Source organism: Oryctolagus cuniculus, chromosome X, assembly GCF_051225735.1.
Source record: "Oryctolagus cuniculus isolate XC-2025 breed Fujian yellow rabbit chromosome X, ASM5122573v1, whole genome shotgun sequence".
NCBI classification, from domain to species: domain Eukaryota; kingdom Metazoa; phylum Chordata; class Mammalia; order Lagomorpha; family Leporidae; genus Oryctolagus; species Oryctolagus cuniculus.
In genome coordinates, this window is record NC_142888.1 from 86,856,152 (window position 1) to 87,064,834 (window position 208,683).

General features: G+C 38.7%; 1 protein-coding gene across 5 annotated transcripts; it reads right to left on the minus strand.

Annotated features, from left to right (window-relative positions):
• Nucleotides 1–18,431: 18,431 nt before the first annotated feature.
• NRK (Nik related kinase) lies at nt 18,432–160,841 on the minus strand. Of its 5 annotated transcripts, XM_070066760.2 has the most exons (29): nt 160,098–160,841; nt 152,994–153,059; nt 94,867–94,923; nt 93,494–93,565; nt 85,048–85,173; nt 81,389–81,499; nt 79,826–79,916; nt 76,906–77,036; nt 74,641–74,695; nt 67,873–67,951; nt 66,674–66,849; nt 65,146–65,209; nt 63,556–64,726; nt 59,867–59,974; nt 56,957–57,024; nt 54,751–54,845; nt 52,227–52,324; nt 50,508–50,872; nt 49,231–49,351; nt 43,252–43,438; nt 41,828–41,983; nt 38,976–39,119; nt 35,990–36,148; nt 32,028–32,132; nt 30,292–30,434; nt 29,846–29,995; nt 26,744–26,903; nt 23,100–23,239; nt 18,432–21,536 (listed from the first exon to the last, which is right to left on the minus strand). In XM_070066760.2, the coding sequence occupies exons 1-29, from the start codon at nt 160,152–160,154 to the stop codon at nt 21,441–21,443; spliced, it is 4,551 nt and encodes a 1,516-aa protein (XP_069922861.2). In that variant the 5' UTR covers nt 160,155–160,841; the 3' UTR covers nt 18,432–21,440. The 5 variants fall into 5 exon arrangements, with proteins under 5 accessions (XP_069922861.2, XP_089180318.1, XP_069922860.2 ...); XM_089324192.1 differs by lacking the exon at nt 30,292–30,434 and having other exon boundaries at nt 26,744–26,879; nt 32,032–32,132; nt 50,508–50,746; XM_070066759.2 differs by lacking the exon at nt 30,292–30,434 and having other exon boundaries at nt 32,032–32,132; nt 50,508–50,746.
• Nucleotides 160,842–208,683: the final 47,842 nt, after the last annotated feature.

Genomic DNA, 208,683 nt, shown 5'->3' on the forward strand with positions numbered 1-208,683 from the left:
AACATTCTGATATATTTCTTTTTCTATGCAAAAGCTCTATACAGTAAACCATTTTTCTCTCTGAGACCAATGAATAAAATTAGCTAGAAGATTAACGAATGGTATAAAAATCAAAGTACTGATTAACTCCAAGCAGGGGGAGATATTAACTGGGAAGAAGCAAAAGAGAAAATACCAGAAGCTTTGGAAATGTTATATATCTTTATTTTATTTGAAAATTTTTTTATTTTTAAAAATCATTAATATGATTATTATTAATATTATTGTTAATTTTTTTTAATTTTTTGACAGGCAGAGTGGACAGTGAGAGAGAGAGACAGAGAGAAAGGTCTTCCTTTGCCATTGGTTCACCCTCCAATGGCCGCCGCGGCCGGCGTGCTGCGGCCAGCGCACCGCCCTGATCCGATGGCAGGAGCCAGGAGCCAGGTGCTTTTCCTGGTCTCCCATGGGGTGCAGGGCCCAAGCACCTGGGCCATCCTCCACTGCACTCCCTGGCCACAGCAGAGAGCTGGCCTGTAAGAGGGGCAACCGGGACAGAATCCGGTGCCCCAACCGGGACTAGAACCCGGTGTGCAGGCGCCACTAGGCGGAGGATTAGCCTAGTGAGCCGCGGCGCCGGCCTAATATTATTGTTAATTATTAATATGAACTGTACCTATGTGTTTCACAGGTACCGTTCTAAGAAGATAACCATACGTCCTTCCTTCCCTGTCTCCCTTCTTCAACCCTCATCCTTCCTTCCTTTCTTTTTAAAAAATTTTTGCAAAGCCATAATTTTAATCCACTCTACAATCACAGGCTTAATTCACCACTAACCATAATTTTCAACAAGTAAAAAGTAGAAAGACCACAGTTCAATAAGAGTATAAACAAGGGCGAAAAACAGCAATCATATCACAAGATGTCTGTTTCATTCCTATACATTCTTCTGTAGTCTATATTAACTGCCATACATCAGAGAAAACATATGACATTTGTCTTTTGGGGACTGGTTTATTTCAATGAGCATAACAGTTTCCAGTTAATGATTGCAGATATAGATGTATGTGTGTATATATGTATATAACTGATTTTTACACTTTATACTGACAATTTGTGTGTTACATCTCAATAAAAATAAATCTCTGGCCTCAGAATCAGCCCTTAAGGCATGCGGATCCGGCTGAAAAGCCCATGAGACTATTTCAGGCATGGAAAGCCAAGACACTCTGGGGTGGGGGGAAACTAAATGAAAGATCTCCGCGAGTGACATCCCAGTGGAAAGAACGGGTCATCAAAGAAGGAGGTACCTTTCTCTGAAGGGAGGAGAGAACTTCCACTTTGACCATGGCCTTGTCTAAATATGATCAGAGTCGGTGAACTCAAGGGGCTTCCATAGCCTTGGCAGCTCATGACAAGAGCCTAGGGTGATTACTGATGCCATAAACAAGAGTGTCAATTTGTTAAGTCAACAACAGGAGTCACTGTGCACTTAGTCCTCATGTAGGATCTTTGTCCTTAGTGTGCTGTACATTGAGATTTAATGCTATAACTAGTACTCAGACAGTATTTTTCACTTTATGTTTCTGTGTGGGAGCAAACTGTTGAAATCTTTACTTAATGTATGCTAAACTGATCTTCTGTATATAAAGAGAATTGAAAATGAATCTTGATGTGAATGGAAGGGGAGAGGGAGTGGGGAAGGGGAGGGTTGCGGTTGGGAGGGACGTTATGGGGGGGAAGCCATTGTAATCCATAAGCTGTACTTTGGAAATTTATATTCATTAAATAAAAGTTAAAAAATGCAAAAAAAAATAAACCTCAAAAAAATTAAAGATAAATTTCAGTTCCAGATGAGAAACACAGCATCCGTTATTTGTTGGACTTTTTTAATTGAAAAATAATATATGTACATTACCATTCTAAGAGCATGAAGGGATAGAAAATGAAAAATAGACGTTTTACATATTTAGACACCATTTTTCTCTCCTCAGAGGCAATATCCGTTAATGTAAACTTATTATATAATACAGTAGATTATATCATTATAGATACTATAAGTAATATGTAATTTTTGTACCTTGAATTACTCTTTTAATGTATCAGAAGAATTTTTCCATATCAAAACCTATAGATGTGGCCTAATTTGGTTAATGGTATTATATTTTCTATATGAATTTATCATATTTTAAGCCAATTATCTACTACCCAGTTTCACGTTTTTTTTTATAATAAATATCCTTGTGCATATCCTTATCCACATGGACAAGTGTACCAATAGCATACATTTCTTGCAATAAAATTGTTGGATCAAAAAGAGTGTGTGTGCTAGAAGCTGTTATCAAAATACCTTCCAATAAAATTACAATCGCACCTGCCAGTGCATTACAAGTGTTATAGCAAGCTCTTCAACCTTTGCCAATCTGATGTATTTTGATTTGATTTGATATAGTTTGCCAAGAATTATATCATTTTTCTTATTGCTATTTCTTTCATTATGAGAGGACTGAAGATATTTTCTCTCTCTCTAAAAAAAAAAAAAGATTTATTTATTTGAAAGGCAGAGTTACAGAGAGGCAGAGAGAGAGAGAGAGAGAGGTTTTCCATTCACTGGTTCACTCCCCAGATGACTGTAATAGCTGGAGCTGTGCTGATCTGAAGCCAGGAGACAAGAGCTTCTTTGGGGTCTCCCACGTGGATGCAGGGGCCCAAGGACTTGAACCACCTTCTACTGCTTTCCCAGGATATAGCAGAGAGCCAGATTGGAAGTGGAACAGTGGGGACTTGAACCAGTGATAATATGGGATGCCGGTACTGCAGGCAGCGGCTTTACCCCCTATGGCACAGCACCAGCCCTAAGATATTTTCATACATTTGTAAGTTATTTGTTTTTTTTAAAGAGTTTTATTTATTTATTTGACAGGTAGAGTTACAGACAGTGAGAGAGAGAGAGAGAGAGAGAGAGACAGAGAGAAAGGTCTTCCCTTCATTGGTTCACTCCCCAAATGGCCACAATGGCCGGAGCTACGCTGATCCTAAGCCAGGAGCCAGGTGCTTCCTCTTGGTCTCCCATGCGGATGTAGGGGCCCAAGCACTTGGGCCATCCTGCACTGCCATCCCGGGCCACAGCAGAGAGCTGGACTGGAAAAGGAGCAACCAGAACTAGAACCCGGTGCCCATATGGGATGCCGGCGCCGCAGGCAGAGGATTAACCTAGTGAGCCACGATGCCCGCCCCCTGTAGGTTATTTGTATTTATTTTGATGATCAGCTTGTTCAAGTCCTTAGCTCATTTGTTATTTGGTTTGTCTTAGATTGGGTTCTATTGGTTGCAAAGCCAGATACAAGGAAATGGATTCAGATAGTTTATTTGGGAGACAATCTGAGAAAACAAGAGTTGGTGGAGTGAGAGAGAGAGGAAGACAGTGCAATAAAATGATACTTTATATAGGTTACTGCTCCAGGCAATGGGGACTGAATTCTACCAGGACTTTCCAAGAAATGTACATAATGCCTCCAAGCAGTGTGCACTGGAAGTATCCAAGGGTAAAGGCATTTCATTATTAGTTTCTGTTCCCCACTGGTTGAGCATTACAGGGAGTGTTAAGTCCTCCATAAATTCAGGCTGTGCACATACCCTGTGGTTTGGGAAGAGGCCTTGGGGCAGAGGCAGAATGATAAGTGAGTCTGCACTTGTGCTGTCAAATGTGTCTTCCCTGCCAGGTCAGAAACTTCAATCCTGCGTCGGAAGATATCAGGGCAGCCTAGGGAAACCAGCCCGAGGGCCCTACCATCATCATTATCTCAGCCTGGGAAGCCTCCGTCTCCACAGGTCACAGGCACCACACTCTCCTTGCTTTTCCAGACATATGGGGGTGTCTAGGCGGTAGCAGGAAGAAGGGCTCGACCATAACAACCATTCAGCCTGAAAATCTCTGTGCCCCTGTGGTCCTGGGACTCCTCTTCCCCATGCAGAGACACTAGGAGAGGAGGACGCACAACAGGTACCCAGTCTAAGAAGTTGTCTCCATTTTCCACAGTCAGGGAAGAGAATATTGCAACAATCTTCGCACCAGGGAAGCCCCTTATCCTCAAGGCCTAAGCCTGCCCTCCCTCACCCGGAGACACCAGGCCTGCAAATCGTTTTCTGCTCTACCAGCAGGTACAAGTAGGGGCTGCAGCAGATAAATGAAATAGGCCAAAATAGCACCGCAAAGCCTCTGGAAATTAAACTGTCACTGTAATCACAGGACTTGGGTGCTAACCCTAGACGGAGTGACTGCCTGTTCCGACAAACTGTGCAGAAGAGTAGTCTCCTAGCACATACAACAGAATCTCTAGGAAACAACACAAAGTGTGCAGTATGAAAAGCGGCCTAGAATCCCGGCAGCAACACTGAAGAGGGTCGATTCTCAAGGGCTGGGTCCAACATGGCTGGATAGAGAAGCCCTACTCTCGTCTCTGCCACAAAGAAGAACCACACCGACTGGGAGGACTGCATTTCCTAAAGACCGACCGAGGGAACACTCAGTCGTTGTAAGGGAACTCTAAACAGCACAGGGACTCAGAAGGCCATCGAAGGGCGAAGGGTGAGGAATAAACTGCAGCACAGCTCCACAGCTCCTACCCCGGCTCCCCAGCCTGGGGGCACTCTGTCTTACCCAGGAAAGCTGAGCAGAAAGCTCCACGACCTCCACTGTCCCCACAGACCAGCAGCCCTGACACTAAGAGAATTCTACCATCCTCACTGGTTTTAAATCCACACCAGAGAATATGTGCCAAGAATCAGAAATAACAATTAGGATTTCTTTAACTAAATTTTCAGAGACTAGGCTCACAACAAAAAGATTTAGGATGAACTTCTTACTGAAATGTGAGTTGTACTTTCCGGTAAATAGTTCATTAGAGAATAGAAGTGGTAGGCGTAGGTAGGAGATGCATTAAGTGAAGGGGTGTCGGGGCTGGTGAATGGGCTCACTTGGTTAATCCTCCGCCTGCGGTGCTGGCATCCCATATGGGCGCCGGTTCTAGTCCCGGTTGGGGTGCCGGTTCTAGTCCTGGTTGCTCCTCTTCCAGTCCAGCTCTCTGCTGTAGCCCGGGAGGGCAGCAGAGGATGGCCCAAGTGCTTGGGCTCCTGCACCCCATGGGAGACCGGGAGGAAGCACCTGGCTCCTGGCTTTGGATAGGCGTAGTGCAGGCCGAAGCAGCCATTTGGGGAGTGAACCAACGGAAGGAAGACCTTTCTCTCTGTCTCTCTCTCTCACTGTCTAACTCTGTCTGTAAAAAAAAATCCACACTAGAAAGTTGACAAGGGTCCAAGCAGCTGCTTTGCTTCAAAAAATGAACTCCGGTTGCCTCCTACCCAAAGTCCCAGATCCTAGCTGTTGCGGTACAGCCACTGATTAGCATCATTATTTGTCAAAGGGCAACGGGCAGCCCCTTTGCCACTGGAAGCCTGCAGAGCCAGAGCCAGGGAGCTTCACAGGGCAGAGAAAAGCGTGCTCTGCATCCTGCAGCTGTGGAATAGCAGGACACAGCCCTTGGCGCCATTCTTGCCCACTCTGAGCAATCTAGTTCCTGTCTGCTTCTTGGGGGTCAATGCCAGCAGCAGCCAACGCACAGTCCAGAAGAACAGCCTTGAGGAAATCCCCATCTGCATCTCTTAGCAAAGAGTGCTAGGTGACTAGGACACAAACCCTAGGGACACTCTTGCATTCCTGTGGGAACTGGGGCATTACCTTCTGCATCCTACAGCTCTGGGAGTGTGGCTGCTGGTGCTATGATTCCTGGAGTAACCCGCACTCGCCGGTGGGTCCTGGAGGACCCTAGCTGTATTCCTGTGCTTCAGGCTGGTGGCTGCTAGTGCAGAATCCCCAGCATAAGCAGCACTCGGCTTGTGAGACCAAGGTTAGAAGTCCACGGGATCCTGCAGCTTTGGGACTGGGACTGTTAGAAAGAGCTATATTCCAGTCACCTGAGTTCACACCAGGGGGCCTGGGTAAGGACCCCACTGCATTCTGTATCTCTCTATTTTACAAGACCCAGGGACACTTGTGCTCACCCATGAGGCATAAGAAAGTCCTATTTACAACCCACTGATCAAGGTCACACCAGCTAGTATACAGTCCCAAGTATCTCCTGATGTATGAATAGATAGCTATATATGAATAAAGAGCTATTTTTAAAAAAAAAATGGGGTGAACTTGAAAACATAAGTAGAAGTTACACTTCTGAACAATAGTAATAAAATAGATGAGAAAAACAATGAACCAAATCTAATTACCTATGGAAAAGCAACAAAGAGATAACATTTGTGTGATTTCTAGAAAAAGGAGGGGGAGAGGGAGGGGAATTAAAGATGGAATTTAGAGCTAAAAGGAAAATAGAACCTAAAGATTTGGAAATTTCTCAGCCTGGCCATGTAATAAAAAACACGTTTAGGAGAAAAAAACCAAGGGTGTTGATAAGGAGATTGATATGGGTAGAAAGAAACCAACTGCTACTCATCAGTACAGTGGGAGAATGACTACAAAGACATTTCAGAGATGTTAAGCACTGCCATGATCATCAGAGGCCCAGAGCGGCAGGGCTTTGAGAGCCAAACCGTTTCAAGGGAGGAGACTGTAGGACCTCAGAGGTTGCTGCCCAGGGCTGTCTGGAGTCTTCACTCCTCACGTTAGGACACAGCAGAAATCCTGGAAAATTCACAAATATGTGGAAATTAAACAGCATGTGTCTCAACAATCAATGGGCCAAAGAAGAAAACTATAAGGAAATCAAAACCTTAAGTCAAATGAAAATGGAAGCAAAACATACTAAAATATATAGGATTCAGCTAAGGCAGTTCAAAGAAGGAAGTTTATACCAATAAAATCATATATGAAAAAAAGCCTAGCTGCCTGTAGTGCCGGCATCCCATATGGGCACTGATTCGAGTCCTGGCTGTTCCACTTCTGATCCAGTTCTCTGCTATGGCCTGGAAAAGCAGTGGAAGATAGCCCAAGTCCTTGGGCCCCTGCCCTGGCATGGGAGACCTGGAAGAAGCTCCTGGCTTCGGATCAGCACATCTCTGGCCTTGCAGCCATTTGGGGAGTGAACCAGCGGATGGAAGGCCTCTCTCTCTCTGCCTCTCTGTAACTCTGCCTTTCAAATAAATAAATAAATCTTTTTTAAAAAAAAGAAAAAAATTAAAATAAACAACCCGTTGCTTCTCAAGGAAATAGGAAAAGAAGAACAAGCTAATCACAAAGTCGGTAGGTGGTAGGAAATAATAAGTGTAATAGAAAAAAATGAAAAAGAGACTAGAAAAACAGTAAAAAATATAAATGAAACTAATGTTTTTTATGAAAATATTTGACAAATCCTTAGCTAGACTAAGATAAAAAAGAGAGAAAAATTAAATAAATTCAATCAGAAATGAAAGAGACATGATAAATGAGACTAAGAAATACAAAAGATCACAAGAGACTACTAGGAACAATTATATGACAACAAGTTGGATAATCAAGAAAAAAAATGGATAAATTTATTTACGCATACAACCTATCAATCATGAAATAAAAATCTGAACTGTCAAATAATGAGTACAAATAATGATAAAAATTCTCAATAGATTAGATATAGAAAGGATGTACATACTTCTGGGTATGTATACAAGTGTTTTAAAATTAGTATGTCAAGGAGATATTTGCACTCTTATCTTCATTGCAGGATCATTGACAATGCCTAAGTTATGGAATCAACCTAACTGTCCACCAGTGGTTAAAGAAAATGTGTGTGTGTGTGTGTGTGTGTTATAGAATCCTCTTCGACTTTTAAAGAAAAGAAAATTGTCGCTGGTAACAACATGATTCAATCCGGAAGTCATCATGGTAAGTGAAATAAGCCAGAAATGGAAGCATAGAGCAAGAATTCACTTGTATTTAGAATGTAAAACAATTGAATACATAAAGCAGAAAGTACAATGGTAGTCATCAGAGGCTGAGGGGTGGGAGGAAAGAAGAGATGTTGGTCAAAGGTTCAAAGTAGCAGTTAAGCAGGAGGAATACCACTTTGGAGACCTATTGTACAGTTTGATGGTTCTAATTAATGATAATATATTATGTATTTTAAAGTTGCTAAGAATCTAAATTTATAATGTTCTCACAACAAAAAATAATAGATATTTGAAGTGACTGATATGCTTATTTATTCAAGTTAACAATTCTGCCTTGTATATATAAAATATACTTCATAAACATATATAATTATAATATGCCAATTTACAATACAGTGCAAAAACTTAAAGAAAAAGACTTAATGAATATTTACAACACAGTATGATAAACCAAGAGATAAACCAAGAGACCAATGGCATGGAATTGAGAGTACAGAAAAAAATCCATACATTTATGGTGAATTTCTTTTCAACATGGGTAAAAAGAAAATTTGAGGAAACAGAAAAAAAGAATTTTCAATAAATGTTTCTGGTACAATTTGATATCCATGTTGGAAAAAAATGAAATTTCAGTATTATACCATACACAAAAATTAAAATGGATTAAAGACTGGGACCAGTGCTGTGACGCAGCAGGTTAACCCCCTGACCTGAAGCGCTGGCATCCCATTTGGGTGCCGGTTTGAGACCTAGCTGCTCCGCTTCCTATCCAGCTCTCTGCTATGGCCTGGGAAAGCAGTAGAGGATGGCCCAAGTGCTTGGGCCCCTGCACCCACGTGGGAGACCAAGAAAAAGCTCCTGGTTCCCGGCTTCAGATCGGCTGCAGCTCCAGCTTTTTTGGCCAATCAGGGAGTGAACCATCGGATGGAGGCCCTCTCTCTCTCTCTCTGCCTCTCCTCTCTCTGTGTAACTCTCACTTTCAAATAAATAAATAAATCTTTAAAAAAAAATAAGATGGATCAAATACCTAGATATAGAGATAAAACAATAAAATCCTTAGAAAAACATAAGATAAAGTTTTATGACACTGGATTTGGCATTGATTTTTTGGATATGCCAGCAAAAGCACAGCAATTAAAGACAAAATAAAATAGATAATTGGATTTTATCAAAATTAAAACTTTTGTGGTACAAAGAATACTATTAATAAAATGAAAAAATGGCAGAAGATATTTGCAAATCACATAGCTGTTACATGGCTTGGGTTCAAAATATATATAAAGACCGGTTACAACTTTATCCACAAGAAATAATAAATAATCCATTTTAAAATGGCAAAGGTTATGAATTTATATGTCCCCCACAAAAAATATATCTATATATGAGATCGTATCTTATATATATAAGCACACACAACTAATCATTAATCATTATGAAAATACAAATCAAAAGTACAATGAGATATCCACTAGGAAGACATAATGAAAATGGACAATAACAAGAATTTTCTACAATGTGGAGAAATTGAAACTCATACATTATTTGTGGGAATGTCAAACGTTGCAATTGCTTTGGAAAACAATTTGGTAAATGCTAAAATGTTCAGCACATAGTTATAATGCCAGCAATTACATTTCTAGATATATACCCTAAAGCAATTAAAATATATATGAGGGTACCTTAAATAGTTCTTGGGAAAACAAAACTAAAAGATAAGTTAATTTTGGTGCAAACTAACAAAAAAATCCATGCCATGTATAATTTTTTTCATAATTTGTATTTTCCATAGTCTTAAAGACTCCTGTATATATGGATTCCAAATTTTTATTGCATTAATGTAAACTCATCTTTTACTCAATTTCCCAAGAGCTTTTAAAGTGCCCATATATACATACAAAGATCTGTATACAGATGTACATAACAGTACTATTCATAATAGCCAAAAGTAGAAGCCACCCAAATGTTCATTTGTTGTATAAATAGACAAAATGTGAGTCTGGCGTTGTAGTGCAGTGGGTAAAGCAAGCACCTGAAATGCATGGGTGACAGTTCGAGTCCTGGCTCCTCCACTTCTGATGCAGCTCCCTGCTAATGTGCCTGGAAAAGCAGTGGAAGATGGCCTGAATCCTCGGGGCCCCACCACACACATGGGAGACATGAATGAAGCTACTGGATCCTGGCTTTGGCCTGGCTCAGCTCCAGCCATTGCAACCATTTGGGGAGTGAACCTGAAGATGGAAGATTCTCTCTCTCTCTCTCTCTCTCTCTCTCTCTCTCTCTCAACGCTGAATTTAAAATGTGATCCATGCACACCATAGAATGTTAATCAGCAATAAAAAAGAAATGGAATACTAATACACAGTACAACATGGATAAACTTCAAAAAAGTAATTAACTAAGTGAAAACAGCCAATAACGAAAGATTATACATTGTGTAACTCCACTTAAATGCACTGTCTAGAATAAGCAAATTTATAGTAACAGATAGCGTAATAGTAGCCTAAGATTCTAGATGGGTGGGAAGATGATGCTGAGTGACCACTAATGAGTACAAGGTTTCTTTGTGGGTGATAAAAAAAAAAGTTTTAAAATTTGTTTATGGTGGGCTGGCACTGTGGTGCAGCGGGTTAAAGCTCTGGCTTGCAGCGGTTTGAGTTGCTGCTGCTCCACTTTTGATCCAGCTCTCTGCTATGGCCTGGGAAAGCAGTAGAAGATGGATCAAGTCCTTGGGCCCCTGCACCCACGTGGGAGACCCAGAAGAGGCCCTTGGCTCCTAGCTTCGGATCAGCTCAGCTCTGGCTGTTGCAGTCATTTGGGGAGTGAACCAGCGGATGGAAGACCTCTCTCTCTCTGACTCTACCTCTCTCTGTAACTCTGTCTTTCCAAGAAATAAAATAAATCTTTAAAAAAATTGTTTATTATGATGATTGCATAATTTGAAGTAGAATAAAAGGCATCAAATTATATATCTTAAAAGGTATGAACTTTATGATATGCACATTATACATTAATAAAACTATTTAAAATATTCTAATATATCTTATGAGCTATAGGCTATATATGCTCAGAAGAGTGGTACAAGCAAGAGACAATTATTTGATTGCTATCCGCATATAAATGGCATTAAAATACATGAAAATAGATGTTATCACCTAAAGGAGAAATTGTAAGTGGAAAAGGGATAAATGATAGTAGAACTGATCCCTGAGGCACACAAAAATTTAGATACCAGAGAGATGAAGGGGAACCAAGAGAGGAGACAGAAAGGAATGAGACTGGCTAGCAGAGCTCTGTATTTTTTCTATAGACACAATCAACTGCAATAGTGGTGCAAGATATAAATCAGGGGAAGCTGGTGCTCCAGGGGCCAAGAGAAGGAATTATTTCACGGTTGGAGCAATCGTTTTTGCCACACTTTGCTGATAAATAAAAGCAGAGTAGGAAGCCGTGGCCTTGTGTTTAACAACATGGAGGTCGCTGATGAAGTTGACAAGAGCTCTTTAGCTTTTTCCATGCAATGGTGCGGATGATAATTTGATTCGAATTAGGAAGTTATTAGGTGAGAAGGAGTATGGGGGGAAGATTCTGGAAGATTAAGGACAGAGGGAACGCTTGGGGACAGTGAGTGAACTAGGGAAATGCTCTGTAAGTTCATGGATGGGCACTGACAGTCCATTTATGGCCGTCAGTCATGAATTTAAAATGAGATCAATTAGCACCACTGTGCTAATTGATATTCTGTATATTCTGTATATTCTGTGTATATTCTGTAACTACACTGGCTGTGTTGGTGTGGGTGTGGAAGAGATGAAGAGTGTGACACAAGGAGATTTGTGGTTTGCCAGGTTAAAGAGAGGCAAGAGAGTGAAGGCCATATGCAAGGAGTTCAATGTGTTGACAGGTGATGTAATCTTACCTGAGTAGGTTGGAGAGAGAAGACTTCTGTAGGCGAAGGGGACGCACAGGGGAAAAGTGTTAGGGCAATACATGATGGATGCATTTGGGGTCAGAATGTTTATTTGTTTTTATTGTTAATTTTTAAAAAAGATGTATTTATCTGAAAGTCAGAGTTACACAGAGAGAGAAGGAGAGGCAGAGAGAGAGAGAGAGAGTGAGCGAGCGAGCTAGCGAGCTGGTTCATTCCCCAATGGGGCGCAACAGCCAGAGCTTTGCCGATCCGAAGCCAGGAGCCAGGAGCTTCTTCTGGGTCTTCCACGGGTGCAGGGGCCCAAGGACTTGGACCATCTTCTACTGCTTTCCCAGGCCACAGCAGAGGGCTGGATCAGAAGTGGAGCAGCCAGGACTCGAACTGGTGCCCATATGGTATGCCAGCACTGCAGGCATCGGCTTTTACCCACTATGCCACAGCGCCAGCCCCAATCTGAGTAGATATTAACATTATTAACAATTATATCAGGAATACTGTTGGAGGGAATGGCAGATAGCCAGTGCCAAAATTAAGGAATGCAAAGTTCTGTGTCCCCTCCAAAATCCATGTTGAATATTAATCCTCAATGCAACAATATTAAGAGGTGAGGCCCTTACAAGTTGACTAGGACATGAGGCCTCCACCCTTATGGATGGAATTAGTGCTTAATAAAAGGGCTTGAGGGAGAGAATTCACCACCTCTATCCTTTCTGCCATGTGAGGACACAGCGTTTGTCCCTTCTGGATGACACAGCAACTGGGTGCCATCTTAGAAGCAGAGAGTAGGGGGAGACATGGTACAGCAGGTCAAGCTGCTGCCTGTGACACTGGCATCCCATATCAGAGTGCCAGTTTGAGTCCTGGCTGCCCCGCTTCCAATCCAGCTCCCTGCTAATGTACCTGGGAAAGCCACGTGGGAGACACATATGGGATTCTTGATTCCCAGCTTTGGCCTGGCCTAACACTGGTTGTTGCCGCCACTTGGGGCATGAACCAGTGAATGGAAATCCATCTCTCTCTGTCTCTCCCTCCCTCTCTCTCTAACTCTGCCTTTCAAACAAATAAAAAGAAATCTTAAAAGAAACAGAAGAAGAGAATAGCCCTCATAAGACAATGAATCTGCTGGCACCTGGATTTTGCACTTTCCAGCCTCTAGAAGTGTGAGAAATAAATTTCTGTTTCTTACAAATTATCCAGTCTCGGGTATTTTGTTGTACTAGCACAAGTGGACTAAGACAAGGCAGAATGGTACAGGGATCTATACAGGAATACAACAAGGGGGGGGTAGATAAATAGTCAGATAGCAATAGATTCAAAGATGGGGGCTATTGGGGAGAAAGGGTGGACAATGATCTAGAAGAAACAGTTGTTTAGAAACTGCAATAGGATGCAGAGGAAGGGATAGGAGTACAAGAGAAGAGATTGTAGGGCGGGTGATGAGATGCAATTAGGAGTTTCTGGCCTTGGTTTATAGCAATACTACTTTCCCACGTAAAAGAATTAACTTCTTTCCTTACATGCAGTTGTAATTTTTTTTTCAGACGTAGGTGGTAGGATACTTTTGATCTTAATTTGTTCCCACTGAATTTTTCCTCTCCCAGTTCATGATAGGTTCTCTCTCTCTCTCTCTCTCTCTCTCTCTCTCTTTTTCTAATGTGAGTCGAGAGGATATACTCATGCAGTCGGACTTAAAGGAAGAATCTCTGAAAACCTTCCTGGGTTTTTTTTCAAAGCCTAAGCTCTTTGTGGCCAGCATTGTGGCACAGCGGGTTTAGCTGCCACCTGCAATGCCAGCATCCCATATGGGCACAGATTCAAGTCCCAGTTGCTCCACTTCCAATTCTGCTCCCTGCTAATGTGCCTAGGAAAGCAGCAGAAGATGGTCCAAGTGTTTGGGCCCCTGCCCCTGCCACTCAAATGGGAGACCCAGGGAGAGACAGATGGATAGAAAGACAGCCCCAGCCACTTCTCAGTTCAATCCTCAGTTGCCTACAGTATTTGAAGCCAGGCTGAGGTCAGAGCCAGGACCTGAGAACTAAATTCTGATCTCCTAGGGGGGTGGCAGGAACCCAACTATTGAATCATCATCACGGTCTTCTACAGTCAACTCCAGGTGGAGTTCCAGGCTCCAAGCTTTGGCACAGTGGAACCTTGGCTGCTGCAGACACTTAGAAAGGCAACCAGCAGATGGAAGATCTATCTGTCTCTGTCTCTCGGTGTCTCTCTCTGTAACTATGATTTTCAAGTAAATAAAGATTGAATCCTTTTTTTTTGACAGGCAGAGTTAGACAGTGAGAGAGAGAGAGACAGAGAGAAAGGTCTTTTCTTCCATTGTTTCACCCCCCAAATGGCTGCTACTGTGCTGATCTGAAGCCAGGAGCCAGGTGCTTCTCCTGGTCTCCCATGAGGGTGCAGGGCCCAAGCACTTGGGCCATCCTCCATTGCCTTCCCGGGCCACAGCAGAGAGCTGGACTGGAAGAGGAGCAACCGGGACAGAATCCAGCAACCCAACCGGGACTAGAACCTGGGGTGCTGGCACAGCAGACGGAGGATTAGCCTATTGAGCCGCGGCGCCTGTCAAAATTGAATCCTTTGACATAATCATATCAGGACACCTCCACAATGGAAGAGGAAACGCCCTTTAATATTGGGTGGGGTGGAGACGGAAGTTCAAAATCTTGGAGTAGAGAGGGAGACCCACCAGGACTGGAAAACTACAGAAGGAAGTATGGTTTATTTTCCTTTTCTTTGTAAAGATTTATTTATTTCAAAAGCAGAGTTACAGAGAGAGAGAGGGCAAGACAGAGATCTTGCATCTGGTTCACTCCCCAAATGGCTGCAACAGCCATGTTGTGCTGATCCGAAGCCAGGAGCCAGGAGCTTCTTCTGGAGCTCTCAAGTGGGTGCAGGGGCCCAAACACTTGGGGCATCTTCCACTGCTTTCCCAGGCCATAGCAGAGAGCTGGATCTGAAGTGTTGCAGCCGGGACATAAGCCTGTACCCCATGAGATGCCAGCACAACAGGCAGTGGCTTAACCCTCCAAGCCACTGTGGTGCTGGCCTGGAATTATGGCTTTTTTTAAAGATTTATTTATTTGAAAGTCAGGATTACACAGAGAGAGGAGAGGTAGAGAGAGAGGTCGGTCTTCCATCTGATGGTTCACTCCCAATTGGCCGAAATGGCCAGAGCTGTGCCGATCCGAAGCCAGGAGCCAGGAGCTTCTTCCAGGTCTCCCATGTGGGTGCAGGGGCCCAAGGACTGGGCCATCCTCTACTGCTTTCCCTGGCCATAGCAGAGAGCTGGGTGGGAAGTGGAGCAGCCAGGTCTTGAACCGGCGCCCATATGGGATGCTGGCGCTTCAGGCCAGGGCATTAACCCGCTGCACCACAGCACTGGCCCCAATGGAATTATGGTTTCCAAAGCAGCAGGAAACCATGCCCACCTGGTGCTAACAAAGGAAATGAGAACCTGGTGAATATGACATTAGCTCACTGGGCTCCCTGACTTGACAAAGAGTGCCATGGCCACACATGCCCTAGAAGATTTGGAGCCACTACAAGACCTAAGTGAGCAATGTGGATAAGTGAGTAATCTAGACCACTGGGGCATCCCTGAATTTTCTGAGCTGAAAGAGATGCCTGGGATATTCGTAAAACCTTAATGGATGACTGTAGAAAACCCAAGTGATGATTACTATTAAATTTCCCCCTTGGACTGGGGAGATGGGAATTGGAGTCCAAATAGCCATTTCTATTTGCATGCACAATCAAGTTTGTAGAGAAAACTCTTAAATACATTTTGAAATGTCAAATGAAGCCTGTATTTTTCCAGCTTATGATATCATTTTTAATATTACTTGTGGAGAGAAGCTTTTCATTTGTGAGTGGTTCATTTTGCTATGAATTTCATTATATTAATTTCTGATTGTCTCAACTTGTAAGACTCAACCTTGGGGTCTTGCATGCATGGTTTTTAGACTTTTGGATAGATGGTCCCATTGACATACAGGTCAGTGGCTACTCCCCTATCTGAAGTCAGAGGGACTGACTCTTTCATATGCTAAAAAATTTCCTTTAGGGAGTGCTGGGGATCAGTTTATAGGAACATAGTTAAAATTTTTGAGGGAAAATTATATTGACAAGCTGAAATCCCTAAACATGCCTCAGGATGCTACAATACAAGGAGTTAGTCTTGTGAAAAAGGATCACATTCAAATCCAATGTTTGTAAAAAGTAATGAGCTGAATGGCTTATTTTTGTGCTGTTTTCATTTTACTAAACACTATTACTATTCACAATCTTTTTCTAATTACTAAATGCTCATAGTGGCTCCTTATGTGTTGATTTTAAAGGTAAATAAAAATTTTAAAGATGTGAGTTTTATATTGATCTATCCTTTGCTTCATTTAAGGTTTGTGAGATAAAACCTTTTGAAATTACACAAAATACATCACTACTCTTTTGTCACCAGAACACAGATGATTTCATGAAACAACAAATGGACTGGTGAATTTTAAGTGGTTAAAAATAAAATAGCAATAAGGGAAATGCAGACCAAAAAATATAGGCCCACTTCTCCCCTTCAGTTTGTTTTTATTGAAGATTTTCCGTATGTTAGGCACAAAATGAGGCACTCTGACATACAGGATGGTGTAAATACAAAAAAGAGACCATCTCAAATCTGATTTTGTATTCATTCACAAAATATTTTGTGGATTAACTTCTGAAAATATAGAATACATTTTACTTCCTCTGGAACTACTAATTTTCAATCAGTTGATATGATTATGAGCATAAAACATGATATGTGGGGCTGTACATTTGGCCTAGTAGTTAGGACACCTGAATCACACATCAGAGAGACTGAATCTGAATCTGCTCAGGCTTGATTTGTTTTCCTCTAGTGTCAGCTGTAGAAGACAGTGGTGATGACTCAATTGTTGGGTTCCTGCCACCCACCTAGGGGACCAGAATTTAGTTCTCAGGTCCTGGCTCTGACCTCAGCCTGGCTCCAAATACTGTAGGCAACTGAGAAGTGAACTGAGAAATGGCTGGGGCTTTATTTTTCTCCATCTCTCTCTCTTTCAAAGAATAAGACACACACACACACACACACACATTTTAGAACACCCATGACATGTGATAATGTTTTTGGAAGGATGACTGTAACTCATTAGCTGCCTCCATTCAATGTCTGAAATTAGAGTTCCCACACTCAATGGTTTTATTATCCTTAGGAACCTGATTATCCTTAAATGAGCAGTGGCACTACACATTTTTTAAAATTTATTTGACAGGTAGAGTTTACAGACAGTGAAAGAGAGAGAGAAAGACAGAGAGAAAGGTCTTCCTTCCGTTGGTTTACTCTCCAAATGGCCGCAATGGCCGGAGCTATGCTGATCTAAAGCCAGGAGCGAGGAGTTTCTTCCTGGTCTCCCACATGGGTTCAGGGGCCCAAGGACTTGGGCCAACCTCCACTGCTATCCCAGGTCACAGCAGAGAGCTGGACTGGAAGAGGAGCAACTAGGATTAGAACCTGGTGCTCATATGGGATGCCAGCGCTGCAGGTGAAGGATTAACCTAGTGTGCCACGGCGCTGGCCCTGGCACTACACATTTTTAAAAGGGAGCTACCAGATTAGAAATAAGCATTGGGAAAAATGTTATCAATACATTTGCAGCATTGTAATCTGTAAACGACCTTCTCCCTTTGTCTGTGATAAAGTCAGCAGTAGCTAATGACTAATGACTTTGTGACCTACCCTGTCCCCACATTTTGGTAAAGGGTCCCTTCTTTCTCAGACTTGGGACCTCACCCTGTCCACACTAATTCTGATTTGTGAGCTTCTTTTATTCCTTTGCTCATAATATTATCCTTTAAAGTGATTACATTCAGTGGGCCCTCTAATACAAAGATGAACAAATCAATTTAATTGTAATGAGGTATTTTTAATTGAGCCTCTAAAAGTCTGGCCAAGTTTAATATGTACAGGTAGCTCAGCTCCCAAATGCCTGGTTATGTCTGACAAATTGAAACCACGATCAGCAGGACTTAATGGGAAAGCCTAGTGAATACGGCTCTGGAATGTAGCTAGATGACAAGGGTGTGCATGGGATCGCGATTCTAATGCTTAACTGCCAACATCTGCTGAGGGAAGTGCTGCTCTCCTGATCCAAGAGGACTTAGTTTCCTCAACAGGCGATCACGATTACCCCATCTTCTGTTTAATACCATTACCCTACACCAAATCCTTTCTTGAAGGTTAAGAAGTGTAAGTATTTACTCCTCTCAGCAGATAGCATTCCTCCTCTTTCCTTTTCACTAGGCTTGAAGATACATGGGTGGGATAGAAGGAAAGGCATCATCAAAACGTGTTTGGTTTTACATGTATCAAGTGAGTCTGTACCTTGGTGTAAACTCTCATACATGTAGAGGAAATTTAATCAGTTTCCAATTTCACCATTACCCAGAAAGATCTTTATCAGATGAATATATCCCGCCTTGGCTGGAATTCCTAATTTAACAACAGCAGGAAGAAGTTCTAGCATTTTCTATTCAGTGCATTACTATATAATTTAAAGAAATGAGTACTTGAATGAGTCCTAATTCTAAGACATTAGACAAGTATATTTCAATAATGACATCAACAAACGATTTTAAAAATTTTTATTGTTATAGATTGAATAATTCATTGCAGAGTTTCTGATGAAACAATTAGCAGTCTCAAAGATTGTTTCATTTTTTAAGAGTACAGATTGAATACAAACTGATTTAAACAGGCACATTTCTTGAAACAAATTGAGAAGTACTAAAAAGATCCCATTGAATATCTGTGGCATTATTCCTAGTTTTATGAATACTGTCTTTTCTAAATGAATCTTGGCAGAAAACACTCAGAGATTCATTCATCTAGAAACTTGCAACAGTGAACATATTAAAATGTCTACATTTAAATGTTTGTGCACATGCTTGCATGTATGTGTGTGGGGGGGTGCATGTGTGATTCTCAGTTGTCTGTCTTACCCTCTTAATGGTTTCCCTTTCTTTCTGTTCGCTCTGAGGAGCTTACCTTCTCAACTGACTTGATCACTCAGAAATTTTATCATTAGCTTTTTAATGCATCATTTTATAGTTTTCAAACATATCCAAGAATGCCTATTTTGGACACGGGTTTTGGTGGGGGAAAAAAATACCTGAATTACACTAACATAAAACCCTACTCTAGTCCCAGTACTGCTCACGACCTGCCAGAACTTTTCGTGCTTCAAATCCCAGGGCTCAGAAAACTGGCTTGTCAGGAATCCTCCTCCACACTTCTGAGAAGGGCTAGGGCTTCCAAGCATCCCTGCGACAAGGTGAAGAGTAGATATAATTTCTTCTATTACAAAGCGCACTGCTATGACATTTCATTGTCTCTTTGGTTCCTTGTTTTAGTTGGCAAAGGTTTGAGATGGATTTACATCCAAGTTGGAAATACCCATTTCCTAGGAACCACTTTAAGCAAGTGCAGCCCTTTCTATTTGGCTCCCCAACACTATAATCTTCTGTCCTGACATGTCCTCAGTTTCCTCTCTTCATTTAACATCTCATCCCTTAGAGCTCAGTTGCACATTTCCCATCTCTCTTGTGTGGTTACTTTTGGACATCTCCGTAGACTGAGTTCACTGTTGCCTATGATGGCTGGAATAACTGCCACAGGGCACAATGGGAGTTGATTGCCTAAAATAGTTTGTCTTACTGCCTTAAAAATATGACTTGAAGATAAAACTTATTTTGAAGCTTAACTTTGAGTAAATATTATGAAGAAAAAAATGAATTCTTAAAAGACTTGATTCTACACACTACTTAAAATGAGAAAATGTTCTGAAAGTCAAACATAGCAAGCTCCATTTGCTCAGCGATGGGTTACTTGCACAAAGTTCCCCATGGCCTTTTGGTGTACAAATTTATAATAATGAAGACTACTTCTAAGGAAATAATTGACATAAAGTTTGTTTTCTTTTTAAAACTACTGTATTTAAAAAGTTACTTGAGTTGTAAACACGCAAGGATAAGCCAGTTTTAGGATCACATTATTGTGTCACAGTAACAGAAATGTGAATCACATTTATTTCTTCAATTCATGGATTCAGGTTCTCCTAAATTCTCAATATTGAGCTACTAAACTCTTGATAGAAGTTGTTAGGAAAATCCAAATCTTCATTTCTGGCACTAAGGTGCCAAGAAACAATGTGTGATCAAGAAATCACACACAGTCAGCTGCTTTTGTATTTTGGTTAACCAGGTAGTTTGAAAATTATTATCCCAATAGCACTGTCTTCAGATTTTAGAAGCAGAACTAGAGGAATTGTTAATGAGGTATACTTGGTGGTAGTTCTGTTTGCTTGTCTACTGCCCCAGAACTAACCATGGTATTGAGGATGGATATGCAGAAGTTATGCTTTTTACCAGGTAGCAGTTCTCATAGGTGATCAAATTTCACCTATCTATGGCGTCTTCTTCAAATTTGGGTGACGGACTAGCATGATTGCAACTACTCTAATTGTGCAGACTGAGACACATGATGCGGTTTTTTTCAAAATCTTTATCTATAACATCATGTCTCTACATAGGGACTAATCACTGAAATCGTTTGAAATTCTGATTTACTGAGATAGACATACGAAAACACAAGTATTAGCAATCAGTGTTTTCTTGTTATGTTTCATGGCTTTACTTTCGTTTACTAACTGCAGGGAAGTGTCTATATAGTTTAATTTGTGATTGAGTGAATATTTGATTCTATCTATCTGCTGGTCACACTGTTGATCAGATAATAATTTTTGACAAATCAAGCAATCTTGGGGATAGAATTTGACGCCTATATTTTAAAAATATTAAAAAAAAACTCATTCTACAGTACATGCATATAGGAGTTCAGTCCTGTATTCAGGCTTGCAAGTGTATTATTTGGTGGTTTGTAAAAACAGCTATTGCACATCTTTGGGGGTTCTGAGGAAAATCAAGCCTCTGAGGCTTCCTTCCTTTCTTCTTCTCAGGAGAAAACCACCTTAACATGGGGTGAAAAGAACACAATTGTGGGCCTCACTGTAAGATAATGGGTAGGCCTTTTCCCCTTTATCCCTGTTGCTTTTTCTGGGAATGCAGGTTGTTTAACCTTAGTCTCAGTTATACCATAGTCCTTATGATTTTACTATTATCATTTAGTCTTTGTTTCTTTATATGATTTTGGAAAAAAAAATCACAAATAATTTGTGCATATAAAATTTTTTTCTGGAAAATATTATCCAGGGCCAATTTTTTGAAAGCTTCTTGTAATCTAATTCATAACAGGTTTCCTTATTCCATGTTGTAAAATCTGCATATGGATACTGTCCAAAGTGTCCTAAAAGTAATGATTGAATTCACAGTAACAAAAGTTACAAAGTTTGTGCAAAAGATATTGTACACCACTGGAGTACATAGAGCTTGCTATAGTTAATTTTATATATAAAGCTGCATTTTTTGTTAAAAACTATTCTGTGCTACATTAAAAGTAAGTTTTTGATTAATTTTTCTCTAACAATAAAACTGAATGCTTATTTAATCTCATAAATCTGAAGATGCAAGTAGCATATATATGCTGTTTGTGAATGGTGTAATAAATCACTGGAACCTTTTAAACATCATAATTGCTTTGAAGTTCTTCAAGTTTTCCAAGGGTCATAAAGTAAACCCGGCTGTGGCGATTCCGCAGGGTAGAGGTAAAGAACAGCTTTAAAAAGAAAGAAAGAAAGAAAGAAATACACCATGAGTAAATTTTCAATATATTCTTACCAGATATTTGCTAACTCAAACTGGAAAGTACTATATATCTAATTTATCTGTATCTGCTAATTAAAATATTAGAGCATTTTTTGGAATAGGTTTTCCTCAAATTAAAGAATAAGATATTAAATCAATTTGGAGTCTAAATTATATCTTTAAAAGTAAGCTTTGCCCATATTCTATATAACTGCAATTTATATGGTTCAAATGAGATTAGCTTTTTTTTCTAGGTGGCTTTCACTGCTAAAGTTCTGGTTAGCAGGATGCCTTCACCATAAAGAAATATTAAATATTTGAAGAGACAAATGTATTAGTCAATAAATATGTACAATTTTTGTATATCTTTTACAATTTTTAAATGAAAATAAAATTTAAAAAACTCTACTTGGGAATCAATCTGAAAAAAAACCTATTTTTACTAAAGCCAGCTTTTCTTTTAATATAAAGAAACAAATTATTTAGATGTTGTTTACCACTGCTGTGGAGGTTTGCACAGACAATGAAATTTTTTACTTGGTGTTTTTTTTCTTTTTCATTGAAGTGGACTGACATCCACAGATTGATATAATGAATTAAAAACAATGACATAGGGGCCGGCACCGTGGCCCACTTGGTTAATCCTCCGCCTGCAGTGCCGGCATCCCATATAGGCACTGGGTTCTAGTCCCAGTTGCTCCTCTTCCAGTCCAGCTCTCTGCTGTGACCTGGGAGGGCAGTGGTGGATGGCCCAAGTGCTTGGAACCCTGCACCCGCATGGGAGACCAGGAGGAAGCATCTGGCTCCTGGCTTCAGATTGGCGCAATGCCAGCCGTAGTGGCCATTTGGGGAGTGAATCAATGGAAGGAAGACCTTTCTCTCTGTCTCTCTCACTGTCTATAATTCTACCTGTCAAATAAATTAAAAAAAAAAACAATGACATAGAGAGTGACATTTTGTATACATATGCAATTGCTTTTCTATCTTAATCATTTGAGTTAGTTGACAAAACTGATGAAATTGCCAAACCTCAATTTTAATTTTCTTTCCTGCAAAATGGTCATAATCCCCAATTGTGATGACAAAATATAAAGTACCTAGCATAAGGCCTATTATGTAACAAGGTGCTCAGTAAACATAAATACCCCTTCCTTCTGTTATTGGATTATGCTGAAATCTATAAAAGACAGACTTGCTCAAGCATTTTGTTTCAGGTGATTATTTTCACACGAAAAGGAACATGGATCAAAGATGATGATGATAAAGGATTTTGTATCAAATAAAAAAATCAGCTGAGCACTGCTTAAGACACAACTAGAGTTGTTACTTTATTTTTGAAACTTTTTAAGAAAATCAAATATCCTCAGTTACCAAATCAATGTTTCTACTGCAAAACATAAAATTGGTTTTGTCAAGGTATGCCCATTTGAAAAATACAGTGCGTATATTTATGGCCAGCCAGTAATGTCCTAAACTTCCTTTGTTAATTTTCAATGGTCTATTTTTCGCTCTGACTGGAGGCTATAAGCCATACCTTGTCACCCCGGGTACACAGAAATCTCAGCTTCTTAATCGACCTACGCTTCAGCTCACTTTCCAGAACCTTTGCTTGCAAAGAGCGCGCTTCAATGGCCTTTTGACCCCATCCTGTGGTTCGCTGTGTACACTCGAAAGCTACAACACAAATGAAGAGAGAAACACAAAATCTAGTCAGCAATGATAAAAAATTATAACCACAGCCAAGGTTGATTACTAGGAAGCTCATTAATTACAGTTTGGGTTAACACCCCCCCCAGCCTTTTATAGTCAGTCATCACTTTTTTTGTTTTTGGCGGTGGGGTGGGGGGTTTTTTGTTACCTAGGATGGATGTTCAAATTAGTTCAAAGGCACCATTGTGACCAACACTAAAAATGCCAAGTGTTAATTATTCCTAGTTGACAGAAATTCTCATCTACCCACAACCATTCTTTACTTTACAGCCTAGGTGAGGCTCAGTGCTCCTAACAAAGGTTCCTTTGAAGGGTGTGCATTTGTGCTCAAGTGACATACATGGAAATCTGACTGTTAAAAATTAAGTGTCAAAAAATGACTTGGTCAAATAATGACTTTAGCAGCTCTAATGCAATTCAATAAATTACCATGTTGTAAGCAGAGCTAAAGCTAATTTGATACTATTAAGAGTTTGCCCTACTCAGGAAAATTTCATTAACATTTTAACTTTTTTTGAACCTGTTTTATAACACTCTGTGACAATATAGATTATAGCAAAAATTGCCTTAAAGCAGAAAACCTAATTATGTAAATAGCCATATAGTCAACTTGTGCTGTAAGGTATTTTCTGGCACATGGAGCAAAATTATCATTAAACGTTTAACTTACAAGTTGCTATTTTTTATTTATTTTCTGGGGAAGAAAATGTCCATCAACAAATAAAGTCATGACATTTAAAATAATATCAAAATTTTGACTCATGCTAAAATAATTTAGAAGACGGTTCAATAAGGCACCTTAACTCCAATATTTATATGATTAAAATCAGAAATCATTGGCTAATTTGACTCCTCATTTTCTTCTATTAGACAGGGAATAGACTCTGCATTGATATAATTACAATGGAAAATCTTAAAAGATTTCTTTATCTTTCTCAAAAGTTCTAAGATGCCTGCGTTTAAACCAAAATTCACCTGACCTCTATGCATATACATTAAATATATCTAAAGACAAGGCTGAAATAGTAAACTTCTATAAAAGTAACTTTTCCTAGGCTGAGCGTTAGATATCTTGAATCTCTCAACCAAAACTTACTAGGCATTTTTTATCTCCTGCTTCCTCTTATATTATAATTCAAAATACTACTGTGTATGAAACTTACATCAAAATTGTAATTAAATTACAATCATACTTTGACTCACAAAAAATGGCAGTCCTGGAAAAATGTTGTAAGTCCAATTTCAAACTAGAATTACAATCACCCCAGTTATAGGGGAAATAAGCACAATCTGTGGCCTGAGTGATGGGAACAAGTAATAGATTTAGTTCATCTGGATATGAATTTATTTCACTTGTGTGACTATTTTATTAAAAATGGTATTTCTATCACCCACACAGAGCAAAACTTTCTAAACTTAATGCAAAGGATATATGGTGAGTCCAAGTACCCAGTTCATATGACATCATGTAATTTCTTAGTCATAAAATACATAAATCTGCAATTCATATAGCTATTGAGCTAGCTTGCTGTCTTAAATGGGACTCAATGATTTGGAAGTGGGAACAGTTGGTAATATTTGCTGCAATTATTAAGCCTCTACATATTTGGGAAATGCAGAGCAATGAACTTTTTATTGAACACATTTCTTATTGCTCAGAGAAATATAAAATTTAGATTATGGATGTCTGGATACGGGTTGGCTTTTAAATAACAGTGTAGTTGGTTTTATTTAAATTTGTTACTTAGAGAAAGAGAGAGAGAGAGCGAGAGAGAGAGCGAGCACTTCCACCTGCTGGTCACATCACAAATGCCTGCAATGGCCAGGGCTGGGATAAACAGAAGCCAGGAGCCAGCAACTCAATCCAGGACTCCCAAGCAGGGACCTAAGTACTTGAACTATCCACCTGATATGCATTAGCAGCAAGCCTGAATCAGGAGTGGATCTGAGACTGTAACTCAGGAAGTCCAACATGGAATGTGAGCATCCTCATGGGTGTTTTAACTAAGTTAAATGCCCATACCAGCAGTTGGTTTTAGATAGAAAAATAGAGTAATTTATTTCCTTGATATCAGTGTTATACTGCATTCTTTAATATATTTTGAAAATATTTTTAATGCATAAGTTAAAATATCATGTTCTTCTAGTGCTATAATTTATCCTACAACAACTTGCAGTAGCTTTTGTTTTAGGTCACGAGTTGTCCTTCCTAAGGATAAGAGTTGTAGCTGGATGACTTTTCAAGATCTCTGACTCTTATAATTGTTTGGTGGCATAAATATAGGGGTTTGATTAGTTTTGCATTTGAACTGATTTTCCTTACATGTATTTCTGATTAACCTATCAATCACAAAAGTACCACTGTAAAGGTTAGGACCTAATGCATTCTTTTTACTTTCTTTTGCCCCAGATATGCCAATGATACTCCTGTCATTTAAAATGGGCTTAAGATTTTCAGAAGCTCTTACCTGTGGAAGAATTTGAAAGGTATTCAGGACAGTTCTTAACACTGACTAGGTACGGAAAAAATGAAAGGGTGCTGCAGATGTAAAATGTCATGGAAAAAAAATGTCCCTTAAAATGCAGTTCTTTCAAACTCATCCTTCAAGCCCCTTGAGAGGTTCTCATTTAGCCATTTTACACAGATTTCAGAGACTTCTGGATTCTCTCATGACAGACTACTCCCCTCCCTCTCTTGCTCACACCCTCACACATACCACTGCCTTTCTCCTTTATTTCTTGCACTCGATTGCTCCTCCTTTCAGGAATAGTCACCCTCTACTTAATTATTCTACTCTTTCTGATAGCTTTAATTTTCATGTTTATGGATTCCTGTCTAGAATCACCCTTGTCACTAAGCCTCAAAACCTACACACGCATCGCAAATTATTCAGTTTTCCCAGCTCAGCAGTCTTGAATTGGTGAGGAAGGAAAAAAAAAAGTCCTGATCTGCTGAAGATGAAAAGGCAGTCAGGCACATCTCTCTTTTTGCCAAATGATGTGGTTCTTCACAAGAGTCTCACTCACTGAGTCCAACACTACTGACTATTCAAAGAAGACACAGTTTACTCGTCTTTGATTTGGCAGTCTCCTAGGATAAAGGTAGACTGTCAAAAGCAATGTCATGGGAAGAAGCACTTTCCATATCTGTGTAAAGTCTACTAGCAAAAGGAGTTAAAACAAAATGACCGGTTATTGTTGCAATGTGCCCCATGTAAACTGTATTATCATTTCAAATGGACAACTCAGATAATCAAAGTCAGTCTTTTGGAGGTAGTCCTGTGATTTTATTAATTATATGGCAAACACTATATCCGCATACTAAGAGAATACATATGCAGGAGCCCAAATTATCCCTATGTGCCTTGAGAAAACGTCATTGATTCCGGAAATCTTTCCTTCAGACACATCTTTTGCCCTTGAAAAGTGCCTGTGGGAATGTGAAAGAGCAAGACTTTTTACACATACCTACAGAGGATGGGATGTCTTTCCACACTTCCAGGATCTTCTTGAAGAGCTGCTCGTTGGCTTCCACGGACAGGGCTTCAGCGTTGAAGGTGAGCATCACGCCAATCCCCAAGCAGTCAGGTAAAATGATGATATTCTGTGGTATAATGATTTCCAGGGGCTGGAATTACGTTTCAGAAAGATTTATAGGTCCAACATTTTATCACTACTATTTTAATAGAAACAGCCTGGCTCCGCAATAAAGAGCAAAAGAGTTTCAAAGTGCAGGGAAGACAAGAAACCTCTAGTTCCAAATTAAACAGAGTGCTATCCAACACTTGGAAAGAGCTGCTCGCCTTATGCCATAAATTCACTTCTTAATATCCCCCTGTATATTGAGGAGAAAGCCTTGTTTGTGAAAAGTAGACATACATTTCCAAGACAGATAAATCTCTTGGAATTTCTCCTAATATTATGTATAATTATTGAAGAAACATTCCTTGTTACTAAGTTCAGTTTCAGATTCATGTAGGCACATTAGGAAATACTTTAGTATTGGATGTGTGACCAAAGGAGCAAATACACAATCTTTGGTCACTGGCCAATTCCTTCAGATAGAAAATTAATAGAAATCATAGAAATAGAAAATTAATCTAAAAACAAGTTTAGCTTAAAATGCTTACAAAAGGCAGCTTTCCAAAATTCTTCACAGACTGAAATATAAGTCATGCGCCTTTTACAAAAAAAATGATTTCTTATTCAATTTTTATAATCTTAAAATACATCTAAACACATATTCAGAGACCTGTTAGTTGACATCACAGGAAATACTAAGAAACACCTAGGCATCTCTGAATTTTGTGGTTCACAAAACAATGTGACCAGATTTTCTCAAACTACAGATATTGTCACATTAACAGTATTTCCTTGTAAAGCAAACAATTGTGTTCTCGTCTAGCATTTTCCCAAATTAACAAGTTACAGGAAAAACAGGTCAGAAACTATACTTGCCGAACCCAGCGCACTCAGGCCAAGTGCTTGAGGCCATGTCTCAGCAACAACAATCCTTAAAACTAAAATGGGGATCCAGAGGCGAAAAGCAATTTTAATGCGTTCCCTGGGCACTTGCATGAGCAGCTGAATCAGAAAGGAGATGAAGGAAGAGAGGAAAAGAACTTGCGAGAAAGAAAGCTGTCTCAATAAAATCTGTTTACAATAAAACTGGACTGCTGGAAATCCAGAGAGCCTCAGAGGTAATTCTCTTTCTTCTCAGGCAATTCCTGAAGTAACTAGATATTCTTTCGCACACATGGCTCCCTTGCATCATGACAGCTTTTGTAATCTAGCACTCTTGGAAAAGGTATTATTTTTAGAACATTCTGTTTCAGAAGACACCCTCAACTCCCCTACATTAGAGTCCTTTTTCTTTTAATGGGTCAAGACACTAGGGCATTTAGCTAAAAATAATTTTGAAGATATGTACAGTATTCTTATTAGGTCAGAAAATGATTTCCCAAATCTCATCCCTGATTCTAGCTTTCACAGTGACTATCAGATTGCTTCAAAAGGAAGTACTTTTTTTGCTTATTAGTCAGGTGAAACACAGGGTTCAAGCTTCTTGAATGGCCTTTCAAACAAGTGTAAACTTGGACCCATGCTGCCATGTTCAACATTGCACTAGGTTCTAAATAAGAGCAGGATATATGAAATAACAAAAGAAAAATAACAAGCAGGAAGCTATGAAAGATACTCTGATTGAGGAGTGCTACAATATTTACATCAAAATTAACCTCATATCCAAGTGGTTTTGGCTGGGATTTAAATATTTTTTACATTATACACAGGGTGGTAAATATGTATATTATACACAGGATGAGATAGACATACACACATATATGTGTATGTATGTATGTATGTGTATATATATATATATTGCCTATATATATGCCTCTATATATTGCCTATATATAGGCTATATATATATAGAGAGAGAGAGGCATATATATATAGAGAGAGGCATATATATAGGCAATATATATATAGGCAATAACTAGGTGATTATTAATATGACCAAAATGCTTTGTTAGAGGTATATAAGGTTATTTTTAATGCTACTCAAAATATCACCTGACTATAGTGAATAAAATGCACTTAAGGTTTTCTTCTGGATTTTCTGTATAGTGCTGAATTGCTAAAATTTTAGTCTTCTATACACTATGAATAAACAAATGGATGAAGCAGAGAATTGTGTGGTCAGGTCTTTCAAATTAATTTCCAGTCGGATAGACATCATTGCAACCATCAAATCTGAGACAGAACGTAATTATATTTAGCTGGTGTGTGTGTCTGCATGTTTGTGTGTGTAAGGAGTACTGTCATGTTTGAGCTAATTATATAAGTTATATGTATACTATTTTACAATTATCCATATTTTAAATGTTGTGCCATATTATCCCTATTTACAATAATTTAAGATTAAAAGTTGAGGCACATGTGCTTTCAAAATTCTGAAACCTTTGAGCTGAAATTCCAACTATAATTGATAGGAGAGCATTTATGACCATTTACTTTATAACACAAAGTTATACCACAAAGAAGGGAGGTTATATGTAATATGTATTATGTAGATAATGCTGCAATATTGGTGTATTTTTTTAAAAAAATCTGTTAATGTCTTAGAGGTGGAGAAGGTCTAACTAAATTAAGGACTTGCAAACTGAAATGCCTCCTAGGGCCAGTCATTGTAAATACATAAAGATGAATAGAGAATGCAGAACATATATCCCATCTAATAGGGAGCAGGGATGAATCATTTCAGTTGATGATGTCCAGACAATAACGTGTGCTTGATATCACATCTTCTGGTTTATGAATAGAAGTCTAGGTTGTAAATGTAAATGAAAAATAAAAGACATTGGGCCAGGAAAACAAAATCCATCTGCAGGATAGACTCAGCTGTCTGGATCAAGAAACCACTTTCTGGCAGTCTATACTTACCTTTAGGTCTCAGTTCCAGTACAGATATTGTTAATCATATTTCCAAACCCTTCAGGGTTTTGACAGTTGGAAAAACTCAAATAGTGGTATACCATAATTTCAAAGGATCTGAAGATATTATCTTACATTATTTGGCAGGGTCACATCAGACATAACCTCAGATTCTGCATCGATGATGTGATAGCCATTTGCTGAGCTGAAGAAAACCTTTAGTCTTTTTTCAGAGCCAACAGCCAAGTCAACTGTCACTGGCTTGTGACCAAGTGTTGGAAATACCTGCAAATATAAAACCAAATGTGGCCAAAAGGCCAAAAATGACATTCTGACTAAGGCAAAATTTCCCCTACTTTTTTTTGCCAGGTTCGCAGTTTTGTAATACCCAGCTGAATCTTTTAAATGGCAATATTGTATTTAGAGATCTATGTATTACAACTTTTCTTGCATCTGTTACTACAAAAAATACATAACTACATTTATGTTCTAAATATTGAGTGTTCTTTTCAAAGGTCCAGTTCCTAATGATCCTAAGAGCCTTGTCTGGTCCTGCACTCTGTGGTTTTTAAATTTCTTGCCTTGAGCTTCAGCAAATGAAGGAGCTCATCTGGTCTCTTAAACCGGTTCGCTGGATCAGCTGCCTGTATTTTTGCCAGTATTCGTATATAGGCTTCATAGGACATGTAGTCTCCTTCGGAGTCTGCTGATTGATCAATGCATACTTGGTAGGGAATGAAAAAGGCCAGACATGTTAACCTACCATAGACTGGGTATACTCTAGGCTCCTATGGTTTCTAGTCCAAGGAAACAAAGGTCAAACAGGCTTAACTGCCAAGATCGGGTTAGGGTACAGGACTGAGCATCACAGGATTCACAATATTGTAGTCAGGAGGTGGAATTCAAGAAGTAGAGTGAGGACCTAGGCCAGAAACTGTGTGTATCAGGCTAGACAAACTGTTGGTACTTAGCTCTTTGCTTTCCAGCTCCATACCAGGTAGCTCTGACCAATCAGCAGACACCCAAGAACAAACCCATATCCAAATAATGACAGCTGACCCAAGGCCCAGTTTAAGGAGATCAGATCAGGGATGTAATCTGTGACATGTAGACCCATACAGTCTGTGCTATTTATAAAAGAAATTCATTATTTTGCAAATGGATGTTGAGGGATAGTCCCAAGAATTAGCCCTTCTTTATTGTATAAACATGATGTTTTGACCTAAAAAATATACTATGTAAACAAATCCTGACCTAAGACACAAAAGCATTTCATAAACAATATGTAGGATGTGTATCTGTCAGTGCTTTGCAAAAACCTATTCTTGGACCTACTAGTCCAGTATCACCTGGAACATGTGCTAAAAATACAGATTCCCAGGCCCCACTCCAGATCCACTAATTCAACCTGGGGTGAGGTCTGAGATCTAACTTTTAACAAATACTCCAGCTGATCCTGTTATACATCCCAGGTTAGGAGCTATTGAACTCAATAAAATGCTGCCAGTTTATTAATCATCCCTCATTACTATGGAATAAACACAAACCATTCTATTTATGTGTAGTTATGGGGCATTATAAGTTACTCTAGATGTAAAAATTTTCCTATTTATGGGATATGAGTAAAAACAATCAACAATAGCTTAACTGTTTGGGACACTCAATAGTTACCTTCCATGGTTGATCCACAGATGTTCAGTTAAAGCATAATACATGTGGGAAAAGTATGGGAAGCTTAGTCACCATACTTCACAATAATAATTCGAGAGAAAAACTTGTTTAAAGTCCCAACTTGGAGGGAATGCAGACCCATCCCTTTCCTCCCCACCCCCCCACCAGGTATGGTAGCCATGGCAACTGGGGGTAAAGATTTCCTCTTCCCTCTTTCCTCTTCCAATGAGGTTCACCCTCTATCATTGACACGCCTCTCCTTACATTCCGTTTTATTTCCACCCACCCACTAGGAGAGAACAGGGATGTTCTCAGCTTAAAGTCATTGGGGTGACACCAGAACCTGTATTTGGGGCTCTAGAAGAGAAGATCTTCATGTTGACTACAGGAATTGGGAGTGGGAAGCTGGTGGGAAATTCCTGTAAACAGAGGAAGGAGTCAGGGATTTCCCTGATATTCTCCCTTGCTGTGGTGCCTGCAAATTGTCTAAAAAAGGGTTACATGATAATTATTGACACAGCATATTCAAATTTCATTAACTATCAAAGAATGATATGTAATTCTGCACCTGTGATCCATAATACTGTTACGTTTACAATTTCTTCTCAAAAGAAAAACTGTATGATCCAAAGGGGAAAGTGATCACTCACTTTAATAGCAGTGCTTTCATCAAAGGACTTTGGTGCCCACGCATAAAGGTGAATTGATGATTTCAAAGCAATTGCAATATAGGTTGTTTCTTCATGTTGGACTACAATGATAAAATACAAAGAAGTAACAATGCCACAAACACTCAAGTATTTGTATTTGTCATTGAAAATGCTGTAACCATGATGTAAGAATATAGAACACACATATTTTACTTGGTTACAATTTGATGTCCCAAAAAAGCGATAGAATTACTTTTATGGACTGTATGCATGTGCCTTCAAGAGCACTTCAAATCATACACTGAAAATTGAAAAAAACTGATTATAGAAATGAGAGAAGACATAAACATTTGGAAAAACGTCCCATGTTCATGGATAGGCAGACAATATTGGTAATAAAGCAATATTATCTAAAGCTATCTCTATAGATTCAATGTAATACCTAATAAAATCTCAAAGGCTTCTTATTGTGGAAATGGACAAGCTAAACCTAAATTTCACATGAAATTGTGAGAAGCTCTAAATAAATGAATCTTTGAAAAGAAAAATCAAAGTTTGAGAATTAATGCTTCCTGATTTCAAATCTGACTATAAGTTATATTAATAAAAACATCATGGTACTTGATATAAGGATAGACATACAGATCAATGGAGCAGAATTGTGAGTCAAGAAATAAATTCACACATCTATGATCTATTGTGCCAAGATCATCCAATAGCGAAAGAACAATGTCTTCAAGAAATGTGTTGGGACAATTGGGTATCCACAGACAACAGTCTAAACTTGGACTCCTACCTCACAGCACATTATGAAAACTAATTCAAAATGGATTTAAAAATACCTAAATGCAAGATTTAAAACTGTAAAACTCTTAGAAGTAAACATAGGGATAAATCTTTGATGATCTTGAATATGGCAACACGTTTCTATATTTGATAACAAAGGTAAAAGGAACAAAAAAATAGATAAATTATACCTCATCAATATTAAACTTTTATATAACAAAGGATACTATCAGGAAAGTGAAAATACAACCTATGCAATGGGATAAAATATTTGCAAATCATATATTTGATAAAGGTTTAGTATGTAGAATATTTAAACAATGCTTACAACTCAACAACAAAAGGATAGACCAGCCAATTAAAAATAGGCAAAGGTTTTCAAGAGTTATTTCTCTAAGGACAATGTACAAGTGGCCAGTAAACACATAAAAAGGCACTCAACAATATTAATCATAAGGAAAATGCAAATTAAAACTACAATGAGATACCACTTTACATCTACCAGGATGGCTAGAAAGAAAAGACATCTACAAGTGTTCAAAAGATTGTTGAGAAAATGGAACCTTCACACATTACTAATGGCAATGTGAAATGGTACAGCCACTTTGTACAACAGTCCAGGGGAACCACTAGAGGAAAAACAAATCATATATACACTCACATAGACAGATGTACAAAAATGTCCAGAGCAGAGCCGAAAAGTGGAGAGAGTACAAATGTCCATCAACCAATGTATGAATGGAGGAAAGGTAGTATGGTCAAACAACATGATGATATTCAGTAGAAAAAGGAAGAAAATGATATGAATGATACAACATGGATGAACCCTAAAACATTATGCCAAGTCAAAGAAGTCTGACATAAAAGGCTATGTAACCTAGGTTTTCATGTATATTAACTATTCAGGAAAAGCAATCCTATACAGAAAGAAGTAAATACTTGTAAGAGGAAGCAAACAGGAGAGGAATGGAATGGGGAGTGAGTACTAATGGACATGAGTTCCTTTGGGGGGTCATGATGAAAATTAGGTCATGCTGATGGTGACATAGCTATACAAACTTTCTAAAAAACATGAAATCATGCACTTTAAAAGGGCATATTTTATGATATATAAATTATTTTAATAAGACTGTTTTTAATGATAAAAGAGTACAAAAAGTACATGCTTATTCTTAGCTAGTCTTTCTGGCTCTTAAAGAATATGTTGTTTTTTGGGGCCGGCGCTCTGGCGTAGTGGGGTAAAGCCGCCGCCTCCAGTACTAGCATCCCATATGGGTGCCAGTTTGAGTCCCACCTGCTCCACTTCTGATCTAGCTCTCTGCTATGGCCTGGGAAAGCAGTGGAAGATGGCCCAAGTCCTTGGGCCCCTGCACCTGTGTAGGAGACCCGGAAAAAGCTCCTGGTTCTTGGCTTCAGATCAGTGCAGCTCCAGCCGCTGTGGCCAATTGGGGAGTGAACCAGCAGATGGAAGACCTCTCTCTCTCTCTCTCTCTCTCTGCCTCTCCTTCTCTCTGTGTGTAACTTTGACTCTCAAATAAATAAATAAATCTTAAAAAAGAATACGTTGTTTTATCTGATAAATTATACACTTCACTAAAACAATTCTTTCTAGGGTGGGATACTGCTCTTTTTCCCTTTTTCCTTTCTAGGTGGTGTTAGTCTCTCTCTCTCTTTCTGCCCCTCCCCCTCTACCTCCCCCTTTGTCTCCCTCACATTCCCTTCCTACATCTTGATGTCTCTCAATCGGAGTGTAACTTGCTCTTATTCATTCATTTTCTTTTGTATTGTTCCAAAGTAGGTCAAAGGAGCATGATTAATAAGCTCCAACAAGCAAAGGGATTCTCTTTTAAGCAAATACTTCATATAAATTTAATATAGGGCAGAAATTAGTGCCAATCCATTGTTTTATGGGACTTTGAAGGCTACAAAAATAGCAAGCAAATATGATCCATTGCTATCCTTCTGTGAAGGTAGTGCTGTTTCATCTGTCAATGGGACGAATGCTTTTTGGCTATTCTGAGAGGTAGGGCAGACTGGAATGAAATCAGCCAGGAAAGCCAGACTTAACTAGTCCTTTCCCTCACCAAGAGGACAGATGTGCAAGATGACAACCTTTGTAACTATGTCTTCTTGAATGAAAAATTCCCAAGTTAGTAGGAGGCAGTTCTGCTATATAACTCATAGATTAACATCTAGGGATAGCTTTCATCTGTGAAGCTACCAAATGTACATAATCTGATTGGAAGGAAGTAGCAATATATAAAACTAAAAGAAAGTAGGGCATTTATTTAGTGCTATGTTATCTGAGTATGCTCGTCCTCCTTTCGTGGTGTTTACGTACATATACATACATGTGAAATTCCATCCTGGTCAGTCAGTATAGAAACGTCCTGCTGCACTTAATAGAATGTGATTCCAGTTATCTCCCCTTCCCACTCCATGCCTGTAGTGGCACTTAGTGAAAAGGGAAAGACTATAAGCAGGCCAAGAGCAGAGGCGATTTGCTTTGGAAATCGAACACAATGGGAAGACATCACTACATAGTCATTGAGAGCTGAGAGCAGGACTATGAGATCCTGGAGTAGTGACTTCATTCCACACTAATGGTTGTGAAGAGACAGACAATATGAAAGCACTCTAACCAGACAGAAAGTAGTTAGAAATTATCCTCATGAATACCTATAGTGGGCACCAAAGTTAGAAGATCGTAGAAGAATTTTCTTTTTGGTTCATCATACAGCTTCTTTGTCAGTATTGAGAAGTATTCTATTTTTTTTTTTTTTTTTTGCTATACCAAAGAAAGAGAATACCATGTGAGTCTCTGCAGGCTGTTGAAGATATATCAAGAATATTTATATTTGAAGCTATAAAGATGTGGGAAATAAATATTGTTTTTTTTTTTGGAATGCTTAGGGTGACTGGGAAGGGAAGAAAGGTGAGGAATTACTCAAACTTAACTTCATTAGCTTTATCAGCCAGTCAATATTTTCTCAGGAACTGTCAAGAGTGTAGCATGGAAGACCTGGAAGATGTCTCAATGAAATTCTTTGATTTCTGTATTTGAAGTTGCAAATCCTTTCCTCTCTCCATTTTGTCTTTCGCAATCATGTACTTCACCAAATGACAGGAAGCAAAACGTATATAACTATGGTAAACACGAAATGGGACTTACGGACACTGAAGTGTTCACAGCCTGTCAACTTATCAATGGCTTTGCAGGCTTCCTCCGTCTTCAGCATTTCCTCCTGTCTTCTTTTACTTTCTGGATCATTATTCAAAATCTTGTTTCTCAACCAGGTCAAATGATACACTCGAAGTCTGTTCTTACGACCTGATAAACAGATACAATATTTCAATTCAATATTTTTTTTTCATTTCTTAGAAGAACAAAAAGGTAAAGTGAGGAGCTGGCATTGTGGCATAGTGGGTGAAGTCATCACTTGTGATGTTACCATATCAGAGTGCAGGTTTGTGGCCCAGGTGCTCTGTTTCTGATCCCCCTTACTGCTAATATGCATGGAAAGGCAGTAGGGATGATCAAAGTGGTTGGGCCCCTGCCACCCACGTGGGAGATCCAGGCTTTGGCCTGGACCAGACCTGGCTACCACAGCCATTTGGGGAATGAACCAGAGAATGGAAGATGTGTCATTCTCTTTCTCATTCTCTCTTCTCTCTCTCTTCCCCTGTGTCTCCCTCTCTAGTGCTGTGCCTTTCAAATAAATAAATAATTTTTTGCAAAATAAAGGTATTTTGTCTTTTTAAGGAAATGTTTTCATTAAACCAAAAACGATTTTTAAAAAAGTATATCACATCAAATTCTCCTCTTCAGAGTTTGGAAAAGTGATAGACAATTCTTTCTTTTTTTAAAGATTTATTTATTTATTTGAAAGACAGGATTAAAGAGACAGGTAGAAACAGAGAGAGAGAGAGGTCTTCTATCTGCTGGTTCACTCCCGAAATGGCTGCAATGGCTGGAGCTGTGCCGATCCAAAGCCAGGAGCCAGGAGCTTCCTCCAGATCTCCCATGTGGGTGCAGGGGCCCAAGGACTTGGGCCATCTTCTACTGCTTTCCCAGGCCATAGCAGAGAGCTGAATTGGAAGTGGAGCAACCGGGACTAGAACCTGCACCCACATGGGATGCTGGCACTTCAGGCCAGGGCTTTAACCCGCTGCGCCACAGCACTGGCCCCAGACAATTCTTTCTTAGGATCTCACTTCAAAGACATAGTTAAGGTTGTCTACCAGCTCCCTGTGTGCCTATCTGAAATGTATCTAAGACACTTCTTTGGAACAGGTTGAGAATGCACAGGAATCGGAAATATCATCTATTCATTTGTCCCTTGGCTTTTTCCTAAGTCCTAAGCCCTCTGGGGATCACAGCTGTAGAAGCTGTCGCTGGTAATACGTCTGAGCATTCACTGTTTGGGTATTTAGGGCCACTGGGATAGGTCTCTTTGTATTCTGTCATTCCAGCAAGCCTACAAAATGACTAAATAGTTTCATTATATTTCCTCGGTCTAATTTATCTTTAATGCTAATTTTCTAATTGTAAATCCTAGCAAAACCTTACAATTCATTCGGAAAACAACGGCCATTAAAATCACAAATTTATCTTCCTACATTAGCCATTCCCTGTTAGCCATTTATAGAATTTATTATTATAAGATTTCTAAGCCCAATAATAGTGTTTTTCTTTATTTATGTAAATAATCTTTAATGTAGTTTTACATAATATTTTTAAAGCAATATTAGGCTTCATGTGACTATGTTTACATCCTTTTTATTCCTAAGTGGTAAAACAAATTTTCACTTTAAACTATTGAGTATTTTACTGTGCTGCTGTCCTTAAAACTATTTGGTGCAAATATTATCCACTTTTTTCAAAGCAAGATTTTTTTATCTATTTGAAAGGCATAGTTACAGAGACAGGAGAGAAGCAGAGACACTCAGGCCTGGGCCAGGCCGAAGACAGGAGCCCGGAACTTCATCTGGGTCTCCCACGTGGATGGCAGGTGCTCAAGCACATATGCCATGTTTCACTGCTTTCCCAGGTGCATTAGCAAGGAGCTAGACCGGAAGTGAAGCAGCCAGGACTCGAACCACTGCTCATATGGGATGCCAGCATCGCAAGGACCACTAGGCCACAGCACTGGCCCCCATTTATTCACATCTGAGAGAAGTTCAAGTATTGAAGAAGGGCACGCTTGGGTTAGAGAAAGCTGCATAAAAGGAAATGTGTTACCCTGATGTGTAGGCTGTAACCCACACAGATGTTTTCACAAACTAAATATTGCTCCTGTGTACCTCAAACAACTATAAATGAATCACCATGAAACACTATTTTTAAAAAAGTAAGTCTGAGCATACCTATGTAGGGTTTTCCCCTCTAACCAAAATTTACAGTACAGTAAGTCATATTTAGGCATATATATAATCATTAATATACAACATGGCAATTTGCACAGCACACTGATTATGCTATCATATATAAACATATAACTTGATGTAAATTACTGTGATTCACATCATTGTATTCCATTTTTACTTTCTCCCTCCCTTTTTTGCATATTGTCAGTTTAAAGCTAGTGCCTTCCAGAGAGCAAATCCTGCTGAACAATCACAATCATTGTTTACAGCCATTTATGTGCTCTCTCCTATTCAGTGATTCTGGCTCCGGATAAGCAAAACTAAGGATTCCAGCTTCCTATGGGGAAAGTGCAGCGCTCTTTAGTGCATCCATTCCTGTGACTAAACCTATGTGTATGCTCTTAGGATAATTCTGTGCCAGGGTCAAGTCTCTTCTTAGTCTTGCTCCTAACACATCACAAGAAAAGTTTATGTTGGATATTGGTGTGGTTGTGTGTGTGCACAGGAGGAGAATCAGCGCTGTAAGTGGTAGGACGCTACTCAGAAGAGAACCAACGAATATGCAAACAGTGTGCTTCGTCTTACCGCTAATCTAGATCAAGAGCACCACAGAAAAAGGAAGTTAGCTTACATAGTAAAAGAAAATCAGAGTAGGAATATCTGTTGTCCCAATTAAGTGCTAAATTTAAAGTGTTCTCTTATGAACACTTTCACCTGAGAAAGTCTTTAACCCAGTTTGCAGCCTAATTAATCTGCATAATTACTCAGCTAATTTTAGTTCTTAAACAAACCAGAGATGGTAATCAGCAAATTGAGTGGCTCCACGACTTGAATCTGGCGGAAAGGTCTTCGCTTTATAAGTTTTGTAATGTCTGCCTTTCCACTTCTGTCCATCAGATACAAATTAGACCTGGTTCCCAGCAGCAAATTGACTCCTGTTCATATATAAAAGAGAAAAATGCGATATTAGCTCAGATTATGTTTGTAATGGCATTTATATTACTACTTTGCTATGCCAGTAAGCTGAGCTATGTAAAGGTGACTTTTATCATTTTAAGCTAATGTTAGCCTCACACTGTGTAACTACATACTGTCTATCAACAGAACAAATTTCATTGAAAAACATGAAAATAGAGCCGGCGCCATGGCTCAATAGGCTAATCCTCCACCTTGCGGCGCCGGCACACCGGGTTCTAGTCCCGGTTGGGGCGCCGGATTCTGTCCCGGTTGCCCCTCTTCCAGGCCAGCTCTCTGCTATGGCCAGGGAGTGCAGTGGAGGATGGCCCAGGTGCTTGGGCCCTGCACCCCATGGGAGACCAGGAAAAGCACCTGGCTCCTGGCTCCTGCCAGGATCAGCGCGGTGCGCCGGCTGCAGCGGCGGCCATTGGAGGGTGAACCAGCGGCAAAGGAAGACCTTTCTCTCTGTCTCTCTCTCTCACTGTCCACTCTGCCTGTCAAAAAAAAAAAAAAAAAAAAAAAAAAAAAAAAAAAAAAAAAAAAAAGAAAAACATGAAAATATAGATGATAACCCACTTTCTGGCAGTATTCCACTGACTGGTGTTTGGTAGACTATATCATAAACAGAATTTTAAATCTATCTTAACACTCATTAGTAGTACCCCAAACTTGATCAAAATCAATCAACCATTTTCTTTAAAAAAATTTTTTAAGGTGAATAAATTTCATGTATTTCATATATTCAGATTTAGAAGCACAGCGATGCTTCCTACCCTACCCTCCCTCTTGCCCACACTCCCACTCTTTCTCCTCCTATCTTACTCTTTTAATTTTTACAATGATCTACTTTCAGTTTAATTTATACTCATAAGGTTAACCTTAATACTAATAATTCAACAAATAGTAAGAAGAAAAAAACACTATTCAAATGACCCTTTTCCAAATTATCATTAAATAGCCTTAGTCTAGTATATAAAAAGGGTCAGTTTCTCATTCCTAACCATAAAGGTTTTCACGCTTTTAAAATAATTAAAAATTGAGGGATTCTATGTTCATACATATATGAAAAATTTACATTGCTACATGCCTCTGAAATTATTTCCTACCTTCACAAATCTAAATTCCTACACTCCTTTTATCTGTGGGTTGGCTCTATTTATTCAAATATAAACACTGTTTAAAGATCCAACAAGAGGATTAAACGCGAAGATAGAACTAAAGTTACAATATACTTCAGATTATTGTGGGAGTTTGTCCCTGTAAATGAGACACAGGCGACAATCAGCCAGATAGGAGAATCTGTGCACTCTGTGGGGATGAGGAGAAGAGATAAATGTGTGTGCCGTCATTTTCCCACTCTGTCCTTTAGCAGTTCTCTAATTTCCAGCCCATGCCGATCTAGAAACTTCACCTTCCTCTCACGGGAGAATCAAGAACAAAGGGGAAATCACAGCCGATTTTTGCTATAATCTTTTGATTTTTAAAATACAACATCGCAAGTTATAAAAGTGCAATAGTAGTTGTTACTGACATTTCTAGGTAGTTGCCAGACAAATGTTAAAGCCACCTTTTGTCTGAGATGTTAAATTAGCACAACTTTTAAAGATGGTACTCTTTCCCTAAGTTGTTCGATCCATATTACAATTTTTTTTTTTTGACAGGCAGAGTGGACAGTGAGAGAGGGAGACAGAGAGAAAGGTCTTCCTTTTGCCATTGGTTCACCCTCCAATGGCCGGCGCGGCTGGTGCGCTGCGGCCGGCACACCACGCTGATCCGAAGCCAGGAGCCAGGTACTTCTCCTGGTCTCCCATGGGGTGCAGGGCCCAAAGACTTGGGCCATCCTCCACTGCATTCCCTGGCCACAGCAGAGAGCTGGCCTGGAAGAGGGGCAACCGGGACAGAATCCGGCGCCCCGACCGGGATTAGAACTTGGTGTGCAGGCGCCGCTAGGCGGAGGATTAGCCTGTTGAGCCGCAGCGCCGGCCCAATCCATATTACAATAATGTTTGCTAGCCTGTTCTATTTCCAATTTAAAACTCTCTCTCCTATTCATTCATACATGAAGCAAAATCTATGGAAGTGCAAAAGTTGGAGGTTGGCATTTACTTTGGATTTCTCCCCTTCTTATATTCATTTATTCTATTGCATTTATGATTCAGACTGGCTTGAGGTGAAATATTGTCTCAGCACTACCGATGTGGTTATACTTCTTCTGTAACAAAGGATTGAGAGAGTCTATTAATGTTGAGACATTATAGAAAGAACTTTTTCTACAAATCCTTGACACTGTTTAAAAATCAAGGTCTTGCAGAAATCTTTCTTTTAATACCTTATCAGGTATCATATATTGAACTCAACCCAAAAAAGAAATAACAAGTTCAAATTTTCAAATAATTACAACCTAGTCCAATTTTATATTTGAGTCAAATTAATTCATGTTAAAGCAAAAGAATAGAATAAAAAAAATGGGACCCAACAATTCAAACTTGAAGCTGCACAGAGTGAAAAAGTTAGCAAAACCAATTCTAAGCAAATTAACCACTATAAATACATTTTTTATTTGATTGCTAATGGTTTGGTAATAGCAAACACATTTTTATGTCTATGATGTGTCCCATGTTTGGTACTTAGGTTAAAATACATTCTTGGAAAAAAAAAAACCTCAGTTTTAAGACACCAAACTTACCCCACAAAGAACCACAGCAGATCTCAGAAGTGAATTCCTTTTCATACACGTGGATTAGTGGTTTTTTACTTGCAGACGAGACATAGAGTGGGTTAACATTGACATCAGAGGGTCGCTTAGGTAATTCTTCAGGTACTTCCACAAAACCAGCATATACTGTGAAGAAGTGAGAGGGAGATATTGAGAGAAATGACTAAATACTATATAGGCGCTTTACTGCTTCTAAACATGAAAAACAGCCTAGAAGAGCTCCCTTTCCTTTGTTGTGTTCTATGCTTCACTAGAGGTATCGTTCCAGTAATTTAAGCCATCAGATAATACAAAGCATATAGTCAACACGACACATTTAACACAAATGCATAAAATACATTTGGGGCAGCATCCCATATCAGAATGCCTACATTTGAGACCTGGCTCTGCTCCTGATTCCAACCTCTATTAATGTGCACCCTGAGAGGCAGCAGATGATGGCTCAAGTATTTGGGTCCCTGCCACACATATGGAGGAACTGGAATGAATTCCAGGCTCCTGGCTTCACTTCAGCCTGGCTCATACCTGAGTGTTGCAAACATTTGGATATTCAAGCAGCAGATGGCTCTGGCTCACTCGCTCTCTCTCTCTCTCCCCGCCTCTGTGTGTGTGTGTGTGTGTGTGTGTGCGTGCTTCAGTCTCTCTTAAATTAACGACAAACCAAATAAATATTGTTTATTCCCTTGCCTATTTCCTGCTGAATATATTCTTTTCACTTTTGATTTGTTGAAGTTTTTATTTAGTAAGCATTAAGCCTTTGACTATAATGTAAATTAAAAGGTTATCTCAAAAATTAAAAAAAAAGAAAAAATACATTGCCAAATGAGAACATTTTTTGATACTATGATTAGAGTTGAAAAAAAAAAACGGTGAGGAATTCAATTTTTCACATGTAGCTTCAATTTAGGTACAACAAAAGTTCAGTGGGACAAACATTTTTTAAAAATTACTATTTTATTTATTTGAGAGAGAGAAGGAGAGAAAGAGAGAAACTATCAGAGATATCAGAGAATATCCACTGGCTCACTCCCCAAATGCAAACAGCCAGAGCTGAGAGCCAGAAACTCAATCTAGGTCTCCCATGTGGGTGAAATGGACACAACTACTTGAGTCACCATCTGGTGCCTCCCAGGCTGCGCGTTAACAGAAAGCTAGAATCAGGAACAGAGCTGGGACTCGAACTCAGGCACTCCAATATGTGATGCAAGTGTCCCAGTGACTTAATCATTAGGCTAAACATCCACTCCAGAAGGAGATTTTTCAAAAGCATATATCAAGCTGAATTTATGTGAACTGAATACGAGAATGAATTTATTCCTTCTACAGCATGAACCAGTGGCTAATTAGTATTTATATGTCGACAGATAGCATTTAGCAAATATTAACACACTTACAAATGGCACTGGCAAAGTCAGTATCAACAGAGCCCTCAGAACCTCTGGAAGCAGATGAGTGGCTGGCAGAAAATCCCGATAGTGTTGATGATTCTGATATGTCTTTATTGTCATCTCCATCATCAAGCTCTGAGGGTGCAGCACCTGAGGCCATGGCATAGGAGGCCTCATCTCCAGCACCTAATTCCTAAAAGGAAATCCCAAACCGATTTTATTAGGAGGCTAACAGAGGATAAATAACCACAGGATTTGAAAAGAGAACACATTATTGTAACGTTCCTATTCTTATAAAGTTGGTGTTTACTAAAAACAAAACAAAAAACCAACTATGTTATCAGAGGAGAAAAGAACTAACCTACTACTAAGCCAACTGATGTTAGGAAAAATGCAAAGAGCTTTAATTCCTCAAGTGTACAATTTGGGACCTAACATTTGTGACATATTTACCATGTACCAGATACCATACTAGGTATCTTGTTTACACATCTTCCTGAATCCTTGCCACAACCGAAAAAGTAAGTATAATTATCTCCAATTTCCTTATATGAAACCAAAGTATAGAGCAGTTAACTAATATATTCAAGGTCACGGAGCTAGTAGGTAAGAGAACTACAGTTTGGATGCAAAATTTATTTCTGAAGCATATATGCAGCTGCACTATGCCAAATGGCCACATGGAAAAGTAAAAAGCCCAGTGTGAGAGGATCCGTCCCACTGCTTCAAGGTACATTTATGGAACTGGGAGCATAAAAAACCTGCAGGGATCATTTTCAAATAACAAAGCCTATGATGGCAAATCAACCAACACAAATTCAACACTCTGAACAGGCTTCACTAAGAATCTAGCCTGCTTCCATTAACTTATACAGAAGATGCTGAAGGATAAAAAAACAATGAAATCCGGTCATTTGCAACAAGATGAAGAATCTGGAAAACATCCTGCTGAGTGAAATAAGCCAGTCCCAAAGGGACAAATATCATAAGTTCTCCCTGACCAATGACAAATAACTGAGCACCAAAAAGGAAACCTGTTGAAGTGAAATGGACACTATGAGAAACAGTGATTGATCAGCCCTTGTCCTGACAGTCGAGGAACAACTTAATACTTTATCCCTTTTAGTATTTTTTTTTTGTTCTACTTAATACTATTGGTTGAACTCTTTAATTAACACACAATTATTCTTAGGTATTTAAATTTAACTGAAAAGTGATCCCTGTTAAATATAAGAGTGGGAATAAGAGACGGAGGAGATGTACAATTTGGGACATGCTCAATCGGACTTGCCCCACGCAATAGAGTTAGAAACATGCCAGGGGATTACAATTCAATCCCATCAAGGTGGCATGTACCATTGCCATCTCACTAGTCAAAGTGATCAGTTTCAGTTCACAATTGATCATAATGATAGGATTAAGAGTCAAAGGGATCACATAAACAAGACTAGTGTCTGCTAATAATAACTGATAGAATTAAAAAGGAGAGAACAATCCAACATGGAAAGCGGGATACACAGCAGACTCATAGAATGGCAGATGTCCTAAACAGTACTTTGGCCTCAGAATCGGCTCTTCAGGCATTCACATCTGGCTAAAAAGTCCATGAGAGTATTTCAGTCATGGAAAGCCAAGACACTGTGGCAAAACAAACAAACACCTAAATGAAAGATCTCTGTGAGTGAGATCCCAGTGGAAAGAACAGGCCATCAAAGAAGGAGGTACCTTTCTCTGAAGGGAGGAGAGAACTTCCACTTTGATTATGACCTTGTCTAAATAAGTTCGGAGTTGGCGAACTCAAAAGGCTTCCATAGCCTTGGCAACTAATGACAAGAGCCTCGGGTGATTACTGACACCATAAACAAGAGTGTCAATTGTTAAGTCAACAACAGGAGTCACTGTACACTTACACCCCATGTAGGATCTCTGTCCTTCATGTGTTGTACAATGTGAATTAATGCTATAACTAGTACTCAAACAGTACTTTACGCTTTGTGCTTCTGTGTGGGTGCAAACGGTTGAAATCTTTACTTAGTATATACTAAATTGATCTTCTGTATATAAAGATGATCAAAAATGAATCTTGATGAAGAATGGGATGGGAGAGGGAGTGGGAGATGGGATGGTTGCGGGTGGGAGGGAGCTTATGGGGGGAAAAAGCCACTATAATCCAAAAACTGTACTTTGGAAATTTATATTTATTAAATAAAAGTTTAAAAAAAAAGATGCTGAAGGATAAAGCCACAACGTGTGACCATATATTTGGCATGCCATATCATGTGAGAAAATATACCAGTGGTTTTTGGTAAATCTACCTATTGATGGGATCATCTGTGTATTGAAACAGCAATTTTTAGCACTGAAAGAATTGTGCCACCCTCTCAGATACTGTTTTGTGTGACTTTTCCAACCACAAAAGCATGGTATGGCATCATGTTCTCTTGAAATTCAAATAAAAGGAAAATCCATTCACTCTGCAAATTTTCTAAACTTTCGTTAATATAACTTGAGATATCTAGGGGTTCTATGAAACCTATTCTGGTACATTCTACTGCAATTCTATTGTTCCTTTAATTAAGATAGATACATAGATGACAGATATATATGAGGTGTCTTCAAAAATCTCATGGTAAATACATTTTATGAAAAACTTACACATGGATTTCAGCATTTTTGTGTGAAAATAACTTTGATTTCATGAACTTAATTTTTTCCCATGAACTATTTTAATTACCCTTATAGATAGATAGATAGATGAATAGATACAGGAACAGAAAGATAGATGCTCCCCCATTGATGCTTCTTTCCCACTGGAAACCATTTAAGAGTGTTTATTCTCATTTGAAAAATTTTATTTCTTTACTTTTCTTCATAATGAATGTGTGTCTATCAGTGGTCAGTCCCTAGGCTGGATTCTGACTTTGGGTAAGCTGTTAGAAAAATAATCACACTTGGTAGAAAAATAATCAAAGTATAATAATAATCTTTTAGACATAGTTTTTCCTCTTAAAGTGTTCAAAATCAAGAATAACAGAAAAGCAAGTAAACAAATAACTAAATTACAATGTCATAAGTACTAAAATGGGAACTGTGGGCAAAATGCTTACAAGCACAGACAAAATGGTATAATATTATGCCTTGGGAAGCCAATGATGATATTTGAGTTGCATCATATTTGAGTTGATCATATTGAGTTGGATCACCAAGCAGAGAAGAGGTGAGGAGGTTCCCTTCCAGACAGAGGGAACAGCTTGCACAAGGAACATTACCTCATGAGGGACCATAGAACTATCAAAGCCAGTTTGTGTGACAGGACAGTAGACTGAGACTATATTGGCATGATCTTTCTTCTCTCTCAAACCCCACCTGTATTTTCAGCTATTCAGCTACTTCCCATTTGTCAAGAATTAGTTCAAATATCTTCTGGTTTATGCTCCAGCAAATATTCTCTGTGGCACTTCCTACTGAAGCATCTCTGGAGCTACTCGAATATTTTAAACCTATTTATAAAGGCAGTTAACATTTTGTGAATGAAAACATCTTCGTCTAACACAGCATATTACTTCAATTAAAACCGTCTGTGTTAATAATTCCTCAGAAAGTTAAACACAGACGTACTGTATGATACAGCAATTCCCCTCCTGGGGATGATATATCCAAAAGGACTGAAAAGAAGGGGCTCAACTGGATACTTGTACATCAATGCTCACAGCAGCAATATGTACACTAGACAAAAGTGGAAACCACCCAAATGTTCATTGAAAAATGAGTGGATAAACAAAATATGGTATAAGAATTCAATGAAATACTGTTCAGCATTAAAAAGGAATGAAATTCTGATACAAACTACCACAATGATGAACCTTGAAAATATGATGCTAACTGAAATTAGCTTGACACAGAAGAACAAAAATTGCATGATTCCATCTCCTTAATGTAAGAGATCCCCTAGGTTATCACAACCAAAATGTAGAATTTTATGAAAAACTTATGTATGGATTTCAAAATATTTTGCACAAAAATAAATTTATTTTTGTTTTTTCAAGATATATTTATTTATTTGAAAGGCAGAGTTACAGAGAGAGAGAGAGAGAGAGAGAGAGAGATTGTCCAACTGCTGATTCACTCCTCAAATAGCCCCCAAAAGCAAGGCTGGGCCAGGCCAAAGCCAGGAACTTGGACCATCCAGGTCTCTCATGTGGGTCCAAAATAATTGGACCACCTTCCACTACTTTCCTAGGTGCTTTGGCATGGAGCTGGACTGGAAGTGGATCAGCTAGGACTTGAACAGGCACTCATAAGGGATGTGGTATCGCAATCGGCAGCTTAAGCCACTGTGCAACAATGCCAGTTCTCAAATAAATTTATTTTATTCGTATTTTCCGTGAACTACTCTAAGTGTCCTTACAGATAGATAGGTTATACACACATACACACACACAGAAAATGAGAGATGGAGAGACAGAAAGATACAGATATATAGATACTTTCCCACTGATGTTGCTTTGCCACTAGAAAGCATTTAAACGAGTTCCTTCTCCTCCTTTGTTAGCTAGAGATATAGAGAAGAGGTAACCAAGAGCTGGAAAAACTCGAACTTAACTGTTCATTTATTTAACTGTTAGGGATGACACAAGTTCTGGAAATCGATAGCAGTGATGGTTGTACAACTGTGACTGAACTAAAATGCCACTGATTAGTACACTTAAAAATGACAGATTATCTCACCTGAATTAAAATGGCTATAATCAAAAAGACAAAAAATAATAAACGCTGGCAAGGATGAGAAAGGGAAACTCTTATACACTGCTGGTTAGAATGTAAATTAGCACAGCCACTATGGAAAGCTACATGGAGTTTCAAAACCAAATTAATAAATAAAACTAAGTCTAGCATGGGATCTAACAATCCCTGTGCCAGGTATATATCCAAAGTAAATGAAATCAGGATATCAAAGAGAAGCCTGAACTCTAATGTTTATTGCAGCACTAGTAACAACAGTCAAGGTATGGAATCAAATGAGGTGTCCATCAATGGAACAATGGGAAAAGCAAACGTGGTATCAACAACACTGGAATACTAGTGAGCCATAGAAAAGAATGAAGTCCTGTCATTTGCAACAGGGATGAGCCTTGAAGACATTACTGTAAGTGAGATAAACAAAGCAGAGAGAGAGCAATACCACGTTTTCACCATGTGGAAGCTAAAAAAGCTGATTTCCTAGAATAAAGAGTAGAATAGTGGTCACTAGAGGCTATGAAGGAGGAGGAGAAACAGAAGGAGGTTAGGGAGACAATGGGTAGAACAGAGTTAGACAGGAATAAGAAGCTCTAGTGATCAAAAACACAATAAGATGACTATAGTTTGCAACTACTTATCATATAATTTATAAATTATCAGAAGAGAATTTTTAGGGCCCCAACACAAAGACATTATAAGCTTTTAAACAGATAGAAATACTGATTACCCTGATTTGATTTTACACATTGTATAGATGTACTGAATTATTATATTTTACCACAAAAATATGCACAATTTTCATATACTAATTAATTAAAAAAACTTGTTATATTCTGAGACATTACCCCGTCATAAGATTTAAGTGACAAAGGCAAACAAATAAGAAGATTTTGTTCATCAAAGTCAAGAGGAACCATCCAAATAAGAACTATTACAAATCTACCCATGCATCTATAGTTAAAAATGTTTAAGGGTTGGGCATAGGATATTAAAATCCATTTGGAATATCGGGAAATCCTATGCATCCCATGGAGAAACACATCCACAATGAAAGGACTTGTCTTTTTCAAATGATGCATAATCTCTTGATGATGTTCAGATTCCTGGAATGCGAATCTCATCAGTCTTAGATCATAATGTCTCTGAGCAATTTTGTTCTCCACTGAGTTCAAAGGCTCCACTCTTCATTAATTCAACTGCCTCCCTTCCCTCCAGTCCTTTCTGGTCTCCAATGCCTGCACTGACCTCACAGAATGCGCTTGCTCCGTGTCTTCTACTGGATCTATAGATTCCACGGCCACTGCCAGCACCTTCTTTTCCATCATAACCATCTTGCTCGCTGCTTCCATTTCTGCCATAGCTTGCCCTGATAATAAGCTCCGATTAATTAAAGAAAGCCACCCAATAAAATGCATATGAAAGTTAACAAATGAAACAATTAGTATGTATCTTACACATGTCTACCATGCCCAGTTTGGTTTTACTCTACAGGAACACTATTGGTACAATATAGACAAGAAAAATGGCCCAATGTCCTGTCAGTGTTAAATGTGAAATTACCAATATTGTCACCATCAATTTCCTGACTGCATTGGGATGGCACAGGGAAGAAATACTGGATTCTTTGGGAGGTAAATGCGTTAGATTAGTACTGAGAACATGCATTTTCTCTTAAACAACAGACTCTTAGTGCATTAGCAACTTCACAGCCACATGAATGATCAATCCCATATTTTTGGCTCAAGCACAACATTTAAATTATTCTTCTTGCAATATATATATATAGTTTATGTTAATTTTAACATCTGCTGAAGTTTTCTAACATGTGTATCAAATGCTTTGCTACAGATCCCACTGGTCTACTACTCCTATTAGGAAGTTCAGTAATGAAGACTTCATATATTATAGAGCTAAATAGTCATTTCATTATTTGCTAAAAACACCAAGCTTAATGAAATGTCTCAATTATCTATTTGCATAAGAGAAACACTAGACAACCATATCTGTGGTGATTCTAAAAGCAAATTTCTTTGACAATGGACTTCTTTGTCGAGTTTTTTTTAGTTAGAAAAAAATCAAAAGAGCTCTTGCAAATTTCTCCATAAATCAACCAGATAAAATTCATTTTATATATGTTACTTATATTGATAACTGTTTGAGAAATGCTTCCTCTGCTCACATATAGCAGGACTTTACCTTAAGATTATTAAGTAGTACACTTTGTCACGTTATTTCTCACTCTAGTTGTGAATTTGCAGTTTAATGATTCAGTGGCATTCAATTAAATGCCGAGACAATTACAGTTATAATGAAACTGTTAAATACTAATAAAATAGCACACAAACTGAAAATTTAAGTGTTCTGCATTAGAAAAATTTAAAATTATTGAAAATAGAATAATGTACACATAAACAAGTATAATTCATTCACTTTCTTCATAATAAATTTTAAAAATGAGTTAAATATTCAAATAATTCTGAAGTAATAAAACATAGATTCTAACTAAAAACAGAAAAACCAACCTTGGCCAAATAGGAGCATCATTGCGATTATTCGCTACATCACCAAACTCATCAGTGTTGTCCTGACCACCATGGCCCTTGCGGACAAAATTAGCCTGATCAAACTGGTTATCCAATCCATCACGGCCATTGGCATGGTCATAAGTATCTTCATAAGCATCATTAGAATCACCATCATCACCTTCTGTACCAGCACCAGCATCATAGAGTTCAACATAATCACCATCCTCTTCAGGTGGCTGAACGACAGGTGCAGGAATTAACCAATCATTCCGGAAGATTTCAGAGAGTGCATTATAGCCCACCCATTCATTTGTCAAGTATACGGGGGGTGATATTTTTCCTACTTTAAATCCATCTGGAACCTGTGTGCACAAGAAACATTAATGTAATCTCTAGTAAGCCTTTCGTTTTTCTTCTACATTGGAAAGATCCCAAGCTCACAACACTTTAAAATATATTTTCAATAGAAAAAAAAAAGGTTCACTCACTAGATAGAGTCAATATTTTAGTGATGATGAGTGCCAAAACCCAAACATCATACTGTGATTGTTAGTGGCTTTTCTAGATCACACAGGGAAAAATTTACTCACTTTATTTCTTTATAACCATACTTGTAGTAGGAGGAGTAAACACTTGCTTTTGATGCTAGAGAATAGAACAGGTGATTTGATGCTCTATGGATATAGTCACTTTTGCTTTTGTATTATCCCTTACATTTGGGATCGACACATTATTCTTGAAATTGATATGTTAATTTCTCAGCTCTGGTTTTACATGTCATAGATTGTCTTAAAGTACCTTAAAACACTTTTAAACAACAAATTAATATAAACCTACTTTTTAAGTGCGGTATGTGTGATATAGCAAGTTTTGGGCAACCTGGAATATATGTATGCAGGGTAGGATAGGGAAAATTACAAAAATAAAATTGGAATGGTCAGACACTGACAAAAAAGTTGGAAGACACTTTAAGGTTATACAATCTGAGGACATTTTAGTTTTCAGTAATGTTTTATTTTTATGTATTGCCTTTTCACCTAAGAAATGCTATTAAACAAAAGTATCTAAATGCTACTGTTCTCTTAAGATTACCTTCAACAAATAGCTCTTTAGCATTTCTCTCTCAAGCATGTTTTTTTTTTTATTTGACGGGTAAAGACAGTGAGAGAGAGAGAGAGAGAAAGAGAGAGAGAGAGAGAGAGAGAGAGAGAGTCTTCCTTCCGTTGGTTCACTCCCCAAATGGCCACCACGGCCGGTGCTACGCCAATCCGAAGCCAGGAGCCAGGTGCTTTCTCCTGGTCTCCCATGCGGGTGCAGGGGCCGAGCACTTGGGCCATCCTCCACTGCACTCCCGTGCCACAGCAGAGAGCTGGACTGGAAGAAGAGCAACCAGGACTAGAATTGGCACCCATATGGGATGCTGGCGCTGCAGGCGGAGGATTGACCAAGTGAGCCACGGTGCCGGCCCCTCTCAAGTATGTTCTAACTAGCACAGAATGGTGGAAAATAAAATTATCAATTAAGGGCTTTCTTATTTCAAATTTAATTTCTAGACTTCATATACTGCAAGCTAGCACAACAATGGGAATCTACAAGAGACTAACAAAAGAGAAAGTGAATCTCTTTAACCTTTCCTCACTCAACTGAACATGTATAAATGAAAACAAATCGAAAATTAAAAAAAAAAAAAACAAAGATGTTAAGACGCAAACCTACATGGACATCAATCAGCAACTTTTGATCAATAGTAGAATAAGGCGGCGAGGACTGGGATCTCCTCCCAGTCACAGGACTCTCTTCCTCAGAAGAAGATTCTGTGGAATATCAGAAACACATTCATAACAGCAGCGATTGCAGACATTGCCTTTACTTCTTTAGTAGGTACAACAGTTTAATTCATTGTTTTCCTTGCAGTCTCTGTAATTTCCTTTAGGAAGTATCACCTGGTAAATTTCCATGGAGCCAGGATTCCAATTTCTGTTTTGTTCCCTCTGGAGACAAAGATAGCTTTTCTGCTTGCACAATTAAGTGTACACTTGCTAAATACTTCTATTTGTGCAAGAAGATAAACATTATGCTGGCTGCCAGGTAGATCCATTTTTAAAAAAAACGAATGTACAAAGGATAGGACTATCTGGGAGTATCACTGGCTTCACGTACTAATTAGAAGAGAAAGCCCAATAGACGATATTAGAAGATGATAGGTTAACAAAACTCTTAACAGGGGAGTTGACTCTGCAATCCGCACCACCAATTTCTGCCAATGATATATCCTCAAGTAATTTCAACACAGTTGAACAGTGAATTACTAAAAATAGACAAAACATAATTGCCCTTTTTTATTAAAATAAAGCTGGGGATCTTTCTATACCACTGTTATACAATAGAATTTTCCGCAGTGATGAACACATTCTATATCTGCACTGTCCCTACAGTCGTCACTAATCACTCATGACTATTAAACATTTGGAATATAGTCAATGTGCCTGAGAAATTGATTTTTAACTGCATTTTATTTTCTTCCCTTGTTCTCATTTTAATAGCCACACGTTGCTACTGGTGATCATACTGGACAGCTCAGCTCCACAGTCCAGGTACTTTCATTTCCAATGCACATTCATCTGATCTGCAATTCTAGCTTTTGATACTGAGTTGTGGTAAGGTAAATTGCAACTGTGGTGAGAATACAGCAAGAATATTTAACAGATTCAAAAATCAGTAGGTCTAGATTAGTGTGCTTGGAAAAAGCTATTGAAGGAACACTGAGTTCCCTTTTGATTGTTTCTATGTGCTTGGACTGTAATGATAAATACTACTACTCCTCATTTATTTTCAGCCTTGGTTTATATAACCAGAGAGCAGACACAACAACTCCAAAAATGAGGTATTTGTAAAACATTGCTGTCATCTGAGAGCATTACACTGAACATATCTTACACTTTGAGTCCCAATCTCCTGGTGCTGTTATACTTTTGTCACTTATTATTTTTCTGCAGAAAACCATTTACTTTCAAGGCTTTTGGTGTGCTAGCATATCAAATAAGAAGTCTGGGTTAGTACTCTGAGATTTTGAGGCAAATCTGTAGCAAGGTGCTCTGATTTGCTCCATAATGAAGCATGTAATGTCATGAGAACCTCAAATGGTCTACATAGCACCCATAATCAAATCATTGACTTTTAGAGCTGAAAAGTTCACTATTTTTTGCACAGATATTATTCCCTTCTCCCTCTAGTTAACATTCATGACTGCCTTGGGACCTTATATGAAATTTCCTTCAAGTTCTAGTAAGTTATCCCACTGTTAGAAAAATTAGCCCTCACTGAACTAGAAAGATAAGTTTCTGGAAAAACAAACATTCTTCAGGTTATTCTTCACTCACTCTTATTTGTCACAATATAGTATTTCTGCTCAGGAGTCACTTTACTACTACTACTACTACTACTGCTACTTAGGAAGAATAAGACTTTTAAGATCTTTCAATATTCAATTTTTTGAAAAGTTCATATGTATTCTTTTTATATAACTGGCATCGTAGTAAAATCTGTATTCTACATTATTATAGATGGCTCAGGAACTCAATCAGGCATTATTCCTTTACATAACTCACCAAATTTGTTTAAAACAGCTTAATTCCAGGTTTTGTGATCTAAGGCACAGTTTTGGTTTTGTTTATTCTAATGTTTTACAAATCTGTAACTCATTTAAATCTCTCAAATACACATTTAAAAAAAATAGTTGTTTGCAATTCGTATCACAATTTGTAAAGTTAGTCTATGTGATTTGATTGATTTATTTTTTTATGTGTTCTGAGTGAAGTCATCAGTTTGTAACTACTGGATATATCATATTTTGAGATCACGAAATAATATATAAAACACAATTACTCCATCCAATATTCTAAAGGTTGCTTATAAATGTGACTATTGGAGAGGCCTTGTTCAAGCTGTTTTCCCATTTTTTCTCACCTAGTTCAGAAATCAAATAAAGTTGACTGCCTTGCCTCTCTAGACACATTCCTAACTACCACCCAAAGAAAAGCAGAATCCAGAAAAATCGTTTTCCATTTGTCAAAGGTCAACCCCAAGCACACAACTGCCAAATCCAGGGACCTTCTGCTTCTAATCCTGTGTGGCTTCCCTAACACTGCTGATTTTTTTCCTTCTTTCTTGACTTCTGAAATACAAGCTGATAAACATTAGCTTTGTATTTTGACTGTGGAAACTTTATGCTCTGAATCACCTGATGCTGCTGGGCAATTTTCAGGATTTTGTGAACTTCTTTCTCTGTTCTCAATGGGCTTCTCAGCTTCTTCCAGAAGAGACAGCTGAAGAACACTAATGAAAAGACAGAAAAGCATGTGCGATGCCCTCACATTCACAAGGGGAGTGTACAACGCAACATAAAGACCAACAAACAGTTTTGCTTAAAATATAGCTAGATATCAATCTGAAAGGAAGTTAAGCTTAAATGATATTTTCCAGTTTCCATTTTCCCCAACTTACTATTTTATCTAGAACATAGAAACAACAGCCAATATATAGGAATAAGAAACCTGTTTCCATGTAATATATGTTTTCTTCACATACTGTATTTCTTAAAAAATCCTATAAAATTTCTCTAAGCTAATATTCAGATAATATTATTACCTGTATAGTACAGCAATAACCAGAATATTACAGTGCATGCGAGTATTTTAACATGATCAAATGTGCCATTGTTAAGCCACATTCTACTATGATTAACCTGATTTTAGATGCATGGGGTTAATATTTTATGTCCTCTTCCAGAGGTACATAGATAGATGAATGGACATGAAGGGTACAATAGTTTTACTATTCAAATTTAAAGACTATCTAGAAAATTGATCTGGATCATGCTACTACATTTTATAGCTGCTGTGGAATTTTTATATGGGAAGGAATTTGGCTATTGACTTAGACCTGGAGCAGACAAAAGTATTTTCTATGGCCCAACATTTCAGGAAAGACTCGAGCTTCATTTAAATTAATTTTTTTAAGTTTATTCATATTTAAAACCAACCTATTTGCTATTGGTGAACTCTGAATCCCTTCTATAAAGTAATTAATCATTCCTAGTTTAACACTAGGATTAATTTTTATATAGTAGATTTTATTAAAGTTATCTTCCAAGATATCAAAGACAACTACTTAAAACTATTTTCTTCCCTTTGAGGTCAGAAGGACCATGACAACTCATTCATTGAGTGCTGAGAAAAAGAAAGTTCACAGTCTTCTTTTCCACTTTTTTCAAGGCTTCTGTAAACCAGTAAAATCTGAAGACATAAATATATGGAGTTGTAAAAAATTACTGAGGTAGGAATATACATACTGCATAATATCAACTGGATGCCACTGGACCACATGGTCTAATATCTTGAATATAGTGAGTACTCAAAAATATTTATTGATGGCTGGCTGAATGGATTAATCTGAGTCCTCTATACTGTGAGCTGGAGTTGGAGAGGATATGATTTTTGAATGATATCTATTTTAAAAGTTGGACTTCAAAAAACACGTTGCACACTTCATCTAAAATATGGAATATGACTTTTGAAGATAACTGAAGATGATCAATACAGTAATGATCAAAAACTCCAGTGGCTGGTATTGATATTACATGTTATATTTTATTGCTATAATATTGAGCCTGAAAGTTGATTTTGACCATAGGTAATTTTCAGGCTTGCTCATCTGCTACATTAACTTCCGAGTTCAGGGATAATATGTATTTGTGCTTTATTATGCAGCACATACAAGAAAAGCCACTTGAAAGTGCATGTCTTTTTATCTACTATAATTAATGATGTAACTCTGTCAAAGAAGTCATTGTCATTATTTCTCTTAAAAAGACAGACTTATTTGCTTCTTTTAAAAAGGCAGATTTATTTATTTACTGGATAGGCAGAACACAGAGATTTTCCATCTGCTGGTTCATTCCCCAAATGGCCACAATGGCCAGTCCCAAGCCAGGTGCCTGTAACTCCATCTGGGTCTCCCATGTGGGTGCAGGGGCCCAAGCACTTGAGCCATCATCCACTGCCTTCCCAGGTGCATTAGCAGGGAGCTGGCTTGGAAGCAGAGCAGCCAGGACTTGAGCTCGTGCTCATATGGGATGCCGGTGTTCCAGGCAGTGGCTTAACTTGCTGCACTACAATGCTGGCCCTCATTTCTTTCTTTTCTTATTTTAATTGTGACTCTCACCAGCTAATTCTCAAACTACATGACATAGTGAGTGGATTATGTCCAAATGTGAAACATTTGGTTAATGGATCTTTGCAGTTAAGGTTTTAAATGTGGGTCAATGATGCAAATGCTGATATTCTAGTTCTGACATTATAGAGAACTAATATCAAGGAAACAAAGTTGAGTTTTCCATGTGATAATTAATCATGAGTAATTTGAATATAGAAATCAGAGATACACACCTTGAAGAGAACTTGACACGGTGTGCACGATCCTGGTTGCAAGGCACAGACACAGAAGCCTCTTGGACCTTAAAGACACAATGTAATATTTTAGTGGAATTTGCAATCATGAATACTTCTGAGTTATTAACTTATGGGAAAATACTTTTCTTCATATATATTTTCCTAATAAGCCAATTTATAAAATATGTCTTTCATAAATATGTGTGTACCTCAAAAATTCCTGGAAATGTGATAAGCTTATTCTAGTGCAAAAGGTTTTTTAAATCCATGCAGTTTTTTCATAATACACACTTTCTGTGAACTTTTTCAAAGACTCACTCTACATCCTATGTTCATAATTATTTTCTGTACAATGCCAGATCTGCCTATCCATAATTTCTGATATATTTTTTAAATTTTTGTATAGGAGTGGATTCTGGAGAGAATATAATCAAAGCTACTTATTTTATTGTTGAAGAATCTGTCACCTAGAGTGGGACAATGACTTTTCTAAGAATTTTATACCAAGTCCAAGGAGCATTTAAAATCAGAATGCAGGTCTTGAAACTCCTAATTTAGTGTTCTCTCCATGTTATGACATCGCTTTTTATATCAAGTCCTAATGTCTCACTTGCAATTTAAAAATTTAAGTTCGAAGTTCTCCCTATTTTAAACTAACCCTAGATTTTCCATATTATAGATATCATTGAATCTCTCAGGAGTCAAAGCTGTCCATCTTTAAGTATGGTTTTTTTTTCATGTTACAGTTCATCTATACTGTCTTAATCAATATTCTAAATGACTCCACGTAAATTAATTTGGATGTTACTATTATACACTCATATAATACACCAAAACTTTCAAGAAAAAGGAACTATAATGAACCAGCTTCCATCATGGGGCAAAGTTACTTTCTGCCAACACTGGTAGACAGAGCCATGAAGTATTGTCTTGCCAAATTGATATCACAAAGTTTGTACTTATAACTGACTTTAGCTGCTTAAAAAAAGAATCATTCTGACATGCAAGAAAGCAGTCACATTAGATTCTTTAAGAGGGAAATTTCAATGTGTTACACTCTTAAAAAATATCTGTATTTTCATGCTGATAAGATCACTTTGAAGTTTCTAAAAAACTACCTAGCCTCGGCACACTATTTTTTTTTCAATGAGATAACTGATCCAGACTGTCTTTATGTCCTATCAGATAGGTAGGTGAGAAATTTAAAATGTTAGTATTTTATATTTTACAAATGAGTGTTTCCAAACATAACCAGGTGTTTCCCAGTATTCAGGATAAGCATCTATATGACTTTTTCTGCTTTTAGTTCAGATAACTGGCCTCATACTGACCCAATCTAGGTCTCTTGGTTTATGAAGCTGATCTCAGGAAAGTTTCTGATACTTGTAAACCATTCCCTGCTTATGGTAATAATTATTACCTGAGAGAATTAGCAAAGTCAATTACTAAGGCAGAGAGAAAGACATAATTCTTCTTCTCATTAAATAATATAACCCAGCTTATGTCCCTTCTGCTAATGGTTAATATGGATAAAGCAATACACTTTATTATGCCCTTTGGAGGACTGTTAGCATCCAGGGGACTACATTTTAAAGGGAGAATTGTCTATAAAAGTCTTAATAGCAGGCCCCTGTGAAGCATCCAGTGTTGAGCAAGTGATTCTTGACCCACCATCAATAAGGCAAGAATTTGACTTCTTCACATACTTATCTTATCTCCCTTGGTGACCAAGAGAATTTTTAGCTAGTTGGCTATTAGAAATGTGACCGTGGTGTTGCTACCTTGTCTGCACAAAAACTTAACCTATCTTTCTGACCTCACCAATGTATGTGATAAATAAGCCAACTTGGACACTACAATTGACTTAACTATTCCTGTAAATAAGAAAATCAACTACAGATGAAATGACCCACACCTATATCACAAACTGAATCCCAGAACAGAGACATACAAGGGAAAAAGATACGTGAAATTGTGTCACAAACTAAACTACTTGCATTTCTCCTGGACAGTACTTAAGAAATTATTGACAAACTCTGGTTATTCATACTATGGATGTCTGTTAGACATTTTATTTTTAATGAGTAAAGTAAGCCTGTCAACTCAAGGAAAGAAACTGGTGCTATTTGTTAGCAATAATAAAATTAAAGTTTTTTAGGTAAAAGTAGAATTTTAAAGCCCCTATCTGCTACCAAGCACTTGACAGCTTATAAACACTAAACATTTCTAAAGAAATTGATGGTGATATTAACAATGCTGTTTTTGATACTGAATAATGAAATGTGTAATCACTTGAGAATACCTATGTGCACAGAGAATCATATTTTCCAGTTTACCAATGCATGAACTTAAAAATCATAGGACATTGTAATGAATTTTAATATTACCAGCATTACCACATTTCATTAATGTGATTTTAGATTCTTTGTCTCCAGTTTTATTTATTATCAAAGAATATCCACAATTATCTGAAAAATCTATACAAATTCCCCTTTATTAACACCTATATGTAAGAAACCAGCTTTGACTCATATACCACCAACAAAATAACATATGACAACAGATCAAATGTAGAATAGGACAAGAATCTGGCTATTTCCATTCAGCAAGATAGATTAAACTGATCTGCAAAAAATGTAAAACACTGTCATTCTAAACTTTTTGGAAAATATAGTTGGTCTTCATTAAAAACATACAGTTTTACTACTTTTTAAATTCATCAAAGTTTTAAATTTTTATCTTGATTCTGATAAGCTAAATATTGGATGACATAAGCCATATAATAAATAAAAGCTTTCTGGAGTCCTCAATGTTGAAGAGTATAAGAAAATCCTGAGACCCAAAAGCTTAAGAAACAGGGTTCTAGATACTTATTAATGTCAAAGAAAGCCATATTGAGAAATTTACCTCATTTCCTTTAGGATCTGCATCATCTGGCTGTAATGGTTCTATTTGAACTTCAGCCTGAATTGAATGAAATACTTCATCATTGTCTGATGATTCATCTTCTTTGTCCTTTGAAACAAACAAAAAAAGAAAATAGACATTTTAATTGCTAAAAATCAAATTATAGGAAGAACTCCAACACCCTAAAATATAACTTAAAAGAATAATTTCCAAATATTAAAAATTGTTTAAACCACTAGTTTCTAATAGTTAGTTCTGGAACACTGTCAGAATCTGAGGAATTCTACAAACTGTTCACTGAAAACTTCATATAGACACACATATTTGTATATCCCTTAAGGGATACAGCTGACATGCCAATGCTCATTTACAGAATCCAAATTAAGAATCTCTGATCTATAGATTGGACACTTGGCCTACTGGTTAAGACACAAATTATGAGGTTGGCACTGTGGCACAGGTTAAGTCACTGTCTATGATGCCAGCATCACATATGGGCACTGTTTCTAGTCCTGGTTGTTCCACTTCCAATCCTGCTCCCCAGGAATGTGCCTGGTAAAGCAGCAGGAGATGCCCCAAGTATCTGAGCCCCTGTCACCCACATGGGAGACCTAGAAGAATTTCCTGGCTCCTGGCTTCAGCCTGGTCCAGTCCTGGCTGTTGTGGCCATTTGGGGAATGAACCAGTGGATGGACGATCTCTCTTTCTCTCTCCCTCTGTAACTCTGCATTTCAAATAAATAAATAAATATTTAATAAAATGACATAGATTATGATGTTCATGTCCCACATCCAAATGCCTGGGTTCAATTTCTGGCTCTGGCTCCTGATTCTAGCTTCCTGCTAACATGCACCCTGGGAAGCAGCAAGCGATTACTCAAGTAATTGAGTTCTTGCTACCCACATGGGAGATCTAGATTGAATTTCCAGCTCTCAACTTCTGCCCAGCCACCTCCTGGCCATTGTGGGGCTCTGGGGAGTAATTCAACAGTTCAACAATTTGTTTGCTCTCTCTCCACTCTTATCTTTTCTGTCTCTCAAATAAATAAAATTAAAAAAAAGAATCTCTAGTCTAAAGCTTGATTAACTCATAAAATAACTCCCACATTTAGTAAGTTATTATATCTCCAAACTTAGGTCCTCTTGAGCAGTGGAAGATCAATAATAGAGTGGTACGATATTTCTTCCTAACTAAGCTTCAGGAGTTCAGGAAACTGTTGCCCCCTTTAAGCCAATCAATATTCTTCAACTCAAAGAGGATAATACAAATGCGTGTATCTTTTTCTGCTGGTGAGTTGAAGCACTCATATATGTCTCTATACTCTAATAAAATTTCAGATATTTCAAAAGACCTATGACCTTGATTACAGAATCACTAATTTGCTTTCCTTTATGTTTTCTTTAAGGATCACACTTAAAGATCCTAAATACCTATACAAAAGCCTAGGATCATTTGCAATTAGTATTTTTAAATTTATTTTTAATTATATATTTTGTTTATTTGAAAGAAAGAGGGACACACAGAGAGAAACAGAGAGAGTTCCCATCAGCTTGCTCACTCCCCAGTCAGGAGTACACCAGGCTGAAGTGAGGAGTTAGGAACTAAATCTGGGTCTCCCATGTGGGTGGCAGAGACCCAACAACTTGAGCCATCACCTGTTTCTCCCTAGGGTGTACATTATCAGTAAGCTGTGATGCAAAGCAATTGTAGCCAGGATTAGAAATCAGGCACTCTGATACAGGATGTTGCACCAAACACATGTGCTCCATTCACTATTATTTGTTGATATATATTATTTTAGAATGACTACTCACATATATGTTTAAAACAATGAATGGCAATGAGTAAGTTTCATGCTGTTAGTATTATGAGTATTTTGGGAAAAATAAAAGCCTTTTTCACAAACAAAAAACCTATTAGATCTAATTGGTTACCAGGGCTCACTGAGAATAGTTATTAGCATTTTAAATGTCCTAAATTCTGCCAACTATCACCATTCCAAACTTATACTTCCCCTCTCCATATGTTTTCTTTCTCTTTGTATCACCCTCTTTTGGGAGGAAACTAGACATCCATCCCCTTTTGGGCTTTTCTCCCCTTCTCTTTTTACCTCTTCTTATATTAAAACATGTCAGGGAATTAGTATTTGTTCAATTGGCTCACTGTGCACAAAACCAAATAATTCTTTATCTTGATATTCAGACAAGGTTCATTTGCAACTACTTCATCAATAATTGCTAAGTGAATGGACATGAATAAGTGTTTAATTTAGGATCATCCTAAGGATTCTTTTTACATAAATGGATGCTGGACAGCATTAGAAAATAACAGCTCTCCTAATCTTGTCCAACCGTATTAATTTGCTGATCAAACCCACAAACTCTTCATTATCAGATTAGTGTTGCCAGATTAAATTTGACAACTCCAATCAATTATACCCACTAATACGGGAGGATTTTGACAGAGTAAAGTGTTATTGACTGTTCCTAAATAAGATAGAGGTTAACATATTTTACTTCACCTTTCAAAAGTATGCAGAGACCATATTATACCTAGTTTCATGTTCTGTGCAAGTGTGTCATTGCCTATGTAAAATTAGGTCAATTTGCTAAGACAAGTCCAGAACATGGTAATTATATACAAAAAATTTTGTAAACATTTTTCCTTCTCTTTTTAACCTTGACTTAAATCTGATTTTCAAAAATGAGTTCAATTCACTCAAATAGTATAATTCAGTAGTCTATGAAAAGAAGGAGCAAATAAACTAGTTTAGAGGTTAGAGGAAGTTTTTGTGCTTCTTTTTAATGAGTTTTTGAAAATTTAAATTATAAAAGCAACTTTTAAAGATTCAAAATAATCCCATGTCTGCATGATGTCCTTTTATTAGAAATAATAGGGACCGGCGCTGTGGCACAGCGGGTTAAGGCCCTGGCCTGAGGCGCTGGCATCCCATATGGGTGCTGGTTTGAGACCTGGCTGCTCTGCTCCACTTCTGATCCAGCTCTCTGCTATGACCTGGGAAAAAAGTAGAAGATGGCCCAAGTCCTTGGGCCCCTGCACCCATATGGGAGACCCAGAGAAAGGTACTGGCTCCTGGCTTCGGATCAATGCAGCTCCAGCTGTTGCAGCCATCTGGGGAGTGAACCATCGGACGGAAGACCTCTCTCTCTCTCTCTCTCTCTCTGTGCCGCTCCTTCTCTCTCTGTGTAACTCTTTCAAATAAATAAATAAATCTTAAAAAAAGAAATAATAGGTAGAAAAATAATAATAAAGCTACTACACTAACTATAGAGATAATATTGACTACTTGCATCATGTAAAAAAAATTTTTCTTAGTCACAAGTTTCTGGAATTTTTTTTTTACTAAATCTCTGGCCACAAGAAATATTTCTTTCATTTGGGTTTTTTTTTCTTTCTTTCTTGTTTTATGTATTTATTTATACAAACAGAACAGATTTCATGTATTTCATATATACAATTCTAAGAACATAAGAATACTTCCCATCCTCCACTAAATAAGGAACTCAACAAGTAGAAAGCAGAAAGACCACTGTTCTGCAGGAGTATGGGCAAGGGCTGTGAACGATAATCACATCTCAAGATGTCAATTTCACTCATACACAGAGGCAACATGGACATGAACTAGCACATTTTCTCTGCAGTTTGGACTCAATATCGATTATTCTTACATTTTCAACTTGTCTCAGTTCTTCCTCATGCTGATTGAAGATCTCTTCCCATCGGCGCTGACGCCTTCGCCTGCGGGTTTCCCCATCTGAGAGTTCCAGCTCCTCAGCTTTCCTTGATGACTTCGCCCTGAACCTCTTTGGTGACAGTCGTTTGGCTAGGGCCTGTCTTAGACTGGAAACTTTAGATTTTTTCTTCCGTGCCTGTTCTGGTTGAGAGTAAAATATGTTTGCCGACAGGTTTTCCATCAGGGTTTGCAGTGGACCAAGTGGCTTGGAGTTGTATGAGTGTGGTGCTCGAAGCAAGTCTCTGGATAACCCCTCTATCAGTGCCTGGATGGAGCCAACTGCCTGCGGGGGCTCTAGTGCCCAGGCCTGTGCCTGAGGTACCCCCTCTGTTTGCTTCTGCACTGGAATGAGCACCTGAGTGTCCAGATGCAGGGGCAGCAGCACATGGTGGTTTTGTGAAAGCAGGGGCAGAAACACCTGGGCATGCACGCGTATTGTCTCAGGTTCCTCTGCGTCAGGCTCTGCCTGTGTGGGCTCCACAGCCTGTTCTTGTACCTCTGCCTCTTCTGGTGCCTCATTCTGCTCCAGCTGCTCTTCAGGTACCTGGTTCTGTATCTGCTGTTGTTCAGGGGCCTGGCCCTGCCGTTGCTGTGGTTCAGGCACCTGTTCTTGCCCCTGAAATTCCTCTGGCACCTGGTCCAGATCTTGTGGCTGTTCTGATATTTGGGCCTGGCCTTGAATCTGCTGCTCTCTTTTGGGTACTCTGGCCTGTATTAATAGAGGCCTGGGTACCTTACCCTGAGCCTGTAGTGGCATGAGCACCCGAGCTGCCCGCCGTAGTCGGGGAGGCGCCCTGATATGCATCTGTAGAGGCCTAGGTGCCTTCACCTTACCCTGAGCCTGTAGTGGCATGAACACCTGAGCTGCCCCTTGTAGTCGTTGAGGTGCCTGCGCTTGCCTCTGTAGAGGCCTAGGTGCGTTCTCCTGAGCCTGTAGTGGCATGTGCATCTTGGCTGCCCCCTGGAGTTGCTGAAGTGCCTGGACCTGTGAGTCTTCTTGATCAGGTAACCATCTCGGCTGAGAGGGTTCTCCATGCAGGACTCTAAGTGGCCTGCATCGGCTGCTGGTTGGCAATCTCAGAAGCTCATGAGTGCAGGAGGGTCCCCTGAAACAAACAAGTGATGATCATACAATTAGAATGTCCAGTGCAATGGAGCCATTCTGGGAAATTCTCTTTTTTTAAATGGATAGTCTCTGTAACAATGATATTTTCAATAATTTTGTATTCATCCCTGTAGTGCTTGAAATATCCCTTTTTATTTTTAATAAAAAACTTTTTATTATTAATGTGTTCTCTTATTAATGGAGTCTGATAATCTACCTGGATCATTCTGTTGCCAGGCATTAAGTAGTAGTAATAAAAATTTGTTCTCAACTTTTCCATTCAATATTTCTTGAAAAAAGATCTGTTATTTGGTATATCCAAAAGTATTAAATATTTCTGAGTCAAAGGCAACAGTATGGAATCAACTGCCCCAAGTGAATTGCTATTATCCAGTTATATACACCATTTATCTAACATACCTGAATCTTTTTATAGTGTAATGTTCCTTAATAGCTTCTTCTCTTTCAAAGATCAGAGGTATCCCTACATATGAAAAAAAAAAAAAACACAAAAACTATAGTACACATAAAGTCAGCAGAGATGCATGCAATCAATCTTAGTGACTTTGGCCCTTATTAATGTTCAAGATGTAGATTTAATTCCCTAGGGGGAAAAATACCTCTCCAAACACATAATTGATTATTGCTGTGGACAAAAGTCTAGCTGCTAGGCCCACTTTTGCATTGCCTGCAGATTAAATTTTCTGGGCAAAGAAAGAAACTTTACCAAACTGCTTGTAATTCTAAATTAGAATAGATAATAAGACAAGAGAAACTCTGAACAGCTAATGTGCCTGACTTACAGCTAAGGGATCTAAATATGAGGACTGCATGGCTTGGGACTGATCTTTAGTCTTTTTAATGAGAAGGTAAAAATCTCAGTTCTGGGTTTCACACTTAACACATTTAAAACATCCAGCTTCTTTCCTTTCACCTTTGCCATTATTATTGACATATAAAAGCTTTAAAAACAGAAAGTTTTCTTTCAAATTTCTTATAGTAGAATGTCTAGGGCAACTATATTGACATCGTCAGTGTAAGCGCCATGTAGATGAGAGTTTTCCTGCAGATACCATTCTGGAAAACTCGTGCCTCTGGGAGTTAGCAAATTAGTAGATGTGTGGTTTTCCTTCACCCATTTGAGAACTGGCTGGGTTCTGTGATGTACATCTGGTAACTTCATCCCCAGATGTAATAAAATCATCCTACTATTCCTCACCTCTAAACAGGACACATCCAGTTACCCAGATGGCAGCTGATGGAAGGATGTTTGTGATCTTGTTCAGCTCCCTCTCCTTCACTCCATTTTTACCCTCAACCTTGCTGTGATCCCCCAAACTAAATGTGGAATATGCCACAGAGCCTACATAGTTAACACTTGCCTGGATTTGATGAAAATCCATCCCATTATATTGGATATAAATAGAAACTTGCATTCATTTGTTTATATTAGTCCCTTTAATTAAATCTTATAGTTGAAGTTAGTATAGTACATAAAATGAGCTTTATATCATGCAGAAACATTACTTTAACATTAACAGTCCATAAGTGGTTAATTACAAACCCACTTATCTTAGTGGAGTCAGTTAAAAAATAAGCCGAAAAACAACCATAAAATATAGGGTTTTTTTCCGTTTATTTATATTGTTTAATTAGTAGCTAGCTTAAAATCACCAAATCACAAAATTCTATTTGAGGCTTTCCAGGACTTTGTAGATATAAGCACTTGCCATACAAAACTGGCAACAGTGAATAACCTTGTATCTACACATACTGAGGCAAGAAGGAATTAAATGAGCAAAAACACATGGCATATTATCAGAAAAACTAAATACAGAAGGCCTCAGTATTTTTACCTTCCACATAATTCATAAACAAATACTCTTTTTCTGAATACAGTGAGTAAATCATCTATCATTCTAGTAAAATACGACTTGACAGAGTCTACCTTTTTTCTGTCTTTTTTTGATGATTGCTGTAAGATGCTTCGTCAATGACTCAACAACATGTCGCTCATTTTTGATATTGTGAACAAATGGGTGATGAAGCATGTTTGCAGAAGTAGGACGGAATAGGAAGTTTTTTATCATGCATTTTCCCATGAAATTGTGGAACTTGCGGGACCTAAAAGAAAGGAGTTGAAGGAATGAAGACATTCGCTGGCCTGCGACCTCTTCCCGTCCCCAACCACATGGCACTGTGAAGGTCTTATTTCTGGGGAGAGTTGCCTCTATTTCTAATTGTCATTTCAATGAGCAAATATCCTACGGCTTGACAATACACATTACAGAGCAAAAAGAAACCACAGTCAATATAATTTTCTACCCAAATAATAGTAGAAACTTCAATGAGTTCAGCTGTACAGCTCTATGTACCTGGTAAAAATGCAAGTGATGATATATATGGCAATGAAATGCTTGATGTGAGATATAATACACACACACACATACACACAGCCAATGAGGCAAGATTTGTCAGTCCATAATGCTCATAACTGTCAAGCCTGAATGTTTCCCTTGATTATACACAGTGTTAGCTTCAGACGCCTGGCTGTACCAGGACTAAGTAATCTTTTAAAATCGTCCCACGAATACAGTTGTGAGCAAAAAGGCTGAAATGTGTGCAATGGGTTAAACTGAATCACAAGGGAAAATGTCAGTAATCAAATCATGGTTACCAGTTTAAAGTACTAGATCAGAAATCTTCAGAGAGAAGGATCCCCACATTTACTTGACCCATAGCACCATGGGAAAACAAGTTCTCTGCCCTATCTCTGTGCATGTCTATGTGAATGGACCACCCAACAGAACTATATATTACAACCACTAACTGACTATCGAGGCACAGTAAGACACTGCACAAATGATGGGCAATTCACAATGTTACTGGGGAAAAAACTGAATCTGCCTTTTAGTGGCAGGACAGTAATATTGTCCTAATTGACTATGAATGATCTTACTTACTTGTAGCTAGCTAACTAGTTCTTAATGAAAATTGGTCAGTTAGATTTCCCTGTTAAAATGCTGGATTTTAGGAAACACTGTCCAATAAAGATGGTGAAGCAAAACTGATAAAATGAATTAAAACCTCTTTGCTACACAAAATGTCAAGTCAGTGTATTTAGGAGATCAAGACATTCATCTTTACCATCCACTGGATTTGACTGTAGGTGCAGATTCCCGCAAAATGACAAAAAGAGCTTCCAAGGGCTGAAGGTTACACAGAGCTGTGAAGGGAAATAGAGAATTTTAGAAAGAATGAGAAGGGTATCTGCAGAGCACTCTCCATGATCCAGAGGGGATTCTCAGTGTTCTTTTACATATCCTATTTTACACACATTAGGGGAGGATAGGTACAAAATAATGTACTTAAAGGAAAGGCTCATTTTATACACAAACATTGTCTTATATGATTCTAAAGTTTCATCAACACTGTGTGTAACAAATCAATAATAAATTAGACTACATTGTTTTTGAAATTGTGGTTGATGATTTTATCTGGAAAAGTTAACAAAAACTGGAGACAAACACTGATTGGTGTTTCTGTACAAGTATAGACAAGAATATGTAATTATAGAATTCAGTCAATCAAATTAGTAGCTAAACACAATAATACATAAAGAAGCTTGGTTGAGTAGTCTAGAAAGCTGAGAAGAATATATTTTGGGAGCTGAGAGTCCTAGAAAAAGAGGCAGTTTGAGTATAACAAACTGTGAAGAACATGCCTTCTAGAATAATATCATTTGGATACAAATACTGGCTTTGCCTTTGTGATCTTTAGCAACTTACTTAACCTTTATGTGTCCCAGTTTCTACTTCTGAAAAACAGGAAATACAGCAAGAACACCTTCCAAAACTTGCTGTGAGAATCAGTAAACTACAAGTCAAAGTGTCTGACATGTAGTAGGTGCTTAAAATATTTACTGTTCAAATCTGTGACAAATTACTGGGCATTCACTATGTTTTTCATAAACACAAGCATTCAAAGAAGTTATTCTAATATTGCTATTTGAACTGTCTCACTGGTTTGAGAACTCTAGGTTTTTCTCTAAGTTTTTTTCCTTAATTTTTATAATTAATATAAAAGGAACAAATTTCATATATTTCATATATACAAGTTTTAAGAGCATACTGATACTTCCCATCCTATTTTCCCTCCCTCCCTCACTCTCACCTTCCCTCCAACTCCTTTCTTATTTTTCTTTTAATTGTTACAATGACATACTTTCAATTTACTTTATAATCATAAGCTTAAGCATTCACTAAATAAAGAATTCAACAAGTATTAAGTAGAGAAACCACTATTCCTCAGGAGTATAGACAGGGATATAAACAATGATCAAATCTCAAAATGTCAATTTTGCTCATATGCATTAGTTTTTTTTGTACTCTGCATATTAGTTACTAAAATATGTATCTTAACATCCATACCTATATGTTTAATGCATAAAAGCCAAGGCATGGAATCAATGTAGGTGTCCACTGTGGATGACTTGATAAAGAAAAAGTGCTTTATATATATAGTGAAACAGTATTCACCCATAAAAAAGAATGAGATCCTGAGGCTGGTGCTGTGGCACAGCATGTTATGCCACTACCTGCAATGCCAGCATCCCATATCAGAACATCAGGTTGAGTACTGCCTGCTCTGCTTTCGATGTACTTGGGAAAGCAGTGGAAAATGGTCCTGGGCTAGTAGGTAAAGCCACAGCCTGCAAGCACTGGCATTCCATATGGGTGCCAGTTCAAATCTTGGCTGCTCCAAATCCAATACAGCTCCCTGCAAATGTGCCTGGTAAGCAGAAGATGGCCCAAGTGCTTTGGCCCCTGAACCCATATGGGAGACCCAGAAGAAATCCTGGCTTCTGGCTTTAGCCTGGCGCAAGCCCTGGACATTGTGGCCATTTGGGGAGTGAACTAGCAGATGGAAGACTTCTCTCTCTCTCCCTTTGCCTCTCTCTGTAACTCTGACTTTCAAATAAAGTAAATGAATCTTTACAAAAAAAGAAAGAAAGAAAATGGTCCAAGTACTTGGGCCACTGTACCCATGTGGGAGACCTGGATGGAGTTTCAGGCTCCTGACTTCATAGTGGTACAACCCTGGCCATTGTGACCATTTGGGGGAATGAACTGCATATGGAAGATCACTCTCTCTTCTCTCTATGGTCTCTCCCTTTCTCTGTCATTCAGCCTTTCAAATAGAAAAATCTCAAAAAAGAAGAAGATAGTTACATGCATTGTACTGGAGGGCTACATCACAGAAAGACAAATGCCACATATCTCACTTATTCTAGGGTACATCAATATGTTTGTGGACAAATGGAATTACAAGATAGGTTTATTTTGGTGCAAAACCCTTTGAAACCCAGGAATACATGGGGTCTTCAATAAGTTCATGAAAATGCATATTATGAAAAAATGATGTATACATTTCAAAGATTTTTTGCACCAAAGTAAACTCATTTTTAATTCCATTTTTCCATGAACTTTTGTAATACTCTGGTAAGTATAATCTAAAGTTGATCTTAAAGAAGTAGGGAACAGAACAGTGGTTACCAGAGCCTTGGAAGGGTATGAGGGAGAGAGGGTGGCTAATGGACACAGGAGTGCAGTTGGCTCTTCTATAGCACAGTAGGATAACCATGGTTGAGAGCAATTAATGGAATATTTCAAAAGAACAAGCAAGAATTTGAATGCTCCAAATACAAAGAAATTATACACATCTGAGGTGATAAATAGGCTAGTTACCCTGTTCTGAATGATTATTACATATTGATTACATATATTGAAATGCCATACTGTACCCCACAAACATGTACAATTACTATGTGTCAATAACAGTATATTAAAATAATTAACAATTATGTGCCTCATGTCACTTATTTCCTGTTATGTTTTGATGAAAGAAAATTGGCAGTGCCAAAAATCTCCAATCGAGATCCACAGCATGAACTTTGTTAAACACTACAAGTGTGACTTTTATGGGAACACAGTTTGATATTAATGACTCTTCATAGAGACATCCTTTCCCCACAATACATCATCAGGAGACCTACAATTCCAAACTGCCCTACAAACAAAAAGATAAAAGAATCTCCAGGATGATTTTATTGGGGTGATAAAAAGGCAACTGTTCAAAGGTCAAGCTTTGTTCTCAATTACACACAATATGAATTAATACAAGGTGAGGGCTTATAACTGAGGGCAGAATTAGCTATAAGCTCAAACAATAAGGATCACATTGGATTTTTTTTATTCCTTTACTATGCCTAGTAATTTACCAATTTGTGTCCTTTAAACATATTGTGAGATTGTACAATATGAAACAGTGTATATAAAGAGAATCGAAAATGAATCTTGATGTGAATGGAAGGGGAGAGGGAGTGGGAAAGGGGAGGGTTGTGGGTGGGAGGGACGGTATGGGGGGGAAAGCCATTGTAACCCATGAGTCGTACTTTGGAAATTTATATTCATTAAATAAAAGATAAAATAAAAAAAATAAAAAAAAACACTTGTCATTCACTTTATTGACAACTTTAGAGGTCAATTAGGTAAGTTTCATTAAGGAATAAGAACATTCCATAAAGGAATGGAACACAGGGTGGATACAAGATCTATGTCAACAGCAGCTGTGGATGGTTTCATAACTAGTCCAATTTTAGGAATGTTGGTAAGTGTCCTCTCCAGCCCATATCTCATAACACTGTCTAAATGTTAACTATTACAGGCCCAATATATCAAAATAGAAAACCTCCTTTAAAATACATATCCCTTAAGAGGCTGGGCACATATTAAGCTAGGCTTAGGCAGAACCTGATGAACTAATGTGGTTTATTCCCAATACATGTTGAGATCTGAAGGAATCTTCTGAATACTGAAGAAATAGGCCTCTTGATGGGACAAAGGTGAATTTGAATCATAAAGCACCAAGATAAAGATTGGCATGGTGTGTGAGAGAGGGATGCTGCAAGGAATGGAAGCGGAACTATTAAGTGAGGATCACTGACAATATTAAAAATAATTTATCCAATATCAGGGAGTATGTCAAAATGGGGAAAGATAGAGTACAGACTAAGTTGGCTTGTGCAGACTGCAAGGAAGGGGAAGTCAGAGAAAATTGTTGACCTTATCCTGCTTCTCTTCCAAGCAAAGTTTCACTTAGGTATTAAGAATAGAGAAGTTAGGGACAGCACTATGGCATAGTAAGCTAAGTCTCTGCCTGTGGTGTCAGAATCCCATACAAGCGCTTGTTCTAATCCTGGCTGCTCCTCTTCCATTCCAGCTCTCTGCTATGGCCTGTGAAAGCAGTAGAAGATGGCCCAAGCACTTGGGCCCCTGTACCCACGTGGGAGACCCGGAAGGAGCTCCTGGCTCCTGGCTTTGGATAAGCTTAGCTCTGGCCATTGTGGCCATTTGGGGAGTGAACCAGCAGATGGAAGACCTTTCTCTGTCTCTCCCTCTCACTGTCTGTAACTCTACCTCTCAAATAAATAAACCTTAAAAAAAAAAAAAACAGAGATGTTAGGAACCTCATTTATTCAACAGTAACCAGCCTATGAGATTCTGTTGTTTTATTGACTACTAGTATTCTGGTCTTGGTTTAAAGATCTTTTGGTTTGAATTCCACATTGAAATTGTGAAAGAAAGGGGCTGGTGCTGTGGTATAGCAAGCGAAGCCACTGCCTGCAGTGCTGGCATCCCACATGGGCACCCGTTCTAGTCCCAGCTGCTCCACTTTCGATCCAGCTCTCTGCCGTGGCCTGGGAAAGCAGTGGAAGGTGGCCCAAGTCCTTGGGCCCCTGCACCCACGTGGGAGACCTGGAAGAAGATCCTGGATCCTGGCTTCAGATCAGTGCAGCTCCAGCCATTGAGGCCATCTGGGGAGTGAAACAGCAAATGGAAGATCTCTCTCTCTGCCTCTGCCTCTCTATAACTCTGCTTTTCAAATAAATAAATAAATCTTAAAAATAAAAAATTCCATGAGAGATTTACCAAAGAAAGATCAAAGGAAGAGAATTTTACTATCTGAATTTCGGAGGTCACTATCGGATAACTGCCACTTTGGGAAACCATCCCCTCTGAGATGAGAATTATCATAACTTGGAGAATTTCTGCAGTTTATTTCATGCCACTCATTTCCATGTAAAGTTCATACTCCAGGAAATAATGGAAGGTGCTGAAAGAGAAATGTTTTAGTAGGGTAGCTATCTACATTTCTCAAGCCCAAACTTGTGCCATTCCAATTAGTTCTCCAGACAGGGGAGCCCTATTTTCTCTCCTTGTGAGTTCAGAACATCCTGGTGCTCACTTGTCTTTTCCAAGCAGCTTGCTTTTTACAAACCCTGTGCAAGACTCCCCTGCACTACTCTGCGAGTTTGTTCATCATCCTATTTTTTCTTGTAATACACACAGTAAAGCAACAAAAAAAGGTGAACCAAGAAGCACAAACCTAAAAAAGCACAGAAAGGTGATTTTTTTTTTGGTGAGGCACACTCAAAAACAATGGGAAAAAAGATAGTACTTGATTCAGTAATGCATCCTAACTAAATTTGTACATCAATACTAATATGAGCTACCATATTGTGAATTCAAGGAGAAAAGGAGTGTGGGAAGAAAGAGAAAGGGGGGGAGAGAGAGAGAAAGAGGAAGAAAGAGTAAAATTCAGAAAGAAGGAAGAGGAGGAGGTGGGGAGAAGCTTCTGCATAGTCTAACATAATTTAAATGTTTCCCAAACACATATAGTCAGGAGACTATATTCTGTATCATTTCCACTTTATATATGTGGCATATGTAAAGCTTTACATTTGAATCTTTTTAATCATTCAATTTATATTCACTCAACTTGGGTACCTGTAGTTTAGGAGCACTAGAAAAGAGCCAGCACCAATCAGATCTCCACAACCACCTTAGCTTTATCAAACTTTGCTTTGATACCCACAGAACATGAGAAATTCTCAACAATTAAGTCACCACTATTTGTACTCCTTAAAATTCCTCCCTTTAGCTTTGAAATCCAGTGCTAAGATAGTTCAAGCTTATAAAGCTTGGTGGGTGAACATTGTGAAGGTGGAGCATACAGGAACAAGGGAACATATGCAATCTGTTTGGGAGGGAACAAAGCAATCTCGCTCCCACCCCCCAAAACACATACTCCAAGTTATTTCTTTCACTTATGCAATACTACTGTGAATGTATTATCATAGATACATTGGATTTAGATGTTGAGGACAATAAATATGCCATGCTGTGGAGTCCGACATTAGGCAGTTATCAGTTATGCCCAAGTTCATATTCCATTCTCACTTCCCTATCAGTGTCTTGAGAGAATAGGATGCTGACAGGCCATTTAAATCATAATGAGTGGGAGACACCAGAGGAAATTGTGAAGGGCACTGGGGTGACTGAAAGGAGCAAAGATATCAAAGGGGAACTGGATTGACTCCTGAGGAAACCCAACTTAGCTCCCAACATTGCTGTGTCCGGCTCTACTTCAGTGAACTACTGGAGTATTTTCTCAACGATCACAGCCTGAAGCAGCAGCAATGTGTGACTGTAAATGTTCTGGAACATATATATTCCACTAGTCAATTGAGACTATAATGTCTTTGGACTTCAGTTGCTCAGGACTGTCAGGACCAAACACTACTGAGACTAAATTGAAACAACAGTCAGCCTAAAATAAGAGAGTATAAAAAGAAAAGCATAGGCTGTTTTATATACCCCAATCTGTCCACACTAACAAATTCATTTGGTCATCACTGAAAAGGCCATCACTCATAGCTTGACACATAGTGGGACGCCTGTGTGACCAGAAGAAACTGACTGGTACAAGTAGTGATCTCAAATTCTTCCAGAAAAACATATTTGTATAGCGTACATCCTTAAACTTTAGAAAATATTACGTATTTTTACTCACGAGGAGCCCCTTCAGCCATTTCAATTGCAGTGATTCCCACAGACCACACATCACTCTGCAAAGGAAAGGAGGACAAAAAAAAAAGTCACTCAAAAATTGGAAACCGGTGGTATTTAGAACCTCAAAACAATCTTTGGCTGGGGATGAGGGTGCCAATGTCAGTGGCAATTTTTGGATATTCTTTTTAAAAAGATTTTTTATTTATTTTATTTTGAAAATCAGAGTTGCAGAGTCAGAGTTGCAGTGACAGAGGCAGAGAGAGGGAGAGCGATCTTTCAACCACTGATTCACTCCCCAAATGGCCGCCATGAACCAGGCTGAAGCTAGGAGCCTAGATTCCATCTGAGCTTCCCACATGGTTGCAGGGTGCCAAGCACTGGAGCCATCCTCTGCTGCTTTCCCAGGTACATTAGCAGGGAATTGGATTGGAAATGGAGTGGTTGGGACACGAACCAGCACCCATATGGGATGTGTCACAAACTGCAGACCAACTCACTGCACCACAATACTGGCCCCTTCTGAGTGTCCTATAATGAAGTTATAGGGAGACATCTGAGCTTTTAACCAGCCAATATTTCTTACTCTACAGCAGGTTGAGGTGGAGTCCAGTTCAGACAAAGTTCATCTTGAATACACTGAGAGTGTTGCTTAAGTGAAATGCCAAAATTGCCGTAAGAAAGTCCAACTACATAGACACACAAGCTATGTGATCTTGGGCAAAAGATTTAACTTGGTGTATTTTAATGTCATTCTATAAAATGGTGATAATAATAGTATCCACCTCAATGGACTCCTCTGTGTATATACATGTATATGTGTATCATATATGCACATATTTACATGTAAATACATAACATCAGAGGATAGCGCTGTGATGTAGTGAGTAAAGCTGCCACCTGCAGTGTCAGCATCCCTTAAAGGCGCCGGTTCGAAACCTGGCTCCACTTCCGATCCAGCTCTCTGCTATGGCCTGGGAAAGCAGTGGAAGAAGTCCTTGGGACTCTGGACCTGCATGGGAGACCCAAAGAAGCTCCCAGCTCCTGGCTTCAGAATGGTGCAGTTTCAGCTGTTGTGGCCAATTGGAGAGTGAACCAGCAGATGGAAGACTCCCCCCACCCCGCCTCTCCTTCTCTGTGTAACTCTGACTTTCAAATAAATAAATAAATCTTTAAAAAATACATAACATCAATTAAGTATACTCTGTGGAAGGGGCACAGGACTAGAGACACACTGTATGACTGAATGACTTCTAAACAAATTGATTGCATTTTAGAAAGTAGGGTTATAGCTCTGTTAGCTTCAGTTGTTGTGAAATTTTCTTTCAGCCTCACAGGACAAAAAAATTTAAAAAATGGAATACAAGTGAAAGCCCATGGAAGACTGCTATATGCTTTATATGGTTGTAAAGTATTGTTTTTACAATAAGCCACTTGAAGAACTCACACTTGCATAGTCTCCATAGTTTCTGATATATCTGATATAGCACTGAACATATAACAGGCACCCAGTGAATGATTATTTTGCAGATCAAGCAGAGGGCATTTAAGGAAGAGATGAGACTTAAATTAATCAACTTCAAGTATTAAGTCTTAAGTTCCACACTGGGAGACCACAATGAATTGTTTGGATGACTTATGATGTGGAGACTGAGTGAGGTTTTTCCAGTCTATAGTAAATGGAGAGTTTTCTTCCCACATCAGCTTTTTGAAATGTGTACATAGATGTATATTGTCCAAATTGCTGTTTCAGTGGAAATTTTAATAAATAGCACGAATTGTTACTTAATTTGTCTATCCCACTGGTTTTCTGTGGTTTGGAGGTGAACCATGCCAAGGATTGTCTACATTTCCCCAAGTAATCAAATTATTATTATTTTTCTCTTTGGAGCTAAGTTACTGCAGGGATTAATAATTGGCTTTACATTTGTTCATTTTTAAATTTACAAAGCCCTCTGACCCTGAAAGCTAAATTTCAATATAAAGCCACGTAACATAATAGTTTAACCATGGAGTTACCAGGAACAAGAACTAGATATTCTACCTCAAATCCCAGTAACTCCCAATGGTCTACTTTGTCTACATTCTTAGAATGTATTATTTTTATGCACACAATCTAACCACATATAAGAATACAGGATAGTATTTCATATTTGAGTTTAATGTGGAAGGTGGATCCATGCATTTTATTATTTTTATTACTCAAAATCAATGATAATCAAAATCCCTTCCAAAATGTTGTCCCCACTCTATGAATTCTCACACTCACTCGGTAATCATAGGAGCGTCTCGGGTCCTCGTCACAGTTAATCACCTCAGGTGCCATCCAGTATGGTGTCCCAATGAAGCTATTTCTCCTTCCATTAGTTCTGCTTACCTGGGCACTCACTCCAAAATCCACTGCAAAATTCAGCATATGTCAAAATAATTCATCAGCAACAGAAAGCTCAATAAGTTATTGCTTTAACTTGGAAAGCCAATACAAAAGCCACAATGGATAACAGATTTTCATTCCAGCCCAGCAAACTTTACACTGAAGTCTACTCCAGGAATACTGGGAAATAAGCTTTTGCTGCTATTTATGTTGGAATGAGACTCTGCAGTGCTATTATAAATCTACAGTAGGTTTGGCTGAATGTTTACCATGAATATTAAAAATAAAGTTCTATTGGTACGCCCTGAACCTCTCAAGCGATAACATATGTAGTGTCTGGGCCTGCCACCAAGCAGGAAGAAGAACAGCATTATAAGCGACATCTAAGAAATCTAAAACCTATCAGCAGTTGATTAGGAAGCTCACTCATGACATAAGAAAGTCCTACTGCATTGACTAAGAAAAATATGTTTCCTGCTAGAATTTAGTTTAACTTCTTGCACAGATCCTCTGAATGAGATGTAAATGTTTACTGCAGAATCTATACCTTAACTTAGACTATAAAAGTTCAGTCTTCATCTGTGGGATACATTATAACAAAATATTTAATATGGTATCCTCAGAAACAGTAGGGAAAAAAGAGGCTAAAGTAGACTAGGATTATTGATTCCAGAAGCATAAGACAAGGATGAAAAATGAAGGAGATTTTCTAATTTAGAATGGTTTCCAGGAATCTAGAGGATGGCAAACCAAATTGACTGAAAAGCAGCTTGAAGAATTTAGGAGAAGAAAAGGAAAAAGAAAAAGTAATAGTTAAAGGCATCTTCAATAAAAGATATAATACAAACAACTGAAAAATTGTCTATAATATTGTAAAGAACACCACAGTGTGTTGCAGGCTCATAATATAGATTTTTTTTATTAGAAATAGTTTACATCAGAGCTCAGCATTCTCACTATCCCTGAGGGCCAAATTTAAGTGCCAAGAAATATCTATAAATGCTCTCATCTGATATATGGCATATATCCAGGGAAGAAAATGAAAGAAAAGAATGGAAGACAGAGTAGCAAATAAACAAAAAGGAAAAAAAAAATTTAAGAAAACAGAATGCTCAAAGTGAGATAAAAGATAGAGATGAAGCCTCAAAAGTGGTAGAATTTAACCTTTTCTTTTATTACTTTAGGGACTGGAATATGAAGATAGGTCATCAACTTAAAATGCAATGTAATCATTATCCTGTCTCTTTCCTTTCTGTCACTTTTTTTTTTTTGGCACTTTGCAGTTTGCCTCTACAGCCGTCTCCTTATAATATGTTGCTTAAGATATGAGGATCTCTCAAAAAGTCTGTGGAAAACTGATTAAAAGATAGGTTTGTTTTGCTGTAAAAACTTGGAAATCCATGCATAGTTTTTTCATAATAACTATTTTCCATGTATTTATGAAGGCCTCTTATATGCACACATTTCATTTTTTGCACCAAAATAAGCTAACCTTTTAATTTTCTTTTCGACTAAATTTTGAAGTACTCTTGTATGCATAAGAAATCTAAAACTAATTTTGTAAGGATTATAGATAAAACTGCTTGATTAAATTTGATTCCAGCACTAAAAGTTCTCTCTTCTAGAGTAAAGTACATTAGTTTTACAACATGGGCTTTGTGTACATTTCTCTTTGGTGTGTTGCAAATGGCCAGGAAGGTCAACTTGACCCAAGTATATGGCAATGTCACTCTGTTAACAGAGTTTAGTCCTATGGAAGATCATCTATCCTGCACATTTAAAATGTGGAATCTACATGTCCCTCGTGTATTTTAATACAGTCTCTTAAAATTGTGCTTCTACCTTTGTATCATTTAGACACTAAAGGGTAATATACTTTCTTGAAACTTTGACTTATTTCCAAAGCAACTATTACCTCATGCCTCTTTTACAAATGTTTCATGAAAAATGTTGTCAACGAATGAACAAAATCTCTATTCTCATTCTATATGCTTAGCTAGAAGATAGGAACTATCTCAGTCAGATTAAAAAGACATGTTAGGAAGAGCTGATATAGTTAAAAATAATATAGATGATTTATGTCCTATATCGATGAGGTTATCTGTCATTGCATAGTACTGACATTATTTATATGGCATTATTTAAAAACTAACCATTGATGTGTGTATTTTAATGTTAAATTATGTGATACATTCAACCATGTGTGCCTGTAAAACAATATGCGGCTATTTTGAAATAAGTTAGGCCACTGTGAATACTGGATTAGAAAGCTGGGGACTTTCTGGTCTTTTGGTTTTTAATTCTGAATTTGATTTAGACAATTGAGGCATCATTTCCAATCAACACCATTTGTTCAAATGTTTGATGGAAAATTCCATAGGAATGATTTGTACCTAAGTAATTTAAAAGTTCTTTGAGATTTTGGGGGAAATAAGGCTCTGCAACTTGAAAAATTTTTCTTTGCTCTTTACTCCTGTCCATGATAAAGAAACTTCTGCATGAAAAATACTCAGTTTAATTACTGAGATAAATTTAAGAGCTATCTGTAATAGGGGATAAAACAATGCTCATAAAGTAAACCACCCATTAAAAGTTAAAAGTTATTTTATCTCTACGCTTTCAAAGAATCAATTCAGTGCATTCTCTTTTTTTTGTCCTCCCTCTCCGCCCAAACAACTTTTTAAATTTTGGCTGGTTTTGTAAACCGGGAAGCCCTAGCTCAACTACGTGGAGGATTTTCGCAGGGACGTGATAGCACAATTATCTCATGTAGATGTTTTGTACCTCACCTCAAACATCGTGGGAAAACACTTACCGAGTTTTACTTCAGCTGTATGAGTCAGGAGTACATTCTGACCCTTGATGTCCCGGTGGATTACTCGGTGTGCATGAAGGTGAGCTAGACCCTGTATATACAAAACAAAAAAGCCACATCAGTATAGGTGTTTTTCTTTTTTCTGGTACTCTTCTTAGTATTTTTGGAAAAGCCTTTGGTAAAAGAAATGGTCCAGATTTTCTTTTTCAGACAAAATACTTTCTTTAGGCTGGAATTACTACAACCATTTCCCAGAAATACTACTTTTGGCTATAAGGAAAGGAAAATAAATCAGGACACCCATGAAAGAAAAGGAACACCAAAAAGTAATGTTTGTATACATTGGGCCACTTTACCTTCCTTTCTTGCTTCCATATTTCCAACTAACCATAAGAGTAAAATCCTGGACATCTTAAATATCATAGCTCAGCCACCGTTTTGCTCTATTCCTCATCCAACCATTTGTTTAGTCCAAAATATTTTCTAGTCAGCCTTGTAGGCTGAGAATTTGGAGGAATATGGAAACTCATTTTAAAGCTTTTGCAATTTGTGTTGGCTTCCCTTGCTGGCTTCAGCCTATTCACCACTAAAACTAACCCGTGACCTGGCTACACCATGACATGGTATGCAGTATTAGGCTGCAATGAGATTGCTCCAGACACTAACTGGGGATTAATCATAGAAGTAGCAATTTACAAGGCTAACATTTAGTGAGTTCTTGTTCTTTCCCAGATACTGTGCTATATGGTTTATGTGAAGTAAATTATTAAATCCTCAAAGCAAATCTTTGAGGAAGGTATAAATACCATCCTGTATCAGATGAGGAAAGTGAGACTTGGAGAAATTAAGTAACTGATTCAAAGTTACACTGCTAATAACACAGTGAACCAGAATTTAAATTCAGTCCAAAGCATGGACTCTTAACCAATTGTACCATGACTATAAGTGAATACAACTACATGGGAAGAAGGGCATCTGTCCCAGTACGAGTGCTGCTGCTCAGTTCTTTTAGTATCTTTCTTGCATGATCCTAAGCACTTAAAGCATAAAGAAAATTCTCAGTTTTATAAATCAAGAAGGCAGTCGCTCTCTCCTGATTGGGTGTTAGAAATAAGGAAAAATAGAGCAGTGTTCACAGAACATATTGGTATGCAAGGATACATAAGGTTTGGGCCTTTCTGGGGAATATTTACTTCTCCTGATTCACCTTAAGTCATGATGATAGTACCAAGCTTTTTAAAACAGAACTTTAAATATAATAACATAACCAATAATCCAAGTGGTCATTTCCACGATCCATTTAACACAGTGGTCCAAATCTGACAGTCATTAAAGACCATGATTTGGGGTGACCTGGACACTCATCTTGCCATCTACCTTAAAATTTAAAGACATCCCCTGACCATCTACTTCCTCCAAAGCTTTTTGGCCATTTTAGGTTTCTTCACACAGATAGTACATTTGGAGCTCATGAATCATCAGATATGAGCAGGTCTAAAGTACATTGTATATATTATTTCCTGGCTCTCAAGACCAGGGGAGAATGACTCTATGAAGACTCACCTGAAGGATTTCTCGGCAGATATAAGCAATCCAGTCTTCTTTTAAACTCTGATTTCTGGTCATCCTCACTACGTCAGTGACTGAGCCTGCTGCACATAACTCCATCACCATCTGCAGGGAATTCAACAAAGTATCAAGAGTTAGAGAGTCATTCTCTGAAAATATATGAAGAGTTTTAGTCCAAGTGGCTCATATTTATAAGTATTCTTCGGAGACTAAGGCATTGCAAAGACTGGCTCAGTTGTCTGGTAGAAGACTCCAGAGCCTAGAGGAATTAGAAAAAGTTGGATAAAACTCAAAGATTTGTACAGGAAGGGAAGCTAGCTACCATACCAGGGATATTAAACCAGGAGGTGGGATTTGAGCTAAGCCCTAAGATAGGTAGTATTTGGACATACTTGGAAGGAAGAACATTCGGTTTATGAAAAACCCAGTGAACACATGCCCTTATAAAGAAGTTTGGCCAGGGGACAAAGCTGAACGATGACTGGCATGGAAAGGAAAGGACAGTTGAGGGAGCAGTCTGGAGGTAGAGAAACGGGATACAGAGAGTCTCAGAATCATTTGCATTTCAATCTTAAGACTAAGGGTTGATTTTTGTTGCTCTGTTTCTATTTTCACATCCTAGATTATTTTTCCCAAGATACTGTCAAACAACAATTCCAAGGAGGAATCTGTCAATTGCATTTCTGTAGAATAATTTCTTCCAAATGTGATTACTGCTAAGGAAAGCTTATTTGAAACCCAACATCTTTGACAGCATTTCATTCAGATTTTATTGTATTACAAACATGATTTCTCAGAAAATTTACTTTTTCCACCAATGAATTGAGTGCCAAACTAGTAAATTTCTCTCCAGATAATATTAGCTAACTAGAGGACAGAACAATGTGAAAGAGAATATAACCATTATAATCAACAGAGCAAGCTTTTCTTTAAGTGCAGGTTTATGCATTACTGTCAATGTCAAAACTGCTTTATCAAAAGGGCAAAACATAGCATTATAAAACTGTAGACAAGTTAGTTGTTCCCATGAATCAGTGGAAGCAAAAGGATAAATTCAAAATAATGATATTCAAAAAAGTCTACCTTAATTTCTTTTTAGAATATTAAGTTCTACTTTTCAGAACACTACTCCTCTACTTTACTGTGGTTCACCACTGAGGTCATTACACATCTTACATTCAAGGACATTCTCATGAAAAAGAAGGTATGAGACAGCAAACAAAACCAACAATACAGAAATAAATCACAGCAGTTGGATTTTCCTGTGTAGAACTAAGAGTTTACTACAGTAAATGAGCACAACATGTACACTGTTGTAATGGAAGAAAGGGAGCTCATTTTGAACAATGAAAAATCTTAATTAAAACAACTCAACTTGAATGGACCTTGGAAGATCCTGACAATATTACGAGACTCTAAAGAGCCCACGTATAAAAGGAATGTGAGGCATTCGCAATCATTTTCCTAGTTGTATAAGCACAGGTCCTACAACATACACTTTATAAATAGTAGTTATTGAGCTATTCAATCACTTCCTATTTGATTCTCTGGGAGAGGGAGCGGGAGAGGGGAGGGTTGCGGGTGGGAGGGAAGTTATGGGGCGGGGGGGGGGGAAGCCATTGTCATCCATAAGCTGTACTTTGGAAATTTATATTCATTAAATAAAAGTTAAAAAAATGAGAAAAAAAAAAAGAATCTGTGGATCATCCTGTGGAAAAAAAAAACCACTTATTTCCATAAATGATGTCTGTGCTAAATGCCTCAATGCTTTCAGCTTTTACTTCCTCAAGGAAGAGCTTCTCATTTTCCAACTTAATGTCAGTTCCTTTGTTATTCACCCACGTACAAACATGTTATTTATCTCTGACAAATCACACATTCATTTCTGATTATTTGCTTGATGTTGGTGTTTGCAAATAGACAGTAAACTCCAATGGGCTAAGGGCAGGTCTAGTTAGCTTACCTTTGCAGCCCTAGAATCTATCTAGTAGAGTACCTAGCAAATAGATGGTTTTCCAATGAATATATTTTGAATAACAATGTACTGAATGTTAGTTATATATATCCAATAAGGAGGCTGCAATACTTCTCATAGTTTGTGATATTATCAAGAGGAAAACACTTGTTATGTAAAAATATATGAAAAAAAGCATTAATGTTATGCAGCAATATTTAATAGAACCTCAACTGGAATTGTCAGAGAATAGAGGATTCATGTTTGCTAGACATTTAAGGGAATATGGGGTTAAGTTGAAGACCTCTAAATTTGGTGACTCTCAATGTGTGGTACTCAGATCAGCAACATCAGTATTATCTGTGAACTTATTAGATAATGGAAATTCTTGGTCGGCGCCGTGGCTCACTAGGCTAATCCTCCGCCTGCGATACTGGCACGCCGGGTTCTAGTCCTGGTTGGGGCGCCGGATTCTGTCCCGGTTGCTCCTATTCCAGTCCAGCTCTCTGCTGTGGCCAGGGAGTGCAGTGGAAGATGGCCCAAGTGCTTGGGCCCTGCACCTGCATGGGAGACCAGGAGGAAGCGCCTGGCTCCTGGAGGCCATTTTGGGGGTGAACCAATGGAAGGAAACCTTTCTCTCTGTCTCTCTCTCTCTCACTGTCTAACTCTGCCTGTCAAAGGAAGGAAGGAAGGAAGGAAGGAAGGAAGGAAGGAAGGAAGGAAGAAAAGAAATGGAAATTCTTGGACTCACATGTCAGACCTACTATATCTGAGACTTCTGTGAGTGGTCTCAGCAATGTATGTTTTATCAGGCTCTCCAGATTCTGATGCATGCTGAAGTTTGAGAACCACTGTTTCAATTCACCCTCTTGTTGAATACCTTTCTGCTAAAGTCCATTATATAAAATGTAACAGAACCTTTCAGCAACAATTAAAGATCCTTGAAGTTTTCAGTATTATTTTAAAATACTATCATTGACTTGGATTGGAAATGAAAATATAGAAAGTACAGAGGTTACGCATACACTGACCCAGTATATGTTCAAATAGTCTGTTTTTAATAAAGTTCTTAACCAAAGCTCATTTTCTTGCAATTTAGCTATTTATCTTACAGTTGAGAGAAGCAAAAATTCTGGTAACTCTGGTTTATGTAGCATAGTGTCCAGCTAGCCTCTACAATTTATATTTCACTGATCATAGATTTGTGATCCTCCAGGCATAACAAATCATGACTAAAATGTCAAATACCCATTTAGAAAGCATCTTGTAGGAGTTATGTTTATACTTCAGTACATATACTTTCCAACCACTTAAAATGCATCCATATGCTCATGTCAAGTATGAATAGAACTGATATTTATCCAATTATTATTTGATACTCCATCAGGTAGTCTCCACACCATTGAAGATAGTGATTACACAAACTTAAAAGCAGTAAAGCTGTATTTGAAAAGATTTAGTTACATATAATCAATGTTCATATGAGTCCTCCCTCATACCACCAGGCACGCAAATTACTTTCCATATTTTATCACTCTTATCTCCAGGAATCAGAGTGCACTTTGCCATACTACCTTGGGTGGTTGAATACTTAAGTCTTCCTGTAAGTAAACCAAAGTGACATCTCGACTCACACAAAGGTACATCCTTGGCTAAGACTTACTCTTACGGAATAAGATCAGAGTAATTGAAAACATACCCAAAGTTGGTGTCTCTGGCCAGGGGGACTCAGCTTGAAAAACGCACCATAGAAGGACACAATGTTTTTGTGAAAAGAGTACTTTCTCAGAAGGTTGAGTTCAGTACGAAGATCCTCTTCCTCATCCTAGGAAAGAAGAACAGAGAGCAAAGCTCTTAAGCGATGCAATTTAATGACTATGGATAAACTATAGTATATCAACAAAGGAGAATTCTGTAGCAACCCGTTGTATCGTATAGCAATTCACAGTAAAAAAAAAAAATCAACTAGAAGTGTCAATGAATTCAGATCCAAGGTTAACTGGGAATTTGGGAGGGGGAAAAAGGTACACTGAGGATCTTTTAATTCAGTGGTTCTAGAATTGTGGTCCCTTGACCAGCAGCATTGGCCAACATATACACTTTTTACTGAATGAAGTTGTTAAATTTTTGACAGGCAGAGTGGACAGTGAGAGAGAGAGACAGAGAGGAAGGTCTTCCTTTTGCCGTTGGTTCACCCTCCAATGGCCACTGCAGCCGGCGCACCGTGCTGATCTGATGGCAGGAGCCAGGTACTTATCCTGGTCTCCCATGGGGTGCAGGGCCCAAGTACTTGGGCCATCCTCCACTGCACTCCCTGGCCACAGCAGAGAGCTGGCCTGGAAGAGGGGCAACCAGGACAGAATCCGGCGCCCCGACCGGGACTAGAACCCGGTGTGCCGGTGCTGCAAGGTGGAGGATTAGCCTAGTGAGCCACGGCACCGGCTGTGCCATCATTATTGCAATTAATTTTGGACACTGTTATTATTCCAAAATGAAATCCCATACTCATATATACAATTCTATCATAAACACACCCTAGTTCTAGGCAACCACTAATTTATCAACTTATCTATTTTGAATATTTTATATAAATGAAATCACATAGTATATGATTCACCTGCATTCTAACAGGTAGCAGTATTTGGCTATTATGAATAATATTTCTATGAGCATTCATGTCAAGTTTTCCTGTTGACACGTTTTTATTTATCTTGAGGATATAAGCAGGAGTGCAACTGTTAGAATTTGTAACTCCATGTTCAACATTTTGACAAAATGGTAAAATGTTTTCTACAGTGACTACATGATCTTCCATTCCCAGCAGCAATGTATAAGAATTCCAATGTCTCCATTCCCTCAGCAATACTTCTTTTGTGTTTTATTATTTTAACTGTTCTAGTGAGTATTAAGTAGTATATTACTGTGGTTTTGATTAGTGAATCTGTTAACTAATGTTGAACATCTTTTCACGTGTTATTGCTCATTATATGTTCTTTGAAAAATGTATAATAAAAAATCTCTTGTCCCATTTGAAACAGTTGTCTTTTATTATCGAGCTATAATAGTTCTTCATATATTCTAGACAATTTGCAAATATTTTGTCCCAGATTGTGAGTTGTCTTTCACTTTCTTGGTAGCGTCCTTTGAGGCACAAAAATGTTTAATTTTGATGAAATTCAATTTGTAAATTTCTTCTATTTTTTTGCTTATACTTTTGGTTTCATATCTAAGGATTCATTGCCAAATCAAAGATCATGAAGATCTACTCTTATGTCTTTTTAACTAATTGTTTTAATTTGAAAGGCAGAGAGATAGTGTGCCCCCATCTACTCCTTTCCTCCTCAAATGCCTGCTACAGCTAGGCCTGGACCAGGCAAAAGCCAAGAGTGAAGAACTCAATCCAGGTGTCCCCCATGGGTCATAGGCTATCACCTATTGCTTCCCAGGTCCATTAGCAGGGAGCTGGAATTGGAAGCAAATACAGGATTCAAACTTAGGCACTTTGATATGGGACACAGGCATCTCAAGTGGCATCTTAACTACTGTGCCGAATCTACATCCTGATCCTTATGTTTTTTTCTAAGTTTTCTTTTATCCTTCTTAGCTAGTATATTTAGGACTTTGATTTTTTTGTATTAATTTTTTGTATAAAGAAAGGGTCTAAATTTATTCTTTTGCATGTGGATAACCAGTACCACAAGTCTTGATTAGTTTGTGATTTATTATATTTTAGAGGCATTGGATTGTTCTGCACTGGAATTTTTAAAGACAATGTTTAAGATAATTTATTTCGTATCAGCACAGTGATACATGTGTTTAATGTGTGTGTGTGTTCGGTGAAAAAAATAAATGGTCTAGCCTCACTGAACATTTTCCCCCAACAATGTTAACAGTTTAGTCTACATTTGTCAATGCTAATTCATCAGCTAGAGAAATGACAGAGATAAATGGTTGAAGGTATGATCAACATATATATATGACATTTAATTTTTTAGCAATCTCACATTCTGCTCATCATTTTGCAATTTGCATGATTTAATCAGTATGTAAAATACATATTTCTATATGACTAAATAACTGCATATGTTTTTATGGCTGAATAAGATTTTATAGAACAGAGATATGGGTCTGGCACTCCAAGAACAGGTCAGGCCTAAATGTATTATTTTTGAGAATTATCTATATAGTGATATTGAAGCTATGTGATTGGATGAGGTTACTGAGGTAGAATACATAACTTCAAGAGATAGCTCTAGCAGAAGAGAGTGTGACATTAGTCAGAAAAGAGCCCCTACCCTGGGCATTAGAGAACTTAGATTTTAAGCATTGATAGCTCAGATTAGGAAATTCACTAATTTCCCCAAATTTCAACTCATGTTAAAAAATGATGGAGAAGGATGGCAGCCATTACCTATGTCTGTGGAACATTAATGGGACTAAATGGGATAATATAGAGAGAGTGTGTTCTTTGAAATACCTGGAAGAAGAAGGCTACAAACTCAAAGTTTTATGACAGAGTATCTTTTTGACTTTACTTCTTGTTCGAGTTAGGGTGCTATCAGAATTAAAAACCTCTCTCTAGTTTTTACTCTAATCTACAAATATCTGCCCCCTTTATCCCCAGTACATTTGTTATAGTGGAATGAAATGAGAGGCAATTATCTCTAGGTTTCAGCTCTATCTGTACCATGACAATAAAATAGTTTTTAAAATAAGAAGTTATTTATTTATTTGAGAGGCAGAAAGAGGCAAACAGAAAGACATCTCCCCTCATCTGGTTCATTCCCCAAATGCCTGTAATGGTCAGGGCTGCACTGGGGCCAAAGCTGAGGAATGAGAATTTAATCCTAGTATCACAAGTGGGTGATGGGAACCCAATTACTTGACCTACCACTGCTGCCTCCTAGGATCTGTTATTGGCAGGAAGCTGGAATTGGGAGCCAGAGCTGGGTACTGAACTCAGATAACTCCAATGTGGAATGCGGGCATCCTAACTACCATCTTAACAATTAGACCAAACACCTGCCCTAACCAAGTGATTTTGATAATCTTTCAGTAACTTATTCCTCAGCCAACTTAAAGAAAAGCTCTTTTCTTCTTAACTATTTGAAAATAATCATTTTTTGATATACAGGTGCAATGAATTTGAGACAATATCATAAAACATAAGCTTACAAAACGGTAACTTAATTTGTTGGAACTTTTCAATGAATGTATCATTGATTAATGCATTTAAGTGTGGCAGTCCTAACTTAAAATAACATACATGGAACACAGAGGGGTTAAGCTAGATGCAACTTGGGACAACTATATCTCATAGTGGAGTGCCAGCTCAAGTCCTAGCTACTTTTTTTTTTTTTTTTGACAGGCAGAGTGGACAGTGAGAGAGAGAGACAGAGAGGAAGGTCTTCCTTTTTGCCGTTGGCACACCCTCCAATGGCTGCCGCGGCCGACGCGCTGCGGCCAGCGCACCGCGCTGATCCAAAGGCAGGAGCCAGGTGCTTCTCCTGGTCTCCCATGGGGTGCAGGGCCCAAGCACTTGGGCCATTCTCCACTGCACTCCCTGGCTACAGCAGAGAGCTGGCCTGGAAGAGGGGCAACTGGGACAGAATCCGGCGCCCTGACCGGGACTAGAACCCGGTGTGCCGGCGCTGCAAGGCGGAGGATTAGCCTAGTGAGCTACGGCGCCGGCCCTAGCTACTCTGTTTCTGATCCAGCTCCCTGCTAAAGTGCCTGGGAAGTAGATGATGACTCAAGTACCTGCATCCTGGCCACCCAAGTCAGAGACCTGGATGGAGTTCCTGGCTCCTGGCTTCAGCCTGGCCCAACCCTGACTATTCTAGCCATATGTGGAGTGAACCAGTGGATTGATGGAAGCTCTCTCTCTCTCTCCCTCTGGCAATGTCACTCTGCTTTTCAAATAAGTAATTAAAAAAAACCTCTCATACAGGAAATAAAATTGACATATATGAATGACATCAGCAATGATGAATATAAGACGGTACCTAATGGAGTCAAAGGTGATGTGAGATGACTCAGGAAGAGATTCTGTGCTCAAAAAATGGATTTACCACTGTGCTTTGAATTACTATTAACTCTAAATTTTATTTGATTGTAAATAAAAAGAAGCTCTCTTATTTCATCTATTAAAGTCCAATTTATATATGCATTTTAGGAATACTTTATTATTCAAAGTGAATATACTTGTAGAATTTGAATTGAAAATACAAACATTCCCTGTTCATAAATCCAGTGAAAAAGGATACCTTTGACAACTTTTGGGCTTTGAATTAGGACAGGGCCGATGCTGTGACATATTGGGTAAAGCCACCACCTGAAGTGCCAGCATCCCATAGGGACTGCTCCACTTCTGATCCAGCTCTCTGCTATGGCCTGGGGAAGCACTGAAAGATGGCCTAAGTCCTTGGGCCCCTGTACCCGCGTGGCAGACCCAGAAGAAGCTCCTGGCTATGCATTGGCGTAGCTCTGGCTGTTCCGGCTATCTAGGGAGTGAACCAGCAGATGGAAGACTTTCTCTCTGTCTCTGTCTTTGTCTCTGTCTGTCTGTCTCTCTGTGTGTGTGTGTGTGTGTGTAACTCTTTCAAATAAATAAATAAATCTTAAAAAAAAAAAAGAAAGAAAAGGGCCCATTCACATGAAAAGCAATTAAGGAGTTAAATCCAATTATTTTCAGTTCTCAGCATTTTTCCTCAATGACCCTGCTTTAATGATCTGAAGAAATAAGTCTCTTTGCTGAAATGAGTATCTACTCAGTTATCGCCTTGCTTCTTAGCTTATTCTCTAAGACTTGGCAGGAAAAATGGGCAATTACTTTTTATGTTTAGCTATTTTGTGGCTGGGCTTTCAAAATACTTATGAAATAAATATAAAGTGATACATGAGGTTCTGTAGTGTCTCCAAGTTGATTTTATTTTTGCTTGTAAATTAACTTTTCTACCCCCCAAATATCCAGATTTATAACATGTATTGTAGAAAAAAAAGTTTGAAAGTTCAGAGTGATGGTTGGCAGCTGGAAAACATTCTTTGGCATTTTCTTAGGATTTTCCAGGGGATTTACCCATAAACAGTCAAGTACTAGAAAGTAAACCTAAATACCTATTTCTTATAGGTTTGGAGCTTGATTTGTCCAGTTGGAAACTTCGATGGCAGTTTCTATTTATTGTTTAATAAAGGCATGAACAAACAAAACAATTAACTTGTAGCATGAGAATCACATGAAAGTTCAGGTTCCAGACTTATCTCAGCTTCCCAAGGAAACTCAGTCAATAAATTCCCTTCAAGTTCCTGTTACCTTTTTCTAGAAAGGTAAAAGTTGATCTTGTGGATTTTAATCATGCCATGGAAGACCCTTCAACTTTCTACTTCCCTTGTGAGGTAGCCTTCCTTTGAAATAACAATATCTGGCACTTTACAGAAATAAACGACAGGGACTAGCTGGATGCTCACAGTTTCTGTTAAGAACCAACGTTCTTCCGAGAGGAATATGAACTCATAAACAGAATCATAACTAGGAATGAGCTGATGGCGTAATATCAAGAATACAAATTACAAGTTAAAGAGAAGAAGGGGCAAAGTTGCATCCTTCAACCTGCTGGGTAGTTTTATTTGAGGAGCTTCCTTTTCTTTCCAGGTTACAAAATCCATGTCTCCAAGAAAGAATAAGAAAATGTCCAGGCTCTAGTTAGCTATGTGCTTGTATTTGTAGTATTACTTTGCCTATGAAGAACCTGATGCCTAGAGAGCTAAGAGGATCACTTTCCCAAGAACGTTTTGGCTATTTAATGGTAGACTTGGGATTTGAACTTATGTTTGTGGACTTCTAAATCATTGCTACTTCTATAAATCCCTGACATTTAAGAGTTGTGCAGCAAGTCATATACTTTTTATACAAAACATTCAAGATGATTTGGAGATGCTAACTAGCTGACTAGCTAGCAGTTATTTTTCTTATTGAAATATATAATCACAGAATTCAAAGTCCCCAGCTATAAAAATCTTCTAGGAGTTGGTTTCCTATATAAATGAAACTCCCCCAAAACAAACAGATAATCAAATACGTATGAAAAGCACAAGTGTGTTTGCCACTCTGAATTAACAGGAAGTTGAGCCTGTGAAAAACACACAAGAACATTATATCCATTAGGCCAAGAGAGTAATTTAAAACTTCTACACGTCTCCCAGTAATATGATGCTATAGCATTTCCTGGCTCAGAGCCAGCTGATCCCAGACTGGACTGAATATTCTGTTTTTTGTCAAGAAGAGGCAGCTCAAGGATGCCAAAACTTCCTTTGTAATTTCACCCAATTCTAGAACCAAAATTCTTTTCACTGTGGAATAGCTCCAAAGAGGGCTTACAGAAAATCTTTCAACGAATTTTATTAACACAAATATTTGGTGAAACCAGAAGTGAACAAGTAATTCTCTTTTTCATACCTTACCTTTTGTGGCTTCTTTAAAAAAAAAAACAGATTTAATTGTGTTTGACGAGGGGTGGAGGAGAGAATGAGAGAGAATATGAATCTTCCATCTGCTGGTACATTCCCCAAATGACCACAATGAGTAGAACTGAGCCAAGCCCAAAATGGGAGCCTGGAACTCAATCTAGGTATCCCATCTGGGTAACAGGCACTCTAGTCTAGCACTTGGGTCATGTTCCACGGCCTTCCCAGGCACATTAGCAGGGAGCTGGATTGGAAGCACAGTAGCAGACGTGAACTGATGCTCTGATATGAGATGCCAGCATCAAAAGACAATGGCTTAAGAAGCTGTGCCACAATGCTGGCCCCTTTTGTGTCTTCTTGATCCATCAAAGCATGATGTTGCCTGTTATAGCTGTTTCTTTTGGATATACTTTGTCTCACAAGATACCTTATAAACAAAACAGGAGCCTTGTACTCAATAGATGGATCATGAAGCTCCTGGACAATATTTTTTCTAGAATAACTAAAACTATTTTGAATGTGATTGTGTTAAGGGAAAATTATTCTTAATGAGAGGGAAAAGGGAATCTCATATAGTTGACTGCAGGGGGGGAATGTAGGAAAACATATCAATGAATTATATTGATAAGAGCAGGAATTCTGCTTTTAGGACCACACAATGCTCTAACAGATCACATCACCAACATGTTCTGAGAAGGAGAATAATCTTTACCTGAGCATATTCTAGAGTCAGTAAATAATTGGGATCAGAAAGACTACTTTTACAGGACTCAAAGCACCACAAATAGAAAGCACCTTCATACTTCTTCAGGTGTTCAGGCATAGTTTCCAGGTGTCTGAAGACTTTTAGGCTGAGTAGTTTGTTTTCTGCCTGCTATTGCTCATACAATTTTTAGAAAGGGGCAGTCCTCATTTGGCTTACATACAATGTTTGTTAGAATCATAATGAGTGGGGCCAGTGCTGTGGCGCAGCAGGATAACGCCCTGGCCTGAAGCACCGGCATCCCATATGGGGTGCCGGTTTGAGACCTGGCTGCTCCACTTCTGATCCAGCTCTCTGCTATGGCCTGGGAAAGCACTGGAAGATGGCCCAAGTTCTTTGGCCCCTGCACCTGTGTGAAACACCCGGAGGAAGCTCCTGGCTCCTGGCTTTGGATCGGTGCAGCTCTGGCCGTTGCAGCCAATTGGGGAGTGAACCATCGGATGGAAGACCTCTCTCTCTCTCTCTCTCTGTGTAACTCTGACTTTCAAATAAATAAAATAAATCTTTAAAAAAAAGAATCATAACGAGCAAAATGTCATTCCATCCAGAACACCATGTATAAAGATGTGAGAAAGAATTCACCAAGGCCAACTTAAGGCAAAATTTGCTCTTGAGCCCTCCCCATCGCTCCTCTTTTGTGCTACCCAGCTACAGCATTCTATGGCCTGGAGACAGACTCAATCTCTGGCCTGCAAGCAGCACCTTCCTGTTTATGGGACCATTTCTTCCGAGTCACGCTGTGACATGTGCTTATATTCAACTACGGTGTCTGAATCTACGTGAACATGTTATCACTTTCAAGCAAGAACATTTTAGTGGCAGCCTTCTAGAGTCAATGATACCATGCAAATGGAAAAACTGAAAGTTGAAAATTATAGGGAAGATTACGGGAGAGCTAATGAGAACTTTTTGTACTCACGCTGTATCTCCACCCAACAGACTTTTGATATTTATTCACTCTCACTCGTTTTCCTATTTCAGGTAGAGGGGTCTGCAAAACCAAGGAGAAAATGTTATTAGACTCTGAAAATGATTTATGCTTAAGAATTTTGTGCTCCTTTGGCACTAAATGGAAGAGTAAGATAAGGTTATTTGTTCTCTCAATGTTCACTAAAAATTTTAATTGAAAAAAATCAATTTCTTATTATGTATGGAAACTTAGCATCAAATCCATGGTAACAGAATTACCTGACATATTAATGGGAAGTTGACAATTTGATGTTAGTAAAGTGCTATTTACCCCTTTCAAAACCAGGTAGTATCACTAGCCATTTATGCATTGAACATGATTTTTAAATATTTCAAAAGTCAGAGTATCTGAAATGTAGATTGCATGTGATTCAAGACCTCTCAAGTTAAAACAAGCAAATAAGTTTCTTAGAGGTCTTCACTCAAAAGTACACAGTTCATTATTTGGAAGCCATGGTTTATAAGGCAAAATAAATCCACAAAACCTCAAAATCCTTTGAAACTCACATTAGTTTGCAATATTTGACATTTACTAGGAAAACAAAGGCATACAACTCTTTAAATAGTTTCAGCAATTCATTTCCTGTGGAAAGTGGGAAAGACAGTGTATTGCATTGACAACAGTTCAGTGAATCTGTATAGCAGTTTTTCAAATATAAACTTTCCTTTAGGGTATAATGAAGTGAAAAAACATTGACCTTTGCTATGTTCATGCTAATATTATCTTGAGAAAGTAAGGTATTCATGCTAAAGAAAGAGGACAGAAATCAGTGCTTAGCAAATTCTGTGACAATATGTAATGAATCTTGACACAACTTTATGAATGTTAGCAGGAATAGTGCCAATTAAACTGTCTCTCTTGCACATCTGTCAGAAAATTCATGAAAAGTGTACATCTCTGACAAGTTCTTTTCTTCTACCTGTCATTGAGAATCTAACGGCCTCAATTTTCAGAAGGAATCCTTAGAGAGACGAGTATGAAGAAACACAGCAGGATTAACACAATATTAGAGAAAAATCCAGTCTTTGCTATCCCAAACGACACTTAATCAACTAGAAATAGACAGGAGTACAGATGTGTCCCCCATAGTTCTAAAACACTAAAATACGTGGAACTTTTGGTATGAGTGAAGTATTTTATGTGGAAATATAGCAAATCACTAAGTATAATAAACTAATAGACAAGTAACAGTCGATGAAAAATGGAAATTTATATAATTATTTAAAATAATGATTTAAGCAACAAATACAATATCTTGAGCTGTTTAAATTCAATAATGCAGTCCATTAAGGGAAAAGAATACAGCCAGGATATAACACTACCTTACGAGCGTTCATCACTTTAACAGCTGTAAACACACCAGTCTTTTCATGAAGTCCCTGAAACACAGGATGGTGATAAACGTCAGACTCGTGCTAGATAATCCCACTAGCAAGAAGCAGGGTAAAAACTACTAAATTACGTCAAACACATAGCATATTAGAAAACACAAATGATACACAGATGAAACAAAAAGGTTTTATATAGAAAGCAGAAATATGAAATTAATATTTTAAAAAAGAAACCTTAACTATTTCACTCAAAAAATCAAGAAAGTTGATGGAGTAATTCTGAATTTTATGTTTGTATGAATTAGTGGACCTAATTGGCCATTTAAAGTTATTGCTTACTTAGTGTTTTTAGGTTTGTATGGCAGCAAAGTACCCAGGCAAACAGTGACATTTTACAAATAAAGATAGCAAAAGTGATGTCCTACTACACATTTTTTTTCTAAATTTAACATCATGCAGACATATCTTTCCATTAGAGTTTTCTACACAGCAATAAGTTTTGCCATAATGATCACAGGGAAGAGTGAATCATGATCAATTCAACAGCCCCTAAACTGTTTAATACGTCCCTGAATCCTGTGAAACAAAGACTTTATGAAAGGAATACATTCTCAAAGATTCTTTTCCATTGAAAGCATGATGCAAATATAAGTTACATATTTATAATTTTAAAGTATGAACACATAGGTTTGTAATCAGTACTCTTACTTTGTGGCTGTTACCTTTTAAATATATTTCAAGCCATGTTCATAGCAAAAATTCCTTTTGATATTACTTTGAGTAACTAAATTTAAAAATGCCTTATCTCTAGCAGAAGATTTTGATTATAGTACTGTACTGAATTGAACAATGCCTCTACCCAACGCAGATTCAACTGGGACCTCTGAATGTGACCTTATTTGGAAACAGGATTTTTGCAGATATAATCATATTAAGGTAAGGTCATAGCAAGTTAGGGTGGTCCATGACTGGTGTCTTTATAAGAAATGAGGGAGAGGGACTGGACATACACACACAGAGAAGACAGCCATGTAGAAGACAAGAAGAAATTAAGAGTGGTGCAGCTATAAGCCAAGGAATGCCAAGGACTGCTGGCTACACCAGATGCTAGGAAGACACAAGGAAGGATCTCCCCACCCCACCCCCAACTCCTGCCCTGGAACCTTCAAAGGAAAAATGGCCTGGCACACACCTCAATTTTAGAATTCTAGACTCCAAAATTATGAGAAGAAATTTCTTTTTTTTTAAGATTATTTATTTATTTGACAGGTAGAGTTACAGACAATGAGAGACAGAGAGAAAGGTCTTCCTTCCGTTGGTTCATGCCCCAAATGGCTGCAATGGCTGGAGCTATGCTGATCAGAAGCCAGGAGCCAGGTGCTTCCTCCCAGCCTTGCACTTGGGCCATCCTCCACTGCCTTCCCAAGCCACAGCAGAGAGCTGGACTGGAAGAGGAGCAACTGGGACTAGAACCGGCACCTATATGGGATGCTGGCACCGCAGGCAGAGGATTAACCTAGTGAGCCACGGCGCCGGCCCCAGAAACAAATTTCTTTTATTTTAAGCTATCTGGTTTGTAGCACTTTGTCATTGTAGTCCTAAGAAACTAGTACACAAGGATAGCAGACTGGAAACTAAGCAAGGGACTGGGCCTGATTAGAGATAGTGTTCTAAAATTAGTGATCAAGTTGCAATGAGATGTCTAGAATCTGAAGAGCAGTTTAAGGTGGAACATTCCAACTACCAAAGACTAGAATTTTTAAAGGAAAGGAAGAAGTTACAGGTTATTGATTGGAAAAAAAAATCCACCATCAAGACCTATTTGTTTAACCTAAAATCTTGAGGGGAAATGCCAAAGGCAAATCAGAGTTACAAAAGAGATGGACATGAAGCAGAGTTTGTTATTAATCCACAAAGCAACAGCATCAGGATTCTCTTCTCTTCTCTTCTCTTCTCTTCTCTTCTCTTCTCTTCTCTTCTCTTCTCTTCTCTTCTCTTCTCTTCTCTTCAAAAACAACCAATTCCTTTTAAGACTTATGTACTTGAAAGGCAGAGTAGCAGAGAGAGAGAGGGAGGGAGGGAGGGAGTAACACAGAGATCGCCCACCCACTGGTCCACTCCCCAAAAATAGTCAGAATTGGCTAGGGTCACAACAGGCTGAAGCTAGAAGCCAGGGGGGCCATCCAGGTCTCCCATATGGGTATAGAGGCCCAAGGACTTGAGCCATCTTCCATTGCTTTCCCAAATGCATTAGCAGGGAGCTGGATTGGAAGCAGAGCAGCTGGAATTTGAACTACCACTGTGGTATGGGATGCTGGTGTCATTGGCTGCTCTACAACAACGTCCCCTCCTTTGCAACATGTTTAGCTTGATTTTTGATCTTAAATTTTTCAAAGGAGCATGAGATTCCGTTATGTTCTGTCACTTGTCTTAATTTGGGCAACCTTTGTTGACAGAGCGAGGTAACATTTTTCTGGAGAGTTAAAAATAGTTTTAAACTGAGTCTATAAAAATGACTCAATATGTTGTAGACCCTCCAAATTTATTTGTCACTCTGTGGGAGATTATATATTCACGTTTTTATTCAATCCTATGTCTTAGAAGGTATTTTCCCAATTACTCATGCAAAAATTTTCTAGTTAAATTTTTTTCCACATCTGTATGCACAAATACAGAATTTTGGAAAATGGGTGTCACATACCACTTAAATAGTTACAATGTTTCCTTCCTTGATTTCAAGAAGTTATTGACAGGACAAATTACTAATCTGTACAATACAAAGTATTTGGTATGTTAGCAAAGATGTCGGCTGTACATTATTTGATTTGATTAAAAATGAAATAAAAAATTTAAACATCTGAAATCTACTTCCATCATACTTACATCACACATTAATGAGATATCTGAATGTCACTAAAAGGTGCCTTCCTTGGCCATAGAACACAAAAAAATCTTAGTTCTACCCTCAATATCTGTGATTGGTTCTCACTTGAAAATTGTACAAATTATTTTGTCAGATAATATATTCTAAGGTGGGGTTTGAAAACATGCTCACTGTGCATACATGTGGAAAAACCTGGGTCTTGGAACCATGGAGTGATTAATGATTAATATGCCACACCATTATATAAGCTTTCGCAGAAATCTGGTATATAGATGAAAAAAATGGAAAATTTCTGCTAAGATACAATGTCAGAGTTCTCTCCCTGCACCTTCACTTTTTTAAACTTTTGTTTTCAAATACTTTTATTCCTAGAAAGCAGTTTCTAAGGCAGTTCAGATAGCTCCTATATGAATATATCTTTTTTAAAACTTTTATTTAATAAATATAAATTTCCAAAGTACAGCTTTTGGATTACAGTGGCTTCCCCCCCATAACTTTACTTAATATATGAATATATCTTTCACGCAGCTCAGCTTCTAATGTTAACACCAAATTAACATGGCTACAGTCCACTGGTCAAAACTGGAAAAAAAAAGTATCAGTATAGTACTCTTAAGTAAATTATATACTTCATTCTGATTTCCCTAGTTTTTTTTCACTCATGTCCACTTTTCTAGAACCCAAACCTAGATTCCATGTTCCACTTAAGCTGTCCTGTCTCCTTAGATTCCTCTAATCTGTGATGGATCATCTCTTATTTTTCATGACTGTGACACTTTCAACAGTACTAGCCAACTTATTTTGTGGAATATCCTTAAATTTGGTTTAGGCTGATATTTTATCATGATCATTCTGAGGTTATGGGATTCAGGACATAATACATCAGAGGTGAAGTGCCCTTTTCATCACACTATATAAAAGGTACATGATATCATCCTGAATGATCAATGATAACCTTGATCAACTGGTTAAAGTGATGTCCGTAAGAAAGTGACTATTTTTCTCTTTCCGAAGCTATTCATTATAGGTGATTGACATAGATTTGGAAGACTGATGACACTATTCTTGAACATCTATCTAGACAATCTAGACATCATCTTGAGGTAAGCTAATTGTTCAGTGGTGCCATCTTGTGGTTAATTGATTATATGGAAATTGTGATTTTTAAGATTTATTTATTTGAAAGTCAGAGTTACACAGAGAGAGGAGAGGCAGAGAGAGAGACAGGTCTTCCATCTGCTGGTTCACTTCCTAATTAGCTGCAATGGCCAGAGCTGCGCCAATCCAAAGCCAGGAGCCAGGAGCTTCCTCCGGGTCTTCCAATGCGAATGCAGGGGCCCAAGGATTTGGGCCATCCTCCACTGCTTTCCTAAGCTATAGCAGAGAGCTGGATCAGAAGTAGAGCAGCCTGGACTTGAACCGCCATCCATATGGGATGCCTGCACTGCAGGTGGCAGCTTTACCCGCTAAGCCACAGTGCCGGCCCCAGAAATTGTAATCTTAGCTGAAAGCCATGTTATCATAAACAGATTGTCTCCCTAAACTGAAATACAGACTTAAAGCCAGTATTTAGGATGTGCCTTTTATAGTGACATTGTGTGTTTTATGACAAATTACATTAAAACACTGGTTGTAACCACACATAGAGAATGCTAAGAAAGTAATACGGTTTTAGATTCTAGATAGCATCAAATAATCTCATTAAAGGATAGAATCAAAAGGGAGAGAATGATCCTGCAGGGGAAGCAGGACACACAGCAGACTCACAGAATGGCAAACACCCAAAACAACACTCCTGCCTCAGAATCAACCCTTGGGACATTCGGATCTGACTAAAAGGTCCATGAGAGTCTCACAGGCATGGAAAGCTATGACACGGTGGCAAAAAACAATCTAAATGAAAGATCCTGGTGAACAAGACCCCAGCAGAAGGATCAGGCCATCAAGGAGAGAGGCGCCTTTCTCTGAAGGGAGGAAGGAACCTCCACTGTGATACAGCCTTGACTAAACAAATTCAGAGTTGGTGAACTCAAGGGACTTCCACAGCCTAGACAGCTCATAGCAAGAGTCTTGGGTGATTGCTGACGTCATAAATAAGAGTGCCAATTGTTAAATCAACAACGAGAGTCACTGGGTTCATGCTCCCCACGTAGGATCTCTGTCCTTAATGTGTTTAACTATGAAACTCAAAAACAACACTACTAGTCGAACAATACCCTATACCTGGTTCGGTTGTGTGAGTGCAGCCTATTGAAATCCCTGCTTAGTATATACTAAGTTGATCTTCAGTATATGAAGGTAATTGAAAATGAAACGTGATGAAGGGCAGGATGGGAGAGGGAGTGGGAGAGGGGAAAGCCACGGGAGGGAGGGAGGTTGGGGGGGGAAGCCACAACAATACAAAAGCTGCATTTTATATTCTACTTAAAACTATTGGTTGAACTCTGTAATTAATATACAATTACTCTTAGGTGCTTAATTAATGCTATAACTAGTACTCAAATAGTATTTTACACTTTGTGTTTCTGTGTGGGAGCAAAATGTGGAAATCTTTACTTAATAGATGCTAAATTGATCTTCTGTATATAAAGATAATTGAAAATTAATCTTGATGTGAAGGGAAGGGGAGAGGAAGTGGGAGAGGGGAGCGTTGTGGATGGGGGGGAAGTTACGGAGGGGAGGAAGCTATTGTAATTCATAAGCTGTACTTTGGAAATTTATGCTCATTAAATAAAAAAAATATCATTAATTGCCATGGTCCTTAGTGAGTATTACACAGGAAAATTACAAGGGACACTTTAAATTATAAATGTGGACTTTTTTCTTTTTTTCCTACTGGCAATATCTATAATATTATACAGCAGCCACTAGATGCACTGATGCAGCAATGCTCCCTTAAATAGACTTTGCAGGGCTGGTGTTATGGCATAGTGGGTTAAGCCACTGCCTGTGATGACAGCAGCCCATATGGGCACAGGTTTGCATCCTAGCTGCTCCACTTCCAATCCAGCTCCCTGCTAATGGCCTGGAAAAGGCAGTGGAAGAGGGCACAAGTGCTTGGGCCCCTGCCATTCACGTGAGAGACCAAGATGGAACTCCAGATGACCTGGCCCAGCTCTGGCATTTGCAGCCATCTGGGAGTGAACCAGATGACAGAAGCTTTCTCTCTCTCTCTCTGTAAATCTGTATTTCAAATACAAAAATCTTAAAAAAATGGAGTTTGAATGTTTAGAATGCCTTTTTTTAACTGACAAAATGGTATATATTTATGATGTATAACAAGATGGTTTGATATACATATACACACTCTGCTTCTACGAGTCCATAGTTTTTAGATTCCACACGTAAATGAGATCAAGCAGTATTTGTAGGTCTGTGTATGGTTTATTTCACTTAACCTAATGCCCTCCATGTTCATTCAGATTGTCACAAATGACACAATATCCTTCTTCTAAAATAATTAACAAGCATCACAGAGTAAGGAGAAGAAAATTCTTCTAGTTCTCACTCTTCTTCAGTGGAAAAATAATTGCTGCTTAAATTGCTTGTTTAAGTTTAGGGATTCTCTCATAGTTGAGGAACAGAGCTGTGATATAACAATGCTTTGTAGTCATTTCCAGCTCTTGGATCAAGTTTATTGACATTTGGAATCAAGATTCTACCATATTTATGGGGCTGGTGTTGTGGTACTGTGGGTTAAGTTGCAGCCTATAAAACCTTTTTCCCATATCAGAACACAGTTGGTCTCAGCTGCACCATTTCTGATCCAACTGCCGGCTGAAGCACCTGGCCTGGGAAATTACTGGGAAAGCAGTAGAAGATGGCCCAAGTACTTGGGCTTCTGAATCCAGAAGTGTGAAGTTCCTGGCTCCTGGCTTCAGCCTAGCCCAGTGCTAGATGTTGCAACCATTTGGGGAGTGGACCAACGGATCGAAGATCTCTTTCCCTCTGTCTCTCTCCCTCTCTCTGTCATTCTGTCTTTCAAATAAGTAAAATATATCCTTAAGAATAGAAAAAAAGAATCTATCATCTTTGGGGCTGGCCTTGTTACACAGCAGGTTAAGCTGCCACCTGTGATGCCAGTAGCTTATACCTAGTGCCAGTTAAAGTCCTGGCTGCTCCACTTCTGATCCAGCTTCCTGCTAATGCACCTGGGAAAGTAGCAGAAGATGGCCTTGAGTACGTGAGCTCGTGCACCCATGTGGATGGAGTTTCTGGCTTTGGCCTGGTCCAGCCTCAGACGTTGTTTGGGGAGTGAACCAGGGAGGTGAAAGACCTCTCTCTCTCTTTCTTTCTCTCTCTCCCTCTCTCTCTCTCTCCCCCTCCCTCCCTCCTTCCCTCTTTTTCCACACCCCATCACTCTGCCTTTTAAATACATAAAAATTTTTTTAAAAAGAATCCACCATCTTCACCACAAGCAACATATGCAAGTTTAATTATTAAGAGATAAATTTTATATGTTGTGATTTGAAGACCAGCAGGTCAAGTAATTTTAAAGTTTCTCACATATCTCACAATCCACCACAAGGTATAAAAAATCATTCATTAAGTCAGGTCCTTCATTCTATTAAGGTAATGAAATTCCTTGATTATTCAAATATTAGTTGAAAGACACATTAATTAGCAGTCATTATTAACGTTTTCACAAGACTTGGATGATCACATGTGGGACTGCAGCAATGGCAGGGAAGGGGAAGCACCTTGAAAGGAGGAGGTGCAATAAGGACAGCGCTGGAATCTGAGGAGTTGCAGGAGAGACTGCTTCTCATCCATAAAGAAGGCAGTAGGGCACTGCAGTGGGGAGGAGGAAACCAGCTAGCAAGCATGGGTCCTCCCACAGTAGCGTTAGAAAGGGAGATGGAGGATGATGGACAGGGGGAAAGAGAAACTATTGCAAGTCACAGTTTTAAGGCTCATCGACGAGTTTTAAGATGTATACACCTGAAACAATCAGAGAATGGAACAAAATGTAGAGAGAAGTTAGGAACATAAATTCTTGAATCCCAAATACCACCTGTTCTGAGGGTTCAAGAAAATGAATATATGTTATCATGTGAAATAATTAAATAAGGTCCTAAGAAACTTCTCTGACAGAAAGAGTGTTCTCACAATTAACTCTAATTTCTAGGGTTGTAGTCCAAAATATAGCAATGAGGATGAATGTGTATTCTTTCCGCAGGACCATTTGACATCACTTAGGCGAGAGCACAAATCGTTCAATGTACTGATTTCAATTTGCAACCATTGTGTTTTTAATTAATTAATTAATTAAGATAATCAAATATGCAGTAATGCAGTATTATTTTGTCTGTTTCCCCTACAAAAAACAGAGTTTATTACTGTGTTGTTCTTCACTGCTGCAAGAATACTCTCATTATGAATGTGTCCTTTGAACAGAAAATTTTGCATGTTCATGAATTGCAATATTGATCACATGTAAAACATTGTTAAAAAGTATCTTTCTGCTTTAAACAAAAAGTAATGCAGAAAAAATTTGATATACATGACAAAAAACTAAAGGACTGTGATTACTGATGCCATAAACAAGAGTGTCAATTGTTAAGTCAACAGCAGGAGTCACTGTGCACTTACTCCCCATGTAGAATCTCTGTCCTTAATGTGTTGTACAATGTGAATTAATGCTATAACTAGTACTCAAACAGTACTTTACACTTTGTGTTTCTGTGTGGGTGCAAACTGTTGAAATCTTTACTTAGTATATACTAAATTGATCTTCTGTATATAAAGATAATTGAAAATGAATCTTGATGTGAATAGAATGGGAGAGGGAATGGGAGATGGGATGGTTGCGGGTGGGAGGGAAGTTATAGGGGGGAAAATGCCACTGTGATTCATAAGCTGTACTTTGGAAATTTGTATTTGTTAAATAAAAGTTAAAAAAAATAAAGGACTGTCATAAAAGAGCTTCTCATTTACAAAAGGACTTGCACTAGTATTCCTTCAACACCAAATTCCCTGAATTTGTTTTTGGAAAGTCACATTTCAGATTACTACCAATCTTAGAAAATACCTCAAAAGTAATAAAGCAAGGTTACCTTTCACACTGGGGAGTGAGAATCAAATATAGATTACCCGATGATTCCAGAGAAACATTATGGATTGTCAGTGCCCTGGCCATCTGAAACCTTAGCCTTGTGACTTCTAATTAACCAGCAGTCCACCACTGTCCAAAGCCCATACTTCCTTCTGGCACACAACACCTCAAGATTTCCATATTTGTTTTGTATGCCTGCCCTCTGCCTTTAAGCTTTGTTTCAGAGACAAATGTTTCTTTCAGATGGATTCTGTTAGCAAGTTTAGGAGATAGACCTGGATGGGTGAAATGAATGATTTCTCTAGGGAGAAGGATAATGGTAGAGCAAGGAAAAATGATGGCTTTACTCTTCTGAAATCAGAACCACATCTACAATGTTGAACAAGGTACACAGGCAAGTCTATTAAACATAGCAAATGATGATAGCAAAAATGATGATAGCAAAGCCTAGTTATGAAGCATATAACTATACTAACGATTTAGGCTCTCCACCAATAAAATCAGGTGAAATAGAAATGCTCCTGAAACTGAGAATATATTTCTTCCCTCTTGGCATCTCCAGTGCCTAGCATATTAGCTGGTACATAACATGCTTTTAATGGGGGCTGGTGCTATGGTGTACTAGGTTAAACCTCCACCTGCTGCACCAGCATCCCATATGGGTGCGGGTTCATGTCCCAGCTGCTCCACTTCTGATCCAGCTCTCTGCTATGGCCTGGGAAAGCAGTGGAAGATGACCCATGTGTGGAAGACCTGTAAGAAGCTCCTGGCTCCTGGCTTTGGATCAGCCCAGCTCCAGTCGCTGGAGTGAACCAGTGGATGGAATCTATCTCTCTCTTTCTCTCTCTCTCTCTTTCTTTCTCTCTCTCAGTATCTCTCTCCAACTCTGGCTCTCAAATAAATAAATAAATCCCCCCCCTTTTTTTAAAAAAAAAAAAGATGCTTTCAATGAATACTGGTTGAATGAACGATGAATGAAGTAACTGGAAGGCTTCATGGCAGAGGTAGAATGTCAGCTGGGCCACGAAGATGGCAAAACACTTGAACACATTCAGGACTGAAGAGTGAGTCCCATGGATGGAAAATCATGAACAAAGACTATGAGGTAATTCTGAATAGGAAGGTTTAGCCACTGAAAAAAGAAAAAGCCTGAGGAAATGGGGGAGTGACCATAGAGAGAAGAGAGAAAAAAAGGAGAGGATGCATAGTGCACCTGTTTTGGTCATGCCAGAAATTCCACTTTCATTTTTTTTCAAAATGCAATCTTGTTGAAAAGAAGACAGAAGTCATCATTGAGAAATGAACCATTTGTAGTTCAGTGCTGTATGACTTGCTTTTGTTAGTTAATAGTCTGATGCAAAGCTCAGGGTTGTTAAAGAACTGAAAAACCAGCACTGAATTGCAGTAATGATCAATTTCTTGGGGATTACACATTTTAAACCATAACAAATGATTTAAAATAGCAGTTGTGACAGCTGTGTTGGGAAAATCCATCATTCTGTGGCAGTTAATTACCACATTTTTTCCCGGAAAGAATACAGGACAGTCCTTGATGGCCTTGTAATTTTCATTAGGCTAAATTTTTTTAAACCACGCAGTTGAAGAAATTGTTGTGAAAAGACTGCCGACCCTTCAGCAGTTCCTACATAGTCCTTCCAGTTATTTGCTTTGCCTTCTGTTGGCAAATCTAAACCACATAATCCCCAGGGCATTCTTTCTTTCTTTTCAATTGGTTTTGTGGTGGCGGAAGGCCACGAGGCACTCTCTTACACTCATGTTCATTCTGTAACCTTGTTTTTCATTCACACAGTTTTGTCCTTCTAGTCATTTGTTTGGGTGCCAGCTTCTTCCCAGCAAGCAAACCAAGTGATCCTTTAAGGCCACCATGAGAGCAGCCATAAACAGCATCTGGGAGTACTTGGTGCTCAGCTGCAAAAGCATGAGATAACAGGGCTAACAGGATAGTCGTCGTCAGCATTGTGTCTATGCAGAAAACCAAAGCCATGGGTTTTTTCAAAGGTTAGCATGTCCACAGTCTTGCCTCTACACGGGGCCTTTCCAGAACCAATAGTTAACATAGGAAGTAATGGTGACTGAGTTCATATTTGGAAGTCTTTTCTTTTTGCTTCCCTTTCTTAGTCTTCATCACCACTGACAAGTTCAACAAGCTCAAAGGGACATAAGAATTCAGGGGAGTCAGTGCTTGGTGGTTTGGCTGAGATTGGAAAGGATATGGAGCACAGATCTGTAGTAGTGTTTGGGAGACAGAATTGGGGACATCTAAGGCAACATGCTGATTACCCTCCACCTCAAACCAAATCCATCAGGAAGATGTATTTATTCTAATGACTGCCAAAGGAGGCCCTGTAACATGCTTTGAGAGGTCCTCAAATGATCTCACAGGGTTCAACATTAAATTTATTTTAAGATGCTTTAAGGAACTCATAGCTGTACAAATGTCTAAGAGTTATCATCTGGTAACTGGCAAGATTATTAAGATCCACGCCATTTTTAACTTCTAGAAAGCCTAGTATATTGGTAGGTCACAGACTCTTATCACAATATTAGACAGAGGGGGGCAGTCATTTACCTTCCAAAGGACACTAAAGAGTCTCTGATTCAACATTTTCATGAACACCCCCTCATCAAATATGTTTTGGTGCAGTCAGTCAGTATATCAAAGTTGGAATTCTTCTTGAATGTGATTTTTCTCCTTAAGGAGAAAACTCAGAATAGGCAAGATCCCATTTCTGCCTTTATCAGATGGAACCTGGGATTGAATAAATGTTATTTTAACTCTGACAGTTTAAGACTGAAGGCTTCTATAATCAAGCTGCTACAACTTTCAGGGCCAACATTGTCCTAAAGGGTAAGGGGAACAGCAACTCCTCTTCCTTCAGGAATAATAACTAAGAGGTTATCATTAGACTTAAAAATATAACTTATGGCACAGTTGTCACTTGAAAGCCACTATGAAGAAGTATCATGTATTCACAAGTATCATGGGGTGAATTTGCATTCGAGTTGCTTCAGCAACACGAATTAAACATTATTAGTTGATATTTATATTTCTGAGGACTCATAAATTCCCTTTACCTAATTAATTAATTTGATTATCTCCCTTGACAACAGTGGTACTTCTCTAAGGGCTAATTTCTTCTCTGTATATCTGTAGTGCCTAGCGCAGTGCTCTGCACATGACAGGCACACAACAAATTTGTGTGTGTTGAACTGAATAAAGTCAGCTATAAATAGGGGAACAAATGCATGAAGAAGTATGTACATACATGGGAAGGGGGGTGGACTATAAAGACAATTGTTGGGCAAAACAATGTGAGAGAAGAGTTAAAGGCAGCCCCAAGCCCAACGTGACCCACGACACAGTCGAGCTTCCTACAAGTCTGTGAAGTGCTACACTGCCCCAGAGTACCCTGGGACCTCAAAGATCACTATTGGTCCATAAGTGGATTTTGTTTCCTTCACTCTGTAATCATCTTTGCGGTTCCACTGTGAGGCCACTCAAAGTTCTTCACAGCTCTCTTCAGGCAGAGAGCCTCAGGAGAGATGATATAAGCTAGTCAGAGTCAAGGGCAAGAGGCACAAAAGTAATACAAGTGTCATGGTTCTTGCCAAATTGGCACATGTTTTCTTAGTCAGTTGATACTACCAAATTTTCCTACATGCTTCCCCTAACCCATGGCCACTACTCTAACACCTTCTTCATTAAATACCTGCAGGTCAGACCCTTTATGGTTATGAAATACGGGCACCTGAGACAGTAGTGAGGGCTCCACGTTCTGCAGCTCTTTTTCTTTTTCCTTAGCAAACTCGCAGCTACCCAAACCTTGGCTGGATGTAGTCAAAGTATTCCTACGAAACAAATTTTGTAGCTAAAAAGCTACAGAACCACTGGCAAAATTCAGCAGAATAATGTTTTTCCTCTTCCAGAAATCTGGGACAGTCATGGTCATGCTTATTATAACTGTGAAAGGAGTCGGAAGAGGGCCTTCGCGGTTTCAGTGGCTTTGTAGCTTAGAAACAGCCCTGTAATTTGAAGCAGTTATGTGTGCTTATACAGCAGCTTCAACTGAGTTTTATTACCCTTGTTATTACTCCTGCTAGGAAATGTAGGTCAAAATATGTAGTAACATCATTTGCAAATGGAGCTGCTCTCTATTGCGCTATAGCACTCAAACAGCAAATTGCACAAAATGGACAATAAAGTTCAATGTTCTTGGCTGCAGGATACCTACAACATTTGCTGGAAATAAATGACTACCTACTGGTAGTCAACTAAAGAAATACCTCAATATACTGCTATGTGGCAAGTCAGGTCTACAAGGAACAAAAGCACAAAACCATTGCAAACTGGTAACATCATAAAACCTTCAGTGCTGGTCATTAATTCAAATTTCAACTCACAGGCTGTAACTGCACATGCTGAGGTAACAGTATAGAAACTCCACGAGACGAGGGCCCACAGTCTCTCAAACCCTTTGACAACACTTCTAAGCAGCTGTACTTATCAAAGCACAGTGAAATCATGATGAAATGAGAGATGATTATTTAGTTCTCCATGTTTGAAGCTGCCCTACAATGACATTTTTTTTTGTTTGAAGGACAATACAAAATAACAGGGAATTCGGCTTCCAGAAGCCACTTCTGTACCCAGAATTTTTTTCTCTCTCAGTTCTTATTTTCTCCTGCTGTCACTGATGGCATACTTTTTTTTCTTAAAGATATGCCTGAGCTTAACCATGAGGCAATGGGTGAGGGCATGGGCAAGGGCAAAGAAACAAACCCTTTATAAGCAAACAGGTTTCAGCACACAACAGATAATGCTTCACAGCAATGTCACAATGTTTTAAACACAGATTGCTTTCTTTATGCATTGCATGAATCAGTTAACACTCATGCAAAATGCATTCCATCTGCTCAGACAGATGTAAGCTGCAGTGTTTCCAATTCTATCAAACAGCACAACTAGTTGAAAGAAAGTCACTGAGACAGATGAGTGATGGGTGAAGAGAGCGGTTTAACCAAAACAGTAGGTTTGTCTTAAAATCTATCCAATAAAAATGGGATTCTGAACTCTCCCAGGTCTGTGCACAGAGGTATAAATAGCCCTTAGTAGGAAACTAAGACGGAAAGGATATTGAAAAAAAGTCTTGCTAAAGTGAATTGTCACTAAAACCCACAGCAGTGATTAGTTGTTCTCAAAGGCACTTTAGATGCAACTATTATTGATGGGGACAGGTGCTAAGATTAAAGGAGATACCAAGGAACAGGGAAAATGGAGAAGGAGGGAGTAGCAGGAAAAATGAGGGAAGCAAGAAACAGAAAAAGATTGAGAAAGGAGATGATGAGGAGAAAATGTTGGCTCCCTATTGCAGTTGGGCCAGGAAACACCAACAGTGGCCCTCAGGGTCTACTCAATTCCCTGAAGTGTAGATGTAAAGGAGGTAAAGAATTTTTCTATCAACATCAATATGGCAATTAACCACTAACACTCGGGGCCTGCCAGCCTCAAAAGTTTGAGAGTCCTCATTCTAGCTTCCAAAGCTACTACTCCATATAGCCTTAAATTGACCTTTTATGCTCCAAGCCCCAGATGTTCCCTCTCTTAACACTCCACGTTGCTGCACATCATGCTCTGATTGTTTCAAAGTCAAAGTTCTAGCTGATCTTCTCTTACTGATGGACAGCAAAAGTCTTGTCTAGGGAACTCTCTTCTCACCAAGGTACTATTTGTACATTTTATCTGGCTCTTTCTGTTTTTTTTTTTTATTTTTTTTTATTTTTTGAATCTTTTTAACTCAGAAAAATTGCCAAGATGGTAAGAATTTCAGCACATTTTGGTTATAATAGTGCTGGATTTCCCTGTGACAAGCTGTTTACCTTCAGCCTACAGGAATGAAATATGAAGAGTGTGAAATCAACTGAAAGGCTCAAAGTTAAACCCCTCAGTATATCCCTCACAGTTGTGTGGCAGATGAGGGTGGGTGAGGGGAAGGAATGACAGAATATAGCCACACAGAGAAAGGCAAACTAAAAACCGCAGTGTGATAAAAGGGGCATGATGTTGGTGCCACAGGAAAACAAAATCCACGTACAGAAAGATCTTAGTTAAGGCTACCCAAGACAGAAGAGTCACTGAAGCAAAAAATGCCAACTATAGCAAGGCAGTATGGAAGACTAAGAATCCTCTGGATAAAAAGTCTGTTTATTTAAAATATCTGTTTCAGTAAAACATGTGTGTGTGTGTGTGTGTGTGTGCTGTATGTGCACATGTGGGGCACATGTGCATAGGGTGGGGGGAAGCAGTATGAGTATGCAGCAATGACGATTCCCTGATTTGGAAGAAAAGGGAGGAACGAGGTATAAAGGATCATGGGAGCATGTAAATTCCAACTTTGCCTTCTTTGCAGTTTTGATTTTTGTCTGTCCTCCTCCAAATAGTTTTGGCATTTTTCTTGGTGTATCCTCCACCACAAATCCCCTAATTTTTGTTGATCCCTGATGCTTAAGGGCATAGAGTTAGTAGCAGAGCCAAGTTTCTCTTCCCATCCTGGTATTCTTTTCACTCTTCACTCTTTCATTCCACCTCCATATTTAATAAGTATTTAGGGGTCTGTGTTGTGGTGCAATGGGTTAAGCCACCACCTGCAATGCTGGCATCCCATATGGGCGACAGTTGGAATCCCAGATGCTTCACTTCCAATCCCACTCCCTGCTAAAGTGCCTGGGAAAGCAGCAGCAGATGGCCCAAGTCCTTGGGCCCCTGCACCCATGCGGGAGACCTGGATGAAGCTCCTGGCTCCTGGCTTCGGCCTGCCCCAGCCCTGCAATTGGAGCCATCTGGGGAGTGAACCAGCAGATGGACAATCTCACTCTCTCTCTCCCTCTCTGTAACTTTGCCTTTTTCTAATAAACAAAATAAACCTTAAAAAAGAAGTATGTATAAAACACCATCTAAGAGAAATATAATTAGTTACAGTTCCTACTTTTAAGAAATTTTAATATGGTAACAGGGAAACGAGCTACTACTATAATGCTTGGCAATGTAAAAATTTCATAATGAGGGTATAAGTAAAAAGTTACAAAATCCTTAAAAGTATGAACATTACATTTAGGATTTTCTTACTGAAAACATGTCACAAATGCATGTTAGTGTTCTCCGAAGTTAGTGAGATTCTATTTTCAAATCCTCAGTGAATATTTTAATTCATATATAACAGCTACATTTTGTTTGATCATAGAGTCTGTATACTTTAACATTGATTCCAAAGCCATGTATTACTGCTATAATCACAAACTTCAGGATGGATCTGTTATTAAATCCTATGGAGAAAGCTTTTTATATTTGGAGGATATATGGAATGCAACTAGTATAACAATCTGATTGAATTTGCAAAGTTTTAATTTTTGGCCAAAATGGAAGAAAGCACTTTGCCTATAAAAAATGTGTATTCAATGCAAGCTCTAATGCATATTACCTTAACCATTTGCACGTTTCTCTAACCAGGCTGGGACTTACTAAACAATCAAAACATGTTTGGTGAGATTTATTTTCAGGTTGGGCTTGCATAAATCAGGGATTAGGGCCTAAATCATACTCTAGAATTAGGCATAAATTGAGGTGATTTAGCTATAACTTTAGCAAGTTGACAGATTCTTTTAAAAACCACATAGTTCCATCTGGCTTAGGGAACAGAGTATGGAGTCCAAAGAAGACACTTTAGCCCATATCTGATTTAGGCAAGAGGCTATCTGTGGAATGTAGTTTTGAGACTTTGTCTTTTTGTTTTTTGTTTTCTTTTCCTTCTCTTTTTTATTTTTTTTAACTTTTATTTAATAAATATAAATTTCCAAGGTACAGCTTTTGGAATACAGTGGCTTTTTTCCCCTTGTAACTTCCCTCCCACCCGCAACCATCCCATCTCCCATTCCCTCTCCCATCCCATTCATTTTCAATTATCTTTATATACAGAAGATCAATTTAGTATATACTAAGTAAAGATTTCAGCAGTTTGCACCCACACAGAAACACAAAGTGTAAAGTACTGTTTGAGTACTAGTTATAGCATTAATTCACGTTGTACAACACATTAAGGACAGAGATCCTACATGGGGTGTAAGTGCACAGTGACTCCTGTTGTTGACTTAACAATTGACACTCTTCTTTATGGCGTCAGTAATCACCCTAGGCTCTTGCCATGAGTTGCCAAGGCTATGGAAGCCTTTTGAGTTCGTCAACTCCAATCTTAGACAAGGTATAAAGTATTAAGTTTTTCATTGACAGGACAAGGGCTGATCAAGTCACTGTTTCTCATAGTGTCCATTTCACTTCAACAGGTTTTCTTTTTGGTGCTCAGTTAGTTGTTACTGATCAAGGAGAACATATGATATTTGTCCCTTTGGAACTGGCTTATTTCACTCAGCATGATGTTTTCCAGATTCCTCCATTTTGTTGCAAATGACTGGATTTCATTGTTTTTTACTGCTGTGTAGTATTCTATAGAGTATATATTAAACAATTATAAACAATTATATTCTGCTTTACCACGGCCATACCACCCTGAATACACCCAGTCTCATCTGATCTCGGAGACTTTGTCTTTTTGAAAATATTAAACAATTATATTCTGCTTCATCTATTTAGCAGTATTGTCAGGAAAGCTAACTCATTATCTAAATTGGAGTAACCTAAGCATATTGATCCAGGTTGCCATCTATAGAACCTTAGAAAAACTACTTTGATGATTGAATAAGAAAGATTTTCAATTAACTCATTAAGACTCTACCGAATTACAGTTTATTCACTATGATCTACTGGAACCAATCATACAAAAATAATTGAATGCCTGTTTGTAAAGCATTGCACTGCCAAGGACTTGAAAAATTTTATATAAATAAATAATTTACAATTTTTCCTATTACATCAATTTACTTAATACTTGTTTTTCAAAGTTTATGAAACTATTATGTTACAAGTTGATGGTTACTATTTAATATGCATGGGAAGTCTAAAATACTATTTGCTTCTTTAATTGAAAGTATTTTGAGATCATATAAATATCTGAGAGAATAAATATATTTTTAATTTATTTTAAAATACTAATTTGCCTCTAAATTATTGAACTATACATGTGTTTAATTTCCAAACACATAAGGCTTTTTGGATCCATTTTGTTTTTGTTTTCTAACTTGTATTGAATTTTCATCAGAGGATATGTTTGTTAGGACATGGATTCAGTGGTATTTAAGTTTTTCTTTACAGCTAAGCATATAATCAATTTTTCAAAAATAATCCATTATGTGCTTGGAAAGAACGTTTATTCTTGAGCTGGCAAAAAATAGAATTATACATATTTCAAAGAGACTAAGCTTTCTTATTAATTTTTCTTAGTTTTTATTAATTTTTGAAATTTGAATTACAGAATTCTTAGGTGACAAAGTCTTCAACTGTGATTATGGATGTATGAATATCTCCTTGTAAATCTACAAATTTAGTTTCACTTATTTTAGGGTATATTTTAGTTACATATGTATAACACTTCTGATAAATATATATGCATACATATATACATATTGCAAGAGGCTTTCTTTTTTTAAAGAATTATTTATTTGAAAGTCAGAGAGAGAGAGGAAGAGACAAAGTGAAAGATCTTCCATCTGCTGGTTCAATTCCCAGGTGGCTGCAATAGCCGGGCTGGGCCAGGCCAAAACCAGGAGCCAGGAGCTTCTTCTGGGTCTCCCACACGGGTTCAGGGGCCCAAGCACTGGGGCCATCCTATGCTGCTTTTCCCAGGCCATTAGCACAGAGCTGAATCAAAAGTGGAACAGCCAGTACTCAAACCAATGCCCATATTTTAATGTTTTATCAATGGATTTTTAATTTCAACTATGCAATAAATCTTTTATCACTAATAAAGATAAATTCAATTCAAGGAAAAATACTCATTTAAGGCTTCATAACAGAGATTTAAACATACAGTGAAAAAATCTGCTGCCTCTTATTATTTACCTTTTGCATTGTTTTATTTTATGCATCTGACATTTTTTGAGAGCTCTGCCACCTAGAGCACTCCAGAGGCTAAGCAGTGTTCCTTGGGCCAAACTTTGAAAACAAAACAACTGACTGAACTGGTTTCCCTCTGAATTGACTGACAAATGGCTGTGCTGGCAGATCTAAATGAGGAAAAAGATTATCTTGCCATATCAATGCCTACAAGGCTGTAAGACCAATATCTTTTCCTTAAATAAGTCCCTGGCAAATAAAGAACTAGAGCTAGAGGTCTATAAAGAAACGTCAAAGACAGCTGATTTATTTTCTTTCTTACTCTAACTTTATTTATTAATCCACAAAACTCAATTCCTTTCAGGCCCAAATTACAATATTTACATAATTAGCAGCTCGGCAGCCTTCACTACTTGTGTGGGTTAAAATGTTTGTTGTGCCCCTAACAGCTGCTGAAACATATTGCAGGGTTTCCCCTTCAGCAAGACAACTACAAAGAAAGATTCTGCTCTGTCTCTAAGTCCACACCTGGGATTTCCTACAACCAAGGTACTCTGATTCCAGGGTCTTTGCTGGTATTATGTTCTGAGTCACTGTCAGTGTGGTAACTTAAATGTCACTCTTATTTATCATGCACTCTACCTTCATTCCATTGTGAGCTATGAGAAGTCATAAAATGTCCATGCTCTTTGTGGGACAGTACCTGAAAGAGTGTGACCTCAGGGATCTCTTTAAGGAGGATTCTGTCCCTGGCAAAATTAGCCTTTCCTCCGGGGCATTTACTGCTATTCTCCACTAACCTCTTCTCCCACTAGCCCCAATGCCTCCTCCCGCCCCCAGGTGTGGGCTTAGACAGTGAAATTGCTTTAGATTTGTCTTCCTGAAGTGGAGCCCCTGCAATACGCTTCAGCAGCTGGCAAGGAGTGCAACAAGAGTTCAAGTGCACAAGAGACTCACAGTTTAGAATAAACATCAAAGGCAGTCTTGAAGGTGAAAAATATATCCCAAAAGAAGCCTGAAGGGGAAGATAGAGAGCTGTATTGAAGGGCAAAGCAGACCCTTCTGCCTTCTGCCCAAACTGGGGAGGGAGATGCAGGCGTGGGAAGGAAAGGGGAGAATAAAAGAGGAAAGAAGAGAGGAGCAGAGAGAGGAGTCATCCCTTTCGTGTGGTAAAGTAGTGTGGGGATGTGGGCTTAATTAATTTACGACATTTAATTAAAACAGAGTTTTGTTAATATCAGAGGAATGGACAAAGTACAAAACCAGAAAACTCATCTGACAAGTCTTTTATGCCTAAAATTTTTGAAGTTTACCTAGCATCTATCAAAATTCAGACACCCTAAATGACCTAGTTCTATTCTCTCAAATTAACTCTGGCCTGACCAAGTCTTTCATTACAGAAAGTCAAATGGAAACTAGTTTTTCTACTCTGACAAGTTTAACTACTAAATTATGTCAATCAGATTATTTATGTCTTGTAGGTATTGAGAATCATGTGTGTGTTTCACTTAATATACACAAGCATATATTCATTTAACTTGGACAGCTTGATTCACCTTTGACACCAGTTAAAACAAATGGCAATTTTCTCTAAAGATCAGATTTCTTCCTCTACTTTGTTGCATTTGATGATTTTAGAGTTTTCCCCCTATTTATTTCTTTTCACTTGAAATGATTGAGCTACTTCCAGCTCAGATAATAGGAGGATACTTTGCTAATGGAGTAAGACAATTCGCAGGATTGGCAAATTATGACTGGGCAGAAGCCTACAGAAGTCTCAAAAAACTCCTGTATGTTTATGAAGTAACTAATTGTGTTATAAAGCATTCTTGGTTAAGTATTTGTTTTGTTGTGTGTCATTTTTTAAATATCAAGCAGCCCTGAGAACTGTGGAATCCTTCCTATACAGATTCATAATTAAATGCCCTGCCCTTCAGGTGTATAAATTAAGCTTAGCATATCTTTGCAGCAGGAATCCTACATAAAATCATAGCAATAGGAAGAAAAAACCCTTTAAAACCAATTTTTAAGTCTCCATCTAAATTACAAGCTTATATTGGCATTCATGCCATCATGTGACCTTATATAATGGAAAGCTTGGTAGATTGTCTTCTTGCAAAAAGTAACTCAAATTAGGCACTCTCGTGGGTTAATGATAAAATTAATGTCAACAAAAAAGCTTTTTAAAAAATATTTCCTTATCTATTATTTGAAAGTTGGTGAGAGAGAGAGAGAGAGAGAGAGAAAGAGAATGAACCTTTCATCTGCTAGTTTACTCCCCAAATAGTCACAATGGCCAAGGCCGGGCTAGGTCAAACCAGGAGCCAGAAGATTTATCTGGATCTCTCATGTGGGTGCAGGGGTACAAGCACTTGGGCCATCTTCCACTGCTTTCCCCAGGCCATAGCAGGGAGCATGCTGGGCCCATACTGGCATCGCAGGCCGTGGCTTTACCCATGCAGCAACAATAGCTCCAGCAAAAGCTTTAAGGAAATGCTTTGGCTTAAGCCTTGCTTATATAGTTTTTATAAATCAGCACATAATGTAGTGAAAAAATGACAGTCTGATAAATGCCAGGGTAAGACATGGAAGTCTCCGAGATAGAAGTACGAGACTGTCAGGCTCTCTCAATCTGAAAAAGTATAAACAGTGCAGCTGCTCCTGAAGGGACTCTACTTAGGCCAATTCAGGCATTATTACTTTTGAAAAAGAAAACTCTCTTACAGAAAATAACAGAAATGATTGAAGTGATAGAAACTGAATCTTGGTAGGAAAGTTTGGTGGCATTAAGGGTTGTTATGCTGAGAGAAGTTCAATGCTATCTTCAAAAGCTGTCTTGGAATATATAGAAGATAATGGTTGATGTTTTGACCACAGGAAACTATTTTTTACAAAGGAAACTGGCTTTAACTAAAGCAGGAAAGATTTAAACTAAACATCAGCAAGAATTTATTGTAAATTAGGATAACACATGGGACTAGGAGACTTCTTTTCAGAGACTAAAATTGTGACGTGTGTGTGTGTGTGTGTGTGTGTGTAAGTATTTAACTTAAAATTCTGAAGTTTGGCCAGTCTAAAGAGCAGGTGTTAGAACAAAACTCTATTCCCTGATAGTAACAGCATTCAATAATACCACTGCCGTCTTAACTTTTGCAACTTCAGCATCCTTCAAATCATCCCTAGTGTCTTCATACTGATTTTCTTTCTCAGTTTTCAGGAAATGCAATCAATGTGGTACAAAAGATTGGGCTGAAGTTTCATAAAAATCATATACCATCCTGTCCCACAGCTTAACTATTATTTCTTGTCCACCACTTGTTCAATATTGGTTTTTGTTTTTCCCACTCCTGTCCCAGAGGATAAATGGAATATAACTTCTCTTGCTGCTTTCTAACTTTTTAATGATGAAAAATCTTAATTCTCAAAACAGCCACTCACCATGCAGAAGCTGTAAGGCCACTTACTCAGTCCAGTGCAGGCCCTCTGTGTCGCACATGCATTGCCCAAAGGTAACAAATGGAATCAACTTGCTGAGAAGCATCAAGCGTGCAATAAGCACAAGCCTCTCCACCTCAGTTTGAACATCATAAATGTTGACTTAGGAAAGTTAAAGCCACAAACACGCCTCTCTCAATGCCAATTTATTCTTTGTATTGTTTGTTTCTACATCCAATGACCCATATCCTAATACCAAAATATTCTGTCACCCGTTACTATCCTTTGGAACAATATCTGGTTAGTCTCATCCAATAGACAATCATGAGGAAAGTACTTTAGAGAGTTGAAAATGTATTTCTTCTTCATTTTGGAGATGGGTGACAACTTTTCTATTTTTCTTGTTTCTTAAAATGTCTTTTGATTAGGTTTAATTATTGTGGGATAATTACCTGGCTGACTTTTCTTTTCCTGTTTGAAATATTAGTGGCTAACCAGTAAAAAAATTATTCTTGGATTTTATAAAAGGCAGCCAATGATGACATTTATACATTACATTATTCCAAAGAAGTTCTTGAGTGATCCATTTCACAGTTAATGTCAAACTATTCTGGAGAATAATGTTTTATCATAACAAAGACCCAAATGTATTTCTTTTCAATGTTGGAGATCATTCATTCTTGCTTCCTTGATGACAAAATTACTTCAACAACTGTTTTATAGTTTGTAAGCATAACTTATATCTTGTCACTGTCTCGTTTTGTGTGAAGCTCAAATTTCTTTTTTTAAAAACAGTGAAGTGTGGAGGTGGGGAGAGGGAGAGGGAGAGGGAGAGGGAGAGGGAGGGAGGGAGGGAGAATCCTCCATCCGCTGATTCACTCCCCAAATGGCCACAACAGCCAGGGCTGGGTCAGGCTGAAGCCAGGAGCTTCCTCTAGGTCTCCACGTGGCTACAGGGGCCCAAGGTCTTGGGCCATCATCCATGGCTTTCACAGGAACATTAGTAGGGAACTGAATCAGAAGTGGAGCAGCCAGGACTTGAACCTGGTGCCCATATGGGATGCCAGCACTGCAGGCAGAGGCTTAATCCTCTGCACCATAGCACCAACCCCTGAAAATCAAATTTCTAAAGCAAATTCTTGGTAAGCATAATTAGTAATGATAAGTTTTGATAATCAAATAAAAATAAGTTAAATAAACTCTTGCACTTAAAGAAGAAAGCATAGATAAACTGAACTCCAGCAAAATTTAAGTGAAGACAACCCATATAATGGGAGATATTTTTAATTCATATTTCTGATCATGAACTTGTATTGACAATAGATTTCAATGAATATTTATCTAAGGAAAATACACAAATGGTCAATAAGCACATGAGTAAATGCTCAACATCACTAGTTATTAGGGAAGTTTAAATGAAATCGCAATGAGCTAGTACTCCATACCCACTCAGATGACTATAATAACTCTAAAAACTGGAAGAGTGTTAGTGAAGTTGAAGAGAAATTGGAACTTCCATGTACTGTTGCTGAAAATGTAAAATGCTACATTTAGGGTGGAAAACTGACCTGCAGTTCCTCAAAAAGTCACACATAAAGTTACTATATGATCCATCATTCCATTTAGGGGCATGTACCCAATAGAACTAAAACCATATGTTTCTACAAAAACTTAAACATGAATGGTCTTACCAGAATTATTTAAAACAGCCCAAAATGTTGAACAACAAAAGTGTTCATCAAAATTGATGAATGAATAAAACAAATGTGGTATGTTAATAACAGTGGAATATTATTCAGCCATGAAAATGAATAACATCCTGACATAATACTCTAATGTGGATGAACCTTAAAAATCAGTACACTAAGTAGTCATTCACAAAAACTCATGTAACTCATATTTTGTATGTTTATATACAATTATGTGAATTGTACGAATATGCAAGTTTATATACTAATAGTATAATAGTCATGCTGGTGTCTGTAAGTGGAAGGCTAGAAAATAACTGCTAGTGGGGACAGGATGTCTTTTGTGGGTAATGAAATGTTCTGAAATCAAAAAGTGGTTATGGTTGCACAGTTTGTGAATGTAATAAAAACTAATGAATTATACATTTTGAAAGTTACTATTACATGAGTTAAATTTCAATGGTTATCTTCTTAGAATTGTACTCATGAAATACATGAAATCTGTTCTCTTTATATTAATAAAAATTTAAAAAAATTCAATGAAAGTGTTCTTTAAAAATGAAAATTAGTTAAATAATAAACATGTAATTAAGTATTATTTCCTCTAGTCTTAACAGAATATTTAGCAAAAGATACATTTTATTAATAATAATAATTAATATATAAAAGGGACACACTATATGGTCAACCTCCTTGGACACTGAAGCAAGCTCTGGTGTGATAACAAAAGCAATTTTGCATGGCCAGCACTGTGCTGCAGTAGGTTAAAGCCCCAGTCTGCAGCGCTGACATCCCATATGGGCGCCAGTTCTAGTCCTGGCTGCTGCCCTGACTGCTGCTCTTCCCATCCAGCTCTCTGCTATGGCCTGGGAAAGCAGTGGAAGATGGCCCAAGTCCTTGGGCACTGTATCTGCATAGGAGACCCAGAGGAAGCTTCTGGCTCCTGACTTCGGATCAGCTCAGCTCTGGCCACTGTGGCCATTTGGGGAGTGAAGCAGCAAATGGAAGACCTCTCTCTGTAATTCTTTCAAATAAATATAAATAAATCTTTAAAAAAGCAATTTGGTGTGAGCATCTCATATTGCAGATATGATGCTGGTTGGAACGTCTACATGTCCCAGCTCCACTTCTGATTTCAGTTTCCTGCTAATGTGCATCCTGGGAGGCAGCAGATGATGGCTACAGTAGTTGGTTCCCTGCCACCAAAGTGGGAGAACCAGATTGAGTTCCTGTCTCCTGGGTTCAGGCTGGTCCAACCTTTCTCTTGCTCTTACTTGCTCTGCCTCTATGTGTGGTGTGGTGGGTTAAGCCACCATTTGCTATGCCAGTACCCCATATCAGAGTGCTGGTCTGCATTCCAGCTGCTCTGCTTCCAATCCAGCTCCATGCTAATGTGCCTGGGAAAGCAATGGATGATGATCCAAGTTCTTTGGTCCCTGACACCCATGTGGGAGACCCAAATGGAGTTCAACGCCTGGCTCAGCCTCAACCATTGTGGGAATGAATCAGAAGATGAAAGATTCATATTTCTCTCTCTCTCTCTCTCACTCTCTCTCTCCCCTCCTCCCCCCATCAATCTGCCTTTCAAATAAATAAAATAAATCTTTAAAAGCAAATAGAACATTTTTTAAAAAGTAAACATTTTAGTATTTCGATCCCAGCTGTTTACCCTTATTATCCAATTATGCAAACTGTTGGTCAAGATATTTGACCTGGCTAAGTCTCAGTTTCATCATCTGTAAAACGAAATGAAGATATCTTCCTCACAGGACTGTTTTGGAGATTAAGACAAATAATTTCCATGAAGGCAGCAGCATGTGTCTAATACATAGCCAGTCCTAATGACTGCAAGAGCAAACAACTACTTCACTCAGTGCATGGTGCTGAGCATGAGCTTCCAAAACAAATTAAGTCAAGGGCTTCACTATCTCGCAGTTCAGGGTCAATTAGGTTATTACAAAATTAGCATCAATCAGTTTTCTTATTCCTTCAACGTTTTCTAAACGGCAAGGGACACCCATTTATGCATTTTTTACCCTTCAAATGATTTTTGCAATCCTCCCACATCTCATCAGCACACAAATAATTGGGGAAACATCACATAAGGCAGTGCAGAGAGTTCTATTCATGTGTGGCTGTTAAGTGACCATCATAATCAGAGATTAGCTGCGATATATTTTTCAGAAGCATTGTACAATAGAAGCCAGACTTCCATGCAATCTGCTGAGGAACATACTCCAGTGGGTTTCTGAGATACATGCAATTTACCATCTTCTGATGTTCTTTAGGTCCAAGCCTCAGAGTATTTTTACCACACCTGTTCAATCATGAGTCATTGAAACAATGCTGATACTGGTTATACTCAATGACTTGGCAATTCACTGACGTAAGAGTGTTCTAATTTATGACTGGAGAACCTTATCTGACAGGTTACACTTATAGGTGTTCTTTGTGGGTCAACCAGAGAACATCGTTTACCTTGGCTCTTATTATTTCTTTTTTTACAAAATCATCATTTTACCAAGTCTACTATTTAATGTAGGCTTGTTTGTGCTGAGAGATGGAAATAAACTCCTCCCAAATCTAATAAGGCTATAGTATATTTCACATATCACTCTTTCAGACTCCATATTGATGCAATGAATGATATAGGTTTTTCTCCTTTCTCTAACTAAAAGACATCTATTTGAGCAAGCTAATTACAGGAAAGAAACACAGGAAAATATTCAGAAAATAATCTCTCATTTTAGAGGTAATCATTACTTTTTAAGAAGAGTATAATCCTCTTCCTCTTAATTTTCATTAATTCACTTTCCTTTTTCCCCTACTAGCTCCAAAAAAGGCCATTTCCCCAGAAATTAAAAAACATAAAAGAAATCCTTAAAACTGGTAATAGCCTTTTTTTTTTACAGTGGCCAAAATGTCTTGGGTCAACTAGATTCTGATTTTGGCAACCTGATATATCACTGCAACCCAGGTGGCTCCATCTTGACCCAGACACTGCTATAGGCAAACAGATGTTTCTCAAATTTCACATGACATTATCCATTCCACCTGTTTCTGTGACAGATGATTTACTTTCTGACATTTAAACAAATATCACTACCCACCCCTCATGCTCTCCACCCAAAACAGGCCTCCTCAACAGAGAACTGCCTGATCTTAATGAGATTCTAATACAACTGCTTATTTTACAGTGGCAGAAATAAATCCTAGAAACAGGAAATAACCTTACTGGTGTCACTTGAAGGAGGAGGTGTAGCCAGAGGTGGATCTGAGCCTGAAATTATGCCTTTGGGGTCTCAGTCTCAGTGCTTTTCTATAACTGCACATCTTTAAAGATTTATTTATTTATTTTGAAAGTTAGAGTTAGAGAAAGGGAAAGACATAGAGACAGAAGAGAGAGAGAAAAATTTTTCATCCACTGGTTCACTCCCCAAATGGCTGTGATGGCCAGGGCTAAGCCAGGTCAAACCCAAAAGCCTGGAATTCCATCTAGATCTCCCACTTAAGGAGCAGGGGCCCAAGTACTTGGACCATCTTCTGCTGTTTTTCCCAGGCAATTAGCAGGGAGCTGGATAGCAAGTAGAGTAGCTGGGACAGGAATCAGCGCCCATATGGAATGTTGGTATTACTTGCTATGCAACAATGGTGGCCCCTGCACCCGCACACGTTCAACTCTATAGAATTTCAGTTATCTATCCATTCATCCACCTACATGTCTTTGAAGTACCTCCCTTTTTAATGTCAAAAGAAATTTGCAGAGGACATACTCTTTTGGTTGAGATTTTGAGATACAGTTCACATCAGTAAAACCCATTTTAGTGTACAATTCTTTGAGTTTTGATAAACACATGAAGTCATATCACCACCATCAAAATGAAGACATAGTCTCATTATCCCAGAAAATCCCTTGAGTGATACATTATTCTTAATATATTGACAGTGTTGGCAATGAGCTTATCAGTTAATGGAAGGAAATTTCTGTTTGATTAATTGTTTAGCTTAACCAGGAGGCAAGCAAAAAACACTTTTTGCCCTACTTTTGCTGAAAAGCTTTCTAAAATGCCAGGTGTTGTTTGCTGCTTCATTTAGTAGAGGAAAAATATTGCCAACTTACTTGGTCAGCTAGGGTTCCTCAGCTCACAGGTCTGGCAAACCAAAGAGGAACAGTAGCAAACAAATAACTACACACAGAGAGAGGTATGGTGGGAGGGAGGTATGAGGTGAAGGGGGAAGAAGGCAGAGAGAGGGAGAAGGAGGGAGAGGGAGGGAGAGAGAGGAAGGGAGGGACAGATCAAACAAAAATCGGAGGGGAGATAGCAAAGGAATTTTTGCTTATTCATACATTTTAGAGTCACTTTTGACTATTGATTATACACACAGAAGATCTGTGAAATCCTTCTGCATGTGTGACCAACTGCCCACAAACATCTGGAAATGTATTTTTATACTTTTTTTTCTTTTCCTAGTTGTTTTTTAACTATTTATGTAACAAAATCCCCAGTCAATTAAGAGTTCTTTAGATTGGGTTTAACCAATCAAGATCTGACTACAAAAAGGAAAAAAAAGACTCTATTTTTCTTCTCAGAATTATAGATTTTCTACATTTGATATAAATGCCATCATAGTTTCTAAATATAATCATGCACTGTATACTAGCTTTTTGGTCAGTGACAAACTGCATAAACAATGGTAGTTCCATAGTATTAAAACAGCCTAGGTATGTAGAAGGCTATATCAACTAGGCTGGTATAAGTACACACTGTGATGTTCACACAAAAACAAATCCTCTTAATGACAAATTTTTCAGAATGTATCCCCTTTGCTAAGTGAGGCAGGACTGTATTTATTTAATCTTGGTCAAATGTTGGGACATTCAGATCTTTTTCTTCAACTAAACTGATTTTATCTTAGATTCTTGGTTTAATTATCTTTATTCTTCTCCTAATTGGTTCCTGATCTCTCACCCTGATCTTAGCAATGCTCATTAACATTATAAATTGTCTCAAATCCTCTGACAAGAGGTGGGATTTAATTAATAAATTATTTACATCTGGTTGCTTAGTAACTGGCTAAAAAGAGTAATATGTAGAATATGGATCCTTACCATCCTTTGGTTTCTTACATCATAGCACATACTTCAAGAGAAATGCCACTCTAATAAAAAAAAGTATAAAGAAGTACTATTCTCTTAAAAATAGAATAGAGGAATAAAAATGGTGGCTTAAAAGAATGAAATTAATCAAAATTTACTCAATATGTTGGTTACTATTTCACAATTCCTCCAGGACAAAGAGCCTTTTGGCTTTTGACTCAAACAACTTATAACAATGATAAAAATAAAATTTTCTTATGGCTTATTATGTAACAGGTTCTGTTCTAAACAGTGTTACACATATAAACTCATTTAATCCTCACAACTACCCTATAATGTAGTAGTATTATAACAATCTTAACTGACTCCTAACAATCCCATCAGTGAACAAATCTATTTGATTTAGCATCTACTTTAAACAGCTTTGGAGTAGGTGCTGTGGCTCAGCAGGTTTTCTGTCTCTTAGGACACCCACATCCCTATTCAGAATGCCTGGATTCAAGTCCTGGCCACTCCTGTTTCCAATCCACTCCCAGCTAATGCACCTGGGAAGGCAGCTGATGATGGCTCAGGTACTTGAGTCCCTACCACCCACATGGAGATGGAGTTCCAGGTACCTGGTGAAGGCAGAGATTTAGGGAGTGTGCCAACAGATAAAGATATCTCTCTCACTTGCTCTTTCTTTCTCTCCCCCTCCCTGTTATTCTGCCTTTAAATAAATTAAATAAATATTTTGTCACATTTTAGGTATATAAAGGGACAAATTTCATGGATTTCATATATACAGTTCTTTTAAGATTTATTTTATTACTTTTGTATTGAGAGATCGAGTTAGAGAGAGAGGGAGAGACAGAGAGAAAGGCCTTTCATCCGCTGTTTCACTCCCTAAGTGGCTGAAATGGCCAGAGCTGGGCCAATCCAAAGCCAAGGGCCAGGAGCTTCTTCAGGGTCTCCTACATGGGTGCAGGGGCCCAACCACTTGGGGCATCTTCTACTGCTTTCCCAGGCCATAGCAGTGAACTGGATCAAAAGAGGAGCAGCCAGGACTATAACTGCCACCCATATGGGATGCTGGTGCCATTAGGGGATGGCTTAGCCCATTATGGCACTGTGCCAGTCCCTGTATATATAGTTTTAAGAGCATAATAATACTTCCCACCCTACCATCCCTTCCTCCCTCAATCCCATCATCCTTCACTCCTTCTTATTTTTCTTTCAATTTTTACAATGACACACTTTTAGTTTACTTTATAATAACAGGATATATTTTTACAATAAAAAACTGCCTCATGTATGAGGGTATTTAAAAAGGTTCATGGAAAATGGAATTTAAAAATGCTTGACTTGGTGTTAAAAATTTGAAATCCATGCATAATAGAAGTTCTCAAAATGTGCATGTAAAATGTATTTTATTAAAAAACTATGCATGATTTTCAAAAGTTTTTTTGCACAAAAATAAACTTATCTTTTAATTCCATGTTTCCATGAACTTTGTGAAGCACCCTAATATGGATAATTAAGTTTGGATACTGCTATAATTAAGAAATTCTCTTCATAAATGTTGCATAAATGTGGTCCCTAATTCTGTCCCTAAATAGTCAGTTGTCCTGTGGTGATGGTACTTGTACCCTTAAGCTGGTATATTAGGTTCTCTTTTACCAAATTTGGAATGGCCTATACAAATAATAAATATTGACAGTTTTCTGCTGCTGCTTCATTCATGAAGATTCTTAAATAACTAGCATGTACACTGGCAATATCATTGTGAAGCTATACCAAAGACTGTCAAATATCCAGAAGTCTAGTACATGAGCACTAACCTTATGACATAATGAACTAACATGAGATTTTTCCTGGTATTCTAGGAGCACTGTTACTTTATTACTGAATGTTTACACACCATTGAAGATCAAGTGACAAAAGTGAATAAACAAAGATACAGATTTTGGGATTCCTTTAAGGACAAGGATTTTAGTGAGAGTCCTTTGTCATGTACCTAGGTACCTAGTCAGCAAAGCTTTCTCATAAATTCCTAGGCTTTCAAATTTGTTGTAAGCAAATATTGATATATCTTATTAACATATTTATATATACTTGCAAAATGCTCCAAGAGATTTTTTTAAATTTAATTTGTTTAGTTATTTATTTGAAGTTTATTAAAGTACTTGAGATGGGGAGACAGAGACAGATCTCCCATCTGCTGGTTCATCTCACAACTGCCTGAAACAGACAGAGCTGGATTAGCCTGAAGCCAGGAGCCTGGAACTCAATCCAGGTCTGTCACCCTGTGGCAGAAACCCAATTACTTGAGCCATCATTGCTGCCTCCCAGAGTACACATTACCAGGAAGCTGGAATCAGTTAGAGCTGAGTGTCAAACCCAGGAACTTTGATATGGGATGCAGGCATCTTAACCACAAAGCTAAACAGCAGCCCCTTCCCCAAATATTTTTTTTTACAGACAGAGTGGACAGTGAGAGAGAGAGACAGACAGAAAGGTCTTCCTTTTTGCCGTTGGTTCACCCTCCAATGGCCGCTGCGGCCGGTGCGCTGCGGCCGGCGCACCGCTCTGATCCGAAGCCAGGAGACAGGTACTTATCCTGGTCTCCCATGGGGTGCAGGGCCCAAGGACTTGGGCCATCCTCCACTGCACTCCGGGCCACAGCAGAGAGCTGGCCTTAAAGAGGGGCAACCGGGACAGAATCTGGTGCCCCGACTGGGACTAGAACCCGGTGTGCCGGCACTGCTAGGCGGAGGATTAGCCTATTGAGCCACGGCGCTGGCCTCCCCAAATATTTTTTAATCAAAGAAGAAATTATTACAGGAGATAGAGCAGTAAAATCAGTTACAATGTTAGTTCTCCAAATTTTTCCTTTCCACTGTACTTGATAAATATAAACCTTAAAATAAAAGGGGTAGGTAAAAATTATTATTCTTATTTTCCCTGCTTTAACTTTTTATCTTTTCCTTTCTTATTAATTTTAAATTTACTTAAAATTGTGATAGTTCTACAATGAGGTCCCATATACCCCCACCCTATTTCCCCTATTACCATCTAATATTAGTATATTTGTCACGATAAATGAACCACAAACAGCTCCCCCACTGATTGATTCAAACTGCTTATATCCCTCCTTCCCAGCCTCTAGTAATCAACATTTTGTGTTCATATTGAATTTTTATTTTAATTTTAGCTCCCACCTATGAGAGAATATGTGGTGTTTGTCTTTCTGTGTCCAGCTTATTTCATTCAACTTGATATCCTCCAGTTGCATCCATTTCATTGTATATGATAGAATTTCATTGTTTTTATAGCAGAGTAATATTCCATTATACATATGTGTTTGTGTGTATATGTATATGTGTGTATATGTGTATTCTATCATTTAATGTACACACTTTGGTTAATTCCATATTTTGGTTACTGTGGACAGTACTGCTATAAAAATGGTGGAGCAGTTATGTCTTTGATACAATGTGTTCATGTCTTTTGGGTATATACCCAGTAGTGGGATTGCTGGATCAAACACCAGTTCCATGTCTAGTTTTTTAAGAAATATCCATAGTGTCTTCCTCAGCAGCTGCACTAATTTACATTCCCACTAACACTGTATAATAGTTCCCCTTCATGGGGTCAACACTGTGGCATAGTGAATAAAGTCACTGCCTGTGATGCCAGCATCCCATATGGATACTGGTTCATGTCCCAGCTGCTCCACTTACCATCCAGCTCTCTGCTGGTGACCTGGAAAGGGCAGCAGAAGATGGCCCAAGTACCTGGGTCCCTGCTTCCCACTCAGACAGGGGCACTCAGACAGAGCTCCTACTTTCCGCCTGGGCCAGCCCTGGCTGTTGTGACCATCTGGGGTGTGAACCAGTGAATGGAAAATACCCCCCCCCCAACTCTCTCTCTCTGACTCTAACTCTTTCAGAATAAATGGACCTATCTTAAACAAACAAAATAAAAGTTTGCTTTCTCTACATCCTTACCAGCATTTGTTATTCTTTTTTTTATAATAGCCATTCTTGACAGGGGTAAGGTGACCTCTAATTGTGGTTTTGATTTACATTTCCATAAGGGCTAGTGATACTGAGTATTTTTTGCATATAGTTGTTGGTCATCAGTATTTCTTCTTTTGAGAACTGTCTATTCAGGTCTTTTGTCCATTTCTTAACTGGATTGGTTTCAAGTTGCTGGTATATTCTGGATATTAATCCAAAATTATTATTTTTATGGATAAAATGTCTCATAAGAAGACAATAACTATTGTTGATTGTCTAATAATCAATCATAATGTTGAGATTATTAGATTTATTGTTCCCTTAGTGTTAGATATGTTAGAATGCTGTTTAATAGTGAGGAACAAATTGATACCTTAATATTTTATACTCCATAAAGAATATGACATCTACAGTGGTTTAATGGATCTTGTGTTATCTTTCTGGCAGAGTCGGAGCAATATTTACAATTACTATTTTTTCCAAAAACAGCAAAGCACATATATATATATGTATATATATGTGTGTGTGTGTGTTTGTGTGTGTGTGTGTGTATAGTTCTCTACTGCCAATAATTGTCTTTCCTTCTTTTGTTTCATAAGTTAGATCAAGATCACCACCCAGGAGGCAGTCACCTGAGGAGATGATACATTTTGTATGCCACAAATAGACTTGTCTCCCAGTAAGAGGAGGTGAAAGGGCCTGAGGAAAAAGCTTCCAGAAACTCCCTCATGCCTAATCTTCTCAGTCAGAATTCATATGTCTCTCCTTCCGTCATTTGCACAAGTCCCCACTGTCATTTATAGCTCTCTTATAGTACTTAGTACAATATGCATTGTATTGCAATTATTTCTTCATGCTCCCCTACATCAATTATGAATTTTCTCTTCTTCACACTTCTAGTTTTTATTTCTTCCTTCACAATTCTAAATTTCCCTGGTACTATATGGTATTGTTTCCTCCAGTAAATCAAAGTCTCTTTTGGGGCCAATGCTGTGGAGCAGGGAGTTAAAGCTGCAGCCTGCGGCACCAGCATCCCATATGGATACTGGTCTGTGTCTCAATTGCTCTACTTCCTATCCAGCTCCCTGCTAATGTGCCTGGGAAAGCAGCAGTAGGTGTCCCAAGTGCTTGGGTACCTGTGACCACATGGCAGACCCCAAAGAAGCTCCTGGCTCCTAGCTTTGGATCGGCCCATCTCTGGTCTTTGCAGCCATTTGGGAATTAGCCAGCAGATAGAGGACGTCTCTCTCTCTGTCCCCCGCCCTCCCTGTAACTTTGCCTCTCACATTTTTTAAAAATCTTTTTATACTTATTAAATCATCCCTCAGTTTAGTGCCATATTTATTACCCACACTCACAATAGGAAGTCAAACAGGATACTTTCTCCAGGTCACTGTCACAACTCAGGGTTTATGCCTCTTAATTAAGATTAGATTCTGAAATTCAGCTTGGGTTCTTTGTCTTTAAAGATGGTAACTAGCATTTACTAAGCACTTCTTAAGCACAGGCATTGTATCCTAGAGGAAAGTATTAGCATTCTTAATTTTGCAGCTGTAGGCTCACAAAAGTGGAGTAATTTGCATAAGATCACACAGGAAGTAGCAAAGGTTAAAACCCAGGTCTGAGTGACTCCAATACTTTCTATAATATACTGTGCATTCTCTGAAGTAATCCAGGTTTCATTTATTTAAAATAAAAATAAAAAGAGCTAACATAGGGCTGGGTAATGTGGTGCAACAGGTTAAGCCATTCCTTTGGAAGCCTCCATGACATACTCCAGTGCCAGAGGAGAGCCTGCTCCTCCTTTTCTGATCCAGCCCCCTGCTAATGTGCCTCAGAAAGCAGCAGAGGATGGCCCAAGCACTTGGGCCTCTGTCACTCACCTGGGAGACCCAGATGGAGTTCCAGGCTCAGGCTTCAGCCTACCCAGCTCTGACTGTTGTGGGCATTTGGGGAGTGAACCAGCAGATCTCTCTCTCTCTCTCTTTCAAATAAATAAATATTTCTTTAGAAAAGTTAGTATAAATGAGAATTCCTTTTTAAGTGCTGAAACCTAACCTTAGATAGGATAGAGGGACATTTATCACCTGACATGTCAACTCAAAATATTATATACCAGACCATAGTGAACCTAGGTTCAGTGAACCTGGGTGCAGGTTAAAAGAATCACAGGAGACATGCACTAAGACTATATGAGTCTTGGTGCTTTGTGTGACTCAAATGATTATGCTTCATCTGCAGTCCATTAACCAAATGTTAAATTATATACATGTGGCTTGCACATGTTACTATTCCCTCAGTTTCTTACTAGAAATATGTCAACTTTTAGGCTGTGTCTCCAGGCAATGTGTCTCGAATGAAATAACCAGTCAATAATAAGTTAATCAAGAATTTAGACAAACAATTGGTTTGAAAGAGTTTCTCTGTTTATCATTACATTGATTGCCAACTTGGCTGGAATATACCAATCTATTTTGCAGCAAAATAACAAAAGATCTCAAATTATCTGCAAAGGATCTCAACTCAGCCAGTCTACCAGGAGAGATCTTCCTGCTCTCTGCTCTCTACCCCCATCGTCAACTTCTGCCCTGAGAAATCTTTCCCCCATTGGTTTCCAAATCCAAAAGTTCTGTAGAATCATTTAGTGAATTCTAAGCCACCATCATTGAGAAACTTACTGCAGAATACTGTTACAGCTCTCCAAACCACTGCACTAATCAGCCATCACTAACTTTCCAACAAAGACCTTTGTGAAGACAGGCCCCAATGATACTCGATTGTGTGTTAAGATGTAAGGAACAAATTGCTTAAGTCTCAGTTCACTAACAGGATACACATGCAAAACAAGGAAAGGCAACTAATTCTATAATCAAAACCAGGGCTACACATATTTCTAAACTTCTAGGGATTTGTGGTGTGGGAGCAGGGGGGATCAGAATATTTGCTTTTATCAATGCCCAAAGACATACTTTCAGAGTTTTTAGTTTATTTTTATAGGGAAGAGGAGTCTTAAATGTTTCTCAAATCTACGTATTTTAAGAACTTAATCTGGAGGGTAATTTATATAAATTTATACACCTGACATAAATTTTTGCCTACTTCACCCTTTTCCTGAGATGTATCCATTGGGAGAGAGATGTTCCGTTCATTTCCCCTTTCTGAAATATTCAAGAAATGTTTTTTTTTTTAATCTCCTAGCCATATATGTTGGGAGATGGCAGCTTGGAGGGTGGGGGTTGGGGTGGAAGGAGAGAAATCATTGTTGCCAACCCATCTTGAAATTCCGATAAAAGTGTGATTTGCTTCTGTTAGTACCTGATGCTTTAATGACAGCAGTATGTGGAATGGAAGGACAAATGAGCACCTTTATGGATAGGATAAAAATGAGGAATGTATGAAAGCAGTAGCTCTCAAAACTTAGTACATTCAGCAGAATTACCCAATCTGTTAAGATGGAGATTGCCTGCTCCCCCACCTGGCTCTCCTACTCCAGAGTCTTAGTTTCTGATTCAGTATTTCTGGGGTAGCCCTTAGGAATTTTCATTTCTAACAAGTTTCTTGCTGATCCTGATGCTGCTGGTCCATGGGCCAAACATTAAGAACCACTTCTACCAAGGGAATTAACTTGTGAAAGTAGAATCTGTGAATCAACCACTCCAAAAGACCATAAAAGAAAGTAAAGAGTCATTCCAAGGGCGACTGGGACATGGCACTGAACTTTACTGGAGGAAACTTGTAAACCAGGGAAGGAAAAAACTAACTACAGTAATTTCATTACTTGGCTGATACATGGGAAGTTCACAAGGGCGTAACAGGGCATGTGAAAATGTTTTAAAAGTCACTGCATCCTTCCACCCTTTGTCACAAGACTGTTAAGATCTTGGGGGTTTGGGGACGTTTAAACAGATTTCCAGCAAATCCATAGTGACTAGACTTTATTGCCACTATGTTATCTGCCAATACTTTAGCCCTGGCTTCTGGGCTTCCTTTAAGAAAGTAGTCCATACTCTTGCCACTTTAACTGGCTTCTTTAATTGAAAGCATTGGTGCTGCTTTAGGGACTAGATGCTAACTTTAGAGGGAGAGAGTAAGAGAGAGAGTTTATGCATTTGGCTTGGTTTAAATCCTTCTGTTTAGATTTGATATGTTCTTTAATCCTTCTTATACATGGCCAAACATAAAAAAATTAAAGTCCAAGGCTCAAGTTATCCAACCAAAGAACAAATGGATGATCCAAGAGCAGATAAATCAAAACCACATTTTTAAGGGAACATAGTTCCTTCTATAAGCGGCTCTGAGGACATTTGGACAGATGTCCTTTATTGGTATCTGGAAAGAGAAATAAAAGGCGTAATTGAATTTGTGGTTACTGATTCTCAAGTCCCAAAACTTTTACAGCCATAAGCAGAATTTCACCATTTCGCTATTTGTCAATTCACTTCAAACGGTCAAGTCTATGTGACCGTTTCCCCATCTCCTCTATCTTGCCTATAGCCTAGGTCCCACTTCAGCATTTTTAGTATATTGAAGGGTTCTTGCAATATCTGACACAAAACTAAGTTCCCCTATCCACAAGGAGGTTTAGAAGGTCCCACAACTCTGGCTGAGGTTTAGGTGACCAAACAGAAAATAGCATTTGCAAGGAGATTGAAAAGTGGTTTCTCTATTGACCTAAAGTGGTTTAACTGTTTGTTTTTTCCTCTGAATTGACAAACTCAAACAGTAGCTTGAAATATACCACACGTGTAGTTTCTCTTTCACCAAATGGGCCAGATCAATCAGCTGTTTAATACTGTATAACCTGACTGATAGAATTAAGTCCCTCCAGCCTTTCTCCTTCTGTTGCTTTGCATTTAAATTAGTCGGGGTCAGTAGAGGGTCATTCTAAACAAGAGAGACTTGAGCCTGTAAGAAAAAGAGAAGCAGGCTCCCTCCATCAAGGGCAACTGGATAACCTCTGGCAAAAGTGTACTTTGCCTTTATTCCTCACCCCTTCCACATTAACGCTTCCCTTAATGCTCTCTCCTCCTAGAGTGGTGTTACATCTGGCTTTGCTTTCCTGGGGAACAACGCCCCTTGTTACAAAACTCTCCCTCTTAACTGTCTCACAGCCTTCAAAAATAATTTATCTGTTTTGTGCCTTATTTCCCTAAGGATTAAGGTGAGAACTAATCTCATCTGTGCTAAGGTGTTAATAAGTGGCCTAATGCCTTACTTAATTTATAATACACATGTGAACAGGTGATTTCTGGTAAGAAGACCAAAAGAATGATTTTATAATTATGGGAATTTTGAAGAATGTGGTAGGCTGCTCTGTGAGAAAAAAATATATATATATGGAGAACAGATTTCATGTAGCTCATAGATACAATTCTTAAGAATATGGTACTTCCTTTCCTCCCTCCATCCTCCTTTCTTTCTTTTTTAAACTTTTGCTATAACATATAGTTAATTTACTTTAAAATTGCAGGCTTAATCCTCCACTAAATAAAGAGTGCAGAAAATATTTTTGGTCTGGGATATCCTTCCTGCAAATTACACCATATTGAGACAAATCTTTGCCTTCTCAACACATATGCTTAATTTTTCCAACTTTTGAAAAAAGTAATAAACCTCCCCTGAGACTTCTAGTTTACAACTAGAATCACAAGTTCCAATAAGCAGTTGTTGCCAGTCAGAACATCTTAGAGTAGGTCTTGGGCATCTGCATGTTGAAATGACTCCTCCAGAGGATTTTTTTTTTGATGTGCATCTCTGTTTAAGAACCTCTGAAATACAGAAATAATGGCTTTTGGCTCCATTAGAAGGCAGCATGCCCAGACCTGCTACAGCCTCTACTCAATGTTGCTAAAACAGTTTCTCAATTCATGTCAATAGTGGGTTACCCTGGAAAGAATGCAACATTGAAATCCATAATCTACTATGTATTATTTCATTCATTCTCCCTTCCTCACTGCTTCCTTCTCTCCTGGATATATATTATCAGCAGTCATGTGACCTGCTACAGGGACATATGATATCAATGCAAAAGGACATTTTAAGCCTGCCATGTTCCTCATCATCCAATATGCCTGTGACAAATTACTTAACTTACAGAATAATACAAAGCATATGGTGATGAACACAGAGCAAAGTGTTTCTGGAAAGTCAACTAACAAATTTTTTTAATAAATCTCCAGATTCTGCACTAAAAAATTTGAAGAGAATCACAGCAGGCAAGGTTGTTAACCACATTGAGAACTGTTGCTATCTAAAGAAAAGAATAAGGAAGGGATAGATAAAATAAAAATTTTAAAAAATCAGGGAAAGAAATGTGAGGTGATGCTGGTGTGAGGTGAAGACAGATGATTCATTTTTCAGAAACTGGAGTAACTTCATGCTGATTTATGACATAGTTTTCTCCTTACATTTTGATGAACATCAATAAGCCTCTTTAATGTAAACTGAGAAATATTTTTTACTCACAACTGTCAGTCATAAGATTCTGGAGGCACACTTGAATCATAATCTCTGATTTCAAAAATATTAGCATTTCATTTATAGCTATTACTATCAACTTAGATTATCACCAATTTAATCATTCATATTCTAATATAAGAGGGGAAATGAGATATTTCACGATAAGAAGGTAAATAATGAGATATTTCACTTTTAACTCCCTAACAAGACACAGGATACTTAACGAGTGACTACTTAGAAATTAGAGTATTTGTTAGGGCTGGCATTGTAGTGTAGTGGGTAAAGCCACTACTTGCGATGCTGGCATCCCATATGTGCGCCGATTTGTGTCCCAGCTGCTCCACTTCCAATCCAGCTCCCTGCTAATGGCCTGGGAAAAGCAGCAGCAGAAGGCCCACCCTGTTACCCACGTGGGAGACTTGGATGAAGCTCCTGGCTCCTGGTTTCAACCTGGCCCAGTGCTGGCCATGTGGCCATCTGGGGAATGAACCAGTGGGTGGAAGATTCTTTCTAACACTTTCAAAATAAATAAATTTTTTAAAAATAAATTAGAGCATCTGTTAATATATGGGAAGCCTTGAATTAGTAGGAGTAAATTAGCAAGGGATAAGGATATTGTATTTCTCTAGTAAAGAGAGGCTTTCTATCGTTAGTTATTTGACCTTAACCAAGTCATTTCCCCTCTCAGGGCTAAAGTTTTGCCATCTGTAAATAAAGGATAGACCTAGAATTTCAGGGAATCCTTGCAGTTCTGTCCTGCAGAAGAGTTTGACTTTTCCTCAATGGCCTCAACTTTCTGGGTAGTGAATATTAAAATAAACTTTTCATTAAAGAAAGGCAATCCTCTACCAATTGCCCCACTCTCGTTGGTAGTAACATTTCTATACTGCTTTCTGTACTGATAAAAGGAATTTGCATGTTCTTTCATGTAATAATAACATAATAGATTTTATTGTCTCCATTATGTTTGTGAAATTGAAGCTTAGAGATGTTAAGAAACTGACCCACTGATCATCACTCACTCCACGGAACTGCTAGCTGAATTCAGATCTGTGTGATACCACAGGTCATGCTCTCACTGTGGCATGGCAGGGAACTGGAATGTCTTGATCATGTAAGTATAGACACTGCATACTCCAAGCCTGTGTCAAGATAAGTCCGATAAACTGACTACTTAGAATACATTCCATGTGCCTAAACTGATACCTTACTGGCCAGGGTTCTCATCAAAGGGGTTAGCCTTTTGAATAGTATGTGTCTACTGTCTAATTTTTTTGAGATAAGAGCTTCCTCTTTTGAAATTTTATAGCACCGTATCGAAAGCATGTCTAATTTATTTCTGTTCTCGTTGGTTCAAAAACCTATATGGTGCACCAGGCACTTTGCTGAAAGTTTTCACATAAAATTTACTCTCAAAAAGCAGCTCTCAGTGAGAGAATTTAATTGTGTACTTCTTAAATATTTACTCTTCACAATAGACACTTCATAAATGGCAACTTTATCACATAGCTTCTAATGTTCCCCATAAAACATACCATGTAATTTGGCAGTGTCAATTGACTGAAAAGATAATTCTCTGATTCTCCAGTCTTCAACAGAGAGGCTTTTTTAAACTTACCAGAGAAAAGCAATCTTGCTAGTGGAAGTGGAAAAGTTACATACTGAGTCGCATCATAAACACTCATTAAGGGCTTGTTGGAATCACTTTCCAAATCCTCAGACAATATCATATAGAAAGCTGTTCCTTTTTAATTTAACAATTATCCTGTAGTTCTATGTAGCATAGTTAAAATGAAGCCTTGCAGGCCAGAGAGATCTGGTTTCAAACCTGGCTCAGGCACTTTGGGATAGTTATTTAACCCTGCTATCCTCACTTTCTCATACAAAAACCATCTCAAGGGATTGTTATGAGAATAGAATGAGTGAATGCCAATGAAGTATATAGAACAGTGTTTGGTATATGGTTAAGCACTTATTTTAAAGTACCTTTTATGGTTATTGGCTAGAATTCATGACTAATTTATTTTGTGTCCATACATTATAGTGCATAGCCTCCTCACTTTTTAACTAGGAAGTGCTTCTCCTGAAGCACTAAAAAAAAAAAAAAAAAAAAAAAAAAAAAAAAGTTGATAATGGTAGAAGATCCAGCAAGATCCCGTGAGAGCACTGGGAGATGTTGACACTGTTTCTGGCTCTATTTCTCTCTCCACTGGGACAGTAACCAAATCCAGAGAAGGCATAAATAGCAATGGCACATCAACTAGAGACCTCAAGTACATTACTGCCCCTTTTGAAACCTTTTTTAGAGTCTACAGAAGCATTACCCCTTCGCAGATCGTCATTCATCCTTGATGGAGCATTATTTACAAAATGGAGAAAGTAGTATATGCTCTGGGCCATGCTGACAGAATTAGGAGCAAGGTGATGTGACAGTTGGATTTAAGTGTTTAAGCTTGGCAATCAGCCTCAGTTCCACACTACACCACTGACCAGCCAGGCCCTACACATCATCCTTCCTTATGGGAAACACCCCAATATCACAGCTGAAATGAGTGATTTAACTCACAGCTCACAGCAATGGACCACACGTGAGGCAGTGATAAATGACAAAATGGGCTTGCTGTGACCAATGTGTAGAATGAAGCCAGTGATAGCCTGGCCTGTCAAACAGCAGAACATAAGGTCTTTCACCAAACACCAGAACCAAGCCCTATCACTGATGGATATGGATTGCAACTACACTAGGTGTTTGGGTCCATAGAAGGTACAATTAAACTGCAGAATCAAGTCATTAGTTCAGAGTCCTTCTGCTTTTGTGGTAAGAAAACAAAACCCCACAGTGACCTGGATTCTCTTCACCAGCCTAGGGGACTGAGCAGGCAAATGCTCCCCTTGGCATGTCAAAGAGAAAATTCTCCTTCTTTCCATGACCCAGGCCCTCGCTGAGGAGAGAATTACTCACCTGGACTCAGCGGCCCCTACAGCTGCCAGCAAAGCAGCTCTGCTATGGAGCTCTGCAAGCAGCACAAAACAACATTTGCCAGAAGAAGCAGGGAGGAGCAACAGCTGTTCCAGGACCAGAAGACCACCCCCACCCCACCCTTTGGCAGCTTCTTAGATAGGCTGGTCTGGCATTCTCTGCCACCAAACAGCAGGTGGGAGAACACAGTCTCTCCCTTATTTCTTAACACAGGGTTAAGGGGGTGGCAAATCTGTGACCTGGGTAAAGTTGCTTCTTCAGACTGTTGGCAGTTCCAGTACAAAACACACCCAGTTAAACTGAATTTCCGGTAAATACATGATTTTTCTTTAAGTGTATACTTCTGTGACATACTTACATAAAAACTTATTCTTTATCAAAATTCAAATTTAACTGGGCATCTTGTATTTTTATTTGCCAAACATGGTAATCCTAGTTCTAATGTTTCTCCTAATGCTCTCCTCTTATTTTTTCATATTGTATTCCGCCCCCCATCTGATCATTGAAGCCTTGGAATAGATCAAATAAAGAAAATGAGAGAATGTAGAATTTATCAACAAAATTCAATTCAATACAATGCTACTATAGGGGATGTTAAAGAAGCAATGGATATTATGTAGTCCCTGCCACCACAGCCTTTTTAGAATGAAGTTTGATTTGAATCAAGTGAGAAGTTAATTGGATGCACATTTCATTCTGCATGTTTTAATGAAACTAGAGGGCAAGTTTGATCGTTAAAAACTCAAGTGGCTTTTGCTTTCATATAAACCTAAAGATACATCCTCAGGCACTAAATATGTTTCTATAATTCATATGAACAGAATAGTAGTTTTTCACCAACTGCATAATGACATATAATGGCAAGATACCTCACACCACCAATAGGACTCAAAATATATGAGCACATACCAAGGATTTAAGAGCAGGTTTCTATATAAACCAGCTGCTGTAGAGAGGCACAGCCTTTGCCTATTTTGAAAAGTACAAATTCTGTTTTGTAGAGAGAAAGGAAAGCTGTACAAATCAGCCTCAGTGGAATCAAGGGAATAGTTACTCTGCTGATTATTTAAACAAATTATCTTGAATAAATTAACCAGCCATATTCTAATGGATTTCTATAAACCCTCTCTCAACCCATCTCACCTATCATTCACACCACTGCCAGATCCAAAATGGCGAAGGAAATGGGGGGCAGGTTTATCTGGAAAGTTCTGGCCTTGTATCACAGCATCCCATTAGAAGGCCTCAGGGAGAGAGGTTGGCATTAAGTTATGCTTCTCTAATGTCCCTCCCTTGAGTCCAGGCATCCAGATCAGCCTGAGAAGTCCCTAAAAGCATTTTGGATGCAATGTAGAACATCCATTTTCCATTTTAGTAAGGCTATGTGTGCCAAATGCCAACAAACATTTTGGTAATTTCCATCAAATCAATTAATTGTGCCTGTATATTTGGGGCTTGGAAGATGAGGGCTGCTGGTGGTAATCAGTCAAACCGATTTTCATATAGCATTGGCTGGGTAAACACAGACTCTGCTCTGTACAAATATCGCTACCATGTTCACATTTCTCTTCAACTATTTTGCACCTTTCTATTCACTTCTGTTACTTCTTCCCAGAGTAGAGCTGAAGGGAGGATACCACCACATTTTATTAAGTCAAATATGTTGTCCAAGTATGAAAGGGCATAAATCAAGCACGTACATATGGTGACCAACTGTCCCAGATGGACGGAAGCTTTCCCAGGACATGGTAGTAGGAAAGTACCCTGCAAACCAAGATGAGTTGGTTAATGTGTGTGTGTGTGTGTGTGTATACATATATATGCATATATATATATAAACACACATACATGCACACACAGAGTGAAGTATTTGAAAAATCCATAGTACTAAAGCTTTTCAAATTTAACTTGTGGGTCATTTAATTTTTTAAAAATTCACTAAAATGTAAGGTAGTTAAAAAACCCATTACAGTGACTGGCAAGCATGGGTAGAAGCCTAAGAGAAGCAAGGACATTTGTAGGTTCTTATTTATATGTGTTTTTCTTTCTAACGGCTGCCAGTCTTCCAAGTCAGGAAATATTTGCACATGTTCTAGACATCTTCCTGAAGGTATGAGGCTCTCCTGAAACCATCCTTATATTTGACCATGCCAACAACACTACAGCAAACTACAGTACCCTGAGAAAAAATATACTCTTTCAAGCTCCCTAAATGACTCATTCAGCAGAAAGTAATAAAAAAGTAAGGCTAATATTTCCATCCTTTGGAAATATTTATCTCTACACAGTGCCACTTCTTTAATAGTCAGAATAGAAAGTTACTTAGGTGGTATAATTTTGAAAGGCCAACCTGTCTCAAGCATTGGATTAACAGGGTGTCATTAGTCAATCCTTTCCATCAAGACACATCTGCAGAGAGCTGCTGCTAAAATATGTCATATGGGAGGGGATCAGTTTTGCACATATCTTTTTTATTTCCACAGGAAACTGTGCCAAGCAGCCAAATGTATAAGGTATTATGCTAGTCCCAAAGAGGTTACAGAGGTGATTACGATGGATTTTTTTTTTTCTTTTGGACATCATGAATTTTTCTCACAAAATCAATTTGTAGAATGACGACATTGATAATAAAAGAATATGAGTGTGGGTAACAGAAAACACACTAAAAAGTCTACATGGAAATTTTTGCTTGTCATTTATATCTGATGCCCTTGTGCCTAATACATGTAATGCTCTTGACTAGGTAATACAGTTGAATACAAACCTCCAGGACCCTGCCCCTGAAGGTATGTGTGAACTAATTTGAAAGACAAATGAATTCTTATTCTTGGGCATCTGAGCCAAGACATGTATATGCTTTCCTACTGTCACCTTTCATTTAGTGACAAGGTGGGAGGAACTCAGCTGCCTGCAAATCTCTTGCAGAGGTTAATCATCAGGAAAGCTTCAAGCTGCAACTTCTGTTGAAACCTGCATCACCGTCGGATAGGAACAATACAGGGATAATTTTACTTCAACAGCATACCTAACATTTGTCTCCTCATCTTCTCCATCCGCCTGCTCAACTCTCTCTCTAATCTTCCAAGCTATAGCCACTTAGCCCCTACAAGCAATTTATTCCAGCTCAGACTCTAGGAGTTCTGTTCTTAGGCAGTGAACAAACAGGACCCCTTTTTTTTTTTTCTTTTTTAAACAACTTCAGGCACATGTTTTTAAAAGATTTATTTATTTGAAAGTTAGAGTTACACAGAGAGAGAAGGAAAGGCAGAGAGTGTTCTTCCATTCACTGGTTCACTCCCTAGATGGCCATAACGGCCAGAGCTGCGCCTATATGAAGCCAGGAGCCAGGAACTTCCTCTGGGTTTTCCCATGTGGGTGCAGGGGTCCAAGGACTTGGGCCATCTTCTACTGCTTTCCCAGGCCATAACAGAGATCTGGATGGAAAGTGGAGCAGCTGGGACTCGACTTGGCGCTCACAGAGGATGCCAGCACTGCAGGCAGTGGCTTTACCCTCTACGCCACAGTGCTGGCCCCGAGGGCCCTTTAAACTGTGTATCTTTTTAATGTTTGCCCACGTTCCTAGAAATACATTAATTAAAAAATACATGGGGGAGTGGGGAGGTGGCACTATGGCATAGTGGGTAAAGCCGCCACCTTGCAGTGCTGGCATCCCATATGGGCACTGCTTAGAGTCCTGGCTGTTCCACTTCCGATCTAGCTCTCTGTTATGGCCTGGGAAAGCAGTGGAAGATGGCCCAAGTCCTTGGGCCCCTGAACCCGCGTGAGAGACCTGGAAGAAGCTCCTGGCTCTTGACTTTGGATTGGCACAGCTCTGGCCATTGCAGCCATCTGGGGAGTGAACCAGTGGATGGAAGACCTCTTTCTCTCTCTCTCTGCTTCTCTGTAACTCCTTCAAATAAACAAATAAATTTTTAAAAATATGCAGGGGCCAGTGTGGCACAACAGGTTTAACTGCCACACGATGCCAGAACCCCATACAAGAGTGCGGGTTCAAGTTCTGGCTGCCCCACTTCCAATCCAGCTCCCTACTAATGCACCTGGGAAAGCAGTGGAAGATGGCACAAGTGGTCTGTCCCCTGCACCCACATGGGAGGCCTGGAAGTAGTTAATGCCTCCTGACTTCTACCTGGCACAGCCCTGACCATTGCTGCCACTTGGGAAGTAAACCAGCAAGAGATTAAAGAGCTATCTCTATCTCTCTCTGTCTCTCTCCATCTATCTCTTTCTGTCACCCTACCTTTCAAATAAAATAAATATTTTTAAAAATTTTTTGGTTTATTAAATTTTAAATCCCCATCAACCAGAAGCCAATCATCTGTAATGGAGGTAACAACTATCAAAGTTCCTTTAGCATCTTCCTTTCCTCTTGGGACTCCTTGTAGAAGCAGTAACTGAGGGAAAATGCCTCTGATCCTAGATATGGGTCCTGGCCCACTAGAAGAGAGTGATGGAGTGACAGCAAGCACTTCTCCACCATTCCAAGGTTTCCAGAGGGGTGAATCAGAAATTACTCATGAGCTTGAGCTTTTAATATCCTGTAAAGCCTACTTGCTTGTCCCCATCCATTTCTGAAATTCTATTAAGTTCCAGAAAAAGACTAGACTTAGTGTCCATCATGAAGGAAACAAAAGCACTGGAGGCGCATATCATTAATGATCTTCATCACTGATCTCACCTCACCAGTTTCCTGTAAACTTAGGAACTTTGGCACTTGGGCCGATATTTTTTTCAAGTGGCTGATCTACTTGAATGATTTCTAACTCTGTGTTGTACATATTGAACAAAATACAATATAGCAGGGTAAAGAGCACAGACCTCTGGATCAAGTTTTCATTTACAACTTACTAGTTTTGTGAATTTGTTCAGTAACTCAAGCTCTTGAACCATCACTTTAGTAATTTGTGACCTAGGAGGATTGTGATAGCAAAGGTGCATGTTCATGAGATATAAATGATAAAATTAAAATTAAGCACTAGGCAGAATATAAGCCATCAGTCAATGATACCCATTTTTAGGACACTGAAGTCACTATACCTGAAGTGGCTAATATTTGAATTTCCCTCTTTTCTCACCCAATTTCTGCACCAAATAATTGGATTTCATTTGTTTCTCAGAGTCAACAAACGCTGTCCTTCTCTAAGGACCCTTAGACTTGTCCTTTTTGATCATGGTGCTGTTTTTGTTGTGTTTTGTTTCTTTCTCTTCAGAGTTAATGATTTATACAAAATGTTACTGGCAGTGCTTAGAATATAATCAATCTTCTTTCCCCTCAGGGAACTCTCAACAGTCCAACCTTCTTTTCCTAGTCATAAAGGGACTCTGCCTTAAAAGAACAAACCAAAAAGACGCTTTCTTAATTTTGCAACATGAATTACATGTAAACCATTGCCACAGCACAGCATTATTTCTCCAAGTGAAATGACACACTATTCATTTTTTGTCCCTGCCCCATCTTTCTCCATGCACTAGTAAGGGGAGGGATTTATTATAACCTGAGTATAGCTAAACAGCAAACAATGAGACTACAACATAAGGAACTATTTACATATTTTGATATTCTTTGAGATTTTAATTTGATTTTGTGGACAGGCTTATTTGTAAGAGCCTGCCTTCAGAGTGGCCTCAGCAACATAAAATTCTAAGAGCAACATAAATTTCCTTTGACATCACCAGACAGCTACAGTGGCTATTCATTTCTGAGTGCAGTTGTGGCATTACCCACAAAACTACCTTAAACAAAGATACATAAATATCATATAATGTTGGAAATCCCTAAAACCAAGTTATGACTCATTCTTATTTCAAAAGTAAGTACTGCTTAAATGCCATTTCCCAAAGTGTCTATTTAATGAAAAGTAGTGGGGACCTAGCTAACTAGTTTTTAGTGGTCAACTACTAGAGGATAAAGGAAAGCAGTAATTCTTGATACTTCAACCACTTTCACTGAATTTACTCAGAGAATCTGGCCATAATTACAGCTGAGGACTTCTAAAAGTGTGTGGGAAATGCATTAAAGGATAATGCATATCTTCTTTAAAATTTTTGAAATGCTCGTTCGAGTATGTGTATGTGTACATACATATAGAAGCAAATCAGAACTTACTTTTCAGGAGATTAGACACTGAGTACCGTAATGTTTTTAATGCTGCCTCACCCACCTTCACCACTCTTTTAAAATGATCTATAAAAGGTTGTCCATATAAATTTTCCTAGAACTGATATATTAGAAAACAGCTTTAAGTACAGAAGCTAAGTATCAATTAGGCAATTCTGTATGTCTATTTTAAGTAACTGTACTGCTCTCTACATAGAGAGATTTACACATACATTTCACTATTTTTATAACTGGGATGCTTTTATCTGATTGACCAAAGCCACCATGCTATGAAGAGTTTATTAGTCTTGGCTTTGGTTTTTGTATTCAAATATTTAAATTTGATTTTTCAGTCCCTGGAACAATTTTATAACAGTCAGCTGGCTTAAGTATCTACACAGAAGGTGAGCATGGTGGCACAGCAGATTAAGCCATGGCTTTGGGAAACCTCTATCCAACACTGGAATGCTAGTTCAGGTCCTGGCTGCAATGGTTCTGATCCAGCTCCCTGCTAATACATCTGGGAAGGCAGTAGATGATGACCCAAGTACTTGAGTCCCTGCAACCCACATTGGGGACCCAGATGGAGCTCTAGGCTTCTGGCTTTTGCCTGGTCCAGCCCTGGCTGCTGCACGCATTTGGGGAGTGAACCAGTAGATGAAAATCTCTTTGTCCTTCTCCCTCTCTCCCCACTCTGCCTTTCATAAATAAGTAAATCTCTTTTTAAAAGTATCTATAGAAATAATAATTTTTGTGTTATCCAAAACCTACCATAGAATTTCAACTGTTTCCCCATATATATCTGTGAATATATTAAGCAGAACATAGTTGTGAAAAAATTAATTATGTCTTTTTGGGAGTAGAAATCCTACATATGACTTTTACCTTCTCCCTTCACTCCTTTCATACTACCAACTGCATCATCCTCCCCCAGGATTTATTGGGAGACAGAAGTAAATTTTGGTATAACACAGAAAGAAAAAGACAAGCTGACAATTCAGACACATGGGTTACATTCCACAGTTGGAGAGATGTCATGGCCAAGATAGAAATATTCCACTTTCTCCAAGGCCTGTAAGCCTCAGCACTTTCCACTAATTTGATCCCCTGAGTCTCAATTTATTTACCCTATGCTGGTTCTTTTCACTCTCATTCCAAATATTCGACCTGTGTTCTCTTACTGAGGAAAACTTGTTCCTGGAGTCTTCCTCATTAGAAGCTTCATTAGACTTTCTACATCCAGGAAAAAAAAACCTACACACCTACACCCACGTTTCCTCCTTTCTTTCACCTAATCTCACTCAGCTATACTGATCCTTCCTTTTATCCTGCACTCCCTCCTTAAATGAAGATGTCACAATCATAGGGGAAAATACCTCCTTCTTTATCTCTATTAAACGCAATCCATAAAAATGACTAACCCCCCCCCCCAATATTTTCTGATCATTCTAACTACAGCTTAGTACTTAACACAGTGTTTGGGACATAATGCTGCTTGGGACATTAAATAAAGATTTTTTTTATACTATTTTACTAGAGGAAACTTTAAACATTCAAAGCAATGTTTTTATTTAATGGATAAATGTAATGTTTCCTAAGACCAATCACTATCACTGAGGCACATGATCACAATGGGGCAGTGTCACAAAAGGAGATGGAACCTAGAGAAGGTTCTGGATCTGTGGTACTGCACAACAAAGGCAGAACACGGCCTAGTACAGTTATCGTCTCAATTCAGCTTCAGCTCCTACTTCAGAGACTTGCAACGTAAAATGAAATACACAGTGTTATGTGCTTTATGGGCACTCAAGCAATATTTGTTGGCTGACTTAATTGAGCTATATTTGCAAAATGGCAAGGATGTGAGGAAACTTTCCTACCTAAAAAGAAAGCATTCACAGTGCTAGACATTTGGTAGGCAAATAAACAGTATAATTTCAGCCTAAAAGGAAAAATACTCAAACCCCCATCCAATAGGACTGGTGACTAGGCAACCCAAATGTCAGCAGCATGTTTCTGAAACTTAATTTCAAATATCATAAATTGTATGTCATCAGCTTTGAGGACAACATTTCTTTCCTTCCTTTCCATTCCCATTCCCAGCCTCAAACTCAAATTCCGAAAATGTAACTAATAAACCTGAATCTCACCTGTCTAGTGAGGTTTGCAAGTAAAATCAATGTGTCAAAAAGTGATTTTTAAAATCAAATTTAAGAGTGATGCATTGAGCAGTGTTTTGAAAAGAAATTTCCATATTAAACGGTGCACTTCAAAAGTGCAAACAATTCAGGAATTTGCTCGTGACTGTAATACCACACCTTCCTATACCTGAATTAATCTGCTGACTACTGAGGAGGCAGATGACTCCTCAAGTCTCTCTCAAGGACACATGTTTACTTACGCCTGAGGTGTGTTTTTAAGCTTCAGAAAATAAGAAATTAGGGGTTGCCCCTGCCTTCCACCAGAATTTAATTGCATTCCAACTAGGTATCAGGCATATGTGGTAATTAGTTTCTAGACCCAACTGTAGAGGTTTACACTATTGCAGGTGATTTGTTCCTTTGTGTGAAATGATTGCCTCGAATAGTTTCCCATTTCTTTCTTCTGTGCTCGTTATCTGCAAGTGGCAATGTGACAGCAGGTGTTAGATGTTATGATCTCCTGAAGGTCAAAGAAAACTTGTTCATTCTGAAAATCCAGTTCTTTATTTAACTCGGTAGTATCATGCTTACTGAAATGGTATTAAATAAAAATAACAAATAATGAAGCATCCACGCCTTCTCAATATGCTTACTACTCAGTTTTACCTTGGCCACTGGGTATCTCAGTAGTTACTGAGCTAGTATCAACTCTTTCTGTCCAACGGTAAAGCGGTGGGAAGAAAACATACTGAAAGTCATTTTATTTGTGAAAACTGGAACTACTCCAACTTATAGCCAATAAGCAAGTGCTACTGTGTAAGGTGGTGAAAGGACTCTGGGATTATTATGATGCTGCTGATGACCCTAAGAATGTAAGAGTACGAATAGCTTCCATTTTACTGACATCCAGACACTGTGCTAGGTGCATCACGGCACAGCCAGATGAAACCCTGGGGATTATTTAGTCTAATACATTTATTTTTTATTTGAAGAAATGGGCACAGAAAAATCAGGCAACATGTTTAGTGCCAGTTAATGGGAGAGCTAAGGTACCAATGCCCATGGTGCCATCCTAAAGGGACATGGTCTCTTTCTTAATATTTCATGAAAAAATTGTTGTCTCTTTTTATATATTACTCTTTGGGAAAGTTTTTAATAGTATCATCAAAAACTGAGTTCCAATCTATTTTCTTTTTGCTAAATGGCCTCACATGGCCAAGTACTCAATATTCCTCCAATCCAAATGGTGACCCACAAGCTATGAGACTGGCAACTAAAGGTGAAGAGGAAAAGAGGAAACTATGCTTTTTTAACCCTACTCAGTAAAAAAGTGAAAGAATGGTGTACTTCTTATAAAAGAGAGTGAGAGAAATAAAACCCACAGTTTGAAATCAGGTTTGCACTGGCAGGAGGTGGGAAAGGGTGGAACTATAGGAATCTAATTAGAAGAAAAAGAAGGAAGGGAAAAGGGTTACAATGTGGAGCGTGTGATTCGGCCTTCATCTCAATGTGCACAGACCGCAGTAGACAGTTGGAAACTTGCCAGGGAAAGAGGCCTTGGAAACAAGCTGGAAGACATTGGAGAGACTTTAACCAAAACAAACACCAGCAGGGGATGTGGTTGGCAGCACTGAAAAAGCAAAGGACTCTCTGAGTCACTCTGACATTAAGCTTGAATGGTATCGTGCCTCCATTTTGTTGTATAGGCTACTTAATACAGCATTTTTGTGTGCCCAATATAAAAGCATTATACACACATATATAACATATATATGTAAAATATAACCACATACATATTTTCTTTACTGAAATAATATAACATTATAGGTATTAGAAAATATAGAAGAAAATAGATTAGAAAAAAAAACACTAACATCTCATTATTGTAGCCAAGTAATTATTTTCAAGCTATGTTTTATCATAGTTGTAATCAGGATGCCTGTATGATAAGTGATACTTAACATTTTAGGTAGGCATGGTTCTCTGCTGCTAGATAACTTCATAAGTACTGTTTTACAGAACAATGATATATTGAGTGGGTATAAGGTTAATTTTCATCATACTTTCTTACTATTTATAGTGTGGCTGAGTTTTTATTTTTAAAAATGGCACAATCATAGCAAAAACTGTCTTTTAACAGGTACCTATAATATGCCAAGCATTTTATATATGTATATGTATATGTATATGTATATGTATATGTATATGTATACATAGTTTCTAAATTTTATTAAATCTCACAAGTGAGGTCTTACTAACTCCATCTTAGAAATAAGAAATTGATACTCAGAGGTTAAGTAAGTTGCTCAAGGTCATAACTAATGGCCAAGTATGCACTGTATCAGGTCTGTCTGATTCAAAGCAGGCCCTCTTTTTACCACAATATAATACTGTTCTCCTGTAATAGATATCTGTATGCTTGTTCAATACCTGGGGCATTTATCTTAGATTTCCAGAAGTGGAATTATTGATATAATGAACATTTGAATAGAATATTTATATATTCCTGATCATTTTCCATGAAGATGGTATCAGTGCACACTATCACCATCCCATACCTTTTTAGAGAAAGAAATAAATTTGATGTAAAAAAAAAAGGTCAAGCCAATGAGTAACAGAGGGAAATCTTTGGGGTGTAAAGCATATACCTTCTTTAACACAGATATTTGTACTGTAAAGATCTGATGGTAAAGAGTTTCTCTATCTCTGGATCTGAACAATGCACATAAAATTATTAGGAATTATGAATGCAAATAGGGGACCTGGCATATAGTAGATACTTCATGAAGAATCAGTTCAAAGGAATTGACATGGGCTTCTCACTTCTGATAAAGATATGAAAGCCACTTCCAACCTAACAAGAAGAGAAAGCTGAATAATCTACAAAAATAAAAAAAAAACTTCTCTCCAGTATACAGATGAAGACCTACTGCAGCTGGAGAAAGGTTAAAATACAGATGGAAAAGAAGTCTTCTACTTCCAGGGGAAGGGCAAGAACTAGCTGTGGGCCTTAAGAAAGTGCCACTCTCATAACCAGGAGACACAGGATGTAAGACAAAGGCTGAATCAGGAAGAGAGAACTCTTCCATGCCCACACAGCAAGCTAATAAGCACTCAGTAGGAAGCAATAGCAGTAAGCCTTCAGGGGAGGACAAAAACATGGAGAGAGAACATCTCGGAGGCAGAGATACATAGGGTTGAAGCTAAGGGTAGAGAGGGAATATGGAGAAAGTAAAACCTCCCGAAAACCAGCCCCATGTAAGCACAGGGTAAGAGAGGAATCTGAAGCTGGCAAGGAACTGAGAATAACCATATCAATAACCTACACATAGCTTGTCTCCTTATTAGACTGACTCAATCTTCCACATTTATAACGTTGCTGATCAAGTGTGCCCATTTCAAGGCATAAATGATTTACTTTACTCTACTGTTCTGTATACACTGGCATTCCAAAAATATTTTGAGACACATTTCAAAAGCAAGAAGGAAAAGCCCACTCTCAAGAGACAAAGCAATCAACATAACTAGCTGTGGAGATGACTTAGATGTTGAGACTATCAGACAATTCAACATAAGTGTGATGAATATGTGAAAGGCTTTAGTGAAAATATGAAAAATATGCATGAACAAATGAGGGATTTCAGCAAAGATATGAACCATAAAAATGTCAAATGGAAATACAAGCAATGAAAAACAGGAACTGAGTTGAAGAATGCCTTTGACAATCTTATCAGTAGACTTGAAACAGCTGAGAAATGAATCATTGAAAGTAAAGATGTGGAAAAAGTTTTCCATACTGAAACACAAAAAGGCGTGTGCACGTGCACACACACACACGGGGGGGGGGGGATGTTGTAGCACAAAAGTAAGTCCCTACTTAGGATGCCAATATCCCATATTGAAATGCCTAGGGTCAAGTCCCACTTCTGCTTCCAATCCAGTTTCCTGCTAATGTACATCTTGGGAGATAGAAGGTGATGGCTCAAGTAATTGAGTCCATGGGGCTGGCGTTGTGGTGCAGGCAGTTAAGCCATTAGTTTGCCAAGTTGACCTGCCATATCAGAGTGCTGGTTTGAGTCCCAGCCACTCAGGTTTCAATCCAGTTCACCACTAATATGCCTGGAAAAACAAGAGAAAATGGCCAAAGTACTTGGGCTCAAATCACTTGGGCTCTACCTACATGTCTGATCCAGGTGGAGTTCCAGGCTTCTGGCTTCGGTGGATCAGCCCCAACCATTGAGGGCATTTGGGGACTGTGAACTAGAGGATGGACGACCTCTCTCTCTCTCCCTCCCTGCCTCTGTGTATGTGTATGTCTCTGTCTTTCAAATAAACTTTAAAATACACAAATACTATACGTTTCATATTTAAACTGTTGAAAATATGCAAAGAGAAAAAAATTAAAGACAATCACAAAGAATGTAAAAAATGCAAAAGCAAGAACTACGGGATACTTTCAGAAACCACGGAAGTCAAAAGACAATAGCAGGACACTTTAAATTGTTGAAAGGAAAAAATAAACTTTCAGCTCAGAATTTTAGACACAGTATACTTACCTTTCAATAATGAAAGAGAAATAAAATTTTTCACACAAAGGCAGAGGCTTCAGAAGCAGAAAGGTTAGAGAAAGTTCTTTAGGTTTAAGTTCATCATACCAGACAGAAACTTGAATCTACACAGAGAAATAGTTTCTGGCAATGGCTAACATGAAAGGTAAATATGAAGGACTTTTTTCTTATTTTTAATTGTTCTAAAATATAACTGACCATGGAAATAAAAAAAAAAAACGGTAATAGTGAGTATAGGGGTAACTGAGTAGATTGCATGCATGCAGTGTAGTAGTCTTATATGTTTATATCACATATAAAAGCAATATGTATGACAACCATAACTATAGTACTCCAGCTGGGACACCATACTGTGAAGTGAAAGAATATTCTTTGAAGGTAAATTGTGATTAACTTAAGATGTATTGAGGGGCTGGAGCTGTGGCACAGTGGGTTAAAGCCCTGGCCTGAAGCGCCGGCATCCCATATGGGCACTGGTTCTAATCCCTGCTGTTCCTCTTCCAATCCAGCTCTCTGCTATGGCTCCTGGCTTCGGATCGCCACAGCTCCAGCCGTTGCAGCCAAGTGGGGAGTGAACCATCGGATGGAAGACCTCTCTCTGTCTCTACCTCTCTCTGTAACTCTGTCTTTCAAATAAATAAAATAAATCTTTAAAAAAAAGATGTATTGACTATCTTTATTGTGGTGGTAGTTACATGACTATATGCATTTGTCCAAACTCAGAAAAGTATACATTTAGGACTTAACTTAATTTTACTGAATATAGTATATATAAAATATATATGTGTGTGTGCATATATATATATATATATAAACTCTGAGTTTTAAGAAAAGGAAATCTCATGCACAACTTACCTTTTTCCTATGTAAATTCTTTTTTCTTCTTATGGCATCCCCCTCCCGATGAACAATGGCAAGAAACCTTCTCTCTAATCTTACCTTATGTGACTCTGAGGTTTTTATTTACAACATGTGGTAGAGAAGGCACTATACCTTTGAATCAGAAGAAGTATACAAACACACACACACACACAAACCCCTCAGGAATTCAAATGTGTACAGAGCCATGAAGATTGTAAATGTGCCATAAAGAAGACGAATATCTTCTATGTGTAAGGTATATGTATCTGCATACAACATGGTAAAACTGACCTAGATCGCATAAATGTTAACTAATCATTTGGTACATGATACAATTGAGACAGTACAAACAATATACTTGCTTGTGAATGGTCTATAGCTTACTGATTCTGTTAATAGGTAAGGTCAAAATAGTTTGAGAAAAAAAAATAAACTTTTGTTGTTGTTCCCTATACTCACTAATGTTCTCATTGATTTTAGGATATGTTCACGTGGTATTTCTACTACTCAAGTTCTATGCTATAAGATGCTTTTGTATCAAGTTTAAAAAGCATCCCCCACTCCACTTGTGAATTAGAAAAGAAGCCCCTTCCAGGCACCGGTAGCCCCAGAGACAGAAGGCTTAGCAAGCAGATGGAGCCCTTATTTGAATTTAAAAGGAGTCCCTTCCTCAAAGCTTACACCAGGACACTTTTAAAGGACCTATGTGTAGAGGATCTGTGATGAGTCTGCAATAGGGACCAGCCTAAGGAAAGTAACTGGGTTTTTGGGGACAGGCCTGGGAAAGAGGAACGCTGTGTATTTACAGAACCTTATATAGTGTATAAGACTGAATAAAAATGTCAACTCCCTATATTAGAGAGTGCAGAAAGGGTACCTGATCAAGGTGATAGGGCTAATCAAGCACCCCAACTCCAAGCCAGCCCTTCACACTGCCCCTGTTTCTACCTAGAATTCACTAATGTCATTCTCTACACCACAATTTTGCTTAGTTACTGCATATTTAACTTCTTAGTATCAATTCAACTGTCACTTCCCAGGGAGTGGGAGATTCACTCTGATTATTCAATCTAAATTAAGCCTCCAGTTCTATGTTTTGTATCACTTATGTTTTCTTTCAGATTATACATTACAATTGTGACTATAAGTTATTTGTGTGCTTACTTAGGTAATATAGGGGGTTCCCACAGCTCCCCTCCCACAAACACACTTATACATTTCTAGGCCACAAGCCCCAGAAGAGCAAGAACCTGGTCTGTTTTGTTCATCATTTTATTCTCAAAGATCACAGTGTCTAGTACATAAGATACTTGGTGCCTAATAAGTAATCAATCATTCAATAGCTACAGACTTTTCTTGTTGGAGTCATCAGCAAACTTTATCACCTGCTTGTACATACTCATGTACACAGTGTAAGACAGAATGCTATGAAAACTTTCCTTTTTATAGCATTCAGTTTAAAGGTGAATGCAAGTAGTAAGAATGACATGGGTATATAATATAAAACAAGTGATCTTTTTATTTGGCTGTGTCTTTTTTGAATTAATGGCCTTTTCTATTGGCAATTTATTAGTTTTCTGTTAATAATCTTTAGATATGTGTTGATTGGTTCACTATAGATTCATTATTCCATTATTTATGCAATAATAAACAATAATTTTACATGTTGTTTAAATACCTTAATTTGATCACTCTCTCAAAGTGAAACACTGTGCTCTGGCATTATTTTAGCTGCAATGTGAATGTGTGACCTAAAATTATTGTTGTTGTTTTAAAAAATGAGGAATGAATAAATAATATAACTCCACTTACCAAATAGATCCTGCCGTAAGTACCAAGGCCAATGGTTTTATCTAGCGAGAATATTCCAGTTGGATCCTGCAAAAAAGTAGAAAAAGACCGTCCATCTTCCTGGGGAAATTCTAATCTGCCTTGTTGTCTTATAGAGGAAGAACCTAAATGTCATTTACCAAAAGACCTGACATGTCAGGATCTCCCTGGTCTGAGTATAGTCACTTATTAAAAAGAAACAATGGTATGGCCATTAAGCAGTTGTGCAATTAATTACCATAAAACTGTAAAATGCATTCAATGAAGGAAAACAAAGCATGATCAGGATGAAATTAAAAAATAATTAGAATACAGATAACATCATTTATTCATCAAATAAATAATCAAAGTATTCTTTTAATATTCACTTTTTGAATGCTAACCAGAAAGGCAGAAGTTCAACATATAGCAAGGACGACTGAATACAAAGTCTAGATGACTTACTTATATTTACTATAGCAACTCTGAAGAAAAAAACGCCATCTCTAAATATGAATAACAAAGCAAGATCACAGCATCAAAAAAGTTTCATTTTTAAAAAGTTAGTCTTTACATCAAATGAGTACCTTTTCATGGTGCAAACTGATGTGTTCTGTCACGTAAGCCTAAACATGGCATCACAGGAAACAAAATACATGTTTAAAGATAGTCTATCTTCATTCTCAAGCAGCTATCATTCCCTTAAATACGGGTAACCTTTTCTTGTTCACCACAAACATGGTTTCTTGAATTTTATCACTGCTTGAACCTTTAATCTGACAGTATATTTTTCTATTTTAGAAAAGGGAAACTTTTATGAGGTATGAATAGATGCCAATTCATACACAAAATGGTAAAAGCATTGGCAAATTCTTGGAAATTTATATGCCTTAGAGAAAGCACATTTATATACATAAATGTTGTTTAATCCTGTTTGAAAATACTTTTATCATTTTGATAAATGCAAGCTAATCAGAAAATAAAACTATTAAGTGTATGCCACATAGATGAATTAAAGTATAGATTCCTTAAAATCGGTGTGATATTTGTGTAATCCAGCAAAACTATCACAGGAAAAGGACATAGCTCCAGGATTGTGTTGGCCACCAAGTAATCAATTGAACAATAGTAAAACAATTTTAGCTTTAGCCATAACTCTGCCATTAATTAACCATATAACTCTGGGGAAGTTATTTACTCTCTCTGTGATTCAGTTTTCACATATATAAAATGAAGGCGTTGTCTTAGGTGATTTCCCAGCTCTCTAATTCTATAGGAAAATTTTAATTGCATCATTCTGAAACACAGATTTTTTTTCCCTTGGATTAATATAACCTTTGCTAAACAATGCAGCAGCCAAGCAGTCTACTTTTCCAAGTGATCATTCAAGTTAATGTCAAAATAGACCAGATTATCAATAAAAGCAAATAATTTAGAGAATATATCCCCAATGAAAATGTAAAAGCTATTTAAGATAAGTTTTAGGATTTACAAACTAAAACTTGGTTGTAGAAGTACTCTTGATATTAAGCATATCACTTTTGTTATGATTAAAAGATATATGCAGAAAAGTTGGCCCATCAAGGAGTTACTAAGGACCAACTTGACGACTTTATCAGGTTAGCATATTTCTTTGAAGGATATCGCTGAAGGATTTATTTGAGATATTAATTCTGGAGAAACAGGCTCTTGCCATCTATCAAGAAAACCAAACATGTTAGTTAATTTCTAATAGTAAGTTATTTTTTGTTATAGCTAAGGCCTGCATTTTAGCTAAAAAAAACCCATATGATAGAGGATTACTTTATTATATATATGATTTATTTTTAAGCTTTAAGCACAACAGTCATAATATCTTACTCAGATTTGAATTCAAGTATCTAATTAATCAAAAGAGACACAAAGGAAAGGTACTGAGATAATAAAATTACTTCATGGGAGTTAGTAGATTCATGTTGTCAGGGAACTTTTTCCAGTTCATAAATGGATAAACAATCTTAATTATTCTCATGCACACATATAATAAAATATTTTTTAAATTTTCTTTGTTCGAACAGGCAGTTCAACTTGGTATTCATGTATTATAATATTGCATTGATTTCATCAGTTTTATGTAGTATTTTTTGTTTCTCACATCCATGCTGGTATCTCTTAAGACTAAACAGCTGTCAAAGTGGGAAAAAGAGGGAAGTAAAAATACTCATTACCAGGCTAGCCGTACCCAGTTTCTCATATTTTCCACATATAATGACAGCCAGTTTATTGTGTGATCTTAAGGAAGGAAGCATTGAAAAGGAATAACCTCCCTTTGGTTCCTATGAAATGAAAGGTCCACATCACCAAGGTTCCCATAATTACTTGATCCTCTTCTCTGCACTGCCACCATGAGATGCAAAATGCACAAGAGGAAAGACGCCTGTATGCATGACTGCCAGATCAACCTGTAGATTATTTGGGGGTCTTGTATGCTTTGATGTCCCATTTGGATGAATAAAATGGTCACCGAAGGAGAAACTCTCATTGGTAAACATTTTCTCAAAAGAATAAGAATCTAAGTCTTAAAATATTTTTGAGCCATAAACTGTTCAGACACTTTATATTTTTATCCTTCTACATATCTAAATTATCTACTGTAGTGCAAAAGTCTGAAACCCCAACTTTGGAATTGTTTCTATCTTCTGAATTCTAGAAGGTGGGGAAAGAATGAACCCCTTAATGGCTAATTTTAATAAGGGACAGGGTGGAGAGGTAATAGGAAGTAAAAGAACCACTAGAAGGCAGTGTTTACTGGTCAAGGGAGAGACTTTCAAAGCAGAGGCTGATCTGATAGAACCAAATATGGCCGAGATTTAGGAGAAAGATGGTGAAAACGAGTAGCAAGAAATTTTAAATTTAGTACAGTAAAGGAGAAGGAAAGACTGTATTCCAGTAATCAAACAGCAAAAAGAAAAGATTACATAGTACCTAGAACGAAAAAGCAGAGCCTTTTCTTCTTTTATTTTTAATATTACAAACAGTGATATATGAAAAGAGTTTATGGATAATGAACCTGAAAATGGTGGATGTGACAAGGTATGTGCCAGAGTGAATTTCAGAGGTAGTTAGAAAAATGAGTTTCACAATTCAAGTGGAGAGTTTAGAAAAGAAAAATTTCTTCCTTCAGGCCAGTGCTTTTCCAACTGTGGACTGCATAGACTCCTCCCTACATGAGACTCTTTTCTGGGAATTCATGTTAACAATACAGATTCCTTGTGCCTGCTACAGAATTATAAAATCTGAATTTCTTGGGATGGGTCCCAAGATCCCCCAGAGAATTCTTGATTCTTGGGCACTAACATGAAAACCACAGCCCTAGAAATTGGAAAAAATTATTGAGAAAATGGATTGAAGTACAATGTTGTGCTAAGGTGATCCTTTACATGGATATGGATATATCCATATCCAGTGGAGGATATGCTGTGTATTTCAATCCTTGTGGATTGGGAGGTAAAACTGCTTCCAAACAGGGGGCTAAGGTACTTGATCAAGTGGGAAGTTTCTTATGACCAAATGTGGAGAGCAGGCTCCATCTGGGTGGTGGAAGGCTAGGAGAGCTGGCTGTTATATTTAAATATAAACCTAATGTAACTCAAATATAGTTTCTGGATCATGTGCTATTTCAGATCACCTCTGCCACTACTGTCCTCATAGGCTGTCTAATCCTGACCCCAATATAGATTAGGACTACACATGGCAGTGTCAAATACCAAGGCCACAGCCCTTAGGAATGTCATTACCATACTGGGCACAGAGGCAAAGGGGACAATCATAGTGAAAGACATGCCAGATTCAGATATGAAGAAATAGTTTCCATCCCAAGGATTGAGTGACACAGACATACTAGGAAAAAATATAGATACATATGTGTGTGTGTACATATACATATATTCAATAGACATACTCAGAAAATATTTATGCATATACACAATGTATACATAACTATATATAAATATACATACATTTATTAATACTCATTTAGAAAATATACACTCCCAGGTGTTGCTAATGGGCAAATATATATATATAATATAATCATATATTGCAATTTTATTTATGAAGACATACGGCTTTGCAAAAGGATGGACAAACCACAAATCTCTGTGATTTCCCTTTGTTTTATTACTAGCACAAAATATTTATTCAACAAAAAATTGGGAAAAAATACAACAACCCATTAACAAACATAATGGAATTAACCTATTTTTTGCTGGTAGTAATCTTGGCTGTCTTTATTTTATCTCTAACTTAAGTGCATTATGCAGTTGTATAATTCTATAAATGTTAAAAATTTTAACTGTAAAAGTTATATAATTTTCTAATTATTTCTTCTTTCCTAACTCTCACTCCCACTGATTATTTTAGGCTTAAAAATAATATCTATTTAATAACAAAAATATCAAAAACTGTCTGCTCTTTCTTTTAAATTCCAATTTGCACAGCAAGCTTGTCCTCTCTCCAGGATTTTTGTCTTGTGGCCAGCTCTACAAAACACATGATGCATCCATCCTAAACTAGATTCATATTTAATTACTTTTCTATAGTCTGCAAACTTCTTTTTGTTCAATTTGAAACTCCAAAGTTTAATGCCTAACTGTTGCCAAATTGGTTTGCTTGGTGTTGACAGATACCAGTGTACTGACCTTCATGTAAGTCCTATGGAGGATAATTACTGCAAGGAATACCACCACATAAAAGTTTGCTTGCTTTATCACCTCTATTTGCATCAAAATACAAACTTGAGACAGTGGACTCAGATATCACTTCACCTCTCCATTTACTTTTACTTCTTTAAAGACTCAGACAATAAGTCAAATGTAAAGAAATCACCGGTCACTAAAATACATCTCAGAGACCAAAGCCACAATGACTTTCACACCTCTAAAAATTTGATGTAAAGGAAATCCTAAAGAATCCGCAGCTCTTCTGTCAGATCTCTTAGCATTTGGACACCTAGGTGTTCAGAGAGAGGAAAATTATGCAGTATTTGCTCAGATAGCGAACATCTCCACAATGAGGCAAAGTAGCTTCTGTGTAAAAACCTAGAAATTATTAGACGCTGAGAACTTGACAAGACTCTCATGAAATCTGTAAAACAGGGTCAGGCATCCTGATCTTCTGTGTTCTCCCTACATCTCTCACATTCCAAATCAGTATCACTTTTTTCTCCACCTTGACCCACCTTAAGAAAACCATTATTCCACTGAACCGCAATGTGAAGGCTGCAGCCTTTCCGTTGATCTCTTTGGCTCTCACCAAATTCTTATGCCCAGGGGCCATGACCAGGTCAGTTAGTCTGGGCCATTTCCCCCCACTTTTTGTGGCAATAAAAACTTTCCTTCTTTTTCTCCCTGGGTTTGGAATTCCCTGCCCTATCATTTCTATGAGGTCTTTTCCATTTCTCTCTTTAGTCATTTTTAGAAAGGAGTTTATTTCAGCTTGCCCATGTGTGGTTTCACATATCTACCCTAGTTTTTTCCTCTTCCCCCACCATACACAGAGAATGCTGGAAGAGGGTAACAGTTCATCCATTGATTTTACTCTTATATTTGGGAGCAAACCTAGTCTGAATATGAAAGTTCTGTTCAGAAAGGAAACCACCAATTGAGGCCTTGTATTCCAGAAATCTCATGTAGCCACACTGAAAGGAAAGAATTCTGGGTGCATACAGTCCGGAAAAGGAGTTTTTTTTAAATTTCTGTGACTCTATTTTCTAAAGTTGCATCAATAATGGCAATGCTAATATATGTGATGCAACCTGTTTGTATTGAAGTTTGTGCATGCACAAGTGTGTGTGTGTGTGTGTGTGTGTGTGTGTGTGTTAATGGTCAACAATTATCTGCTAAATGTTACCTATGTGGATCAGCAACTCCTCCCTACACACAATATTCTAGGGGAAATTATATAGGTGAAGTTTTAGGAATGCCCTGGTTTTGAGGGGGACAGGCCTGTGTCACCAGTAAGAACACAATGTTTAAATGCCATGTGTGTGTGTGTGTGTGTGTGTGTGTATGTATATACACATAAAGCTAAGGCAATGCGACTTTAAATAACCTCAAGGTTAATATTTAGCTTTTCCCAAAGTAAGGAGGCCACTGTCCTGAACTATAGTTGCCTGGAGATCATTCCAGCACAGTGCCTGCTTATTTCCCTTTCAGAGAGTCCAGGGGCCCTTTGCATTCAAGAGGGGGTGCGAATGAAATGCCAATCTAAAAAGGGAACTTGAGAAACGGATTTGGGTGGGATCCAGTATCAGCCAGAAACCAGATGCCAATGAAATAAACGGTGCTGCTAAAATAATACATCTACTAATAACGATGGCGATAATAGCTCACCAATCAATTACAATTCTGTAGGAAAGCTGGGCATTCGGGAAAAAGAGAACTCACAAATGAAAATCACAGGGAAAAGTTAATCTGGATAGCTGGGCAGCACATTGCCTTTTTTTTTTTTTTTAATTGGGGTGTGCAGAATTCACTTCTTTCCCAAGCAGACGTCGAGTTCCTATGCTCCCGCTCCCGCACTCTAAATCAGGAACACTGTTCTGGCGAGAATAAGAAGGTTTTTAGAAAGTGCTTTAGAAAGTGAGAGAAGTGACACTCCAACAAGTTAATTTTCTAGCCTGTCGTCACGTAAAAGTCACCCCGCGAGTAGACACCACCCTGGCAAAGGAAGCAAGCAGTGGGGCAGGGAATCCTGTTCTTGGGAGGCCAAGCGCCTTCGCGCTTTGGGGGCCTTTCCCGGAACCCCGCTGGGACAGGAACCCCGAGCGCCACTAGCCAAAGTGGACCACGTGTAGAAATCGTCCCGCAGCTGAGGAGCCGCAGCTGCCCACTGTCACCTCTTCTCTCCCGACACCACCCTGCGCCCTTGCTTTTCGGTGGAGTTTGGCCCAGCACCCATGGCCAGGGGGCGCCTTTCCAGCATGCCCTCAGCCTAGCTGCGCTCCCGCGCCCAGGGGCCCGTCGAAGTCCTGGTCTACCCTGGCTTGAGCGCGTTTGCTCCCTCCCCCGGGGCTCAGAACCTGCAGAAAAGAGAGCACTTACGGGGTCACGGGTGTTTTCTACTTACCGGCAAGTGGCCCAGATCCGTGACCTCCTTGTCCCTCCAGCCCCCAGGTCCCGCCATGACTTCGAGAGGAACGGGAGCGGGCGACTGAACTGGGCGCGCTCGGGGAGCCTGAGGTGGAGGTGGACGAGGAGTTGTGGAAGGGAAAGGGAAAGGGAGAGGGCGGGCAAAAGGAGTGGGGGAGAGGGGTTTGTGGAGCTGGATCGAGGAGGGGAAAGTGGAGGGAAAGGAGCGAGGGGTTCAGGGAAGCCTGAGTCTGAGAGGCGGGAAAGCAAGTTTGGCTAAGGCGAGAGGAGAGCAGGAGCGTCTGTCCCAGAGACGGAGAAGAAGCCCGAGGGGTGCTCGGCGGCGAGAGCGCAGCGTCTGCCCCGGCAGGGTGCGCCTCTTTCAGGGTGGGGAGGGGGGCGGTGCGAGGCGAGGGGCCGGCGGCCGCTGGAAGGGGATTGGTGCAGCGTCACGTCGCCAGGTGGGCAGCCGCACGCCGAGGACGCAGGCGAGGGGCCCGCGGGCCAAGGAGGTGCTGAAGGACTATAACGGTCTAGGAGCTGCCTCCTCGTGGCCTCCGCCCCCTCCTGGGTCCGCGGCTGCGCCCGCCGCCCCCGCCCCCGCCGGCCAGTGTTCCACAGGAAACTTTTTCCAGGCAGCTGCCAGCCCCGGAAAACCGGTCCCGCTCCGCGCCGCTCCCAGTCTGGGCCCCACAACTTTGCCACAGTCCAAACAGCCCGCTGCCTCGTCTTCCCGAGAAACACTTGAGACTTTTCTACTTGTCTGTTTTCTCTTTGTGCTACCCCTCCCCACACACACACACACACATCCCGATTTTCTTGTTGCATCGATTGTAAAGACGCATCATGTAAAGAGAAACCGAGCCATTTGCCGCCACTTTAGGGATCAGAGTTAGGCGAGTCTCTGTGTAAGGAAAGGAGGGCTCCCAGCGCGTCTCAGGGCCGCCACACAGCTCAGCCTTCGAAGCTACTAGTAGCTGAGGGTAGGGTATAGTGGACAGAGCCGCTGCGAAGTCCCTTCGAGGCGGGCCACATCTCTCTTGACTCAGGGCTAATTGATGCCAGACCCAGCCGCTAACTGGCAGCCGCACCTGTTCACAGGTGCTTAGCGCTGAAAGACACAGAATGTCTGCAGTTTCTGCTGCTCCATCCTAAGTTTACAGACGCCGCATTCGCAAAGCGCAAAGTTTCTTCGTCCGCCCCAGTCTGCAGCGTATCGACTGGCTTTCATTCATTCGCTCATTCAACCCCTCACCCAGAGCACAGGGGTTCCGACGTGCATTTCAAGTGAATCTGAGAAATGCTTAGCCTTGAAAATTAAGGCGCCCCTTGTAGCGTTTATGGGGAAAGAGAGTCGGTGCGTAAAACTTAACCGCACTCTAAGCTCTTGCATTGCAAACAGCACTTCAGAAAATGCCCCAAAGCGGTTCACTTTCCCTGGAGCTCAGCCTGCATTCTGCGCACCGGAACCCCAGGGGGGGGGTCCGAACTCAAAGTGGAAGGTTTGTTTCCTGTTCCTTTCTTTGTTAATTAAGACTTTTATACCTCATCTAGGATTTATCCGAATAATTCTTCCCACTGACCGTGAGCTCACCATTTCTGACCCGCTTTTGAAACTTTTGCAATTACTCTCTTTCGATAGATGGGTTTTGTTTATTTCGTGTCTGTTTCAACATTCGCGTTTGACCTCTTTACATTCCTTAACCTCTGAGGAGACTCCGTGAGCTCTGTAATGGCCACAGCCTGTCTGAGGAGCCGGGTCTCGCTAAACAGAATTCTCTGTTAACGGGTGCGAAGCAAACCAGCTACCATCTCCTCCACGACACAAACCTGGGTGTTCTGCATCGAATTCTCTTGTTGATTCAGATGTGATATACTCCATCACAGAAATTACATTTTCCAAGAATTCAAATCTTGATAATTCCACCACACATAATCTAACCTCTTGAGAAAGAACACAGTTTAAAAATTCCTAGATTATCAGTAAAATTCTTTTGGATCTTCCTAAATTCAGCCTGAAAAACGACATTTCATAACTAGAGAAGGACAGATGACTTAGTTAATTGAAAGTTACACTTTAATGTAGACATCTAGATTTCTGTTTTTAGAAATCAAGTCACAGAGTTAAGAAATAAAGCATATACAGGGGGCTCTGAAGAGAATCTTGACTAATGGGAGTAAGTGTTCATAAGGTAATACTGTTTTTTAATAATGCGGTTTGCAGAATGGAGGATGTGGGGAAGTGTCCCATGGCCCCCTATGGCAGACTGTTTTAGCCTGTCTAAGGGGGCAAGTCCAGACTGGGCAAAAGAATCCAGGCTAGATCATTGGACTCTCTAGTTGCAAGGCTCTGTGGGAGGCTAGCGGCTTCATGACTCCATAGGGATTAGTCACATGCTGGGTGGGAGCCCCTGAAGTGGGGGGAGGGCAAACTAGGTGTTTGACCAGAACTTGACAGAAATTCTATATATTTTTTACAGCTATTATTATTTTCAAGCAAAAAGGAGGCATGGAAGAGCATGGAAACTTTGCCTTGTAAGCTGGCATTATGGGGATTTTTGTGGCTGGCTTGGGGAAGTTCAGGCCGGCTAATCGACCAAAAGGCAAATAGGTGGCCCCCAAGTAGGAGGATCAGCCCCCAGCACAACCTTGAAATAGCGCACATTTTTCCAACTTCAGAACATCTTCTCCTCTTACCCCTCTCTCCATATCAATGAGGTGGGTTTTTTTCCCCCTTCTCTCTTTGTTTCGGGGCCTCAAATTCTGTAAAAATAACCATAGCCCTTGCAGGATCTGGGAACTTGTTAAGCTGTGTTTTACCCAGAAATGGTCTCTCTGCCAACATAACAGGTCCCATATTTATTCCATCACCTTCTCCTTCAATAAACTCTGTTACCTTAAGCCCTTTGTAATTTTTTTTGGCATTTCTTAATAGGTAAATGTTATTGAGTGCTTAGTGTATGTATCTTCTGGACTAAGGGCTTTTCATATATTATCTCATTTAATTTTGTCAAATCGCTTTCCAGGTTTTTAATTATTATCCCCATTGCATTGATAAGGAAGTTGAGGCACAGAGAGATAAAGAAACTTGTCTAAAGCCTCACAGCCAGTAATTGGAGGAGCCTGGCTTCCAACTCAGGCAGTCTGACTCCAGAGCCCACCCGTCAATGACCATTGAAGGGCCGATGAGTATTTTGAGACTGTGTGAAGAGGAGCCAAATTCAAAAAAGCCTCAGGGTAAGAGAGATCAGATGACATTAGCTAGGCCCCAGAGCTATCCAGTTCCCCATTCCCCCTTTCAGCCCTCAAGCCCTCCTAACAGAAATAACGTGGGCTTTATAAAAAGAAGTAGAACCCAGTCATAGCCTTAAAAGTAGCCACTGATCACCAACTGGCTCACCTGATAAGGAAAAATTATGGATGTCAAGCTTAAGAAACTGCCAGAAAAAGAAAAAAAAAATAACCGTATTCAATGCTTTAGAAGCTAAAATGCACTTTCACTCCTTCCAGAGATTTTTTTTTGGGGGGGGGAGGAGGGATCTGGGAACAAACCTTATTCATTGAGGACCTGAAGGAGACTGTTTTTTGTGAGCAATCTTGCTTAACAGACCTGAGCTGCTAAATGGCAAGGTTACAGCAACTTAGCTCAGTCTGTAGCAGTACTGAAGACGTGGTGCCAAGGGCATGGGTTTGATTCCCCAGACAGTCAGTGTGTATCTCTCTACTCTGTGGCTCTTTATAGATCCTCCACTATTGCCTGCGCGTGTTAACTGGAAAAACAATTTCAAAGTAAGTACTTCCATCTTTGTATACAAAGAACTACAGATTCATTTTTATGCAAATTACTAATCACCATAACCTGTAGAAATTACACAGCAAGAGTATGTGCGTGTGTGTATTAAAAATATAGATTCAAAGGATTCTTGACTTTTTTTCTTTTTATTCTTCACACATTTAATATTGGCAATATATGACTTAACAGATATTGCTTTAAAAAACTGAACCTCATAAAATGCATTATTAAAATTTTCAAGTGGGGCCAGTGCTGTGGTGTAGCAGGTTAACACCCTGGCTTGCAGTGCTGGCATCCCATATGGGCGCCAGTTCAAGTTCTGGCTGCTCCACTTCCGATCCAGCTCTCTGCTATGGCCTGGGAAAGCAGTAGAAGATGGCCCAAGTCCTTGCGCCCCTGCACCTGCGTGGGAGACCCAGAAGAAGCTCCTGGCTCCTGGCTTTGGATTGGTGTAGCTCCGGCTGTTGTGGCCATTTGGGGAGTGAACCAGCAATAGAAGACCTCTCTCTCTCTGCCTCTCCTTCTCTCTCTGTGTAACTCTGACTTTCAAATAAATAAATAAACCTTTAAAAAAAGAACAAAAAAAATTTCAAGTAAAATAATACCTTCTTATCTGTGGGGGATACATTCCAAGATCCCTACTGGAAGTGGATACCTGATATGTAGTCCTAAACTCTACATATACTCTGCTTTTTCCTATATATACACAACATGATTAAGTTAAACTTACAAATTAGACATAGTAAGAGACTAACAACATAACTAATGAAAATAAACAATTATAATAATATACTACAATGAAAGTTATTTAAAACTTATGAATTGTTTCTGGAATTTTCCATTTAATATTTTCAGACCATAGTTGATCTTGGTAAAGGAAACTACAAAAAGCAGAACAGATAAGGCAGATGGAGCACTATGGTACACCAAAAATGTCCATCACTTTTTCCTCTACTTTGATGCTTCATGTATGAAAATGAGTCAATTTCTTGCAAATTTCTGTTCACACAAGTTTGCTATCTCCACTACTGGGTTCTAGGTAATATTATATAGCAATCTTTTTCAAAGACTCCCATCTCTGTGATTCCAAACACTTCATGTCCAATATCTTCTAATATGCTTGTGAGTGGATGAGGCACCTGTCTGAAAAAAATCTATTTTTTTAAATTTTATTTATTTATTTAAGTGGAGAGTCACAGACAGAGGGAGAGACAGAGAAAAAGGTCCCGCATCTGCTGGTCTACTCCCCAATTGACCACAACGGCCGGAGCTGTGCCGATCTAAGGCCAGGAGCCAGGAGCTTCCTCCAGGTCTCCCACAGCAGTGCAGGAGCCCAAGCACGTGGGCCATCCTCCACTGTCCTTCCAGGGTACCAGCACAGAGCTGGACTGGAAGAGGAGCAGACAGGATGTGAACCAGCAGCCACACAGGATGTAGGCACCGCAGGCAGAGGCTCAGCCCACTACACCACAGTGCCAGCCCCCTGAAAAAACCTTAACACGTCCTATTAGAGGAAAGAATATTCTTTGGGCTAAAGGACCTTCTGGAGTTTTTCTTTCTTGCAACAGTAGTATGGACATGTAGCAAAATTCCCAACACTCTTGCCACCACTCCTTTTGATTTTCCCTATATGCCACTCCTGTGGGGACAAAGCAACAAGCCACTTAATATTTCTCAGGCTAAAGGTCATGAAATGTGCCTTCTAACCATAGTTTGCAAAGCTTCTGTTGCTTGTCATGGAATGCTCTTAAGCTAGGCATGATTTGAGCTATGCTTGTTTCTAAAATGAGGCCCTGGAAACCTGATCCTAGCTGAAGACGGGTCTCATTGCTATTGAAAACTGGAATGCTACTCTGAAAGATAAAGACAATTGTTTTATAAAGAGAAATAAACAAAGAAGTTAAAACTCAAAAGTCAGATACATTTCTGAAGTTGATCATGAAGTCACCTTCTTCCCTCAACTTTTCCCTTTGGTGGCCATACCATCCTTATTCTCAAGTCCCAGGCTAGCGACTTCAGGCTATCTGTCCTCCTTCACCCAGCATAAATGCGCACAGAAACACATTAAATTGTGACAAGGAAGCCTGAGCTCAGAGTCCTCTCACAATTCTAAGGCCCTTGGAGTGGTCCAAATAATTCTGTTGATCATTTAATATTACTTTTTTTTACATGGACACATTAAATTATAAAAGCTTCAGATGCAACGAAACTTAGAGTTTAGTCTCAAACGCACAACACTGAGAGAACACAGTGAACTTGAAATATGAGTGTCTTTGTGTGTGTATAATCTCCAGAATATCACTAAAGCTTGACAAAATAAGAGTTGCAATGAGAAAATCACAACTAGAAGTATGTGTTTTTAAAAAAGAAAAAGACTAGAAAAGGAAAAGGGGAAGAGCACTGAATTTTAAACAATTATCCATCTATAAAGAAAGGACTACATCATATGAACAGGACTGAGGATAAAACAGAGAAGAAACAGGAAGAACATTGTCATGGGTATATGCTACAGAGTGATGACAGGAACTAAGTGGGCAATATTTTGCTAAACCCAGATCATAACACAGTGTGGTAGAAAGTAATAATGATAACATATTTTAATGTTTTATATTATTAGATTAGAAAAATTTATAAAATTAATATGTGACTGGAGTCAGCATTGTGGCTCAACAGGTGAAGTTGTTGCTTGCTATGCTGGTATTCCACATCAGAGTGCCAGTTGCAGTCCCAGCTACTCTCCTTCCAATCCAGCTCCCAGCTAATGCACCTGGGAAGGCAGCAGAAGATGGCCAGGGTGCTTGGGCCCCTCTAACCCACGTGGGAGACCAGGATGTTTTTCGTGGCTCCTGATTTTGGCCTGGCTGAAACTGGACTGTTGTGGCCATTTGAAGAATGAACCAGCAGATGGAGGCTCTCTGTCACTCTACCTTTCAAATAAATTAATAAATAATCTTTTAAAAAATTAATGTATGTCTATTTTAACAAGTCAAAAAAGTCAAAAGTGAATGCAGAAAAAGATAGTAGTTCCTACTGTCTCCATCCAATCATACATAATCAGCACCATTCCCTCCATGTCATGATAATTGGTACTAATAATTTGGTATATACGCTTCTATACCATTCTCCACACTTGCAAGCTTTCTGTAAAAACATGCACTCAGAATTCTTTCTCCTTATTCTTTTGTTCTCTCTACCATACTTACTACCTTGGAACGTAATATGTATCAGTGTTATCTTTCCAGGTGATATATATAGATATAACTCATCCTAACATTATTCGCTTAGATTTTTCTAAAAAAAAATAGAATCTGATAAGTTCTTAAATTTCCATGTTGACAAGTTCATTTATTACAATATAAAGGAAATAGTGATAAAAGCTGCCATTCTGGATTTAATTCTGAGCTAAAAAGGAAAAGTTGGTGATTTGGAATGCACAGGATATGAGTAATAATATTTTAATAAAGAAATAAGTGAATGTTGAGTTTAGTAAATCATACACAATAAACTTCAAGAAATAAGGTGATTTTTTTCAAAAAATTCGGAATATATTTATATATATGCATGTGGCAGTATTCTATCCATCCCATCTTCAATGGCTACCCTTTAAAGATTATGGCCAAGTGGAATGGAAATGCCAATCAATGAAAATCTGAATCTACAATATGTGTGTAGAAATAAACACACATACACATATTTAATGTATAGAAATAGTATTCCGCCGGCGCCGCGGCTCACTAGGCTAATCCTCCGCCTAGCGGCGCCGGCACCCCGGGGTTCTAGTCCCGGTAGGGGCTCCGGATTCTGTCCCGGTTGCCCCTCTTCCAGGCCAGCCCTCTGCTGTGGCCAGGGAGTGCAGTGGAGGATGGCCCAGGTGCTTGGGCCCTGCACCCCATGGGAGACCAGGAAAAGCACCTGGCTCCTGGCTCCTGCCATCGGATCAGCGCGGTGCGCCGGCCGCAGCGCGCCGGCCGCGGCAGCCATTGGAGGGTGAACCAACGGCAAAGGAAGACCTTTCTCTCTGTCTCTCTCTCTCTCACTGTCCACTCTGCCTGTCAAAAAAAAAAAAAAAAAAAAAAAAAAAAAAAAAAAGAAATAGTATTCCTTTGGCTAGTGACACAAAAAATATCAACTTCCCTAAAAATACTAAAATGCTCAAAATTTAACCTGAATTTTTTGATTCTGTGTGTGTGCAATAGTAGCTCTGTACAAAATAGAATTATGAACAAGAGTCACAACTCCTTGAGGTAGACAGTCACACTCCTTGAGGTACATATGGTATAGTGATAATTGATCTCATAAATTAGACAAAGTACCTTTAATCCCTATATAATTTACATCTTGAGAATAATAATCTGAAAGTGTTAATCAAGCATCATGATGAGGACATGAGGCTCAAGATCTGAAAGAATATTCATTCAACAAAAAGTCGTCCTGACACAGTTTATAAAGGAGAAAAAAGTGATATAAAATACCAAGCTGTATTTTTTTTTTTTTGGACAGGCAGAGTAGACAGTGAGAGAAAGAGACAGAGAGAAAGGTCTTCCTTTGCCATTGGTTCACCCTCCAATGGCCGCCGTGGCCGGCGCACTGCGGCCGGCGCACCACGCTGATCTGAAGCCAGGAGCCAGGTGCTTCTCCTGGTCTCCCATGGGGTGCAGGACCCAAGCACTTGGGCCATCCTCCACTGCACTCCCTGGCCACAGCAGAGAGCTGGCCTGGAAGAGGGGCAACTGGGACAGAATCCGGCGCCCCGACCGGGACTAGAACCTGGTGTGCCGGCGCCGCAAGGTGGAGAATTAGCCTAGTGAGCCGCGGCGCCGGTCCAAGCTGTATGTTTAGGGACAAATCTCTGGACTCATAAAAATGACATTTAAAATTAAAACAACAATAATAAATAAAAACCAAAATATTTGCAGATGTGATTGTGGTGACCTGTGCAACAAAGTGTAAGGGACACACATTCAAATAAAAAGAAAAATTCTGAATTTTCAAACAAACAAAAACATAGATTCCAGAAAGTATAGGATAATAAATTTCATGTTTATTCTATGAGAAATTGTCACAGAATATTATACAGATGGCTCTTAGGAGATACTTTACAAGAGCAAGCACAGGTTCATTAACAATGAGCCATGAAAAATAGCTCGTTTCCTATTTTGAATGAGGTGAAAGCAAACCTTCAGTGAAACCGCCAATGAACCAAGAATCCTGGTATTAACACTGTGTGGTCTTCTCCAACACTGAATCAGTATTCGTCTGGTGTGGCCAGTAGAACATGGCAGAATTGATCATGCTTGATTTATAAAGCTAGGTCATAAAAGGCACTGAAGCTTTCAGCTAGGTCTCTCAGATGGTTGGTGTAGGAGAAGCCATTTTTTCAAGCTTTCAGGACGCTGAAGTAGCCCTATGATCAGGCCTGTATGAAGAAGAAATGTAGCCGATATCCAAGAGTAAGCAATTTGCCAGATACATGAGTGAGCCACTTGGGATGCAGATTTCCCACTTCCAATGAAGCCTTAAGACGATAGTAGTCCCAGCCAACATCTGATTGTGATTTGACAGATCTTAAGTCAAGCCATCCCAAACTTCTGCCTAACAGAAAACATGAGAGATGAAAAAAAATATTATTATTATTTTTTTCCAGTTTTTTTGCCATCTTTTTTTTTATTTAATGAATATAAATTTCCAAAGTACAGCTTATGGATTACAATGGCTTCCCCCCCATAACGTCCCTCCCACCCGCAACCCTCCCCTCTCCCACTCCTTCTCCCCTTCCATGCACATCAAGATTCATTTTCGATTCTCTTTATCTACAGAAGATCAGTTTAGCATACATTAAGTAAAGATTTCAATAGTTTGCTCCCACACAGAAACATAAAGTGAAAAATAATAGATGATTTTTTAAATGATGATGAAATCAGATCAGACCTATTGTCAATATACATGCCATCTTGATACCAATTCTATCTGTTCTTGTCAATGCTGTTCTTTATTCTATATAATTTATACTTTAGAATATGCAGATATTTCATTAGTTTTTCTTCATTATATTTTTTTAACTTTTATTTATGAATATAAATTTCCAAAGTATGGCTTATGGACTACAATGGCTTCCCCCCCATAACGTCCCTCCCACCCGCAACCCTCCCCTTTCCTACTCCCTCTCCCCTTCCATTCACATGAGGATTCATTTTCGATTCTCTTTATATACAGAAGATCAGTTTAGCATACATTAAGTAAAGATTTCAACAGTTTGCTCCCACACAAACATAAAGTGAAAAATAATAGATGATTTTTAAATGATGATGAAATCAGATCAGACCTATTGTCATGTTTAATCCCAGTGAGAGTCAAGTTGGGAATTGATAATTTCTTCTTTTTTTTTTTTACAGAAGATCAGTTTAGTATACATTAAGTAAAGATTTCAACAGTTTGCACCCCCATAGAAACACAAAGTGAAATATACTGTTTGAGTACTCGTTATAGCATTAAGTCTCAATGTACAGCACATTAAGGACAGAGATCCTACATGAGGAGCGAGTGCACAGTGACTCCTGTTGTTGACTTCACAAATTGACTTGCCCCAAATGGTAGAGTTAGAAACATACCAGGGGACACCAATTTAATCCCATCAAGGTGGCATGTACCAATGCCATCTCACTAGTCCAAGTGATCAATTTCAGTTCACAATTGATCATAATGAAAGGACTAAGAGTCAAAGGAAGCACATAAACAAGTCTAGTACCTGCTAATACTAACCGATAGAATAAATGAAGGGGAGAGTGATCCAACATGGGAAGCGAGATACTCAGCAGACTCATAGAATGGCGGATGCCCTAAACAGCACTCTGGCCTCAGAATCAGCCCTAAAGGCATTCCGATCTGGCTGAAAAGCCCATGAGAGTATTTCAGGCATGGAAAGCCAAGACACTCTGCCAAAAAAGAAAAAAAACCCTAAATGAAAGATCTCTGTGAGTGAGATCCCAGTGGAAAGAACAGGTCTTCAAAGAAGGAGGTACCTTTCTCTGAAGGGAGGAGAGAACCTCCACTTTGACTATGACCTTGTCTAAACAAGATAAGAGTCGGTGAACTCAAAAGGCTTCCATAGCCTTGGAAACTCATGACTGGTGCATAGGGAGATTATTGATGCCATAAACAGGAGTGTCAATTTGTGAAGTCAAAATATTATTATTTTAAACTGCTAAATTTTAAGATGATAGGTTACAAGGCAAAATAAATAGCTAATCAAACCAGTTGCTCTCCATGTAGACCAAGGTACTATTGTAGTCAATGTATTTTTATTTCAGCAAAAGATTGTATGATATCCTTTTAGAAAAGATAGAAAAAATATTGGCTGAATATAACAAAAATAGGCATATTCATGCATGACTTAGTTGAACAAAACAATTGACTAATGAATTGATGGCAAATAAAGAGAACTTGCAATATTGATATAAGAGTATGTGGTGCATAATCGAATGCTCACTGTAGAGTAGTTCTTTCCAAAAGAACTTTCTGTAGTGGTGATAATATCCCATATCTCTATTGTATATCCATGACAGCCCCTACAAAGGTGTGGCTGAGTACTTGAAATGAGACAACTTAGGAGCTGAATTCTTAATTTAAATAAAGGTAAATTTAAATTTATGTCAACACAAATGACTAAAGGCTATTGTATTGGCCAGTGCAGCTGTCTAAAATTTTAAAAATCAAATCTGTTAAATTTTAGAAAAAAAAAATAGAATCTTGGGAACAGACACTCCTAATGGAATATGGTACATATTTTCTGTCCTTGGTCCAGTGTCCAACTTATTTTTTAATGTTTTAGATGAAAACATGAAAGGCATGAATATAATTTTTGTTGATGAACCCAAACTGGGAATAATTATTAATTTATAGGTTGACAGTGTTTTTCCTGGGTTTGATACTCTAAGGTCAGAGCAAGAAGGGAGTAGAGCTAGGGAAGTAATTGGGCTGAGACACAAGGTAATCTTTAGGGTTAGTTCAAAGGAAAGGGTCCCAAGGCCAGAACAGGGTGGAGGAGACAAGCAATAAATTGGGCATAGGTTTGGGAGGCAGTGAAGCAGACAAGCTGAGAAGATAAAACTAGAGATGAGTCTGGAGCTGACAGGAAGCTAGAATGATGAATGAGCAGGGGGTTAGGAAAGGGAGGCAGGGGCAAACTGAAATGGAGCAAGGAATAAGCACAGATGAAGGCCAGTTCATGTTGGCTTTTTGGCTGCCTTGTTCCTCCTCTGGTTTTTGCTTTTTTTTTTTTTTTTCATTCCCTCTGGGCATGGGCTGGAGCATTAAAGCAGCAGGTCCATTCTGGTGAGAATCAGACTGTGCAAGATCCTAGAATTATTGACCTAAACCAACCAGAAAGTATTGCACAGAGTTAAATGTGAAACTTGGTAGCTAAGCCTAAAAGCAATCAAATCACCAATTCCTTAAGTATAGGATGTGAGGAACCTAACTTAGAGATAATGTTAATACTCTTGTGCAGTGATAATGGAACAATAAAACAGACCGATCAAGGGCAATTGTCTTAATTGCGCCCTATACAAGGCAAAGATAACTGAGGAGGTGTAACTATTTCAGAGTATTATATTTCAAGCAAATTATTATGCAAACTAGGGAAAGTAGGATGGAGAATACTATAGAAATTCATGACATATTTAGGAAGGTTAAGGGATTGGTGGCATATAGGATTTTGAAGAGAAGGCTTAGGGAGGCTGAGCAGTTGCAGTCAGATATTTTCCATGGGAAGTCATATGGAAGAATGATCAATGGATAGAGGTTACAAAAAGGTGAAATTCAGAGCAATTAAAGGAAGAACATTCTAACAATTGTCACTGTAAAGAATTAGCTGCTTTCTGAAAAAGAGAGTTCTCTCTTACTGGAAATACTGCAAGCAGATGATCATCTGCCCCAGATTTGTATTTTAAAACTCGTGGATTAGAAAATAGACTGAACTAAAACAACTCTAAGTCTTTTCCAATTCTGAGAAACTGTGCATCTACTATTATTTTCCTCTGTGTATTTTGGTCTCTGGCTATTTAACCAAAGACATTGTTATTCTGTTTCTAACATAGGGGCATGTACACTGACCTCAAGTCACACCCATAAAACTACATTTTATATAAGGTCACAGAACAAATGCTACACTTGGTTAGAATGCAAAGGCATAACTAGCTATTTTTATATGTGGAGCCAGTGCCAAGCAATGCAAACATTGCCACCACTCCTTTCCTCACCCCTTAACTCCATCCCACCCTTAGGCATTACCGTGAAAAGTGCACTCTCATCACAGTCTGCAAATAACAACTTCTATCTCCTCTGGTTTTCTTTTTGTAGTGTTGAAACATTAAGGAGGCTCTTCAAGGTCAGATAGTATGTGTGAGGGGAATGTGCCTGAGTAATTGTGCTACTTACTCAACCATAAGTTTTGGGACATACCGAATCAATTATTTCTCTATAGTATTTCCTAAGGAAATCTGTGAGAGAGTGTGGTATTTATACTACATGATGTAATTCTCCTCCAAGAAGGATGCTGAAAGTAGAATGATGTTTTCTTAAGATAGTTTCCCTTACTGGATTTTTAAATTTAAAAAAAAATCACAGTATTTATATGTACACATTTTACTAAGTCAAATAATATAAGGATATATAGAGAAAAAAATTAATCATTTGCCTCTGCCCAATCCAACTTCACTGAGAAAAGCGATGTTAATAATTTGGGTTTTGATCTTCCCATATCTTTATCTTTGTTCATATAAATACATGCAACTATACACAAAAATAATGTATTTTCCTCTTTTTTTAGATTTTATTTTATTTTATTTGAAAGACAGAGTTACACAGAGAGGTAGAGACAGAGAGAGGTCTTCCATCTGCTGGTCCACTCCCCAGATGGCCACAATGGCCAGAGCTGCGCTGATCCAAAGCCAGGAGCCAGGAGCCTCCTCTGGGTCTCCCACACGGGCGCAGGGGCCCGAGGACCAGGGCCATCCTCAACTGCTATCCCAGGCCACAGCAGAGAGCTGGATAGGAAGAGGAGCAGCTGGGACTAGAACTGGCGCCCATATGGGATGCAGGCGCTACAGGCCCCGGGCGTTAACCCGCTGTGCCACAGCGCCAGCCCCCTCTATTTTTCAATATAAGAAGATAGAATCACACTAAACATATTACTCAGGAACTTGCCTTAATTTGCTTAATATGTGATAGACACCAAAGCATATAGATCTACCATATTGTCTATTTTTAAAGATTTTTATTTATTTATTTGAAAGTCAGAGTTACACAGAGAGATGAGAGGCAGAGAGAGAGAGAGAGAGAGAGAGAGAGACAGAGAGAGCTTCCATCTGATGATTCACTCCCCAATTGGCCAGAATTGCTGGAGCGGTGCCAATCCGAAGCCAAGAGCCAGAGCCAGAGAGAGAGAGAGAGAGAGAGAGAGAGAGAGAGCTTTCATCCGATGATTCACTCCCCAATTGGCCAGAAGGCCGGAGCGGCACCGATCCGAAGCCAGGAGCCAGGAGCCAGGAGCTTCTTCCAGGTCTTCCACACGCGTGCAGGGGCCCAAGGACTTGGGCCATCTTCTATTGCTCTCCCAGGCCATAGCAGAAAGCTGGAACGGAAGTGGAGCAGCCGGGTCTCGAACCGGTCCCCATATGGGATGCTGGTTCTTCAAGCCAGGGCGTTAACCCGCTGCACCACAGCGCCGCCCCCCACAATATTGTCTTAAGAGGTGTAATTAAAGGTCAGCAGAACTGATTGCATTAAAAAATCCAATTAACATGAAAAGATTTTTTTGCCACATTTATAAGCAACAGATGGTTAACATCTCTGACAATGGTACCTACAAATTGATAAGAAAAAATAAACTAATAAAAAATGGACAAAAGTTACAAGGGTATTTTGTAAAGTTTGTAGGAATACCGAATTAAATTTTTAAAAATCCATGCATAGGCCGGCGCTGCGGCCCACTAGGCTAAACTTCCGCCTTGCGGCGCCGGCACACTGGGTTCTAGTCCCGGTCAGGGCGCCGGATTCTGTCCCGGTTGCTCCTCTTCCAGTCCAGCTCTCTGTTGTGGCCCGGGAGTGCAGTGGAGGATGGCCCAAGTGCTTGGGCCCTGCACCTGCATGGGAGACCAGGAGAGGCACCTGGCTCCTGGCTTCAGATCAGTGCGGTGCGCCGGCTGCGGGAGCCCTTGGGGGGTGTACCAACTGAAAAAAGGAAGACCTTTCTCTCTGTCTCTCTCACTGTCCAGTCTGCCTGTCAAAAAAAAAAAAAAAAATCCATGCATAGTTTTTTCATGATATGCATTTTCTGTGAATTTTTTAAAGTATTTTTATTTGTAAAAACTTGTTCAACTTCACTAGTAGCCAGGAAAATGCAAACAAAAAGTAAAAGCTAATTTCATTACAAATGACAAAAAGAATAAAATATCATTTAAAAAACAGAGAAACAGTCACACTATTAGATGTATATAAAGAAAAACATAACAGTCTTAATTTTGTACTTGCATTCTCGCTATATTTATTGTTTATGTTGAAATTCTCTGGCCAGCGCCGCGGCTCACTAGGCTAACCTCCGCCTTGCGGCGCCGGCACACCGGGTTCTAGTCCCGGTTGGGGCGCCGGATTCTGTCCCGGTTGCCCCTCTTTTCCAGGCCAGCTCTCTGCTGTGGCCAGGGAGTGCAGTGGAGGATGGCCCAAGTGCTTGGGCCCTGCATCCCATGGGAGACCAGGAGAAGCACCTGGCTCCTGGCTTCGGATCAGCGCGGTACGCCGGCCGCAGCGGCCATTGGAGGGTGAACCAACAGCCAAGGAAGACCTTTCTCTCTGTCTCTCTCTCACTGTCCACTCTGCCTGTCAAAAAAAAAAAAAAAAAAAAAAAAGAAATTCTCTATACTCGATGAGAAATCTTTAAAAATTTTATGGAAAATGTAATTTATAAAAAAAAACTATGGTTTTCAAAAAATTATTTTGAAAATATATTTATCTTTTAATTCATTTTCCTGTGACCTTTTTAAATTAGCCCCGTGCAGAGATATACAAACTCAAAAAAAGATTTTTTTTTTAATGGAGATCGCCTATGAATATATCACGTAGCACTCTGCTTTGTTTATTTACCAATTTTCATGGAAATGCTTCTTGGCCAATGTGCAAACATCCAGATCATTGTTTAAAATAACTACATAATATTCCACAGTGTGGATCTATCACAAGGTATTTAATCTATTGGTGGGCTTTCAAGTAGCTTTAAAATTTTATTTCTTTATAAACATTTCTTTTGAAATATCCTCATAGTTATATTCCATATCTGGATGCTTTTGTTATCTAGAACAGACTTCTAAAAGTGAAATTTCAGGATCAAAGAACATGTGCATTTCCAAGTTTTTTTTTTTTTTTTTGGACAGGCAGAGTTAGACAGTGAGAGAAAGAGACAGAGAGAAAGGTCTTCCTTCTGTTGGTTCACCCCCCAAATGGCCGCTACAGCCGGTGCACTGCAAAGGAGCCAGGAGCCAGGTGCTTCCTCCTGGTCTCCCATGCGGGTGCAGGGCCCAAGCACTTGGGCCATCCTCCACTGCCTTCCCGGGCCACAGCAGAGAGCTGGACTGGAAGAGGAGCAACCGGGACAGAATCCGGCACCCCAACCGGGACTAGAACCCGGTGTGCCGGCGCCACAGGCGGAGGATTAGCCAAGTGAGCCGTGGCGCCAGCCCCATTCCTAAGTTTTAATAGCATTTGTCAGATTTCTTTTCAAAATGTTTTGTGACAACACATAACGACCAACAGTTTACAAGAATTCTCACTATCTCCACACGTTTGCTCCAATAATTGCTACTGGTCTTCCTTGCAACAATAAGAGGTATGTGCTTAAATCATTTTGCATGATCTTGAATGTTCTGATCTTTTTCTTTCATGTGTATGGGTTTGTGGGGATAGATGATAATGATAGAGAGGAGTATTTAAATATAGCAAAGTACTATTATACCAAGGTCTATATGCATTTCATTTTTTTTCAAACTCTGCAGAATTCTGGGTTTTAGCTTGTTCTTTGATACATTACTTGACTTTAGCCTTCTGGTACACTGATGAGAATATTTTCAATTACCATAGCAAATGTGTCAACTAAAATGAAAGATCACCATTCTTGCACATCACTCAGCCAAACTAGCATGTTAACCATCATTTGGGGATGAATTAAGTTGTCATTATAGTCATACGCTTTCACTGAAATCATTGTGGAGATTTGCAACCTACTATAAAGATGATCCTGATGCTAAATTTGGGCTGAGAGAAAGTATGTCAAAAAATGAATGTTTTTTTTTTCCCAGATTTCAGCCTACAGCCTCTTGGTCAGATATATCTTAGTGAAATCATCAGAATTTTTAGCTGAGACTCTGTCATTGTGCATACAGCCCAGCCCAGCATTATGCCTCAGTCCCAGAGGCGATGATTTGTAATGGCTTTGCTTTATTGCATGTTCATAACATGACAGTCACTGTGCTAATGTTCTACACTCAGTATTTCATATGAATTCTGTGAGGTTACTCATAACATCTCCACTTTTCTCATAAAAAAAAAACTGAGAGGCACAGAGATTAAGAAATTTTTTTCAAGGTAGAGTTAGAACTTGAACCTCATTTTAGGAAATTTGAAGGCTTTCATGATTAATGATAGGGGATCAGCAAAATTGTTTTCTATAAATGATCACATAGTAAATATTTTTGGCATTTTAGGCTATACATTCTCTTTTGCAACTTTTTCACTCTGCCATTGTAGCATAAAGAAAACCAGAGATGGTGTATAAACAACTGAGTATAGATGTGTCCTGTGAAATTTTATTTGCAGACACTGAAACTTGAATGCAACATAATTTTCGCGTGTCATTAAATATTGTTCTTCATTTGATGTTTTTCAATCATTAAAAAATGTAAAAAAAACATTCTTAGCCTGTGGGTAATACAGGTAATGCTTTTGGGCCCATGGTTTGCCAACTCCTAATCTCTAGCATCACAAAGGTCACAGAGCTTATCAATTATATAATTGAAGAACTTCATCAACCACCCTACTTTCCCTTAATAACTCAGTATAGGACAGTCATTCAGGTACACAATTAAGCCTTTTATGGAGCCGTTTGTCTATTCAGTACCATATATGTACTGATTTTATCTGGCACAAAGTAATCCTTTTCTAAGTATCCATTCAGCTACTCTAGCTTTCACAGAACAAGCCTGCATTTACTGGATTCTTTTATTTATTTATTTTTTTAATCTTTTATTTAATGAATATAAATTTCCAAAGTACGACTCATGTGTTACAATGGCTTCCCCCCCATACCGTCCCTCCCACCCACAACCCTCCCCTTTCCCACTCCCTCTCCCCTTCCATTCACATCAAGATTCATTTGTTTTTTTAACCTGGCTCTTCTTTATTGCACATGCCATGCCAAAGATTTGTCCACTTCGCCAACATTTTTTTCTGTAATATATTCATCTTCCAACACCTTAGGGGCATCTTCTGCACAACTGATGACTCACTAAAATAACAAATATGCAACTTTTTAAATATCAGAGTGTTTGAAAGATTATACTGTTGTCAATGATTTCAACAATAGACAGCCTTTTAAGATGCTATTAGACGTTGCTTTATGTTCTAAGAGATATTCTTTTCTTCTCTCTGATCCCTTTAAACAGTATACTTTTATCCTATATTTTTCAATATAGACACAATACAATCCATGACAGCAAAAGTGTTGTTCACCAGTACCTAGCACAGTGTCTCACACATAATAGGGACTAACTTGTTAAAATATTGAATCCAGCCCCCAGGTTAACCAATAAATGCACACAGCCATCAGAAATCATGGGCCCTAGGGCTGTCATGCAGTGGGTTAAGCCACCTGCGACACTGTCATCCCATGTCAAAGCACGTGTTTAAGTCCGACTTCTCTGCTTCCCATCCAGCTCCCTTCTAACGCACATGGGAAGGCAGCAGAAGATGACCAAAATGCTTGGGTTCCTGCCACCCATTTGGGAGATGTGGATGAAGTTCCTGGCTCCTGGTTTCAGCTTGGGCCAGCCCTGGTTGTTTTGATCCTCTGGATCAATATCTCTCTCTTCTCTTTCAAATCATTCATTCAATTAATCAATCGATCTTTGAAAAAAGAAATTGTGGACTCTGATGATTTTGCTGAGTCACAACATGGTCCCTTTGAAAGGATTTACAGATCCCCCAAATGCTATAATATCATTGATTTTCTGAAACTTACAGTGGAACAAAAAAGATGAGTTCGAGGCTTTTCCTTTATTAAAGGAGTCTCTTGTAGGCCAGAAAACTACGGAGAATGACCCTACCTCATCTTCCACCCAATGGCTGATGGGGTGGAGGATCCCTCAGGTAGGTATATACCGTGAGGATTAGGAGTTGAGCCAGAGTTATCCTACATAAGGGAAAGAGCAAAGCTATTTCTCAGAATCTCTGAGCTCAGCTTCATGCTTTGTATGCTCTATTATCTGAATAAATGTGGGAGGAGGGTGATTAATAAAATAAAAAGGATGTAGTTTCCATGTGAGCCTTTTGGTTTTTGGTGTGTTCCAGAACTGTCAACTTTGTACTAACCGTAGCCCACTCTGTGGTGTACATATCCCTTTCAAGATGGACAGAGGTGTGTGTGTGTGAATAGTTCAATATCAACCTCTCACCACTGCCTTACAATGAGTTCAAAGCCTAAGACTTACTAGTAGTAGTGGGTCTGATGTATGCTTTATCTTGGAAAAGACTTCCAAAGGGATATTAAACTAAGTGGGGAGTAAAATAATTTGTCAGTGTGCAAAATAAGCTATCTGCAATATCTCTAGGCATTTATGGACCAAGACAAGTAGGAAAAGGGCATGGGAGATATTCAACTCTCTTGGAAAGAAGTAGAATTCATTAATTTAAGGAGAATTTATGGAGTGACTATTATATGGCAAATAAACAATCATTGTATTTTGACAAATATTAAGAAAATATTAAAAATTAGATGAGAAAGAATATTAATACAGAGACTGCCCTTATATAAGGTTGCCAGATGAAGTCTCAGTGAAAAGGTGACATTCATTTGAGAATTCAACCTGTTAATTATACTTTATGTTTTGGTGCTGATGTTGTAACACAGTGGGTCACTTCCTGGGATGCCAGGGTCCCATATGAACATCCTTAGTTGCACCACTTACAGTCCAGCTCCTTCCTAATGAGTCTGGGAAGGTAGAAGACGATGGCCCTAGTACATAGATCTCTGCCACTCATGTGGGAAACTCAGAAGGAATTTCAGGCTCCTGGCTTTGGTTTGACCCAGCCCTGGCTGTATGGCCATATGAGGAGTGAAATAGTGGATGGGAAGATTTATTTCTCTTTTGCTCTCGCTCTCTCACTCTCTGTCTCTCTTTCTCTCTCTGTAACGCTGCCTAACTTGTATAACTTAAATAAAATTCTTAATCTTCCATAGCCTCGGCAGCTCATGACAAGGGCCTTGGGTGATTACTGACGTCATAAATAAGAGTGTCAATTGTTAAATCGACAATGGGAGTCACTGTCCAGTTACTCCCCATGTAGGATGTCTGTCTTTAATGTGTTGTACTATGCGAATTAACAGTAAAACTAGTATTCAAACAGTAAAAAAAAATAAAATAAAATTCTTAAAACAATTTAAAACAGAAATAAACAATTAATCTTTAAAAATTATAGTTGATAATTCATTTTGCCTTTTTAAAGGCAAAAACCATTTTATTAGGGTGTGGATAAGCTTTTTAAAATGTGAATTCTTGTCTCAATAAAGGAATAATCTCCTCTAGACATTAAAGGACAGTTAGGTGCAGGGAAGAAGGGACTGCATGTTTATTGAGCATTTGTCCCGAATTAGAACTTTTGCACATTTTATTTCATTCATTTCATTCATACAATAGCCCCCATTCTATGTTATTAGATCCATTTTGTGGATGAATACACAGAGATTTCAAATGATTAAACAATTGGCTTGAAGTAACATAGGAGGCTGGACTTCATATTTTTTTTTAAGGCAGAGTGGACAGTGAGAGAGAAAGACAGAGAGAAAAGTCTTCCTTTGCCTTTGGTTCACTCCCAAATGGCCGCTGCGACCTGCGCACTGCGCTGATCCGATGTCAGGAGCCAGGTGCTTCTCTTGGTCTCCCATGGGGTGCAGGGCCCAAGCACTTGGGCCATCCTCCACTGCACTCCCGGGCCACATCAGAGAGCTGGCCTGGAAGAGGAGAAACCGGGACAGAATCCAGCGCCCTGACCGGGACTAGAACCCGGTGTGCCAGCGCTGCAGGCGGAGGATTAGCCTATTGAACCATGGCGCCGGCCTGGACTTCATAATTAAAGTTTTACTTTTGAAATCCATATTCTTGTCATTGTACCATGAGGCTAATCAGCAATGTAATTTAAATCATTGAGAATACTAGTCACTGCCATTAATAAGGAGGTAAAACATTGATGGTTTTAGGGATGTTATTTCACATAATCTTTATTTGGTTACTAGAGGAACAGCTAGCCCACTCTATATGTGAAGAAATTAAGGCCTAGGGGAGCTTAAACAAGTTAGTCAAGTCACTTGATTTGTTAGTTATGAATACCTACAATTACCACATGATGATTTTCAGGAAGGTCTGTTTTGTTATCTTTCTTCTTACACTGGATCTGTGCGCTCACACTGTGGTTTCACCCTGAAGGCAGGTTGCAGGAAACAGCAGTCATTCAACTGAGCCATCACATTTTTCAGTCCAGGTCCAGCTCCTGTGGAATCAAAGTGAGGGAGTGAAGCAAGGTAAACCCTCAGATGCAAAACTAAACATTAATAAGATAATGGATACCACTTGCATTTCCCTTTTGTCAAAGAAAATGACATTGTCCCCAAGAAATCAGAATTCACATAAGATTCTCAGCAAGAATGAATTAGACCTACTGTGAGGTGTAAAATTCTCATCTCTGAGCTTCCTTACCATTTATTTTTAAAAATATTTATTTATTTATTTAAAAGTCATAATTACAGTGGGGAGGGGAGGAGAGCTCTTCCATCGTCTGATTCACTCCCCAAATGGCCGCAACAGCCAGCGCTGGGCCAGGCTGAAGCCAGGAGCCGGAAGTTTCATCTGGGTCTCTCACATGGGTACAGGGGCCTGAGGACTTGGGTCATCTTCTGCTGCTTTCACAGGCACATTAGCAGGGAGCTGGATCATCAGTGGAGTAACCAAAACTCGAACCAGGGCTCATATGGGATGCTGGTGTCACAGGAAACATCTTTACTCGCTATGCCACAGTGCTGGCCCCCTTCTTTCCATTTAAATATTGATTTTAAAATATTCTTTCTCCCTCTAGATGTGCATATAAATACTTTGATCATGAGGACAGAAGTGATGCAGTTGCATCCACCTGATTCTCATAAATCTGATTCATCTAAGCAGGGGGAACATGAAACTCGAGTAGAGGGCCTGGACCCTGGGCAACTTGGAAGGTGAAGTCTTGTCTTGTGTTCTTCATCACACTCTATCTTCCCCTCTCTTCACCTGGGGGGAGGTGCTCCCCTATCACACACAGTTTCCTCAGTAACCTGAGGTCGTCTCTGCATTTGCACTTCCTCAAGTCTGCTCTGATGAATGGAGCTGCCAGACTCATGAAAAATGACTGATAAAGTGAAAAAGATGAGATATTTGCTCCCCGTAGGGTAGGCAGGATTTTAATAAACAGTAATAAATATATATATTATGCACTTACTCTATTTGTGGCACTATGCGGAATAAAATATGTCATCTCATTTGATCTATGTGATAATCCACTAAAGTGATATTAGTAGTAATAGTATCATCCTCGGTTTTTAAATTTGGAAATTTGACTCAGAGATAGATAGTAATTTCCTCAAGGCCACCAAGTTAATAATGATACAGATATGACTAGAACAGAAGTCTGATTGACTCTTGAGTCTATGTTCTTAATCAGTTACTACAGTACCTTAAGACAAAAGGATAAAGCAACAACTGTTAGATTTAGGTATAAGCAAGCTGAATGAGGGGTTTATTTGTAGGTGCTGGATAAGTGGGAAGGAGACAAGTGGTATCTTCATGATATCTCCATAATCACACCATGCTGCCTATTCCAGTAACTAATCATAAAGAACGGCTCTTCTAAGCCTAATGTCTCAGTTTATATTATTGCCAAATGAGTGGAAATATGATCCTTTTAAAAATAATATTCATGGGGCTGGTGCCGTGGCTCACTTGGTTAATCCTCCGCCTGCATTGCCAGCATCCCTTATGGGCACCAGATTCTAGTCCTGGTTGCTCCTCTTCCAGGCCAGCTCTCTGCTGTGGCCTGGGAGGGCAGTGGAGGTTGGCCCAAGTGCTTGGGCCCCTGCACCTGCATGGGAGACCAGGAAAAAACACCTGGCTTCTGGCTTCGGATTGGCACAGCGCCGGCTGTAGCGGCCATTTGGGGAGTGAACCAACGGAAGGAAGACCTTTCCCTCTCTTTCACTGTCTATAACTCTACCTGTCAAATACATTTTAAAAATTAATATTCATAAATGATCCTGGCTACTTCCATTGCTATATAGTAACTTTTCAAAGAAAAGGGAAAAATAGTACCCCATCCAAGGAATTACCAATTTATGTCCCAAGAAGCTTTAATTTGTACACCACTGGATACTAACCTTCATTTGTTAGCATCCTTTGAAAGTGATTAAACATTATTTATTGGTGCAATGGAATCCAAGAGTGTACTTAAGTCCATTTTTTATTGGTTTGCGAATTGCACTCAACTTTGAACATTGTGCCATAATCACTTTCTAGAAGAATGAAAGACTCTTAATTCCCAAGACATTAAATTCTGAGTTGTGCAGTACAGGCATGAATTTTGGGACCTTAAATTGTATTGGTCTGGTATCAATAAGAGTGAAGAACAGTGATATTTTTCTCCATGGATTTACCAACAAAGAATGTTGCTAATATAATTGGCATTTAATATTCTTACTTTAGGAGATGGCAAATTTAATGACTATTTTCTCTCAAACTCCTGAGTTTATTTCAATGGGTTCCTTTAAGAAAATTAACATGAGTTTTTACTTTCTCCAATTCCCCAGTATTCTTCACTGGGTAAGGCAATTTAGAAGAGGAGAACCTTAGTACATTAATCATATTGTACCTTGTCTCCTTAATCCCCTTAGCCATTTGAGCTCCAAGCCTCACTCATACCATTCATTAGCCGTTCAGAATGGGATTCCTTGGTTTTTTATTAAAATATTACTCTTTAATTTGTAAAAAGTAATCTTTCTAGCAATGTTTCTAGGTTTCTCAGGATGGAGATGCATACCTTTCCCTCATCAGATTAGCTTCCATGCTCAAAACCAGTCCTACAACATGACATTATTTCCCAAGTAACAGAGGTCATTCATTGGAGGTTTTCTGTTTACCTTTGCAGAAACACACTCACATGGTAAATTTTCCTTTGGAGAACTTCTTAACAATATTTGTACAGGCCTGTCTGGCTACCAAATATCTGTCCCTCACTTTATTTTTATTTTTTACTTATAAGGATGAGGTTTTGTTTCCTTGGGTATATGACTTTCACTTGGAATTCAATTTCAGCTATGTAAATGAAGAACAAAGTTAATAATAAGAGCTTTTCCATTTCGAGCTAATATTCTTCCAATATTATTTAAATATTTTAAATGTATGAGTTAAGATTTAATATTTGAGTAATGGGATCTAAATATTTTTAAGTGTTTTCAAATCCAAGAACTTTGCCATGAGAAGAAACCTCCCAACCTCATTAATACAAATAGTGTGCTTTGTTGATTTCTGAAGGACAAAAGTACTTTCAGGCCCATTAAATGTAGATTCACTTTGAAATATAACTGTTTATGTATTTGGAATATATCAACATATTATCTAAATATCTGCAGACGTTCTGATAGGAAAAAAGTCAATTTTGTTTTTATTTTCAATTTGAATTGAGAGCACATAACTTTTATTGCATTTTTATTTGATTGTATTTTCTGCTGGTGTTACATTCTATACGAACTATTTGGTTAATGACCATTAGCTGCATGATGGCAGCAATTTACTGAAGAAATGAAGGGTCTTGCTAACTTCCATTGTGTTTGCATATCTATAAATGGCTGGTTAATTGGCCTTGGAAGGTGAAATGAGAGGCCTAACTCCATCATAAGAGTTACCCAAGTAAAGATGAGAAGCTTTGTGTAAATGGATATTTGTGTAAGTGGATATGTGCTTGCTCTACTCTGCTTAACGCCCTAGTCCTCTCCTCATCCTTGACTCAATATCTCAACCTTATTATGAAGAATGATATCATGATTGTTTCTGTATTTTTTAAACTAGAAATATATACCATAATTTTTTAACTATCTAGGTCTGATGATAGGGAGATCACTACTTTAAAGGGTTTGGGTGAGTGCAGGTTGAGAAGCAGGAAGAACATCGCTGCTGGGTTTTGTGCCATAAAGGCGGGTCTTTGACCTTGAAGCTGCTCACTCATAGTTCCCTACTCCTAGACACTCCTTTTGCTCATCTTTCTCTGTATGTACCAAAAAATGTGTTGTTAGGGACAGAAGGTAGAACATCTATTATTGGGAGATTCACTCTGTCTCCCTCTCTGCTCCCTCTTTTCTCATTTTTCTTCTCTCTGTAACTCTGATTAGTACTGAACCTGTAAGTTCTGGACTAGTCTAGTTCTTGAAACCCAGTTATACTATCAGATTTGTTTTGCTGCATATTTTATCAATTTTTAAATGCCCCCATTTCTCAGCAATTTGTACATTCCATAGCAGGAACACCACTGTATGCGGGCTCTCATGGTGTGAATGGAAAGGCGCTGAAATCCCTCTCTCCAGTAGTTCTTGAGCCAGCCTGGTCCAGTGCCAGAAATTTCCCACATTATTCTTTCATCCTCACGGCTTACGTCTTTGTTGAACTCTTTGCTAAAATGTGTGTATACCTGCGAGATAATAAATCAGCCTGAGCCTTTAATTCCCTAGTTTAAGTGAATTTATCAGATTGTGTCTAGTAGAAAGCTGACTACTAAAGGAATGAAGCACCAGGTGAGGAAGTTCTAAGAGGAATATTTCACGAAATAAAATATCTTGAGTATTTCTCGGGGATGGGGAATAAACTGAGACCCCATGTTGGATAAACTGAGCAATTTTGTCAATTGATCCCAATTTAAAGTACATCCAAGCTGCCTAACCCTGCCCCTGTGGCAGCATATCATCTCGGTGCTTTCCACATTTTTGTTGCTCTTCTTTTTTTTTTTTATTTTTTGACAGGCAGAGTGGACAGTGATAGAGAGAGACAGAGAGAAAGGTCTTCCTTTTGCCGTTGGTTCACCCTCCAATGGCCGCCGCAGCCGGCGCACCGCGCTGATCCGATGGCAGGAGCCAGGTGCTTATTTGGAATTGTTTTTCCTGTCCATATTCTCACTTTGCAAACCATGCAAAAGTCTTTTTTTTCTGTTTGTTTGTTTGTTTGTTTGTTTTCTCTCTCTCATTTTAAAAGCCTCATTTGGATCCTCTCTAGAAGGCTGTTTAAATCTATTCATTTACTTCTACCCTTAAATGAATTTTAACTTCGCTAAGGAGATGAGTTTGGAACTTCCTTACTGGTAGGTTGAGGCATTCAGATAAAAAATGAGAAAATTTTTTCACTAAGTTTTAAAAAGTTACCTTTTGGCAATATTTAAAAGCATTCACAGACTAACCATGAATTTTCTTAATTTTCTCTTTCCCTCTAAAATGGGGGAAATTCTATCTGTCTGCTATCCTTTTAACTCACTGAAGTGAAAAGCCAGAGGAGACTTTAACTATTTCTGCTTAAAGGTTAACATCCACCCCCCCCCCCCATCAATAGAACTTAGAATAATCAGACTTACATTGGAGTTTCTAATTTCTCACCTTTCAGGTCATGGTAGTCTCCTTTCCCAAGCTTCTTGGGTGGCATTTTTATTGATGGTTAAGAAATGAGGGTAAATGTTCAAAAAGAGAAAGAAACATGTTGAAATGCAAAGTGCTAACTGGGAGAACTTTTCAAGGAATGGAAGGCAATGTAAGAGAAAGAAGCATGGATTTGGACATTCCTGAAATATCTTCTAAAGGATTTTATATTTAGATTGAGATTATTGTTGGGAATGATAACACCTGCCTAGTGCATTGTTGTGGGAATTAAAAGAGAGAATGTATGTAAAAAGCATTTTGCCATAAAGAAGCAGAATGTTATTCTGAAAGTCAATCTGCCAGTTTCTTCTCTCTCTCTCTCTCTCTCTCTCTCTCTGTGTGTGTGTGTGTCTCCCTCTCAAACGAAGCCAGAAAATCTTTGTCGTTCTTTTTTCCTTGGCTGTGAGTGAGTATTAGTTATGGAATCAGGCTGACTTGGATTTGATTCTGAATTCTGTTACTTTCTAGTTTTGTATTATCATTGGAGCAGTCATGTAATTCCTATGGGCCTTGATTTCTTCTACAAAAAAAGAATAGGGTCTGGGGCTGTGGCATAGCCAGTGGAGCTGCTGCCTGCTGTGCTGGCATCCCATAGCAGTGCCAGTTCAAATGCCAACTGCTCCAATTCCAATCCTGCCTTCCTGCTGGTGAGCCTGGGAAAACAGTAGCGGCGGATGGGCCAGGTCTGTGGGCCCTTACATGCATTCTGGGGACCAGGAGGAGATTCCTGGCTCCTGGCTTTGGATCTGCCCACCTCCGGCCAATTTGCGGCCATTTGGGGAGTGAACCAGCATACAGAGGATCTCTCTCTCCGCCTCTGCCTCATTGTAACTCTGCCTTTCAAACAAATAAATATTTTAAAAAACAAAACAAAAAGAATAATAATACATACCTAACAGAATTACCGAGAGCATTAAATAATAATAATATGTTATGTAAAATGCTCATACACAATGCGTGGGACACAGTAGATACCTAATACATTATATAGTGGTCCCATTACAGATAACCATTAAAATTACAAAGAAAACTTTGAATAGAATCTCTAGCTTTTCTTAATTGAATCATACCTTTTCAAAAGAGCATAATCTCTTCACGACTTTCTTCCGTATTTTTTATTTTGGTTATGATAGTGATGATTACACTGGGTCTGGAATGATCAAACCCTGCAGCCTTGTTCGGTCCTCCTTGTGGGTCACTTGTGGAACTGCATAGTTGTTGAACGAAGCTGACCTTCACAGAGAGAGGCTCATGCTCTTTGGTTAAGGTTATGGGAACAGCTGTGTACCCCTGTGAAAAGCCTCCAAATAAATGCATTGGCACTTCTGATAACCTTTGCTGAGTATGTTGACATTTCTGTTGGCTTTGAATAGCCCTTGATATTTTAATATGTTTAGGCAGAGTTGATAGGCTATTTCCCAGCAAAGCAAGACTTAGCTACAATAGGGCCTGGTGGTTTCCATATGTGAGCTTTAATATAAAAAATAACTTCCAAGGTTAACTTTTAGAATGCTTGACAGAAACATACATTTACTGATATCAACCACATCTGTCCTTATAATTCAGGAGTGAGGTTTTCGTGCCTCAGTGATATCTTTGAGGCTCTAACTAAGCATCATCTTCCAAGTATCCCATATGCTCTAGATTTCTTTTGTCTTTTAGGACACTCGTGGAAGTTCTGCAAGAATTAAGGGGCTGTCGACGTTCTACTACAAACAGTTTTATTACTGATGTGTGGCAAAGGGTAAAGAACATATCATAGAACTTATGGCCAAGACTAAACCCTCTTACATTATAGTCTAGTTATAAACATTCTTCTGTCATGCTTATAAACATTAGAAACTCACATGTCCACCCAGATTTTCAACATAAATTTGAAGACTTCCACAAAACAACTAAGTGGACTTGGTAACCTTCACAAGCGGGATTGAATAAACTATATAGGCAGATTCAGTTTTAATAGACTTTTGAACTTTCCCCCATTTAAATATCCCCCAAAATTCACAGAGACCTTTACTTTCTAAAAAGAATCTTGTCAAATTTAAATGGAACTGAGCAATCATTTAGGCCCCAGACCACGCTCATTGGATACAACAATGGACCTATATCAGATTGAACTGGACTTGATCTATGGGTAAAAGTAACATTAGTGACTTCCCACCCCCATTTCCCCTTACTTCTGTTTCCAGACATGATCTGCTTCCTGTGTTAATAGGTGGGTCATGCAGAGGAATAAAAGACTTGGAGGAAGATAAGGAAGGGAACTATGGATAAAAACAGGAGGCAGAGAATAGAAAAAACATCAAGATAGAACTCTGCAATGTGCCAGAGTGAGATTTGGGTACCTAAGAGACTACAGTGACCTGGGCGTCTATGTGAAAAGGGATTAGTTCAATCAGGAAATAATTCTGAGAGTTCGGTAGCACTTAGAAAACTAGAATTCCACTTTCTTTATGCAAACCAATTTTAAGTCCTAGTTTTGGTCTTTGATGATGAAACTGTCTCCAACATTACAACAGGATTTATCTATTGAAATAATTTGCTTTACTTCTCCCAGGTGTCGACTGAGTCTTTGGAGCGGCCATTTAGATGACGCAAGTCATAGTTATTTCATTATTGGACATTTATTTCCTTCTTTGTTGAATTTGTCTATTCAAGTTACCAATATGTAGATTAAAATATCTTTTTAAAAAAGATTTATTTATTTATTTGAAAGTTAGAGTTGCACAGAGATAGAAGGAGGGGCAGAGAGAGAGAGAGAGAGAGAGAGAGAGAGGTCTTCCATTCTCTGGTTCATTCCCCAACTGGCCACACCGGCTGGAGCTGCGCCGACCTGAAGCCAGGAGCCAGGAGCTTTTTCCGGGTCTCCCACATGGGTGCAGGGGCCCAAGCACTTGGGCCATCTTCTACTGCTTTCACAGGCCATAGCAGAGAGCTGCAATGGAAGTGGAGCAACTGGGACTCGAACCGGTGCCTATATGGGATGCCAGCACTGCAGGTGGTGGCATAACCCACTAGGCCACAGCGCCGACCCCAATTAAAATATCTTGATGAATGTAAAGAGAATAAACTTAACCACTTCTGAAAAAAGAATCAGGATGAATACTTATCACCATACCTATGGGAATTAATAAAATGAACCTTGAACACTACTCTCAAGCAATTTCCAATGCATCTTGTCTTCTGTCAGTCATTTAGCAACTTGTAGGATCTCCTTGATTTCTGTTATTTTTTGCTAGATTATGTCATAATAAAATGCCAAAATCACAATAATTAAAATTGGCTGGCATTTGAGCAAGATCCCACATTCGACTGCATGGAAGTTTATGGTACTCTCCCACATTAGATCAGAAGTTTAGAGTGATGGACAGTTTTCCAGTAGAGTTGTTCTAGCAATTATCTCCTTTCTTTTTTTAAAGATGTATTTATTTGAAAGGCAGAGTTAACATAGAGGGAGACACACAAACACACACATGCATGCACACACACACATACACACACAGATCTTCCATCTGCTTATTCACTCTCTGAATGGTCACCTTTGCTAGGGCTGGGCCATGTTGAAGCCAGGAGCCTGGACGCTGGCCTTTCACATGGATGACAGGGACACAAGCACCTGATACATCAGCTGCTGTCTTCCCAGGAGCATTAGCAGGGAGTTGCAATGGAAATGAAGCAGCCAGGACTCCATCTGGTACTCTTAATGGGATGCAGGCTTTGCAGGGGGGTGGCTTAACTGCCTGTGCCACAACGCTGGCTCTTCCAAAGTAATTGGTTTCATAACATTGGAAAAGTTACTTAACAGATTGATCCTCATCTCTGTGGCAGGGTAACATTATTTACCTTACAAAGAAATTATAAGAAATGATGAGACAAAATGTATAAAATGTGTGTGGTAGAAATCATGAATTTTCCCCAATGTTCTGTGCTACCCTTATTCCTTAAGAGTAAAACAATTTTATCTTTTTTTTGTTTAAGATTTATTTATTTATTTGAGAGTCAGAGTTATAGACAGAGATAGGGAAAGACAGAGAGGTCAGTCTTACATTCACTGGTTCACCTCACTCCCCAAATGGCCACAATGGTCGAAGCTTGGCTAATCCGAAGCCAGTAGTTGGCAGCTTCTTATGGGTCTCCCATGTGGGTGCAGGGGCCCAAGCACTTGGACCATCCTCTACTGCTTTCCCAGGTCATTAGCAGGGAATTGGAGAGGAAGTGCAGCAGCTGGGACTCGATCCAATGCCCATAGGGAATGTTGGAGCCACAGGTGGAGGCTTAACCTACTATGCCACGACAGTGGCCCCGGTTAATTTTATCTTGACATATTACTACTTGGAATAAAGCATTCATTTCCTATGCTCTTTGTATCTTAATGTAACCATGTGGGTAAGTTCTGATCAATTGGATCAGGTTGAAGAGGCAAGAAATTATGTACGACGTGCAGCCAATTATCAGCAAGAACTGTATCTGCTATCCACCCTGTGAGTAAGCCTGCAAGCAGGTTCATCACCCCTCTTGCTTTCACATGAGACCACAGCCTTGGCTGACCCTTGTCTACAGCCTTGAGAGAATATGAGGCAAAGAAAGCAGCTGAGCCATGCCTGAATTCCTAACTCACAGAACTCTGTGTTGTATACAGCTGCAGAATTTCAGGGTAATTTATTAGTTAGCAATGGGTAGTTAGTACAGCAGAAATAATGGATTTGAACATGTGACTTTCAAAGAATGTTCCTAGCTATGCCCTCTTCTCCTCCTTTTTCTAGATAGCTGGATTAGGGATATGATGACTGGAACTCTAGAAGTCACTATGAACCACAGAATAAAGCAACAAGTGAAAAGGAACCTATATTCCTGAGATTATAGGAATACTACTCTGGAGTATCTATCACACCTACCTGTACAACACAGAAATCAGTATCAACATTTTTGTTTAAGTACAATTTTTTTGTCACTTGAATGCAAATTTAGTCCTAATAGTGGTGTCTGATACTATCCTTAACATCTGATATTTAGGAAATATTAGTTTTATTTCTATCCTAACATCAGGGAAGAATTAATACAAATAATTTGTGGCATAATTCTTGTCTCTCAAGAGTGTGAAATCTAATTTCAAAATGTTTTAATTGATTCAGCTGAATTTTTCCAACTAAACTGCATCCCCAGAAGACTTTTACTCTCAGCATTTATGTTGGCCAGGCTCTATAAAGAATGCTGAATCCTTTTGTAATGAGAATATTTATCCTGTGATATTATTCACTGCTAATTCCATCCATTATTCAGAAAATTGGATTTTTATACATTTTTCTTCTTTAAGAATTTTTACCTTTACAATGAATTCTGGTTATGTTGTTAGCAAGTTGTATAAACTTGCCCAAGTCCCTCAAAGACATTGCAACCTCAGTCTCCCCATTGGTAACAGACCAATAACCAAGATGGAAGTTGAATCAGTAATATAGATTCTCCCAACAAAGAAAATCCCAGGACTGGATGGCTTCACTGCTGAATTCTACCTGACTTTTAAAGAAGAACTAACTCCAATTCTTCTCAAGCTATTCAAAACAATTGAAAGGGAGGGAATCCTCCCAAATTCCTTCTATGAGGCCAGCATCACCTTAATTCCTAAGACAAAAAAATAATACAGCAAAAAAGAACTATGGACAAATATTCTTCTTGAACACAGGTGCAAAAATACTCAACAAAATATTAGCTAATTAAATCTAACAACACATCAGAAAGGTCATTCACTGGGACCAAGTGGGATTTATCCCTGGTATGCAGGGATGGTTCAACATTTGCAAATTAATAAATGTGATACATCACATTAACAAAGTGAAGAACAAAAACCATATGATTATTTCAATAGAATCAGAGAAAGCATTTGATAAAATATAACATGGTTTCATGATAAAAATCTTAAGCAAATTGGGTATAGATTTGTATATCTAGGCTTGTGGAAAGTCTTAGATACCTAGATGTTTATTCACTATCTGACCACTGGAATCATTTGCAGCTATATGATATATATATTTAAAGACAAAATGGTATTCAAATTCGTCCCTCCTGGAGATTTTATGCTTCTTTTTCCTGTGGGTGTCGTCAGTGGGATAATTAATTTTGGGAAATGTTTGCTGGCTTTGTTTTCTGGAAGTCATGGCCAGTCATATAATCTGGTCCCAGGTTCATATGAATTTCTCTGTGCTGCTCATCCAGCTGCTTTGTCTTGCCAGAAACTGCTCAATACTAGAATTTTCATGCAAATCTCTTTGCTCTCCACTCCGCCCAAGAAGCTTAGTTCCCTCAGGGGTGTGATCAGAATTGAAATCACTGGAAAATTATTGTAGCTCTAATTGATGATAAAGAAATCATGAACTGGCCCAGGGTTTAGCAGTCTCAGATAGTCTGTAAAAATGAGATTTTGACAAAGCAAATAGCATCTATAGGCTTTAATGCTAATGACAACACGAATTCTTATAGAGGGAAAGATGTTCTAACTTGTCTTTGTGAGATTTTAGTGTGGTCTTATTTATTTCTCTTTTGTGTTTGGAACTGACAGCATGATTTCACCATTTAATCTCCTGTTTGAACATCTGGGTTAAAGAAAATTTTATGTCTATCTATATCTATCTACCTATCTATCATCTCATCCATCTGTATCTATACAATTATATATTTACATATATCATGAATAAAATACTAATATCATACTGTAAAAATCCATTAATTTGGGGGTGGTGTTGTGGCTTATCCAGTACAGCTGCCACCTGTGACACTGGCATCCCATATGAGCACCAGTTTGTGTCCCAGCTGCTCCACTTCCAATCTAGCTCCTTGCCAATGGCCTGGGGAAACAGTGAAGGATGGTCCAAGTCCTTGGACCCTTGTCACCTATGTGGGATACCTGGAAGAAGCTCCTGGCTCCTGGTTTCAATCTGGTTCAAGCCTGGCCATTGTGGCCATCTGGGGAGTGAAGCGGTGGATGGAAGATGTCTCTCTCTCTGTGTGTCTCTCCCTCTCTCTAACTCTGACTTTCAAATACATAAATAAATCCTTTAAAATCTATTAATTTAATTCTGGATATATAGAATAAAGTTAACAGATTTTAAGCATGTTAGTGATTTATTGACAATCATGGTTTCAAGCAATGATGCCAATTGTCCATAGAGAACAACCAAGGTCTCTCAATTGAAATGATAGTCCAAGAAAACTGGTCTTGAAGTTTATTTTTTCTTGTTCTTCTCTTGTAATACAGGGAATTCTATTTTATCCATATACTGAAAGGTGGCTATAATTTTAAAAATTGGAAATAACAAGTGTTGGCGAAGAGGTGAAATCCTCATGCATTGCTGATAGGAATATATGATGGTACAGTTGCTTGGAAAACAGTTTGGCAGTTCTTCAAAAATGTTAATCATAGAATAACCATATGGCCTAAAACGTTGACTCTTAGGAATAAACCCTAAATAAGTGAAAACATGTGTTCAAACAAGAGCATAAATACACTATTCACAATAGGCAAAAATGGGGAAACAATCCAATGACCATCAACTAAAGAGTGAATAAATAAAATGAGGTCTATATCTACAATGGAATACTACTCAGTCATAAAAATAAAGTGACGTGCTGATACATGCTACAGTATTGATGAACCTTGAAAATGTGATGTTAACTGAAATAAGCCAGACATGAAAAGTTACATATTGTATAATTTGACTTATATGAACTATCCAGAATAAGTAAATCCAGAAAATACCTTAGAAATACCTTAGGGGCTTCCCAGGGCTAGGGGAAGAAGTGAATGCTTAAAGCGTGTGGGATTTTCTTTCAGTGTGATGAAAATGTTTTGGAACTAAACATTATGCCATGTTATGCTCACATAATGTAGTAAAAGTTGCAAATGCCACCAAGTTGTACACTTTTTATATGGTTACTTTTATGTTATGTGAATTTCATCTTCAAAAAATTAAAAACTAAAAATTCTGTCTTGATGACTTAGCAGGGAAGCCTGCTGATTGCTTTAAAAGGCAATAGGCTGGGGCTGGCATTGTGGCACAGTGCATTAAGCCACTGCTTGCAACACTGGCATCCCATATTGGAGTGCTGGTTAGAGTCCTGGATACTCCAAGGCAGCTCTGTGATAAGGCACTTGGGAAAGCATCAGAAGATAGGAGACCAGGATGGAGTCCATGATCCCTGGTTGTTGAGGGCATTTGGAGATTGAACCAGTGAAGGGAAGATCTCTTTCTCTATCTCTCCCTCTTTCTTTGTCACTCTGCCTTTCAAATAAATAAATCAATTTTTTTTTTCACAAAGACAGTAGTAGACTGTCACCATTCATGCTGCTTTCAAGGAATTGTGTGTTTAAGCAGTGAAGTATGCATTTTTGCATCTCTGAGATGAATGCAGTTTAGAAAGCAGAAGATATGGGAAAAGACCTCCTTGAGATAAAAGTATATATTTTTAAAAGGCAGTCTTACCTATTTGACATCCTAAATATCCAGTTAAAATGTTCCTTAAAGGTCATTTAGTTCAACTTAATCCCTCAGTATTTCTTTCTTGGGTATCATAGATCATGGTCATTGCAAATTAATGGGTCTATACTAACTTCTTTCTATTTAACTTGTCACATGTTATGCTCCACTAACAATATCCAGTTTGCAGTTTCTCAGATATGCATGTTATTTCATTTCTTGATGTCTTTGCATTTTCTATCCTTTTTGCTTGAAGTGCATTTCTTACTTTTACCCGCCTAAGAAACTTCTACCCCTCCTTCGTGACCTAAGTCAACATGTCATCTCCTCAAGCTGACTTAGATTCTTCTTTGTTCTACGTGATATCTTGTAATTCCTCTTTTAGTGCACTTACAACCCTTAATTATAATTGCATGCTTGTACTTCTATTTTCCACATGAGACTCTGCGTTCCCTAAGAATATTCATTTTGTTCTCGGCTATATTCCTAGTGCCTAGAAAAGTTCAGCGCCAATACGAGGAACTCAGAAAAGTTTGTGGAGACACTTAATTATACAAATTACAGTATAATATTGGTTTTCTTGGAGGCAGGAGAATAACGAAAAGACCCTTGGAAACCTGGGGATATCTGGGGGTGATTTGGGCTGCTATCAAATTCTTTTTGAGAACTTTTGCCACAAGGAATCCTGCCTCAAAGCCTCAATCGCTTATATCCTCCCAAAATATAATGTCTCTGCTGTTTTGTTCCCAGCTTCTCCATTTGAGAAAGGCTCCTGATTATTTGTGCTGGCAAAAAGTATTTCCTGTAGATGCTCTTAATATAAAATACAGCATTCTGAGATCATGGGATCTACACTGAACAATTTTTTTTCCTGCTTGTATCTGCTGCCATGGCTCAATTGTTCTGAAGACTTGGACACGGTTTTTGTGACCTGATTTTCTCCAAAAAGGACAACTCCCTCATCCCCAGAGCCCTTGAAAGTCTCAAGAAGCTTTAGCGAGGCTGATGAGTCCGCCAACTTCAGCACTCTGCCAGTTTCCATCCTGTACATGTTTTTAACCCTCAGGGTAGAGTGAATGCCTGGAGATATTCTTTCATAACATTTATTTGGCAAGAAAAATAGAAAAAAAATGATAGCAGCCAAGGGTCACAGTTTCTACATTCTGCAAGAATATCTTTTTAAGCATGCTGTGCTTTAGTTTTGTAGAGTAAAAACTTATAACTGTAGCAACTCCTCACATTATCTGTTTTTGTTTTGTTTTGTTCCTGGGATGGTAGATATCACAGCTATAATTCTAGATTGCTCACTTTTGTTTTTTTGTATTTTTGTTTGATTTGAAACTGTTGAGTTATATCCTCTTCCTGTCCTTTTCCTGTGCATCCCTCTAACTGTGTTCAGTTTTCATTTTCTAAAACTGACACTCTTAATTTGGGGACATCTGACCCTTAATGGCGTCCATAGATGGGCTTCTGGAGATACACAGAACTTCTCAGCCTGTGAGCTGAATGAAATTATGTACATTCCAGTATGAGTGCATTTTTTCTCTGAAGATTAGGATCCACAAATTTCACCAGATTCTCGAAGTGCTTTAAAAGCATATTCAGAACCATTATCATATATAAATCTGAACATATGTTCTTTAAGGAAACTCTTCAGAAAATAAAATAAGGGTCTCTAACCCAGAAAGGAGCTTCCTCTCAAGAGGAGCTTTGTTTTTCTTTAGGGAGTTCTCATGAAATAAGACTAAAGCTTTCTAGATTGTAAAAGCTGGTTGTGGAGATTAAATCGTCACACTTTGAGATTGAGTCTCCTTATTCAGGCTCCTGGAGCTTACAGACCACTAGCTGAGCCATTGGAAGTCACATAAAACTCACCAGTTGTAGCCCCTAAGGAGAAACAGCAAAGGAACTGTTGTTGGACTTATAAATCTTTTTTCAAATATTTGAGGTCCAGTTGTTATTTGTATGTTGCAGGAGAAAATGTTCCAGCATATTAATATCTGTGAATTTATATGTGTAAACCTGTGTACATTTCTTTATCAATCTGCATTTATTCAGTGCTCTAAGATGATTTACACCCGCCCAGTCCCTGAAAACCCTGAGGACAGAGTGTTACACATACTCCCAATTATTTATGCATAAAAATATGAGGTTTGGCCATTGGACTCACTGACATAGCTAAACATTTTTGGCCTCCTCACAAGGTAAAGAGTGGAGATGTGGCGGTTTGTGGACTTACATTCCATAGTCTGCATTGGTCTGTGGGGGAAGTGAAGAGTGGGGAGAAAAAGAGCTCCTTCAACCTCTCAGGCTACTTTCTCAGAAACAGGGTTTCATCCATTGAGGTACAGCATCAGAACTGGGGCATTTTCAGATTTTATCGATTTGGAGCCCTAATTCCTGCCCTTAAATCAGTCCCTTCCCCAACACTCTGCCTTATACATGCTTTCTTTGGTTTAACAGGGAGAGGTTATATACGAAGTGTTTATATTTCACACTGGTATTCTTGAATCTACGTTTGCCATTCATCTAGACTTGCCAGACTTCCTGCTTCCCTGATTTTATTCTTTAGCATTACTGGAAGCAGAGGCCATGACTTAGACTTTGGAGCCCCTGTATGTGCAACATGATGCTTGGTATATAGTAGATACTCAAGATCTACAGATCATTTCTATTTTCGTGGTACTAGTGATTTATGGCATTTAGTGACAAAATAATAGCTCTCACTCCTAGAGATGGGGTGGTTGGATTTCTACTCAAAGGTATAAAGCCAAAGAGTAGAGCTCATTGGGTAGATGTGGCTTTAAAGAGTCAAACTTGATCATTCTGTTCTTAGTGGTGGTTAACTGAAACTTGGAACTATTTAGACTGGACAAGACTGGAAGCATGGCAGATGACCTTTCTAATGAGCACATTAAAACATAGGAAAAATAATCCGGTTCTCAAAACTGTTATACACGGTGAGACAGTTAGTTTAGCAGTGTGCAAGAAAGTTTTAAAGAAGGGAAAGTCAGATGAACTTTTCTTATAACAATTCCTTCTTTTCTAGGAGTTTTTCAACTATACATTAAATGCAAACTCTGTGTGGACAGGTTTTGTCTTTGTTTTGCTCACCTCAGTATCCCAGTAACAAGAACAGTGCCTGGCAGAGAGGGTGCTCAATAAAACTTTGCAAATAGACTCAATCAATTAAGGGTTTACTGGTCAGATTATGCATCTGCTTAACAAAGTAGTAAGTTCTCTGAATATAGAAAGACCATTTTTGAAAATAGAGTAATCTTTATTATCCATAAATTTATGATCTACCCAAAAAGCTGAAATGAATGATAGAAAACATGCAAAAATACCCAGATCAAGAAGAGAAAAAGATATGTTCTCTTTCTGCACCTGCTGTTACTTAGCTGGGTTGCTTGGACAAACTACTCTACCTGGGGGCATTGTCATTACTTCATTTGGAGAAATGTGCATTAGCATAACTGTAAGATCAAACAGTTTGCTGTTTAAAAATGCAGAGGCACAAGAGATATAATGGGCTGCAAGAGTCAAAGAAACTGTCCTATAGTAGATGAATCAGAACTTGACCTTTAAAAGTGAATACTGTTTTACTGTGCAGAGGGAAAAGTTTGAGAGAATTTTAAGAAGTACAGTACATGCATTGGTATGGGATAAAGAATGAGTTTGACATGCTTAGGATAACTTGAACAGTAAAAAAATATGTTTCAGAGAAATAAGATCACCAAGAGGGAGGAGTTCAGATGGTAAGAAGTGTAAAAAGTTTGAAAAGAGATTTGGACCCAATGCAATCATTTATAAAGTGGATGTGTTTGTGTGTGTGTATACATATAGTGCTTAGAACAGTGCTTGGCACACTAGGAATTTGATGTCTCAAATATTAAATATGTGTGGGGGAGGGAGGGTTATTGGGTGGAAGAGACCAGCGGAAAGACAGGAGAAGACAGAAGAGGGGAGGGGAGGAGAGGAGTAGAGAGGAGAAGAAAACGGGAGGAAAAAAGGAGCAGTGGGAAGAGGGAGCAACAAAGAATAGTTGGGACAAAGATGAGTCTGACAGTAGTTGTCAGGACAGATTAGAAGACAAATTGGATAAATGGGTATTTCAGCAATCCGAGCATAAATTATTAGGGCTACAATCGTCTATCCAAGTTGGAAATATTCGTGGATATCGAGTATTTCAACTTCACAATTGCACTAGAAATCCTGTTTGTGTTCTTCCAGTCTCTAACGGTATGCAGTGACAAAATTTACTGTGTTAGGGTAGTTTATGTTCACAGAGATTTCTGATCCTGTGCCTAAATTTGCTTCCTCCTGAGTTCTACTTATTATCATGGTTCTCCTTTAGGGTTACATTGAATATGTTTCATTTTGCTTCTGCATCACTTTCTGAGTAAAATCTTCTCTTTTTCAGGAAAAATTATTTCCGTTTTTTTTTCAATCACCAGAAACTTCACATTCTGGATCATCTTCTTCTGAAATCTCTCTAGACTGGTAAAGTTCTTATTACAATGTGGGTACCCAGAAATGAACAAAGCTGACCAGATGTGGTCTGACTAGTGCCGAGTTCTTCCCTTGAACTGGGCATTGCACTTGTATTGCCTTATTCTTACATTGCATTTGCTTTCTAAGCAGCTACATCACACTATTGACTCATTTCAACTTGTGATTGCCCAAAAGCCACAACTATGCCATGACTTATTGACCTGGTGAACTTCCTCTTCATTATTTTGGCCTTTCAAACCTGTTGAGATCTTTGTGAGTGGAAAACTCAGTGAGTTTGGCAGGTTGAAAAACTACTTTTTGCTTAAAAATGTCTAGGATTGTTATTATTAGGCTGTTGCTATTAGTGGAGCAGTGAGTGCAGAGGTACAGTCACAACTCACCAATTTGGACTTGCTGGAGGATCTATTTATTGAATTACTGAAAAGTGTGAATCACATTGTAATTTGAAAAAGAATGCTATTTGACAAAATAGTAATTGGAATAAAAACTGTGATGATGCTTTCAGGGAAAGGACATGTTTAGCCAGCTTTAATGAATACACATGGCTGGTAATTAGTAGCACCCTTCTTTTCATATATTTCATGGCTGAAATCCTTTAAAGCAGTCACTGAATTGCCCAGTACTGTGCATTGATTGAGTTAGCAAACCCCCCCCCCCCCATACAGTGGAAAAGAAAATACAAGTAACAGCTAACACTTTTGTTGCACCTACCCTGCCTTTCTTCTGAGCACCTTACTTACACTCATTTAATCTTCCCAACAACCCTATAAAGCAAACACTATTGTTATTGTCATCTTCTTTATCCTTATTTTACTACCAAGAGAGTTGATGCACTGAGAGTTTAAGTAATTTGCCTAAAGTGAAATATCCAGTCAATGCCAATCTGTAATTTGAATCCAGGCAGTCTGGCTCAAGAGTTGGTGTTAATAGTGCTTCTCATATCCAAGCATTCATCCCAATCAGAATAGTAGAATTCAGATTATGTCTTGGCAATATCAAGAACATGTGCTCAACTTTCTTTGACTGGAAGATCAAGTTTGAGGGCAAGTTAAGCTCCCACAACACCGTCTAATATATCTTCTGTCCTGCAAGTGGTAGAGATAGTTATAGGAGATGAAGCTGCACAATTGATTCTGCTCCCTTTGTGTTTGCAGTGTATTTGGTTAAACATTAAGGATGTCACAGATGATTCTATGTGACATAAGGATGTTTGAAGGGATTTGAAGTTTCATAAATTTGCAAGACAATTGTTGCCCTCCACCTGAAAAAGCAGCTGGATAGATGAGAACTTTAAGAATCCTGTCTAGGACTTGTTGAAAGCATAATTAGGATAGTGGAAAAAATATGGTCATTCAGGAACCCTGTCACTAATTCTGTTACTTAAGGTGATTGACATAACATTGACATAACATTTACGAGTCTTAGCTTCCCCATCTTTAAAATAAAAGGACTAGATGATTTCTCAGAACCCTTTCAATGCTAATATTCCATGTTTTAGGAGGTTAAAAGAAATCGAAGGAGGAAAAGTAGATAAAAAGTTTAAAGAGCTTCCATAGGGGCTGGTGCTGTGGTGTAGTGGGTAAAGCAGCCACCTGCAATGCCGGCATCCCATATGGGTACTGGTTCGAGTCCTGGCTGCTCCACTTCTGATCCAGCTCTTTGCTATAGCCTGGAAAAGCAGTAGAAGATGGCCTTGGGCCAGAAGTCCTTGGGCCCCTGCACCTGCGTGGGAGACCCGGAAAAGGTCCTGGCTCCTGGCTTCGGATCGGCTCAGCTTCGGCCGTTGCAGCCACTTGGGAAGTGAACCAGCAGATGGAAGACTCTCTCTCTCTCTCTCTCTCTCTCTCTCTCTGTCTTCTCTCTGCCTCTGCCTCTTGGTAACTCTGCCTTTCAAATAAATAAATCGTTTTTAGAAGAGAACTTACATAAATGAAGAATAAAATGAAGTCTTGGCTTCACCGTTTTTTTTTTTTGTTTGTTTGTTTTGTTTTTTGTTTTTGTTTTTGTTTTTTTTTTTGACAGGCAGAGTGGACAGTGAGAGAGAGAGAGAGAGAGAGAAAGGTCTTCCTTTGCCATTGGTTCACCCTCCAATGGCCGCCGCGGCCGGCGCGCTGCGGCCGGCGCACCGCGCTGATCCGATGGCAGGAGCCAGGAGCCAGGTGCTTTTCCTGGTCTCCCATGGGGTGCAGGGCCCAAGCACCTGGGCCATCCTCCACTGCACTCCCTGGCCACAGCGGAGAGCTGGCCTGGAAGAGGGGCAACCGGGACAGAATCCGGCGCCCCGACCGGGACTAGAACCCGGTGTGCCGGCGCCGCTAGGCGGAGGATTAGCCTAGTGAGCCGCGGCGCCGGCCTAGCTTCACCGTTTTTAATCATGCTTGGATTGTGGCTGGAATTGAAAAGCAAGAGGGAGTTCAATGACCCTCATCTTACAATATGTGGCTCCGAATGGGTTTGTTCACATAAGAAAAAGAAAGGAAAAAACAGAAATGAGAGGAATGGAAAGGAAATGAAAAGAAAGGAAAGGAAAAGATAAAAGGAAAGAAGGAATGGAGAAAGGAAAGGAAAATAGAAATCTTTCAAAACAATAAAGCTAATTTCATGTGAATTGGCATCAGTGCAAAATAAATTCGATGAGTAGCTTACAGCATATCTCCCATAATAATCTGGCTTGTCTTGAAACACTGAGCTTTTTAAATAAATTTTACTGCCTGGTCTATGGCTTTGTGGTTCCATCGTGCTCGAAGAAAAATGCTGACAACTTGTTTTCTGTTTCCACTGGCAGCATTACTGTTTTCAAATTGAAATGATAAATGATTGGGTATGGTGGAGTGGTAGGGCTCTGAATTCTATAGTGATATTCTATATTTTTCCTTAATGCACACAATTTTATTTCCAGGTACAGTTCCAATGTGTTAGAAGAGAAGACCTCATGTAATCACAATCACTGTGCAATTATATAGATTTTAGTACTAGGACTCAAAAACTATATCCTAATTTAAGCTCCTCTGCAATATATGGGAGTGCTTATGACAAAACCAGGGAACTCTGAGAAAATTCCTGTTTGGTCTACTTATGGGATCCCAGGTGTGCAGAATATTTTCCTAATTTATTTTCATCCATGCCTTTTGAAGCACTTGAGAACAGTTGATTTGTATTTTCTCCATGTACACATTGCCAAAGACAGTGCTAGAGCCCTGGAAAGACTCACTTTGATCTGAAGGTAGTTTTGCTTGCCATGTGCTTGTGCAATTGAGCACTAGCTGATGATCAAAAACAATTCCCCAAACCTGAGCTTGGACTTCGACGCCTTATTTGAATCTTTAGTGGAGGCACTGGTGGGGGTGGGAGGGAGGGGGTTGGAGTGGGAAGGTTGGAGACTTAAACCTTTATATCTTCATTCGTCAAATTAGCTGATCCAGTTCCCAAATAATGTTATTTTCAATGATTTTTAAGCACTGTGGAAGATGAGGCAATTACAAAAGGCTTCTATTTGTGTTGTTATTTTATATATTAAAATGATTCATAGGTGAAGCTTACTTATCTTGGGATTCCTGTGGCATGTCTACTTTGTGTTCTCCTAACTCCCACTGTTATTGTCAGCATAGTCCCAGAATTCCCCATGTGCCCAGTGCCTTCATGAATTCTCATATCCCTCCTAGTTTCTATTTTGATCTTCTTCCGCCTTTGTCAGAACTTACCTGTCTACTGCCCCATAATTGTAACATTTGTTACTTGATCGAGTAGCTTGGTCTCTGCCCTCAGTTTTCCAGAGAAAAATGAGGGGATTGAAATAGATGGCCTTCAAGTTCCCATTCAGTTCTAAAACTGTATGAGCCAATACACGTGTCACTGTGTCATTTAATAAATGTTTCCCTTCTTCATAGAAAAGATTGACAGAATCCAAAAGGCTAGATTGTGGTGACATTCTGGGAACATCATGATTTAACCTAGTGAAAATTATTTTAGGACACTGATGATAGGCATTTTGGGGACTTCCTTATGAATTTTTATTTCCTTCAAATCACACTCCAGAAATGGCTACCTATTTTGTTAATGCCTTGAGTCAATTTTCTCGGTCAGTTTCCAGGTAGCAAATATTTGCCTTGTATGTATTCTTCTGGATTTAACTATTTAGTGGAGGCCAGATACTCTTAGGAAATAAATATTTTTGAGGATTCTCTAGCAAATTTTCCTTTACTGTTGGTATTGTCCTAGCCATACTTTTCCAAACAGTTCATTATGATCAACTCTTTCAAGATATTTTCTCACTTGAAAAGCAGTCACCTCTCACAAGTGCTACCCATGGGTCAGACGGCTTCTGCAAGTAAAAAAGTCTCCTTGTAAAGCATATCTCATCTAATATTATCAGAAGAGCTTTTGGTCAGCTTTTGGGCTTTTAAACTTCTATAATAAGAGACCAGTTTGATTTTTACCCAGGTTAAGGAAAAACACAAACTATGGTGGATTTTTGTTTTGTTTTGGCCTCTCTCTCTTTTAAAACAAAGAACAAAATGACAAATCCAAATTTGAGACATCTGGATGTTTCCCATCATGAGGCTTAAACATCTGCATTTTTTCGCTTCTCATCCAGATGTTTTGGTCTTATGTAAACCAAGCTAAAGTGAAGCAGAATATCAAGCAATCATCTGGGGACTTTGATTAACATGGACAGCAAATCTGAATAATCCATGTTCCGAGAGTCCTGTTTTTTGTCTAGCGCAGAACACATTACTAATGAGGTCAAAGTTACTGTAGGTTTGTTCCTTGTATGGGCCAGTTAGCTCTGATCTGTTCCATGACCACAGAATGCACCTCTAGCCTCAGCCAGCTGTCTGGAAAATGAGCATACTTGGTCCTACAGGCAGTCACGCAAGAAACTGAATAGCCAATCTACCACTTGGAAAGTAAAATAAAAATGTATTTCTCATGAATGGTGGCTCTGCTGTCCCAGTTTTGTTTAAAATAATAACTCTCTCCATGCCAAACACTGTTTCTAAGCACTCACTTACATTGTCACAATGTTCACCACTACCCTATGTGTAGCATTATTACTATTAGCCTCCTTTTACCAATACGGAAATGAAGGCAAGAAGGGTTAAGTAGGTTACCTCCAGTAAAAATGGAATGGCATTCTTATTTTTTGCTAGGCATTTTCCCACATCTCCTCTGTTGAGAAGGTCAGGTACTCTCAATATATTAGCTACCTAGAAAATATATTAAAGGAAGACAGAAACCCAAATCTTGCTGCATGCTGAATTCAGTGGTGGAACTGCCACTGGGGCACACTCTGTGCCCAGTAAAGTAGTTTAATCGAATACCTATTCTTCCACCCAATATGATAATTACAGGCATAAAAGTATCCTTTGCAAAAAATGAAGGTAATGTTTCTGTTGGTAATGAGTCAGCACATAAAGTACGTATTTAGGAAAAGGGGTTAGGTGGTTAGGAGCAATGAGCTATGTTGGGTGGCCTCATAGAACTAAATTGTCTGAAAATCCTGAGGATAAGTGATTTGTGTGACTGGCAGAAGGCTTAAAAACCTTTGATTTCCAACTACAAATTACTTAGAATTCTAAAATCCTAGCCTTATATGAGATATAATGCGATCATCCAGTATATTGCTTTTTTTTTCAATAAAATTGCAAACACAAAGTTGTTTGCTGAAAGATGCAAATGATAGAAATATTCCTCTTACAGTTTTGAAGGACTCCATAGAAGTTGAAACTTCCGAAATCCTCTTGTTCATTTAATCAAAAAATGTGATGTGAGCACCTACTGTGTGGCCAGCTCACTTGGTGGTGAATTGAGGCCATTGTTCCTCAGAAACCCTTCATTTAGTTTGACATGATCTGCTTCGGAAAGTAAGGGCTCTCATCTTGTATGTTTCCTGCCTAAATTTGTTTCATCTTCTGGTGTTAGGAAAATCAATCGTTTAGCATCTTAGTAATGGAGACCTTGCTTCTTAAGCTCCATTTCCTTTTCCTTCTGGACAAATAGCTAGACTGCAAAAGCCAGTCCTCCAGCTGACCCCTCCTTGGAATGTGAGTGGTTTTTACAGGTATCCAGTGCCAATCTGCACGCTGTCTTTCTTTACCCATCCACTGGCTAAACAGAGAGGACTCCCTGGACCTAGAGAAGAGTACAGCAGCAAAATGGAAAGTGTCTGCCTGTCAGTGACAGTGGAGCAGAGCTTGTCCCTTTAAACCTGTCCAACACTCATTAGACTGCCATGTGAGGAAGCAATACAATCCTGTTAGGATGCAGAGATTTGGGAGATTGTTGTTAACAATGGTTACTTGCCCTAATGAATACGATCTCCCTTATAAAATTTCCTTCATAATATTAAAGATGGCAATCAGCTAATAACCCCATCTTCAATTTTGGTGAAAATTGGGTTCCAGCCTCATCCAGTTACCAATTCCTTTCCTTGTTCTTTACAAGACGATTCTCTGCACCAGTTCTTATAATGCCAACACATTTCCACATATCCTTCGCTGTTTTTTCTAACTCTTGTCCAGTTACTCTATTTTAGAACTGGGGACAAATAGCTCTAATTTCTGCCTCCTGCAGTTTGTTTCCCTTTGATTCAACAAATACAATTACAATTACAAAATTACAACAGTTACAAAAGCCTTTGCTTTATGATCACTGGTCTTTATTTCAAAATGAGGTGAGAAACTTAAATAGACAATAGTACCTAAAGGATCAACCTGCATCAATGCACCATCTTTATCAAAGTCTAATGGTATCAAATATGAAAAAATTCCAGAAAAGGAAGTTTTTATTTTTTTTGTGAATTTGGGATTGAAATCAGTAGGGTGAATAGAAATTCGTGTTTCTAAATCAGATTTTCAGAAGTCCGTTGTCTTTCCTGGCTCTTTCTTTCCTCCTAACACTTCATGGGTTGTTCCAGTAGCAAATCCACCTTTTTTGTGTTGTCTCTAGTTTTGTCCTGACAGTGTCAGGGTGCTCAGTTAAGAAGACAGGTTAAACACGGAAAAATAATTCATTTGATACAACTGAGTTTTTGATCCTGGGAGTCTTTATTAACTCTGCTGTTTTCCCTTCATTTTTTGCATCACCACATTCTACTTATTTCTCTTCTTTGGGCCTTCCCTTTCTTAAGAGAATATGGGTCACACGACCCTAGCTCCATCTCCTTTCACTTCATACCTGGACTATGGCAACATCCTCCTGGGTGGTCCTCATGTGTCTGCTCTCTTTCTCTACTTCTTCTTGTTATCTGTTAGCAGAAAAATGCTCCAGCACCTCTTCCAGCCTTACTTCATGTTGTGTCCTCACATGGATTTCTGCTCTTGTCAGCTAAATGTGCTTGCTGCCAGCTAAACAGGAAATGCTTATTCTTTGCTCAGGTTAATCACATACGCTGTTCTCTGCACTTAGCAAATTCCCATTCTTCACCATTGTTCCATCTATTTCAAATGTGTCTCTTGATCAAGTTGGCACTGAATTGTCCCATCTCATCTACACTGCGTGTATGCATTACTCTCCCTGCACTGGAATATGTTTTCACAAACACTCCTTTCTTTGTGTATATGATGAGCAAACTATTTGAGAATGGGTTCTTCAATTCTGAAAAACATTTGTATGTGTGAACTTCAAAAAGTTTGTGCACAATGGAATTAAAAGATAAGTTTACTTTGGTGCAGTTTTTAAAAATTGTCCATGCATAGTTTTTTCATGATATGCATTTTCCTCAAACTGAAGAATTAAGAATAGTTATTTTTTGAAATTTTTTCACCAAAATTAACTTATCTTTTAATTCCATTTTTCCATGAACTTCCTGGTGTACCCTTGGATTATACTTTATGTGGTGACCAGTACAGATTAGGCACTCAATAAACACTCATGATTGACTTTAATGTCATCTGGAGAAAATGTAGTTGAGCGAACAGCAGTGAGCATTTGGGAAGATAACTAGAGATGGATGTGAGTGATTTTACAAGTTCTGATCTCACAGTAATGAAATGGAGCTCCAAATAATCATATGAAGTTGACTGTGGCTGATTTTAGCTCCAAAAAAAATGCAAGTTTGATATGAGTTTGAAGTGAATGATTATTGTTTATCAAAATGTCCTATACATTCATCAGCGAGACTTAATGCTCAGCACTGTGACCTTCTATCAGACATCTTAGAACAAAAATGCATGAGTAATGGAGAAATTGGAGCCAGAAAATTTTCAACATTAAATTCTCTCCCATAAAAGAGCAACAACAATTGCAAGTGTTCAGCCTGAACTGATCACTATGGGACTATTTTCTATCTTAACTTGAATCTGGTTTTATCAGTTCACTGCCTCACCTTTGGGGATGACCAGAAGGAGTATAAAGATTTCCATGTGCAATATTCAAGATATTTCCTTGGCCATTAATTTTCTAGAAAACATTTGGTTCCAAAAACAATTTACTTAAAAATAAAATGCCAAAAAGCAGGAAATGCTTTAAACCAGTGGTTCCATACTCTTGTAAAAGCTGCAAATATCAAGTAGATTAAAGAGTCTTGTTCCCTTAATTGCCAGATTTTTCTTCTTTATCACACTTTCCATTTTCCAACCTGTTGTATTAGTAATCTCTGGGCTAGTACTCGTTTCCATATCCTCTTGAACTATGCTTTAAACTTCTCTTTCATAATCAAACTCTTGAATCCCTCTCTGCACCCTGTTTCCTGATGGTAAGTTCCACATGGATAATCATTAATCCTCAAACAGAATATCAACCCCTTTCACATGATGCTATCTTTGGTTCAGTCCTCACCATAAGCCTGTAAGTGTCT

Bases quoted from the DNA above. Each gene is read 5' to 3' on its own strand.
- NRK (XM_070066760.2), bottom strand. From the start codon at position 160,154: ATGGCGGGACCTGGGGGCTGGAGGGACAAGGAGGTCACGGATCTGGGC. The intron at 74,696-76,905 runs GTGAGTGTGAGA...TTTCCTTTGCAG, and splicing joins GACGCTCCTATGATTACCGA to AGTGATGTGTGGTCTGTGGG. The intron at 32,133-35,989 runs GTAAGTCCCATT...TTATCATTGTAG, and splicing joins CTGTGAACACTTCAGTGTCC to TCCAACATGAAGAAACAACC.